The sequence below is a fragment of the Mauremys reevesii genome, linkage group 2 (assembly GCF_016161935.1).
Source record: "Mauremys reevesii isolate NIE-2019 linkage group 2, ASM1616193v1, whole genome shotgun sequence".
Classification (NCBI taxonomy): domain Eukaryota; kingdom Metazoa; phylum Chordata; order Testudines; family Geoemydidae; genus Mauremys; species Mauremys reevesii.
This window is the reverse complement of record NC_052624.1, coordinates 175,531,373-175,819,730: the sequence shown is the minus strand read 5'-3', so window position 1 is coordinate 175,819,730 and position 288,358 is coordinate 175,531,373. Positions and strand designations below refer to the sequence as shown.

Sequence of the window (288,358 nt, the reverse complement as noted above, 5' to 3'; positions counted from 1 at the left end):
AACATTAAATTCCATTAGACAACTTGCAAGCTCTGTCAACATTTAAGTGTAGTGCATTTAACAAAATGTTCCTTCTCCTGGCACAGAGATTCCGGACTTCCAGCCAAATAGTGGGACAGTATTTCCCATTTGTCAAATTACGATTTCTTTATTTAAATAAGCTACTCTGCATTTCCCAAAAACAAACAGATGCAGGAGATGTGAAATGTAAAATGGAGACTCAGGTTGGTCTTGTCACCTGGAAATAATGACTTAAATTTAACCTACCTGAAATACAATACTAAACAGGAAAAGGATGGAATACCTCAATTCACATCACAATTTGAAATGCAGTAAACTATTAAGAAGGAACAAAAATCATTTCATGGCCATAGCTGATCTTAACAAGTTTACTACAGCCTGCTGGGCTGGTTAAGCAGTGTTCTCTGCCACTTGCCAAAACATACAATACCTGCTAATAAAATTATTTTGCTCCTCTCGTATCTTGATTAGCAGCTAGTGATGCAGAGTTCTAAGCCACCCCTTGGAAATGATGCACTGAAAGATTGAGGAGTCCAGCACATTCAGAAAACAGGGATTATGCATTTTTACACAAAACCAAATTTTGCCTACTTGTTATCATTTTTTTCCACAAGACAGGGCTGCCAGACAATCAACTGAGTTGCTCCTCCTTTTATACATAAAGGAAGTGAATCAGTTCCAATAATAAAACAGAATGTCTTTAAGTTCCAACCCCAGTACCACATCTCTCCAGCTTCAACTATTGCAATACATTAAAAAACACCGTAGGTAAGTGTGAAGCACAGTAAGGGCTATCTAGAACATTCTTTAAAATAAATAAATAAATAAATAAGGCAATTCTGGATTGGGACATAAACTGCAATGAAAATACCCTTTAAGGCATGGGAATCTAAAGGCTTGCAATAATTATGGTAACTACTAACTTCCTGAATGGGGTGGCAGACATCTATCAGAAATCACTGCCAGTGTATGGACAGAACATGTACAGTTTGTGAGACTTTATTCTTTTGCTTTTACTGGACAGCAAAGTTAGACAGAGGGTCATTCTGAAACATCCCATTCTTGCCTGAGACAGGGAGTATGTTGAAGAAAGAGAATGTTTTAAAAGTAGGGCTGACAAACGATTAAAAAATTAATTGCTATTAATCCCAAATTTAATTGCACTGTTAAACGGTAACAGAATACCAATTTAAATTTCTTATAAATATTTAGGATGTTTTTCTACATTTTAAAATATATTGATTTCAATTACAACGCAGAATACAAAGTGTAGACTGCTCACTTTAATATTATTTGTATTACAACTATTTGCACTGTAAAAAAGATAAACAGATAGTGCCATATAAAAGTCGAAGCATGATGGAGCATGCAAATATTTCGCATATCTGGCACATAAATTCCTTGCAATGCCAGCTGCAAAAGTGCCATGCGAATGCCTTTTATCACTTTCAGGTGACACTGTAAATAAGAAGTGGGCAGCATTATCGGCTGTAAATGTAAACAAACTTTAGCAATTGGCTAAACAAGTAGGACTTGGTGGACTTGTTTTACACTGTTTTGTTTTTGAGTGCAGTTCTGTAAAAACAATTCTACATTCATAAATTGCACTTTCACAATAAAGAGTTTGCACTACAGTACTTGTACGAGGTAAACTGAAAAATACAATTTCTTTTATCTTTTTTACAGTGCAAATATTTGTAGTTAAAAATATGAAGTGAGCACTGTACACTTTGTATTCTGTTGTAATTTAAGTCAATATATTTGAAAATGTAGAAAAACATCCTAAATATTTATAAGAAATTTAAAGTGCTATTATTAACAGTGCAATTAAAACGGGATTGTGATAAAAATGTTAATTGAGTTAATTTATTTTGAGTTAATCGCTTGAGTTAACTGCGATTAATTGACAGTCCTATTTAAAAGGCTTGTACTTTTACAGTTGTTTGAATACTGACTGTCAAGAACAAAATTGTGTTGCTGACGCTGTTACAGAGCACCAGGGAATGTGATAAAGCCAGAAACATCACTCATGTTCTCTGGTTACCTGATTTCCTGACCAATCCTTGGAGGGAGTGAAATGGGAAAAAAGGAATAGGGATAACATTTTGCCTACAGCTGAGGTAGGGAGTCAATGGCCTTGGTTTTGTGGTCCCTACACCTTACCAAGAGCCTTCTGATTTCAGTTTATCCAGTTTGCAAAGAGATCTAGATCTTAGCTCATCCCATTGAGATTACTCCCGTAGTCTACTGTGGTTCTGTTCAACCAATTCACTTTTAGTGTTAGAAAATTCCTTATATGGGCATTGTTTTAATGAATGAAACAAGTTTCTGCCCCTTTATTTTTCTGGGCTTTACTCCAACTCTTAGGCTTTGTCTGCATGATAAGTCATACCAGTATAACTAAATCAGTTTAGAACAGATTTAGTCAAATTGGTGCAACCTCCTTGTTTAGATTCTTATTTTGCTCAAAGAGTAGCTTTTTGTTTTAGCTTAAGCTGGTAAGTAATTGACTTAAGCTAAATGAATAATGCAGTCAAACCAAAATAGGAGGTTCACATAAAGGGGTTGCATCAATTTAACTAAATCATTTCTGAATTGCTTTAGTTATATCCATCCAATTCTCACATAGACAAGGCCTTAGTTCCTCATTTGGGTCCAATGATTGAGTGATGAGTGAGTGGAGAGGTTTTTTCTTTAGAAGAGAGGATTTCCCACGTTGTCAGAAAAATGCATGTCTGTTTAGCCTGCTTCTGATTGCTCAGAGGTCTAACTCCTTCAGGGCAATTGTTTCCTGTCACAGCATAAATTGGTTCAAAGCAGGCATCCAAGACATTGAGGTTATTGGTGGCCTAACCACCAGGGGAGTAGGAAGTAGGACAAGACCAGCAGAGCCACTGTGGAAAGCCAAATGCAGAGCAAACCATTGTGAGACTAAGGCTCTGTCTACACTACACAGCTTTTAGTGACACGGCCATGATGCTAAAATTCTGGCAGTGTAAATGCTGTTTGTCAGCACTTTTGCTGACAAAATACTTCCACTCCCTATGAGCGGGGATTGCGTTGTCCACAGGAGAGCACTCCTGCCAATGAGCTGTTTACACTGCTACTTGCTGGGACAAAAAACTTTTATCTTTCGGAGGGAGAGGGGGGCTTTTTTAAGCACCTGTGAATGACAAAAGTTTTGTCTTTCAATTGGCAGTGTAGACAAAGCCTAAGAATACAATGTTTCCTCGCAATAACTAGAAACACTCATCACAGAACCCCAGGAGACTGGAGAGCTGTCACTTCCAGTCTCAGGCTATGGCTACACTTAAACTCAAAGCTGCGGCAGCGCGCAGCGCAGCTATAGTCAAGTCAAGCGCCAGCGCTGGGAGAAAACCAACCCAGCGCTGTCTCCTCCCACCTCCTGTGGGGATAGCGGGACAGCGCGCTGGCGCCTGGGGCTTGGGGCTTTGGCTGCACTGCACACTTATTTGCAGCATTGCAGCAGCTGCAGCAGACCACGTGTGCACACTGCCTGCACTGCAAATGTGCAAAGCCCTCAGTAAAGAAGAATGGAATGACACCCTTCCCAGAACAGAGGTCTCCCCAGGGTTTCCAAATATGAGGACACAGAGATTTGAGGAGTCCTCTGCTCCTCTGACAGTTCTGTACTGCCTTTATCTTCACACAGTAGAAGGAGCAACCAAGTTGACATTCTCATAGGAAAAACTACATGATTAAGGTAACAAATTTGTATGAACAGTTACCAGAATAGCTAAGAAATAATGCTCTTTTGAAAATAAGATGTAAAACTGTATGTAAAAAACAAAAATAGACTTACTGGTTATCATTGCTCCAGATACAGAACCCAGAAATCCAATGCTGACCACAATGACTGAGATTAGTCTCCCCTGCCTATGCCTCTGCAGCATCACAAACATTAACACTCCCACAGCACCATGGACAAAGAGAGAGGAGAAGAGAGCCCATAGGAAAACCCAGTACCACATCTCTGAAAAGAAAGCAGTCAAATAAAAGTTAATATTCTGATGTGTTAATTATAAAGCAAGATGTTTAAAAATACTGTATTTTTTAAGAAAAACACTGATATCTTCTGAAGACAGAACTCAATCTGAAGATAGTGGTATGTGCTCAAGACACTATACCTATTTGGCCAACCATCTTAAAGAAACACCCCCAAGTATAACCAAAAATTCCAAATTAACATTTGGGTCCACCTTCATCAAAAATGTATCTCTGAAGCAACCTGTTTCCCTTGAGCTGTTTTTAAAATCAAATTGATTTCACACTAATATACAGAATCTACTGTAGAACTATTCAACTGTCACATGCAAACAAGCTTATTAAAAATATTTAACAAGGAAGCTTAAAAAAGGTTCAAAGATTAGTGATTTAAAGGGGGAAAATAAGATGAAGGCTAGCACCCTAGCTACCCATAAACTTAAATGGAGAGTTCTGACGAACAAATTAACCCCAAAGGAGCTGAATTTTAACTACAGTAGAACCTTGGAACCTCGGGAATGGAGGTTGGCTAGAACTCTGAAATGTTCTGTAGCTCTGAAGAAAAGATTACGGACTTCAGCCATGGCGGGAAGGGAGGTTGGGTCTGCAACCGCAAAGGGGCGCGGGGTGGTGTCAGGGCTCTGGATGGGCGGGGCAGCTTCTGCTCTGGGGGAGAAGCAGGGCTCAGCACTTTAGACTTGTGGGGGAGCGGGTGCTGGGGCTCAGGGCTTCAGATCCACAGCTCCATTCCCAGCTTCAGCCCCACAGAGCGGGGCTGGGGCTCAGGGTTCCCCACAGTTCTGCTCCCGGCTTCAGCGGGAGCTGGGGGTGCCAGGGCTCGGGGCTTTAGTTACAGGGGTAGCACTGGGGCTGAAACTAGCGCCCCCCCTCATAGCTAAAGCCTGAGCCATGGTGCCCCCTATGGCACTGAAGCCTCAAGCCCCAACACCCTCCATGAGGCTGAACTGGGATCGGAGTCATGGAGCTGAAGCCCTGAGCCCCAGTGCTCCCAAGAGTCAGAAGCCCCTCCTACCCAGACTCCTCACACACACGCCCACCCACGGCTGCAACCACAAACCCCATGGCTGAAGCCCTGAGCCTGGGGGCTAAAGCCCTAAGGCAGTACAGTATTTGCTTTTTAGTTTTGGTCTGCGCTACTGCCTGATTGAGAACTTCTAGTTCCACAGGCTGTGCAGTTGACCGGTAAGTCCATAACTCTGGTGTTCATATCTTTGAGGTTCTACTGTACCTAAGTGAAAAACCTAATGTTTACAAAGGGCCAAGTTACAAATGATTTTTATATTTCTAGTTGCTTATTTACAATTAGTCAACAACGTCAGTCTAGTAATTCTACCACTTCTTCAAAATATGCCTACATTATGTTGTCACGGCTGGGTAACCAATAATACTGAGGTTCTTAATGATGTAATATGTGTGCTTGAATACAAACAGGTCTTCCTCTTAAACGTCAGACAAATGTTATTACTACTTTGAAAATAAAGGAGCAGTAAGGATCATTGAAGGTACATGGGAATGAGAGAACTACTAACAAATCAGAAAGACCACTTAAGAATGCTCCCGTTCACTCCAGTGCTACATGCCTCAAACCCACAAATCTCCTCCTAACTCTTTATGGGTGCTTATCCCTCCCTTATTTGTATGCCGAAATCTCTAGCTTTCCCCTCAGCTTCTAAAATGTAGTTATGCATTAAAAACAAAGAGTGAAAAGTTAGGGGTAGCATAAAGTATTTTTTAAAAGACTGTCAAAAGATTGCCAAAGAACTAGATAACACTTATTGTGGTTGTGAAAAAAAAACAAAAATCAATTAAAATTGAATTGATTGAAAATGTATTTTATATTAATTTCAATAAAAGTCTCAAGTGAATGTTTAAAGTATAACACAGAACAGTACATATGGCAAGAATCAGAAAACCTTCCAAAGTATGGATCCAGTGTCCCATAAAATACACAGGCCCTACTTATGACCCGCTGTAAAATGTGCTGTGTCTTTAACTGAATCCATTCAAGGTTGCCTTTTTAAAGCCTTCTCTACATTATAAAATCTACCCATTGCTGATGCTGCGTCCAGCTGAATCAGTGCTGATCACAGTTTAACTGCAAGCATAGCCAAAAACGTTAAGGCTACGGCTCTGTTTCAGAAAATGATTAAATCAATCCCCATTTCTATGACACATTAAAAGTGCTGATGCAGTCTTAGCCTGATACTACTACATTAGTTTACATTCAAAAAGTTATTGTCACAGTCATAAGGGCTGCCAACTTTTCTTTATTCCAATTCCATAGTCAAAGAACTACAGAAGAAACAGGATTGGACAGTGAGAAGATTTATAATTAAGAGCCTAGGCACTAGATAATCAAGAAACATTCCCAGGTTTTTCCCTTGAGTTTTCAGTGTGAAGAGACAAGCTATTTGAATGGTATCCGTGCCGCAATCTCAGCCAGGATTGTGTACCATCATGATAGTGTATTAATATAATACTGATATCAATGACACCACAGAATAAGGTGCAAGAGTCGATAGCATCACTGTTTTGGAAGAAGAAACTGTTCTGCTATTGGTATGCATTCACCCCACATGCTCAGGTTTGGATTCTTTTGGCCAACAGTGTCTGCTGAGTATGGACATGCATTCCATGTGTCCTCATACCGCCCATCCAAGAGCATAAAGATCCAGGCAATCCCAACCACCTCTCAGTTCCTTTGCCAATACAGACTCCGTGTGTTAAAGGACTCCGTAGTAACAGGGAAGAAGAGCTGGTCATAAAATATATACGGACAACATCTCGAAGAACCACAGTTACCATAAGGTCTGAGTGTGGAGATGGTCAAGGTAAATTCCCTCATACTAGACTGGAAATTTCTGTCAACTGTGCATTGGATGGCAATAGAGGAAATAAGGGTAAACCCTGCATACTTCTGGAAGATCTGTTCACCAATTTAATCCAATTTAAACATGATGGGACTTGGGGTTAGTGGGATCTGCACTCTCATGTCTAGATGTTTGTTGGGTGGATATATAGACATCAGCCACTCTTGCAAGCATTGAAGGTTAAGTCTGGCACGCACAGTTATGAAAGTGTGAGAGGCCATTTGCCTTAGGTCTAGGAGACTGAGGCAAACTACTGATGTCCAAGGTTGGGCTTGTAACTGATTGACCAGACTTACTATGCAGTTGAATCTCAGCTGAGGCAGATAAGTCATTGCTGTGGTGGAGTCCAGTAATGCCTCTATAAACTCTATTGTTTGGGTAGGAATTAAAACCAACTTCTCCTTGTTGACTGACTCAGAGGGAAGCAAAATGCTGGAGTATCCGATAATGGACAAAGTCACATGCTGAGGAGATCTCTCTCAAATGAACCAGGCTGTCTAGGTAAGGAAAAACTTGGTTAGCTTTTCTTCTCAGGTATGCTGCCATTACCACCAGGCATTTGATAAATGACTTTAGGGCAAGACCTGAATACCAGTTCTGTGGATCCACCGAGGGAATTAGAGAGAACACTATGATCATTCTTAAGATGAACATGTGGATGAAGATGTTCAGCTGTTGCAACTGAGTGTCAAACCCCTGTCTTCTTAGGTATTCAAAAGTAATGTTAATAAAACCTGTTTCCCCTGTAATCTTAAGGTACTTCAACTGCTCCAAGACTTAGGGCAAGTCTACACTACAAAATGAAGTTGACTTAAGTTATGTGGCTGTACAGCCACCACAGTAATTAAATTGATTTGGCATGTCCACACTAGCTCCTTCTGTCAGTGGTACGCGTCCTCACCAGGAGTGTATGTTTGCACCGATTTAACTCAAAGTGTGGGGCATTGTGGGGTACTGACAGCCGGAACAGTCAACACAGTGTCTACACTAACATGATGTAGTTAGGTCAACGCAGACCTAAGTGCTACGTTGCTTGTGGAGACAGAGTTATTAAGTTGGTGTAATGAGCGATTTACAGCAGCGGGAGAAATATTGTAGTATAGACACTTACGTTGACTAACCACAGTGTAGACCAGCTTTAGAAATTATTCCACTTCTTGATGTAGTGTGCTCTAGTGAGAAAGGTCCCTGAATATGGATGGGGAAGGGATATGTGGGGTGAGAGAGTCTGGAATTGAATGGAGTACCCACCTCTGCAATCTCCTGTACCCATCAGTCCATAGTCATGAGACGAAAAACTGTTCTCAAACTGAAGGGGGTGGAGGAGGGGAAGAGAGAGAATTCCTTAGGGAGTTATGTGGCTCCTAACAGAGGCGTCAAATCTGCTGTTTTGAAAATGATGCTGTATAACCAGCTGAAGAAGAGGATGCCGATGGTCTTCTCTTCTGCAATCTGTCTCTTTTCAGATGCTTCAGACAGTCTCTGATGCAAGAAGCCTGGCTGTCTGATAGGCAGATTAGGCCTCTGCACTTCGCCCGAGTGCTGATATATACACATTTACAAAGACCTCAATTTTGCCCTAGAATCCTTTAAGGAGCATACGGCCTTGCCAGTCTTGGGACTAAACAATACAACATCACTCAAAGGGTAGGTCCTCAATTGCCTCCTGGACTTCTTTAGATATTCCACAAGATTATAACAAAGATCTTGCTGTGGCTATCAAGACAGCTATGAACTTTGCTGCTGTCTCTTATCCAGTGCAGCTTGAAGAAATGTGTGTACCACTCGCATTCCTTCAGACACAGATTAGAATTCTCCCTAACTCTCCAGGGGAAGTTTATGTAAAATGCATCAGCGCTATCCCAATTTAAGTAATAGTATTTCACTAATAAAACATGGTAATTAGCAATCCTCATTTGTAAACTGGCTGAGTAGTTTTTTAGTCCCAACAAGTCCAGCTGTTTTGGTTCCTTGACATGGGGCGTGGTCTTAGGTGGTCACTGTTGTTTTGCCCGTTCATGCGCCATTATATACATATACAGTGAGTCAGGCACAGGTTGAGTGTAAAATTGTTCAAACCCTCCCAATAGGAACAGATCTTTCTTCTAGGGGCACTCAGGTGCCAGAGATGCGGTTGTCTGACATAGTAAGTTGGCTATCGTGATGCTGCCAGGTCTAGTGCCAACTCCTGCCAAGGTTGCAGGCATTAACTAAGAACCCACAAACTGATAGCTGGAGACCAGACCAGTTCACTTATGTGTTAGTACTGCTCAAAATAGGTATTGGTCTTATAACAAAATATACTCTATAGAATGTTTGTAGGTTGCTGCATGTGTTAATCTTATTTATAATGTCTGTATTACATGCTATGAGAAAATATGAAAGTTTTGCTTTGTAACTTTGAAAATGTTCACTCTAAACTTATGAACGCAGATGGGAAGAGTGTTCCCCCACCCATCCACAAGGGAAATCAAAATCAGATAGGCCATCAAGAACATCGCAATAAAGGATTGGTGAATGGCCATATCACACCTTGGAAATGCTACATGTAAGGAAGCTCATCTTATGGACTTGGAGGCTGAATGAAACAAATAAAACAAAGACACAGGAAATTTTTCCATCTCTTTGCTGTTTGAACTCTCACAGGGCCAAGACTAATGGAAGCTGGAGACACCAAGGGTTACTCCTGGGCCTGCCCTGAAAGACGTTTTGAATTGATAGATCACTACAACTCTGTCACGCTTAGGATTTAGATTGCAACTTATTTGTGTGTATATGTTTGCTTGCTTTAAGCCGTAAACAACATTTCTTTTTCTTAGGCTACATCTACACTGCATCTGAGATCGATCCACTGGCGGTTGATTTAGCAGGTCTAGTGAAGCCCCACCAAATCGACAGCAGATCCCTCTCCAGTCGACCCCTGTACTCCCCTGACAAGAAGAGTAAGTTAGGTCAACAGGAGAGTTTTTCCCGTCGACTCCCTGCGGTAACTCGACCTAAGGTAAATCGACTCCAGCTACATTATTCACGTCGTTGGAGTTGCGTGGCGTTGGTCAACTTAGACATAGCCCTAATTAATACATCTTTGAAGTCACTTTATTAGAGAATTGGCTATAGGCAGTCGTCTCTGGTGTACGATCTAGGGTACCCACTGATCTGGGGCAAGTGATTGGTCTCTTGGATCTTGAAGCAACCTGAATATTTTGTGATTTTTGGTGTAAGTGAAGATTTATCACTAAGTCCAGCTTGCCTGAGTGGCAAGATAGACTAGAGTGGGCCAGGGACAAGGTGGATAAAAATCAATGATTTAAATAAAAAAAATTAGATTTTTTTATTTAAATCAGATTTTTTTTATTTGATAAAATGCTTTTTGAGGAAAAACCTATCTAAAGATAAAGATATTTCTGAGCTATAATGTATCTCTTCATGGAATAGGGATTATAAATTCTAATTCTTTAGTATGACACAATATATTCATGTAATGTTTAAGAAAAGTTTTGTAAATGAGTTCCAATAGTTCATGGATTAGGGACCCAATCTTATTGTGTTCCAGGGACTTCTGTATAGATTATTTAGGTTAATCTTTCTATCTACCCAATGGGACTCAGTGCTCTGTCTAGAACAGAGATGGGCAAAGTACGGCCTGCGGGCCGGATCCGGCCCCTCAGGGCTTTGGATCCAGCCTGCGGGATTGCCCCCCGTGGTGCCGCGCCTCACCCCCCACCCTCCCCGAGCCACTGTAGGTAAGAGGCACTAGGCTGGAGCTTGAACCCCTCCTGAACCCTGCCCCACAACTCCCTGCCCGCACCTCATGCCCCTCCTGCACCCAAACCCCCTGCCCTGAGTCCCTTACTGCACCCTGCACTCCTGTGCACTCCAACCCCCTGCTGCACTCTGCACTCCAACCTCCTGCCCTGAGCCCCCTCCCGCAGTCTGTATCCCTCCTGCACCCCTGCCCTGAGCCCCCTCTGCACCCCAACCCCCTTCCCTGAGCGCCCTCATACACCCCACACCCCTCCTCTGCCCCAATCCCTTGCACTGAGCCCCTTCCTGCACACCGCACCCCCCTCCCACACCCTGCACTCCCTCCCACAGCCCAACCCCCTGCCCTAGCCCTGCATACAATTTCCCCACCCAGATGTGGCCCTTGGCCCAAAAAGTTTGCCCACCCCAGTCTGGAAGATACCATAAGAGATGCTTAGTTCTGCAGTTCTCAATGTGGATTATTGTCTCCAGAGATAACATACTTGTTAAAAGCAACACTGTTTTAAAATACATAGGTAAATGAATATACAGAGGTGAGAAATAACAGACCTCAACCCTATTGTCTCTCTGCAAATTTGTGTACACAGAGTCAATCCATTACCTCTCTCTAAAAGTGCCAAGTTTCAAAAAGTTTAATGAATAGAAGATTGTTGGGGGCAGAATAGATCTGGACAAGGAGAAGAAGTCTGGAGATAAATGTGAGAAGGGAGGGACAGGCAGTAGAAACAAAAGTGAAACTGTTTAAGCAACATATCCCAGAAGTCTTGAGGTCTTTCTGAGTGTAGTCTTCATTGATTTGAGATCTACCATACCATTCTCTTACTAGAAGGGAAAACCTATAATGGCAGCAGGACATAAAAGAGACCCAGTTTGGGAATATTTTAATGAAGTTCCTCTACCTGTGGGTAAGTGAGGAATGCGTGCAAAATGTAAACAGTGCAACAAAGAAATGCCAGGCCTGGTTGCCCCAATGAAACAACATCATGAGAGTGTTCCTTCTCAGGAGGAATCTGCGCTGAAGATGATGAAAGGAACATGTCTAAACATGCAGGATCTTCAGGTTGGTAAACTTTTTTTTATTTCATACTTCTTTTATTTCATACTTCTTTCTTAAGGGCTGCCTGTCTTCCTTCTGGACTATTCTTGAATTCTCATGTTTGAGCAAAAAAATATAGTTGTTACTCTATGGTACTATCATTTTAGATGCAGTTGTGATAAAAAATAAATAGCTGAAATAGGCAGATCTTGCTTTTACAATTTCACCTTTAAAGTAGTACTGAGTGTCAGTGAATGCAATGAGTAATACTAAATGAGTAGTATGGTAATAATAAATAACTGCATTGATTTATTTTGTTTAGGAGAATCCATCCTCAACATACAAGATTCTGAAGGCTATCCACCTTCAAGATCACAATCATTTTCTATAGTTTCAGTTATCTCCCAATGATAGTGTTTCAGTCACATCATGTATGTCACATAGCAAAAAAACTAATCTAAAGTTTTCAAAATAAATCACTTTAAAAATGTAGTGTCTACGTTCTAACAATGAAATCTACACATCTGTCTCTGAGTTGTGAAGAATATATATTAAGGTTATAACAACCCAAGAACGCCCTTTTATATAGAAATCCGCAATTAAATCGAGTCTTTCTGACTAGTGATTTAAATCAAATCCACCCTGCCCAAGGAACTGTCGGTGACTCACTGGCGAGAGTGTTACAGGATCCAGGAGTTCACATTTGTCAGTGGCTTGGTGAACTCTAATGATAGAACATACCACCAGTTTGGAGTGACTGCCTTCTTTTTGACAGTCTGCCCTGAGGTAGGCACTTACGGCCATGAGTCACTCCAGACAGTGTGACAGCTGGCTCAAGCATGTTCTCATTTATTGGCATCACAAGATGTCCTGGAGGAGTAATATGCAATGTGTCAAGGAATTTATGATATTTCACCTGGAAAGCTTCCACTGGATTCTTGTGTCTGCCATGCAACAGATCAGCTCTTGAAAAGTCTGCATCAAGTTGCAAGTTAGTGAAAGTGGGAACCAAAGTCTCATCACATGACAAGGAAGAGACGGGAGCAAAAATGTTGTGCTCCTCAGCCTATGGATCCTCTTCTTCAGAGTCTTGTTCCTGTGACTATTCAGTTGGAAAGACTACTGGTTGGGCCACCTGCAATGCTCCCCATGCTTTGATGGACAGGACACACCTCATTCTTGCTGAAACTGTAGATGCTGACTTCTTGGCTGGCTGCATGATCTATGGCACCCAGTAGGGTAATAGAGGTATGCCCTAGGACAGGGGTTCTCAAACTGGGGGTTGGGACCCCTCAGGGGATCACGAGGTTATTACATGGGGTGGGGGTCGCAAGCTGTCAACCCCCACCCCAAAACCTGCTTTGCCTCCAGCATTTATAGTGGTGTTAAATATATAAAAAAGTGTTTTTAATTGAGATGGGGGGGTTCACACTCAGAGGCTTGCTATGTGAAAGGGGTCACCAGTAAAAAAGTTTGAGAGCCACTGCCTTAGGAGGCTAGGGGATGGGTACCGTGGGGTCATGTCCCTTTTGAGCTTCGAGGCCTAGGGTATGTGCTCTAGTCTCCCTTCTCTAAAAGCCAGGGATTATATGGCCTAGGACTTTGGGGAATATGTTGATGACATCTCCCTGGGCTGAGCACTGATCTGGGGTAGTGGTCAGTACTACAAGTGGAATTTTTACCATGACCTACGAGTCCAAGACTCATTTGAAACGTCACCATAGGTTTTTATCTTGGGTAACTTCTCAACCAGAGAGACAGGAACCTGTCTGCTGGGAGGCAGGCTCTTGATGATCAGGAATCAATCAGCTCCAATGAACCCTATCATCTTTTGTAGTTCACCAAGAGACCTAGTTCAGAGAACAGAGAAAGGACATATACTAACACTGTTCACGTCTCCTTTTGGGATCTGCCTCAGATCAGCCAATCATCCAAGTATGGGTAGCCCTGGATGCTGTGCCTCCTTAAATGCGCTGCCACCATAGATAGCCATTTAGTAAATACTCTGTGCTGTGAAGAATCCAAAGGGCAGCTCTCTATATTAGTAATGGTAGGGCCCCACTGTGAATCTTAGATATTTTCTGTGGACTAGATAGATAGCTACATCCTGCAAGTCAAGAGCCACAAACTAGTCTTGAGGTTGAAAAGACAGAAAGATGGGTACAAGTGCTACCATACTGACATGGCATATGCATTTGCTGAGTTTCCTCAGATCTAGGATAGGACAAAATATCTCTCTTCTTGAGAATGAAGAAACACCTTGAGTAGATGACTTTTCCCTTCAATTCTGGTGGAACCTCTGTTATGGCTTCTAGATGAAGTAACAAGGCTACTTCTGTATGCAACAAGCTCTCATGGGAAGGGTTCTTGAAAACGATTGGAGAAAGAGGGTGGGTAGTAGGTAAAAAAAGGAACGGGGTACCATGGGCAGTGATCTCCAGTCCATATGTGAAATGTCATGGTAGATGACATGCAGTGGAATAAGGTGAGGAAACTTCCAAAGGCGATGCTCTCTAGACTGCTTCCAAAGTGGCTCCCAATGGTTCCATCAAATTGCTGAAATGTTGTGGGAGGGGTGCATTGCTGAAGAAGGCTGGAATCCTCTGCTGTATCTTCCTGGCATGTTCGCTTCTTGGTATGATATTCAGGATGCCTAGGACGGCAAGATAGTGTCTACTGTCTTGAATAGGGCTGAGGGCAATATGGCTTGCAGTATGATGGTGGGGTGTAAATCCACAAAGAGCAGAGGTTGAACTGCGTCCCTGAATGAGCGGACAGATAGTGCTCTGCACTCACTGAACAGGCCTAAGCCCTCAAAGGGCAAATCCTCAATCGTGGCCTGGGCTTCTCTAAAGATGCCTGAAGCCAAGAGACTCGGTACATTGTAACCATAGTGGCCATAGACCTGGCCACAGTGTCTGAGGCATCCATTGCTGCCTGTAGGGTTGTCTTGGCCAGTAATTTGACTACCTTAACTATGTCTTTAAAGTTTCCTCTCTGCTGTCATGCTGGAGCTTTGTGACAAAGGAAGTCACCCTGTACCGTGTTAGAAAGTCATAACTGAGCAATAACAGTTAGCCACACACAACTATAAGAAAGCAGACTGTATGACTTTTTATCCCCAAAAGGTCAAAGCTTTCTGCGGTTCTTGGCCCCTGGGGACACTCTTACTCAATTCTGACTTTTCTTGTACTGCAGACAATCAAGCAGCACAGATTGGGGTGACCAAAGAAGTACTCAAATCCCATGAGAGGTACCTGTTACCTCACCTCAGTTTGTTTTGCAGCGGGCATTATGGGCAGTTGGTATCTGCCATAGGGCCTTGGCCAGGCCAAGCAGTCCCTCACTAACATGGAAGGCATCCTACTTGGACTCAAAATTAACAAGATTTAAAATAGCTTGAATATGCAGTTTTGAAAGGCTTTGAAAACAGACTCCAGGCAAAACTTTGAGCATCTAAAGTTACACATCTAAGTAATTGGCCTGATTTTCCACAGGTGCCGAGTGCTCACAGCAAGTTCAGTACACAGGGAGGTATGTGAAGGGGTGGAAAACTTATTTAGCTGCCTATGGTTTAGGTATCTAAGTTCAGAAATTTTGATTTGGCTGGTTTGCCTGTAGTTGATTGGTTGGTCATATTCATTCAAGATCAAGTACAGTAATGGAAGATTAAGAAGAAACACAAAGATGCTGTCAACTGAAATCCAGTCAAGTTTTTGTTTGTTTTTTGTTTAAATAGACAGGCTGTGGGGTGGAGGTGGGAGAAAAGACAGGGAAAGTTCTATAATCACTAGAAAGAACACTTCTCTCCGAGACGTAGAATTGAAACCAGGAGTCCCAAAACTCAATATTCTTCCATTGTCAGCAAATATTTGTAAAACCCACTGGCAAAATGCATCTCATCCCTCTCTAGTGCCTGATCCACCTATTCAGCCTACTACTGCTACCCGTTTGTTAGATCAAGTGGTCTGTGCTGGGGATGAAAAGATCCAAACCCTACTGATGACTCAAGTTGGGTTCAATACAGCTCCATGTGATTAAAAAAAACTCTTTAAAATTAAAACATTACATAAAAAAGAACTACATTGAAAAAATGCAAAGATTACAAAGTCCAACACCCAAAAGTTAGGAAATACCAGGAGGTTGCTAATGAAATCCCCTTGTTCTTATGGAATTATGACAATCTTATTATACAATCACATACAATTTTTTCCACAAGACCACTGACTCATTCAGTGCACAGCAAAGATGGGGCTCTGGAAATAGCTTAGGGTTGGGTAATGAATGAGGCTGTCATGTGTAGAATCCCTACCTCATTTGTTGCAGAAGTCAGATGGTGTGTAATGAATAAAGCAGGGGATTGCAGGAAGAGGAAAGCAAAGTCTCATGCTTAAGGAAGCTGAAAGTCACCCTAGAGAATTAGATTCTCTCTCTGCCACTGCCACAGAGACTCCATGTGATATTAGTGAAGTCACTTAAACCAAATGTCCTCAGTTGGCCTCTAGCTGTGTTTTTCTTTTTCTGGGTGCCCACGAGACACCTGGGACCAGATTTGCAGAAGTGTGAGCACTCACAACTATAACTGAGGTCAACTTGAACGGGGCTTTGACCAAATAATATGCTGTAAAAATGGCTATAACATGCTAAGTTTTCTGGGAAAAAAACAGGTTCTAGGTGTCTCAAACTGGGCACCCAAAATTTGTGGAGACTTGACAATTTTGGCCTTCATCTTTCTAGGCCCTCAGTAAAATTGATATAACACCAACTAGTCTCACAGGTGTCTTGTGTAGAGAAATTAATTAATGTTTGTGAAGCACTCAGATACTACAGCAGCTAATTAGAAAATACCCAGGATAAAATTCATAATTTTGTATTCAGTCCAGGGTTTGAATACGGTGCGGTAAATAAACCTGAGGCCATACACTAGATGAGTATAGAAGAAATATTAAAGACTACTCACTCATTGAATGAGGCAAGGCTTCTGCAGAAAAATTAGTATTTAATCGTGTAATTGCAGACTATCAGAATGCATATGGCTCAAGAGGGCCGAATACTGGTTGTTCAGGCAAACTGAATCCTGGCATTTCGTAGAAGTGTTTCACTTTGCAACTTTAATGTAGTGGCTTTTTCTTTTCTTTTTTATGTAATTGTATGATAGCATTATTCTTCTGGCAATAACCTGTTACTCCACAATGTTCTACTAAGTCAGACAAAAATTCCTCACAAGACGACAATATAATGTCTGAAAAAGAGGAGTCTGGAACATAAGTCATATTCGATTTAAAAAACAAACAAACAAAAAAAAACCCACATACATTGACAGATGCTAGCAAACAGGAGTCTGTTAGGAAGAAAGAGATGTGGTCATGACATGTAGCAATAAATATATCCATGCTCTGCAAGACAACATTTTTGTTCAGTTAGCAGGGCTCTTCAAAGTGCCCAACCAGTTTTGAAGTGAAGGTGGTTTTCTATTTTCTGCACAATGCTAATAAACTTTAGGCCTGATTTTCAGCGATAACAAGTAACAGGGATGGGGAAAACAAAACTAACTCAGGTGCATGAAGCTTAAATCCTTGGAATATGCAACAACAGGAAAACATGCAGAAAAGGTACATAACGGTTACATGGGGGGGTAGTGGAAACAAATGCTGCAGAGTTTCCTTGATTAAAGAGGTAATCTTTAAACATAATACATTTTAATATAGCCTAAAAATTCAGTCTAACTGTTCAGCAAACCTTCACTTTGCTATATAAACTTTACAGTTTTATACAAACAACCATTACAAGGTCAATTTGTTCATCTAACTATGATAGGCCTCTGATGACAAAAAACAGTTTGATTCCTGAAGTCAACACGTAAGGGTCTTCTTAAATGCATTCCTGAGGCTACATTTCTTTGTAGATATCTTTAAAAATTTCTTCCCTATTCCATCCAAGAAATCTCTTCTTACACACTGTACATGTCAAAGGTAGAATGAAATGCTTTACACTCAGTTGAGTTCAAAAATTCTCATAAATGCAGCAGGAGAACAAATGAAGTAATAGTCAGTAAGAAGACCACTCATTCGTCCATCCACCTTTCTCTCTGTATGGAGTGTCACTGTACCCAACTCTCTGTAAAGCAATTTATTCTACCTCTGTCAAATATTCTGAGGGAAGGTTTGTTTTTTTATATATGAAGTTTATTTCACAAAAAAATTAGTTATAAGACTCACTAACATTAGCTGTTGAGTACTATTTAAAATAAAATGAAAATAATGTTTAAGCTCATAAATACATATCCACGTAAGTCACAGTTTTTATAAAGAGCAACACAAAACTCCACAAAACTATGCAATATTATGCTCTGAAAGTCACTCATTGTCAGCAATAGGTATCAGCAACAGATAAAGCAGAATGTGTTTTAATTGCAATTGTAATTAAGGATAAAGTGTATTCCACACTTTAGACACTAACAGACCCATTACTGACACCAATTTTTAGAATATACAAGTTTTAATTTTTTACTATTCATTAAAGTGAAGAGAGCTCTAGTTCTAAAAATAAATTACACAGCCCTTCACTAAATTTCATATAAGCATAAATGATCACCCTCATTACTCACTACTCAGAAATTAGCTCAGATTCACAAAGACTAAGCGAATGGAGTGGATACAGTAAAACAGAACACAAACTTTTGGAAGACTATCAACTTACATTTGGTAATACACTCCAAGGTTTTTAGCATCCAGACTTCAAAGGTTAGAAACTACAAGCTGTGGTCGTGCTGTATAACTATTTAACTTTCTTCCAAATTCCCTCCAGACTTGATGCACATTGGGCATCAAGTGGACACTGGGCCCCACAGCAACAAACTGAGGGAAAGCAGTTTCAAGGAGGATTGGAGGGGGAAACACCACGATAAACAGCAACCCCTCTAAAACCTTTGTACGCTAAATGATTAATACAAGAATCTACTTTGTAAGAAAAACCCCTTAGCACTAATGATGAAACTTTAAGAGGAAATCTGCCACAGAAGTTTCTATCACACTCTGGCATCCTTTTCCCTTAAAGGCAGCTAGGAATTTAGGATTTAAATTTTAATAAAATATAGTTAACTTTCCAATAGTTATCTTTGCATATATTCAGTGTATTTTTATTACAATTACCACAACATGTATTCAGGCTTCCCAGGTTTGACAAATTTACTTTATGGCCAGTACTCCAAGGAAAAAAAACCTACTAGTCAAGTTGAAAGTCCTGTTACCCTTTCCTCCAAAGTCATGCCCCCTATGATTTAGAGAGACAAGAGAAATATATTTATTATATACTGTGTTTTATTGTCAACTTTTCAATTTGCTGCATTTAAAAATGTTAAGTCTGTCTCTTCCTTCTATTATGACTTATTTCTACTTCCTCGCTTTATTCAACTTTCTTATTTTCCTATGATAGATTGTGGTGTACTGCCAAAAGCAAATGGATTTTTCAAGCCTTGAATGCTTATTGAGATGATAAAACCTCAACATTTAAAAGAAAAGCACATATCTAGCAACTCAAGGCACAACTACATCAATGGAAAACACAGAGTGACAGGGGAGAGGAGCAGACAATTTATTTCAAAACCAGATTACTAATACACCTCTACCCCGATATAATGCTGTCCTCAGGAGCCAAAAGAATCTTACCGCGTTGTATTGAACTTGCTTTGATCTGCCAGAGCACAGCCCTGCCCAGAACACTACTTTACCACGTTATATCCAAAATCATGTTATATCAGGTTGCGTTATATCGGGGTAGAGGTGTATTAATCTCTCAATGCCAGGTAATACGTTGTACAGCAGAAATCCGGACCCCTTTTCGTTCAGCACCCCCAATCATACTTGTATAGGAAGTACTTGCCCAATAAGAGCTCCACCACTACAAAACTTCTGCCTATCAACACAACTAATAATCAATTGACGTGCCCTATGTCCCATGCAATCCATCTGACACTGTGCTCTTCAATGTCAAAGAAAAACTAGTGGGCAGAGTCTAGTAGGATGCAAAAGTCCAGACTTTATTGAGGGAGTTCCCCCCACACACACACACCACACAGGGGTTCCTTGCTACAGTTTTATTAGCATAGACAGCCCAGTAGTCTTCCTTGTAGTAAAACAAAGAAAGAGTCCCCCAAAAAATCTACATAGTACTGGGCCAGGCTCACTTTCCTCCAGATGACTCTGGCAGGCAGCAGTCTCTGCACAGGCCCTTTCCCTGGGGAGCAGAGATAGGAGGTCTCTTCTCCCTAGTCTGCCAGCTATTAGGCTGTCCTCTTCCCTTTTTAACTGCCCCTTCATGCCCTGGCAGCAAGCCCAGGTGTAGCATGCAGTGGCTTAATGGGCCCACCACAACTCATCAACCTTTTCTGGCTCAGTGTGGGGTTGCCAGCCCCCATCATCACACGTGGTCCCTTTTTGTCACCAGCCCCCAAAGAGGAAAGAAACAAGTCACTGCCAGCCCTGGCTTACCACAAGTGGAGGCAGAGGTGAGAGCCCCCTGCCCTGCTCGGCTAGTGATGTAGGACCCCACCGACACTTACGGGGGCTCTGCCTTGACCAGGATCCCCGCTCTTATCCCATTTCGGTGTCACGCCCTTTGCCCTGAATCCCCCCCGGCCCCACGGGTCTGGTTCAGGCTAGAGCCATGTGCACGGGCCCCCCGGCATCCCCCCGCCCCCCGGCCGGGTATGGGGGGCTGGTTACCGGTGAGGCTCCGCAGCACGGTGCCGTGCGCCCACAGACTCAGCACTTGCTGCACCGACAGGTTGATCATGGAGTTGTCTCCCGCTTCCGCCTTCATCTTCCCCGGGGGTCTCTCCGCCTCCTCCGCTGCTCCGCGGCCGCCGGGGGCTGGCGGCGGCGGCCGGGTGGCGGTGACAGGCGGGAGGCCGGGCTCCTTCCGCGCCCAGGCGGCTGCTGCTGCGGGCCGAAGGGGACGGCGGCGAGGGGGCGGCTACGGAGAGGGGGCCGGGGCGGCTGGACTCCAAGGCGGCAGCAGCCTCCCCGCGGCGGGGGAGACATTGAGGACGGAGACGGGGCGTGGAGGGGGCCGCTGGCTCGCCGCCTCCGGCTCGGCCCGGGGCCTCCTCAGGGGCAGGGGACGGGCCGGCGGGGCTCCGAACCGGAGCCGCTGGGCGAGAGGCGGGGGGCAGCGGGGCGGGGGGGCCCCGCCTCCCTTCTCAGCCTCTTCCGCAGCATCGCCCCAGCCGCCAGCATCGCCTGAGACAGGGGCGGGGCGGAGGCCCGCGAGGCACACACGGAGCAACCGCCTCCCCTGCTCCCAACCGCTCTGTGCGCGCGCGCCGGCCGCTCTCGTGCCGCCCACCCCCTGCAGTGCACGAGCCGGCGTCAGCGAGGGACGCAACGGTGAGCGCGCGTGCGCCCCACGCTCGGGGGTGGGGAGGGGGCTCGACTCTCTCGCTGCTGGGAGAGGCGCGAGGCGCTTTGCCCGGTACGTACTTGGCTGCAGCCGGCGTGCTTAGAGCGCCATTGGGTTTCATTGCAGTGGGGGTGTGGCGTCTGCATGTGCCCATCCCTGGAGGCATCGCACCCCCGTACCCGTCCTGTGCCTACCCCCCCTCATTTCTCCAGCAAGTGGGTCTTCCACCTTTGCTCCCATCATACGCTGCCGCACCCCCTGGCTTGAAGTGGTTTCTGTCATAAACAGGATTTACAGTTTGGTTCAAAGGCTCTGAGCACCCTAAAAAATTTTCCAGCACCCCCCGTTACCACGCCTATACCTGGGGAGCTGGCCTCAATGCTGCCCCCAGGTGGCAGTGCCTGCACTTTTAGCGGCCACTGTGGTACCCATGCACCTGTCCCCTCACTGGGGTTATGGTATTGTCGTACAAGCACCCTGCTGCCCCCAGTGAACAGTGTCCACATTATGGCGCCCACAACCACCTTCACATTGAAGGCAGTAGCAAGCTCCCATTGACTTAAATAAGATTAAGTCCCTCAGCGCCAGAGCTCAGATTTGCACAACACTAAGCATTCCAGTAGGCTACTTAAAGTTTTATTTTAAAATGAATTAAATGCAATCTAATGCTGGTACAAGGGCAGCAACTTGGTCAGCAACAGAAGAGTCAAGGTGTACACACCCTCCTTTGTATAAAGCATGACTATTAATGTAGCACAAGTTTTTGCTATTATTTCATTTGATAGCTTTGAGTCTATCTTTATCCTATAGAGCATTTACCATCATTAAACTATGTAATACATGAATACACTTCACAAAAGAATGAGCTCTCCCTGCACTTGTCTGCAATAGTAACAATTAGTGCTCAAAATAACACCATCTATGATGTCTCTGTGGCACTAACACTACCCACATGGTAGTCTCAAACTCACCCACTCACTCTTGTAATAGACCCCTAGCTTCTGGCTGAGCTACTGAAGTCTTCAAATCACAATTTAGAGTCTCCAAGTTACAGAGAATCCACCATTTACAGTAGTTTAAACCTGCTGCAGAGGAAGGCAAAACTAAAAAAAAAAAACCACCAGGGTTTTTGCTGATCTGATCTGGAGGAACTGACCCCAAATATGGCAAACAAGTCCCAGCAACCAGACTACTAGGAAAAGTATTCTTTGTAGTAACTCAGAGTCCTTCCCTTCTAGTGTCCCATCAGCAGCGGTTGGAGATATTTGCTACTTGCAGTTGCAGATTGATTACATGCCACTGTAAGCAGTCCCATAATACCATTCCCTCCATAAGCCTATCAACCTCAGTCTTGAAGCCAGTTAGATTTTTTGCCCCTAGTATGCCCCTTGAAAGGCTGTTCCCAGGGCCGGTGCAACCATTTAGGCAACTTAGGCAGTCGCCTAGGGCACTAGGATTTGGGGGGCAGCATTTTCTTTGGCAGCGACCACGGCAGCCGGATCTTCGGCTGCCACGGTCGCTGCCAGCATTTAGGTGGAGGGAGCTGGGGCAGGGGAGCGCAGGGAGGGCCGTCTGCAGCAAGTAAGGGCGGGGTGGGGCGGCACGCAGGGGAACTCCCTGCCCCAGCTCACCCCTGCCCCACCTCCTCCCCAAGCACACCATGGCTGCTTCATGCCTCCCAGGCTTGCGGTGCCTAAGCTGATTGGCGCCGCAAGCCTGGGAGGTGGGAGAAGTGAAGCAGCGACGGCGTGCTCAGGGTGGAGGCGGAGCAGGGGTGAGCTGGGGCGGGGGGGCTGCTTCAGGGCGAAGGGGGAGCTGCCGCGGGAGGCTCAGGGTGGGGGCTTGGGGACGGGGGAGGACGCAAGGTGGAAGTTTTGCCTAGGGTGCGAAACATCCTTGCACCGGCCCTGGCTGTTCCACTCCTCTGATGGCTAGAAACCTTTGTTTAATTTCAAGCCTAAACTTGTTGATGGCCAGTTTATATCCATTTGTTCTTGTATCAACATTGGCATTTACCAGGGAGGGGGAAGAGTTATTTAAATTATTTCTCTCTCTGATATATGTATAGAAAGCAATCATATCTTCCCTCAGACTTCTTTTAGTTAGGCTAAACAAGCCAAGCTCTTGGAGTCTCTTCTCATAAGGTAGGTTTTCCATTCCTCTGATCATCCTAGCAGTCCTTCTCTGCACCTGTTCCAGTTTGAATTAATCAAACATCGGAGCATGAGCAGCCGGTGACCTGACCACCCAGGGAGGCTAACCCCCATCCCCTCCCCTTGTGCTCCAGGCCTCACCCTTTCCACTTCCCCCTCCCCCGCAGAAGCCCAAAGCACCCCCACCGTGGCCCCGGAGTGGCACGGTCGCCACGACCCCAGCTCCGAGGCGGTGTCCAGTCCCGGTGCTTGGGTAGCCAGCACCGGGCAGGTAGCGTGGCCCAGCACCAGCTGCCCCGGCAGCCCCAAGTCGCTGCAGGAGGCAACAGGCATGCTGGCCTGGGCACGGGGCCATGGTGGGCTGTTTGGGGAGGCAAAGCCTCCCCTTGCCTACAATACCCACTGCCCATGCATGGAAGACCAGGATTTCACACCGTATTCCACAAGAGGTTTCACAAGTGCATTGTATAATGGTACTAATACTTCCCTGTCTCTACTGGAGATACCTCACCTGATATATCCTAGGACTGCATTAGCCTTTTTCACGTTTGCATCACATTAGCGGCTCATAGTTATCTTGTGACCAACCAATACATCCAAATCTTTTGCCTCTTCTGTCGCTTCCAACTGCTATGTCCCCAGCTTATAGCAAAAATTCTTGTGGTTAGTCCCTAAATGCATGCCCTTGCACTTTGTACTATTAAGTTTCATCTCATTTCTATTACTCCAGTTTTCAAGGTCCTCCAGATCTTCTTGTATGATATTCCAGTCCTCCGCCCTATTGGGAATACCTCCCAACTTTTGTCATCTGAAAAAATTTTGTGCCAAGGTCATTAATAAAAATGTTAAATACAAAAGGTTCCAAGACTGATCCCTGAGGAACTCCACTAGTAACCTCCCTCCAGCCTGACAGATCACCTTTCACTAGGAAAGGTTATAGCACTCAACCAAGATGTGGGAGACCCAGGTTTAAATCCTCCCACTACCTGAGCTGGAGCAGGGATTTGAATCCACACTTCCTGAGAATGCCCTAACCATTGGACTATATTCTGGGATGTCTCTCTCAATCTTTCCTGTTGAAGCTGTTCCACTTTTTATAGGGCAAGAAAGCATATTAGAATGACTATATCCCAGTGGTTAGTGTACTTACCTGTGATGAAGGAAACCCGAATTCACATCCCTGGTCCAATGACTATAAACCGTTTTTTTTTCTTTCTCCTTTTTTTGAGAAAAGGATTAGGTGTTTAGCTCCATGAGAGGGCTCATGGCTGTGGATCCCAAGCAGAGATAGGTACCTCCTTCTGGCCCAGACTTAGGCCACACCTCTTTCCTTAGCATTTCCTATTAGCTAGTTTAGGTGACTCCATGTTCAGTTTGCTGGCTTCTGGGGTTCCCATTCTCAGGCATCTGATTCTCTCCATGCATTCCACAGGCAGTCAGCATGCCTAACTTGGGGCTGTGGATTCCATTAGGTGGCAGCATGTCTAAAGTTACGTATTGCAACACTGAGCCTCAGTCCCTTTTGTGGACCTATCACCTTGTGTCCAGGACTTGTGTAAAGACCTACATACCACTTATGTTCCACAGTGGGGTTGTGGAGCAAGGGCAGCATTGAGACAAATCTGCACCCCTGTGTGCTATAGAAGGTAGCAGAGGACTTAGGCTCATTAACTAGGGAATCTATAATTAGGTGGCTCCAGTGGTCCTACACCTCCTACAAGCCATGGGGACACTATTCTAGCCCACAGGCTGCAGTAGTAGCTGCTAGATGCTGTGCTTCAGTTCCATAGCCTGCTTCTGGACTTGAGGGTGGATTTTGCTCTCGAGGCCCCATGCTCATCACCTGCATAGAAGCCTCTGGCTTTGTGGGTGTGAAATAGAGCTGTGCAGGAACTGAAATTTCCATCCTGAAGAAAAATTTGCATTTAAAAAAATTCCGAATCAGAACAAAACAGAGTCAGAAATGTGAAGCTTTCTGTGGAATAGACATCTTCAAAAATTCCATTTTAGACAAATCAAAATGGAATTTTTCAAAAATTTCTGGGCCAACAAGCTGATTCACTCGCCACCTTGCTTGCTTGGGAGCGGGAAGCCTGGCAGCTGGGGAGCCCATGGGACTGCCAGGTGGGCACCCCAGGGAGCTGGCCACCCAGGAAGCTGGGGAGCCCACCAGGCAGCCAGCCTGTCTGATTTCCATCTAAAGTTTAGACAGAATAGATATGTTCCTGCAAAATACTTTAATTATGTTGAATTGGAATTTTTGCCATGGGAAAATTGTTCTTTCAGAAAATTTTCAACTAGCTTTAGTGTGAAATGAATGTCAGCTACTGATAGCCAAACACGTCAATGAGGCTGTCCAGGTCTTCAAGCTGTGATCCAGGGGAGAGTCTTCAGTGCTGTCTATTTCAGAAGTGAAACAGCAGAGATGCCCAGTCACTGTGCCAAAGTAGCTCCCAAGGTTGAGCAACAACCCACAAGAGAAGGCCTTGAACACACACAAGGGAGCTATATTAACTTTCCTCCTCCTCCTCCTTCCTGTGATGGCCATGTCAGGGAATTATCACAAGGCTCCACCCTGTTCCAGTACCTGGCACTGGAGGGGTCAGGTTGCATTAGACATAAAAGGATGGAGAGTCATATGCCACCCGGAGGGCTCATCTGTGCAGACTTGCTTGTCAACACTGCTCTCTCCTCCACCTCATTGTTCCCCCCTCATCACTTGACTATTATGGCATCTACCATGGTTTTCATCCTTTCTCCCATGAATCCTAGTGATGCCCACCTTGCTTTTCTGCACTGGGATCAAGCAGCTGAAGAAGAGCTCTGTATAGCTCAAAAGCTTGTCTAATTCACCAGCAGCATTTGGTCCAGTAAAAGCTATTGCCCGCCCCCCTACCCCAGCCTTGTTGTGGTGGTCATTAACTACAGCTGTTGAGAAAGTTTCAAGCTTCTTGGGTTGTGGTTTGAACAAGCAGAAAGTGTCAAAATTTAGCTTCAAAAATCCATATAGAAAATAAACTCTTAGGTGAAGGAATACAGAAAAGAAAACACTTAAATCATCATGTATTTCAAGGATCGGCAACCTTTGGCACGCGGCCCGCTAGGGTAAGCCCCCTAGCGGGCCGGGCTGATATGTTTACCTGCCGTGTCCTCAGGTTCGGCCAGTCATAGCTCCCACTGGCCGTGGTTCGCCGCTCCAGACCAATGGGGGCTGTGAGAAGCAGTGGCCAGCACATCCTGCGCTGCTCCTTGCAGCCCCGGCCCGGAGCAGCGAACCGCGGCCAGTGGGAGCTATGACTGGCCGAACCTGAGGACACGGCAGATAAACAAACTGGCCCGGCCCACCAGGGGCTTTCCCTGGCGAGCCACGTGCCAAAGGTTGACGTGTTCCCTGATCCCTGATGTATTTTGTAATTTAACAGACAGGGGATTTGCTTACTGTTTGAGTTTACAGCACCAGTAACAAGCTTTTTCCAAGAAAGCAATACTAAAAATAACTGTACAGTTAAGTCCACCTCTTACACATTGTCACTTAAACCAACAGTACAAACCCAAGGTAACATCTTCAGCTCTATGGGAGATGAGCAGAAGAATGTTTGTATAGTGCCCTCTGGTGGCTGATGCTAGGAATTGTCCAGGGAACTTATTCTAGCAAAGCAAGGTTTCATTTGAGACCATGTGAAAAAGAAAAACAGAACCCTAAGCAAAGACAGACGCTTTGATCAGCTAATTGAGGCACATTAACAAACAAAGAACTACCAAACCAGAGTATTAAGATGAATGGTGCTCATTATTAGGATTGCAAAAATACTGCAAAACATTATTTACATTTTTTAAACAAATTCACGTTTACTGTGTTTGCCTCGCATTTATGTTCACGTTCCACAAATATTCTAGAAAATAACTTTACTGGACAGAATATTTGCCCAAACAGCAAACGTTGCAGAATATTCACTGAAAGCAATCTTTAGATTGGTAATTGCAAGTATTTGCACTGGGAACCTCATTCTAAGAGTTACGCTCATCAAGCCAGGGAACAGAAAAACAAAATCGCGACCTTTGTGTCATCAGATTAACTCAGGGGTGGCCAACCTGTGGCTCTGGAGCTGCATGCGGCTCTTCAGAAGTTAATATGCGGTTCCTTGTATTGGCACCGACTCTGGGGCTGGAGCTACAGGTGCCAACTTTCCAATGTGCTGGGGGGTGCTCACTGCTCAACCCCTGGCTCTGCCACAGGCCCTGCTCCCACTCAACCCCTTCCCGCCCCCTCCCCTCAGCCTGCAGTGCCCTTGCTCCTCCCCCGAGCCTCCTGCATGCCATGAAACAGCTGATTGGGAGGTGCAGGGAGGGACGGGGAGATGCTGATCGGCGGGCTGCCAGTGGGTGGGAGGCGCTGGGAGCAGGGTGGGGGAGCTGATGCGGGGCTACTGACATATTACTGTGGCTCTTCAGCAATGTACATTGGTACATTCTGGCTCCTTCTCAGGCTGGCCACCCCTGGATTAACTCATACTTCAAATGCTCACTACCTGAAGGGTTATTCTGGCAGACTGGATCATGAGCAATCCATAGGCTGAAATATAAAACATTTATCAAATTTCAAATAACTAATGGGAGGGAATGATGATCTTTTTAGGGACAGTTCAGGCATAGAAAAAAGGGCTACATAAAATGACTAAATTGTTCACTCCAAATAATTCACACAGTTTACTAATTATGCATACATTTAGAACCCAGTTCTGTCGTCAGATGCACATGCATACGGATGATGACTTCAAACAATTCCTGCACTGACAAGATAGCAGACTTTTACTCCAAGAGATCAGACTCCCCTCTTATTGTCTGTGCCTCAGTTCCCCTACTTGTAGATGGGATTAATGATAACGTCATTTGAAGGGTGCAAGTCACTATAAAAGAGTTACATTGGTCCCAGGCTATGAGAGAGAGAAGATGGGTGAAATAGTATATTTTATTCGACCAACTTCTGTTGTTGAAAGAAAACAAACTTTCAATCCGAAGACCTCTGTGTAGTTCAAAAGCTTGTCTCTTTCACCAACAGGAGTTGGTCCAATAAAAGATACCTTACCCATCTTGTCCCTATGAAAGAGCTAGTTATGAATTATTATTTTATTTATAGAGTGAAATTCACCTTACAATAGGAGAAATGGCTCAATCTGCTTTTTCTGCAACATTCTCAAAATATTTAAAATGACCTTCTGTCCAGTAAACAATTGGGAAATGTCAGGCTAAGCTGTTTAGAGCCTCCAATAATTATTCAATTTACAATAAAAACTGTTGAACAGAGTTCACTGGAAAATCTTTAGTGGAATCATTTTCTATTGCAAAATATAATTCCATGGCAATCAAAATGTTTCTCAAAATTCTGCTGATTTTGGCAATTTTTTATTTTGGAGAAAAGCCCTCCAAAATTTCTGACAATGCTGAAACATTCCATTTTGACATTTATTTAATAAAACATTCTGATTTTTTGTTTTGAAACTACCTTTGGTTTTAATTTTTTAAAATTTTTTATTATATACTATCATATAAAATACAAACGTTGAAATAAAAAAATATTTTGATTTTGTCTAAACAAAATGTTTCAACTGATCAAAAGTGATTTTTCTCCCCAGAATTTTCCTTCACTAAGGATTTCAAAAATTTCAGGTTTCATTTTGGTTTAAAAGAAGCCAGATTTCAAAATCTTGAAATCCTTCACAAAACAGAGTTCTTATCCTCCTCCAGCTCTACTACTGAGCTTTCCTACTACAGTCAAGGTTACCAAGATAGTTATATGGATTGAGGTTCAAAACAGATGGATAATCTATTGGAGAAAGCCCATAGCTTTGTTTGAACTGGAGGACTTTAGGGCAATCTGAGCATCTAGATAGAATTTTGTCATCCTCTGGCCTCATATTCAACATGCTGACAAGACAAGCTAATGCAAATATAGTTAACAAGTGACTGTCCTATAAATGTCTGTAAGAAAATAGACTATCAATAATACATTTACATCCCTTTTGTGTGGCTGGCCCAGTGTAAGATTATCACTATATACAATGTAGTAACCTTATGCACTCAAAGGATTTGTGGTTACTGTCAGCTGTGATTTGAGATTCAGGTAATTTTAAGATATTTTCCTCTTTAATATCAGTTCTCCAAAAGCTGAAAAGGTGATTTCAGTCCCTCGGTCCCGATGATGATGGAGGAAGAGGTCTTGACAGTGATTCAGGAGAGGAAGAAAGTGAAGCAATATCATGGGCTATATAGGGGAATTTTTCCCAGCGTGATAACAACCTCACAAGTTGCACCAAAACACCAAAAGAACACTCAGAAAAAGCTTAGAAAACTGCGTTAGCAGGTGGAACATGGTGTACATTGATTAGAGGACTATTTCTTACATGCCAGTAGATGGAGCTCTATTAATCGTCTCCATACATACATATGCACAGATACTGCTTTTAAATAGGGCCCCTATAACTATAGACAATAGCCTCCTGGAATTCATTATTTAAGTGGGAAAAGGGTTCTCTTATTTTTAATGTCATTCTTTCATCTTTACAGAGGGTGAAGTATTTCTAATATTTGTGAATATGTGCTTCCCTTAGAATTTTACGGCTTTTAATACATTTAAAAAAAATATCTACATGACAATGTCAAAGTATCCATCTGTACATTATAAGGCCCATTGACTTCAGCAGAATGGTTGAGTGCATAAAAGAATGAAGGTTCAGGCCCTATGAGTGCATCAAACTACCTATAGCATTGTGATCTGCTTGAATGTGTGAGGAGTCATTTGGAACCTTATTCAGGAAAACACAAGCACATGCTTAACTTTTTCAGCATGTGCTTCAGCAGGATTTAAGCATGTGCTTCAGTGCTGTCCTGAATGGAAATAGTTTCCTGAATTGGGGACTAAAGCTGTAAATTTTAGCATGGATAGCTGTGCAATCCAAAAAGGTCAGCTCAAAAATATGATTTTAAACTCACACCACCACTCAGGAGAGCACCAGGGGTGCTCATTTTGATCAGTCATTGCATGGTGCATAAATAAGAGAAGGTGCCTTGAATTGTTCTCTCCTGTTGTGTGCTCAGATCCTAATTTAGCCCTTGTGTTGTTATTATCCATGCCACTTTAACTGTATTTATTTGATCCTTGTTGATACCACTGAGCAGTCTTTTTTCCATCCATTCTATAATATTTCTATTAGTATTTTTGTGGTCACTAATTTTATCTGCACTAATCCCTAGTTTATTCTAACTGGACACAAAAGTTCACCTAAATATTCCCCATAAAATATATAATGGACTTGAGGGACAACTGTAAATTTATTTACAGTTTCTTGATCCATAATCTGCTGAATTATGGATGATCCATAATCCTTTGTTCCCCCACCATCTATACATTGTGTATTAACTGGGGACAAACCCCTGTACCTTTGGTCTTCCATTCAGTACACCCACAGCTGGTCATCTTTCTACCATTTTTAATACTTAAAAGGTACCAGATTGATTTTCTTACAATACATCTCTGTTGACACAATGATAGCCAAGTGGGATTTCTCATATGTTTAGGACATTAGCTAACAAAGTCACTGTCAATCTATTGTTCAATTTCTAAATGTCCTTTTTAAAAAAAATCTCTGCCTGTAAATAGCCCTTGGAAGTTTAGAAGTGAAATCTGTTTCTTCCATTAAATATTTTCTCTTTATCTTTCACATACATATTCTGGTCTAGAGTATATATAGACTTCTTTCTGTATCATAAGGGCAAGACAATGGAACATTTGTTTTGTAAATATATATTACAACAACAACTAGGGCTGCCATTCAGGAAAGCACTCCTGTTCAGGAAAACAATGAATTATGTGCTTAACTTCAGGCACATATTTAAGTCCAACTGAAGTCATTAGAATTTAAGCATGTACTTAAAGTTAAGCACATGCTTACATGCTTTCTAGAACAGGATGTTTAAGTGTTTTCTTGAATAGAGGCCTTAGCTATTGATTCCTTTTATTATGCCTAGTTCCATTCCCCTGGGCTCTCTCACAAACACCTTGTGGTAGCTTGACTGTCATCAAAGCTCAATGACTGCTACTCTTGAGCATACAGCAAATGACACTTGAGCATCACAAAGTTGATAAATTGAGCATGTAGCCTCCGCAATGCTTCTACCACAGCTTGCTTGAGAAATGACCACACACTACAGATTGCTGTACTTACGACACTGTTGATTTTAGTCTGCTCTTCCTCCAGCTTGTTCTGTTTCTCCTTCATTTCTTGACCTTTTTTTCCCATGCTGCTGCCAGCCTACTACAGCCTAAGAGCCAGATCCAAAGCACACTGAAGTCAGTAGAAGACTTAATAGATTTCAATGGGCTTTGCATCCAGCCCTAAATGGCAGAACAGTACATTTGCAATCTGATTTCATCACAGTTTCATTTTATTTGACATGTAACTGTGTTACGTTTACTGTTTAAAATGTACTTTGCAGGACATATCTTTTTGATAGTTACATCTTTAATCTTCGGATTGTCTTCCAGAGACTCGCTTGCACTAACAAGCTCTTTGTAACACACTCTTAACTTGGGGAAGATTTTTTCCCTCTGGGTCACAGTCTGATTTCATCTATTCTTGGGCAGATGCTTTTAATTTCCCAAATATGTTTGCAATGCTGATATAAATAACCTGTAGTCATCCAGCTTACCACTACAGTCAGTTTCGGATGAAATGCTTTTACGTTGTTTACTCCACCAGATTTAGAAGATATTAAGTCTAATTGTGTTGTCATCTTCTCTTCATCTTTCTTGATTTCATTTTTCTCCTCTAAATCCCATGATATTCTAAAATCTCTATGACTCATGTCTTGATTTTAATTTACTGATAAGCTAAAACCTTTTGGAGCCATATTTCACATATTTTACTGAGCTCAGGCTATGGTAAGTTTCCATTTGAATTCCTGACATTTTTTAAAATCTGTTTTAACATGCCTCTGAATTCCAGTCATTCCTTATTTCCTTTCTTCCTGCAGGTATGATCTAATCTTTTCCTTTTTTGTCCCTCTTAATTGATTTAGGTAGACATTGTGGAGGTAGATACTTCTGAAAGGCATAGTTATTCAGCGTGTTTACATTACTGATTTGAACTATAGATGAAATGGGACCTACTTTTGACTGTAGATAGTGATGTGTGAGTGGTGGTTGGGGAATATACTGATTCTCGTAAGTACTGTAATTTGATAGGCTAATTACCCTTAATGAAAGGGGATCCAAAAATGTTATCAGGCTCTTTAGACTGACTAATGTGACAAAGAACAGGGTTTTCAAGAGTACCTGTGTGATGTAGGAGCATAGTCACATAAGGGCTTGTCAACACAGTATTTGTCCTGCTTTGCTATGGGCTTGTCCATATGAGCAAGTCACAGCAGTTTAATTTAAATCCATCTCTAAATCAACATAGTTAAATATGAGCAAAAGGATGTGCAAACACTCTTATTTCAGTATATAAAAAAAAGAGGCTTATTTTGGTTTAGCTAAAACTGTTCCTAATCAACTTTGAATAAACCAAGATAATCCATTCTTGCATCAAAATAACAGCATCAAGACACTCTTTCACACCATTTTAACCATATCAGTTTAAAGTCACATCTTAATTTACACCAGTTCAACTTTCTTGTGTAGACAAGGCCTAAATTAGGGCACATCTACACTGGCAAAGTTACAGCACTGGCAGTTACTGCACCACTCAGTGAGCACAGAAGGAAAACCGCTATTGTGTGTTTACACTATCTGCCTGCGCAATAGCATTTTTCACACATGCGGCACTTGCAGCGGTACTTGGAGCGGTGCACTCTGGGCAGCTATCCCACAAAGCACCTCTTTCTCTTTTGCCACTAAAACTTGTGAGAAGGCAGAGGCGGTTGCGGGGCATCCTGGGTCCAGTCCCAATGCCCCGTGATGCATTGCTTTGCATCCAAGTAATCCCTGTGTTTCCATCCACATTTGGCGCCATCTTTCAACGGTTTGTGTACTACGCGCCCTGCCTCTTTCAGGCTGCAGGAATGGATCCCAAACTGCTGACCAGTATGCTGCTTGCTCTGACCAACACGTCATGAGTGGCAGTGGAGTTATTTCTTAAACTGCAAAAGCAAGAGGAGTGCGACATTGATCTCGCCATGCGAAGTAGCTATGACACGAGATTGCTTGTGGCATTCACAGAGGTGCTGACCAAAGTGGAACGCCACTTTTGGGCTTGGGATACAAGCACTGAGTGGTGGGATCACATCGTTATGCACGTCTGGGATGATGAGAAGTGGCTGCAGAACTTTCACACAAGGAAAGCCATATTCATGATGAGCTCACCCCAGCCCTGCGGCACAAGGACACAAGAATGAGAGCTGCCCTGTCACTGGAGAAGTGTGTGATGATTGCTCTGTGGATGTTGGTGACTTCAGATTACCACTGATTGGTCGCTAACCAGTTCGGAGTCGGAAAGTTGACCGTTGGAGTCATGTTGATGGAAGTGTGCAGGGCCATTAATCACATCCTGCTCCGAAAGACCATGACACTGGGGAACATGCGTGACATTGTGGATGGCTTTGCACAAATGGGCTTCCCTAACTGTGGAGGGGTGATAGATGGCATGCACATTCCAATTCTGGCACCAGACCACCTAGCACATTAATCGCCAGGGGTATTTCTCAATGGGTCTCCAGGCACTTGTGGATCACCATGGGTGTTTCACAGACATTAATGCAGGCTGGTCCAGAAATGTGCATGACACACGCATCACTGGCCTGTTCAAGAAGCTGCAAGCAGGGACTTTCTTCCAGAAGATCACCGTAGGGGAAGTCGAAATGCGCATTGTGATCCTGGAAGACTCCACCTACCCCTTAATGCCGTGGCTTATGAAGCCATACATGGGGCAACTTGACAACAGCAAGGAGCGGTTCAACAACAGGCTAAGCAAGTGCAGAATGACTGTAGAGTGTGCATTTGGCCGTTTAAAAGCCCACTGGCGACGCCTGTATGGGAAGCTGGACATGGCCAATGACAATATTCCTATGCTTATAGCCACGTTTTGTATGCTCCATAATATTTGTAAAGGGAAGGGTGAAAGCTTCACTCAGGGCTGGACCTCAGAGGCTCAGCACCTGGAGGCTGAGTTTGAACAGCCAGAGACCAGGGCTTTTAGAGGGGCACAGCATGGGGCCATAGGATCAGGGATGCCTTGAGGCAGCAATTTGAAGCTGAAAGCCACTAATATATGTTGCTATGCCCGGGATTACAGTTCTTGTGATGCTAGGAGATGACTGGTTCACATGATGCAAGAAGGGGTCTATGTTGCAGTGCTCTTTTTGCTTTCACTTAATAGAATCAAAATTGCTTTCAAACAAACACAATTCTTTTATTAAAAAACAATCGAAGGAGAGAGTCAAACGAAAAAATTCATCAGCAGGGAGCGGGATGGAGGAAGGGAAGGTCTCCAGAGGAGAAGGGGTCCCGGGACAGCTACAGATTTGTGTATGTCCAGGGATCATACTCAACCTTCTCCTTTGGAGTACAATGCAGTGGGTGAGGTACTGCAGAGGGATGGGTGTTGAGTGCAGTGGGTAGTGGGAGTCCACACTGCTGGACTGTGAGGAGAGAGGAGTGGACTGCTGCGGGTAGAGACTGGAGCCAAGAGGTAGATAACAATGTGTTGGCGGTGTGTGTGTGTGGGGGGGGGGGGGCACATGGGAAAGAGTTTTGTGACAGCGGCTGCAGGGGAGGGCGGGCGCAGAGCTGCTCGGTATGAAAACCTAATATCACCTGGACTGTGTCCACTTAGCGCTCCATAACATTTAAAAGCCACTCTGTGGCTTCTTTCTGGTGTGCTGCGTTCTCGTTTTGGTCCCTCTTCTTGCTGTCCTGCCACTCCTTCAATTCCTGTTTCTCGATGGTGGAGTGCATCATAACCTCACAGAGAAAGTCCTCCTTAGTTCTTGGCCACTTTCCAATTCTGCGCAGCCATCCTGCCACCGATAACAAAGAGGGAGGCTGGGCTCCCATGGTCATCTCTGTGAAGTTTAAATGCAACATTTTACAGAAGCAGTATTGTTTACAACACTGATTCAGTGCTTTAAAACACAGCCAGTACTCACACACCTGTCACTAACTGGCTGACCCCAGGCAAGCACACATGAGCAACAAGACACCCAAAATGGTGAGTAGCCGCAGGGGCAGGGGAAATCACTTTTCCCAGACCCTGCTGTACACTGGGCACGCGGCTCTTGGGGAGAGCCAGCACTGTAGGGGGGGGACTGATAATCATTCCTGTCCCCACACTTTCCACAGGCTGTGTTCACTATGGAAGATATCTCACTGCTGATGGCGAACAGGGAATCAAGGGAGGGTCTTCTCCAAGCTTGCGACTTCCACTCTGGCCCCTATGTGGCTCGCCTGTGTGCAGTAATGGTCCCCCCACACACACACTCCGTGACGGCACAGTGGTGTGGGAAAGTTACTGTTAATGCGGCAAGAAACAAAGCAGCTCTGTCGAGGAACCTGTGGCAGCGGATTGCCCAGTATCTCCACGAGAGTTTCCTGGAGAGCTCTGAGGGAGGGATAGCTTAGTGGTTTGAGCATTGGCCAGTTAAACCCAGGGTTGTGAATTCAATCCTTTAGGGATCTGGGGCAAAAATTAGTCTGGGGATTGGTCCTGCTTTGAGCAGGGGGTTGGACTAGATGACCTCTTGAGGTCCCTTCCATCCCTGATATTCTATGAAGTGAGGGAGTCTATCAACAGCCTGTTCCACCCCTCGGACTAGGCATGCAGTGGGAGACAAGCCTGCTTTCTGCAACCTTCCCCCCCACCACACAACTTGTTTTAGCAATTCCCAGAATCAGATCCACTTACCATGGGTCTCCTCTCCTGTTTGCACTTCGCCAAGATCTGACTGCTGTGACTGGCTTCGCTCCTCCGGAGTAGAAAAGAGATCCTAGCTGCATGCATCTCTGGCCTCCGAGTCATCCTCTGCCTCTGGTCCCCCTCCACATCCTCATCCAAGATTTCCTCCTCCTGGCTCACTCCACTCTTGACTGGCATGCGAGCCAACAAAGTATCCAAAGGGGCCTTCGCGGTGGAGATGGGGTCACCACCAAGTATCATGTCCAGCTCTTTGTAGAACTGGAAGCTCGTGGATGCAGCACTGGAGCAGCGGTTTGCCTCCCGCACCTTGTGGTAGGCGTTCCGAGGCTCCTTCACTTTTACCCTACACTGCAATGTGTCCCGGTCATGGACCCTTTCTGTCATGCATCATGAAATCTGTCCATAGGTATCATAATTCCTACAGCTGGAGTGCAGCTGGGACTGGATAGCCTCCTCACCTCAAATGCTGATGAGGTCCAGCAGCTCGGCATTGCTCCAAGCAGGGGATCGCCTTCAGGGCCAGCTCCAGGCACCAGCAGAGCAAGCAAGGGGTGGCCAAGGGGAAGGGGCAGCACGTCGGGCTCTTCAGCAGCAATTCGGTGGTAGGTCCCTCTCGGAGGGAAGGACCTGCCGCCGAAGAAGAAAACGGTGTGGTGGAGCTGCCGCCGAAGTGCCGCCGATCACGGCTTTTTTTTTTTTTTTTTTTGCCGCTTGGGGCGGCAAAAACCCTGGAGCCAGCCCTGATCGCCTGGTACATGGAGCAGGCATGGCCACCTGGAAAGATGTGCTGAGACCACTGCATGCATCACCGAGCGAACAGGAAGGGCACTTTCAAATTTGCAAAGGAATGTACAGGCTGGAGTTGGTCACCTGAGGGCAGGGCAATAGAGTTCAAACCGATGACCAGAGAGGAGAGAACAGGCATTGTGAGACACCTCCCGGAGGCCAGTCGCAGCTCTGTAATCACCACGGCATCTACGCTGGCACCGTAGCACTGTAGCTCCAGCACAGAAAGCTGCAAGCCTCTCATTAGGGTGGGTTTTTCTAGAGCGCTGCAACTGCACAGTTTCTGCTCACTAAGTAGCTGGGCAGTGTACGCCTCGGGAGTTACAGCACAGAAAGCTGCTTTTCTGTGCAGGAAACTTGTCAGTGTAGACAAGGTCTAAATTGTCCTCTGCCCTATTTATGTCGTCATCTGCAATGTGATTGGTGGAGACTAGATATTTGCAGTCTTACCCTCAAATAATCTGTGAGAGGCGAGATAACAGGAACGCATGTGTACGTGCACTGCAGATCTGAAAAAGATGAACTAAAGAAGGGAATAAGCCGTTTGCTGGTGAAGGTCTAAGCCCTGGGTAACGCAAGAGAAGAATGGAAGCAGATATTTTCCAAGGAATATGTACAACTGGACTCTCCCAGGATTTTACTACTTCATCTTAAAACTACAAACTGGCCAAGAACAGATTAAATTTCATTTACATAAACAGATTACAAAGAGAAAACGTCTCACCACTTATCCCTTGTCAGATTGAGTCCAGAGCCGGGAATTACATAATGGATTGGTCTTTCAGTCTGTTTACATGGTCCTCAGTTCACCTCAAGTTTTTAACAAAAAGAACTTGATGGATTTGCAACAAAAAAAGAGAGAAGGATGCAGTGGTCACAGTTTTTTCATACTGGTTACCTTTCAGTAGGTGCACTGTGCTATCCTGGAATACTGGGGGAAGAGGTTTTTTCATTATTATTGCACTCTAATATCACTCCATAATCTAAAATCCCCCCCCCCCATTATAATATAGTGGAAAGCGAATGAAGCTCTCATTAAAAAAATAGATACTTTACTAGATTATGGAAGTAGCACATTGGTAAGGGATACTGGTACCAATGTGTTACTAACAGAGTTTACTGAGTAGGCCCTGAATTCAGTTTGGGTTGTGCCAACATACACTCGAGCACAGAGCCTGCTAGGCAGAATACCTGTCTGGGAAGAAAGTTACAAGGACAGGAAATGGCTACCACCATCCATCTACCAAGTGAAGCCAATGCTGTTCAAAAATTAGTTGGAAAGGGGGTATGATTCAGCCCCATTTTAATAGCCCTCTCTGCCAGGCTGTGACACACTGGCCATAATTTAAAGCCAGTCACTCCTCCTCCTACCCTGGACAATCCTCAAGAACTAGCACTGGTAACTTGATAACTGCAAAGTGACACCGCTTGCCTTGTCCCTAGATGAATCTTTTCATTCCCCTGGACTGTACTGAGCTTTTGTAAATAATTGTCTGTGCCAGCTTCAGTGAATCTGGCTCTAGATCTTCAGGGACGAAAGTTTCCCCAAAAAACACATCATGAGTATTTCAAGACGTATATTTTAAAAAAGGAAAGTTTAATGAAATGTGACTATTCTTATGTGATAGTTAAAACAAAAGTTAGTGGGTACATTATAATGTTCCTATAGATTTCTAATGACTCTTCTGATCTGGCTAGATGTTTATCCGTACTTCTCAATTATGTTCACTCTTACACAGTATGGTTTTCACATGAATAGGCCTGCACGGATTCTGCAGTTTGAATGTATTCATACTGGGTGAAATTCACCCTTGAGAATAGTGCTAGCATAAGATCCATGCACCACTTAATTCCCATTTAACCCTTGTTTTGAGGGCTGAATAGGGATTTTAGGGGTGTATGGCATAGGCTTGTGCCGGCACTATGAAGAGGCATACATTTTACCAACTGGAGGGCAGGGAGTGTGTGTGTGAAAATCACAGTGTATCGATAATAAGAAAAAGGTAATTTTCTAAGAGGTAACAATTTCTTGATAATCATGGATATATATTTTAAAATTCTTTTCCTTTTTAATAAATACTAAAAAAAAAAAGAGTAAGCCTTAGGTTTATGGGCAAAAGTGTTTATGACTACATTTGCAAGTGCAACTTCCCTTCTGTATCCAAAGGAGATGATAATTTGTGCAAATGGAAATTTAGGCATCTATCCATTTGTAAGTGCAGTTACCTGATTTGCATGTGCAATCATGGCAACGCCCTGTGACGGGGTGCACTCACCTCTTGTGAGCACCCCCTTGGCCAAGTGTGCGCCTGCATACACTCTCTCTCTCTGATGTTGTCTCCAGAGGAGGGACAATCTTCACCCTCTTGGGGCTTCCTGGCTACAGCTCTCCAGCTGGTTCAGTTTCCCCCTCGGAGGGGGCGGGGGGAAAGAGAGAGGAAGAGGGCTCAGGCCACTTCCCCCAGTGGCTAAAGGGGAGGGAACGGGACCCAGGCCCACCCACTACCCCAGGTCCCAGCCCAGGGACCCTGTAGATAACAGCTATCTGCTGTGTCCCTTTATCTAAGTCACACTGCTGCTCTAATTCCGTAGGCCACTTCCCCACGGCCCTGTGCTGTCTTCACCCTTACCTCAGGGTCTTGCCCTGATGGAGTCTCTACAACTAGCTCAGGGCTCCTTCTTGCTCTCCCTGGCTTCTGGCAACACTACCTCATCAGCGATCCTGTAGCTCTGTCAGCCAGCCACAGTCCTTCAGCTCTACCAAGGAACTGAACTCCTTATGGCCCTGCAGCTCTTATACTAGACTACTGGGCCCTAATTGGCTGTGTCCCACACAGCCACTCTAGGCAGCTTGGAGAACCCTCTCCACTGCCCTTTTTTAGGGCAGGGTATGGCAGAGCTATGAGGACTCCAGCAGGGGGCTTCAGAGGGTCTGGTATACCCCATCACATACCCTCACATATTTTCACATGGACCAGGAGTGGTTTGTGTTTTTATTTTTAAAGCTAAAAGCGTGAAGGCAACACACTGACAGCTTAGGAGTGGGGGTTTAGGTAGCTGTTCATCAGCACAGATACAGTACCATGGGCAAACTTCCCCACGCTGCCTTGCTGATGAGTCTACCCTGTTCTGGAAGGACCATTCTTAGGGCACATAATTGTATGATTTCACAGTAACAAAATAATTGCAAATGCACTCTGTTTAGCACCTATCTTTTCAGCTATAGTTTAAGAAACTTTTGTACTTTTATTTTATTTCTAACAAAGCTTGCACAACCAAAATCCCCATAGAGCTGTGACCTTCACCTCCCTGTGTCCTTTCCACAGCTGTACTCCAAAAAAGGACAGTTGGTTGTAAGTTGCTTTAATTCATGCTAGCCCTGTTGAATCTGTTAAAGCTCCGACAAACATGATGTCAGCTGCTGACCCAGCAGGGCACCTTCAGGAGATTAGATTTCTTTAAATTACAAAAACACTTTCTTTACAGGAAGCAGCAGGCCTTTAAAGTCAATGTTTTATAATCCAGGTCAAGCTTAATTTTTTCACCCTTCACTTAGAATAACAGCATGAGCTTGGTTGACCTAACACTGCTGTACAGATGTCTGGTGTAGCAAACACTGTGTGAACATTAAGTAGCATTTAATGAAAGAATCTCCTGACTTCTGGATCTAGGCCAGTCCTAAAAGTTACGAGGCTTTTCAGTTTTCATATGCAGTATTTCATGAGGATGAGGATTATTATAATGCTGAATTAGAATTTCATTTAGAAATGTTTAAACTCTGACCTCTTCATTCTTCTTTTTAATATACAGCACTGATTATTACTGTCTCAGACATTAGTACATGACTTGAGAAAGTATTTGTTAATTATCCCCAAACTTGGTAAGAACAAACTATTAGGTAGATCTTAAAAGAGATATACGGACAGATCCTCAGCTGGTGTAAATGGGCAGAGTGGAGCTCCATGTGGTGTGAGGATAATGTACACCTGCTGAGGATCTCTCTCCATGATTAGGAACTCTATGCTCTTCTTAGTCAAGCAGTAAATTACTTCAACACTTGGTTTAATGGAGTTTACCAGGATGTCACCCTAAGCTTTGTTCAGTGTGAGCATCAAGTTTGTTATAGTTATCAGCATTGCGGTATGTTTTTAGTTTGATCTCTTGTAAGTTGCAGCTTAAATGCCCTGTGTGGCAAAATGAAACACAAGATTTTATTGTTTAAGATATAGGGCCAGATATTGCCACCTTTTATACCTCACTCTGTAGAGTCCCATTAGTTTCAGTGACACAGTTTGTGAAGTAAAGAACTGCCCAATGTGAGTAAGTGTGGCAGAATCTAGCCATTAATCTGCAAGTGTCTATTTTTATTTCTACATCAGTTTTTCTTATGGCATCAGATGGTTGCACGCAACAAAAGAGAACAATGGCACATGGAGATTCTGTCTGAACATCGGGCAGAGAGGTTTTAGTGATCCTGTTTTCTTTCTACTGAATGCTCGCAAGTGACACTGATCTGGCTACTTTGGGCTCCTCTTTTAAAGAGATGGAAAAAGTATTTTATATAGAATTGGTTGCTTTGAATGTAGCCGGACAAGAAATACAAAACTGACCCCTGTCACGGAGTGTGGGGGAGTCAGAGCCCTGCACCCTCACTTCCTGCGATTCACCATGACTCTCAGCCAGCCAGTAAAACAGGTTTATTAGACGACAGGAACACAGTCCCAAGCAGGGCTTGTAGCTACAACCAGGACCCCTCAGCCAGATCCCTCTGGGGGCAAGGAGCTTAGACCCCTAACTTGGGGTTCCCTGCCTCTTCCCAGCCAGCCCAAAACTGAAAACAAAAACTTCCAGCCTTCCCCCCAGCTCCTCCTCTCCCTTTGTCCAGTTTCCTCGGGCAAAGGTGTCACCTGCCCCCCCCCCCTCCTGGCTCAGGTTACAGGCTCAGGTATCATCCCTCAAATAAAGTCATCCCCTACTATCCCATCCCCAATGCAGACAATCCCAGTAAAACTAGACGACATTCCCAGGTCAATCCACCCTGCTCCCTACTGCGTCACAACCCCACTGACATTTGTCTGGTCATGTTCAAAGTCAGTTTGTATTTCTAAATAAAATACTGTCATATAAACACAAAGGGTGAAATTCACCTGATGCAGAGAGCCCACCTCCGGGTTCTGCATCACCTAAGTCCCAGGTAAGCCTTCAGGATAGGGCTGAAATGGCACATAAATGGTACATAGGCTTCAAGTGGATTCTCTGCATAGCGGTGAAAACTGCTTGAAGAAAAATAAAATTGCTCCACTTATCACACAAGTATAGCTACTCTTGGGGCCTATCTTACATCCAGGTTGTACATTTGGATTAGTTTCACTATAGCAAATTTAGGAACATGTAGAAGGTGGTTGGCAAGCTTCATAATAACCTCACATAAAACAAGTACTCTTTGCTGGGGATGGGGGGAGGTGTCAAAATCACAGCAAGATTGAATAAACAGTTCTATGACAGATTTAGCACTGAAATTGTTGATAACACAGTATCTGTACTCTACACTTTAGTAGTTCTCTGATTATCAACAGGACAAAAATATATTGGCCTAACAGCGACCCATTCTCCACTTGTCCCCTGCAAAGCTATAAAGGGATCTGATGGCACCTTCAACTTGCACTTTAAATTTGTCCATGATGTCCATTTCTCAGATGGTGCCACAGAGTGCTGCGGTTTGTCTGTTCCAACCCATTTTTCATCTGACTGACTCCTTTTGGTCCCTCTCCTGACCCAAGCACATACAACCAATACGTTGGGAATTCTCCATTTTAAAGGCACACCAGCATACATTTTGCTGCAGAGCCAAGTTGTGGGTTAAAAAAATGTATACATGCTGCCTTAGATATTCTGTGTTACTATTCGGAAGGGTATTGACGCTGCACCCACTTATACCAGGTTGGACTTTGGCTAAGGAACCATTTTATTTTGCATTTTAATTTGGTCACTGAAGATATCAAGGGAACTTTTACAGGAATCTCTGTGAGCAAAGTAACAGCACATGGATATAAATATATTTGAGCAACTCTCTCTCCACACTTTTCTAGAAGAGCAATCAGCAGCAAATGCTGTTGAAGAAACTGTGCCTTTAAAGTGATTAGCAATGTACTGATACAGATGTAATTAAAACGTGCTTGCTGGGAGAGTGGTGGGCTTTTTTTCATGTGATAGTGCCAGCAGTCTCGCTGGATGGGTCCAGTGTGATTTGATTTCACAGACCAGTAACATCTGATCCCCTGGATATTTCAGGCATTGCTGACTGCTGCTTTCTAAGAACACCAATTTCTGGCATGTAAATTCATTAGAGGTCAGATTGCTTTCTGTCCTGCACTGTGCCTCACAGAGCACAAGTGAAGAGTGTTACTCTAATTAAAATAAATAATACTATTACTACTAATACATTTATTCAGTGCCTACATTTATACTACCTTCCATTTATACAGTGCCTTTCACCACAAACGCTATAAAACACTTTATAAATTTATCTAACTGATAAACAAAACTACAGATGGGATGATTTTATTCCAGAGATTTACACTTTAGAGCAATTGGAAAATGTACATGTTCAGAGGCAACCATTTAACCAGGGTAGTAATTATGAATTGTAGAATCTTAGAAATGTAGGAGTGGAAGAGACCTCCATAGGTCATCTAGTCCAATCCCTGCACTGAGGGTGGACTAAGTATTTTCTAGATCATCCCTGACAACAGGTTTGTCTAACTTGTTCTTAAAAACCTCCAGTGATGAAGATTCCACAACTTCCATAGGTAATTTGTTCCAGTGCTTAACTGCCCTTACAGTTAGGCAATTTTTCCTAATGTCTAATCTAAATCTCCCTTGCTGCAGTTTAAACCTAGTACTTCTTGTCCTGTCCTTAGTAGAGAAGGAGAACAATGTATCACCCTCCTCTTTATAACAACCTTTTACATATTTTAAAACTATTTTCATGTGTGCCCCCCCCCCCGCATCATTTCTCCACCAGACTAAACAAACCTATTTTTTTGTTTTCAGTCTTTCCTTGTTGATCACGTTTTCTAGACCTTTAATCATTTTTGTTGCTCTCCTTTGGACTTCCTCCAATTTGTCCACATCTTTCCTGAAGTGTAGTGCCCAGACCTGGGCACAATACTCTAGTTCAGGCCAGTCCTGAGTAGCATGGAAAAATTACTTCTTGTGTCTTGCTTACAACACTCCTGCTAATACATCCCAGAATTATGTTTGCTTTTTTTTTTTTGCAACAGCATTACATTGTTGACTCATAATTAGTTTGTAGGCAGTCATTTCCCATTTTATATTTATGCAAATAATTGTTCCTTCCTAAGTGTGGTACTTTGCACTTGTCCTTAATGAATTTCATTTTCTTTATTTCAGATAATTTCTCCAGTTTGTCAAGATCATTTTGAACTGTAATCTTGTCCTCCAAAGCTCTTGCAACCTCTCCAGCTTGTACAAACTGTACAAGTATACTCTCTGTGCCATTATACAAATCATTTATGAAGATATTGAATAGAACTGGTCCTAGGACAGATCCCTGCAAGACCTCACTTGATATGCCCTTCCATCTTGACTGAACCATTGATAACTATTAAATTTGGTTTTCCTACCAGTTGTGCACCCCTCCCCCCTTATTGCAGGTTCATCTAGGCTATACTTCCCTATTATGCGTATGAGAAGGTCATGTGAGACAGTATCAGAAGTCTTACTAAAGTTGAGATATATCACATCTATGCTTCCCCCCATCCATAATTATTTGTTCTTTACAAATCCATGTTGACTATTATTTACTACCTTATTTTCTTCTAGGTGCTTACATATTGATTATTTGCTCCATTATTTGCTTGGTCTGGGTACCGAAGCTAAGCTGATTGGTCTATAATTCCCTGGGTTGTCGATCATCATCATCATCATCGTATTCCCATTATGCCTCTGGCATTTAGGGCAACGACGAAGCTCCTCCACTCCTGTCTGTTTCTGGCAAGTCTTTCAATGGTTCCCCAGCTGTGCCCCAGGTTTTTCAGCTCAGCTTCCACTGCTATTCACCATGTTGTTTTTGGGTGGCCTCATTTTTGCTTGCCTTCAGGTGTCCATCTTAGTGTTATTCTGGTGATGGAATCAGTTTCCATCCGAAGCACATTGCCAGTCCATCTCCAGCGCCTCCTGGTAATGATGGTGCTCGTATTTTCTTGACTGCATTGTGTGAATAGTTCTTGGTTTGAGATTGTTCTGGGACAAAAGATATGGAGGATTTTTCTGAAGCAGGTTGTATGGAATGAAGACAGTTTGGATACATCATACTTTCTCATTCCCCATCATTCTGCACTATAAAGTAGTGTTGAAAGTACGCAGCTCTGATTAATCTTGAGTTTGGTTTTGGTGTTGTATTTCCAAACTGTATTTAAGCTCCTGAAGGTGTTCTAGATTTATTGATTCTCGTCCGGATGTCCTGGCTTGTGCCACCATCCTGGCTGATGGCACTGCCCAAGTATGTGAATGTTTATACATTGGTGAGAACATGATCTTCTATTCATACTGATGATGGTGAGGCAATTCTAAAGGTCTTACTGTGGTTGATTTTCAGTCCAATTTGCTGGCTGAATGTGTTGAGTCAAGTTGTTTTTTCTTGTATATGGTATTGGTTTGTGATAGGAGAGCGAAATCATCTGTGAAGTCCAGGTCTTCAAGGGATGAGAAGAGAGTCCATTTAATGCCTCTTGGCATGTCTTCTGTTGTACGTCGCATTACCCAGTCGATGGCAGTGTTGAAGAGGATTGCAGTCATGACACACCCCTGATGTACTCCTATTCTAACTTCAAAACTGAGCTCACTGTGATCAACACTGCATGTAAAGTTGGAATAGAAGATTTTGATGTTGTTGATTATACAGAGGGGGATCCCACGTGCCCTCAGAATGCGCCATAGGCTGGCACTGTGAATGCTATCAAAAGCCTTCTCAAAGTCTATGAAGTTTATGTAGAGTTGCCATTCTCATTCTAAGCATTGTTCTATTAGGTTTCATAGAGTGAAGATCTGATCTATGCATCCGCACCCTTTCTGAAAACCAGCTTGCTCTTTCTGAGAATGCTACTAACTGCCTCTGATATACCCTGGACTATGATCTTTCACAATACCTTGTTTGACACAGATAAAAGTGTGATACCACACGAGTTATTACAATCACGTTTTATAGCTAGGTGCTATATTTGCCCTTCTCCAGTCCTCTGGGACCTCTCTCATCCTCCATGAGTTCTCAAAGATAATGGCTAATGGCTCAGAGATCTCTTCAGCCAATTCCTTAAGTACTCTAGTATGTATTTCATCAGGCCCTGTCAACTTGAAGAAATCTACCTTGTTAATGTAACTCTTTACTTGTTCTTTTCCTATTTTAGCATTGGATTGATTCAGCCATCATTTACACTGATGTTCATTATGATAGTTGTCTGATGACCACTAACCTTTTTGATGAAAACTGAAACAAAAAAGGCATTTACTACTTCAGCCATTGATGAGTTTTCTGTTATTTTCTTTCCCTCCTCATTGTGTAATGGGTCTACTCTGTCCCTGGTCTTTCTCTTGCTTCTAATATATTTGTAAAATGTTTTCTTGTTACCCTTAATGTTCCTAGCTAGTTTAATCTCATTTTGGCCTTAGCTTTTTAACTTTGTCCCTACAGGGTTATGATGTTTTTTCATGTTCATCCTTCATAATTCGACCTAGTTTCCACTTTTTGTATGACTCTTTTTTTGAATTTCAAGTCATCGAAGATCTCCTGGTTAAGCCAGGCTGGTCTCTTACCATATTTTTTGTCTTTCCAGTGCATTGGTACAGTTTGCTCTTGTGACCTTAATAATATCTCTAAAAAAATGCCAACTCACCTAAACTCTTTTTTTGCCTTCTTGAAGTCCATTGTCTTCATTCTGCTGTTTTCCCTCTACCATTCTTTAGAATCATGAAGTCTATCATTTTGTGATCACTTTCACCCAAGCTGCCTTCCATCTTCAAATTTGCAACCAGTTCTTCCCTATTTTTCTGAATCAAATCTAAAACAAACTCTCCTCTAGTTGCTTTCTCCACCTTCTGTAATAAAAAGTTGTCGTCAATGCACTCCAAGAACTTGTTGAATAATCTGTGCTCTGCTGTATTATTTTCCCAACAGATGTCTGGGTAGTTGAAGTCCCCCATCACCACCAAATTCTGTGCTTTGGATGGTTTTATTAGTTATTTAAAAAAAGCCTCATCCGCCTCTTTTTCCTGGTGAAATCATCTATAATAAACACCTACCATGACATCACCCTTCTTTTTACCCCTTTTCTCCTGACCCAGAGACTTTCAACAGGTCTGCCTCCCACTTCTATCTCAACTTCAGTGCATGTGTATATATCACTGGTATACAAGGCAACACCATCTCCTTTTTTTCCCTGCCGGTCCTTCCTGAACAAGCTGTACCATTTTGTACCAATATTCCAGTCATGTGACTTATCCCTCCAAGTCTCTGTGATGCCAATCATTTTGTAATTGTAATTATTCATTAGTATTTCTAGTTCTTCCACTTATTCCCCATACATCTTGCAATAGTATACAGACATCTACGATGTTCATTATATTTCCCTTTTGTATACCCTCATCTCTCCTTTGTCTCTGCTACAATTGCTCATGTTCCCCCAGATTCTGACCCTTCACCCAGGTCTCCATATTCTGGAGATATGATGAGTCCATGTGATGAGGCTGGGAGTGGTGATAATAGTGTAGGTCTTGTTTTTTTCAAGGGCCTGATCTTGAAAGTTGCTACGCACCTTCTATACAGTGCGGAGTGCTCTCAATTCCCATGGAAGTTGATGGAGCTCAGCACCTCACAGAGCTGGACCCTTCAGAAGGATGAAGAGAGAAAGGGGAAGAGTGGTAGGGGCCTCTCTGGAAGGGGAGGAAATTAAGAAATTGGATCTCTCAAGGTGATCTTGATTCTCAGGCCTCGATATATAAAAGCATGGCATATGAGGCCAGAACTGTCATCTGGAATGCAGTTTGGGAAGCAAAGAACATAATGCCCCTGGAATTCACAACCCAATAATACCCAGAAATCAAGATTTGAAACCATCTTAAGGACTTTCATATTCCAAGCTCTAGATGTGTTGCTAAGAGGTGCTATAACCCCCTGGTAATGGTGAGGGCAGGCATGCCTATCACACCACCAGCTGTCAGCATACAGAGGTTATACTATGAGTGGAGTCTGTCAAATTCTTTTAGCCATGGGGCTGATGTGCAGTAACACAGTAGCTGCTGGTGTGTGGGGACAGGGATCATTAGCGGGAGAAACTGCAATGAAGAGGTTGGATGATAACTGTTTTTGACCACTCAGAATGGTGCAATATTCAGCACATAGACCGAGTATTCAAATTTTTGTCTCAAGAGATGAGAATCTTTGGTTGGGGTCAGAGAAGTCCATGCTCAAATATCCAAACTCGCTTCTGAGCCTGGCCCTCCCTCCAGCACCCTATAAAACTCCTGTCCTGTTTAAAAACTTTGTCTAAGCTGCACAACTGGAGCAGGCTGTGATGGTGGCCCCTTGGCCCTGAGTAAATTCTCTTGTGATTGAGTCTTTGATCTAAAGAAAGTGTCAGTTCTTTGCTCTGTCAGCAGCCAATCTCTATGATGTATTGCAGCTGCTGCTGCACTTTCTGCTCTAACCATAGTGTGCTGCTTACACCTCCCCCTTCCCCCACCCCAACCATCTTCCTCCCTGTTTTTGTTCTATTCAGAAAGCAGCCGAAGGGCCTGATTCTAGTCTCATCGTAATCTGCTTTAATACAAGGGTAACTCTACTGATTTCAATGGATTTACACCTGTGTAAGGGAGGTTAGGATCAGGCCAAAAAGGCTGGGCCCAGTTCACCACTCACATCAGTTTTACACCAGTGTAACTCCTTTGATGTCACCCCAGTTTTACAAAGGTGCTAGTGGAGAATGAGGCCCATTGACTAACTTCTGTGAGCTACTCAAGTTAAATGTACACAATGCGAGCAAGTCTCCTCACATAAACTAACCAGGAACAACTCCACTGAAGTCAATGGAGTTATACCTGCATAAATATAGGGCAAATGAGAGGCAAATGAGGCCCAGTATTTGAATTAGGAGTGATCAATTTTTCTGCTGGTGTCAAACGGTGCAAATCCACTAACTTCAGTGACGTATTGCTTACTTCTACCAGCAAAAAAGTTGGACAAATAAATTAGATACATACTTAATTTAACTCATTAATCAGCATTTTAGATCTGCACTGCTCAATGAGAGTCTTATTTTTGGATGGGTCTGATGGTACTAGGCATTTGAGCGTGAGCTTCTCTTTGACCCTAAAGGCTATAACCTACAAGCCCCTGACGCAAGTGAGTACAAAATGTTTACTTACTGGTTTAGCCCCAGTGAAGTCAAAGAGTTTGAACTGGCATCAATGGGACTACTTATGTGAATAAGAACTACTCACATGAGTTAAGCCCTGTAACGGTCCTTGATCATATTATTTTCCCCCTAATTTTGATTGACAGATCACTATTATTTGTTAAACATCAGCAATATGCTTGGCCCTGTTCCATACATGAAGGGCTTGATTCTGCGATCCTTGTTCACATGGAATAATGCCTTTGCATTACTCTGCAGAGAGTCCTGTTGATGTCTATTATTTCATTTACTCCAATGGGGTTGCTCTCAGAGCCAGGCTCTGCTCAATGTGAGTAAAAATCCAACCCAAAGGAAGACCCACTGCTGAGGAGTCTAATTTAAGTACATAGTTAAAGATCAGATAGAAAAATACACCAGGAGACTCAGAAGCAGGTGGGAAATGAAGAGTATCAACTTTTTGGTTTTGAGTCTCCCCTCAGGTTCTAGTAGCTGGATATTTAAAACTGCAGCTTTCAATTAAATTATGGTTGATTCAGGAGGGAATATACCTGTCTAATCTTTTGTTAAATAAAAGCTAGTAAATTAAATCATGTTTAAAGTCAACATCATATTTTTAAATCAGGGTTATTGGCACTTGCCACCTGTTACATGAAAGTGGCAAATAAACTCTCTTACTGAAGTAACCATATACCCTGGGGTGTTAAACAACCTGCATCATGGGTTGCATCATTCAACACTTCAAGAGAAGAAAACTTCTGGGGGGGCGGGTGAGAGGGGGAAATCGCACGATTTTGTGCAAGCCAGCATCAGAGGAATTTAATGTAAAAGCTTGGGATGGTAAGAAACAAGGGATGAGGAAGTGCAAACATAAAATCTATTTGATGGCTTCCACATGTTACATGCTCATCTGTGGAGAAAAAGTAAGAGCCCTGTATCTCTAATTTTTATACAGCTCATACTCACTCAGACACTGTCTTCCTAATTCTCCTTTCCAGAGATGCATGATGCTGCAATTCCTGTTCATGTGAACTTCATGGATAATCCTATCATGGGAGACGTTAACCTATAGAACACTCCTCTATTCCCAGACTGCCAGTATAAAGATTGTGAAGGAAGACACAATTATGACGCACTCCAGTTACCAAACAGTGAGCCAGTCAACTCTCAGGCCTGGATATCTGCATACTGAACAGAAGAGAATTATTTTTAAGGTGACAAATCACTGATTGCTCATTGTAGATACAAGCTAGAGCAGACTGGCACTGGGATCAAGGAACTTGTGGATTCAGTTCCTGGCTTGCCACTGACTCACTGTGTGGCCTCGGCCAAGTCACTTAAACTCTCTGGTTCCCCATTTGTAGCATACCTAAGGCCCAAGGATGCTATCAGGATTAGTTAGTTTGTGCTTGCAGATGTTAAAGTGCTAGTCGAAATCTTCACCAACATAATTTTTGAACAAAGTTGGGATGTTTTTGTAATGGCTTTGAGAAGTTGGAAAGAAAAAGACCTTTCTGACTTGCTAATTTGGGTTCAAGTCTTCAGAGGACTCAGCCCATTATTCAAACCTAAACCCTTGCATGTGAATTTGTGCACAGAGGTGTTAGAATTTACACATGTAACATCTCTCTATCAGTTGTGTCCCTAGGTGTTAGTGCTTTCAAAATTCAAGCTCACTCATAGCAAATCTCACTTTGGATTTTAAGAACTGCCAGAAAGTATCTTGTGCTGTTTGAGGGGATCAATTATGAATATTGACTATTACTCAATACACAATTTAGTGTCTGGCAATATCAAATTACCCCTGCAATTTTTAATTATGAATTTTGACTATTTTAGGCTTACTTAAAATTCACTTGTTTTGGGAAAGTATGGTTCAGTTTTCCAAGGGATCAGACTTGCAAGGGAAGCTTATGAAAGCTTTCAGCATATCCACTAAAGTAGCAAGAGAGTTCCAAGAAATTCACTATCTTTCATAACTTTGAAGGAGGTCTATTTTCCAAAGATATTGAGGTAAACTCTATTTCAGCCTCTTTCTGGAACTCTCCTTAGTCACTTTGCGATATTCCCCTGCTACTGCCCTGTGTTTTTCTTTCCATATAACATTTCCAGCAGTTTGATCATTTATTGATTGAGATTTGCACTAACTACATAAGAGTGCCCATCTGAGTCACTAGGAGCCCTTTATAAACTCATAATAATACACCTCATTGACCCTCTCAGAGACCTACCCTGGTATCAACATGAATGTAATAATAAAACCCACCAACAGAACCACTGCTGGAGTCCCCATCATCATTCTGCTCCCAACTCCTTGGGAGAAAAGATGAATTTTGCAGAGCAACATGTCGGTTAACGAACTCAGTCTGTATGGACCATGTTGTGAAGTGAGCTCCCAAGGCGTGGGGACCTAATAGTGAATGTCCTGCTTTTGTCCTAATAGAAAATTAGCTCATTGCATCTCCACTGACCATAACCTTGGCAATGTCTCAGGAGGAAAGCCATGGTCTCTAAGATAGGTAAGTCCTAGGCCATGAAGGGCTTTGTAGGTCAAAAGCAAACATCTTAAAAATCAACCCAGAATCCAGTAGGTAGCCAATGCAGATCACAGATCACTGGTTTCATATGCTCATGAAATGACACAGTATTTAATAAGTAGTCTGCACCCACTGCTGTTTCCAGCTGGATTTAAGATGATACCCCATTTCAAGCGCACTGCAATAGTTTCATCTTAAAATGACAAAGGCACAGTCCTCACTTGAAAAAATGCAGACACCATCTGGGCACTACCAACAGAACAGCAATTACAATTCAGTAGATCTGTGTCTCAAACAGAAGCAATAGATGCAGACAGTAATTTAAAGACACGATTTGCAAGTTGATTTCATTGAACACCTATTAATAAAATTGCTCCCTGCCTGTCAGAATGTGAGGTGTGGACAGTCATGTCCAGTGGTTAGAGCCATAGATGGCTGGGCTGGAGGAGATTGCGCCTGAGTCAATAGCGAGGGTCTGGAGCTAGGAGACAAGCCAGAGTAAATAGTCAAGAGCAAAAGCCAAGGGTCAAGCTGGAGTCAACAGCCAGGAACCAGAAACAAGGCAAGGAAGCAGGAACAAGGCAGGGTCTGTCTGAGCAGCAGGTCAGGGATCTGCCTTGTTGCAGGGACAACTTTCTGGTGCCCCCTCCAGCCTTAAATAACAGGTCTGGGCCAATCGGGTCATGGGAGGAGTTGCCAGTCATCTCTACCATGGTTGGCACTTCCCGCAGCGACTGGTTTCCCAGGACACATGGGTGCATTGACTATGGGTCTGGTGGGGGTATGGAAAGCACTGAGCTCCCACAGACCCAGGTTCAAGTCCCATGAATCTTCACACTATCCTTAAGATCCAGATGTGGGGGGGAGAAGGGGAAGCAGCTCACAGCTGAAGGGTCCTTTTCCCCCTTACCTCTACCACAAAGGGCCATGCCGCAAATGCAGTCCTTGCGCTCTCCTGAGTGCGGTGCCTGCTCTCTACTAGCATCCTTGTCACAAGTCATCTCAAAGGGAGCAGGGAGGGCTTTAAAAGAGTAAGAAAGAGGCAGGGCTATGGCTCCATCACTTTCGCTGGCCAGCAGAGCTCGGTGGATGCAGTGGAGACCCCATGCTGCAACTTTTAAGGCACTCAGCCTGGGCGCCTCAGTCAGGCATTGTATCTGAAGGAGGCACAGTGACTTCTGGCACTCCCCAGACATGGGGTAGCTCCATAAACCTCCAAATGGAGCTATGCATAATAGGCACAATCTGACCATCATTGTTTGTACAGCACCAAGAACAATGTGGCCCCATTCCTGAGCAGGGCTTTTGGGTGCTATCCTAATTTAAATATTTACCATTATTACTACTAATTGCTTTTGACACCGCATAATCTGATAGGAAGTTTCCCAACCAAGCCTCAAAACACCTCTAAAATTGTTACAGAAAGATGATAGCTTCTCCATAGTTAAGATTGCAACCAGCTTCCATTATAAACCTTGTTTTTGTCTTCCTATTGCTTTGGCGTGGAAAATTGGTTTGTTGCCTGAATGTTGCCATACTTAGCCAAAAGTGAATGTTACTGCCAAGTCTGAAGGAAGTACATTGTACAGTTTTCAATTTACAAGCTATTTTGAATTGCCCCAATTTGAAATGTACTTTTGCTTGGGTTTTTTGTTTGTTTGTTTTTTGGTCTTCCTTTACCTCCAGTATGGCTTGTTACCCTCCTTTCAAACTTCCTACAGAGTGCCAGGCTTAGAGGTTTACAATTTTCAGCAGAATAGTTTTGTTGCGGTGAACTACATGAATATCAGCCTAAGTGTGGGTGGTTTTAGGCTGTGAAGAGTAAAACCAGCCTACTTCTACCTTTTGTACTCACACCTGCTTCATATAATTCACATCATGTTCCTAAAAAGAGGGGTTAGGAATGCCCTTTGATACAGGTTCATCAAGGTCTTACTCCACCAGAGGTATACGTTTCCTTTACACACAATGAAATTGCCAAGGGGCCAACCTAAATAACACAATAGGGTGCCGCTTTATGCCTGTGCATTTTAGAAGAGAACTAAAAGGCATAACAAATCAGGCATAATGTACCCACCACATCAAACAAAGAGACCTTACAGTAAAACAACAGGTCATGGGAACTCTCATGAAGCCCTATATTTGCGTCTTACTGAAAACAATAGATACATGTACACTGAGTGGTTGCATTTCAACCAAGAAAGAAAAGAAGAAAAGCTATGGGCTCGGTCCTGGCCCCACTAAATTCAATAGGGGCTTTGTCATTGACTTCAAAAGGAGCAGACTGGGCCATAATAATGCAGAGAGGTTTTTTCCCCCTATCTAATAAATGATAACCTTTCATTGGCTCTTCAAAAGCACAATAAAACTTAATGCAGGTGAATGAGAGAGAAAGAAAAGAAACTGTACACTAAGGTATAGGTATTAAATTAATTCACAGCAAGAGTTTTATATACACACATCAACCTCACTGTCAGGTTACAACAATAACACTGACACAGCACGCTGGGGATAATACTGCACATGTTCACTGAATGTAAAATAAGCCAAAGATACATACATCTGAGGATTCTTGATGTGACAAGCTAAAATTTATGCCAGTAATAATGTAGAAAAAGACTCAAATTCAGCCCTGATTTACACCTAGGATAATGCCATTGATTTCAGTATGGTTTTCTGGGGTGTAATTCACTGGGGTGACACTAAATGTCCTATGTGCACACAGCTATGCATTTAGGGAAAAGTTTTCTTCTCAGATCCTCATTGCAAATAGACTCTAGATTGAAAATCTTTTAACAAATGCATAAAGTCAGATTGGGTTTGAATGGTTCTATGTAAATTGGGAGGAAATAATTCCTAATTCCCAATTGGGGTATGGGTTTATAGATATATATCACAGCTAAAAGCCATGTGAAACACATTATTTAACATTGCAAAATTATTTAGGTTGCAAAATTTAGCCCTCAAAAGTTAAGAAATGCCAGAATTAAGGTTGCTTGTGTAACCTTAATTCACCTCCTTTGGACAGATGCATGATGGTACAGTCTTTAATTATATGGTCAAATTCTATTTCCCCCCCACAGGACTCCTGCCTCACACTGAACACAGAAGGGATGGTGCTCCCATAAAGAGCAGCTAGTATGTGATCACGTAAATGGCAACTGTGTCAAAATGCTTATGCACCAGGGGACTAAAATAAGGTTGCACAGGCAACCTTAATTCTAACATTTTCTAACTTGTGAGCACTTAACTTTCAACCTTAATAATGTTCTTTTAATGTGCGTGTGCATGTGTGTGTACATATATCATTTCCTAGGTTTTTAAAAATGCAAACTGAAACCCCTTATCCCGCAAACTACAGCATGTGCCATCATATTGACATCCACATGGCTCACCAGTAGGGTTAAACCCTTTAGATTCCCCACACAGACCTCTTCCACTTGAGTAACCGATAGCAACAGAAGATACCAATCTACTATGTGGATCAGTGCTTAAGGGGGGGGATGAGCTGCATACTTTACTAATGGGTTTCACAGATATTTGCTGACAGAAAAGCAATGCTGAGACCCAGGAGTATTAAGTTCCATTCCAGGATCTAGAGGGGAGCATTGTCTAGTGGGCACAGACTCTTCCGCCTTCCTCCCCCACAACTTCCTGTCTCTTCCCCACACCAGTCTCCTTATTCCAGTCCGATACGCCTCACCTAGTCAGTGGCCTTGTCTACACTATGTGTTTATACCGAATTTAGCAGCGTTAAACCGATTTTACGCTGCACCCGTCCACACAACGAAGCCCTTTATATCGATATAATGGTTTGAATGGTTCTATGTAAAATGGGAGGGAGTAATTCCTAATTCCCAATTGGGGTATGGGTATCTGTACTCCTCCCCGACGAGGGGAGTAGCACTCAAATCGGTATTGCCATGTCGGATTAGGGTTAGTACGGCCACAATTTGACGGTATTGGCCTCCAGGAGCTATCCCACAGTGCACCATTGTGACCGGTCTGGAAAGCCATCTGAACTCGGATGCACTGGCCAGGTAGACAGGAAAAGCCCCGCGAACTTTTGAATTTAATTTCCTGTTTGGCCAGCGTGGAGCTCTGATCAGCACGGGTGACCACGCAGAGCTCATCAGCACAGGTAACAATGCAGTCTCCTGAGAATCGAAAAAGAGCTCCAGCATGGACTGCATGGGAGGTACTGGATCTGATCGCTATATGGGGAGAGGATTCCGTGCTAACAGAACTCCGTTCCAAAAGACGAAATGAAAAAACATTTGAAAAATTTTCCAAGGCCATGATGCAGAGAGGCCACACCAGGGACTCAGTACAGTGCCGTGTGAAAGTTAAGGAGCTCAGACAAGCCTACCAGAAAACCAAAGAAGCAAACAGAAAGTCCGGGGCAGGGCCAAAAATATGCCGCTTCTATGCTGAGCTGCATGCAATTCTAGCGGGGTCCGCCACCACTACTCCACCCCGTCCATGGATTCCGAAGTGGGGGTGGTAATTGCAGCCATGGCTGAGGATTCTGCGGACGGGGAAGATGAGGAGGAAGAGGAGGACGAGCTTGTAGAGAGCACACAGCACTCCGTTCTCCCCAACAGCCAGGAGCTTTTTCTCACCCTGACGGAATTACCCTCCCAAGCAACTATCTCAGACAATGAAACCATGGAAGGGACCTCTGGTGAGTGTACCTTGTAAATATAAGACATGGTTTAAAAGCAAGCGTTTTTTAATGATTAATTTGCCCTGAGGACTTGGGATGCATTCGCGGCCAGTACAGTTACTGGAAAAGTCTGTTAATATGGCTGGGGATGGAGTGGAAATCCTCCAGGGACATCTCCATGAAGCTCTCCTGGAGGTACTCCAAAAGCCTTTGCAGAAGGTTTCTGGGCAGTGCTGCTTTATTCTGTCCTCCATGGTAGGACACTTGACCACGTCATGCATGTAGCAAGTAATCTGGTATCATTGCATGACAAAGCCTAGCTGCGTATGGTCCCGGTGATTGCTGGCATTCAAGCAACATCCGTTCTTTATCTCGCTGTGTTATCCTCAGGAGAGTGATATCGTTCATGGTAACCTGGTTGAAATTCAGGAATTTAAGTAAGGGGACAGAGATGGCCATTCCTACTGGGCTGTTTGCCTGTGGCTTAAAAGAAATCCTTCCCTGCAGATAGCCAAGCGTGGGGGAAGCGGGGGGGCACGATTGGTGCTGAGCTTTTCCGCGTTTGGCTAGCAGGGATCTTTCCTGCTACCAGCCACGCGGTTGCGGGAGGAGGAAGGGGGGTGTTTAGCAGTGATCTTCCATGATGCCAGCCATGGGGTGGTTTCTGCTGCTGCACATTAACAGGAAAGAAGCAGCACTCAACAGTAACACCAAAGCTGCAGGCACTCAATATTAAGATGCAAAATGCGACCTTGTAGTGAAGACACATGTGCTATGTAAGGTGAATAGTGTTGTTCACTGTGAAAGAGTATGAACATTGTTCTCTAAAATGTATCTTTTTAAATACTTCTCTCCCTTTTTTCCCTCCCTCATGCAGGTGCAAATTTTTCAAGCCTCCCTACTCCATCCTGAAGGCTATCTCAGATAAGGCGGCGGAAAAAAAAGACGCAAGAAGAAATGTTTTCGGAAATCATGGAAGTGACCCGCAATGAAAGAGCTCATCTGAATGAGTGGAAGGACGTGGTAGCAAAGTACAGGAAAGATGCCAGTGACCGTGAGGACAGGAGGGACCAACGTGAGGACAGGAGGGACCAACGTGAGGACAGGAGAGACGCTCGAGATGAGAGGTGGCATCAGGAAGATCAGCGGTGGCGGGATGCAACTCTGGGGCTGCTGCGTGATCAAACAGACATGATCCGGGCATATGGTGGAGCTTCAGGAACGGCAGCAGGATCACACAGTGCCCGCTGCAGCCCCTGTATAACCACCCTCCCCCCTCACTATGTTCCTTAGCCTCCTCACCCGCCAGACAAGTAAGAACTAGTGGGGGTAGGCTCCGTGCACTCGCCCACTCCACCCCAGTGGACAGCCCAACCAAAAGGCTCTCATTATTATGAAATTTTTTTAGTGGCCTTTTCCTTCCCTACTATTCTCCTCCCAAACCCCACCCGGGCTACCTTGTCAGTTCTCTCCCTCTTTTTATAATTAAGTAATAAAGAATACATGATTTCTAAATGAGAGTGACTTTATTTCCGTAGAAAGCAAGCTGTGATCGAAGGGGGTGTGTGTGGCTTACAGGGAATGAGTCAATCAAGGGGGGAGGGGTTCATCAAGGAGAAACAAACACAACAGTCACACTGTACCCTGGCCAGTGATGAAACTGGTTTTCAAAGCTTCTCTAATGCGCACCGCTTCCTGGTGTGCTCTTCTAATCGCCCTGGTGTCTGGCTGTGCGTAATCAACAGCCAGGTTATTTGCCTCAGCCTCCCACTCGGCCATAAAGGTCTCCCCCTTACTCCCACAGAGATTGTGGAGCACACAGCAAGCAGCAATAACAATGGGGACATTGGTTTGGCTGAGGTCTGAGCAAGTCAGTAATGTGTGCCAGCGCGCCTTTAAACAGCCAAATGCACATTCTACCACCATTCTGCACTTGCTCAGCCTGTAGTTGAACAACTCCTGACTACTGTCCAGGCTGCCTGTGTATGGCTTCATGAGCCATGGCATCAAGGGGTAGGCTGGGTCCCCCAGGATAACGACAGGCATTTCAACATCCCCAACTGTTATTTTCTGGTCTGGGAAGTAATTCCCTTGCTGCAGCCATTTAAACAGAGTAGTGTTCCTGAAGACGTGAGCGTCATGAACCCTTCCCGGCCATCCCACGTGGGTGTTCGTGAAACGTCCCTTGTGATCCACCAGTGCTTGCAGCACCATTGAAAAGTACCCCTTGTGATTTATGTAATGGGTGCCCTGGTGCTCCGGTGCCAAGATAGGGATATGGGTTCCATCTATCGCCCCACCACAGTTAGGGATCCCATTGCAGCAAAGCCATCCACTATGACCTGCACATTTCCCAGAGTCACAGCCCTTCGTAGCAGCAGCTTAGTGATTGCTTTGGCTACTTGCATCATAGCAGCCCCCACAGTAGATTTGCCCACTCCAAATTGATTCTCGACTGACTGGTAGCTGTCTGGCGTTGCAAGCTTCCACAGGGCTATCGCCACTCGCTTCTCCACTGTGAGGGCTGCTCTCATCTTGGTATTCTGGCGCTTCAGGGCAGGGGAAAGCAAGTCACAAAGTTCCATGAAAGTGCCCTTACGCATGCGAAAGTTTCGCAGCCACTGGGAATCGTCCCACACCTGCAACACTATGCGGTCCCATCAGTCTGTGCTTGTTTCCCAGGCCCAAACTCGGCGTTCAATGGCTAGAACCTGCCCCATTACCAGCAGGATCTCCAACGTGCAGGGGCCCGCAGTTTGACAGAATTCTGTGTCCATGTCCTCATCACTCTCGTCGCCGCGCTGCCGTAGCTGCCGCCTCCTCGCCTGGCTTTGCAGGTCCCAGTTCAGCATTGACTGCACGAGAATGCGCGAGGTGTTTAAAACATCCATGATTGCTGTCTTGAGCTCAGCAGGGTCCATGCTTGCCGTGGAATGGCGTCTGCACAGTTCACCCAGGAAAAAAGGCGCAAAACGGTTGGCTGCTGCTGCTTTCACGGAGGGAGGGGTGAGGCTGTACCCAGAAGCACCTGCGACAATGTTTTTTGCCCCATCAGGCACTGGGATCTCAACCCAGCATTCCAATGGGTGGGGGAGACTGCGGGAACTATGGGATAGCTATGGAATAGCTACCCACAGTGCAATGCTCAGGAAATCGACACTAGCCTCGGTACATGGACACACACCACCGAATTAATGTGCTTAGTGTGGCCGCGTGCACTCGACTTTATACAATCTGTTTTAAAAAACCGGTTTCTGTAAAATCGGAATAATGCCATAGTGTAGACATACCCAGTCTCACGTCTACACTACCAGCATGTCTACCGAGCATGTCTAGACTACCGGCTGGATCGAAGGGCAGCAATTGATCCGGGGCGGGAGAGGGGGGGAGGGGGGTTTGATTTATCCTGTCTAATATAGATGTGATAAATCGACCGCCGATTGCTCTAGCATTGACACCGGTATTCCACCTCAATGAGAAGCGCAAGGGGAATCGATGGGCGAGTGTGTCCCATCAGCACACCGCAGTGAAGACACCACAGTAAGTAGATCTAAGTATGTCGATTCAGCTACGTTATTCATGTAGCTGAAGTGCGTAACTAAGATTGAACACCCCCCCGGCCCCCATAGTACAGACCAGCCCTCAGTCTACACTTCTTAGGCTTCTCATTCCAGTCCCAGTCTCCTTGCCCATCTTCTCCTACTCTCCCTCTCTAGACTCCCATTCCCAATCTCATTTTCCACATCCAGCCACTTCCAGTCCCCCCCACTTATCCAGCAATTCCCAGTTCCCTCCTATCAGCTCCTTATCCAATCTGTCTCTCTGCCACCTCCACTGTCCACCATTTGCACCTGTCCCTGCACCCCCATCTCCACTGTCTCCTAATGCCAACCTTCCTGCCTGTGCTCCTCTACTAATATAAGGGTTTGTCTATGCAATGCAGTAATGTGCATCACAGGGGTGTAAAGAGCAGAGTGCTTTAAAGTGTTGCGTTCTAACTGCCCCCATGTAGAGCCTGCTGATGTGGTCTGAAAGGTTCCTAGTGAACATTAATATAGCACTGTTCCACATAGGACTACATCAGGGTACTTTAGGTCTCTTTTCGAGTATGTCAGCAGGGGCTATGTGGGGAAATTAGAATGCAACACTTTAGCATGCTCTACAATTTACACCCCACTGGTTCATATTGCTGCACTGTGGGGTAGACAAGCCCTCAATCGCCCCAGTGTTTCTTGTCCCAAACCACTCCCCCGACTCTCCCCACCCCTGGTCAAGTTCTTGTCCCCTTTGTATGCTAATCAAGCAGTTTCCTCCTCCACATTGTCTGGGCCCAGCAGGGGGCATTGAGATCATAGGAGAGACCGATTTCCTGCTTTCAGTTCTGGTGTCTGGACCCAGCCCAAAAAGCAGCCCAGACTTGCAAGTGCAAGGAAAATCCTGGAGCATGCCCAGCATGGACGAATCTTTTGAGATTTTAGCCGCAAAGCTCATGCAATTCCAACCTGAGCATGTCCAAATTGATTTTCCAAAGGTTTATAACATGGACAAATTTGGGTGGATTTTCACAGGTTACAACAAAAGGAACGTCGTGACACAAAGCCTAATGCCCTGAAATTTCAAGTCCTTGCTCCAAAGCATGGAGCACTAGAGCTTTCCAAAGGAAGGGTTGTAGGAATTCTTTAACATAGGAAAAAAGCATATTTTCCTCTAGTCTCATTCTCAGAAACAACTGAACTGTTTTGGCTGGTATTTTCCAAAAACATTAAGGCTGAGGCAGACACCTGGCATGGAAAATTTCAGCCCAAACAGTTTCAATGTGGCAACGTTATTGGCAACTGTGCTAGGGTCTTATAATGGGAAGTGTCAGGCAACCTTAATATTAGGTGGTGCTACCAGTCCCACTGATAACAAACAAACAAGCTATTTAAGCCCAGTCTTGGAAGTCCTCCCTGCTTGGCTTGAATGGGAGTGACACACAGAGGGCTTGCAGAACTGAGGCCTTTCTGTTTAACTTGCATTCAATAATGGGCTTGTTGAACCTCAATTAAATCTTTGTTTGAAAACCAGCCATATACAGTGATCTGTATAATTAGATTTGTGATACAAAACTGCAGTATTTACTGAAACGTGACAGACGGTTATTATTTTTAGAAAGAAGGCGCATATGTATATCATTAGACTCAGGATACACCTGTTGAAAATGCCACTCCTTCAGTCTGATAAAGGATAGTGAAAGGATTTGTTCAGGGGCAAAACAGAACAAAGACAAACCTCCCTCTCCAAAACGCAAAAAGAAGAGCAGCAAGCCATGTTCTGTTTCACACGTACCACAATTACAGCCCTATCCAGTCAGTGACAACTGCGTAAAAATAATTCTGACTGTTGTGTGACCTGGCAAAAATGTCATTTTCATATATAAAAATATGATGAAAAGGTTTGAATTTGCCTCAGACTTTTAGGTTTTTACCTTGAAAATGATAGTTTCAAAGGGGGAAAATAATCTGATTTTCAGGCAACTTCCCCCCTCCCCCAACATTAGTGCTTATTTAAAAAAGTGTGAACATTTGTCCTTGAACAAATGAGAAGGAAGTGTGGAGAAGGGGCCACTTCAAGGGGGAGGGTCATGGTCCAAAGGAAACTGGGTAGCTCAGTGGGAGAGGACATAGCAGTACTGAGGAGGATGGTACAGTTCTGTGGTGAAGGCATAGCTCCAAGGCTCGGTTTCTACAAGGGAGACGTTAGTGAGGATAACAGATGCTGAGAACAGATTGGGAAGATAAATGGTGGCAAGCTCATTACCAGACTTTATTTGTCACGAAGAATGGTTAGAAATAGCTGATGGAGAGGAAGACAGCCTCAGCTGCATTTGGGATATGAAAAAGGAGGTGTCACGAGGGTCATAGGTGGGGAACTGCAATGGTCAGAAAGCTCTGAGGGAAAAGGCCCATCTCAGTGCCTCTGCCACATTTCAGGGCTAGCTGTATCTTTGGCCTCTTTCTCAGTCTCTTCAAGGGCACCTCTTCTAAGACCATGCCAACCACCTGCATTTCTCTCAGGGTGCAGTCCTGTGACTTACCCTGCTCTTAGACTGGGTCTCCAGGCTACAACACCCCTGTTTACTAAGGATATTTTCTTACCAGCTCCAACAACTGGGTTTGGCACCCGCCAGAGACTCCACTCAGTGATCAGTATGAAAATGCAGTGACTCCAGACAGCTTCTTCAAAACAAAATGAATTTATTCATAGGAGCATGAGAGGGAACAGGTTAAAACAAAAGGGCCTATATACATATTACCTCATCTAATGCCACATCTAACTTACTTCACACACACCCCACTGCCGCCTTTTGTCTCTCTCTCTCTCTCAGTTTCAGGGCTGAGATTTTTAACTATTGCCAAATTTTTCATCTCATTTCCCCCCACTTGGATTGCCCCTTTTCCTATGTCAGTAGCCAGGGATGGGCCCTTACATGATTTGAAGTAGATTTCCAAAGGTTTGAAACCTGTATTGTTCCCTTACATATTAGTGATGAGGTATAACTAAATCCATTCCTGCAGACGTGGAAATCTATAAAGGACTGAGTTACCCTTCTGCACCCATGGAGCAGACAGCAGAATGGTGAGCAAACAAACAGAGGTACACATCCGTTTCAGAAAAAATAATGCATGTATCTCCCACATGGTCTTCACAGCCTCTCATCTGAAAGTACTGTGGACCTGAGCCTGTGATTAACTGAGCACCCTTAAAGTCAACTGGTGTTGAGGGCATCCAGCACCAGGCAGGGTTGGGCCTTTTATAAACTACTTGTGGGAATCATTTCACTCACCCCTGAAATGCAGGTGCCTCTCATGTGAAACATATCAACTGTGCTCCAAAAAACATCCAAAAAAGATGTTGAAGAATAGCTCAACTGAAATTAATCTGAATGCTTTGGGTGGTTGTAGTGGGGTGGTCACCCACTCCTGGCCTGAAAGGGGTTAAAAGCCAGTCCTTGGAGAGGGCTGGAGCTGGGAGCCTTAGGCTGGGCTGATTGAGGAGGCAACCTCAGCTGTGGCCAGGCCCCAAACAGACCCAGCTGGCCCTATAAAGGCCAGGGAAGCTAGGAGCAGACACACAGTCTCTCTCTGCCTGGAGAGGGGATGGGCCTGGTTGCTGGGAGCTAGAGAAGGTACCTGGAGTGGAGCAGGGCTGAGGGGAAGGTCAAGGGAGCTCTGACCTGGAACCCCCACAGGCTGTAGCCTAGTATAAGGCCAAACAGGTACTGAGGTTGCAGGGGACAGCCCAAGGGCAGGCAGAGGCAGCAGGTCCAAACCCCCCTTGCCTGCGATGAGTGGCTTATACTGCAGTCTGCCCCAGGGAGCGGGGGCTAGTAGGTGACTGGCAGAAGGCTACGACTAAGGTGATGTGGGGATAGGGGGGTGGGAGTTCCCTGAGGAGGGGAGACCCCGAGAGTGACGGGTTGCTGCCAGGGGCAACACCCTGGATAATGGGGCACTGGAGTCCAGGGAGGGATGTGGGGGCCCAGCGGGAGTGGGACACTGGCCTGCAGAGGGCACTCCAAGGCTGGAAAATGAGCCAATTCCCAGGACACCAGCAGGGGGCACCGCAGGGGTGAGTCCCACATCGCTACAATGGTAAAAAATGCAAGGAAAGTGTTTGCTACCTCAGTTAACTAACTGCAAATGAAGGCTCTATTCTGGGCTACATACTGCAGTATAGGATCAACACTGCACTTTTGCCATAACATGGAGAAGTCTCCTTAGTCAGAGAAATCAGAAGTAGAGAAGAGCATGTTAAGAGGATTATCTTTCCATTTTTTTCTTAAATGGCCCATATGGGCAGGAGTAAGAAGATACTCTTGTATATGAAAACACGCCAACCAGATGCCACTGCAGCCCTGGATGGGCTGCAGTGTATTTCCTTTCAAATGTGCAGACTGCTGTTCATTGATGGAACATGCTTTGGAGTGAGACAGGGCCGAGAGAGGAAATGCCTATTATCTGAAAAGCTGTCTGATGTCAATGGGACATTGTGATCAGTTAAACACCTCAGAATCTGACCTTTAGCACATACAGTATGTGCAATATGGTTGAGTTACACTTTATGCGTTGTTATGGGAAGATAGCCTGTCTCCATACTCTGCCCCAGAAACTGCTCAGAGCCACTTTTATTTAGTGTTCAGTCTGTACTTTAGTCTAAACCCTTCCACCAACACAAATACAGTGTAACATGACTTTTAAATCCCAACATCTTTCAACCTCTCTTTACTAGGGCCCTAGGAAGAAAGGTACCATTTTTCTAGGGAGCTTCTCCATTCTGGGCTTAATTAGGTGACCCCGCCCCTCTTCCCAAAACATGGCCCTCCTGGCTTTTATCAGGTTAGTCAGCCAAGGGCTAATTAGTTCCTTACCTCCCCTGCCTCTCCTTCTGATTAATTGTTCAATCAGCCATCACTGGGTGAACTAATTGAGGTTACAGTAATTAGAGAGCTGGCCCACCTGTCCAGTCCCAGCACTTTGTCACGTGTGGCCACCCGGACTATGTGGTTTCTTGCTTTTTGTATACATTAAAACTTCCTATGCAATAAGTTAGAGAGATGGAGCAGAACCAAGACACGGGATCTGAACTAATGCAATATTTAGGGAAGATTCAAACTTTGTGGCTTAGATCTGGTTTTAAAGTGGTCCAATCTGGATCACCCTCTCCAAACAACTCTGAAATCTGAGGACATTTAGATTCTGGGCTGCTTCTAGATAGCAACATGTTGACTTGGGCCTCAACTTTAGTAATGGTGAATTAATGTCAGGCTAAATCTTGAGGTCCTGACTCAATGTATATTCAGTTTTTACTTAGTCCTTGAATCATCATTGTTAACTTCCTTGTGTTGATTTTAAAAGAGGAAGGTAAGGGGAGGGGAGACATGGTACCATTTCTATCTAAATGTGCTATTTATTTTTTGTTTCAGTATCTCATCTAGCATCACGCTCAGCAATTTTCTGTGCTCCATTTTCCTTCCATATACATTTTCCTTCATTAAGATGGAGGAAATAATGAAGGGCTCACTCCATCTATGTGGAGTACTGGTGAGTAGCAATAGGCTGTCTGATGCATCAGTGAAACAGCTTCTTGCCAGCGGAGATTTAAATCCAGGCAGATGAGCCTCTGCATGCTGAGCTATTTTCCAGGACTACACTGAGATGCTAGCACTTTAATTATTTGTACAAAAGAAATGACAGCAAGAGCTCGCTGGGAATGAGCAGACTGGCAACCGAAACATGTAAATAGCACAGAGGGAAATGAAAAAATAGAAACAGGAAAAACAGCCACCGTGTCAGATATGGCTAATGATGACTATCTTTAGCACATTTATAGTTAGACATATGGCTTTTCTGTCTCTGTCAATAACAGAGTGATCAGATTGCTGCCACACAGCTGTGAAACTTCTGTAGCTTATCACAGTTGCTATGACACCATTAGAGGCATGGTACTGTAAAGGAGTATAGGAAGATAACAATTTTGAGACTGGTAGCTACTGGTATTAAAGAATTACATACTAAATGTATCCTGGCCGTGCTAAATTAACCATCATTCAGAGACATTGGGTGTAAACTTCCAGCATGGGGTAGGTTTGTCAACTCTTCCATACCTTAATGCCTTATGCCCATGTTTCAAGAACTCAGTCTCAACTATGGAAGTTTTCCCCATGTAACTTGCTGTTATAGTTGGGGGCTGAGGGAAAATGTATTAATCAAATGCTTTATTCAAATAACTTCAGACAAGTTGGCAAATGAATTAGTCAATGAATAAGTTAGATATAAAATTAGAAAATAATGAAAACATCAAATAATTTACTTAAATAAACAAATACATGAGAAATTTAGAATGGGTTAGTAGAAAACTCAAGAAGAAGAGAGTATTTATCCAATGAGTAATTCATTATGAATTATTTGCTGAGCTCCAGGGTTAAGATCTGCATTTTAAGAAAAAAAGTAAGTGTTTGCTTTAAAGGTACCAACGTTAAAGCTGTTAATACGTAGGAAACCATGGCTGTTGATCTAAACCTGTGGAGAACTGTAGTCAGAAATGGGGTGGCCAAAGACAGTAGGTTTGAGATCCTCATATTGTAAATGGCTTGCTTGACATGACTTTAAGCAAGCTAGTGTCTCATTCCCCCTTTCTTATCACCTGTTTTCTGCACCTATATTCCCCCTCTATGGTCCAGCAAGGGCACTCACTCTTAGGCTTCTGGCTCCCCAGCCACCACCTCACTTGGATGGAGACATGCATCTCTCTCTGTCCTAACTGGTGCATTTCCAAGTGGCACAGCTCCCTGCCTACACTGTCAATTCCCCAGCAAAGTCAGACTGCCTAAGGAGACCTGCTTTGCGTTTCTCTACAGCAAGGGTTGGCAACCTTTGGCATGCGGCCCATCAGGGTAATCCACTGGCAGGCCACGAGACATTTGGTTTACATTGACTGTCCACAGGCACGGCCCCCACACAGTTCCCAGTGGCCACGGTTCACCATTCCTGGGCAATGGGAGCTGCAGAAAGTGGCTGCTGCTTCCCACAGCTCCCATTGGCCAGCAACAGCGGCGTCGGCGAACCATGGCCACTGGGAACTGGGGGGGGGGGGAGACATGCCTGTGGACGGTCAATGTAAACAAAATGTCTTGTGCCCCACCAGTGGATTACCCTGACAGGCCCTATGCTGAAGGTTGCTGACCCCTGCTCTACAGAGATAGTAAACAGTGTAACTGCCACAGTTAAGTTACCACACAGCTCTTTTCAAGCACATTTATTCTTAAGGTAAAAGCATTACAGAAAAAACACGTAGAAAACAATATCAGAACCTACACACATGCTAATAAGCTTACCAGAGATCACCCCTGACTGCAACAAGGGCTCTGGTCATGTAACAGTCCTTCAAACCCCACTAAGGGGTGTTTCCTCTGGTTACAAGTTCATAACTGCTTTGGCTCAGAACAAGAACCTCCCCCCGCCCATGAATCTGAGAGTCATGCTTTCATGCCATTTGGACCTTTTGATCCTGTAAATAGGAATTGTGTAGACAAAGGTCTCCTCCCCAGGGTTAAGCTTCAAAAGTTCAGGTCCAGGGAAGTGTTCCCTCTAAATTTTTACATCCACGTGTGGAATGAATTTTGTTATGTGCACCAATATGGAGGTGATGTGTGACACATCACCTCCATATTGGTGCACATAACATTCATGTGGTGGGGGTGAGGCTCAGGGGTTCAGCGTGTGGGAGGGGGATCAGGGCTGGGGCAGAGGGTTGGAGTGCAGGGGATGAGGGCTCTGTCTGGGGCTGCAGACTCTGGGGATGAGGGTTTGGAGTACAAGAGGGGGCTCAGGGATGGGGCAAAGGATTGGGATGCAGGGGGGCTTTGGGCTCTGGGGTGGGGCGAGGGGTTTTGGGTGCAGGTTGCCCTGGGGCTGTGGTGGGGAGAGAGGACTCCCTTCAACCCTCTCTTGCTGCAGCAGCTTGGGGCCTGGGGAGAGGCGCCTCTCCCTGGCCTCGGCAGTTCCGGTGGGGCCAGGCTGGGCCGAGGGAGGGGATCCTCTCCCCCAGCTGCAGCAAGTCCAGGGCAGGTCTGTGTGAGGGCCAGCGGGGAGGGGCACCTCTCCTCACCACAGCAGGTCCATGCTGGGGCCAGCAGGAAGGGGCGCCTTTCTTCACCACAGCAGGTCTGTGCTTTAGCCAGCAGGAGGGGCGCCTCTTCTCGTCGCAGCACTGAGGCCCTGCGTGGGGCTTAATAGGCAGCTGCTCAGCTTAGAAGGAACTTAGGCCGAGCTGGGCATTTGCATTCCTCTCCTCCCAAGCATTTCTTAGGAAACCTACTCAACTTACAGTTCAGTCTTGTCTTAGTCCATTGTTTATAAGAGTCCTTTAAAGTTCAAAACAGTTCCTAAGATTTACATTAGTTATGTCTCCTGGACAAATTATATAGCAGGGTTTCTCAAACAGGGGTCACTACTTGTGTAGGGAAAGCCCCTGGCGGGCCAGGCCGGTGCGTTTACCTGCCCCGCAGGTCCGGCCAATCGCAGCTCCCACTGGCCGCAGATCACTGCTTCCAGCAGCTCCCATTGGCCCGGAGCAGCGATCTGCGGCCAGTAGGAGCTGCGATCGGCCGGACCTGCGGACGGGGCAAGTAAACACACTGGCCCGGCCCACCAGGGGCTTTCCCTACACAAGTGGCGACCCCTGTTTGAGAAACCCTGTTATATAGAATTCCACAATTACACAAACTTTTGCATTTTTAATACAACAAGCTCCTAAAATACTTAAACTTAATTCAATAAGGTTTATCCAGGATATTGTAACAAATTGCCATACCTGTCACAAACATATTGCTCACTTCACATACCACTGAATTGCAACCCCCCAAGGGTGAAACACAGCAGCCATTTGGCACCAGCAACAATATACAGTGTTTCTAAAGAGAAAGTAAAGAACAAGTCTTCCAACTAAAATGTCAGGGCAAAATATAATTGCTATTATTAATAATCTTTATCATTCATGTTGCTCAAATTGCTAATTTATCAGGCATAGAGCACAAAGACTTCTGTTGGGATAGGACCCCAATGTGTAAGGTACTGTACACACACAATTCAAAACCTTCCTTACCCCAAGGCACCTGCAGTCTAAACAGATGAAGGGTGGAAGAAAGAAAAAAAAAAAAAAGCATGAATTCAGGCTTAGTGGGCCTAACAGCTCTATTCTTTAAAGACCATATGGGACAGGACCTCAGTTTTATGTCCCATCTTAAAGGCTGCACTTCCAGTAGCATGGTGCCCCACTACAGCACTATGCTTGGGGCATTGTCAGTACAGCTAACCCAAGCATTCAAAAATAAGCAATCAGCCCTCCCCCCAAATCATGAGATTGGCTTTAAAGTCATGAATATTTTTTAAAATAATACACTTGCAGTTATTTTATTTGAGCCTTTAGCGTTCACATTTTTGGATTTTTCTCTGCAGCCACAAGGGCTAGAAGAAACTTTCTTTAAAAAAATAATTAAAAGCTGAGATTCAGCTGAAAACTCATTATTCCAGGTGCCGGAACTTGAAGAAAAGAGCATCAAATGTTGCAAAGTTTGTGATAAAATCATGAAAGTTGGCAACATTGCAGTGGTTCAGTAAAGAAAAGATTTTGGCAACAGATGCGTGTTTAATTGGAAGGCTTCAGTTCAAGGCTTGAAAGGCAAGTACCAAATGAGCCCAACGCTACTTAGCTCGGAGATCACACTGTTCATGCAGCTATGTTTGCTCTTTAATGATTTAATTCAAGCAAGCAGGATGTGGCATTTTGTTTATTCCATACAGTAGATTCCACGATAACATGGTGCAATTTTTTGGCCATATAAATGTTTACATTCAATTTTCCAGAATAGCAGCCAGAAAGAAAAAAAAATAAGCGGGGAAGAAAGAAGTTAAAGGGTAGAAAAACCTTGTACAAGTTCCAGATTACTTTATTAAAGTAGTAACCATAAGCAAACACGATAACCGTGTAGATATAAACATATTACTGTATTACCTCTGTGTATGTAACTTCTTTAAATTGTACATGTCACGTAATGAATGCTCTTAGGGTACATGTACACAGCAAAGAAAAACGTGGCTGGCCTGCACCAGCTGAGGCTCATGGGACTTGGGCTGTGGGGCTGTTTCACTGCTGTGTAGACTTCTAGGTTTGGGCTGCTGCCTGAGCTTTGGGACCCTCCCATCTCTCAGGGTCCTCAAGCCTAGGCTCTAGCCGGAGCCCAGAAGTATACACAGCAATGAAACAGCCCCACAGACTGAGCCCCCCAAACCAGAGTCAGCTGGCACGGGCCTGCCACGGGCTTTTCTTTGCTGTGTAGACATACCCTTAGTGTTGTTTCCTATCTTTGAAATGCTAATATTTCTACAACTGCCATATGACAGCGTGGTGTGCCCCTTTAAGGGCTAGGAGGCTGGGGCCAGCTAGCTCTGTTTAACTATCAGACGGAGGTGATGAACGCTATAAAGGGCTGAGATAGCCAGGGGCGGCTTTAGCAATTTCGCTGCCCCAAGCACGGCGGCACGCTGCGGGGGGCGCTCTGCCGGTCGCCGGTCCCGCGGCTCCGGTGGACCTCCTGCAGACGTGCCTGCGGATATTTGAACAGTTGGAGCACAACCTATTAGCTGAAAATTGTTCATGCAGAAAATACTTACAAATAAGGAAGAAATTTGTAGCAATCAGGAACAGTTTGTGAATGATACATTTAAAAGGTTCTAAGTGAGTCAGGCAACTTATTTACAATGCATACAGAATTGGCAACCCTAAATAATCAAGAGTTGAGGCAGGCCCACAAATTATTAATTTTGTGTGCTTTTAATTTCACATTTTTCTGTACAACCAAGCACTTACATCTAATAAGAAAAGAAAAGAAAGCTGAGATTCTCCCATAAACACATGATTCCAGGAACTGGGGCTTTCAGAAAGACACCCCCTATCACAAGACTCATAATGAAATTGTGAGAGTTAGCCAGATGTAATGGTGGTGATGATTAAATGTACAGTGTCTTGTTTCTTATACCAGGATGGAACTGTTCTACGAAGCAGGGGGCTGCAGAGGAAAGAGGTCAAACTAAGTCTCCATTTGGTGACCTTCCCCTGCCTCTGAGTGACTCACAGGATGTGGGATGGAGCAGATGCAGAAGTGTGGGATGGACACATGGAAGAGAGAACAGGGGGCAGAGCAAACTGCTCTGTCCTAGGCTGCTCTCTGTGTCATGTGGGAACCAGCTGGTGATTCCTTCAAACCAAGCCACTGACCCACCTGCTTTTCTGTCTGCTGACCCCAGCCCTCTTCCTCTGGGGCAGTCATCTCTGGGGTCAGCATGCATGGGGAAAGTAGGGGAAGTGAGTAAATGGGGTGAGAAGGAGCCTTTCAGGAAAAGCGATGAAGAAGGATAGGGGACTGAGTTAGTAGGGGAGACTTAAGCGCTACACTTTTCCTTCTACCTAGATACTTAGAACAGTAATATAAAGTAATTGTGGTAACTGTGTGATAGCTATGGGCAAATATTGACTTTTAATAGTTACTACTGTATTTGTGAGTTTCTTTGTATGTACACATACAATATTGTATATCATAGTTACATTAATCAGTGCTCCCTTCAAACAAGTCTTTGCCATGACCTCAAAGTAGCACCTGTTGCAGTACTGACTTGATGATGTATTGTTATTACATCCTCCTCAAAGTCACTTACTTGTGTACTATTTCTATCTCTGATAGATTGTTACCACATTAAACAAATTTGCCTGTCAAACACTAATTAGATAAATGAATGAAATGCTCACTATCCTGCCTTTAATATGACTTCTGCCTTTGCTGTCAGCTTTATAAACTATCTTACTTTGATCTTTCCAAGGACTGGTATCTGACTGTACAGCATCTAATCCAGTATCAATTACTCCATGCTGTGTCTTCTATTAGGAACAGTAGTACAACCAATTTTTCTAGAAATCCTGCTTTATGTGGCAAACTGAGATCTCTTAACATGGCTCATTTAAAGGTTACCCACACACACAAAAAAGTAAGTGAAAACTGCTTTCTGACATGTAATCCTAAACTCTGCACTCAGGCCTGTGTGGAGTATGGAAAATATGGCCTCCTGTAGCTTTATCAGCATTAAATTAATCTTTCTTAGAAATGAGAGGAAAGCTAAAAGATCTCCGGTAGACTGCTTGGATGCATCCGGTCTCTTGATTTCATTTTTACTTCATGTCTATCAAAAGCATGTGGCACAATGAATAATCTAGAATAAAAAGAGCAGCACCTGTGTGATGTCATCATTTAATCCATTTTCAAGTCTAACAAACTTGCCTCAGAAGTTTCCCATTGTTGTGTCACAAAGCTCCTGCGTCCAGAATAATTCATAGATTCACTGAAAAAGAATGAGCCAAATTCTCCTTTCAGTTACACTGATCCAACTCCAAATTACACATTTGCCTGGTGTAATTGATGGCATCTGGCCCATTGCCTGCAATGTACACAATAAAGTGATCTACAGATTTTATATGGTGTTCTCTCGCGTCCCTTCCTTTCACGCAGACAGGCTGATTGATAAGCAAAGAGCTGTTGTCTGGATGACTCTATATCATCAAGAAGAGAATCCCCCCTTCAACGGCCAAAAGTACTGTTTCAACAATAGCAACCTCTAGGACCAATCCTGGATGGTGTTGAGAGCCCTCATCTCCCTATGGCATGTGTCATGTGATACAGCTGTCTCTCCGGTTTTTAATATAACCCAGATGCCTTAGTCTAGAGGGTGTATTACAGTGCATCAATAGAATTTAGATGTCAGACATGGCTGTTAGCCAAGTAAAGTTCAGGGATTCAACTCCCACCCTGCATTTTTATTTGTGTTTATTATATGTCACATCCATCAGAAACAAAGGCTTTGGCCACCTGCTGGAGCACCAGAGCCAATAGTTTGGAAAGCTTTACGCCAGGGTTACCAACCTGTGGGGCTGAGCATGTGAGGGGAACGTGAGACCTCTCCAGCAGAAGCCACCTTTCCAGTAGCACGCGACTGTTGCGGCCACCACTCAGCTTGCAGCATGAGCGAGGGAAAACAGAAAAATGGAGGGAAGCTCTGAGCTTTGAAGGCTGCCCCTTTGATTGGCTCCCATCAGGCTGGGGGAGGGAAGGGTGAGTGTAGCAGTTGGAGAGGCCAGCTGAGGGTGCAGAAGAGAAGTAGTGTGGGTGGGGAAACTCTCAGACTCCTGCCCCTAGCTCAGAAACACTCCTTAGCTGGGGAGCTGAAGCCAGGGAGCAGCAGAGAGGCACCAGTAGCTGCTTTTAGCCTGCCTGATGGCTTCTCTTACACAGCTGCCCACCCAGGGTGCCTATTCTCTGCTCCTGCTGGAGCACACAGGTAGCATAAAGACATTAGGGGATACTTATTCCTCTCCTCTGGTCTGGATCCCGCTAGGGTGGAGAAAGGAAGCTATCAGTTACTTTCCAATAGTCCTGTTTTGTCCAGAACTATCTGACTTTGAACTCATCTCAGTAAATATCTGTCTCAGCCACATCACAGCGCACAGCTTCCCAGCTGTCTCCTCCTCCCTGCTCCCTGCCAGGTGCTTCTCTTAGCTGCAGGGACACACCTGGCTCCACGATCTAAGCCCTTGCAGCTGCAACAGGAGATACAGGGTGCTCAGGGCTTTTCAAAATCAAGCCATTTATTTTTGTGTCCAAATATGGATTTTAAGAGTCTAGCTTTAGTCTCTTATTTTCTAAAATCTTGGCCATCATTATATTCTGTTTTAGACACAATGTGATAACTTTTTCTGCAAAAAATGGAAGGCTCTTTCGATACAGTTTCTGTGACACTGAGACCCCTGGGCAAAGGGTCTCTGTTCTTTGCCAATAACTTGCACCCCAGACCTAACAAATGCACTACACCAAATACATCTTACAGGATATATATCCATAAAGAGTAACATATAAGGTATCTACAGACATCTTATAATTTGTCAAGATTCATAATCATTGTGAGATGTATGTATGGGTACTATTTAAGAAATAATGTATTTATACTAAAAGTATGCTTAATGGACTTAAAATAAAATTTAGTCATCAGGGGATAATATATCTCAGTGATGTCTATTCGGACAGGAGGGAGTTGTCACCCCATCCTGTTTAGCCAGTGAAGCAATGAAAAGCTCAATTGTTTAGCCTTGCTCAATCCCAAGACTTGCCCTGGAAAACCATGAGAGGCAACTGCAAACAACTGAAACCACTTGAAGGTAAAAAAGGAACAGTACAACAAGACAAGACATTCATCACCCTGTCAATGAAAAGAAACAAAAGACTTTCAGTATAACACAGAGAAGGGAGAGGTCCTCTGGATCCTTTCACTGAGGAGATATCTTGAGGATTGAGGTATTCTCATGATAAATTGGATCCTGGTTCTTGTGAAACCAGCCAGCTCTGCAACAGACTGAACTTTGGAGGTGGGTCTAGCCTACTTTATTAGATAGGAAAGTAACCATTAAAAAGTGTAGACTCAGGTTCACATTTTATGATTTTGTTGTATATTGTAACTATGTTTCCACCACTCTTTTCTCTAGTTAAATATTTATTTTTTCTTTAATAAACCTACTTTTGATTTATTGTAAGTATTCACAAGTGCTGTGTGATTTACAGGAATGGTGGTTTAAGGTAAAACTAGTAAACTGGGGCACACTGTTCCTTATGGGACAGAAGATTTGGGATTTCTGTGAGTAGCTAGTGTTCAGGGCTGTGTATCACAGGGGAACAATTCAAAGGGACTCCGGGACTTATGTACCTATTGTTAAACTGCAAGGTGAAATTGGGACTGGCCTAGTCTAGAGGAGAGTGTTTGACTGGCAGAAACGCTGGTGGTTTTAGGGAGCCAACACCCATCCAGGCACAGGCAAGAATCCCTCATGCTCAGGAACAAGGTGACTCACACTTCTAGGTACCCCAAGAACCATTGCAGTCTCCAACAAGCAACTACATATGTTACAATCGATAATTGATTTATATAGCTCCATTCATGTACATTGCACTGTGTTCCAACCCCTGGCAAACAAGTAACAGATCCCTGCCCCAAAGAGTTTAGAGGTACAGCTAGGTACAGTACAATACACTAGAAAACTTTTTCCTCACACAGCTCCTCCAGCCTACCCATAAGCTAGAAACTATTATGGGTTGCAAGCAGGATGAATTCATTTGAGATGCAATTCGACCCCAGTCCTAGGCTTGCCCCTACCACTAAGGTCCACATTGGTTTCAATGTAGGCAACCCTTTAAATTGAAGAATGCAAATATTATGTTATTATTCAAATAGTTACTGTACAGGGTTAGTCTCATAAGTATACTCCTAGTTATGTGACAGTTACAGATTCTGAGGTCCTTAGCTATTCAAAGTAGTGGGTGCAAGAGTAGTAATTACATGGTAACTAAAATGTATTTCAGTGATTGACAGCTGCCATTAATAGTTGTAAGAAAAGGACACAACTCGTGAATTTTTTTTTAAAGTTATGACCCATAATGTAAAATGTTAGTGAACAACGTGTGCTGTGTTTTGTGAGGTGTAATATGAAATTGTTTACCTTATCTCTAAATTCCTCTCATAAAAGTACTTCAGGTATGGTTAAAGGAGTGGAGATACACAGCCACACTCTTGCAACTGAGTGGATGAGAATGCATGACTCCATGGAGCTTCATTGAACGGGAGCACCCCCAACCAGACCATTGTTGCGTCAGAGCTTAGGGCATCATTCATTCAACCACTCAGTTGATCCTGATTTATACTTTTGTCCTCTCTTTTTAAGATTACACTTCCTATAACCCAACATTCTTCATTGTTTCCATTAACTAACTATAAAACCAAGATAGGACAAAATTTGAGGCTACAGGAAAATGTAGGTCATTTTTTTAAAAAGTATATAAAATTCAAGTGATAACAATTTACTACATTCCAGTGTTTGGCTGACTGTATCAAGTTTTGTCCCTTGTGACTGCAGTGAAAAGTGCTGAGCAATGACTCATAATTTCACAAAGCAATGCAGTTTGCATTCATGATTAATCACAGAGTTCTATCTACAGGCTTAGAAGGTTTCCGGTGATAACTTCAAGTTCACAAGCTCCTAAAAAGATATCACAAATGACTGTTAAGGGTAATCTATATTCTCTCCACCTTATGATGAAACGATGAAAGAGCTGATAAATATTTTATATGAAACCAGATATTGGTGCTATTCACAAGTGATTCATCGAGTATAGAGATAACATGAGAAATCAACGTCCACTTGCTTTATTTAGACCTGAGCAAATAATTCTTACAGAATAGTGCAACATAGTCAACAAATTTAGATTCTTGTTCAGTTTGCAAATTGTAAACAAGCAACTAACTCTACAGCCTGGTCAAAGGTATTCCTTATTCAAAATTATTTGCTGGATAATTTCAGTCAATAATTCTTGGGCTGAAGACTGTGAGAAATTTCTTGTGAATTTTTAATATTTGAAGTTCAAGCCAAGTCAGTTACCTTTGATTGTACTGCTGAATGGATGAGTATTTCTTTCAGAATCAGGTTTCTGGCATGAAAGCTCACATTTAGAAGTTTAAAATTTACTCTCTGTAAATATTCTTTAATGCTTCTGTGAACAGGGCCGCCCAGAGAATTCCGGGGGCCCGGGGTCTTCGGCGGCGGGGGGCCCCCGCTCAGGGGCGGCTCTCTGACCCCCAGGCAGCACGAGGCGGGGCGCGCGGCGCCTGGGGCGGGGGGCATTTGCTCGGGTGAGCTCCCCTGCGGCGGCAGGTCCGGCCGGGAGGACGACTGCCCGCTCCCGCGCTCCGCTCTGCCTGCCGCGTCATGCCTGCGGGAGGTCCAGCCAGCCTCTGGGCGGCCCTGTCTGTGAACAGTTCTGCCATTGAACTTATTGACTAGAATAATCAGAGGAAGCAAAAAAACAGCAAAAATACAACACCCAACTCAGTTTTATGTTTGACAGAATATTAATGGACCAGCTAGGTTTTATTATATAAAGGTCCAAGTTTCCAAAGTGGACCTTAATTTTAGATAAGTAGGGTGGAAGTTTCAGAGGTAATGAGCACTTGCAGTTCCCCTTTGCTTTTGACTGGGGTTGTACATGCTCATTGTCTCAGAAAAATCAGACCCAAATTGTCTCAAGTTAGGCACTCCAAAATGGAGACACCCAAAAGTTAAGGTAACTTTGAAAATCAGGTCCAAAGACTTATATATCTTTCATTCATGTTCATTTCAGTTACAGATTTCAAAAAGTAGTAACACACTGTGAAAAATAGAAAATCCTAATAGCTATACAAAGTATAATAAAAAAACAAACAAACAAAAAACTACAACCATCTACAAGTGTCATACAATTTTTCCATTAAGAAAGTAATCTGCACTGGTCTGGAAATAAAAGGTCAAATTCATCCCTGCTATAGCTCCATTGATTTGATATCAATGACATTCCACCATGGATGAATTTTAGTCAAACAATGTGTGTGTAATAAAGCTCACTAACTGAATCCATAGTCTGCATGTCATAAAACAGCTGTGTTCAGACGGGTCTTAATAGTAGTTGCTATACACACACACATATGCACACACACACACTTGTGTGCACATGCTTCAGTAGTGCAAAGCTCCATGCTCAGCTGCTTGCCTGCTGCAGTGGGTAGGGCCCAGAGCGACTAAGAGATGCACTGTGTACAAGTCACCGACCTCTGGTTGCACTACATACACTAGTGGCTGAGCAGAAGAAAGACAAGCTGACAGTCACACGCCGTATGAGGTGCCAATAGGGGTGTCATATGAGCTAGCTCCTCTCTATCCTTGACAAGACAATGTAGCTTTAAAATAAAATAATTATTTTAAAAAGGCTAAAAGCCAGGAATTTCAAAATATAAGATACACTGGGACATCCTGCAGGGGCAACTATGGTTCTGACCCCATCTTTCCCTCTACCCAGGTTTCTTCCCTCAAACCTGATGTAGCTAACATGCTCATAAACATGTATCAAGCCTGGTGTACACTACAAAGTTATGTCAACATAAATCAGCTTGTTTTGACTCATCTCTTGTAGGCACCCCACTACAGTGACACAATAATACCACTTCCTCAAATGATGTAGGGCCAAAGTCAACCTACATCTTTCGATGCCTATGTTGGTGAGCAGACCTACTGGCCCACTTTTGTGAGCATCCAACCACGCCAGCTCAGTGCAGGCGAAGAGCCCACCTGGAGTAGGGCAGAAGCCCAGGATATCCTGGGCATGTGGGGAGAAGAGGCTGTGCAAGCCCCGTTAAGGAGCAACCAAAGGATTATAGATACCTATGGGCAAATTGCACAGGAGACGCTAATCCCAGAGCATGAGCAGCAATGCTGGATGAAAGACAAGGAACTTCAGCAGGCATTTCAAAAGCAGAGGGAAGGCAACAATACATCTGAGTCCACCCAGCAGACCTGCCACTTCTGGAATGAACTGTGCCATATTTGACATGGGCCCCCACAAGCACCCCAAATGTGAGTGTGGGCACTTTGTGAAAGCCAGGCGAGGAAACCCCTGTAGTGCACAATGAGGAGGAGGGGGATATTAACCATGCGGTGACCCCACAGCTCTTCAAAACTCCTCCAGTGTCAAGCCATCCCATCAGGTGAGCACAGATGATCCTGGTGATGAAGGGTAAGGGAGCTCAGGTAAGTATATTGGTGTGTTATTCATTATAAGCACGTTTGCTTCCATTTTTGTGCCCTAAACCTCTTCTTCCCCCTCCATTCTCCCCTATTGAAAAATGGCACACATCCATGTGATTAGAGTACAAAGGAATTGACTTGATTCTTCACTTGTAAAAACAGCACTAGAAATATACTAAATCTTTGGAATGCATATACTGTAGCCACTTCAATTAGATATATGTAAGGAAATGAACTCAAACAGATTACTATACGAGTCTGAATTACACAGTTCACAACAGACCACGGTCCTGTGTACCAACAGAGGTAGAGGTGGCATTTGCTTTTCCTTTCTTTGCCTTATTGGTCTAGGAAAGTCCCTTTTATCATTTTGAACAACCATGGAGATGCTCTGCAATCTCCTCCTGAATGTTTCTAGGGAAGGCAGCCTTCTTTCTTCTCCCACAATAGGAGACGTTCCACCAACACTCTGTGATGAGTTCGGCTGGCCTGGCACTATTGCACAGGCTAGCAACCAGGGCAGCTTTCAGCTGTGAGTACCAGCTACATTTTCTGGGCCTTTGTCACCTTCAAGAGCGAGTTATCAGCCAAGATCACCACTGCCTGTGAAAATATTGGCAATATTCATCACATGTTCCCTATATTCATACCCAGCCACAAAGTCTTCCATGCAACAAAACACACCCCCATCTTAGGCCATACTCTCTGTGACACAAACACATCTAGGCAGGATGTGTCTGACAATCTTCTCACAATTTTTCTGAAGGGGGTAGAGTGTGATTCCTTCTCAAAGCTAAGAACTATCAGTTTGTTGTGGTTACTATGAGATGTTTATATGGGAAACAGTTTAAGAGATAGGTAAAATGTAGACTATTAGGTTGCAACACTATTGAAGTGAAACTTGTCTCTTGAGGTGAGGCAGGGTCTGAGGTCTAACTCAAACAACGCTGAGAACAGTGGACATCCCTGGAGCCAGGACTTGGTTTACCATCTGGACTAGGTGGAGACTTGAGCATTTACAAAGACAAACAACCCCCAGGAGAGTTCTCTGAAAAGGGGGTTTCCTGGGCTGAGACAATAGTCTGTAACAATAGTTTGTAACTGTATCAAAACAGAAGAAATGCACAAGCTGTTTTCTATTACAGAAGAGAGACTCCGGCAAGGAGATGTCTGTCTCCCGAATGCTGGGATCCACCTTTCACAACTGGGCAAACAGTGTAAGGATTAGCCATTGGGTGAGAAATACTTATTAACAGGTTGCTTTCCTGTCTAATAAGGTGTAGGTTATAGTTTGTGTTTTTCTTTTCCTTGTAATATTGAATCGCTATCTCAAGTTCTGTTAAATAAACTACAGTTTGATTTTTACTACAGACCCATCTGAGTGCCTTGTAGTAAGGCGAGAGTGTTGAACTAACCAGTGAACCATGGTGCATGGCTTCCAGAGAGGCAGCAGATTGGCGTATATTGCGGTTATCCAGATAAGGGACCAGGCACCAGTGTAAAAGTGGGGTGTGTAAATTTCTTGTAGAAGAAAAGAGTGGGGCTTGTGGAGCCTGGAGCAGAGCGCCTGTGTTGCCAGCAGCTGGTGATTGGGGAGAGTTGCCCCAGTGGGCACCGACGGTGGCAGAGTTTCACCCTGTACACCTTGGCTAACCCTGAAAAGTGTCACACTCAGCGTGGCTTGAGCTGCAGAGTGGAGCTGTAACAAGACACTCCAAAGGTAAAATGACAATCAGCATTACTTAGTAAAGGTATTTATGAAAATACTAAGGGGGCTTTCCGACTTATCTTTCAGTTTCCACTGCAACTGTACATCTAATGCCGTATCTGCTTGCCCCCCCCCTTTTTTTTGTTTTTTTTGTTTTTAAATCACCAGCCTCTGGTATGGTGGGCTGGAGAGGTGCTACCTTCACACATGCTGACTGATCAGGAGGAGAAAATAGCAAACCAGGGATGATACGTTCCATGAGCTCCTCCAGTCCTCTACAGCTACTGACAGTAAACACAGGGAATAAAGGGGCTGAATTGTCAAGAGCAGAGTCAAGAACTGGGAATGGAGATATCAAATGCTGGAGGAGAGGCAAAGGGACAGAGGTGCATTGGAAAGTGCACCAGGACATTATAGCTTTGCTCAGGCAACCAAATGAAGAACACTGAGCTTAATGCCCCAAGACCCCAGACCACAGCAGCCTTTCCATTCAGGGAAACTATAGTTGCTGTTCCATATAAGCCCTAGGATAACATGTAGCAGATGGCATGAACCCTTACAACTACCCATCAGGGGAAAACAAATAGAACCATGACTATACCTACACTGACCTGAGATAATTACAGGATCAGCCAGCAAGCACAATGCACTATCTACTTTCACTGCAAATGAAACATTTTAATCTGTATATTTTATTTTATTTTATAAAAAGGAAAACAGTCTGGGTCACAGCACTGCTAACATGTTTTCAGCTTATTTATTTGCACTTCAAGTTTACTGTGTCTATATGAACAAAGCTTTAGTGTTTGAAAACCAGAAAATATTAGCATATTTTGACAGGTTTGCACAAGACAGACATGACACATAATAGAGCATCCCTTTGCCCCCACAAAATTATTAATGGCAGGCAATATCCCCACCATATTTAAAGTCTATAAACATGAAGGGACACGGGTTCCCAAAAGCTTCACACTATATTGTTACAGCTGACTGTTAAAATGCCCTTTTAAGGCCTCCCTCAACAGTACAACTCCATGGTTGATTCTTCTAATAGCCCTTGTAGCAAATTCAGCAGACGGACCGGTTTTCAGGATGCTCCATGCACCGCTCTCACCTGCAGTCACCACCCTCACCCAGCTCTCATTGGCTGGGAACTGGCCAATGGGAGTGTGGAGCCAGTGTTCTGGCAGCACATGGAGCCCCGTGGCTGCTCTGCCTAGGAGCCGGACCTGCTGGCCGCTTCCAGAGCACAGTGTGGTGCCAGCCAGCATAGGTAGGGACTAGCCTGCCTTAGCGCTGCAGCACTGCCGACAAGACTTTTAACAGCGGTAAGTGGTGCTGACCTGAGCCACCAGGGTCACTTTTTGACAGGGTGTTCTGGTCGAAAACCGAACACCTAGTCACCCTAGTTCTTTTGTCCCTGTGCTGGAGGCCTGGAGTGAGCTCCATACAGATCCAGGAATGTGGCCTTTCACAGCCAAAAGTTCTGAAGCTACTGCTTTGTGACAGGTGTGGTCACAGAAATTCCCTCAAGACTGTCACTAGATGTGCTGGGATACCATTGAGAGCAAACCCCCCTGCCAGAGAAGGCTTCCCTCCACTCCCATCTTGCTGAGTTAGACACTCCAATCAGCTACAGCACAGACCAAGAGGTTGGGTCATGCCCCCCTGCAGTTCACAGAAACTAAGATTCACTTAGCCCAGGGGCTTCTCAGTTAACAGTGACTTTCCCAGCATCCAGTATTCAGTCTTTTTGGGAGCCTAAACCACAAATGAATCTGTTTTACTCTGTATAAAGCTTATACAGGGTAAACTCATAAATTGTCCCCCCTCTATAACACTGATAGAGAGATATGCACAGCTGTTTGCTCCCCCAGGTATTACTTACTTACTCTGGGTGGATTAATAAGCTAAAGTGATTTTATTAAGTATAAAAGTAGGATTTAAGTGGTTCCATGTAATAATAGACAGAATAGAGTAAGTTACCAAGCAAAATAAAACAAAACATGCAAGTCTAAGCCTAATACAGTAGGAAACTGAATGCAGGTAAATCTCACCCTTGGAGATGTTCCAATAAGCTTCTTTCACAGACTAGACTCCTTCCTAGTCTGGGCCCAATCCTTTTCAGACCCACCTTGTGGTTTATGGCCTGAGTCCAGTGATCACTCACACCCCCGTAGTTACAGTCCTTTGTTCCATTTTCTTTCAGGCATCTCTTTGGGGTGGAGAGGCCATCTCTTAAGACAGCTGAAGACAAAATGGAGAGGCTTCTAGGGCCTTTTATATTCTCTCTCTTGTGGGCAGAAACCTTTTTGTTCTTCTGTGCAAAATCACAGCAACAAGATGGAGTTTTTAGCCACCTGGGCAAGTCACATGTCCATGAATGATTCAGTTTTTTGCAGGCCTATGCCAAAGTTTACGTGTTAGTTTGAATGTTCCCAGGAAAGTTCAGATGTGGATTGCCATCTCCCAAAGTCCATTGTCAGTTAAGTGTTTCTTGACAGGACACTTACTGAAAATAGTCCTTTCTCAAGAAGCTGACCAAATGCTTCACTGAGGCTACTTAGAATCAAACACATTGAGATACAAGTACATAGCCAATACTCATAACTTCAAATACAAAAAATGATACACACATACAGACAGCATAATCATAACTAGAAAATTACAGCCTTTCCATAGACACCTTACTTGACCTCCTTTGTACAAGATTTGGTGCAAGTATAGGACCTTGGTTGCAACAATGATCCATACGGTCACAGTTCATATCAATAATGTCACATGCTTTTCACCCTAAACCTGCATAACAAGGTGATCCCACCAATCAGTGCTCATTTCTTTGGCTCAGAGCTGCCTATCCCCCATATGGAGTTGCTTTGTGAATGCCAGAAATAACATGATATTTCTATTCCTCATCCTCAGGTATCCTTTCTCCATCACCGCAGCACTGGCTGCAGTAGTAGTCGAAGTTCTGCAGATCCAGCAGAATTGTGCATCTTGTATTAGCAATGGACACAAAAATTGCTCTGAGCTTTGCAGGGTCCATGCTTCTGCTAAAGTCTGGTGAAGGCCAAAAAGTGGCACATGTAACTCTAGGAATTTTAAAAGAGGCATGAAAATTTTGAGATGGAATAAATATTAAGGGATAGAGAAAGAGGCATTTTGGGAACTTAACCCCTAGGTTCCCAGAAACCTCTGGGCAAATTGCTGGTAGCCTGAAAAGCACTGCACAGGATTGTGGTGCAGAGCACTCTAGGATACCTACCTAAGGTGTAACAGTGTCTTCTGTTGATACAGCCACTTGTGGTGAGAACGTGCATCATGAGGTATACCACTCACCACTAGTCTGGTACCTCCTCTTGATCACTCTGCGGATTAACTCCTAAAGTCAACCCCACCTTCTGTGGTCTGCATGCTTTCACACCATCTCTGCAGCAGCTCTTCCATCCCAGGAACTGCAATGTCCTCTTCATGATTCAGCCTTCTGGCTAGATCACTCAGCTTTCTTCCTTCCACGGTCCAATCCTTCACATCTCCATCCCACAGTGACTCAGGCAGTAATCCCATTCACTGCCTAGCAATGCCACTTCCCCACTGGTGGGAAGAGAAATGTGGGCCCGCCCTCTTCTCTGAGTTCCAGTCCAGGGATCCTCAACCCAGCAGAACTGGGCTTTCCTTTCCCAGTCCTCACTGCTCCTTCCCTGGCCTGCGTCCTACATCTCCTGGTTCACCTCCTTGCCCTGGGTGTACCAGCTCCAAACCCTCCTCCCTGTTCCCAGGGAGTGATTGCCCTTTCCCAGCAGCCCTTGTCTGTTGCCACCTTCCTGGCTTTATAGACCCCATCGATTCCTGCACAGCTGAACCTGCTTGCAGTCAATTCCCTGCTCCCTGGCTCGACCTCCAGGTGAAGCCTGTGGAGTTAATAAACCTGCCTGTCCACCTTAATCCCTTCCAGTCCTGTATAGGGTAGACACCCGATCACAACATGCCCAAGCAATATGCAAGAAGCAGCAGCTGTAAGCCCAAAAACTTCAACCAAATTCTGTAACGTAGAACGTGACGGCTGTGTCTGACACCTAGTCTACGTGTCTGTTTTGATGTGAATTATCTTTCTCACATGCTTCCACATAACAAACCAATGCTTGTACTCTGACAGCATTGCATTAAGCACAAGAGCTATGGGGTGGGTTAGTAAGAGTACTTACAGGGGGACAAGTTAGGTAAGTCAAGCTAGGAGGTGGGCAAGTAAATACCATTGTTGACATTTACAGCTGGAAGAACTACTTCAGAGAGGGTCAGATTCTGATCTCTGTGGAATTACAATAGATTTACTTTTATACAAATGAAGGCAGAATGTGGACCTCCTAACTTTCAAAGTTTATTTTTTTAAAGCTGTAATGTCCCATCAATGTTCTTTCTTTGAAGTTGTTACATACAACAATTTCCCCATTTCCTGGGAGTCGGTCTGTTTGGATACCACTAGATGAGCAAATTCAGTGTATCCAGATTTTGGCTTTTGCAATGTTGTCTGAATGCTGAAAATCATTAGAATTCCATGTGTTCCTCCATGTGATTCTCATGGTATAATTTTGTGGTGACCTGACGTCATACTCAACCACAGAAACCCATGATCTAATATACCATAATTGTTTAAAAATATAATGTCAGCCACACTGGTTTCCTATCCTCACAGGAAAAATATTCACCTCATAGAAACCCTTTTCCTCTTAAATTGGGCTCTGAAAGATGGCATTTAAAATACCAAATGAACCACAAGGATTAAAATTATTAAACTGGTATGGACTTGATGTTTTCCCCACCCCCATGTCCCATTGAGAAAAATGAAACATTTAGTACATCTTTAAACTATTGTAGACCATGCACTGAATCTTGTGGGCCTAGGTTTTATTTACACTACGGGTGTCTTTTTACCACTCTACTAGTCCACCACCTTTGCACTACTAGAGTGATGTAAATGAGAATTAGGCCCTGTGAGTGTCAAATGTGATTTTTTAAAAAATCATTTAGAACTTTGAATTTTAACAAAGTTCTGGTAAGATGGATAAAACATAACTGAGCTAGTACAAAATGTTTTTTTGGAGAATTATGTGTGAGGCCATACTGCAGCAACATTTCTAATCATCCCCTTGTTTTCAGAAACTGAAGTTCTATACTTTTTTATTTAAACTACAGACACACCATCTGTGTTTGGAGGAAAATTAATTTATCTCGAAGTCCAGCCCTTTTCCTGAGGGCTTGTGGCCTGTAGAGCTTTCCGGCCTTTTTGCTTTGACTCACAACGGATGCATTCCCATATATAAATAATAGTGGGACCCAGCAGCACTCCAGAGGCAGAGTAAAGATTGGAATTTCCCAGGTCATGCTCTGGAATCCAGCTGTCTGCAAGACATGTTGTAATCTCTCTGACTAGAAAATATGTTTACAGCTGTTTTTTGTTTTCTGACACATGTTTAATGTCACTGTCTAAACTAATCCATTCTTGACAGACCAAGAAGAGCAGTCAAGATTACTGTGGAGGATTTTGAAAGCACATGTTTCCATTCCCCTCCCCCCCAATGGGTCCCATTCATTTATTTCCCCATTATGTAGATTAGAAAAAGTATCACCATTAGAAGAGGCATTATAGCCTCACATTCAGACTGATTCAGGAGGGGATAATGCACCCCAAGATCAGTAATTCATCTTACTAAAGACATAGAAGACACACTTAAGTCAGGAAAGAACGTTCATACGAAGTCTTTATCAAGTGGACAGCGGCCTACAACACTGTGTGGCACCTCAGGCTGACTGTGAAGGTGCTGCAAGTTATTCCTAGTAAGTTTTGTCGATGGTGCATTCATCCAAGAAATGAGCAGCAACCAAAGCTTCATCCTGGAAGTCAGGGAGAAAAATCGGTTGCCTTAAACATTGCCACAATTGCCTTCCACAAAGGTCAGTTTTGGCTCCCCTAATGTTTCATAGATACACATATGAACTTCCTCAAATTCAGGCCAAGAAGTAGGTATATGCTGATGACATCTGTTGTGCTGACAGTGTAAACTACTTCCACAGGGTTAAAAGGAATCTTGGCCAACACATGGATAATTTGAGCACTTGCTGCTGGGAATGGAGAGTAATTCTTAGTAAAACCAACACAGTCGCAACTACTTCACAGCCAAGTAACCATTTTGCCAATATCACCTCATCCCAATCTGTGGCCAAGCCTGGCCACTGCCATTCCATCCAGTTGTCACATACCTGGGAGTGAAACCTGATTGTAGCCTGACAAAGAATCAAGAAATGTAGGCCTGGAAGGGACCTTGAGAGATCATCTAGCCCAGCCCCCTGCAGTGCAAATTTTCTTAGACTGTCCCTGACAGGGGTTTTTCCAAACTGTTCTTAAAAACCTCCAGTGACAAGGATTCCACAACCTCCCTTGGAAGTTTATTCCAGAGCTTAATTACCCTTATAGGTAGAAAGTTTTTCCGAATATCTAGCCTAAATCTTCCTGGCTACAGATTAAGCCCATTACGTCTTGTCCTACCTGCAGTGGATATGGACAACAATTGATAACAGTTCTCTTTATAACAGCCCTTAACATATTTGAAGTTATCAGGTCCTCCCTCAGTCTTCTTTTCCTCAAGAACTAACAAGCCCAGATTTTTTAACTTTACTCAGAGGCCAGGTTTTCTACACCATTTATCATTTTTGTTGCTCTCCTCTGGACTGCCACCAATTTGTCCACATCTTTCCTAAAGTGTGGTGCCCAGAACTGGACCCAGTAATCCAGTTGAGGCCTCACCAGTGCTGAGAAGAACAGGACAATTACCTCCAGTGTCTTACATACGAGATTCTTGTTAATACACTCTGTCTGGAATGGCTCATGTCCAAGCGTGACAATCTCAGGGCAGACTGTCAAAAGCAGGGCAGACACCCCAAATTTGTGGTATATTCTATAATCAGATTTCACCAATTTAGCAACAAACGTGAACTCCTAGATCACTGTAACAGTCTTACCTTGGAGTCACAGACATTTATTCCCCTCAGGCTCTTCAATCTATCTTGACACCCAGATAAGCTGGACTTGGTGATGAATGGTCACTAACACCAGAAAACACAAAATATTCAGATTGCTTCCAGTGTCCAGAGCCCACCTTAGCTCTCAAACCAGAGACAACACCTGTAGCCAATCTTGCACAGGGCTGCCCAAAGGATTCAGGGGGCCTGGGGCAAAGCAATTTTGGGGTCCCCTTCTATAAAAAAAAGTTGCAATATTATAGAATACTATATTCTCATGGGGGCCCCTGAAGGGCCTGGGGCAAATTGCCCCACTTGCTCCCCCCTCTAGGCGGCCCTGATCTTCCAATAAACTAAAGGTATATTAATTAGGAAAAAAGAGATAAGAATTATTTACAGGTTAAAGCAAACAAGCATATATATGTAAACAAGTTTCAGTCTGTGATTCAAAAGGTGACTAAGATGTAGTAATCTGTCAGCACTGATTATCATTTTAGGGCTTAACCCAGCTCAACCCTGGGGATCTCTACCCAGGGGTGCTGGAACAATTTGTATAGCGCGGGTGCCGAGAGCCATTGAACCAAACGGTAAACCCTGTATATGATGGAAACCACTTCAAGCCAGGGGAATGTGGCGGCACCCCCAGCACCCTTAGTTACAGCAAATATGTCTCTTTTTGTTTCTTAGCTCCAGACGTGTGAGAGTCCAGACAGCAAAAAGATGAAAAATCTTCATATCCATTGTCTTCATTTCCCTCTTCCAGCTTTCAAACTGATGAGATGGGGCCTTTTGCAATAGTTCTCCATGGGCTGATGGAGCAAATAAAAAAACTGCCAGAAATAGAGGGGAATGGACAAGGATGACAGATGAGGCTGAGACAGAGAACTGCAGGCAGCAGATGCAGTCAGGGGAAGGCACTTCTCCCAGAGTTTCTTCTGCCACTTCTACTGAAGTGGTAACTGTGCTCATTGCTTACAACTCCCTTCCTGTTGGTTGTGATCAGTGAAGAGGCATCACGAACCTCAAATCTGACCCTTTGAATTTCCTGGGGGCTTCTGCTCTAATCCAAAACCTAAATGGGATATTTTCCTGTTCCAGTTAAGATGCAGCCAAAATCTTACATAAACAGTCATTCTTACAAGCTTTCTGCCCAAAATGGCAGAACCCTTGCTCTGATTCAGCCTCAAGCCCAAAGCCTAGGTTAAACCTAATGCAGACTCACATCTGAGCACCTACTCCTTGGTTCATCTCTAGTTATGATATCTTTGGAGGAACATCTGCAGGCCTGGTCTCAAATCAGGAAGTAGACGGCGAGGCTACAAAACTGGGAATTCAATCTCAAAATAAGTGTTAAAGTAAAAGTTTTGTTTTTTACTCCATTTGTCTGTTTACAATACATAATGCTAAAAATGTGACCAAGTGGTTTTGGTGTTGGGAACAGCCCTTTAATTGTAAAAGAATGTCCCCATAAACCACTTCCCCATATAAGGAAAAAGCGCCAATTACTGGCAATACATTGGTATGGGGGGGGGGGAACTCACTCTGTTTATGACATTTTCCTGTCAGTAAACTGGATGCTACAATGCGGTCAGCAGTTCCCTACGTGTTGTGATGTTCACTTTGAGCCATGCAAGTACAGTACATTACGACCTACTATGAAATGTTTGGATTGCTGAGAAACAGAAGCATTCAGAGGCTGCCAAGCAGATACTTGCTATTCCCTTGAGCATTCTGGTTGTGTAGATGTGCATGCATCTAATCATAGAAGGCATGTGACTATATTAGTCTTAATGAAAGGATGATGTGCTGCAGCTGGAATCTTACTTGTAATTTATTTTACGGTCTGGCGTAGCAGATTATTTGCATTTTTTTTGACTGAGGATGAAATGTCTTTCTCACAAATCAGGATCAGTGGTAAGCATTGGAGAAAAGAGTAAATATAAATTATCCACTTTCCTTACATGGAAAATGTGCCATATTAGCCAACTGCATGCTAGCCTGATATATAGACTGAGGGGGGAAGAGAGTTTTTTTCCCTTTTTTTTTGCAAGGCAAAGGTTTGACTCAGCAACATAGGGAAATCATTTCCGAAATTTTGAGGTACAAGTGTTACATCTTTCTTGGATGGCTGGAGAACTCTTTAAGGGCAAGCTTGATTTTCTCACGATTACAAAGTAAATTTGGTTTCATCAAAGCCTAGGAGGGGGTAATAGCATCAAGGAAACAGTTACTACACTGTAACTGTCTCCTTAAACGACAGAGATAGCCCACGCAACTTTAAACTTTGTGTGACCAATTGAATATGTCTGTGTCAACTTAAGATTTCCATTTTTGTTTGGTGAACACCATGTTAATATTTCAACCTGCAGTTTGAACAAATCTGTAGTGTACCTTTGAGCATTTGTTTGGTGACCGGAAATGGACACCTAGTGGAAAGAATAAGTCTGGGAAGCTGTGACAGACTTTGATTGGCTTTATCCCAGGAGAACCATCAGTTTGCTACCTGCAGGGCCATTAATTTTGTAAGAAACTGTGCTCAGAAGCTGTCTAGGAGAGAGGGGGCATCAGAGCCTGGAAATTCCCCAGCTGAAGTGCAGGAACAGAATAGGTGTCTAAGCAAAGGGAGGCATTTCACCATCAAAAGCAAAGCAGGCAGACCTGCATATGATTTACTGTTGAAAGGACTTGGACCAAACCTGGCCCAAATGGTGAGATCAGACCAGAGGGGCTGTGTTCAGGAGTTTGTGTTCCATAGATCAGTAAGTCTCTTGTTCCTTTCAACAATAAGTTGTGTGCATTTTAAAGGTTAGCAAAGGATTTTTTGTCTCCTTGATTTTACTGCCATGTTTTTCCTGAAGAGTGTAACTAGGAAACCAGAACTCCCACCCCAGAGACCACCTGGCTGTGGAACATGACTGAGCAATGGGGGCTTGGAACAGTTTCCAGGGACTAGGCAGCTGGACTGTAAGGTCCCACTGTCCAAGGAGTGTGTCAGACATGAGGACTTCACCTGGGAAAGCACCCTCGAGACCCAGAAATCTAGGAAGTGACCAGTCACTAAGTCCAGGGAACTTCGAAGAATGTGGGACTCAGCGGTAGGATCCCATCACAACAGCCGTAGGTCCATGCAGAGAGCAAGGCTGGGACAGGTTATGACACTTTGCACCATTTCTTAGCAAGTCACCTCCGCAGGCTACCACTCTAGTCCTTATCTACCCATTTTCCAGATTAGTATTTACCCACACAGCAAAATGCATCATTCATGTACAACTGAAGCTGAGAATTTGAACAGGAAAGTGTCTGGAAATTCTAAAAAATAGTGACTAGTAATGGCAGTGTGGGTTTCCAGGATGAGATTCCTCCTACCCTACTATTTACTGTGTTCTTATGTCAGTCAAAGACTTATGAAAGGGGGCCCCACACTATCGTCTGTTCTGATAGCTCCGACTAAGCAGGGAGGAGGGAAGCTAGTGATGGTTCATTATATAGTTTTCAGCTCTGCATGGTTCAAGGAATTAGAGATCTCAATATGCTTTGCTTGTTTAGATCTTGTCTATTTCTGAAAGAGTGGGGATCAAATGTACTATAGGACTCCGGCCCTACCCATAGTTACAACTTATAGCAGTTTTATGCATTATTATATTATAATCCTCATATTGCCCTGTTTGATCGCTTATCAAACAAAAGTACAAAGAAACCTGATCTTACTAATTCCCATCAGTTAGAAAATGGCCTAGTACAAAGGGACTGGTAAGCCTGCTTTCTAAAAATCACTGGGCATGAAAAATAGGATTTCAGTTTCTTGGCAAAAGATTTTCCTCAGCATCGATGGGCTAAACTATTTTTAGATTGCTCTGAAGTATGTGTTAGGGCCTCTATGAATTAGTTCAAAGAACAAATTTCTCTGCCCTAATCTGGAGAAAAATCTCACTCTTTTCCCATTGCATTGCACAACCTTGAGCTGAGCAGTCTCACAGGGCAGCTTTCTTGGAAGCTTTCCTCAAATAATAGTTCTATTTTAATCCCCTCCTTCCCCCATGCACTCTTCCATCCAAGCCTATTATCCTTTCCCCTCCAGTGAGCTAGTCATGCGGTCATGGCACAGAGCTAGGAGATCTGAGTTCTATTAACTCTATCATAGGCTGCCTATGTGCCAGTCACTTCGGAGCAGATGGTTTCTAGCTCCTAAATGGGAATGCAAGAAGGAAGCAGCCCTATGCAGACTCTTTTTTGTTATGTCCTTTCAATCCTCTGTGCACACAAACAGTGCAAGGACACAGCACGATTAGCATTACTGTTCACAGTAGCCTACACAAGGGAGCTAGATCATGGCACCTCCGCATCAGTTTGTGGATCTAATGATCCAAAGAGGCAGCACATACTGCACATTTTTTAAGACAGGTATAGTTGGCTACACACCCCCAGAAAGCCACCCCAATGTGACACTACAGCTTAATGTTATAATTGCACCCTACACACAAATAGGCCTCAATTTCCTTACCTGAAAACATATTTACCCACCACAATGTTTCATTGAGAGGTCTAATTCATTGCCTACAAATCACAATGAGAGCCTGAGATGTAAATTATTACACATCAAACAACTAGCAGACCATTAACCCAGGAAGCCACTGCTCTTTAGATTTCAATTCCTGTTGCATTCTGTTGAGTGTACAATACCACATTAGACTCACTTGCCCTTCCTCTGGCAGAGGACCTGAAGATCAAGACTGACACAGTATTTTCTGAACAGTACAACTAAGCTGCTTCACTAGGATCAGATGGTTGCGCTGAAACTGATCTCTCAGCAGTGTGAAAGGGCAGATTTGGTCTTTAAAAGAGAATGATTTCAGGATGTAACAGGAGAAATTATGGGCCACAGAGATTTAGAGTGATGACTCAGAGGATGCTGTTGCATGCGGTTAATCTGTGGCAGCTATTAAAGGATGAAATGATCATTTTAAGCCATGACACTGGCAGAAGGTGGTCAAGCCTCAAGCATATGATGGTTACTAGAAAGCTGTTTGACTTCAGAGGGCTGCTTAGTTGCCTTTAGAGACATATAGTGGATTATAAAGGATTACTAGAGCAAGATGTACACCCAATAGAGAGTTTAAAGACCAAAGTTCCTAGGGATTTGTATTCACATAGTTCTCATTGCTGGGACTGATTCTGCATTAGGCTTGTAGATTTCCTGTTGCTCTGTCCATCATCTGCTATTTGAAGTAAACCAAAGTTCAGAGAGACTGACTTCATTTTTGCGGTATCTACACAACCACTCACACACTAGGTCTATTTCAGGGTTTGTTCAAATGTGCTAGTCAAAGTACTGCCTGAGTGGATGACCTATAAAAGCTCTAGAACTGTAGCACTTGAAATGTGTCTTACTTGATTATCTCAGTTTCTAGCTGCATTAAATGATGGTGCAAGCAGTTGTCCTGTCAGTATATAATACTACTTAAGTTACAGCACTTCACACCTTGCAAGCACACAAGACACTAACTAATCCCCCAAATATCCCTGAGGTAGATATAGTCACTGGGGCTGGTTGAAAATTTTCCACTGAAACTGTTTGACAGAAAATTGGGCTTTTGATTACACGATATTCGCTGTGAACAGGATCTGCTTTCCACATACAATTTCAATAGCCAGTCAAACAACAACAAATGCCGAAGTATTTCAATCTGATATGTTGCTTAAAAAACAAATCCCAAAACCCACCCAACATGTTCTGTGGAAAATTGACAAAATAAATAGTTTTTGTTAAAGTGTTCTGTGAAAAGAACCCCCCGCCACCCCACAGACACACACACCTTTCCTTCTCCCCCATTTTCCAACCAGCTCTACTAGTCAGTTTTATTACTCCTGTTGTACTACCAGAGAAAGTGAGACACGTCCCTTGTTCAGATTTGCACCAACAGGGGACGTGTCTCAGGGTACGTCTACACTACGGGACTATTCCGAATTTGCATAAACCGGTTTTGTAAAACAGATTTTATAAAATCGAGTGCGCGCGGCCACACTAAACACATTAAATCGGTGGTGTGCGTCCATGGTCCGAGGCTAGCGTCGATTTCTGGAGCGTTGCACTGTGGGTAGCTATTCCCTAGCTATCCCATAGTTGGAACTTCCGGGTTGAGATCCCAGTGCCTGATGGGGCAAAAATCATTGTCGCTGGTGGTTCTGGGTAAATGTCGTCAGTCACTCCTTCGTCTGGGAAAGCAACGGCAGACGCCTTTTTTCCCTGGATTGCCCTGGCAGATGCCATAGCATGGCAACCATGGAGCTTGTTTTGCCGTTTGTGACTCTCACCGTATGTGTACTAGATGCCGCTCACAGAGGCGATTCAGCAGCGCTACACAGAAGCATGCTTTTGCTTTTGCATGACAGCAGAGATGGTTACTAGCCATATTGCACCATCCAAACCCTTCCATAAATTGGAACTGAGGATGATCATGGCTACCAGTCCTTTTGTACCATTTGCTGCTAGTGCCCCTGGTCAATCAGCCAGGGGTGCAAAAGCCAAGAGTGGTTGCTAGCCATATTGCACCTTCCATCGTTTTGTACCATTGGCTGCTGTCATAAGTGCCCCTGGCCGATCAGCCTTTTTGGTATCTAAAAATAGAATCAGTGCTGCCTAATATAGGCAAGTGTGCTAGAGAACCACCTGCTCTGTGTCAGAGCAGAAATTATCTGTATGCTATTCACAGGGGTGCTCCTGTAACAACCCCACCTGTTGATTCCGTTCTTCCCCAGCCTTTCTTGGCTACCGTAGCATTGTCCCCACTTGTGTGATGAATTAATAAAGAATGCAGGAATAAGACACACTGACTTGTTAGTGAGAAATGAGTGGAAGGCAGCCTCCAGCTGCTATGATAGTCCAGACAGGACATTAAGCAGTGTGTAGGAGAAGCCCAGCATCCCTCTGCTAGTTCAGGGGCAATTGAATCTTTTCTTTACACATGAAGGGTGGGGGCTGATGGAGCTCAGCCCCCTGTTGCTATAATGAGGATGGTTACCAGCCATATTGCACCATCCATCCACCAGAAAAAATTAGGGCCAATAGGCTGATCGGTTACCAGTCCTTTTGTCCCATCAGCTGAAGCTGATCATGAGGATGGATTTCCAGCTTTTTGCATGATCAGCTGATGCTGATGATGAGGATGGATTTCCATCATATTGTAAAGGATGTTGGTGTTGACTGCTGCACTATCGCGTCTCTCTGCAGCATTCAGTAAAGATAGGGTGACATGTAAAAGAGTCAGAGGATTGTTTTACCTTTCGCTTCTGGGGTGGGTGGGGTGGGTGAGTAGATTGCCAAGCTATGCCCTGACCGCGGGCACTGTGTTTGACCCTAGAAGCATTTGGAGCTCAGCCAAGAATGCAAATAATTTTCAGAGGCTGCAGGAACTGTGGGATAGCTTCAGTCCTCCAGTCCATGGCGTCCATTTGATTCTTTGGCTTTCCGTTACACTTGTCACGCTGCAGTGCGCTGAGTCCCTGCTATGGCGTCTGTCTGGAGATTTTTAAAAAGGATTCTGAATTTCATCTTCTGTGCTGATAGAACGGATTTGCCTGCCCTTACAGCGATCACATCCGCATGGTCCATGCGGGAGCTCTTTTAGTTTGATTTGACTGCATCGCCACCCGTGCTGATCGGAGCTCCACGCTGGGCAAACAGGAAATATTCAAAAGTTGGGCTTTTCCTGTTTACCTGACCACTGCATCCGAGTTCAGATTGCGGTCCAGAGCGGTCAGTGGTGCACTGTGGGATAGCTCCGGAGGCCAATACCGTCGATCAGCGTCCACACTAACCCTAATCCGATATGTTAATAAAGAGCCATTAAAATCGATATAAGGTGCCTCCTAGTGTAATCGGTTTTAAGCTCCTCTAGTGTAGACCAGGGCTCACTTTCACCAGTAGTACAACAGGGGTAATACATCTAGAGAGAATAACACCACTTCTAAATAACACCCATTTCTGTGCACTTGTCTGCCGGTATTTTGATAACCAATCAGCATTTGGGAGAAATAGGAAGATAAATGTTAGAGGAAACTTTTCCTCACTTGAAAGCAGACAGATAATTGCCTCCATCTACCATGAAATCAAGTTCTCCTTTCCCATTAGATGAGCTGTGCTCCTTCCTTAGCAATGCCCTCTTCCGGTGCACTTCTAAACAACACATTTCTGCAGGGCAGCATTCACCTCTGTGTAGAAAGCCTGCCTTGCTGTCAGGACCCTTTACTGAGCAGTGTAATTTCAAGAGGTAGTGGGCTGTGGCGAACCAAGCCCTAGCGAATGGTGATACAAATTTCTAAGTAAAGCCTTACTTGGTTCAAGAAATGACTTCCTTGACGAGGAAACAAAGCTTTTCGGTGTATTTTTCTTTTGAACCAAATGAACATCAGTACCTGCCTGGGTTATTCTTTTTGCATTTTGTAAAATTTTAGGGCTAAATTCTTCCTCAGTTATAGCCATGTGGCCTCCCTGATATTATGAAGTCAAAGGTATTGCACTGGTATAGCTGAGAGAAGACTCTGACCCCTAATTTTGTGAGGTTTCCTTTAAGCAAGATGAAAGTATTTAATGCTTACTATTGTGTAAAATAATTCTTTTAAACTCAGGTTGTTTACTCCTCTCCATTTGAATCATGACCAGGTGTGTTCAGGATAGCAGTGGCATGAGTTTGATTAAATGAATGGCCTTTTCTCCTCTTTCCTGAAACTTTCAGGTTCTTATGTTTTTCACTCTCTTTTTTACCAGGGTAGTCTTTAAATTACTGAAGACAAAACCATAACTGAAAACTGAACTGTATGATTCTAAAAGAAACCAGATTCATGATTCTAAGAGAAAAATCATCTAATTTCCCTCCAAATAAGTCCCCTGATCCATAAAGTTAAAGTTATGATAGCTTCATAATACAGGATTATTTTTATTAGCAAAATTCTAATGTTTCCTTTAGTTGTAGAAAAGATGGATGTGCAGTATACAAACAGAAATTTAAATAATAAAGATAGGAGATGCATCAAAAGAATAGCATGTAGCCAAATTAATTGCTTATAACTTTTTAGTTTAAAATGTTATTAGATACAGATGATGGGAGAATTGGGCTATACAATATCAGTTATATAGAACCTTTATATTATTTAGCTAGTAACTTAAGTTAGGAAAGCAATTCATAGAATGTAAGCTTGTGAAATGTAACTATTCCAGGAAGATGTAACATATTACCACAGCTTCTGAGCACACACGCACACACACACAAAAGGACTCCAAGACTGGGGTCTGTCTAAAACCCACTTAAACAATTAATAGGGTTTTGTCCCCCCAAAAATGACACTATTTGCCACTTTCCACAATGGTTTGACCAAGTCTAAGAAGAAAATAATGAGAAGTAAGTGGACACAGAATCATGATATTCTTTCTTACTCTGTATTTACTTACACCTGGTTCCTTGAATAGGAATTGATATTAAACAGCAAAAGCAGCAACAAAGCTTACGGCACCTATACCTTCTGAAAGCACCTGTTTGCATACCTTCAGCCAATCAGCAATTGCCTCCGAGTTTGTTTTCCACTACTCCGTGGCTGGCCTCCATGTGACGTACGGGACCTGATATTCAGTACTTTGTACAGTCATTTGCCCCCGTTCAAAGTCTGTACAAAATGGGTGTAAGATACTACAAAAATCAATGGCAGCATTTTCCATCTGCTTTACACAGATAGAAATAACTACATTATGTACAAAGCACTGGGGAATTGGGCACATAGGCTTAAATGTCTTCCATTATTGGCTCATCAAGTTTAAAAGCATTTGTGGCCGTCAGATAGTGCAACTCAATATTATACCTTCACTGGCTGTTAATCTCTCTGCAAATTCCCTTAGCTCTTCTTGAATATACGCTAAAGCAAAAAGTGTGTTTCAGAGCTTTATTAGATTTCATAGGTTGAAAACCTGCTTTAAACTTTTGTACCAATCCTCCTGATGTGTCCTCTGTCCTGCTCCCTTAAGTCGCCATATCATCACAGCAAAAGAGAGAACATTCTGAGTTGTTGCTTTCCCACAAGGGAAAGTGTGCCCAAAGGCACTGTGCAATATGGGCAAGGCAAAACCCCACACCCATTAAAACTCACCCATTCTGAAAAAAGAATGCAGACCAGGCTTATTGATAAGGCTTCCTCTTATCCATTAATCTTCAAGCAAGCCTGCACACAGTTATGACTGAGTCTGAGCCCAATTTTGAGCAGATCTGTGCTGGTTTATAGCTTTGTATTGAAACCATGACAAATCTGCAAGTTTCACATATTTTGACATAAACCAGAGTTGAAACTTAGTGGGTGTTTTTCTCTTTGAGATTTGGGAATAGTTCAAAATGGAAGCCCTTCGGGGAGAAGTGCTGTGCGAAAAGAACATATGGATTGATGTTAGAGATGGACCTAAGCCCCACAGTTCAGATCTGTATCTTGATCACCCAGTGTTTTGGTCCAGGACCTTTTGGAAAGAAGGGCCTTTTGCAAAGTTTGGACCCAGATGTGGGTTCAGACCTCAAACATACCCAAAGTGCAGGTCAATCTGAAGCCAAGGTTTTGGTTCAGACTTTATTTAATTTATTTATTTATTTATTAAAGACGTTTTCCTACAAACCTCAGCAATGCACACTAATGCAGGTTCCAGTTTGTGCTGTTCCCTGCTCTTCCTAGTAATGACACATCACGTTTACTAGGATTAAATACCTGTAGTATTTTTTGCCTCCTGCTCTTTGTAAATTATGGAGCATCTGGGTAGCTAGATAGGCACCAACTGAGCTAGGTGCTCTATTTTATGGCACTGTAGAAATGTAGTAAGAGACTCCTACCCTGAACAGTTTACAGTCTAATAGACAATGCAGACAAACAACAGGAGAAAGACAAACTTTACAGATGGGGAACTGAAGCACAGACAGACATGACTTGGCAAAAGTCACACAACTAGTCTGTGGCAAAGCCAGGAAATGAACCTCAATCTCCTGGATGCCAGTCCAGTGCATTATTAGCTACATTAGCCTTCCTCCTGCAGTCTCCAGTTGACTGTGCAATTCAGCCCTTTCCTGTGTATTCAGTCCTCCTCAATGTTTGTATAATGTGCAAACTTGATCACAGTTGGATTTATGTCAAAGAAACAGCCAGATAAAAAGACACTAAGCAGCCATAGAGGGTGCATAGAAAGGCTCATTGGGTTAAGTTTAACTAGCCAAACAAGTCACATGTAGGAGGAAGCATCATTTCCTGAAAATGGACATGCTTCACCACTGTGACGAAAACAGGTCTGCAGACCACCTGGAAGTGGTCCAGGAACAACCCATAGTCTGTTGGCCACAGTTTGAAAAGCAATACAACTAAATAACTTTGTCTGTCATGATGGTCTTGTACTGGAGACAAGAAAAATGGAAAAATAAAATGATTCAAATACATAGAATTGTTTTATGCAACATTTATTTCATGCAATGATTATTTTATGTATAAGTGTTTTCTGTAACATGGTCACAGAAAAATCAGGGAGTGATTAATTAGATAACTCTGGTGTTTTGATTCTCAGAGATGCACAGCAGAAAGGACTTGATGATTCTTAATATTATGAAGGGCTAATTACACCAGTGCGGATTGTAAAACAGATTCCCGAGGCTGTCAGAAGAGGATTTGGGGAGAGAAATATCTGAGAAAACAAAGAAGACTAAACTTAAAGAAAATGGTTACAGATGATTATGCCCATGATATATCTTACTACAGTCTGATTGAAAGAAATAAGAGGATTACTTGGACTAGATTTGGATGAGAAAAGGGGATCAAGAAAAGAAAAGAAAGAAAGAAAAAGAAAGAAAAGACTGGTGGAATATCCAAGGAGAATGTTGTTTGGCAAATTATACTTTTGGGTAAAAGAAATGACACTAAGTTGTTAATAAGCCCTCTATTTGTATTGGGGCTGTCTGTGGGAGGACTGGGCCACACGAATTCCAATTTAATGGATTATTTAATATCTGTAACATGACCAAATCCTGAAATGAACTGAAGCCAGATGAAATGAGTAGTTTATCTTCTTTCAGTATTTGAGCAGCTCTTTGTAATTTTCACTGCAACATTGACTTTCTTAAAGGGCCATTACCTTTGTTTTTTAAATGGCCCCAAACTGCTGAAATTGTAGTTAAACCTGAACTCTGAATTTCCTAATACTGAAGGTTTAGTCAGTGGCTGGTGTCCCTTCTGATGGCTGGGCATGGCATAGCAGCCCCTTCTATATCACCCTCAGTCAGCTGCTACTCAGGCCTGTTCTGTCTTGTGACTCCACCCCCTGGCCAGAAAGCTTACAGCCTCACCCCTTCTGAAGTAACAAAAACCCTAAATGAAAACAAGGAGTCTTTGGGTGGGATTCACAGAGCATTGCAATGCTGAGTGTCACAGTGCCTAACTTTTAGGTGCCTAGAAAAAACAAACAAAAAAAAACACCACAGGAATACCACCGGGATCCACAAAGCCAAGTTAGGCACCCAGGCTCCCAATACAATGAATATGGGGATAGAGGTGCCTTACAATGTGATCCACAAAGCCAGCATGCTAGGTGGGTAGCTGCCTAAGCTAGCCATTGGGAGATGCCAATGATAGAGGTGTGCACTAAGCCCCATCCTTCACACAGAGACAGGTACCTAAGTTAGGAAAGCACCTGTCTCTGCTTAGCAGTCCACAAATGGGAACCTGGAGTCAGGAAGTTTAGGCCCAAAAGGTATTTCTTGTAGCAATGAGCTAGGTGCCTGCCTCACTCCACACAAAACAGCCAGAGGAGGAGCTCCCAGCCAGCTAGGAAAGAGAAAGAGCCTGACTTCTTCGCAGTGCCTGTCAGGCCAGGTCAGGAGACAGGGCTATGGGGAGACAGACAGTGTGGGGTGCTGTGTGGGGCAGTCAGACAGGGGCTCATAAGTGCTAATGGGGGAGGACAGACAGGGGCATGGGCTAGATGGGAGTGGAGGCACAGCGGGGAGGGAGGTGCACAGCCACATGGTGATGGGGGAGGGGTGCAGAGCTACATAGGGACAGATGATGGCTGAGTGGGGGTACAGAGATACCTGGGGACAGGGGGAAGCAGAACGGGGACGTATGGGAGTGGCTTAGCCACATAGGGATGGGGGGGAGTAAGTGTCTGAGTGGGAGTGGAGGGACACATGTGGACAGGGGGTGCAGGAACCCATGGGGACAGGGGCAGATGTGCCAGACTGAATGGAAGAGGCTAGGGGTCAGCCAGGGTCTGCATGAGGGAAACTCCGGAACAATCCCTCCCCACACCCCTCCCCTCCAAAAAAAACCCTGTTCCATACTTTTCCAACCCAAACCCAACAACCCTCCAAGTTCACACCCAGGCTCCTTCCCACAATTTACTTCCCTCTCCCTCAGCTCCTCTGTTACCCCTGACTCCCCCAAGCCCAGGGCCGGCTCTAGACCCCAGCGCACCAAGCGCGCACTTGGGGCGGCATTTTGCTGGGAGGGCGGCAGGCGGCTCCGGTGGACCTTCCGCAGTCATGCCTGCGGAGGGTCCATTGGTCCCGCGGCTCCGGTGGACCTCCCGCAGGCATGACTGTGGAGGGTCCACTGGTCCTGCGGCTCTGGTGGACCTCCCGCAGGCATGACTGTGGATGGCCCACCAGAGCCCCGGGACCAGAGGACCCTCCGCAGGGACGTCTGCAAGAGGTCCCCTGGAGCCACGGGACCGGCGTGCTTGGGGCGGCCAAATTCCTAGAGCCGCCCCTGCCCAAGCCTTTGCACTACTTCTGAGGGGTGAGGGAAATGCAGTTTTGTATTGTAGTTTAAATGAATTATTACTCAGAGTTCTTTACTAATATGTCTAGTAAGGAATCTATTTGTGTAAAAAAAAAAAAATCCTGAATCTTTTTGTTGTCTGTATTATTGCAGACATACTTGCCAACAGGTATTTTGAAATAAATGCTCCAAAATAATTGAAACTGGTGTGATTATATTGTGTTATTTTGACAAATAAAATATTCAGCATTTTGTAGAATTTTAAAATATTGTGCACAGAATTTTGAAAAAAAATTTGTGCAGAATTCCCCCAGGAATATGAGGTAGAGGTGCCTCCCTTGTAAATTTCAGCCCAGTGGTTAGATTACTCACCTGGGACATGGGAGACCCAGGTTAAATCCCACCCCCTTTGCTTGATGGGAACAAAGGGAGAAGAGCCCTGTTCAAATCCTCGCAGGAGAGGGCTCTAACCACTGAGCTGTGGGATATTCTGATGTGGGCCTTGCTCAGTCTCTCCTGTTGAAGCTGTTCCACTGCAGATAAAAGCAATTGGAGCAGGGGAACTAGACCCAGGCCCTTCCCCCTCCCACGTCCAGCAGAAGTTTTGTGAATCACAGTGGAGCTAAAACTAGGACTTGGGGTATGTCTACACTGCAATAAAAGACCCACAGCATGACCACAGCTGGCCTGGATCAAGTGACTTGGACTCACAAGGTTCAGGCTGCAGGACTGTACAACTGCAGTGTAGACATTTGGGCTAACGCTGGAGCCCAGACCCAAAGATCCCACTCAATTTTATAGCCCTGCAGCCCAAACCTCATGAGCCCCAGTCAGCTGATCTGGTCTTTAAGATTCAGTGCGGTAGGTTTTTTTATCACAGTGTAGATATACCATTAGACACTGCAGCCTTAGCACCTTTGTGGACCTGAGCCTTAGTGACTATGTACCAGATCTTTGACCTCCAAGCTGGGTTCAACAGTCCTCACCCCTTTAGTCTCAAAGCTTCCACTAGCCATCCTGCAGGGGTGGGGTCTGAAGAAACCTAAGCTGGCCCTCTCCTCTGTATGCCACACCAGGGACCTTGTGATAAGTAGCTAGCAGCCTTTTTTAAAAATCCCTCACAGGTTTCCTGGGCTGCTTCCTATCTTTACCTGTTTGCAGCATGTGCTATGGAACTGCACTCTGCAGTCCTCTCTCCCCCTAGAATTTCATATGCCCATACAGCTTCTCCCCATTTGTTGCTTTCTCAGCATAGCTCCTAATCTTTCAGGCAGACCCCTGGTTTTCCTACTTTCCTTTCCCACCAGGGCCAGCACATAAGATTTTCTCTCATTCCTGCCCTATTGGCCTTGCAGCCCTTGCTTTATAGGAACCACCCAGGGTAGTTCTCCTCAGCTGAGTCTACTCCTTAATTGCCTGTCTCCCATCCAGGTGTCAGAGAATGAGCTAATACGTCTCTCCACTCCCCTTAAAATTGTGGCATTTGCAGACATCATCACACTTCGGTTTCCAACTTTTGCGTTTTGTCCTTTTATCGCTCTTGTTTCTGAAAGGTAATATGCTCTCAAACCAGTGATATGTGCCTGCAACCTTAATGTTACCTTGATGACGTTTTATTTCAATGGGCCTCAGACAATCCTGCTGTCACTGAAATCCCTGGAGCTTTGTCATTGGCTTTAGTATGAGCAGAAGCAGGATCTGAGAAATAAAACACATGAAGTGAACTGAAGAGAAGAATCTGTTTGTCAGTGTGAAGGACTTGCTAGTAAGGATTCCAATCTTGGTTCCTCTCACCTCAGATATGACCACTGGTTTTATGCAAAAAGTTCCATATGCAATTTAACCTCCTTGTTTGTGGTTGAGCAGCCAATTAGCCTGAAGTTCAGAAATGTTTTGTGATGTTAAAAATGTGTCAAATGGAAAAACTAACGTAAGCATAAAGGCAGTTTAAATAAAGATAAAAATGTAAACAGTGCCTGCTTTATTGTGTGATTAGTAATCCCATGTGTTTAGTGTCTTCTGTAGAGAATGGATTTGGAGGGGAAGGGAGAGTTTTTCATAGTTTTAAGCCATATAAAATTCCTAAAAATATTTCAGAGTAAACAAATCTAAAATAATTTGCATCTTTTCCACGGAGGAAGTGCTCAAGTAGTTCTGCTCTCAGACAGAGCTGTTCTACTCTGTGCGTTGTAGTCTGGTGTAATGAGGCTAAAAGTTAAAGTGGAATGAATTATTACACTACCTCTTCCTCCTCTGCTATCTCCTACTCCCATTTTTGGTAACTTCATTTTTCCCACTGATGACCTGCCAAGACCTTGCTGCCTCCCACTTTCCTTTCTTGATCCACCTCTTTTGACCTACCTCTGGATTAACTCTCGCACTCACTGACAGGGTCAGTCCTTGGACCTTGTCTTCACTAATCCCTCTCAGATTTCGTACTGAATTCCATGTCTCCTTATCTCCTTGAATATCACTCACTCTCCCCTCTTCAAGAGTGACAACAGCCACTCAAGAGCTCAGACAGACCTAAACTTTGACCAAACTGTCTAAACAATGAGATTGCTAAGCAGGTTCTGGCATGGTGGCTGAACAGTGTGAAAGAAGGGCGTGCAGTTCTTCACCCAGTCCTTGTGAGTGAGGTGCAGTTCAGGTCCCCCAAGCAGCCATCGGAAGATTCTACGATCTGCATCCATCTGGCTGGTGGAAACCTAGTACAGTATGATCTCTGCAGCTGCAGCAGGGGCATAGAGCCCCAAAGGGGCATAGAGTCCATAAACTGGGTCACTGGGGGACAGGGGCGGCTCTAGGCATTTTGCTGCCGCAAGCACAGCAGGCAGGCTGCATTCGGCGGCTTGCCTGCAGGAGGTCCGCTGGTCCCGCGGCTTCGGCGGACGTCCCGCAGTCGTGCCTGCAGGAGGTCCACTGAAGCCGGGGGACCAGCGGACCTCCCGCAGGCAAGCCGCCGAAGGCATCCTGCCTGCCGCCCCCACGGCACCGGCAGAGCGCCTCCTGCGGCTTGCCGCCCCAAGCATGCGCTTGGCGTGCTGGGGCCTGGAGCCGCTCCTGCTGGGGGCGGGGGGAAGAGCAGGTTTTGGGGTTCCAAGGTGAGAGAGGAGAGGCATATACTTATTTTCCTTCCCCCACACCCAATTACCAGATTGATGGGTCTGCTTTCTTCACTGACACAGAATTTGGGGGGAGGGTCATATGATTAGCTCATTCTTTTTTCTCCAGCTTTCACTCAATCTGGGATGAAACTACTCCCCCAAGCAGGGCCGGCTCCAGGCACCAACGCGCAGCAAGCTGGTGCTTGGGCGGCCCATGGAAGGGGATGGCACATCCGGGTCTTTGGCGGCAATTCGGCAGCGGACCCCTCAGTCCCTCTTGGAGAAAAGGACCAGAAGCCGAATTACCACCGAAGAACTAAGCGGCGCGGTAGAGCAGCCGCTGAAGTGCCACCGATCGCGGCTTTTAAAATATATATTTTCTCTTTGCCGCTTGGAGTGGCAAAAAAGCTGGAGCCGGCCCTGCCCCAAGTGGGACGGTATAGCAGGAAGTGGGGTGGACTGTCAGACTCCACCCTGGGGTTGGGTTTTGGCACTCTCACAAGATAAACATTTCTAATGCTGCTGCACCTGATGTGTTTTAGGAGCCAAGTCCCATTTGGAATAGTGACTCAGGCATTTAGATGCCCAAGTCTAATTGAATGTCAACACGACTTAAGCTCCTGAGTCACTTTTGGATCTTAGGTCTGGTCTATAATACAGATCTATATTGATATAACTATGTTGCTTTGGGGTGTGAAAAATCCACACCCCTGAGTGACATAGTTATACCAATCTAACATCCCTGTGTAGACAGCACTGTGTTGGCGGGAGAGCTTCTCCCATTCATACAGCTGACACCTCTCGGGGGGAGGGGTGGATTAACTACGCCGGCAAGAGAACTCTCTCCTGTTGGCTTAGAGCATCTTCATTAAAGCACGACAGTGGCGCTGATGCATCGTTTTAAGTGTGTCCTTGGGATTTTAAGTTGCTAAGGGTATGTATACACAGTGAATGGCAGCCTGCAAGCAAGTCCACCGGCTTGGGCTCAGGGAGCTCACGCTATGGTGCTAAAAATACCTGTGTTGATGTTGTAGCTCAGGCTGGAACTTGGGCTCTAAAGCCCATCCCCCTGTCCCTATACTTCAGGGCCCAAGCCACAATGTCTACACAGCTGTTTTCAGGGCCGTAGCTGTTGACCATCAGAGGAGTGAAATTCTGGAATAGCCTTCCAAGGGGAGCAGTGGGGGCAAAAGACATATCTAGTTTCAAGACTAAGCTTGATAAGTTTATGGAGGGGATGGTCTGATGGGATAACCTATTTTTGGCAACTAATTGACCTTTGACTATTAGCGGTAAATATACCCAATGGCCAGTGATGGGATGTTAGATGTGGTAGGATCTGAGTTACTATAGAAAATTCATTCCTGGGTGTCTGGCTGGTGAGTCTTGCCCACATGCTCAGGGTTTAGCTGATCACCATATTTGGGGTTGGGAAGGAATTTTCCTCCAGGGCAGATTGGCAAAGACCCTGGGGGTTTTTCGCCTTTCTCTACAGCATGGGGCATGGGACACTTGCTGGAGGATTCTCTGCACCTTGAAATCTTTAAACCACGATTTGAGGACTTTGATAGCTCAGACATACGTTAGGGGTTTGATACAGGAGTGGGTGGGTGAGATTCTGTGGCCTGCATTGTGCAGGAGGTCAGACTAGATGATCATAATGGTCTCTTCTTAAAGTCTATGATTCTATGACCTGGGCTCTGAGGCTCACTGCTACAGGCTGCCGCTTGCTGTGTAGACATACCCTTCAGTGCTTTTGAAAATTTTACCCATAACTTCTATGTGGTTGCCGTTGCAACCCTTCAGGATCCAAGCAGGACTTCATACCTTCATACCCTCTGCTGGAACACATACCTCTAGGTATCTCCCCTTCACAGAGCAGGTTTGGGCCTGAAATCGGCCCCTTTAAGCCACAGATAAAACTTTTCATAGGGGTAGGGCTGTTCTAAGCCCAAAAATAAGAGGGGCGGGAAGTCTTCTTAGCAACTTGGTCTTCCAAATAAATAAAAGTAAAAGAGTTAAATTATTACACTGTGTAACTCCATTGACTTAAAAACAGATAAAGATACACATGGAATTTTCATTTCTTATCTTCTTACTCAAGAAACCTTTAACCTGAACATATGAAAGGCCCTGCCAAAAACAATTAATCACCCTGGGAGGAAATGTAACTAAGCCATCACCATCTCAGTGAGTAAAAGCGGAAGGAAAAACGTTTGTGGTTTCTCTAAAAAAAAAAGAGTTTAAAATGTACCCTTCCAACAGACTTCTTGGTCTCCAAAGAGAGTGTTATAATTAATTAATGTACAAGACTCTCTCATCATGCTACATTAAGCTTACCGAGGATTTAAGACTAGGAACAAGAGAAGCAAAGCAGCAAAAGCGAAAGTGAAGGGAAGATGATACATTAAAAAGCATATTCCTGCACAAGGTGAGTATTCCTCTGTTCACACCGCTTGCTATTGTTGCAAATGCCTCAGACATGTCCTCTCCTCTATTTACTTTGGGCCTGATCCTGCAAGGTGCTGAGCAATCTGGCCTCAATCCAGCACAGCAATTAAGTATGTGCTTAACTTTAATGAGTGATCCCACTGATCTGCTTAAATTCTGTGTTTGTTCAGGGACAGATTCCTCAGCACCTTGCAGCACCAAGCGCTTTAACTGCAACAGTGTCTCCCTCCATGCAGACTGCCATTGCAGCTTAGCCCTTCCAGTATCTTTTAGGGTTCACCCATATCTGCTATATATTGATGGGAAATGTTAGATTGCAAGCTCTTTTCAGGGGAAGGCGTCCTTATTTTTACAGACATGCACACTACTGAGCAGATGATCAACACTTAAATACAATATTTGTATTGTATTTGTCAGGCAAAGAGTTTCTCCTTGTATTGTTACAGTTGAATATACTATACTTATCTAAAATGATAGGCTAGGCTAGGCTACCAGAAAAAATTGATAGCCTAGAAGCGGTGCTCTTTAACCAAAGGGCAAACAAAAGAGTACAAGAAGTCCAGGGATGCTTTAAAACAGGGATTGAAGGCTAAGGTGGTGATTCTTAGTGCACTTTTCCACATATTTCTGTTTCAAAGGTCATTTTGATTTTTCTTTCAGACTTTAACCAACTGTCTTTGTATTCATTTGCTTGAATTTTAATCAGGGAAGTATTCATTTGTTTTATTATACGTGATTCTAAATGACATGGGCGTGTGTAATGACTGGTCAACCATACTGCTCCTTGCTGGTCCCTGGTGTTGGGCTAAGTGTGTTGTAGTCTTCTCTGTACTTCAAGTATGGAAGGTATTTGATTTGTTCTAAAAAGCTTGAACAGAAGCAAAAAGCATCTGTGAATAATCTTTGAAGAAAGATTAGTGGTACTTGCCACCTTTATATCTCTTGCCACAAATGTTAACTTGAATACAATTTGGTTCCAGACAGAGAAAGTATCACGAATATTAGAGCAAATATTAGCTGATAACATGTGCCAGAATATGGCCTCACTGAAAGCTCTTTGAAAGTCACCATTCAGGGATCCTACAGAACAATGATTTAGGTGGCCAAATAATAAATTATGACCAGGGAGCATTTTAAGTGATAGTTAGTCCATAGGTTAAAATGAGTTTGACTAAAATATTTGTGGAATTAACTAACAAATTCATTGAAAAGTTAAGTCATGTAGTGGATTATTTGTGAAGAGAAAAAGGGGATACATTCCTCAGCTAAATTGTTCACTGTGAATAGTCCGTCCAGCTATATGTGTACAGGATGTATGAAGAGAAATTGAGGCGGACAAAGAAATGCAAGAGAATGCTTGTTTACTGAAGGCTTGCTAATGTCAGTGATGTAGGAATTGTTAATTCAGTGAGGTTGCCTGGGGTGTGAGGGAGGGCAGAATGTGCCTCACAGTCTTAACTGTTATCCAGTTCTGCCAGTCTGCCAAATCAAGCTGTTGAATGCAAAGCAGCATATGGCCCGAAAAATCTCTAGCAAAGCACATGAGCAAGTAATCATAACAAGGCAAAGTGTAATGAAGCAATGTTTATTGTGTTTATCTAAAATCACTGCTCAGCTTGACAGCTTTACGATTCACAACTTGTTTCCGTGAAGGTCCAAGAGCAGGGGTGGCCAACCTGAGCCTGAGAAGGAGCCAGAATTTACCAATGTACATTGCCAAGGAGCCACAGTTATATGTCGGCAGCCCCCCATCAGTCCCCCCACCCCGCTCCCAGTGCCTCCCACCCACTGGCAGCCTCACCGATCAGCACCTCCCCCTCCCTCCCCCACACCTCCTGATCAGCTGTTTTGTGGCATGTAGGAGGCTGGGGGGGGGGTGGGGAAGGAGCGAGGGCACGGCAGGCTGAGAGGAGGGGGCGGGAAGAGGTGGAGTGGGGCAGGGCCGGTGGCAGAGCCAGGGGTTGAGCAGTGAGCACCCCCTGGCACATTTGGAAAGTTGGTGTCTGTAGCTCCCGCTCCAGAGTTGGTGCCTACACAAGAAGCCGCATATTAACTTCTGAAGAGCCGCATGTGGCTCCAGAGCTACAGGTTGGCAGCCCCTGTCCAAGAGGGATGGTAGTCACTACAGCTTGACTGAATGCATGTAAACAGCAAAAGGCAGACCCTCAGCTAGTAAAAGTCAGCACAGCTCCACTGAAGTAAATGGAGCTGGCCTGAGTTATACCTATGAAAGGTCTGGCTCCCCAGGTAAGACAGCAGACAATACAGGAGGAGTAACAGTTTCAGTCCTGTTCACAGCAATAAGGCTTCCTTTAAAATAAATTCTATTGATTCAAGGGGGCAGTTCTAGCAAGTATTCAAAATATTATTATTCATAGAAACAGTAAGCAAGGCGTACCAGAAAAATAAATAGCATGACAGTATCACAATGAGACTAAGTATCTGGAACAAAAACACTAACCCAGGAACCTATCCTTGTAACAAAGCCCGTTGCCAACTCTGTCCACGTAGTTATTCAGGAGATACCATCATAGGACCTAATCATATCAGCCACACTATCAGAGGCTCGTTCACCTGCACATCTACCAACGTGATATATGCCATCATGTGCCAGCAATGCCCCTCTGCCATGTACATTGGCCAAATCAGACAGTCCCTATGTAAAAGAATAAATGGACACAAATCAGATGTCAAGAATTATAACATTCAAAAACCAGTTGGAGAACACTTAATCTCTCTGGTCACTCGATTACAGACCTAAAAGTCGCAATATTACAACAAAAAAACTTCAAAACCAGACTCCAACGAGAGACTGCTGAATTGGAATTAATTTGCCAAGTGGACACGATTAAATTAGGTTTGAATAAAGACTGGAAGTGGATGGGTCATTACACAAAGTGAAACTATTTCCCCATGCTTATCTTTCCCTCCCCCCGCCCCTACAGTTCCTTATATCTCCTTGTCAATTGCTGGAAATGGGCCATTTTTATTACCACTACAAACAGTTATTTTTCTCTCCAGCTGACAACAGCTCACTTTAACTGATCACTCTCCTTATAGTGTGTATGGTAACACCCATTGTTTCATGTTCCCTGTGTATATATATATCTTCCTTCTGTATTTTCCACTACATGCATCTGATGAAGTGAGCTGTAGCCCACGAAAGCTTATGCTACAATAAATTTGTTAGTCTCTAAGGTGCCACAAGTACTCCTGTTCTTTTTTCTGATATCTGGAACATGACATTTTTTGTTTGCTTCTCAGGAAAAACATTTCTTAAAACCAGATAATGTTGGTGTTTGCTTTAACGGACCAGGGGCCCACATCCTCAAAGGCACTTAGGCGCCTAACTTATTTCAGTAGACGTTAGGAGCCCAAATACCTTATGAGGGTCTGGGCCAGGTAGCTTTAGTCTGGCTATTTGGGGCTGCCAATCCCAAAACCTGCATCTCATAATCAATTTTGGTTACAGTTACAGTTCTTTGAAATGACTAGACTGTGAAGCAAAAGGCCTATCTGCTGCCTGTACTCAATATAAATGAATATAATGAGAATATGCTGGTCTCAAGCTCTAAATATGGCTACACAGGGCAGTAAGACAGTGGCACTGCCTTCACTCAAAGACGTATGACCAATCATATTAAAAGTCACACTTAGTTGCCTAGTCCACAAAGAAACACAAACTTGCAGGGGTTATTATAGAATATGTCCACCTGCTGCAGTAGCATCCTAGATGCATCAAAAAATACAGGGCCAGTCGCTGCCAATGTAAAAAGGCACAGCTCTAATGATTGCCAGGGACTTTTATCCATTTATGCCATCAGATAATCTGGCCCATAATAATCTATATAGGGTAATAGTTACTAATAATTAATCTGACCCCTAACACACATTAAATTATTGAGTTGGGCAAAAGAACATCGCCATTATTAGATTATATTTTGAAACAAATTGACTTTGGCTGGCTTTGCTTTGACTGAGTTCTCCACTTTAGTGTTAGCATTTTGCAAACATTCTACCAAACATATGTAGTGGCAGGAATGTTATTAGAAACAAACAAACATTGGCAGAAAGCAGATCTCAAATCCGTAATCGTAAAAATTCAAATTTATGATTAAACTACTGTTAAGCTCTCTCAGCCAGGGAATAGGCATGTGGCCTATATGGCCAAACAAAGCTGCTCAAAAAGCAAATCATGACTACCATCAGATACTTAAAATAGTGCTCACATGGTGAAAAGTTCATAAACAGTGCACAGGTTGACGTATGTGTGCATAACATATAATTTTCAACAGCAAACAATTGTTCTTTGTGACCAGAAACAGGGCTCTATTTGTCAAATGCATTATTTGATGTGGAACATTTGCCCAGCTCTGCTCAGACTCATCAGTGCTCCCAATCTCAGATCTCTCACCCTCCTTGTGTGTCACTCCCTGCCCACTCCCCATATACCTAATGCAGAGGGGAATAAGTAGTGGGCACCCATTTATCCCTGTGCATTTAGATCCAAGGGCTGGGCAGTCCATGCAAGGCGGTGAGAGAGATTTTTACTCCCACCTGATCCCTTTTGTGGGTGCATAGAGCCCGGGTTACAGTCTAGCAGCCCATGGTGGCATCTCCTACTCCTCATAAGCTGATGTGAGAGAAAGCCCTGTTTTTAAAGAGGCAGACATTTTTAATTAATTCTGTTGCTGCAAATTACAGAGTTGAATAAAGGAATTATTTAGTGAGTGGGTTGCGGAGAAAGTCTAGGACGGGGGAGCTGAGCTGGGGGTGGGACTCTGGGGCTCTGTTACTCTATTTGATGCAATCTCTTTTAAAGGTCACCCACTGGGAGACAACATCGATCAAATTCTTTTTCTAAAAGGGACAGTGCTACCAGTGAAGATTTATATAACACACTTGTGCTACAGTTCTGTATTTTTTTTAAATCATTTTAAACCATATAATAACTTTAGCAGGGATATCATAAGAGGCTGCCAAAATTTCAAACATTTCCTTGATGTAGGATGATCACAATGGAAAGGAATGTGAATCTTATCCAGCAGTCAGCAAGGTTTTGTCTTCCTTAATCCCTGAAACTAAATCATTGGGTAGTTTTTAGTCTCCGACCAAAATCTTAATTGATGCTTACTGTCATTTAGATTACTGAGTGATTCTTCTAACCAGAGACCAAAGTGCTCTTTAGGGCAGTGATGGTTTAGGAACTCCATGATAAAATATTTGAACAGTAAATAATCCCTAGGATTTATTACAGTTGTGATCTATTCAGGAATGACAGAGCACGACAACCCTCTAAGAAAATCTGATCACTCTGAAAGCTCAAGTTTCTTTTTGATATTAAAATTGCCTTATTTTAGGTGGTTGGTTACCAAAACCTAAGCATGGTGTCACAGTGATGAGAATACACATTCAATAAGAGATTCAATAGAATAGCAATAGAACAGGTGATTTGTTCCCAGGGTGCTGTAATTTTACTTTGCACCATGTAGACATTTGTTTTTTCCAACATGTGAATTCTACCCAGGGCCGGCTCCAGGCACCAGCTCAGCAAGCAGGTGCTTGGGGCGGCCAAGGGGAAGGGGCAGCAGGTCAGGCTCTTCAGCAGCAATTCGGGGGTGGGTCCCTCAGTCCCTCTCAGAGGGAAGGACCTGCCGCCGAAGAAGAAAGCGACGCAGTGGAGCTACCGCCGAACGCGATTGCAGCTTCTTTTTTTTTTCCCCCCTCCGCTTGGGGCAGGAAAAACCCTGGAGCCAGCCCTCATTCTACCAAACTCCCCAGAGCAAGCCTTCCTATTCTGGCATAACCCAAAGGTTATTTGTTTTCATTTAGCAATTGATCAGACACAGTAGATCAAAGCAGAGAAGCTAAAAAGTCATCTCCATATCCCAGTTAATGACAATTGCATCAGAAGTCTCTTCAAAGGTGCCAACATTTGCAAATAACTAGTAGAGACTCTGGAGTGGGTAATGGAAACAGAGACTTTCCTGTCGAATCCACTGAATTGATTTGGGGTCAGCTTTTCAGAGGAATGTAGCAATAAAACAACATTTTTCCTAATGAAACTGGCAGGGTCCCATTTCAACAGAGGCAGAGGAAATACATATCTCATCGCTGTGAACATAAACAAGTTCAATTGTGTCTTTAAGAACAGCTACTGACTGTGTCAACTGTACCCTTCTTTCCTCTTCCTCTGACCACACCGTGACTGACTGAGAAACCAGGGAGAGGAGTCATTTGGTATGCTGTCCGCTATCTCATAATCCCTTGCTGTTCCTCTTGGTAACTCTGCCAAATAGGGGCTCAGGTGGCTTTCCTTATTAAGCCATAATTAAAGGCCACATGCCTTTCTGGCGAACCAGTGAGTTTTCCTAGGGAAAATCCATCAGACGGTAATGCTGCTCTTTTCAACATTAAGACATGGCTTTATAGCCCATTAACTTTACATGGTTAAGTGATTTGCTTAAATGGAGCCTTAATCTCTCTGTGCCTCAGTTTTTCCATCTTTAAAAATGAAAATAACACCTCCCTACCTCAGAGTGGTGTTATGGGGGCTTAATATGTTAATGTTGGTGATTTATTCAGTGACTACAATATGAAGCACAAAAGAAAACCCTATAAATAATAAATCAGGAGGTACTCAGCACTTCATAATACTAAGTCTTAGAGCAGAATGCCCATTCAAGTCTAATTAACCATTAATTTCAATGGCAGTTGAGGGTGTCAAGATCAGGTTCTTAGTCCTATGATGTGCCAGAGTTAAAAAAAATACAGAGTGAGCATTTGATTGCAGTTAAACTACAATCTGTTAACACAGGAAATTTTTCTTTGGAAAGGAACTGACTTTCATTAAAAAAAAAAAAATGACAGCTCCCAATTGCTATAAAACTTCAGGCATACAAGACAGAACCCTATTCGCACGGTAACCAGTAATTTGTTACAGAATAAAGGTTAGATAGCCATTTGACATTAGTGATTGGATTCCACTCAAAAGTACAAGATTTTGTGTAAACTGTAATGATCCGTAAGGTGTGTCCCCCAGTGGTGTCATACATGCCTGAGCAAGGGGCTTTATGAGGCAAGAGGTGGAATATGTTCACAATTATTGGAATGTTTTGGGCAAGTACTGCTCTGTTAGATGTGATCCAGAGGCAACTGAAGCCGCTGAAAAGACAGTCATTGACTTCAGTGGTGGATCGGGTCCTTGATCTGTTGGCATTGATGGAATTATACCATTGTAAATAAGAAAAGAATTTGGTCCCAGTGTACGCAGTCCATGTGAAAATCATAATTCAGAGTTTTGTTCTAACAATATTCTGATTTGTTCTATGTTTGCTGCTCTCCTTTCTTTCACTGGCCAAGATTTTATTTCTTTTGATTTCCTGTTGTGTTTCTCTCCTCTCCATACCTCACAATTCCAGATTTATCTTTAATTTCTATGTTCTCTGAGGGCTTGTCTACACTACAGGACTATTTCGAATCTACTTAAGTCGAATTTGTGGATTCGACCTTAATAAGTCGAATTTGTGTATCCATACTAAATACACAAATTCGAACTTCTTAGTCCACATTCACGGGGCCAGCTTCGACTTTGGAAGCGGTGCACTGTGGGAACCTATCCCACAGTTCCCGCACTCCCCGCTGCCCATTTGAATTGTGGGATTTCCCCCCAATGCATGCTGGGGGAAAAAATGTGTCGTCATTGAACCGTCAATCCCGCCCTCCCTGTCTTCCTTGAAAGCGCCGGCGGGAAATCTGTTCGCGCCCTTCTCTGGTCGGTTACAGCGTGGACGCCACAGCACTGCGAGCATGGAGCCCGCTGCGATCATCGCTGCACTTATGGCCGTTGTCAACTCCTCGCACATTATCGTCCACCTCTTCCACAGTCAGATGCTGAGAAACCGGGCGAGGAGGCTCCGGCAGCACGGTGAGGAGAGTGGCGCAGACCTCTCACAAAGCAGGGTACGCCGGGCAGTGGAGATCATGGTGGCAATGGGTCAAGTTCATGGTGTGGAACGGCGATTCTGGGCCCGGGAAACAAGCACAGACTGGTGGGACCGCATAGTGCTGCAGGTCTGGGATGACACAGAGTGGCTGCGAAACTTCAGGATGCGTAAGGGCACTTTCTTTGAACTGTGTGACTTGCTGTCCCCTGCCCTGAAGCGCCAGGACACAAGGATGCGAGCAGCCCTGACTGTGCAGAAGCGAGTGGCCATAGCCCTCTGGAAACTTGCCACGCCAGACAGCTACCGGTCAGTAGCGAACCACTTTGGCGTGGGCAAATCTACCGTGGGGATTGCTGTCATTGAAGTAGCCCACGCAATCGTTGAGCAACTGCTCTCAAAGGTAGTGACTGTCGGAAATGTCCAGGCCATCATAGATGGCTTCGCGCGATGGGATTCCCAAACTGCGGTGGGGCTATAGATGGGACTCACATCCCTATCCTGGCACCAGCCCACCAGGCCAGCGAGTACATTAACCGAAGGGCTACTTTTCAATGGTGCTGCAAGCTGTGGTGGACCATAGGGGACGTTTACCAACATCAACGTTGGGTGGGCGGGCAAGGTTCATGACGCGTGTGTTCAGGAACTCTGGTCTGTTTAGACGCCTCCAGGCAGGCACTTTCTTCCCGGACCACAAAATAACGGTTGGGGATGTGCAGATGCCTACAGTGATCCTCGGGACCCGGCCTACCCGCTAATGCCCTGGCTCATGAAGCCCTATACAGGCGCCTTAGACACTGAAAAGGAACTCTTCAACTACCGGCTGAGCAAGTGCAGAATGGTGGTGGAGTGTGCTTTGGACGTCTCAAGGGAGATGGCGGACCTTACTGACTCGCTCGGACATCAGCGAAAAGAATATCCCGTAGTTATTGCTGCTTGCTGTGTGCTCCACAATCTCTGTGAGAGCAAGGGCGAGACCTTTTGGCCGCTTGGGAGGTTGAGGCAAATCGCCTGGCTGCTGTTTACGATCAGCCAGACACCCGTGCTGAGAGAATATCCCAGCGGGAAGCGATATGCATCAGGAGGCGTTGAAAGCGAGTTTCCTCGCAGAGCAGGGTAACCTGTGACTGTCCACTTGATTTTAAGAGAGCCTGATCATAAACCAAGTTTTCCCCACTTCCCAAGGACGTTTTAAAACTAAGGACATGTTTTAGTAATTAATAATAAATCTTTCGTTGACTTTGCATTTCTGTTTATTCGTTGAAACATGGAAGCATTCTGTGCTGGTTAAGGTGTGCACTGATGGGTGGGTTTGCCGGAAGGGCAAGGGTGCCGTCCTTGGATAGGGGTTACCATGACGGCTGTGGGTTTGGGCGTTGGAAGGGGTGAGGGTGTGGGGAAGGGTGAGTATCTGCCCCTGGATGAGGTCTCTTTGGGGCTCGGGGCACCGGGGAGGATCGTGACTACGGTCCAAATGCATGTGAAGGGAAGCCTGCCTTTACATTCGGGGATGTCAGGCACCAGGACCCTGCACAAGCATACACATCAAGGAAAGACCCGGGGCAGCATACACCACACAGACTGTCCCTGGTGCCTAGTGACTGCAGTCTGTGTGTGCCCTGCAGTTGACCCTGCAGCCAAGTCTGTAGCATGGCACTGTGGGCTATGCAGTGACATTACAATTCCCCCCCACACACACACAGAACAACAGAAAGTCTTCTGACACCAGAAACGTGACGGAAACAGTCAGTAACACCAAGCCGCTTTTAATAATGTAATACACAGTGGGGGGTTTGAACTTGGAGTTGGGACTGGTTGATGCTGTAAAGAAAGAGCTTGTACAAATTTACAGCGCGACAGTTGTCTCTAACATTATCGGTGTGCTGCGGTGCAGGGACAGTTCTCACGGCCCCTACCGCCCCTCCGTCTTGTCACTTTGGGTGAGGGGGGGACAGGACTTCTTGGCGTTGGAGGGCGGTTGCAGATGCACTGCAGGGGGGCTCTCTCCTCCTGACTGCGGTCTTGCAGAACATCTACAAGGCGCCGGGCGTCTCCGCTTGCTCCTCATTAGACCAAGCAGCGTTTGAGTCGCCTGCTGGTCTTCCTGCCGCCACCTATCCTCCCGTTCCAGGTGTGTGCGATGCTGCTGACACAGGCTCTCCTCGACTGTCTCTGCTCTGCCGCCTCCGCTCTGGAGCTGGCCATCAGTTCCTGGAACATGACGTCCCTTGTCTTTTCTTTCGGCGTCTAATCCGAGCCAGCCTCTGCGAGGGGATGGCGGGCAGTCCGGGAAGGAGCCGAAGCTGTGTGATGTGAAAAAGTAGGTGATTTCCTTGAACACATACATGTTTGCCAACAGTAAACACAGTCTAGTCAGTTTCAGTTAACAAGACCAAAGAGGGAACCAAGTCTCAGGAGATCTCAGAACTAGTCCGAGATTTCGGAATACGCTCTCATTGGCGGCGCCATTGCACTGGAGAGCGCACAAGCGAGGAAAGATAGCTGCATCCCTCTTGCACAAAGTCCTGGTAAGCCTTACAGTACATACTGCTTATCAGTTACTGGTTAGCTGTGCTCTCCTGCTAAAGGCAATGTGCAAAGCAGAAAGGATAAGCCTTTTGCAGCCCCTCCCGCCAGCGCACGGGAACGATCAATGCATGCTTGTTCTCTGTGGCCTCTCGCACGTGGCTGTTAGGCGAGGGTCATTGTTATGCAACCTAATTGTAAACCATTAACAATAGTAACACTACACTAATTGCCCTACTTAGATGCAGTATTTGCAGACTGAGATCACCCTGAGGCGGGTCACTCGTGCCCAGAAAGACCGCATGTTACGGGACGCACTGCACAGACCAGGACCATATGCAGCAATGCTAGTAGAGGCGATGGTTCCACTCTATATTCGGATGTCCTGGCGTGGAAGAGTCTGCTTCCACGGAGCGCCCAACAAGCGACCTCTTCCGACGAACCTCATGCGGAGGCTTTGCGAGGAACTGAATGACACCTTCGTAGAAATGTCGCTAGAGGACTATTTTTCTATCCCCATTTGTGTGGACCTTCTCTTTATATAGTTTAATATATATTATAGTTTAATATTTAGAATGTTTTAATTTGTAAATATTTAGAATTTTTTAAAGTCCATTTGTGTGGACCTTCTCTTCATATAATTTAATATATATTATAGTTTAATATTTAGAATTTTGTAAATACTGTTTCTATTTTTCTATAACAATGTTATAAAAATAAATGTTTATACGTGTGTTGCACTTACGCCTGATCCTTCCCTGATTCCGAGTCCTGGTTAACGGGCGGGGACGGTTGGTAGGGGATCTCTGTGAGGGTGATGAAGAGATCCTGGCTGTCAGGGAAAGCGGGAGTGGGTTCGATGTCGCCTGCGCCGTCCTCTAAAGACCCTTCCTCATCTTCCCCATCGGCGAACAGGGAGGGGGAACTGTCCCGGTACACTATTCCGTCCTCGGAGTCCACCGTCACTGGTGGGGCACTGGTGGCAGACCCACCTAGAATGGCATGCAGTGCCTCGTAGAAGCGGCATGTCTGGGGCTGGGCTCGGGCGTCCGCTTGCCGCTCTGACTTTTTGATACCCTTGTCTTAGGTCCTTCACTTTCACGCGGCACTGCATCGCATCCCGGCTGTATCCTTTGTCTTTCATGGCTTTAGAAACCTTCTCGAACGTCTTCGTTCCGCTTGTTGGAGCGCAGCTCGAGAGCACAGACTCCTCGCCCACACAGCGATCAGATCCTGGACTTCCCGGTCACTCCATGCTGGGGACCTCTTTCTATTCTGGGATTGCCCGGACTCCTCTGCTGGAGAGCTCTGCATCGTTGCAGGTGCTGCGGAGCTCGCCCCGATGTGCAACCAGAACGTCAGATTCAAACCGCCCAGACAGGAAAATGAATTCAAATTTTCGCGGGTCATTTCCTGTGTGGCTGGCCAGAGAATCCAAGCTCGGACTGCTGTCCAGAGCGTCAACAGAGTGGTGCACTGTGGGATAGCTCCCGGAGCTGCTAAGTTCGATTAGCATCCACACCAAGCCTAATTCGAGCTAGCAAGTGCGAATTTAGCGTTACTCCACCTGCCGGGGTGGAGTACCAAATTCGAACTAAAGAGCCCTCTAGTTCGAATTAAATGGCTTCCTGGTGTGGACGGTTGAGCGGTTAGTTCGAATTAACGCTGATAAATTCGAATTAAAGTCCTAGTGTAGACCAGGCCTGAGGCTTTTTTTTTAATCTTATTTTCCCCTCAGCCATCATGCCAGGTGTTTATAACCATTTCATCTGGGTTTCTCCTCTCTCCAGGTTTTTCTTTCTGTCTTTGTTTTTGTTTGTTTTGTTTCCCTCCCCCACTTTTTCCTAAACCTCTTTTCATTCACCAGCCACTGCACCTTTTCCTGTAAAATGCTTCTTTTCAATGTCTTTTTATAATTTTCTCCTACTATGCTTTGCATTTCTGCTTAGCTCTGAATTTTATTATGTTTGGGTTCATTTTGATTCATTAATCACGTTTACTACAGACATTTATAAGAAACCCATCACTATATTATTTATAAGAACGTTGCATAACTGAAATAATCTCTCAAAAGTAGAGAGATATTTCACTTTCATTATTTACTCCCATTTTTGTTTCTCCTTTCTTTTTATACCCTGTATTATTCCAGCTCTAAGCATCAATTATTATTAATTATTATTATTATTATTTATTTGTATTGCAGTAGCACCTTGAGGTCCTAGTCAAGGATCATGCTAGGTACTATATAAACACAGCACAGAAAAATAATTTAAATGTAAGTCTGAGATGAGAGAATAGGTAGATATGACAAACATGGTTGGGGGTGGGGAATGGGATGAGAGGGATCTCCAGACAAGAGGAAGTAAACAGCAGTTGTCACAGTACACAAATTGCCTGCTCATTGTCAGGTGTTTTGTAGGCCTCATGGCAGAGATGAGTTTTAAGGAGAGATTTGGAGGAGGATAATGCAGGAGGAGGCCTTGCAGATTTTTATGGAGAGTTCCTCAAACTGATAAGGGGCTACATGAGAGAAAGCATGACAGCGTTTGTGGGAAAATGGGACTGATGGATGATAAAGCAGGGATCTACAGCTCAACGTGGTATAAGACATGATAGGAAGGGTAGGGATATCCCATAAAGTGCCTTACACATGGAGGTGAGTAGTTTGTCTTTATTTACATTCACAGACTTTGGGAACATTAAGGTCCAGATCTGAACTTCACTGTTCAGGCCCCATCTCTAATTTCCTCTCTTCATATTTCTCCCTCTTCAGCTCCAGCTGGCATTGGTACTGGCTCACTGGCATTTGCAAACTATCCAGCTGCAACTCCACAAGAAATGGTACTTGTGCTGCAGAGACAGCCACATATGAATACAAGCCAACAAGCCACAAACCTAAAAACATGCCACACCCCAAACAAGGGTTTAAAAATTACCATTATTAGCCACTAAATGGGGTAATTCTTGATTCCCAAGCACTTGGCAGAACATCCAGATCTGTTTCAGACTCTCTCAGCCCACTGTGGTGAAGTGGCTTTGCAATTTTTATGTAACAACTTGGGAAAAAATAACTACCCATTTCTTCAATAATCTTCCCTTTGTTTCATGCAACTTGCTTTGATCGTGCTATGAACCAATGTGTGATTGGCTGAGTGATGCCAGTCACAATGCTAAGTTCAGATGCCAACCCAAATGAACATGGATAAAAAATCTGCTATTTGGAAAGCAATTAATTTTTTATAGCTAACCGACTGTACTTACAACCATTTCTAAATCTGTACTTTGGAACAGAATAAACACATGACCTGTTCCAGACATAAGGACCCACTCCTCAGCCTTGGTCTACACCAGGGGTCGGCAACCTTTCAGAAGTGGTGTGCCGAGTCTTCATTTATTCACTTTAATTTAAGGTTTCACGTGCCAGTAATACATTTTTTAGAAGGTCTCTCTATTGTCATATGTAAAGTAAACAAGGTTTTCAAAATGTTTAAGAAGCTTTATTTAAAATTAAATTAAAATGCTGATCTTACGCCACTGGCCCACTCAGCCCACTGCCAGCCTGAGATTCCATTCACCGAGGCCAGCACCGGGCTGAGCGGAACCGGTGGCCGGGACCCCAGACCAACAGTGGCCTGAGCGTGCCATAGGTTGCCGATCCCTGGTCTATACTTAAAAGTACAGCAGGGCTGGAATTACATTTTCTCTTTAGTGGGCAATTCTGCAATTTCAAAAAAATTTCCATTCTGAAACAGAACAAAAACAAAAACTTTCTAAACTTTAGATAAAATTGGAACTTATCATTCTGATTTTGACCATAATAAGTTTCATTTCGAAAAGTCATTCAAAAAAAATAATAATAACCCAGTCCACATCCTGATTTGGCATTATCAAAATACTTCATTTCAGGTTTATTTTCCAAACAAAGTTTCATCAAAGTTCACCCTTTTTTAAACATTTGGATTTCCACAAAAATGGTCTTTTTTGTCAAAAAAAATGGTTTTGATGAAAAATTTCTGACCAGTTCTACTTAAAAGTTTTGCCAGCATAGCTACATCGGCTAGAACTGTGACAAAACCCACACCCATAACAACAGACCATCAAACACTGGGTAAAACTTGAACAAGACTGAACAAATATAGCTATTTATAGTAAAAGTTGGGTTAAAAAGAATTTTTTGTCACCAAAAATAAAAAAAACACCCATTCATCCAGAACATCTTAGCAGCTTTGGACAAATGTTTTAAATTCCTGTTGCCAAGGTCCTCTCTTTTAGCTACTTTCATTAATAATCAGGAATTTATCCCTAAGAAATATCAAAGCACCTATTTGTTGTAGGGAACAGCTGAGATTACTTAATTCAGACAGCTGTTCCTGGGTCCTGATCTGAAATCACACCAAGAGATATGTAATAATGTAAATAATATAAAGATATCACAGTTCAATATTTACACGTCAAACATTTTATTGTGAAATCTCGATGCCAGGTGGCTCTATGTAGACCAGAGGTTCTCAAACTGGGGGTCAGGACCTCTCAAGGGGTCGCAAGGTCATGACATGGGGGGTCATGAGCTGTCAACCTCCACCCCAAACCCCACTTGTCTCCAGCATTTATAATGGTGTTAAATATATTAAACGGTGTGTTTAACTTATTTGAGGGGGTTGCACTAAGAGGCTTGCAATGTGAAAGGCGTCGCCAGTAAAAAAAAGTTTGAGACTCCCTGATGTAGACCTTTCACCATATTTGAAGAGTTGACCCAGGAGCAGGTTGGAACAAAAGATTCAATCTCTAAGAGATCTACAATTTTGACTGAAAAAGATGTTGATAAGAACACTACCAAAATGAAAAGATGGGAAAGGGACTTGGACAAAGAAATTGATCTGGACGATTGGGTTGCTATATGGGAAAAGGGATATAAATCTTCAGTTAGTGTGGCTCATAAAGAAAAATTTTAGAAGTCACTGTGTAGATGACATTTGATTCCAGTTAAAATCCATCATATTTTTGCTACTAGGGGGCATTCTGTGGGGGAGCTGTGGAGAAAGGGGAACATACTTAGACATGTGATGGTTATGTCCAGGAATTAGATGGGAAATTATTAAAGAGACTCATCTTACAACAAAATGCCAGCGCCAGGCCTGCTTACTTAATGATACAGTAAAGGGTCTATATTTTAAACAGAATGACAAATTAGTTTCTTTTTTATTGTTAGCAGCAAGACTTTTTATTGCACATTGGAAAATATGACTCCTCCTTCTATGGAACTGCAGTATAGTAAAATACAGACTGTCCTTGTAATGGAAAAGCTTTCACACTATTTAAGTATACAACAGAAGTGCCAAAAAGAGAAAGGTATTTAGAAATGTGATCACCCTTTTTAGCATACTCAGCCGAGAAGGGATCTCCATCCAGAGAGCCAGAATCTTTAGTCAGGTTCTTTGAATATTAACTAGCTCCTGAATAAGTAATGTATGATGTCGTATGTTAACATTTTATTGTAACTTTGCCTTAATTAAAAAAAAAATTTTTTAAATGACACCTCTCACCAAGAAACTATGCCAGCAAAATCCCTGCAGTTATTCCAGGAAAAAAGTACTTTTGCCTGTGTATCTTATTCTGCCCTTTTTCCAGCATAAGCTATGTTTTCACTAGGGTGGTTTGCTGGTATAGCTCTATCTATCTATCGCTATACTGACAAACCCTTTTAAGTGTAGAGAAGGCCTCAGTCTTTTGTGGGCTCCTCCTTAGTAGCGTTTGAGCTTCAGGTTGACTCTTCAGCAGTCAACCCGAGATAAGAAAGCCTATGTTTTACAGTATAAATAATTAATACTTTTCAAAATTTGTATTTCTGAGATGCCTATAGGCTTTATGTCCAAAAATCATAATGTGTGTGGTTAATGGTTATACACACGCAATAGCCTTCAGATGTGTTAGGAGGCTAGAGGTCAAAGGTCAGATTATTTCAACCACACAGGAAGTGGAGGTATCTAGTACAAACTGCACTTCTTGGTGTGTGTTACTGCCTGTACAAAAGACTTTGTTACTCAGTAACTTCCACATGTTCTAGAAAAGATTCTAGATCACAGCTGGTTCAACTGACAGTCAAGAGACTTTGTGTCTGTTCTGGTCCCTTCATTCTTCTTTATCATAGTAAAATTCACACGCACTCACGTCCTCTGCTCTCCTCCCACCCTTTTACCACCAATTTCACATAAGCTTTGTGGAAACGCTATATTTTTCCTTCAGACTGCAAAAGCAGATGGCTTCCTCCAGACTCTAATGCCATATGCCAGTCATCTGAAGATCCTTTACAATATTCCTCTTGCTTTCTATGGAAATAGGGAAATCGTATTTCCAGGTTCAGACTTTACAGTGACCCCCAAGTGCAGGGCAATGAGTGGACTGTCTATGCCCTTAATAGGGCAGCATTTGCCAGCACTGTTATTTTGATCTAGACTTTGCTATATATTGCATGTGACTTAAACATCTATTTTAGGTACTTATATAGCCCTATTGCTCTAGTATCTGAGCACCTCACAACCTTTAGTGTATTTATCCCCATAGCACCCCTATGAGGTAAGGCAGGGAATCACCAGTCCTGTCTGTCTGTCTTTCATAACCACAGTATTTCATGCTGCCATGCAAGTTCTGATGTGGCTGCCTGGATTATTTTTTTCCCTATGTTAATTCAGAATAAAATTATTTAATGTGGCTTAATTTATGAAAATTAGAATGAAAAACACCACTACCTCAGGGATACATGGAAGAGGTACATTTACATTTTTCTTTGTGTTGGAAACTCTGTGCTTGTACTGCCCTGATGGAAACCTGCCCACAACTTTACAATAACAATTAAAGGCTCCAGTATTATTTGGAGTTGGGAGAGTTTAAAAGGACAACAAAACCAACAGGAAAACCCTGGCCATGCAGCTCTAAAAATAAACAACAGCCTTTCAAGTGACAGTAAGGGGTGGACCCTGATCTTGTTTTCATTACTTCTAGTACAGTAAATAGATGTGAGATAGTGGCCCAAATTCTGCTCTCCCTTGTATCAGTTCAGCAGAGTCTCTCTGGATACATAAGAGTAACAGAGAGCAGAATTTGAACAACACAGGGCAGTAGTTGTTTTCAATTCTCGTTAGACTTCCTTTGGCTTCTGAGAGATTTTATTTCTTTAAGGCCAAATACTTTCCTTGAATATGCTCATGGAGTCAAATCCTGGTTCTGTTGAAGTACATGGACATTTTGTCAATGACTTCAATGGGACAAGGATTTAGCCTACAGAGTTCCCACTAATGTCAACGGGAACGCCAAGAGCAGAATTTGGGAAAGACTACTTTAAAATGGAGTTATACTTGATGTGCCTGATCCTTGGCCCCAGTCCAGCTGCTCTGCATCACCAGAATATCACAAAACATCTATAAAGCTAATGGATCTGTCCCCTGGAGGATTCTCCCCATGTAGGGGAATCTTCAGGTAGCACAGAAACACCACAATAGTTTCTACTCCTTCTCCTGGCTCATGTTCCCCTGGGGGTTTTCCTCACAGATAAAGGAGACATGGCCAGGGTTTCCATATACCTTGGCTGTTCCCGGATGCCAGAATATCATCTTGGGGCTGTGGGCAGGCAGGTGTAAGTTAGGGCAGGGTATAATCAGGCTGCTCTGCCTGGCACCAGAACTAGGCTGAGCCCCAGGACAAGGGGGAGAGTAAAGGTGGCTTAAAGCCATCTTTGCCAACCTCCTGCCAGTATTGGGCCAACCGAACTAGAAGACTCCCTGGTACTTATTGAGTAAGAGTGTCATTATGGGGGTTTCATGATTCAATTACAAGCCAAACGATGACTTTTTCTAACTGCTGCTCTGCAAATTCCATCTGAGAGCTCAAAAATCAAGCTGTTTTTCTACATCATACACCTCATGAGAACAGCAGCAATTCAGAACCAGATTCTTTACTCCCTTGCACCTTGTGTTGTCATTTATCTGTGCAAAGTCTGTGTAAAATTTACAGATTCATAGGCCAGCAGGGACCATTATGATAAATCTAGTCTGAACTCTTGCATAACATAAGGCATAGAATTTTACCTAGTGATTCATGCATCAGGCCCATAACTTCTAGTTGAGTTAGAGAATCTCTTTTAGAAAGACATCCCGGTCTTGGTTTAAAGACTTCAAATGACAGAGAATCCACCACATTCCCAGGTAAATTGTTCCAATAATTAACTATGCTCATTGTAAAAATACCTGTGCCCTATTTCTAGACTGATTTTTTCTAGTTTCAGCTTCCAGTCATTAGATCTTGATATACCTTTATCTGCTAGATTAAAGAGCCCTCTGCTATCAGAAATCTCTTCTCCACATACTTATAGACCATGATCAAGTCACCTTTTCTCCTTCTCTTAGTAAAACTAAAGAGATTTAGTTTCTCTAGTTTCTCACTGTAAAGCAGATTGTCCAGAAATTAGTTTGTTCTTGGCACTCTTTTCTGAACCCTTTGTCAACATCTTTTATAAAGTGTGGACACCAGAACTGGGCACTGTATTCCAGTAATGGTCTCACTAATACTGTATACATTGGAAACACCAGATCCCTAATTTCTAGTTGATATTCCCTTGCTATAATCCAAGGATCATATTTGCTATTTGAGCCATCACAGTGCACAGGAAATGCATGTTCAGCTGGTTATCCAATGTGACCATAACTCCTTTTCTAGTCAGTTTTCCAAATTACAGCCCACCAGCCTATAAAGTCTGACCTACATGCTTGGTTCGTAGTTAGGTGACCTTAAATTTAGCTGAATTAAAATGCATCTTGTTTAGGTGTGCTCAGTTTAACGTGCAATCCAGATGGCTCTGCAGAACTGTGCTGCCCTTATCATTATTCACCACTCCATGAACTTTTGTGTCATCTATAAACTTTATAGCAATAATTGTATATTTTCTTCCACCTCATTGATAAAGAGATTGAATAGCACTGGGCCAAGAACAGATCCCTGTGGGAGCCTACTACAGATTTCCCCACAGGATGAAGATTCCCCATTTAGGCGTCAGGATCTGAAATGTAATGAATTTCAGGGTGTTCTAAATTATGAACAAATGTTCACTAAACATCGTAGAAATTTCGCAGTTTTGTTTTGCCCAATTTCATACCCCCCACAATGTTACTTTTCTGTGAAATTTCACAAAAGGTTTATTACCCACAAGAAAACTTGTAAAAACTCTTCAAATTCTGCCCCGACCTTCCTTTGGGCAGCAGAACATCACCAGTTCCATTCACTAAGGGCCTCTTAGTGTCTGATTGCCCCCTACTATATTTATGGTTTCCCTCTCCCCCGCACCCCATGACTTTTCTTTATATCATCCATCTCTTACATCTCATCTTTTAGACTACTAGCCCTTAAGCAGAGACTGTCATTTATTATTGTGTGTTTGTACATTCCTAGCACAATGAGGCCCAAACTGATTGATGCTTTTAGGCCCTGCTGAAATATACCTGATGAATAATAATGGTGATTATAGTCCCACATTTACTCTCATTGAGCAGTATTTTACTCTGCAAGTGAGGGTGTGGTAGGGTTGCCAGTCCTCCAGAATTGTCCTGGAGTCTCCAGAAATTAAAGACTAATGTTTAATTAAAGAGTATGTCATGTGATGAAACCTCCAGTAATACGTCCAACTAAAAATTGCAACCCTAGGGTATGGGTGGCAGAACCAAAGTGAATAATAAAAATTCTCATCTACTCAATTTCAAAATATCATAACTCTGGATATATTCTAAACCTTGTTTTAAATATCCTGTCTTTTGCTTTGGGAAGGACTAACTCATTTCCACTGCAATTATTCATCTGGAAACATTCAAAGAGAAATTGGGCAAAATAGCTGTGCAAAACAATCAGAATGGAAGGCTGAGCTTTGCAAGATTTTGCCTTGTGCTTGGCACCTTTTGTTGGGTTGTGTTATTCTGAGTTCTGTTCTTGAGTTTAAAATATCAAATGTTCATCATTCCAAAACTAGATAAATTGGGCCTGGCAGCCTATGTGAAATACACTCAATAATATAATATTGCATAATATTATTATAGTAATATTTAATAATAATATTGCAGCTCTGACCAGTACAATGGATTAGTAAAGAAAAGTATCCTAAATTCCAGATGAAGCTAGCTGCAATTTTTAATCAGTAGTATAAATGGTAGTTTAATGCTGTCTAGTTATCTATATATGTATTAGCATTGCTATGTTACACTAATTCTTTGCTAAATTCATGTGAAGGGAACTCAGGTAACCCTTCTAATCCAGATGGAGTATTTTAAGAAACTGAATTATTACTTATGTGCCACAGGAAGGTAACTAATACACTCTTCAAGTGTCTTTGACTAATGTATTTTGTCTAATGTTTCGTCTGGTCTGAAATATATCCAATTAATCATTTTCCAATATAAACCCACTTGAACAAAAAAGAAGACAAAAAATAGGATCACTCACCAGCCAAGGTTTACCACTGAATGCTGAAAACAATTTATACTGTGTTATATGCAGCTGTATTAAAAGTAGTGGTTACTCTCCCATGCGCCAGCTTTAAAGGATAATTAATAAACACAGGTGGCCAAAGAGCTGTCTGCTCACTTAATGTGATAAGTGTAGGGAAAGGGAAATACTGGAGACTCATTGCTGGATATGGCTATGCTGAAAGCACATCTGTACAAGGATGACAGTACATTATTTACGGAATGGCTTTCTGGACATAACCGTGCATAGGCTCTGATTTTAAAGCAAAACAAATGTGTAGTGTTGGACCAGGACATTCAGAGGAAGGTAAACAGAAACGGCCGTATGGAGCTGTTCGCTTTGATAGTCTACTCCACTGGGTTCAGTTTAGAGGGCTATTTTGGTGATGATTTTCCCTCTTTGGGCATCTGAGGAGCTAGTCACTAACTGCATCTAACTCTGGATCCAAGCCAGCAAAGGCTGACTCAAGGCTTCTTGAGGCCCCACAGCACTCCAATTGAGGGATCAGCTTTTTGCTGATTTTAACACCTGGAAAAATGGCTAATAGTTAAGGACTGGCCAGTTTCCTGGAATGAAACAGAAACCACCATTAAAGGATGGGTATCTGGCCTTCGGGAGGTGGGGCTGGTCCTGACCACACTTCTTTCTCTCTGCCAGGAAAACCCCCACCCCCACCCCGTTTTCCCTCCATTGGCGAGCAAGCTGGAAACAAGCAGGAAGGTAGTATTGGCTCCTTTGGGGCGAGCAGGCAAGGGACAGAAAGAAAGTGCATGGAGTCCATCACGCAGCCCTGCTACCCAGGAAGGAAGCAGGCTGGCAGCATAAAGCATGGTAACCTATTGAGAGGGACCTCTTCTGGCATTTATCAGTGAGGTGAGAAAGGTTTTATTCGTGCTTGCTCGCAGGGTGGCATGTGGCCTTCTGCAAGGCTGATGCCGCATTCGGTGAATGGATTGTGTAGGATGTGATATGATCATTACCCGACACCTCCAATACCCTACAAGCCAGTGTTTCTCAACCAGTGGGTTGAGACCCCCGGGGAATTAGCAAAAGGCAAACTAGGAGGCTGTGAGATGCTGAAAATTTGATTACAATCTAATGCAACAAATCTTACTCCCTCCACATCTTTAACCTTCAAGGTCAGGTACACTCACTGTTATAATTCATACATATTATATTCTTGCTTTTATAGTGAATGTAAAGGGATTGGTGAAAATGTTTGATTTTGAATAAGGTTCGACCTGATAAGGGTCAGAGGCACTAATCTAAACACAAGTGTTCCACTGTCAAGGGGAATTAGAAAGATCATTGCCAAATAAGCCTCTTCCAAGCCGTGGTTCTCACAGTAAAGCCACTAGCCAGCCTCAATTAGTTCCACTGTTGCTGGTGTGGGTTATGAGATGCTCCAAGAGAAATTTCAAATTAGAATGCAGAAAATTGAGTGCTGCCACACTCAGAAATGCAGCTTCAAAATGCAATGTATTGAAAGAATGGTCTTTTGCTTTTTGTCCTGGGATGTACGCAACACTCTGGTTGGTGTGTGTTGCTTACAGAACTTAAGCAAGCATTCAGTATATACAACAGAGAAAAAAAGACATTTCTTCAGCCCTGTTGAGACACTTCCTTCCAGCTTATATATACACAATGCAAATAAACATTTAGACAACCACTCCTTTCTGAGCTAAAGAGTAAAATTCCAGGCCAAACTTTTGACTGGATTCCATAGGCATCAATCTGGAGTAACTCCTTTGAAGTCAATGGATTTAAACCAGTGTAGCAGAGAGCATAATTTGGCCCTTGCAAAGTTTTTAGGTCCAGAAAAGACATCACGTGGCTTAAATTATATGATGAAACGCAACCATCTCAACTCAAAACGCAAATGCGTACAAGTCCTCACTGACAACCAGTTAGCAGCAGAAATGTCATATCCTCCATACCAATAATTTTACTGATACAGAATATTTAGCAGGAAGCACTGCATTTTTGTAGATGCATGATGAACTGGGACAGGGACACAGAGGGCTTGATCCTCAGCTGCAGACAAAGAAGGCTCAACGAGGTTGAGGAAGGGAAGTCCAAATGTGCCCTTTGCATTCCCTTGATCATGGGGCCAATCTGCATCAGGCCAACTCCCTGACCCCTGCTTGCATCAGCAGTTAACAGCTCCAAGCAGCCATTACAGCAGCCAGGAGTGCTGGGGTGCCAGGGTATCGGAAGCTGGGGTGTGGAGAGTCGGGCCTAGTGATCAGTGCATTGGCAGCCAGGCCAGGAGTCAAGAGAGGGATTAGAACAAAGCAAGGGCAGAGCTGGAGAGGGACCAGGAACAAGGCTGGAGTCAGAGCAGGGCTGGAGCAGGTTAAAGCCTGTGAAGTCTGGCACTACTATCAGGCAGGGGAGAGTTCCAAGCCTGGAAGTCACATTGGGCAGACTGATCTACTGTTTCTCCTGTGAGGCTTCTATACCTGTCCTGAGAGTCACCAGACCAGCTCCTGGCTTGTGGACTGGCTGGAGCCTAGCACAGGAATAACTTATCACCAGATGTGGCTTAATCAGGCTCTAGTTCAGAGATGACTCATCACTTTACAAAGGGAGCCCTGACCATGCTGTATTTCGCCCAGTCATGCCCCCTATACTGGCAACTACCAGGGGTTTAACATGACTTTTGTGCCATCCAAGGATGCCCCTGAACAGGGATCTGCCATCCAAGGATGCCCCTTAAGGGATCTAATCTGCCTGGGTTAGTGCTCCTTTGCACAAGTGGAACAGTGCAAAGTGACTGGGCCAATGGGCCTAGACTGTGGTTGGTCTTAGACAGTAAGAGAAGGACAATCAAAGTGTGACAGCAGCAGAAAAATGTGGGGGGAAAGAGAGTGAAACTGCAAAAAAGAGGGAGAGCGAGTCCAAGAAGGAAGAGGGACAGATAGACTATTTTTGAGAAACTGTCCTCCAGGAAGGGGAAGTAGGGAAGGGGGAGAGAACAGTAGCAAAAGACAAGAGTTCAAGAAAAAAAAAAGGAATATTCTGGGTTTATCCAAATTATTTACACAAAGAAAATCTGGCTCAGAATGCAGTGCTGACTGTGCTGCAACTCTTACTCTTGTTATTAACTAGTGGATAAACTGGGGGTAATTTCAATTTTTCTTCTGCAAAACCTCAGTCATCATTTTGGCTGTGTGGTTTTGGATTCATGACCTACAGAAAGCTCTTGCAGCATGGATTTAGCACTGTGGCAACACAGCATTGTTTACACTGCAGCATGCTTGAAATCCAATATGAGAGATGTCAAAAGATGGTCCACTATACTAACATGCATGTTTTGATGTAAACATGTTTCACTCTGCTTCATCTGTCTTTGTTTCCTGAGGTGTATTAGTAAGAGGATCTGGCTAAGGTTGGTGGTGTCTGGACTCACTTCACTGTGGCTGCCTTAGAGGGTTTCGGTATATTGTACAGCTGTGCCATGAGTTTCCAAAAGCCTGGAATAGGTGAAGCTGAGGAAAAGGATGGTGCAGAAGGGTCTGTGCAGCTGACCACCACCCAATGTGGTGATTGTCATGTAGTCTTCATTTGCCCACTTACCTCTGGGTATATATATGCTTGGAATTGCATTTCACCACACAGAATCTGCACAGGCATGGGACAGTTTTTTTCTTGAGAAATGCCTTCTGGATGATACCTGTTATCATAATGCAGCAGTCTGTAATATGTTGCAGAAGCCAGTGGCTTCACCAGGAGGAAAGGGACACATAACAGCAATTGAGAGTAATTCAGTTTGTGAAAGGACAGTTAGGGTCATATTTCCTTCTTCTTGCTTTCAACTCTTTCAAAGTTAGCTTTTGTGTGGCCTTCATGGTAGCAGGGGCGGCTCTAGCAATTTCGCCGCCCCAAGCACGGCGGCACTCCGCGGGGGGCGCTCTGGCGATCGCCGGTCCCGCGGCTCCGGTGGACCTCCTGCAGATGTGCCTGCGGAGGGTCCGCTGGTCCCGTGGCTCCGGTGGAGCATCCGCAGGCACGCCTGCAGGAGGTCCACCGGAGCTGCGGGACCAGCGGACCCTCCGCAGGCACATCTGCAGGAGGTCCACCGGAGCCGCCTGCCGCCCTCCCGCCGACCAGCGGAGCGCCCCCCGCGGCATGCCGCCCCAAACACGCACTTGGCGTGCTGGGGCCTGGAGCTGTCCCTGCATGGTAGACAGTTTTTTGTTGGATCCAGAAATGTGCTTTCAAAGAGTTTAGAGTGCTAAGACCAAAAACAATATCATCAAAGGTGATGCAAGGGTCATGGTTTTGTGAACTGAAACTGCTACTACAAAAGAAGGAACAGGGTTGTCAGTGCCTCTCCCTCCTCCCCTCCCCCCATGTTTTTGGTTAGTAGTAAAGCAAGCACTGATGTCACTAGAAGACTTGTCAAAATCCTTCCTCACTGCACCATCCCTTGCTTCATCTTCTCTCTAGTGATAAATGCCCATACACGGGTATGCAGTGTAGTTGTAGCCCTGTCAGTCCCAGAATGTTAAAGACACAAGGTGGATGAGGTAATATCTTGTATTGGACCAACTTCTGATGGTGAGAGAGACAAGCCTTCAAGCCACACAAGCTCTTCATGAACCCAGACCTGAAGAAGAGGTAAATTCTGCTCTCAGTTATACTGACACCAATGTACATTTGGATTAACTATTACTTCTCACTAAGGGAGCTAAATTGTTTTGAACATTGAACTATTTTGACTTCAGCAGAGCGATTCCAGGTTTGTATTGGTGTAAATGAGAGCAGACCAGAGTCCATATTATGTATGAATCTAAAAGCAACTATTAGTTCATCTGATCTGCATCCCACTGGAATAGTTTCAAGATTGCTTTGGCTGATAGGTCCACGTTTAGTCTCACAGAGGTGTTGTATTTTGCAGTACATTTGTTGCAACATAAACGTGAAAAGTTGCTTTCATATGTTGGAAAACTTCAAGTACTATATAGTCATTCAGCTGTGTTTAACATGTAATGTTTTATTGTAGCGTGAATAACCTAACACTTAGTAGATTCAATTTGCCTTGTGCTGTGAGGTAAACACATTTTCATGGACTCACCTTTCCATCTTTAAGATGAGGTCATTTTTATTCTGAGCCATGGAATTCTATAGTGAGGCTCTCATACAACTGGGCTCCAGCAGACTTAGAGGTTTAAACAAACAAGTGTTTTTCATTATTGTAAGAGTTTAAGGAAACTCTTTCCCAAAATGTTTACATACGTGGCTTTGTTTCTCTACTGCCAAAGACATGATGAACTTTATTGCAAGCCTTTGTTGCAAAGAGGCCACAAGCAATTTGCCCTTCTTTTGTTCTGAGCTGACATAATTTATAGGTACGCTTAGGACTCTAACTGGTGTACTAATGAAATGTTTGTTTAAGGATGTATCTTTCTGGGATTGGTGGATCAGAAATCTAATGAATGAAATATGAATAACTTAGCATGTTTCAAGTAGTGTTTTTGTGGTTACCCTTGAATACTGGAAACTATTTGGCTTTTTTTTTTTTTTTTTTTTTTAGCATTTTTGGCATTTTTTTCAACTAATTAGTTGAAGCAATAGATATGAGAATAATCATGACATGGTAGAGGGGGAAAAATGGAAAGAGTTGTTCCCCTTGAAAATGGAAAGAGTTGTTCCCCTTGAAATAAAAGTGGATTGACCCTGAAGTGTGAAAGTATGTCAAAATGAGTCTTCGATTGTATATGTACACCTCATTACTATGGAGTAGTGGGGAACTATTTATTTGGCTAAATCAAATGAAGGGTAATAAATAGTGCTTTACTTCTGATCTACATTAAACAAACATGTTACAGTATGCTACAGTAATCTTGAGCCATTATTGTAATGAGCTGGACCATTATCATAAAATACTGTATTTTTTAAATAAGGGGAAATGTTTATTATGTGATTTTTTAGATAAATGTATTTGAACATGAGAATACACTGAACATCATGCCAACAATATTCCTGGATACAATCCAGATATCTCAAAACATAATCTACTAGGTAATATTTTCTTCTCTTGTTGTGGGACAAATCACCAAATGGACTACTGACACATTCATACATGCAAATAAGTTCCACTAATGTTGCAGTTGTGATGAGAGGAGAATAGAACAATTGAGCGGGTCAATGTACCATGGTGAATCTCAAACCGCAAGATTTGAGAGAAACATATAATGTACACACAAGAAAGCTGATAGACACTTCAGTGAGATATACATTTTTAGAAGACTGACACATTTGGAGGACACAACCCTGCATTGAACAAATGTCAACCCTGCACTGAAGAAAAAAGACAAATGATAATAAATCAGTACGTACTATGTCCCTACCCTACTCAACTTATCTTAGACAAGAAACATGCCACAAACCAATGCTGTGTAGCCTTAAATGCTCCAACTAGACCACTTTTCCTCCTCTACTGAGTCCAGATAGCTTTCACAACCATTCACTCGATTAGTTGATATAGCATTGCTAAAAAAAAAAGCCAAATGATTTCCAAGGTAACCATGAAAACAATGCTTGAAACTATGCTAAGTTATTCATCCACAGACTATAGGATAATCATAAAGTGGGGTCATCTGCTCCTCCTTTGCTTGGTTTTGTAACGGTTTTAGTAAGATAGTGGGCTGAATCCTGGCCTGCAATCAGCCCTCATTGTGCCTCTCCAGTTGCACAAAGAGGACTTTAAACTGCCTTAAGCAGGCAGTTGAGCAATTCCCCTAGTGAGGCTGGCTTTAAGTCACCCACTCTCTCCTCAGGCATAGGGTATGGAAGAAGGCAGGGAAGAAGATGCTGGGGATGAGACCAGAAAGCGAAGTGCTCTGGTGATCCTAGGCCAATGGAACAGTCAGTCTGCAGGAGTCTGCATAAGTGTAAGGGAGGGCACAGGGATCCAACTTACACCCCACACATCACTTCTGAATTTGGCCCATCAAGTGGATCCTTCTGAGAGCTGGAAAAAAGTTTTATTCAGCAGCTAGTTATTCATTTTCATGCTGCAGGATTAAATGCTGGAGAACGTGTTCGTTTTGGCCTTGCCTTCAGGCTTAAAAAAAGGAGTGTGTTTTATACCTCAGGGTAACTAATGCACATGCACTAACCTGAGGTAAATGCACAGAGAAGACAAAGCACTTAAGTTATGATGTAAAGTTGCCAATGTCACCATTATCCCCCTTCCCTCCCTCCCCCGGAGCTGACTTTGCCTAGTTTACCTTGCAGTAAAACAAAGTGCCTAGTTTTCATTGTGCTTTTACCTCAGATTAGCTCACATGCATAAGGTAAAAAAAACAAACCAGTGTTTTAGCTGCAAAGACAAGGCCTTAGTGTGCTACTGACCTGTAATACAAGGAAAATCTTTTGTACTGATTTTGACATGGCATACAACAAAGGTGACACATAATGTTACCACAGGCAAATGGCCGTGCTCAGTGCATAAGACCACAGCTATGATTGCTGGTTGTGTTTGCATGGGAAATGGGAGTTTATCAGAGGTGAAAGTAAGCCAGTATGGTCCGTGGTAGTGATTTAAAGGGCTCAGGGTTCTCCGGCAGCTGCGGGGAGCCCCGGGCCCTTTAAATCACCACCGGAGCTCCGGCAGCCAGGCTCAGGTGGGGATTTAAAGGGCCTGGAGCTCTGGCCACTGCGGGGATCCCCGAGCCCTTTAATGCGCTGCCGGAGCTCCGGCAGCCGGAATCAGGCGGGGATTTAAAAGGCCTGGAGCTCCAGCTGCTGCAGGGAGCCCTGGGCCCTTTAAATCCCCACCGTAGCTCTGGCAGCTGGGCTCCCATGGTGATTTAAAGGGCCCGGAGCTCCGTGGCGGCCAGAGCCCTGGGCCCTTTAATTTGCCCCTGAGCCCCGGGGCTCCCAGCCGTCTCTGCAGCTGGTAGCTCTGGGATGATTTAAAGGCCCTGGGGCTCCCAGCCACAGCCGGAGCCCCAGGGCCTTTAAATCTTGAAAGGCTCTGCCTCTTTCCAGTTTAGGCCACACCTCTTCCAGTTGATGCCACACCCCCACTCAGGACTCTGGTGTAGTGGTAAGTCCTTTAAGTTACTTTCACCCCTGGAGTTTATGCTTATTTCCTTAAAGCAGTGGTTTTCAACCCATGGACTGTGGGCCGCTTGCAGCCCAATCAGCACACTGCTGTGGCCCATGTGACATCCTCAGGGTCATACTGGTAGTACTGGATGCGGCCCACAGTGATAAATAGGTTGAGAACCACTGCCTTAAAGAAACCAATTACAAACTACCCTATGTGCTCCCAGTCGTCTATCCAATGTGCTCCCAGTCTTCTATTTACTTTTACACACACACAGAGAGAGTATAAAAAGAAAGATACCACTTTTAAATAATTTTCCTGACACACCTATATGAATTCCTATGAATGCTGTGTGTTTCCAAAAGAACTTTTACTGCTCATTTATTGCCCAGAACCAAGTTGGTCTCTTGCTAAATTAAGCTTGAAAGACACAGATTCCAGAAAGTGAATGGCTGATGTTTGTTTGCCCAACAGCAGTCACCACAGGAGTTGCTGCTTGATGTGTGAAAGGAGAGACTTTTCAAGACAACATCAGGAGGCAGCAGCTACAGGAGGTATTTCACCTCCCTGAGGCTCTAGTTTGTCACCCAGGACTGATTCTTCTGTTGTTAAATTAGAACATGGGGACTCCTGCTGATTAGTGCATTTTCAATAGAACAACTAGGGCTTTTTTCCCCTTTATTTAGCTTTTAACTACACTACTTATATTGGTTTTTTATTAACCAACGTCAGCTATGCCTGCTGTTCATTAGGTTCTTTATTACCTCCTGTTTCTTATGACCTCCCTCCCACTAGTCTCTGTGCATTTAGAGACTCAGTGGGTGGTAAATACCACTTTGCAGATGGGTCAGGGTGGGTTTATAGTTGTGTCTATGTGCAAGTATACACGAGTGTAATAATGAACAGTCTAGCAAGAGGCAATTGATTCAGAGAGAATGGGCCTGCTTCCTAGCTGTAAGAAGCATGTCTAGCTTTCCAGTCTCAAGTTATGACTTAAAAAAATTAGGGTCACAACCTAACTAGCTTTGAGATCGAGCTTGATAAATTTATGATTGGGATTATATGATTGGGTTGCCTGTGATAGGTAGGGACTGGACTAGATGACCCAGGAGGTCCCTTCTAGTTCTATGTTCCTCTGTTTTATGATTAAGGCAGTTGAATGCCGCCCCACAGACTTGGATTCAGTCCCTGCCTCTGCCAGAGCTGCTATGTGATACTGGGAAAGCAGACTGCCACTGTGTGTTCCTCAATTTCTGGGTGCCTGTGCTGAAACAACTGGGACCTGATATGCAGAAGTGCTGGGTATTCACAAGTATAACCCAAGTCAGACAGCTGTATTTCAAATATATTAAGTGGAATAAAAATGTTAACTGCATTTAAAAAACAATCAGGCCCTAGACATCTCAAATCAGGCGCTTAAAATTAGTGGACACTAATATCAATGTTAACCTTAATTTCTCTATGTCCCAGAGTAAAAATAATACTCTGTCTCAAGGATAATATGGCCCAGGGATAATGATACCACCTAGTCTCCCTGGCATGTTCTGAAGATAAGTTCATTGATATTTGTGTAACCCTGAGACACTATGGTGATTAGCACCAGAGAAAGACCAACAATGAAATTAATCATTTCAATGGTTAAATAAGGCCTGGGGCCACACTGAATGAGGAGGACAAACAAATTACCCATTCTCTGAATGAGACAGGAGAAAAACAACATATGATCATGTACAGGGGCGGCTCTAGGCACCAGCAAAACAAGCTGGTGCCTAGGGCGGCAAAATCTAGGGGGCGGCAAAAGGCTGGGGCCCCAGCTCATCCTGCCGCTGCGAGCCGAGGAGCGGCCCGTCCCCGGCCGCCGGGGGGGCGGCAGGCTGGGCCGGCGGACCTGCCGCAGTCACGCCTGCGGGAGGTCCACCGGAGCCCCGGGACGACTGGACCTGCCGCAGGCATGACTGCGGAGGGGGCGCTCGTCCCGCGGCTCGGCTGGACCTCCCGCAGGCATGACTGCGGCAGCTCAAGCGGAGCCGCCGGACCCGCGAACCATCCGCAGCCGCGGGAGGTCCAGCCGAGCCACGCGGGACCAGCGGTCCCTCTGCAGTCATGCCCGCGGGAGGTCCGCTGCTCCCGCGGCTCCGGGGCGCCTTCCGCGCATTACTGCTTGGGGCGGCCAAAAAGGTAGAGCCGCCCCTGATCATGTAATTAAACTATCACATAATTCATATTCAGAAGGGGCAGTCAACCTTAATTCTGGTAGTTTCTAATTTTTGAGTGCTTGACTTTGCATCTTCCTTTTAGCGTTTTTTTTTTAAGGGATTTCCTAATTATTTTTTTTTTAGCAAACTAAAAAGTCCCAGAAATTCTATGATGTGGAACCACATTGACCCCCAGCTTGGATCATCAGCAGGTTTCAGACCTTTCGATCCACAGCACAGACCTCTATCCCTTGAACTAATGGAGGAACTGATACTGGTGGTAGGTTGTTATCTTCCCTGTAGATCCGCCTGGCTGAGACACATACTTTGCTAGTGGGTTTTCCAGTGATTTGCTAAGAGAAGAACAACGTAGAAACTTAGGACTCCTGGGTTCAGTTCCAAGTCCTGGAGGAGAATGTTCTCTAGTGGTCCTTTCTGTACTTGTGCTCTCAGCTTGTCCCCATCCTCTTCTCATCTGCCAGCCACTCCCTCAGGCTCTTGCCCCCACCCACTAGAGCTGCCACCTCCGAGATGCAGAAAAACTGGCCACACACTCCAACAAAAAGGGTTCTAGTGCTGACGATAGACAATTATTACCAAAATGTTTAAGAGAGCCATTTTATACCTCCACCCACCCCGCAATATGTATTTTATATCATTATACCTTTTTTCTTACCTTAGCCTACTACATGTTTTCAAATTTTGTACATCATACCACCTATGTTTTTGAATTTGTATTTGCTGTTTGACTTGCTGCTGCCAGCAAGTGCTTGTTTTGAATTGTGACTGTGACCCAAGGACTTCTTTGTGCCAAGTGGCAGAGGCACCGGGGGGGCGTACAAAAGGGTGGCAGGGATCCCCCAGGTCTGGGAGCTACATACTAGTTCATTAAATATCATGTAAGGTCTCTTATGACAGCCTGCATCATACTTGTCATCCTGATCATTGCAAGATGTTTCTACAGAAAATGTGTGTGGAGTTATGTCCATATACTAAAAAATATCTTCTCTAGGTCTGTGAGTTAAGGCAGGGCACCAAAAGTGAACCACATATTCCAGTCAGGCAGGGGAAACAGACGCTTCTCTCTCTCTCTCTGGCTGATCATGTACAAATTGAGTATTGTATGGTTCACCCTGGATACCCGTTTACAATCTGAGCAAAATGCTAGTCAAAAGATTGTGGAGTGTACAGGAAAAAAAACAGAAACAGCAGTGGTTATACTGTTTAGGAGTAAAGACAATGAACTTTTGGAATTATATCTGGAGTGCAGATGAACCCCTCACTTATCCTTCATCAAGGGGAGACAAGTTGTCAGTGGGCTTGGGCTCACACTAGAAGGGTCTCAGCCACCCTGGCAGAAAAATACAATGAGAAGGACTTCAGGGTAAGCAGTACCTTATTGGACAAGAGGGCATCTTGTTAGATGACTTTAGGCTCTAGAATGAATGTTATGATTTTTTTTATATATAGACCTTTGTTTCCAGTATTTGTTTACTATCATTTGAATATCATTCTTTGTTAAATAAACATATACTTGCCTTCTCTAAGTGCTGTGTGTTAAATGGAAACGAGTTCCAAGGTGTAATTAGTAAGCTGTAGTGTTCCTTTGGGAATAGCAAGCCATGTAATTCTTTAAGTGTCCAGAAGATAAGGGGGTGGACACCAGACGGGGATGGTCAGAAGACTTGGGAATTGGAATGTGCCTGTCTGAGGGACAGGTGAGCCCATGTGGGCTGAGAGGGGAGGGGTTGTGTTGCCTGTGGCTGGGAGCTAACCCCTGCCAGGCACAGAGAAGACTCCCTCATGCTAATGGAAGGTGGTAGCGAGGTGCCTGAAAACCCGGGGTAACGCTGGGAAGCATCACAGTGACATTGTGGAATTCCAGGCATGATACCTGAGGTTGCATCTAATGCAAAGGATGAGGGATGTGCAAGAGGCTCTGTGTAGGATCCAGGGTGCTGGGTGCTGAGGGGTGGTGTCTAGGATTCTGTAAAGTGCTGTGGGTGATCAACACCTGAAGAGACCTCCTGGGTGACTGGGGGATGCGGGGGACTACAGGGAAAGGGGTGCTGAGTGTCTGACGGAGGCAAGGGTGTACTGTGTACTGTGGAAGGTGGAGAGGCATGGGTGCCCTGGTTCACTCTGTGCCCCTGCCCCAAACACACCGCAGTTTCCCAGACTCTTACCTATCAAGCCTAGTAACAAGACTGTTTGTAGCCAGGAGGCTCTTCCACACTGCTGCTTCTCAATAGCGACTCCATCCTCCCAAATCAGGCACCCCTGCAGCTTGCATGTGCAGGTGCCCCTCCAAGCAAACTGGTCAGCTTGCCTGACCATAAGGAACAAGAAGTCACCTCCATGAGCCCAAAGTTCTCCACCTCTGCTGCTTCTGCTTACTGAGTCACCATAGAATCATAGAACAAGAAGGGACATTGAAAGGTCATCTAGTCCAGTCCTCTGCATTCACGGCAGAACTAAGTATTATCTAGACCATTCCTGACAGGTGTTTGTCTAACCTGCTCTTAAAAATCTCCAATGATGGAGATTCCACAACCTCCCTAGACAAATTATTCCAGTGCTTAACCAACCTGACAGCGCAGAGAGAGTGCTCCATCTCTCCTTCAAGAGCAGGGAGCTTAACTGTCTAGTGGAAAAAACCCAGCATCCAGCACGTCAACTGGCAACTGGCAGACAGTACAAAACCTCCACCCTGTGGCCATTGCAATGCCCTCCATGCCTCATCCCTCTGCATTCAAGTCAGCAGCTGTTCCTCCTTCTCCTCCTCACTGCCTGGGCACTAGCAGCATGATGGGAGCACTGGGAACACAGGAAAACCAGTGGCTCTGTTTTCACTTCCGATGCAGTGGCCACTGACAGCCTGGAGAAGCAATTGCATGCAAGTCCTGCTCAGCCTGTACAGCCCTGGGATGGAGCATGCTCAGTCACTCTGGGGATGGCATGCAGAGTTCCACTGGCACATAGGATTTCATAGATTCAAAGGCCAGAAGGGACCATTATGATCATCTAGTCTGACCTCCTGTATAACACGGGACATAGAACTTCCCCAAAATAATTCCTAGAGCAGATCTTTTAGAAAAACATCTAGTCTTGATTTTAAAATGGTCAGTGATGGAGAATCCACCACAGCCTCTGGTAAATTGTTCCAATGGTTAATTACTCTCACTGTTAAAAGTTTACACCTTATTTCCAGTCTCAAATTGTTTAGCTTCAACTTCCAGCCATTGGACCATGCTAGACCTTTCTCTGCTAGATTGAAGAGGCCATTATCATATATTTATTCCCCATGTAAGTACTTATAGACTGTACTCAAGTTATCCCTTAACTTTGTTAGCCTAAAAATGGATTGAGCTCTTTGAATCTACCACTATAATGCACACTTTCTAATCCTTTAATCATTCTCATGGCTCATCTCTGAACCCTCTCCAATTTATCAACGTCCTTCTCGAATTGTGGGCACCAGAACTGGACACAGTATTCCAGTAGCATTTGTACCAATACCAAGGTAAAATAATCTATTCTTACTCCAGATTCCCTTGTTTATGCATCCAAGGATCACATTAACCCTTTTAGCCCCAGCATTGCACTGGGAACTCATGTTCAGACAATTATCCACCACAACCCCCACATCTTTTTCAGAGCCACTGCTTCCCAGAAAAGAGTTCCCCATCCTGTAAGTATGGCCCCAGTCTGTAAATATGAATGTAGTATAACAATGGTAGAAGTGTTCTGGGAAGATGAAACACAGCCTGGCTCTGTTAGAGAGGTACAATGGTGTCGCAAACAAGACACTGGACTGGGACTCATGAGAGATGGTTTCTATCTCTGGTTCTCCCACGGTTCTGATGTGTGATCTTAGACAGGTTATTTCACCTCTTTGTACCTCTGTTTCCCCTTCCACTGCTGTCTATTTAGATCACGGAGACAGTCTACCCTGCTGAAAGCAAGGCTGTCCTTCCAATTAGAAGCGAACTGCCGCCTGCACAATTTCATTCAGCACAAACAAAGGACTTTTTGAGTTCTAGGAGAGCAACAGGAATCTGAAGCAGCAATTTTTCAAATTAAATTGAAAAAAAATAAAGCAAATAAACGATCAGCCTCAAAAAACCAATAATCTGTTTGTGCGTAGCAAAAACATCTCGTGTCTGTTCATTATACTAGAGAAAAAAGTGTCTTGTGGGAGACCTGGAAGGAGTGGGAATGCATTACAGTAGCACCTTGTTTTCTTTCTTTAGTACTATGAAAGGGCATAAAGTATAAACATCTAGAATATATTGGAGTCCTTAGCAGCTCCAGTAGAATGTTGTACTTCTCTGGAGGAGAGTGGCAACGTTTTATGTTTTTCTTGCTTCTTCAAACACAGCTGACGAGTTGTTTTTTTAAGAATTTAATTGGATCTGTCTTTCCATCATTATGCTGTGATTTACCATGGTAAACCACATAGATCGTGGAGAAATAGCTTTACTCTGGATTCCAGCTGGCAAGGGAAACTATCTATATGCCTCAGGGTGGATTGGGGAAAATGAACGTATTAATTAAAATAAAAGGATAATAATCCTGGCGCAGTTATTTGAGAAACCTCTCCTCACCTCAGGAGTGGCATGTGGTTGACTGAGCTGTAACTAGAATATAGATGTATAAAGCTAAAGCTTTCACCAGTTGCCTTCAGTTCCTGGGGGTGATAGTTTGAAGGTGTTAGTACGGTATCTAAAATTAAATTAAATAAGTTAACCCTCTCTCTATTACAGTCTTTGCCAGCTGATGGAGATACCTTAGTATAGAATGCTGTAGTGTTTTCAGGGGTGGATTCTAGATCTTTCTCTTGGCCAAAAAAGGGTTAATGAAATTACTAATGGCTTTCAGACTCCTATTACTGTACCTTAAGCAAAAGGCCACCCTTCTTTCTTTTGTTGTAAGGGAAGCTGACCCCCGTTGTTTTTCCCTCCTCCCTGCCACTATCGTCACCTTCTCTTTGGTTTCCTCCACCATCTGGCCTCTCTTGAGTGGTGCGCATACCAGTTAGGTCAACGTACATTCACACTGAGCAGCACTCTGCCTGTATCAATAGGGAGCACTTCTTTGACCAGTGCCTCATGTATTCTGCCTACACTAGGGTTTGTCTGGTTTACCTGCATTACTGTCCTGGTGTAGTTAGATCAGTACAATGCCACTTGTGGACATTTTTATGCTGGAAGAGTGTCTTTTTCCGGTTTAGATTTTCCAAAAGCGACACCAGAAAAAAAGCTACACTGGAAAAAGGAACTGGAATAAGAGTGTCCACATGGGGAGTTATACCAGTATAACTATAGCAATACAGGTATGTCAGTAAGTTTCCCATGTAGACAAGCCCTGTACAGTGTCAGCTTCAGGTCCTAAATTATAGGAGCAAAACTTGCTCAGATAGAGCAAGGAATACTGAGCAAAGTGTGAGCTCCTGGGCAAGACAAGAGAGACAAACTCTTTTCCTCAGGGGAAAGTCTACCACAGAAGAGATGTTGCCCTGCTGCTGAGGGAGGAGGAGGCATGAAAGAGATGATATTCCTTTTCTCCACTCAGTATGTTACTAGCACTCTCTGATTTTACCCAGGAGGAGGGAGTGGGGCTAGAAGGGAGAATGGGAGATGTAGAGGAATGGGAGACAGATAGAAGAATGAGCTGGTTAAGGTCAATGACCATGATTCTGCCATGAGGTAGCACACCTCCAAGTGAGGCAGCTTTGCAGGATCAGGTCTTATTGTTTCTATTTGGTATTGGATGAATACTTAGGTAAAGTATTTGGATGAGTTCCAAAGAGTAGATACTTCTGTACATCCCAGAAGACAGCTTACTGTTTAAAGTTTATAATGAAATCCCAATTTTTAAGAGATTGTTTCTGTGTGATACACAGTGATTTTAAAACATTATAATTTGGAGTAGGGCTAACGAATTGTGCTCAGTCAGCAGATCTTATCTCTTTGGAAGCCAAAGTCAAAAGAAAGTGAAAAGTTGGCTGTTGCCCACAAAAAAAAGGAAACTTTTCTTCCATTGGAACTGCTACTTCTGTGCTTTACATCCAGACAGACAGAGGAAGCCCTCGCCAAGCCATCAGTTTTCCTCATTTGCTGGGAAAAGAGAAATCAGACTGCAGTATGCATGATTTTTACTAGTGGTTTGGCTGCTGGCTGAAAGACCCTGCATATTTCCCAATACATTTGTTGTAAGTTTAGGGTTTTTAAGTATTTTTCTGTATTATTGCAACTACAGATCTTGGAAATTCGTCATTTCTCCCTCTTTTGCTATAGTCTTTTTCTGCATAAATATTGCCTAAGACATGAGTGTAGTCTTGAAAATTCAAGGGGACAAAATGTGCACCCTGAATTCTTTGCATATTATAAATATGGGAGACTGTAGGCATGTAGAAGTTAAAGGGACACTACAACACTTTTTAAGTCCTCATAACAGGTCAAGTGAACCACAGTCATTTGTGGAACTGGACTAACTCCAGGGTACAAATGACACATGTTACTGGGGTTTTCAAGGTCCACTCAAATCAAATGTACTCTAGGCCTGCTCACAATTTGAGTATTAAATAAGGAGTTCAAAGGCTTCCTCCAGACTGATGTCTAATGAACAGAGTAACAAAGGTCAGCTCTATGCAACCAAAGTTTGCATCTGGTAATCAAGGGCTTTTTTTTTCAGCCACAATTTCCACCTTCCTGTAAAGAGGAACTGGCCCAAATTCAAGCCAACCTAAATATCTACCAGCGCATCCTTCTTGTAGCATGCGGGGGGAATTACTTAATGCACCGTTCACTCCTGGTCCCTGCCGCAGACAGGTTTCCTGACAATCCCTGTAATGATAGCGTGCAACTGAAGTCTGCTCACCACCTTCCACTCAGGGAGTGAATGTTAACTCTCTCCCTGCAAACCTCTAGACAAGGATCTATATATCACATCACAGCTTTCAAAATACCTTAAGTTATGGAAGTTAAATTCCATGCATCACACTAGTGGATAACAATGGGACCTCAGTAATGTTATGTTTGGGTCACTGAAGACCCAAACAAAGCTTAAAAAAAAAAACTACTAAGGGATGTTGTCAGTGTGACACTGGCATACCAAGTGATGGGTCATGCCCCCATCCCTCAGATGAATACTAACAAATACATAATTGGAATCAGCCTGGCTCACCTGTGTGTTAGTATTATTAAAAGAGGTATTAGAAATACAAGAATGTGTTTAGTGTTTAGACTTTATGGGATGCTTGCAAAGTGGTGCCTGCATTAACCTCACTTTTAACATCTGTACCTCATGTTATAAATAATATTTGAGCATTTGTATTATGAACCTCTGTAACTGTGTAAATCACCAGACAGGAGAGAGAGATTATCTTGTGTGAAATACTGGTCTCCAACTGAAGGTGTATGTCCTGCCCAGTGGGGATGACGCGTGGACACCAGACAGACTAGTGTGGAGCATTAAAGAGGACAAAAGCCTTTGTTGTTTATTCTTCCTTCCCCCAATGGAGATGAGTCATACAAGTGAAATTCCTCTCCTCAGCAGAGTTTGCAGCTCAGAGCACAAGGGGCTCAGGGGAAGGGAATAAAAACCCCTAATAGAAAGGAACTATCTCTCTATGCTGCTTGGATTTTGACGGGCAAGGTTTTCTAGGAATAAGCAAGAGAACCCCAGTGCTTAGCCTGGGTTATCCCTAAAGAACATATAGAGCTTGCTTATTATAGAAGCTTCTATTACCTTTTGAAACATAAGATTGTAACTCATGTGTGTTTAGGTTCATTTGCTTTAACCTTGTAAATAACTCATTTGTTTTCTTTTCCTGTACAATAAATCTTTAGATAGTTTATTATAGGATTGGCTACAAGCATTGTCTTTGGTGTGAGATCTAAAGTGCAATTGACCTGAGGTCAGTGACTGGTGCTTTGGGACTGACCTGAATATTGCTATGATCCTTGGTGTAAGGGACCATCGGTCACAAAGATATACTCATCTGGTTGGCAAGACAGACTGGAGTACCCAAAGGGACTGTCTGAGACTCCATGTTATGTTTGATAATTGGTTAATGAAATCTAAGTACAGAACTCTCAGCCAATTTGGGTGTATGCCCTAGTTCTTAATAGTCTGCCCTGAGATTGGTACTCACGCTCTTGAGACACTGCAGGACAGCTTGACAAACAGCTCAAAAGTTAGATTATAAACTCTTCAGTGCGGAGAGAAGCCCTTATATTTTTATGGTTTGTACAGTGCCAGCGAGGTCCTGACTTTAGGTTCTACTACAATACAATGCAAATAAATAATATGTTACAAATATCATCTTAACTATTAAAACTGAAATAATTTTTTTAATCCAGTTTACTTTTCACTCTTTGTGCTCTTTTTCTTTGTGTTTCTCTCAGTTTGTGCAATGAAAACAGAGTAGTTGGTTTCACTTTGTTCGCAGTCATTTTCTAGCTATTTACACTTGTGAGTTCTTAAGAACTAACATAAAATTATAATGTTTGGGCTGAACATAGCTTTTGGAATGTTTCTTTGATTAAAGAACACTTTCTATTGGCCAAGTGTGAATATAATAATAAAACTTCACCAGGTGAATGAACTAAGGTGTTTACCCAGATTTGCATGGGTAAATTAGCCTCCTGCAAAACAGCCTAATCCTTTGAAATGCATATAAGGAACTATGTGTTGCTAGTTGAGAAAAAAAACATATAGCATGTGGGCACTGGCAATGTTATTAAAACACATACCTCAGACAGAAGTGAGATCCATCTGAGCTCATTTCCATGCATCAGTAGGAGTTTTGTGGGGAATCCCAGTGCAGCTCAAAATGGTTGAATTGGCAGGTTGGTAATGTGATGAGAAGAGATTTTTCCCTCTTTGATCATCTGCATCACTGTGTTTTAATGACCTTTTGTTTCAGAGCAACAAAGTGCTTGTGTCCGTTTAGAAATATTTGGAACAAGGAAATCCTGGAAGTGAAAAGACGACCTACAATAGAAAGGACAAAAATTAGCCAGCATACCAAAATGCTGGATTTCCTATAGAGATTGTTATCTTCAAGATACAGAGCCCCTGTGTTCCTAGGATTAACATGCTGTAGGTGAAACGTCAGAAACATTGGATAATGGTAAGTTTAGTTTTCAATGACGTTAAAATTCATTTTAATTCATGTTAAGCATTTTTTTTAAATTAAGCTCAGCAAGGAAATACTTTGTCCTCTTAAACAATGCAAACCGAACACCCACCTCATTTAGAATTCTGACTGCTCATTGTTAGGATTGATTGCAACCAGTCATTTTTAGGTTTAGGGCTGTTGAGAATCAATAGTTCTGTTTTGCCTTGGATACTGCCTAGACCTGTAAGCCATTATTGTAGCTATGTCCTTAGTGAACATGTTACCAAGAAGATTACCTCATGCATATAAAACATTAAAACACATTGTTCTGGTAAGTGGGTCAATAAGTGTCTAACAGTTAATTCAAGTATGATTTGCTAATTGGTATTTGTCTGTCTGTAACATAACTTTTAAAGAATGCAGCCAATCAGTTCCAAGATTTCAGGAAATGTTCTAGGCATCAGTGGTAAGAAACCTAACTGATGTTGGTGACAATTGGAAAACTGGAACCCTGGAAAAGCCTGATTTACACACAGTGCCCATTTGGAGCACCCTGCTGTTGCCTGATTGGTAACATTGTGACATCAGAGGTAACTCTCCACTCCCTTCTGTGAGCTTATTTCCATACTTCAATCCTATTGGTTGCAGTGAGTCAGCAAATGAAACTGCAGGTCAAGACAGAGGTGCTTTGACAGAGTTAAGTATCAGAGGGGTAGCTGTGTTAGTCTGGATCTGTAAAAGCAGCAAACAATCCTGTGGCACCTTATAGACTAACAGACGTTTTGGAGCATGAGCTTTCGTGCATGCATCCGACGAAGTGGGTATTCACCCACGAAAGCTCATGCTCCAAAATGCCTGTTAGTCTATAAGGTGCCACAGGACTCTTTGCTGCTTTGACAGAGTTGTGTGTGCATGTGGGTGGGCGTGGGGTTCAGGACTGGAATAGCAGGGTCTGCTTCAGAGCAGGAGTTATACTGGCTGAGTAGGAGTGAGGCTGGAGGTTTGCACTGTGATTCCCTCCACACTCTGCCTGGGTCAGACAAAAATCATTTACCTTTGCCCCTCTATTCCCCAAGCCCCTAAGGGGCCAGTAGCATGCCAGATGCATTGCTACTCATAGGTAAGCACTGTAGGTGCTTTGGCAGCTAGACTTTGTATGTGCTAACCCTGGTGCATCCCAATCAGCACTCAGACACGTGGCTATGGGAAAGGTTATTTTACTAGGGCTGGCAAGAAAGGGGAACGGTTGCAAATACCCTAGGTACAGAGGCTTGAACAGTTACAGTTCAAAGTGAGCAATGGTGGTTCCTGTGTGGACTCCTGGGGGCAGTCCAATAAAAAATCGGGGCTCTTCAGGCCTGGTGCCTAAGGTGTCTCTCCAGTATCTATTCTATGGAAATACATGCTTGCAGGTTTCCAGGTTCAGTTAGGGTCTCTCATTGGGGCCCCTCTGCACTGGCTCACTGACCACCTGCTGCTGCTCCCCCAGAAGTCCCACACACAGACCTACAACCAGCCCTAGTGTCCAACAGTCACAGTCTGTTCCAGACATAGCTCTGCAACTGTTCCTGCCTCCAGTTTCTCTCCATCTGCCTGCTTGCCTCCTGGCTACCATTTCAGCTTCCTTGCAGCTCTTTGCCTCCAGGCAACCACCACTCCCAAACAGAGCCCAGACACTTCCTGGTTAAAGGACCTTTTCCCTAACTTGGCAGGGGAAAGGGAAGTGCAGGGGGGAGGGAGCTGTATACCCCTGCAGATACATCACAAGTTCTTCTACAACTGGGGAAAGATGACCTAGAAAGGCATCAAGGTTTGGGGAGGGGCAGGGTGGAAAGGAGAACAGAAAATATTCAACAGCAGTGTGGGATGTGGGGGTAATGGGGGAGTAAAAGGCAGCATGGAGGGTGCAAGCCTGGGGTGGGGTGGGGAGTCAGGGACAGAGGAGGGGATCACGGCAGCAGAAACTGACTGTAATGGATCTTATTTTCCTTTGTCTCTCATTCATAGAATATCAGGGTTGGAAGGGACCTCAGGAGGTCATCTAGTCCAACCCCCTGCTCAAAGCAGGACCAATCCCTAGCCAGATTTTTGCCCCAGCTCCCTAAATGGCCCCCTCAAGGATTGAGCTCACAATCCTGGGTTTAGCAGTCCAATGCTCAAACCACTGAGCTATCCCTCCCCCCTCCCATTGGCTGCGGGGGAGGGTGAATTCTCTCAGGGCTGTAAAACACTTTGAAATCCTCAGATGGGCAGTGCTCTATGAGGGCAGGGCATTTGGGGTCAGGGATAGACTGCATTCCTCCCCTCCTACCACCTGCTAGTTTGGCCTACATAAGGAAAGAAGTGCATAACCCTCAAGTAAATTAGCCGACACTCCTATGCTACATGTGCTTCCTTAAGTAAGCCACTACTGCTTCCCCAGCCAGAAAATACCACCGATTTCTAAGTATTCTGAAGTCTTCTTATCTTATGTGTTCTGGTTTACAAATGTTTGGAAATGGAGTCATTGATTTAAGTCACAGTCCCACACTCCTGTCTTAAGTAAAACTCCCACTAATGTCTATGGGATAAGAATACAATAAAATAGAATAAAATAATAATCTAAATAAGTGGTATAAAATCAAGGCCAGATGTAACAATTATGTAACACTTGTCCAAACCAAACCATTTTACTAAATCAGATGTCATCTCATTCACTATCAAACTCGTCCAAGTGATAAAACTGGGCCACCTTTCAGATAACAATTCAGATTCAGACAAAATTTAATTGTTTCATATTTGGATAACCACTTGCAAATCTCGGAGGAAAAAAATTTCTTATTTAGTTGTATAATTTATAGTGGTGTATCCATTAAAGGCATTAGGCCTGATTCTATTCTCAAATACGTAAATTCTTTAGGCCAGATCCCATTCTTTCATAGCTAGGGATTGCCTTGACATGAGGGAATCCTTAGTTTATGTAGAGTTAGTGTCAGGGGCAGGAAAGGGTACAGCTAGAGCACATACACACAATAACCCCTGAGGTGGCTCTAACTATTCTGTGGTCCAAAACAGCCCATGGATGCTTCCAGGTTCAGGGAGAGGGCCAGAATAATGGACTTCACATCCACTCAGCTCAGGTCCTTTGTGGAGCATAGCTCAGTTGCATCCAAAGATCTGGTCCATTGAGTTCAGTGGAGTTACTCCTGGATTACACTGACGTGAGTAAGATCAAAATGAAGTCCATATAGTTCAAATACACTGTACCCAGAATCCAGATTGCCATCTGGCAGAATGTCAGCTCACTTCTACTAAATGGGTCAGGGAGAGAGACTCTCATGTTGTCTCAACTAATGCACATACCACTTTAGAAGAGAAATGTACTGCAATTTCAGAGTTGTTGATTTATGCTGGCTTCATACAGACAGAAAGTCCTTTATTTCATAGCAAAAATTAAGTAAGATTTCCCCACCACCTGTTGTTACGTGTGCCTCCTTCTACTGCTTTTTGTCTTCTGCAGCACCATTATCTATACCTAGTCTTCCTTTGAACAGAAATGGTAATGGAGCAAAGCTCCAGAACCAGGTGGGAAACCAAATATCTACAAGTTTCGGTTGCGTTTCAGTTTGGCTCATTAGAAAGAGAAGCCTGAGTTGCAAAGATCAGATCTGGGCTCACTCAAATTCCAAAGGACCAAGGGGTCAGATCTGATGCTACAGATGTTACAGCCTCACCTCCATTTTCCAAAAAAGCCTATAATCAAGCTCCACTTTAGATGCCATAACAGTTGTGTTTATTGACAGTTGATTTCCTCTTCTTTTACTGGTCCCATTGTAAATGAAAGTCAGAGGTCTACAACCCTCTTCTCAGAGACCTATAACCCCTATATAACTAATCACAGAAAATATGCCCTGCATAAGTCATGTCAGTTATACAATTAAAGATATTTTCCTCTGGTGATGTAGATTTATTGAAGTATAAATCACTACTAAAAAGCAATTTAGTGCAGACAGGAATTTTATTGGGGGATGCAGATCCCCTGGGCTTGTCTGGAAAATGAGAAACATATTCAGAGATGATGGTGTAAGATTCACAGGGGCTACACAGAGGCCTGTCTAGACTGAGATTTAACTTTCTCATTTAAATCAAGTAAAATAGCACTGCGTTGGATCTGATTGCATGGAGCGTTCTTTGTTAAAGAGATTTTATGAAGCCCAGTCACACTGCAGAAATTAAGCTCTCAGAAAAGAGCATTGTTAAATACACAGAAAGTAAACAGGATTTGAAATGCATCAAATGACTTCTGAGTTTAGCAGGGTTTTAACAGCTCTCAATTTTTTCCTTCCAAAACCCAGGAACTTTCCCTTTTCAGATACAGGTAGAGGAGCTGAATGATGTTTTCTGGAGTTTTCGTTTCCTTCCAAGCTCACTTGGTGATTCCAATCCCTGTAACAAATCCCGTTGCCTACTCTGTCCCCATATCTATTCTAGCAACCCCATCAGAGGACCCAACCACATCAGCCACACCATCATTCACCTGCACATCTACTAATGTGATATATGCCATCATGTGCCAGCAATACCCCTGTCCCATGTACATTGGCCAAACCGGACAGTCTCTATGTAAAAGAATAAATGGACACAAATCAGACATCAGGAATGGTAACATACAAAAGACAGTAGAACCCTTCAGTCTCCCTGGATATTCTATACCAGATTTAAAAGTAGCCATTCTTCAACAAAAAAAACTTCAAAGACAGACTTCAAAGAGAAACTGCAGAGCTACAATTCATTTGCAAACTTAACACCATTAATTTGGGCTTGAATAGGGACTGGGAGTGGCTGGCTCATTACAAAAGCAATTTTCCCTCTCTTGGTATTGACACCTCCTCCTCAATTATTGTGAGTGGACCACATCCACCCTGACTGAATTGGCCTTGTCAATACTGGTTCTCCACTTGTAAGTTAACTCCTTTCTCTTCATGTGCCAGTCTATTTATGCCTGTATTTGTAATTTTCACTCCATGCATCTGAAGAAATGGTATTTTACCCATGAAAGCTTATGCCCAAATAAATCTGTTAGTCTTTAAGGTGCCACCGGACTCCTCTCTGACATGGAGTCTCTCATATTTCTTTCTACCACTTGTTATCCCTCCGTATTAAAATGAGATCAGATTAAAGATCTGTTTATTTAGGTGGATTGACCTGGAGAGAAGGAGGGGAAGAGAACCTGCTGGAGGGGTTTTTGTTTTCAGTTTTGGGCTGGCTAGGAAGAGGCAGGGAACCCCAAGTCTGGGGTCTAAGATCCTTGCCCCCCAGAGGGACCTGGCTGAGGGGTCCTGGTTGTACCTACAAGCTCTGCTTGGGACTGTGTTCCTGTCGTCTAATAAACCTTCTGTTTCACTGGCTGGCTGAGAGTCCTGGTGAATCCCAGGAAGTGGGGGTGCAGGGCCCTGACTCCTCCAAACTCCACGACAGCCCCTCAACAGGACCTGAGGCACAATCCCTGGCTTTGTATTCTTGGCATGCAAGGAATGAGGAAGTTTAGTATGGCCAGTGCTACTAGATTCCCCAGATAGAAAGGGTTGAGGAAGGGCATAGCCTGCTTTATTGTAGTGGTCAGCATAGATGGGGAGAGTGCATGCTGCACAGTAGTAAAGAGAGCTAATGAAACCTATGATCCTGCAGCGCTAATGAGGCCATTATACCTGCCTCAGGTACAAAGCCCCTAAGAGTGTCTGCCAGTGCAGCAGCCCCTCCTCATTTCCACCTTCCAGCTGGGCACTGGTTTACAGCCACAGCCTCATCCTTCATTTGCAGAAATGAGGATTAGAATTCCCAGTGCTAGAAAATAATATTTTCTCTATATGCCAGTTGTCTGGGAACAGATCCATTCATCTTCCGCAAAACCTTAGGACATGGCACATTGGGAAGGTGGCACCGTTTTTCTGCATAGCCCTCATATTTCTGCAGGGTGATATCAAGAACACCAAACCTGTACTTTTTCTTTGTAAGGAAAGACAGAGACCTTGTGGTATTCTGCTAACAATACACTATGCTTTATTTCCCCACTCTCCTGGATGGCACATGCACACCTTCCTGTTAAAGATTCTTGATACTAGGGTAGTCTACCACAGTGGCTCTCAAGCAGAGGTCCAGGGGCCATGACCAAGTTTCAGGGGGGCCGCCAAGCACGGCTGGCATTAGACTCACTAGGGCCCAGGACAGAAAGCCAAAGCCCTGCAGCACAGGACCCTGGGCCCTGCCACTCAGGGCTGAAGCCAAAGATTGAGCAACTTAGCTTTGCAGTGCCCTGGGCAGTTGCCCTGCTTGCTACCCCTTAATGCTGGCCCTGGCTTTTATATGCAGAAAAACAGTTGCTGTGGCATAGCTGGTCTGTGGTGTTTTTATAGCATGGGGGGTGGGGACTCAGAAAGTAAAAGGCTGAGAACAGGCATTTCCAGTACTAAGAAATCAGAACTTTATTCAGAACACTATGGGCCAGATTCTGTCCTCACTCAGCCCTCATACATTAATGTTGAAATCAGGTAGCTGCATGGGCATGAACTTGAACCTTCCATGTAATGTAGCAATATGTACATTTAGGGTGAAATTCTGCCTTTGCTCCGATTCCATGTAACTGGCTCTGTGGATATGGGGAAAGTGGTGGATGTGATCGATCTTGACTTTAGCAACACTTTTGATACGGTCTCCCACAGTATTCTTGCCAGCAAGTTAAAAAAGGATGGATTGGATGAATGGACTACTGTATAAGGCGGATAGAAAGCTGGCTAGATTGTCAGGCTCAACAGGTAGCGATCAATGGCTCGATGTCTAGTTGGCAGCCAGTAGCAAGCGGAGTGCCCCAGGGGTCAGTCGTGGGGCCGGTTTTGTTCAATATCTTTATCAATGAACTGGATGATAGGATTAATTGCACCCTCAGCAAGTTCATAGATGACACTAAGTTGGGGGAAGAGATAGATAGGCTGGAGGGTAGGGACAGGGTCCAGAGTGACCTAGACAAATTGGAGGATTGGGCCAAAAGAAATCTGATGAGATTCAACAAGGACAAGTGCAGAGTCCTGCACTTAGGAAGGAAGAATCCCATGCACTGCTACAGGCTGGGGACTGACTGGCTAAGAAGCAGTTCTGCAGAAAAGGACCTGGGGATTGCAGTGAATGAGAAGCTGGATATGAGTCAGCAGTGTGCCCTTGTTGCCAAGGCCAATGGCATATTGGGCTGTATTAGTAGGAGCATTGCCAGCAGATCGAGGGAAGTGATTATTCCCCTCTATTCGGCACTGGTGAGGCCACACCTGGAGTATTGCGTCCAGTTTTGGTCCCCCCACTACAGAAGGGATGTGGACAATTTGGAGAGAGTCCAGCAGAGGGCAACAAAAATTATTAGGGGGCTGGGGCACCTGACTTATGAGGAGAGGATGAGGGAACTGGGATTGTTTAGTTTGCGGAAGAGAAAAGTGAGGGGTGATTTGATAGCAGCCTTCAACAACCTCACGGGGGGTTCCAAAGAGGATGGAGCTCGGCTGTTCTCAGCGGTGGCAGATGACAGGAGGAGCAGCAACGGTCTCAAGTTACAGTGGGGGAGGTCTAGGTTGGATATTAGGAAACGCTATTTCACTAGGAGTGTGGTGAAGCACGGAATGGGTTACCTAGGAAGGTAGTGTGGAATCTCCATCCTTAGAGGTTTTTAAGGCCCGGCTTGACAAAGCCTTTGCTGGGATGATTTAATTGATGTCGGTCATGCTTTGAGCAGGGGGTTGGACTAGATAACCTCCTGAGGTCTCTTCCAATCCTAATATTATATGATTCTAAGGTGCCTAACCCTCTTCCCAAACAATAATACATGCCCTTTGTCAAAGCGTTAGGCAAGGTTAATTGGTTACAGTAAAGAAGAGTGGAAGTCAGGACTCCTGGGTTCTATCCCCAGCTCTGGGTGTGCAGGTGGGATCTAGTGGGTTAGACTAGCAGGGGAGGCTGGGACTCAGGACTCCTGGGTTCTGTTCCTGGCCCTGGGAGGGGAATGAGATCTAGTAGTGAAAGGCACTGGTTGTCAGATCTCCTTGGCTCTATTTCCAGCTGTGCCATTGGCTAGTTTACTTAGGAGAACCTACTTGGAGGGGAATTTTCAGCGGGGCTGCGATGGGTGATCTGTGCTGGAACAAAGCCCCTTCTTTATCCTTTGTGGGTTTGATATCAGCTGTCTCGATTGCCGTCAGGTCCTGGGAAGGGAGTCAGACTCCCCACAGCAGTGCCCACTCCAGCCCTTTTCTGTCTGAATGGGCACATTGGCCTCAGTACATTCAGTAACTACAAAAGGCTAGAGAGAAAATGGCATCCACAAGCCTGGATGAGAACAACTCCATTTTTGGTTTATTCACCCTCTGGGGATGAGGCCTTGGGCTTTTTGCCCCCGTGCTGCGAAAATAAATAAGATTTTTGTGGTTTATTCCATGGAAGTGCACAGGGCTTGGTTTTTCTGGGAGCTCACTCCCATGTTTACAAAGTTTAGGAGTGTCTGAAACATGAGACGTGGCTACAAGGAGCCCGGTCTGATCCAGACTGGCAATTCCCATAAACCTGCCACTGAACACATGTTATAGCATGAACAATGGGAACTGTTTAGAGATTATTTTAAATGGGATAATTGAAAGATGGTCCATGCTCTGAGACCAGCCCTATAGCTAATGCAGCCCTTGTCCCCTCCTCATCCTGCCCCCATGAAGGCCATGCAACCCCATCCCTTTCCCAATACTACCCTCAGTAACCCCTGCACAGCCCCTATCCCCTTCCCGTCCTGCCCCGATTTCCCTTGTGTGGTCCAGTGGCCATGCTATGCCTCAAAAAATGTCATTACTTTGAAGGATGTTGCAACACCTCTCAAATTTGAGGCAGCCAGACAGGTAACCTAAGCAGCATTCTGTAAGCGGAGTGAGGTCTAGGGGGTTAGAGCAAGGAGGGGCTGGGAGCCAGGACACCTGGGTTCTAACCCTGGCTCTGGAAGAGGAGGCGGGTCCCGTGGTCAAAGCAGGGAAACTATGTGCCAAGAATCCTGGATTTACTCCCCAGCTCTGCTGCTGAATTCTGGTGTGTGCCTTAGGGTATTCCTCAGTCGCTTTGCCTGTAGCTGTGCAAATCAAAATGGGAAACAAACACCCAAGGAGGGTTCACATCCCTGCTAATCAAGCACCTGGGCTACAGCCATTGTTTTGTCAAAGAGTTAATAAAACATGTCTGCAGCTATTTTCTGATTAGTTGTTCATTTAGCAGAAATTGATTGCGGGTTGAGAATAGCTATTGTGTTTTGTTACTTATTGGTTTGTTGTTTCCTGGCACTTAACGAAATAAAGAAGGGAAGATATAGACTGGCTCATGCTTGCTACAGTCTCTACAAGGTGTGGTCCCACTTTTTGCTTATTATCACATCTCATAATCAGCTTTTTCTGCAGCAGAGTATGTAAACAAAACCACTTGAGATACTGTAGGACGGAACATGAGAAAAGTTGGTTGTGTCTGCTCTCTGTCACAGATTGCTGGCATGGTTGAACTGTATTAATAGAAACATCATCTATATTACGTGCAACAAATATTGGATTTTTCTCTACCACTTTAAAAAGAGTGAATCACCATTCAGAAGATGCTCTCTGTGTTTTCAAACCATACATAATAAACATCAGAGATGGGGCCCAAACCAAAATCCCACACTCAAACACCTCAGAATGTTGTAGGTGCTTTCAGCACACAAAGTTAGAAATTTCCTGCAGTGTATTCTCAAATATTTTATCCAGCCCAGTTGTAAACACTTTCACCAGTGTCAGAGAAAGTAACACAGGTGTATCTAATGCCTGATGCAGAACGCGGTGGTTCTAAATTTTCAGCCTAACAGTCCATGGTCCTTTTCTGCTGTGATGTTACATTGCAATCTCACATCTAATTTGTGGTCCAATATGAACAAAGGATTTTTTTTTGACATGACTGTTTTTCAGAATTTTCCCTTCCACTGAATATCCATGATAAATATCAAATGCATAGCTTTGGATTTTCCTAGCCTAAGTCCTTTCATATTATTTCTCAGTAATAAAACAGTACAGTAATAACTGTAGCTGCTGCTTACAACAACCCCAATATTGTATCATTAATAGATATTTTAGAATTATTTCTGGTGTAAGCACACTATACTGTACAATACTGGTTAGTTTGTTCAGAAGCACTCATTATGCTGAGCTTGCAAAAGCAAATTTAATTAGTACATACACTATGAATAGAATCATTCTGTATTTAACTGGCAGGACTATTGGTTAGCACTGTATATGTGTATTGTTCTGTACAGTATCATCTTCAAGTTTTTGTATTAATTTCCTGAAAAAAATGTGCATTTTACCAAGGGCGAGAAAAGCCCCTGCAATGTAAGATTTAATTGGGACTCATAACTCAATTCCTTCTTTAGAAGAATAAATGAGCAGTTGAAAACACACTGAGATTAATGTACTAATCATCTGTTGGCACAGCACAGCACGGGGAAAAAAGCTAATTAAAAGGGAATTAACAATATCAGGAAGGTCATCTGAGTTTACTATATACAGAAGACAGTAGCAAAACACCAGAGTTTGTTATTGCTTTTGTAGTGTTATATTTAAGGTCCTAGAAAACAAATATTTCTACCAGGAAATTCAGTACTGGGTGTGTTTGCATATCTAAATTGGAAATAAACCCCTAATGTAGGAAAGACATCTTTTGTAGGAAATCTGGGGCTCTAGGCATCTCCAACAGGGTGAGGGACCCAGTAGTCTTCTCTTCTCATTGAACAAGGTCCCAATGAAATAGCTTCCACTTACATCAGTGGGAGGAAGAGTAGGCCCACAGGTGATATGTGGGACTTGCTTCCTAGCAAACCACCCAGAGCCAATGCACTCCCTGGCTGTAACAACTGTGCTGTCAGTGGTGTTATAGCGGGGTGAATTTGACCCACAATACATGTAAGAAAAGTGATATTTAAAAAAGAAAGACGAGGTAGGAGCTTCAAAGAGAGCCCGATTCAGCTTCTTTTGTTTTTTACTCTGCTCTTGTTCATCAGGGAGCTCAGCTCATGTGTTTGTAAAACTGTGCAACTGCCAGTGAGGCCTAATTCTCTTCAGATGTTATGGTGAATGAGTCTGGTAATATAGTAGTTACAGGCATAATACACATTGTATCTGAAGAATGCAGAGAAATAAAGGATGATAAATGCATTTGCATAGGCAGGTGTCATCCATGTTTGAAAGAATGGACACTGGCTCTGTAATGGGGGCAGGGTTCCTCTTCCATGGAGTAGTAAGGGATTCAGCTCAACCATACTTGCTAAATCTCTGGGGAGACCTGTGCTGCCACACTTTCTCAGTGTTGCTGTCTTTCAGTTTTCAATTACTCAATTGGAGCTGCACTACCAGGGACTTCTCTGCTGCTGTTGGACCCAGACTCCACCTGAGAAGTGGAGCAGGGCATGGTAGGGCAATATAGTGTGTGCATTTGGGGAGGGCGTTCAGAGTTAATACTGACTCAGAGAGCAAGGTTATGCAAGGAAGAGGGAGAGTCTCCTCCCAGCAACCAGGAGGGGGAAGAGAATAGAGAATATTTCTTCCAGCAGAAGGAGAGTGAGGTAGACCACCCCCACCCACTTCTTTGCAACAGCCAAGAGGAGAGTTACTTCATGGTTTCATCATGTAGCAAGAGGGAAAGTAGCTTTACATAAGGAATATGGTTTGGTGGGAGACATTAGGTTGTGGGTTGAATTCATGTTTTGATTTGCTAACAGGTGACAGCTAGAAATGTACAGCAGCCACCACATTCAGAGCTGGATTTGAATTGGATCCAAACATCTCCAGAGTTCAGGGACGTCAGCCCTCCCAACAGCCCCTGTTTCACAGGACTGTCCTGCTTTGACACCCAACCCCCCCAGCCTGGTTGAAGTGAACAAGTCCCACATTCGGGGCTGCCCAGCAAGGGGAAAAAGAGACAGTTTGTTCAAGGCCCTTCATTTGAAAGGGCCCCAAACTGAGTGGTGTAGTGACCCAGTGCATGGGGGTTGCAGCACCATTCAGGTTTGGCCCATCCACCCCTCCTTCTCTGTTTATGGAAGGGCAGATGGGCCAAACCTGAGCAGCACTGTATTCCATGTTAGCCATTTGAAGCATTGGGAAATATGGGGGTCACTAGGATCTTGAGTTTTGGTTAGGTCTACTGTAGAGAATGGGTTCAGCTGCCAATCTGAATCTGGAACCCTGCTGAGCTCCCAAATCCCCCACAGCACGTCAGAGTCTGGCCCCACTGCTTTTCTCCCATTAGGAGAAAGTGATGGTGTGTAAAAGAGCGCCACTCTCTGAAAGCTAGATGGCTTCTAATCCCCCGTCTCCTCCTTAGCTCCTTTTTCCTGTTTAAATAGGTCAGAGTCCTAGGCAAAGCAGAGAGCCTCTTTGATTATACCCAGATTGTTCTGATTTTGAGCTCCTGGCTGAACTTAAAGGGACAATACACTCCTTCACAGGGTGGAAGAGAAGACAAAATAATGCCATATATTCCATTAGCTTCTAGAAAGGTCCAGTTAACTTTGATTATCACCACTAACAGTTTAGCTCTGGTTGCACTTTTTAAGGTGTTCTTGCTGCTGCAAGGATGGAATCCAAATAGAAAATAACCGCTGGAAACAGTGAGAGACCTAGAGGAGACAGTTATTTACTGGAAGTGTAATGGAACTCAGTGCAATATAATGGAACTTCATTTGTCAGGCTTAGTGCTACTGGGATAATGTTTTTTGTTTTTTAAAGTCTGTAGATAGAGATCAGGTCTTGCTATCTCTTAGATGTACACTGTATCTCATGTGAGGAAACAGTTAAAGTTTTAAAATAAAACCCCCAAATAATCATTCTTCTTGTCAACAAAACTTCAAAGGAAAATATTTTCAGCTTTGGCAACGTGGCACACCCAGGTGTGTTCTTTATATGGGCTCTCTGCTGTCTGATATTCCCGTACAGGGGGGAGGCCACTTAACACTTAGCACCCTCTAGATGCTAGAATCAGATGGAAATGTACTTCACAGGGAAAGGTTACATCATGTTGCTTATTAATGGCTTTTAATATGTGAACCCTGGTTTACATAGTATCAGCATAAATATAACTCCTGTGTTATAGCAGTAAAGAAATCCAGCACTATAGTCGAGGTAACAAAAGTATTACCAAGATAACCTCCCATTTCACACGCTTATCACATTCTGAAAATGTGGCCTATGAGTCAGGACTTGTCAGTTACGTATCTATCTCAAGGTGAGGATTTTGGAAAGTTTCAGCAGAAACAGTTCATCCATTTAAAAATGGATGAAGAGTAAAAAACCCACATATTTTCCTCATTATTAAATAAAATGACTGGTTTCTTTCTAGATAGCTCTATAGCCTGAGTAGCTGGAGTTATAAAGTTGAAATATGGCTGGGAAAGAACCCTCGCTGAGAAAGTACCCTTGAGTGTTTGGGTGATTTTTCTTAATATTTTATTTTGACTGAACTATGAGGCTTTGGAATGTGCATTCTGTGCATGCCTTGGATATTTTGCATTCTGGTAAGGCCCTAAAATATGCATCTAAGCAAGGCTGTGCCTGAGTGGCTAACTTAGCATGGTCTAGGAATCTATGCTCATCCTGCTGGGTGTCTCTATAGAATTTCTATTTTGTTCTATTAAGGTTCTTATATTATACTCACTGTAATATCTAAGCACCTTACAAAAGCACATTAAGAAACGTGATTAACATAGTCACACGTGGTGCATCCTCTCACTCTCCACATCAGGAAAACTGTTTGCACAAATGATGTTTTGTTTTGGTGGTTTTTAAAATGCATTATATAACTATAAATTATATGGGTTTGACACTGTTGATAACATATGCCACAGAGATGAATGGAAACACCCTAAAATGGTTCAGGTCCATCCACTCAGTCTGCACTCAGAGGTTGTTTATGGACAACTGTCCTTCCCCAACCAATGACTGAGTCCCACAAAGCTTAATCCTCTCCTCTATATTATTCAAATGTTTACATGAAGCCACTGGGAAGCTGTGAACTAGCAGTATGTAGAGGACACCCAGCTCTACAATTTCTTTACATAAAATATAGTTTTACCAGTGTCTAGCCAAAATCAGCACTGGGATGAATAGTAGTTGGCTAATCTGAACTCATGGAACACTGGTAATAAACGAGGAGCACTATGAAGAGCTTGTCTCCTTTGTAACAATGCTCGTTCACACACATCAATTATCGCTGCAAAAGACTTCAGAAACTACCCATTCCATCTGGCGCCTGGTCACTAACCTTAGTGAAAATAAATAGATTGTCAACATTATGCTCTCCATTCCATCACAGCCTAATATAGCCGTCACTGAAAATGTTCTCACTGATTGGCAGGTATACTACTCTCTAGCCAATAAGTAACTCACTTGAACAATGGCATTATTCAGTGCTGGACACTTAAAACAAGCATGCAAATCAGAAGTCCGTTCAAAGAGAACAACCAGAAGCATAGGAATCTCCCCATTTCAACCAGTTCCCTGACCCGCTATCACAGATACCATTCTTCCAGCTGGGGAGAAGAGGCCAAGTCTCCTTTCAAACTCAACCAGTGTCATTTCTTTATTATTCAAAGGGATTCTGTGGAGTGAAACAAAGTGACCTTTCTTCTTTATCAGTCCCTTCCCTAAGGGGATGTATGTACTGTCCCTATCCTGATATTTACATTTTTACTTCAGCATAAAACAGTATTCACTGTCAAAAAGAGGGCATCCTCTTGCCTCTAAACACAAAATGTGGGCATCCTCAAAAATACCAGGGTATGGCATTCATTGCACCCTTGTTTATAACAGTACCAGAGTAAATTAACTGTAATGGGGAATCATCATTGAGAGTGTGTTGCTAGTAGGGTCGTCCACAGACTGGTTCTTGGCCCTATGCTATTCAACAATTTTATCGATGACCTAAAAGAAAATATAAAATCATCACTGATAAAGTTTGCAGATGACACAAAAATTGGAGAAGTGGTAAATAATGAAGAGGACAGGTCACTGATTCAAAGTAATCTGGATCACTTGGGATGCTGGGCACAAGCAAACAGTATGCATTTTATTATGGCTAAATGTAAATAAATACATCTTGGAACAAAGAATGTAGGATTAGAGCGTCTATGCCAGGAAGCAGTGACTCTGAAAAAGATTTGGGGGTCATGGTGGATAATTGGCTGATATGAGCTTCCAGTGCAATGCTGTGGCCAAAAGGACTAATGTGATCCTTGAATGTATAAACGGGAATCTGGAGTCGAAGTAGCGAGGTTATTTGACCTCTATATTTGGCACTGGTGCAACTGCTGCTGGAATACTGTGTCCAATTCTCGTGTCCATGGTTCAAAAAGGATGCTGATAATTGGAAAGGGTTCAGAGAAGAATCATGAGAATGATTAAAGGATTGGAAAACAGGCCTTCTAGTGACAGACTCAAGGAGCTCAATCTATTTAGCTTAACATAGAGAAAGTTAAAGGGTGACTTGATCAGTCTATAAATACCTACATGAGGAACCAATATTTGGTAATGGGATCTTCAATCTAGCAGAGAAAGGTATAACACATCCAGTGGCTGGAAGTTGAAACAAAGACAAATTCATATTGGAAATAAGGTGTGAATTTTTAACAGTAAGAGTAATTAACTATTGGAACTCTTTGCTAAGGTTTGTGGTGGTTCCTTGATCACTAGCAATTTAAAAATTAAGATTGGATTTTTTTTCTGACATACATGCTTTAGAAATTACTTTGGAGAAATTCTGTGATCTGTACTATACCGTAGGTCAGACTAGAATGATCACAGTGGTCCCTTCTGGCCTTGAATCTACAAATCTGTGAATTCAGATATTAGTTTAGATGATTTTTTTCCTCTTGTCTCATTTGGAGATGTCCGAGCCTTCTCTATTAGTAAGGTAATAGAGCTACTTGATTTAAAAATTTTATAGTAGTATTTTGAGTGTAACTATTCCCACTTAAGCTACTTGACCAAATTTAGCATACAATGCCACAAAGCAAAATAGCTAGGAGCACATAAACTGGCTTGAATACCCTTTCAAAGCCTTTGGCTAAGTCTGAAGCATAAGATTGCATACTGAGCTTCCACATGGGAAATTTTGCATTCTGCACTGAATGTGGCAGCTCTTTTTGTTTATTTTGAGTGGATAAATTAAGCAGTTATTCAGGGGTGGGTAGGAAAAGCCTGGGGCTACAGATTATCATGTAGTTTTCTAATTAGAGCAGAGTGAAAATAGGTTTAAATCCCTAGGGTACACAAAATAAGTTCACATACCCAGTGTTTGATAATTATGGTTCCCCATAATAACAGTTAATAACTACTTGTTGTTTGGTAACCTAAGGCTAATAAGTAGAATGTATCCCTGTTTGTTTTACTTAGGCTGACAAAACTTTTGAAAGAGCCCACCACAATGCTCTAACATTCCAGAGCACAGGGGCTTGCTGTCTGCCATTTCATCTGCCAGTTATCTCAGATACTACAGTGTGGTAACTTTTGATAACGAATGACTTTTTAATGGTGGCTACTTTATGTTGCAGTATGATTTTAATAATTGGAGCATACTTCTGAAGTTTGTAGGAATGGGGGGGGATTTTCACAGGCACAAGTGGGAGTTAGGCAATGTAGCTGGTGATAAACTGTGCAGCAAAATTATTTTTGACTAAGGGTAACTTTTTGCCAAAATTATCTGCTTTCTGCTGAACATTTTCAGTTTTAGTTTAAACCTTTTTGGCTGAAAACCCCCCATTTTTGGGTGAAAAGTTTTTAACAGACAGCTAATAGTAAGGCCAAAAAGTGTTTGGAGAGTATTCCCAGGCCAGGCCGTTCTATTCTGAGTCAGCTTAGTTGTTGGTCCTTTCAGGACCTCTGTAACTCATAAAAGATCAGCACTTTGTCTTTATTCATGGCTAACTATTTGTCCAAGCCTAAGACTCTCACTCAGATATCCACTGAGTAAGGGCTAGTAAACGGCTGGAGGATTCTCTGCACCTTGAGGTCTTTAAACCACAATTTGAGGACTTCCATAACTCAGACATAGGTTAGGGGTTTGTTACAGGAGTGGGTGGGTGAGATTATGTGGCCTGCATTGTGCACGAGATCAGACTAGATGATCATAATGGTCCCTTCTGACCTTAAAGTCTTTGAGTCTACGGTCAATATTCCAGCAGGTCAGGATACATTTGGCCTCTGTTACCTAAGAGAACATCTTTTAATTTGCATCTTAACTAAAATATTTTGATAATCAATGTAAATATCCTGTAAAATGAAATATAAAATGTTTCAAGTTGCTTTCACATTCCCTTTGCTTTGGGCAGCTCCATGCAAATTACATTTCATGATTATCTCAAGCACTGAGGGTCAGACTCTGCCACACTTTCTCACTTTAAATAGTTATTTACTCCTCAAATGGACCTATTAAAAAAGGGAGAGAACTCAAGGAGTAATCAACAAGAATGATGGCAGAATCCAGTGTTTGAATGCAATATGGAAATCTAATAGCTGTTGATTGTGTTAAAATTTATTCACAATATTTAAGCAATACCCAGAAATATTTTGCCACAGTAATTAGTTTTACAGTACAGTGTCTTTTTATGTGGATTTTATATGTGCAGATGTTTTACATTCATAATATTACTGATGGGTACTAGACTTCGGAAACTAAAGTAGGTTTTTTTAAAGCAGGTCTTCTTTTTTGCACATGCTGGGCTAGATTTTGATACCCGTACTGAAAGTACCTTACTTTTTGAAATCCATGGTGATACTTGAGCAGTAAAGTATCACTCAACCCAACTAAGGTTTTCAGAATCTGGAATACAAATTTTAGGCACAGATGATTGTGGAAACACTTTTGGCCATTCTGACTTTTTGGTGAAAAAACAGGAAAAAAGTTACATTGACAAATTTTGCAAGATTTAGCATTTAGAGATATCAATGGCCCAAGGACAGATTCTGATAGTGTTAATGTTGAATAATCTCCTATTTCAGAAATCCTACCAGTGGAGTAAGGATATCAGAATCTGGGTCCTAACCTGCACCCACAAATTACTGAGGGCTTGGCTACACTTACAAATTTGCAACGCTGCAGCAGGGTGTGAAAACACACCCTCTGCAGCGCTGCAAATTGCGGCGCTACAAAGTGCCAGTGTAGTCAAAGCCCCAGCGCTGGGACAGCTCCCAGCGCTGTCCGATACCCCATAGGGAGGTGGAGTACGGACAGCGCTGGGAGAGTTTTCTCCCAGCGCTGGCGCTTTGACTACACTTAGCGCTTCAAAGCGCTGCCGCGGCAGCGCTTTGAAATGCAAGTGTAGCCAAAGCCTGAGTGCAAAAATAGAAGGTCAGTGAAAGCCTGGCTGAGAATCAGGAGAGAGGAACTTTTTCTATCTACAATAATCTCCAAAGTTAGGTGGCAATGCTAGAAACTTGACTGATGCTCATACATTATCAGTGTGCTGAATAGCTGGTAACAACATTTAAGTCCCAGCCTCAGTATGTTAACCACAGGACCCCTGCACATTTAATTTAAACTCTATCATTCCAGGAAACCACATGGGCTGTAAGACTGTGTTAGATTGAAAAAAAAAAAAACCACCTCCCATAATCTGGGGCAGCAGCAGGGGTAGGAGCGGTGGTTGTAATTAGAATAATGCAAGCTTCAATCTCCACTTTTTAATCATTGTGAAAATTGTTAACCACATGATACTGCTACTGCAATGAGTAAAAAGGCCAGGCTGTTCAGTGATTGTGGTTCCTCTGCACTGTACAATGTGAGCACATTGTTGCCTTGAAGCATGGCCTGTGCTGAGTTTCTCAGAGAGCTATGCAATGAAACTAGCTCTGCACTTTCCAGATCCATGTCTCACTCTGAATCTTATTTTAGATACTATGTGCTGAAGGTGGCTTTAACCTCTCCCCACAGAAAGTGATACTTTGAGCTAGTAAACTGAGAAGAAATCAGGTGCCACTAGCAGCCCTACTCATCGTACATAGTGTACAATCCTAGCAGAAAAGCCACTGGCGGCTGAAGAAAGGAGATATTTTGTACGAGCAGCATGTAATGACAGCAAAGAAGAGTACCATGACCAAGGATTTAATTACATTGTAAGGACAGTGCCATATAGAACAGGAGCAGGGTAAAATTCTGTTCCAGTTTGACTCCACAGCCCACTCTCTTCAATCGCAGGGTATAAGTCAAGAAAGAATTTAGGATTTGGGACTGGAACAAAAACAGTGACTTGCATTTATGAGCCAGATACTCAGCTGCTGTAAATCTGCGTGGCTCCATGGGAATCTGATTCTTTATTTTCAGCTGAATACAAGCAGGGAACACTTCTCGAACTGACAGCAGGCTGCACAGGGATCTCAGACATTCATTTACATTTCACAGCCACATTGTGTTTAACAAGTTTTAAAAAATTACAGTCAACTGGTTTTGATTTTTGCCAAATGGATATTGCTATGACAACAAAGAGACAATAGAAAGCAATTCATTTGGATTCTCACCTATTTTTCCTCCCCTCTGGCATCCATCTAGGTAACGATGTATTATGTTTTTTCCATACACGAAGAGCAAAATACATGCTTCTGGTCAGGTAAACTGACTAGGTTAAAGATATTTTGAATAAGGAAAGCAACCAATAAAGAACAAATTGAAGGCCAGATCCTCTGCTGTGGCATGGGACTGCTCTTTGCTAGGTGGATCCCCAGGGGAATACAACAGCCAGGATTGCAGGAACACAAGGCTTGTAGGCCTTTTCTGTGGCCACAGGAAGGGTTGGTAGTGTAGGAGCCTCTACAGTGGTCAGGTAACCCATCTTTAGGGCAGCTTTGCATCAGCAATCAATCGTTAAGTCACCATGAAAAATGACACAGTCTCTCCCTCTCACTCTGGAATAACTTCCTTCTTGAATCCCCAAAGAGATCTGTCCTCCCAGAAAGTTGTAGTACACAAAAATCAGAACCATAGCTACATACACAACAATCTGGAGACATTTTTCCATGACAGTTATTCTTAAATACTCCTGAGCAAAATAACCACAATGTGACTCTTTGTTTGGGAAGTTTTGGTGTTAATGTTTGTGAAAAGGGTTATTTTGACAGCCCAAGTGAACAAAGGTATCTAAATGTCTAAAGAATAGACAATACAAGCTTCCGTATGTTGCCCTAGCTACGTATACCTAAGAACTGCCACAAGTCAGAGATAAGTCTCCATACTCATTCCACCATTGTGTAGGCATTGGAGCTGGTCGATATTTTTTGATCAAAACTGTCATTACATGAAAAATTGTGTTCTTAACTGAATGAATTTTTCACAAAGAGTGCCCGCTTTCTGTTGGGGGAGAGGGGGGTCACTAGAAATTTTCAGTTTTTGGCCAAAACACAAAATATTTCAGAACGTATATGCCCCTGAAGTGCCTCATGGTACTTGTAGTTCAGTCAGTTAATGTCCCCATTCGCCTCTATGGACCGGGCTCCCCAGCCAGACCGCATATCCCATGATGTACAACAGCCATTGGACTCCCATAATGCACTACCTCCCCTCCCAAGATACACCCTCTTCGTGAGATTAGTCCCGCCGTAGACAAGAGAATGGAAACATGAGGCACCCAAACTACAACTCCCATGGAGGCACCACAACAGCTTTTCTAAATCAAAACATTTTGTTTTCTGATTTTTCACTGAAGTGTCAGTTTTCTGGAGGGAAAAATATTCCCGTTTTCTGACCAGGTCATTCCTTTATGCCACTAAAAAAATACATAAAATAAAAGCCAAATGCACAGCAGAAATCATCCCCAAAACATTATTTTATACTTAACTCCTGGTGGGGGGGGGGAGCATCTATGCATGAAGGTCCTGCTAATAATATTTCTTTTTCAAGAAGAGAAGTTGATTGAACATAAACAGCATGGACTCTGGCAGATCATTTAGGTTCTGTGTGTATAGCTGTATTTTTTTTCCATATAAAGTTTTCTTTGAAACTAGCATTTTTCCAAGGCAGCAGTCTCAGGGAATGGTTTCTGGATTTCATTGTGGGGAAGAAGGACCAAGTGTGGGGGGATGGGAGTTATGGAATACTCTCAAAAGCTGTGCCGTAAAGGTCAATTTATTAATTCATTGGCCAAGTATTTCCTTAAAACTACATTTTGCTAGTAAATTTTAACCCATGATTTTATCAGATTATATTTACAACAAGAGTACCTGTGTCAAGGTTTCCTCCCTCACTCTGAACTTTAGCGTCCAAAAGATGGGGACCTGCATGTATCCTTCTAAGCTTAATTCCTAGCTTAGATCTGATAGCACTGCCACCAACCAGAAGTAGTGTCTGGTACACTCCCTGTCCCCCCAAAACCTTCCCTGGGGAACAGACCCAAATCCCTTAGATCTTAACACAAGGAGAAAGTAACCATTCCCCCCTCCTTTCCCACCCACCCCAGACTTTCCTCTCCCTGGGTTGCCTTGAGAGGCTTTACACAGATCCAAACTCCTTGGATCTTAAACCAAAAAGAGGAATTAACCATCCCCCCTCCTTCCCCCCCACCCCCACCAACTCCTGGTGAGTCCAGACCCAACTCCTTGGATCTTAAAACAAAGAAAAATCAATCAGGTTCTTAAAAAGAAAGCTTTTAATTAAAGAAAAAGAAAAGGTAAAAGTTATCTCTGTAAAATCAGGATGAAAAATGCTTACAGGGTATTTAAATTATATAGCCAGAGAAATCCCCCCTAGCCTCAGGTTCAAAGTTATAGCAAACAGAGGTAAAAATCCTTCCAGCAATAGAAACATTTACAGGTTGAGAAAACAAACAGAAGACTAACCCGCCTTCCTGACTAGGTACTTACAAATTTGAAACATGAGACTGATTCAGAAAGATTTGGAGAGCCTGGATGGACGTCTGGTCCCTCTTAGTCCCTGAGAGCGAACAACCCCCAAACAAAGAGCACAAACAAAGACTTCCCTCCACCAAGATTTGAAAGTATCTTGTCCCCTTATTGGTCCTCTGGTCAGGTGTCAGCCAGGTTTACTGAGTTTCTTAACCCTTTACAGGTAAAAGAGACATTAACCCTTAACTATCTGTTTATGACAACCTGATTTTTTCTAAAGTAAAGTATTTGTACTTTAGAAGAAAAGAAATATATAGGCATGGTCCTAAAGTTTAAGATAATACCCCAGGTATATACTGTATGTACAATACCTTTATTAGACGCAGAGCTGTCAATGCAGTGCCTTTTTCACCCAAGGAATATAACTTGATTACATACAATAGGGCCAAATGCATGAAATCTAGCCTCTAAAATTGTGCCCTATAAAATTCTGTGTTTAGTTCCCAAGCAATGTCTAACACTCAGACATTGAGTCAAATTCTCAGCCAGTCTCAACCCCATCAATAAACTTGCACCTGAAATTTTCAATATGCAATCCCCCATATTTGTGCTTAAAACAATGTGCCAAGTTATTCTTCTGGTGAAAATGGGCAAAATGGTAATACATATAATTTGGTATTTTTGTTGCATCCATCTCCCTGAACCTTTTATTGATGTAGATTGTAAATTTTGGGGATGAAAAAAGTTATAAACAGGATTTTGGCTCCCACATGTCCTAGGTGACTTTGAAATGTTTACCTTGCCATTCACTTTTAGCACACCCTTCTTAAAATCCAAGAAAAGGCTAAAAGGCAATTTGTACTGATGTGCAGTGAATTTTTTTACATGTGCACTTGCATTTTAAAACACGTGAATACTAAATAGAAAATAAACCCCTGAAGTTCCTCATGCCATAGTCCAAAGTCAACATTTTCTATTAACAATGCACAATAACAAACATTTTTAGATACCTATCTATGTAAATGCTAATTTTGCAGAAGTCTTCATGCAAAATATGCCCAAAAGAAATCATGACATTGTGTAATCTCTCCTCAACAGAGATCCAAGACTGGAACAGCAATACAAGTGTTTGTGGGGAGGTGGCACGGTGTTGTCAAAAATTATGTGCAGAGCTGTGTATGAAAAGCATAAAGTGTCTGCATATCCCCAAAGCTAGGCTCTGGACAGTTACATTAGTACTTTATCTTCACAAAAGCTAAATTCACCTTCAAGTTTTTGCATTATTTCTAAAGATGATAACAGCAGAGATATGATTCTATGATAAAGATATGGCTGCATCAGAGCACATTCATTGTCCTTTTACTTGGGCTACTCTTGAAAATCACTTGGAAGGTACAGCTAGTACCACATGCAGAACTGGAAGCCATCTGCTTATGGGTCGACATGAGCAAATTACACCTCTTCTCTGTGAATTTAATTTATTTCCTATTTGATTAGGTGTGCAGTGTAAGTTTTGATCCATAAAGACTCTGCATAGCTTTAATCTGGCTAACTTCAGAAGCATCCGTCTCCCTGTGAAATGCCAAGATGTCTGATCAGTTGAGGAGCTTTTGTTGACAGTCCCCTAAGGGGTACTTTCTGGTGGCTACACATAGTGAGTCTTCAGAGAAAGGTTCCTGTTTGTAGAATCCTGAGAATAGAGTTTACTGACCTAGCCCGGATTCAGCAAAGCACCTAAACACATGCTTAATTTTAAACATGTGCTTGAAGTTAAGCTTGTTCTCAAATGCTTTGCATAGTATAAAACATTTTCTGGTCAAAAGTTTGTTTGCTTTGGATGATGGTTGATTTACCTAAGATTGTTTGGAGCAGTATACAGAAGGGATCTATATAGACTGTCCATTGTGAACAGTTTAAATTAAATTGATGCTGCATTTAATCTGTCATGCATCCAGATGTTATATTCATGAACACATTCAAAAAATCAGTTAAATAAATTATGCTTTGTATCCAAATTGGGCCAAATACCAACTGCAAACATTCACTATGTGACCAAAAAAATAAAATTCAAAGTTGGATACATCACTAATGTAGATGCACCTAGAGAGCAAGAGAACAGACAAAAAATAAACCCTCTGAGCATTCTGGAAAACCTTAAAGGATTCCTCCTGTCACTTGGAAGAGAATGAAGTGAATCTGGGTCACAGGGGAAGGTTGTGTGCTTTCCCTATTGTTAGCTGAGGCAGGGGAAAAGTCTCTGGGAACTGTGATTAGCATTTTTTTTGTCTACACTTGAAATGCTACAGCAGCACAGCTGTAGTGCTTCAGTGTAGACATTACCTACACTGATGGGAGGGATTCTCCATTGGCATAGTTAATCCACCTTCCCAAGATGCAGTAGCTAGGTTGACAGAAGAATTCTTCTGTCGACCTAGCACTGTCTACACCAGAGGTTAGGTTAGCTTAGCTGCATCACTTGCAATGTAGATTTTTCATACCCCTGAGACACATGGCTGGGTCAACTTAACTTTTGAGTTAACTTCTGGCCTCCATTATGGTGTTTTTAAATAGTCTCCAAGCAGTTGGCAGGCATTTCACTCTTGTGACTGTTCCTTTTATTTTCTGCTTAACTAGCTTCCTCATTTTTCTGTAGTTCCCCCTTTTTGAAATTAAATGACACTGTGGTGGGTTTCTATGATATTTACCTCCTTGCAAGTATGTCAAGTTTAATTACATTATAGTTGCTATTACCAAGTGGTTCAACTATATTGACCTCCTGGACCAGATCCTGTTCACCACATAGGACTAAATCAGAAATTGCCTCTCCTCTTGTGGATTCCATGACTAGTTGCTTCAAGAAGCAGTCATTAATAGTGTAAAGAACATTTCTCTCTGTAACCCATCATAAGGTGACATGTTCACAGTCAACATAATAGTTGAAATCTCCAATTATTATTATTACATTTTCTGCCTTTGTAGTCTCTCTAATCTCCCTGAGCATTTCACTATCACCATCCTGGTCAGGTGGTCGATAGTATATTCCTACTGCTATACTCTTCTTGTTGAAGCATGGAATTTCTATCCACAGAAAGTCTTTGGTACAGTGTGATTCATTTAAGATTTTTACTTTGATTCTATGCTTTATTTCATATATAGTCTCTCCCCCCCCACCCCCCCACACACACCCAGGACGACTTACTCTGTAATTCCTATATATTTTGTACCCCGGTGTGTCCCATTGATTATCCTTATTCCACCAAATTTCCAGGATGCCTGTTGTATCAGTGTCCTTATTTACTAGTTCACCCATCTTAGCATGTAGACTTTAGCATTTGTATACAAGCTCCTGTAAATGTTGTCAGTATTGAGTTGCTTGCCTTCATGTGTTGTATTTAAATGGGACTCATACATTTAACTGTTCCTCAATAGCTCTACCTATAGTTTACCAACTTCTTTCCTATCCTACTCAGTAGAATATACAATTCCCCCTTTAATAAGTTCATTCCTAAGGGGTGTCTCCTCCAACCATGTGCTCCTCCTCAGCTGTTGGCTTCTCCTCAGCCCTTAGTTTAAAAAATACTCCAACCTTTTTAATTTTGCATGCCAGCAATCTGTCCCATCTTGTATTTAGCTGTGACACTCTGGTTACCTTTTCCAGACCTAAGGAAGACCTCTGTGAAGCTCAAAAGCTTGTCCCTTTCACCAAGAGAAGTTGGTCCAACAAAACATATTACCTCAGCCACCTTGTCTCTCTCATATCCTGGGACCAACACGGCAACAACAATAGTACAAATGGCATCACTGACAGGCCAGAGGAAGCTACAGCAGCATGGAACTATCAAGCCTTCACCAGGAAAGAAAAACATTGACCAAACAGCAGTAGGTCAAAGTACACTACGGAACTTTCAGCATTCAGCAACAGAGTCCATATGTGGATTTAATGCACAGCAGGATAGTGTGCTGTAGATTTATACCCTGATGTGCCATGCACTAAGTCTCCATATAGACAGGCCCTGAGAGGCACATATGTTAAGTCTTTATGCAAAGCCAAACCCCAGTCCTCTCTTATGTGAGAGGAAGGGATGTATTAGCTCCTTATTCCTGCACATGTCAGCTCTATGCTGGCTCTCTGTGGAATGGAGCATGGAGAGGCTGTATGGCTGGTTAATGGTCAGGATGCATGGAACTGTTTGCAGTGGGTAACGCTTTCATGCAAATAATTTCTTTCTCCAATGAAACCTCTCATGGAGTGCTCCCAGAATTTACTCCAGAGCCACAATGCTAGGGGAGAAATTCCTAAGGTTTACAAAAATGATATATTTGAGTGTGAAGGCAGCCTGGGAGAAGCTCTCCTTACCCTTCAATTTCACCCCATCTATATTTCTTCTGTATTGTAAGGAGTCTGAGGGCTGCATAAGTCCTCCACGGCTGACCATGAGTCAAATAAGAGACCAGTTTCTGGTGGAGCCAGTGAGGCACTTAACATCATTTCTAAGGGCCTAAGAGAGCAAAATATCAGACTAACTCCTGGGTAGGTGTTTGCCAGCCAAGTGGCTGTTACTCAAGGATTCAACCACAGAGTCAGGCCAAGCTGCAAAACATCTAGCCAGTTACGGGCTAGAGGGCACAAAAGAGACAATATTGGGCCTAGAAAGGGCTTTGATTTTAATAGACATTTGCCTAAGTAAAGGTTGAGTAAAGGCCCTGAACCACTCTCAAAAGTGATTCATGCCCAGTGAACATTTCTCCCTTAAATAATCTTATTTACCTTAATCTTTTGGCAGTTCATGTAAAAGTTACATAATGGTCAGAGTCCAAGTCATGAATAGGATTTAGAAATCATGTAGGGGGCAGATCCTCCAAATGTTACTGGACCTAGTCCTAGTGAAGCATCAATCTACTGGGCCCAGTAGTGAGTGCTTGCAGGACTGGACCTAAACCACTGACTAGATACAGCTCAGCCATCCTGACTAGTGGCTTCAAGTCCTTGGTGCATTTTAAGACAAAGACTGCTGAAGCATTTGTTATAGATGGCATAAAATAACTTCTTAAAATCATTACTGTACAAAAATTTTTGGCAAACTTTGCAGCCTAGATAGAAGCAAACCCACATCCTTTTAAATTCTAGAAATCTGCAATGTGTGAATATAACACGGAAGTCCCTGCCTAAATGTGATTTTGCTTTAAGTTCTGGTAGGGCGCATTTCTGTAGCTTCAGTCTGTTACTTTACTAGCACAGAAGTTATAATAATATTTTGCTGATGCCGGGAAAATGGCATTGCTACACAGCTAAGCAGAGTCAATGCTATTTTTTTAAAAATGTATGATACAAATCAATAAGACAGAATATAAAACAAAAATAATAAGACTAGTTTTCCTCTACTTTACCTTTTCACTCTGTACATGCTCCTCAAACTGAATGGACATTTCAGAAGTCCTCAGAAAAGGTCAATGACTTCTAGGACTGAAATGCTTGTTTGCACTGAATCATTTTCTGCTTCTTTTGGAGCAGGAAGGGGGCCACTTGTATGTATAGCTGATAAAAGTGGTAAAGACTGTGGCAATCTGAGCAAACAGGCCATGATAATTCTACAATGGATGGATTTCCACTTGCCTGAATATTCCAATTGGTCTGAATAATAATTCTCACTACCTCCTCAAAGTTTTAACTGAAACCAGATCAGACTTTTCAGACTGGAAAACACTTTGAATCATTTTTTAAATAATTATGTTTCAGTTGTGATTACCTCTGCATTTTCCTGATTCTTCCAGCATTAACTCATCTGTGAGCAGGAGAGCTGAAATCACACAAGAAAGCCCTTTTCTTACAAGAGTTCCAGACAAATTTTGCAGACCCAAGACGTTCAAGTAGCTTAGCCATGCTTTGCATAAACATTCAGGGAAAAATTTTCAAATGTACAAAGGGCCGTCAGGCACTTACCTCCTATGGACTTTCCATTTGCCATTGCCTTAAAAAATCCCCTCCTCAAACTTTTGCATTTCTAAGTGAACCAAAACCTCCAAACTTGTCATTTAGTTTTGGAAGCAGAGAGAAGGATGGTCTTGTGCTCAAGGCACATGGGCTTGGCTACACTTACATTTTATAGCACTCTAACTTGCTGGCTCAGGGGTGAGAAAAAAAAAACCCACTGAGCGCAGAAAGCCTGAGCGCTTTAAAGTGCTAGTGTAAACAGGCTCTGAGCACTGGGAGCCGCGCTCCCAGTGCTCAGAGCTAATCCTCTCATGGAGGTGGATTACCATGAGTGCTGGGAGATCTCTCTTCCAGCGCTCATGCATGACCACACTCGCACTTCAAAGCGCATTCCCACGACAGCGCTTTGAAGTTTCCAGTGTAGCCATAAGAGTCAGGAAATCTGGGTCCTCTTATTCCCAGCTGTGCTACAGATTTCATGTAGGACCTTGGGCAAATCATTTAAGCCCTCTCTGCCTCAGTTTTCCTATCTGCAAAAAAAGGGCACTATTACTACTGACCTTCCAGGATTATTGTGAGGCTTAATTCAGATACCGTGGTAAGGAGCACCATTGCGACTATTATAAATAAATAAAATAAAAAACCCACCATTGATCTGACACAGAGCCTTTGGGGATGCTCAAAGCATTATTTTGTTATAGGTTCTTTTACAAGTTTTGTTTTAACTTCTCCAAGATTGAGTGTTGGATAGTTGTTAGAGGTAGCAGGGGCTATTTTTAAAAGGGAAAAATATTTGGAACAGTTTCCCAAAAGAAGTGGGTATTGGACACAAGATTAGGTTGGACAAATCCTTTGTATAGTAAACAGAAAATAATTCTGCATGGGAGGGAGATAGGCTAGTTGATCTAATCGGTCTTTTACATCTCTGTCTTCTGTGGTTCAATGATAATATGTACTTAGATTCTGGAGCATTTTCCTTGTAACAGTGATTGCCAAACTGGTGGTCCACAGAGCATTACTGGTTGTACAGTGTTCACTCCTCCTTAATTCCAGCTGCTAAACTGCATTAGAAGACAGATCAAATGCACTGAAAACTTTCCTAATGTTCTTTTTCATGTGAGCAATGATTGTAGTTGCCACAGAGATGTCATGTGGTCTGGGATTAAAATGGAATTGTAATGTGCAGTTGTGAATGGGAGGGGAGTTGTCCAGGATATGATCTCTCCATTAAAATATAGTCCACGCTATGAAAAAGTCAAATACTTTTGAAATCATAAAATAAATCTGAGAAAAATGCAATTCATTTGAAGCCAATTAATGAAGAGAAAAGGAGGTGAAACTCATTGAATATATTATTTATTACAAATTATTCACCTAGCTCTAGTAACAAAATAGGTTAAAGTTTGGAACTAAACTGGAACAGGTACAGAGAAAGGCTACTAGGATGATCCGAGGAATGGAAAACCTGTCTTATGAAAGGAGACTCAAAGAGCTTGGCTTGTTTAGTCTAACCAAAAGAAGGCTGAGGGGAGATATGATTGCTCTTTATAAATATATCAGAGGGATAAATATCAGGGAGGGAGAGGAATTATTTAAGCTTAGTACCAATGTGGACACAAGAACAAATGGATATAAATTGGACACTAGAAAGTTTATACTTGAAATTAGACTAAGGTTTCTAACTATTAGAGGACAGAAGTTCTGGAACAGCCTTCCAAGGGGAGTAGTGGGGGCAAAAGACATATCTGGCTTCAAGACTAAGCTTGATAAATTTATGGAGGGGATGGTATGATGGGATAGCCTAATTTTGGCAATTAATTCATCTTTGATGATTAGCAGGTAGATATTCCCAATGGTCTGTGATGGGAAGTTAGATTGGGGGAAGGATTGAGTTACGACAGAAAATTCTTTCCTGGGTGCTGGCTGGTGAGTCTTGCCCACATGCTCAGGGTTTAACTGATCACCATATTTGGGGTTGAGAAGGAATTGGCAGAGGCCCTCGAGGTTTTTCACCTTCCTCTGCAGCATGGGGCATGGGTCACTTGCTGGAGAATTTTCTACACCTTGAAGTCTTTAAACCACAATTTGAGGACTTCAATAACTCAGACATACGTTAGGGGTTTGTTACAGGAGTGGGTGGGTGAGATTCTGTGGCCTGCATTGTGCAGGAGATCAGACTAGATGATCATAATGGTCCCTTCTGACCTTAAAGTCTATGAGTCTAGTTGTCTCTAACTGGACTAGTTTGAGAGAGATGGGCAAAGTCCTTCAGATGCTAATATGAAGGCTGCACCCATTTTTAAGATGACCTCCCAGCAATTTTTTCTGTAACTAACTAGTCATTCACACTTACAGTTTAGAATTCTATTTTCAGCTTTATTGCTTTAAAATACCTGAGCAGAATTGTGCCCCTGTATGTCTGAGAGCAACTCTCACTGGACTGCAATGTAAATTACATCGGTGTGTTGGGCTGGTCCCAAGAGAAGATCACTTACCAATCCCATTGGCTGCAATAAAATTTGTGGGTGCTCAGCACCTCTGCGGATCAGGCCCTATTTGAGGACAAAATCATGTCCCTCATGTGCATGGCCATTTAAATATACTTTCTGCAATATGTATTTTTAAAAACCAGCATGTCTTACATATTTAATCTTATACAGAGATGCTCATATACATACAGTATGTCCAAGAAAGTGCTGGATGGGCCATGAACATATAATAATGTCTTTTTTTTAAGAAAAAAAAACATGGGACAGTCGCTGTGAGAGAAATTACATGCAGACTAAGAATAAGAATTTGGAAGCTGCTAAAAGCAGCAGGTGGAAAGAAATGCTTCCTCACTTCAGATGTCCTTGGTTAGATCACTATGCAGTTTGAACACACTTATTTACCAAAACACTTTACCAAAGTAATGATAAAAAGCAAGACTTGGATGCGTGGATCTAAATTCACTGTGAGTTCTCCAGGGACTCTTTTCTCAACGAGTACAATAATGGAAAGGCCATTGTCAAACTCAAAGAACTGGACTGAGGTCAGCAAAGAGAGCAGCCAGAAGGCCCTTGGGAAGCAGTGATTGCTACTCACCATATGAATGGAAAGCAAAGAGAAAAGCAGACCTGACCTTTGAGTGAGACCTGGAAACATCCACAAGAACACTGGTAATTAAAACAAAACAAAAAAAGGCATTAAAAAGAAATTTCTTCAATAGAAACAGGAAGTGGTTCAAGGAGATTAGGCCGAGAAAAACAGAGCTCTACTCTCACTCAGGCTGCCGAGGTCTTCCATCGCATTCATTAGGCTGTGAAAATGGACAGATGCTGGCAGCCTCCCGACAAATGACAGTAATGGGAGGTGACATCTCTGGACCCCAACCAGCTAGCACACAATTGTCTCATTTTCATGGTGTGTCAAATTAAATTTGGACACTAGCGTTTTGCTTGGCTTGTACAGTTATCTCCTGTCCAGGGCAGGACATAGTGAGAAGTTTACAACTTTACACTGACTTTGACCTACAAACCAAAATGCCAGCCCCACAGAAACCAGCACTGAATCATTCTTTTTCTTAGCTGTGACCTTTTTACCCCTTTCCCTCCTCCCCTTTTTTTTTCTTTGAGTCAATTCATTTCTTCATCAGTGGCTCACATACATCTGAATGACAGAACCATTTGAGACATTTTGGTGGAGCATGTATTTGATGAGTGCAAGGGAAATTTTCTCAGCTTTTAGTTGGCTATGTTAAAATGCTTCCTGTTTCTCACATTTTTGGTTCGCAAAAAAGATAAAATCATCTGTGTACCAGAAAGCAAACTGAAATACTTTTAAAACATGGGAAATGACAGGAAGACCTGGTGGTATACCACTTCTAAATGTACGATAGGGAACAATCCTCCCTTGGTAGAGAGAAGGATAGGATGGCTCAATAGTTATTTTCTCTTTCTAGCCTTATTGAAGACTGTGGCAAGACTCCCTCTGACTTCAATGGGGCGAAATCCTGGCCCTATTATTCCATGGCTCAAACTGAAGCATATTCAGCTGCTGCTTTGCAAACCCCAAGCCTGGGAACTTAGTAAGTCCAGTCACATGTAGTGATGGGTGAACCTTGAAAAGTTTGGAATTGGGGTTTGTTTCAGAAAGGCATCTAAACATTTCAGTTCTTGTCTGAGGCTCATCATAAGGGCCTGATGGCTTTCTCCATCAGGGACTAGCTCTCTAAATTCCTTGAGTTTGGAAGAGAATGGCTGGAAATAAGATAAGGAGGTCAGGTGAGGAGAAAGGCAGTCAGCAGAATCCATGACTGAGTGGGAGCTTACAGGCCCATAAAGGGACTGATCCAAAGCAGTGAAGGCAGTTGAAAGACTCCCATAACTTCTGTGGACCTTAAGTTTGGATCCAGGAATCAACGTGGGAGTACTCTTGTTCCTCTCTGTGGTCGCATTATGAAGGAGTGGTACATATACTTTAGCAGGGGCGTTACGTGGTTGGGTGAGGAGGAGGAGGAGCGCTTTGGCTAGACTAGATCACATCTCAATTAGTTTTAAATCACCACCTCTTTCTCACAAGATTTCTAGCACTGCCTACTTTAGCTCAGAATAGAAATATTAATTATTATTTGTATTGTGCCTATACCAGAAGAACCCCCTTATCTTGTGGTATTTCAGCACTTCAGGTTCCAGGTTTAGGTAGAAGCACAACGTGCAGAAAATTAGAGAAAGAATTCAACCAAAACTTTACCTCCAAATACCCTGCGTTTGGAAACACTGAGCTCCATATCCGAAATGTGCAGCTTTGACCTATTTCTAGTGAAGATGAAAAATAATGGGGGAGGGGGGGAAGCTAACAATCTTTTCAGTGCCTGCAAAAACTCAAACATTCAGCATCTCAGTCTCAGTTTAGCGTCAGAGGCCAACAAAGGTTCAAAACAGATTCATGTTACTAGCTAGGATTCAGCAAGGCATGTAAGCCCATGCTTAACTTTACCCACTTAGGTGCTTTGCTGAATAGAGATGGACATTGGTCTGCTAAACATAGGGTTGTGAGTTCAATCCTCAAGAGGGCCACTTAGGGATCTGGGGTAAAATCAGTCCTTGGTCCTGCTAGCGAAGGCAGGGGGCTGCACTTGATGACCTTTCGGGGTCCCTTCCAGTTCCATGAGATAGGTATATCTCCATATTATTTTTATTTTATTTATGTGCTTAACTTTAATGATGTGTTTAACTCCTTTGTTGAAAAGGGGCCTAGAGCTAGCCACCCAATAGAATCTAATCCTCCAAACCCATTTCAGGGCATAAAATGTTGTTTAGATTGATATTTTTAGATATATTTTAATAGAGTATTTTGTGAGTACCCACTGTGCTGTGCTGTCTGAGGTTTTTAAAAAAAAAAAAAAACCCGTTAGCAATGCATCACAGTATGGCTGCTGTTTAAATATTTGCCTGAAAAAAATGTAGTCTGTGCTTAAGAAAAGTGGTTTGGCACAAACTGGACATTTTCAAACATCCATTTACCAGATGGAACACTTATTTTTTTTAATTGAACAAAAGTGGAATGCTTCTCAATACATGGGACTGTTTACTATGTTTCTTATTACCTACGCATTGTATGGCGTGCTATAATAAGATATCATTGAGCTCCTTAAAGGTTGCGGTTTTTTGAAAGTCTGTCAGTTTTCTAACAACAACAAAAGAGCAGTAAATAGATTCTACAATAGCATGATGGAAAAATGTGCTAAAGTATTTCCATAAATCAAATGTAGCACTTTGGCAATAGCTCTGAGGCAGTAACTTTTGTAAATTAGGACCAGATGATTTTAAAATAGAAACTTACATAAATTTATGGTGTAATTTTTTTCTTCTTTTAACACAAGTTTGTCTGTCTTCACAAAGTTACTTTGGCTGTTAAGCATGATGTGAGTTAGTATTTTAGAAGCATATTTTTGTGATTTATCATACCCACGTAAATTGAGCGAACATTTTAAATATAAAAACAAAAAGAGGGGATATTTTCAGAAGCACAAAGGGGACTGAAGCACCCAATTCCCATTGGCTTCCAATGGGAATTAGATGCCTAACTTTCCTTTTGCCTTTGAAAATCTCCCTCTTATTGTTTTGCATAAAAATGGAAAATTCAACTCCCCATTTCTTTCACACTGTCCTCCTTTCCTTGTTTATTTTTCTCCTCCCTCCTGGCACACAAATTTCAAGACACTTCTCCCTTCCCCTCGTCGTCCTCCTCCTCCTCCTCCCCCCAGCCATTAAAGTTTCTACAAATGTAGTTGTTCCTAGTTTGCCTGCTTTTGCCAGTTAGTTTGAGGTGGATGGCAGCACACAAGCACCTTAGGTGCATCCTTTTCTCATTGCAGTGATCATTCTAAGCCTGTCAGCAATAGAAAAAGGAACCTCGGTGATAAATGGAATGGTAGCAATGCCAGATAGGGACATTTCACCCATTATCATCTTGTTCTAATTCAAATCTTTCAACACTACATACATATACTGTATACACGTTCTCCTAACCTGGGGTGTGCAGACTATGGCCTAGGGACAACATCCAGCCCTTCAGATGTTTTAATTTGGCCTTTGAGCTCCCGTCAGGGAGCAAGGTTTGGGGCTTTCCTCGCTCCAGCACTCCAGCCAGGTAGCGGGATTGGCCCTGCTCTGTGCATGCTGTGGCTCTGCACAGCTCCTGGAAGCAGTGGTATGTCTCCACTCCGGCTCCCAGGGGCCTCCGCATGTTGCCCCCTGCCCCAAGCACTGCCCCCGCAGCTCCCATTGGCCAGGAACCATGGCCAATGGGAGCTGCAGGTGTGGCGGCTGCAGACGGGGCAACACACAGAGCTGCCTAGCCATGCCTCTGCGTAGGAGCCAGAGTGAGGACATGCTGCTGCTTCCGGGAGCTACTTGAGGTAAATGCTGCCTGGAGCCTGCATCCCTGCCCCTTCTCCCGGGCCCCAACTACCTGCCCCAGCCCTGATCCCCCTCCCACCCTCCAAACCTGTAGTTCCCAGCCCGGAGCCCCCTCCTGAACCTTGAACTCCTCATTTCTGGCCCCACCCCAGAGCCCGCACCTCCAGCCGGAGCCCTCACCCTCTCCCACACCTCAATCCCCAATTTCATGAGCATTCATGACCCGCCATACAATTTCCATACCCAGATGTGGCCCTTGGGCCAAAGTTTGCCCACTCCTCTCCTAACCCGTGGCTGGCCTTAACGTTAGTGGGGAATCAGGTAGCTGTCTAGAGCATACAAAACCAGGGGACTGCTATTTGATTTAATATAAGTGAATGTCAGTCCTTAATTGCTCATTGTCTGGGAAAGAGAACTGCCAAAATCTGACCTGCCAGGTTGCTTTTGAGCAAACACCATACCTGACAATCCTTCACTGGGCTAGGAGTCTCTTTAATAATCTGTCACATGTAGGGTGACCAGATCACCCAGGTCAAATATCGGGACGCGGGGGGGGCGGGGCGGGGGCAGAGGGGGAAAAAAAATGCAGAGAAAAATCCCCCCCCCCATTCCTCCTCCCTCTCCGCAAGCACTGGAGGGAGGCCCGAGGAGGAAAGGGGGGGGGGGGTGGGTGAGTGTGAGTCCAGCCCCCCCCGAGCAGGGGACTCAGGCGCGTGGTGAGGAGAGGAGAGTACGGCGGGGCGGCAGGCACTCAGGCAGTGGCAGTTCCCCCCACCTGCACAGCAGCACAGCAGGACCGCTGCTGCTGCTCTGCCTGGCGCGCTGCGAGCGCTGCCGCGCCCCGCTGGCTGCTGCTGCCCTGGCGGCCACTGGCCCCCGCCCCGCCCCCCTGGCGGGACCGGGGCACGCACGCGCGCGCAGCAGCCCCCCCCCTGGCCTGGCTGGGCTGGCTGCCCAGCTGGTGCATGGCGGAGGGGGGGCAGGGGCCCCCCCCCCCAGCCCCCCCCCCCCCTGCAGAGGAACTGGGACTGGGCTGGCCGCGCTGGGCTGGGCGGCCGGCCAGCTGCAGCCAGCAGCCCAGGCAGCCTGGCCAGGGGGCGCTGGCTGCTGCGCACGCTGGCCTGCAGCAGCAGCCGGGCACCAAAGCTGCAGCCGCTGCGCCCCGCCCGCGCCCCCGGCCGTGGCGCTCGTGGCCCCTGGCGCCGTGGCTGCTCCAGCAGCCTGCCTGCCCCCCAGGTGGCGCCCCGCCTGGCCCCGCTGTCGCCCCCTCGGCCGCCCCCCGCCCCGCGCCTGCTCGGGCCTACCGCGCGCGCCCCAGCGGCGGGCGCCGGCGGCTTGGCGGGCGCCCGCGGGCCGCGCTCCTGGGAGGGGAGGGCATGCCTTGGCGCCGTCACCGGCGCGCTCCGAGGGCCTCCCCTGGGGGCTGGCGCTCGCCCCTCGCGCGGGGCCCCGCCTCCCCGCTCGCGGCGCGCGTTCGCGCTGCCGCGGGGCCGCAGGGCGCCGGTGCAGCGGCCCGGGGACTCGGCCGCCCTCCCAGCTGCCGGGAGCCGGGAGAAGCCGCCCCCGATGGACCCCGCCGGAGCCGGGAGGACCAGGGAAGAGGGGCTGAGCCGGGCAGGGCCGCTGGCTGCTTGGGGCCGCCGCTGCGGCGCTGGGCCTGCCTGCCTGCTCTGCCTGCCCTGCCCCTCACCTGCCTGCCCAGGCCTCGGTCCACTCCACTCCGCCCACTGGGGGGAGAGGCCTGGGCATGAGGGGGGTGGGGGGGGGAGGGGGGGGGTGGGGGGGGGCGGGGGGGGGGGGGGAGGGGGGGGGAGGGAGGGGGGGGAGGGGGGGGGGGGAGGGGGCGGGGAGGGGGGGGCGGTCAGGCGGGTTGTTTTCGGGGGCGGCTTTGCGACGCACAACCGTGTCCCGACCCCAAACAAAACAAACAACACATGGGAGATAAAATCGACAAAATCGGGTCCCTAGTCACATGCCCAGCACCATGGCACCCTGTGACCTAATGGTTAAATAGCCCCCTAACTTTGAGGAGTATCTTTGCCCAGGTATTTTTACAGCATTTACCTATTATCCAGAGAAGGGAAAGTTGCTCAAATTCTCTCAAAGCCATTTTTATATTAGAGTTGCCTCTCTAAAGCCTGAAGCTCAGGAAGTCTGGGCAGTGCCTCCCCACCACAAAATTTCATCCTCTAATATAATCAACTGAAGGGAACCCATTCATGTATTCCAGTCAAGTTAAAGAGGCAGCTCTGAGTAGCAATGATCTAATGCAGAGCCCAAAAGTTTGAGGACTAATGGATTTAAATCCCCATTTAAACCATAACTGAAAAGTCTGAAGTTCAGGAACTGACATAATTACATTGCATCATGAGGGGCGATGTTTAGGGAGCTGTGACGAAGTGGGAATGTTCTTAATGTTTTCTCTGAATACTGTGTGGGTGCCTCAGTTTCCCCTATGCATTTCTTAAGGATCTAGGTGGTGGGATAAGGTTGTGTGATTGTTGCAGAGCCCTAGAGGGCAGGGGTCTGCACAGAAAATGGCCGACACCCTGTCTCCCGGCAACTGATGGCCTGGGCCCCTCCCCTGCAAAGTGCCAACTGAAGGTGTTGGAGAACAAAGAAATCAAGTGGCCTCCTTGCCCGGGAAAGAGACAAAGGCCAGAAGAGGAGCTGGGGGGAGTTTCAGTTTGGAGCTGGCTGGGGAAATGGAGGGATGCCCAGAACTGGGGTCTGGGCTCCCGACCACCCAAAATGGACCTGACTGAGAGGTCCTATTTTCTGTACCTACAAGCTCTGTTTTGGACTGCATTCCTGTCGTCTAATAAACCTTCTGTTTTACTGGCTGGCTGAGAGTCATAGTGAATAGCAGGAAGTGGAGGAGTGCAGGGCCCTGACTCCCCCACACTCTGTGACAGGAGCTACCACTGAATTGCTGGTCTCGTAGCTTTCCCTGTATGCGCTTTATGGATTGATGCTTGCTTCAGCAGTTCAGGCTTCTCTTCCCTACCGGTGGCAGGGCAAAGTATGGGCCTGCTGCTCTTTGTTAAAGAGACAACCTATCTTCAGTGTTCTCCCCTCACCACACACGCTCTACTAAGAGTCAAATACATTAAAGTCAAGGCTCAGGCCACTGCAGTATGTGTCCCAAGTCCTGGTCCCAGTGAAGTCAATGGGAGTTTTGCCAGTAAGAAGAGGATTTGGCCTCCTCTCCCCCTCTTTGGCTACCATATCAATGCAGGTGTCCAGAGTTATGAATGGAAGCAGTAAAAAAAGAGAAGGAACAAAGTCCCCATATGTCGTCTTGTCCTGTATTGTTTACTGAGAGTCCTGTAAACAGGGCAATACATTGTTCTTTTCTCTAAAAATTATTAGACTTAACTCTTGTTAGAGTGAGAGCCAACCCCTTCCCCTCCCCCCCCAAAATAATCAGCCAGTCTCCTTTAAAGAATAATTATGGGAGCAAGAACATCAATAGATTTAGATGACAGCAAAGATATGCCTTTTTAAACAATCTTCATGGGAAGGGGGTTCATACTGAGACTGAACTGAGATTTTTAACAAACCATAAAAAATGTAAAGTCAAATAAACTGAAGCATCATCCTCTGCTATTATGGGATTAATCTAGCTCCCAATGAAATTAATGATAAGCTTTCCATTGACTTCAGGGGAACCTGGATCAGCCCATGAAGAGGAAGTAGCTGTCTTCCCATTATATGCCCTCCATCCAACTTTCCCCCAATAGAAACCAATCCTCCTGAAATTTCTCAAGCCACATCTCATTCCAAAGTAGAAATTTTATGGGAAGCTTGGGGAGAAAGCCAAAGGGGATTTTCATAGTTAGGGTATTTTTAAAAATTTCCCTTCTTCACTTTTTTTTTTTTAATTAACTTTTACTTGGACTCATCCACAAAATGAGCTGGCCTACGGACTCCACATGAGAGGGGCTGGCCTCGCTGAGAAGTGCCTTTTAGGGCTGTGAGGGGGGCTGCCTGGGAGGAATTATGAAGGTAATGAAGTTTGTTTACACTAAGGTAGGAAGGGGAAAATGTTAACTAGAGGCTCCTGAAAGCAGGGATACCAATTGTCCCCTCCACTTCCACCCACTGTCCACAACCCCCATAGCCGACTCATGAAAAACTTCTCCACTCCTTCCCAGGGACTTGCCAAGGTCTGCAGGAAAGAAACTTCCCTTTGCTGAGCCTCATGATAACCATCTCTGGGCAGCAGAACTACCATCCTGCAATCCTAATATGCCAAACCCATTTAAGCTTTAGATGCTCATTTAAAGGAACCTGGGAAATTTCTCAACAAGCATAACATTGCTATGGCATTCTGACTGAACTCCACTGAAACCCACACACACTCAACCTTTGGTCTTGTTTTAATAATTTTATTATTTGGGGAGAAGTGAATAGCATACACCACTTGTCTTATATCATTGATTAAAAGTATAGATTGGACCAAACTGCAACTCTGCATCTCCCCAAATTCTGGAGCAGATCTGATCAGGATCTGAACTTTTTGATAGTTAGGCTTATTTCTGTAATCAGTTAAACTAGGCTCCAGACTCTGACCATGCCTAAATCATGGGGTATTTCAGAGTAACGTGAATCTTATTCCTAACTACACATTTGGAGCCCCCTCTAATTAAAACTGCTGCGTGATGGAAGTGTTTGATCCTGAGCAACATCAGAGGGTTGTGCTTATTGTGCTTCATCCACACTAGCATGAGTTAGCAAGTTTTCTGCATTCTCATTAATCACATTATTTTCCTCAGCTTTTCTTCTGAAGAGTATTTTTTCCCCTTTTGGCACTAGCAGGCTGAATGGCATGCAATCCACGCTTCTGGAGGCAAGTCTCTTTTTTAATTCAGGTATTAAAGCTATTACTGCCAGCAGGAAAACAAAAGAGGGTATTCTACAGGCAGGATTGGTAAACTGCTTTGTTTGCTTCAGAAATGAATGAGTCTTTCAAAGTATCTTTGGAAGCAACAGGCTAGCGAGGGCTGCATCCTTGCATTCCATTCCTTCTCCAGTTTTCTCTACATACCATGGATTCTTCCTGCCCTCTCAATAACACTGGTTTGTGTTTCCAGAGGGACACTGGGAACATAGTCAGCCTCACAGCTACTTAGAACAAGAATTGCCTACAGTGATGACAGTTTCTTCAGTCCCTCTCCCCCAGCAGCAGCATTATATCAAACACTTTAGTTAGGGGATTGTAATTTGTCTTATCTTTCTTAATAAAGGCCCTTTTCTGAGTGCCCTTCAGTGCTCAGCTGTGGTGGCTACCACTGTGACAGAGAACCATTTCCTCCAAAATCTTTGGGAGATCTTACTGTCTTAAGTTTATATGCCCTTGTGGGCTGGGGATTGTATGCAATTCTATGGGGGAGGGTCACCACAGCTCCTCCAGAAGCCAAGAACTCCAGGAGCCCAGTGTGGGGTGATTAGGCAAATTCACTCAGGTTGTAGCACCTCCAGAGAGGAAGCTCACCTTTATTAGTTCCAACGGGATTCTCCAGAGACCAAAAGACAAAGAAAGGACTTTTGATTCAAAACTGACTCAGGGCCTCTTTTCTGACCAGCAAACAGACAGGACCATCTGTCCAAGAGGGAGCCCAATCCTTCCGAGGAAGGATTGGAAGGACTTTGGCCTACTAAGTCCCCAGAAGACTGATGGGTGACTCCTGTTAAGCTTTTAGCATGTGTGTAGTGTGGCAGAGCTCCAACCTTGTCCCTGTGGGTCCTGTGCTTCTAGGCAGTTTATGCTAGCCTCAGTGGCTCACTGCGATCCTCCACATAGCCCTTCTCTCTCTAGGGCCAGGGTTACAGTCTACTGAGCCCTTTTATCATAGGTCAGCAAGGAGGTTGGTGAGAGAACTCCCACAGTCTCTGTTGTCCCTGGGGGGCTTATTTCAGAACAGTTTAGCCTGCTGTCCTGACAGGGGCCTGTCTTCCCTTCCCAGGAGATGTTTCTGTAGTGGCAGGTTGCAAGGGAGAAACCTAGGCCCACCCTCTACTCTGGGATCCCACCCAGGGACCCTAATGGTAGCAGCTGTTGGCAGCCAACCTTTCACTCCCAGAGTTGCTATATTTCCCTGAGCCACTTCCCCACAGCTCTTCTGCTTCTCCCTTCTTCACCCTTACCAATGGCTTCATTAACCAGCCCTTCAGCCACACTTCCTCTTCTCTGGCTCTCCCCAGCCTGACTGGAGCGAGCCCTTTTATAGTATCAAAAGGGCCTTAATTAGAGTCAGGTGTTCACATTATCTTAATGGACTCACCTCACTCGTTGCAGGTTAATTGGAGTCAGGTGTTCTCATTAGTCTGGAGCAGCCTCTGCTCTGGTCAGTCAGGGAACAGAAAACTGCTAATCCAGTGGCCAGTATATCTGCCTTTGACTACTTTGTAGTACCCAACTGGCCTGGGTCTATCACAGTAGGTTCTTTCACTGTTTTGGGGTTTTCTCTGCCATGCTTTCATGTTAAGAATAAATGTGCTTGTTGATAAATAGCTGTTTCATGACTTGTGATTGCTGGCAATTATGCTGTTTGTAGCCTTCAAAGAGACAGTAAAACATAGATAGTGGCCTGTTTAGGCAGTCTGGTTTGCTGGAGATATCACAGAATAGGCAGGGAGCTGTGCTGTGGAAAAACCCTGGTCATGGGGAACAGAGACACAGAGAGGTGATATGTAAGAAGTGGGGAGCTAGAACACATGTCTGTGAGGGACTGCAGAGGGGTAATACAGGTGCAGTTGCCCTGAAGTGTGACAACTATCTTTTTCAATGAATTCCTCCTGCTGCTGCTATGAAACCCCTTACTGAAATGTGATCAAGTACACTATATGGTCTGAGGCATTGAAGCAGCTGCCCTGAATGGGTCTGAAAGAGCTATTTCATCCCATTCCAAACCTGCAAGCAACATGCAGCACTGGAGTGAAGGTAAATTTAATTCATTCCCATTTTATTTTCTCATTTTTCAGAGTGGGGAAGTGCCCCAGGTGCTCTACTGGTAAAGCCTCCACTGCTTTCCTCTCCTCTCTACATTCTTGTTACTCACATTCCTCTTTATAATGCTCCTGCCATTCTCATCCATACAATCTTTCTGGTTAAAGGAAAAAAATGACACTTCTCCCAGCACTTTGGCTTGTAAGGAGGTGCACAGAAGATAGGCAAACAGTATGACTGCATGTAGTGCCTGTCCCTGGGACCAGATCTAAACCCGGAAGATACTTGGAGAGAACTTGGACAGATATATACACACAAGCTTGCAAAACTGGGCTTGAAAGCTTGAGAGAAGAGCTGGAAGGTTATGAATAGAGATTTCTGGTCATTCCAATTCTGAACAGATACAACATTTCAGGTTCTCAAAGGATTCGCTTTGAGCTTGATTGGGGTGGTTCTAAGTAGAGGCTAGATAAGCAGTTGCCTGCCTGCAGGACCATATATTAAAAAGTCCCCACTGGACAGCATTCAGACAGTTTTGATCATCCAGTGACAGATCAGTCCTGATCAGCTTCTTCTAGGTTTGGAGATTCTGCTCACCTATTTACTTCTCCAAGAAGGTGCCACAATTTGGGTGTGGTGACGGTTTTTGGCTTTTAGAGATGGGTCAGATCTTTGTGCGCCAGCTGCAACAGCATCATTCATTCATCATTCATGCCCGTCACCCCAACCGGGGTATGGGCCGCCAACAACAGATCTCCATAGTCTTCTATCCTGGGCCATTCGCTCTAGCTGGTTCCAGGTATAGCCCATTTTTTTGCTATCAACCTGAAGGTCTCTTTTCCGCTTGCCTTGGGGGTTCCACTGCAGTGCCTGTCTGGTGATGTTGGTTGGCTGCTTGCGTAGTGTATGTCCTATCCAGCCCCACCTTCTCCTTCTAATTTCTTCCTCTGCTGGGAGTTGATGGGTCCTCTCCAAGAGGTGGATGTTACTGATGGTGTCTGGCCAGCGGATCTGGAGAATCCTTCTGAGGCAGCTATTAATGAAGGTCTGGATCTTCCTGGTGGTTGTTTTGGTTGTCCTCCAGGTTTCAGCTCCATACAGTAAGACTGATTTCACGTTGGAGTTGAACAGTCGAATCTTTATTGCCAAAGACAGCTCTCTGGAGCTCCAGATGTTCTTGAGCTGTAAGAAGGCTGCTCTTGCCTTACCAATCCTTACTTTGATGTCTGTGCCACCCTGCTGGTCGATGATGCTACCTAGGTAGGTGAAGGACTGCACTTCTTCCAGGGGGCTTCCATTCAGTGTGACTGGGTCGTTGCTGATGGAATTGATCCTAAGGATCTTGGTCTTGTCCTTGTGGATGTTGAGGCCAACCTGTGATGACGTGGGTCTTCTCTTGCATCTGCTGTTTACTGTGCGAAAGGAGTGCAAGGTCGCCGGCAAGTCCAGGTCATCAAGCTGGGTCCACAATGACCATTGATTCCATTCCTACGCTTGTAAGTGGATGTCTTCATAATCCAATCGATGACGAAGAAAGAGAAGTGGTGACAACAAGCATCCTTGTCTGACTGCACCTGGAAGCTGTTTGTGAGCTGCCCTCCATGGATCACTCTACAGTGTATGCCGTCTGAATTCTTGATCAGGTTGACCACCTTTGCTGGGATGCCATAGTGAGCTTCCAGAGGGTCTCTCGATCCACGCTATCGAATGCTTTCTCATAGTCAACAAAGTTGATGTACAACGAGGAGTTCCACTCCATAGACTGCTCGACTATGATGCGGGCGTTGCTATCTGGTCCGTGCATGATCTGTTCTGCCGAAACCTGCCTGTTCATCTCGTAGCTGTGGATCGACGGCATCCTTCATTCTCTCTAAGAGGACTCGGTTGAAGACCTTCCTGGCACCGACAGGAGTGTGATTCCTCTATAGTTGGCACAGTTGCTGAGGTCTCCTTTCTTGGGGATTCTGATGAGATATCCTCTTTCCAGTCAGCCGGAATCACTTCTTCTTCCCATATTTTCTCAAAGAGGGGTACAGCATTTCCACTGAGGCATCCAGGTCTGCTTTCAGGGCCTCTGCTGGTCCAGCCGCCTTCCTGTTCTTCATCATGGTGATGGCTTTTCTGATCTCGTCTCTGGTTGGTTTATCGCAATTGATTGGGAGGTCCTCATTGGCTGGGTCGATGTCTGGTGGATTTGGTGGTGCTGGTCTGTTCAGGAGTTCCTCAAAGTGTTCCGCCCATCTGTTCATCTGTAGTTCTATTCCTGTTATAGACTTTCCCTGCTTGTCTTTGAACTTTCCAGACAGTCGCCAGCTGTTTCATGTTACCGCTGTATGCTGCCTGCTCTGCTTCTGCTGCCAGTCCATCCACATAATCTCTCTTGTCCTTCCTAATATTCCTCTTCACTGCTCTGTGGAGCTTTTTGAGCTTTGGCCTTTGCTGCTCTAGTCCTGCTGTTGTTGACTGCTGCCTTCTTCTTCTTTCTGTCTTCTATCTTTGTCAAGGACTCTGCTGTGATCCACTCTTTCTGCTGGTGTTTCTTAATTCCAAGCACTTCCTGGCATGCTGACCTAAGTGTGTCTCTCACTTTCTGCCATCTGTTGAGTACACTGTCTTCCTCTTCCTCAGACCGATCCTGTAGTACTGAAAACTTATTCTTCAGCGTCAATCCAAAATCTTCCTTGGTCTGATGGTCCTTCAGAAGGCAGTTCTTCTTCAGCTTCAGCTTCAATCTGGCCACCACTAAGTGATGGTCGCTCCTCTTCTAACTCTAACGTCCTGCAAGGATCTTCTGAACTTCTTGCTAATGCAGACATGGTCAATCTGGTTTTCTGTCATGCCTGCTGGCGATACCCAGGTACTCTTGTGGATCCGCTTGTGGGAAAGATGCTGCCTCCTATGACCAGATTGTTAAGTGCACACAGATCCACATATCTATCTACATTAGCACTCATCTCTCGCAGATCATGGGTCCCCATGACTTTTTCGGATCCTGTGTTATCAGGTCCAATTTTGGCATTAAAGTCTCCCATAAGGATGGTAATGTCTTTGTCTGGGAGAGTCTCTAATATTTTCTGGAGTCTGTTGTAAAAGTAGTCTTTGTCCTCCTCTTCACTGTCATTGGTTGGAGCGTAGCACTGAACAACATTCATCTTAATCCTCTTCATTTTAGTTCTGAAGGATGCTGTGATGATCCTGGGACCATGTGCCTCCCAACCAATCAGTGCTCTCTGTGCCTGCTTGGACAACATCATCTTGTCTCGCTAATGCCTAGTAGGGTCAGGTTGTTGCTCCTCATCTCTGCTGCAACCTAGTTGAAGACCCTTCTTTTCCAGGCTAAAAGTCTCTGTTAACTCTATTGTTGGCGTTTCTGTAGCAAGCTGATTTTTACACCTGACTTGGGACAGGCAGATGGCCCCAAAGGACCTCTCTGGTGGAGTTTGCAACAGCACTTCTGTTGAAGCATCCCTGCAAGCAATGACAAGGATCCTGGGACACATTTTGGAACGTAAGGTCTGTTTCTGCTAAGTAACGTGCAGCAAGAAAGGAACTCCATTTGGAGGAGGAAATGACAGAGGCACTGGTCAGAATCAGCAAGAGAGCAATGTGAACAGTCACTAACTTCCATCTTTGACTACGGCATCCAGGCCCCCACAGCATGATCTAAATTTGGTTCTAAAAGGGAATGAAGATTCGGAGAGGGAAGTGCCTTTCATATTTTATCCAAATTGGTTCACCTGTCATTTAGACACCTTTCTTTAGGCCAGACTGTTGGTTTAGAGGTAGAACCATGCTGGAATGTTCCGGTTCCAACCTTCTTCCAAGATTCCTCAGGTTAACAGGGGCTGGGTTCATTCTGAAAGCATCAGAACTGGCCTTTGGGTGGGAGAGCACCTTCATGTTTCCATTGCCATTTGAAGCAGCACTGTCAAACTGAAGGGAGCTGCATTACCCCCATTTGAGCAGATGGAGGGTCACCAAGAAGGGTGTTCAGGGGTGGCTTGGGAAGTTAAATGAGGGAACCCTGGAGAACCTCTGCATAAAAAGCCCTTTGCTGAGAATTTGAGGGAGCAGCTTTTTTTGTGCTTTATTGTGAATGGATGTGGGATGTCAGTGAGATTATTTCATTTATTTTAGGAAACATACTGTTCCAAAACAAGACAAGTAAGCTAGAATTGTGGTAAAATGACAACAAATAAACCTCTAAATAGAAGAAAAAAAAATTGTCTCCAGCCGCTTAATATTCCTCCTTATTTGATCTTTGCATATAAACTTGGCATCTACAGGAAACCACTGCCTATAACTCCTTCTAGCAAGACAGGTCTTCATTGCTAATTCATGACATGAATTGTTTATCTGTCTGTTCAGTACTAAAGATGAGTGGAAAAAATTCCCACAATTGGCCAAAATGGGGAACAATTACCTTTTTTGTGTGCTTTGCTGAAACACAGACGACTTGGTGAGTTTCCCTCAAATGTTTTGCTTTTTTGGGTGAAAATTAAGTCATTGTCATAGTTCCTTTTTCACTTTGTGGGAGGAGGCATGAAAAAGGAACCTCTCAGCAGCCTCTCTGTCCGATAGAGGAGAGGGAAATGTAGGGGGCTGCCCAGGCCAGAGGTATATTTTTGTTATTTCCCTCATGAAAACAGTAACAAATTTGCCCAGAGGATCAAATTCCACCATTTTGATGGTGGATGGAACTATCTTATAGTGAAGTAATTCCATTCCCCAGATAACTCCACTGAGGACTACTCCTGCAGTTCTCATGCCAAAGGAAATGTGGTCTGCATAGGGGCTACAAGATCAGGCCCTGTATGTGGACATTCATTCACTATAGTCAGAACTGTAATTTGCACACTGAAATGCAGTTGCACTATATCCATGTTCATTTTTAAGCCAAATCCTTAGACCCACTAATAAAATTGTAAGGGGTGCAGATGTTACTTACTGCTGCATAATGCTGTCTGATGGACAGCATAGGTGCTGGAACTAGGGGTGCTGCTGCATCCCCTGGTTTGAAGTGGTTTCCACTATATGCAGAGTTTATAGTTTGTTTCAATAGCTCTCAGCACCCCCACTCTAAAAATTGTTCCAGCACCCCTGATGGACAGTCAAGCTTTGTGCAGAAGAAGGGTAGCTCAGTGCGGCTACAGTGACATCAGTCTCCCAAAGGGCCCTCCGCAGGCACTGGTTTCTCTCTAGCTTCCCCACGGCAAAAGGGTCACAAGGATCTGGAGACCCCTAGCATTTTTTTTAAAGTTACCTTTGAAGGGAGAGTATCTGTCTCCTGTTCTTCTCCCACCAATTGTCATAGGGTTGTTCTTTGCTGATGTGCTTCAATAGGTCCTGCCCTCTTCCTGGCTGATGTATCTGTTTCACAGCTGTTTTCCAGAGATCCTTGTTGTGGACCACGTAGCCCATTCAATCTAACCTCCTTGGCTGACACTCATCTGTTCTAGCTCTGGCACTGAAGGGGATCTTGCTCCTCTGATACCATTCTTCACTAAATACCTGACTACCAGATTTGGCATTCAAGAAGAGAGTGAGGAGGATGCAGACACAGATGAAGTCATAGGGCTCATTCTCCACTCCACTGGCAGCGTAGCGTCATGACAACAAAGTAGAGAATCAGGCCCGTTGACTGTGCTCTGGAGGAAGATTTAATGGTCACTTTCCATAAGTTGCCCTCCTAAGAATTTGAACAGGGTTCTATAAATATAAATCCAGGCCACACAGCACAAGTTGGCTCTGTACTACAGAGCCTGGTAAAGCCAGGATTTCGTCTCATAAGCATGTTATGCTGTATAATTTAGCTGATCTGCCAAGACAACAGTCTCAAAACTTTCCAAAACTATGCCTGTAATACAATATTAGGCAATAAAGACATTGCAATCTATGAGGTCATTAAGAAAAGCTAAGTAGCTGTACTAACCACAAATATACCCTTTATACAGTTAGGTCTAATTTTTCAGCAATGTGTCAGGATTACAGGATCACATTTACAAATGCCCCTTTCAAGTTGTATCTAATTTCTGACATTCATGGTGTGTTGGGGAAACTCACCCTATTGCAGATTGTGCTGGGAGTGTTGCATTAAGAAGGAGCATTTCACCCTTGGGGAAATTAAAAGCCACCTCAAAGCAAACCTGAGATGGTAAATGGAGTAGGCCAGAGCGAGGAAGGGCATGTCTGAAAACACAGAGCAATAAGATACTAATTTGCTTTAATGGAGGTGTAGCAGAGAGAGTTTTTGATCTAGCTTTCCTTTACAATATTAGTTTATGTATGTATTTCTTCAATTATTTTTTTTTAAAACAATTACAAGCTCTCTTTCAGGATTGTTGGCCACTTGGACTTTGAGGTTTGACACCCCAAAATTTAATCCCAGCAGAGTCCATACAAGCTTTTAATATACACTATGCAGAGTAACAAACTGCTTCCTTGAATGTTTTTTGCCTTTGACAAAAAGTTTTCATTAATATGCATGTAGGGAACACATATTAACAGTGGACAGGGCATTTTAAATAAATCAAAAGAAAAATCTTAAAACACAAGGCAGGTTGTCAGATCCTTATGCCTGTGTTTAGTTTTCACTGTTGCAAAGCACTCTGAACATGAAAAACACTAGTTACATGCTGCTAAGCATTATTATTGCTGTATCAACAGAGAAACAGATGCATTGTGGGTTTAAGTTTAGGAAAAGCCAGTAACATAGTTCTATGCATCTGAAGTACTTATCTTGCCCTGCCTGGGTATCTCACAATCTAATGTATTTATTCTCATAACACCCCTATGAGAGAGGGAAGATTATTATACCCATGTTGTAGATGAGAAAACTGAGTAACAGAGAGGTGTGTCCAAGGTCACACAAGGAGTCTGTGGTGGAATAGGAAATTGAACCTGGGACTCCCAAATCCCAGATTAATTCCCTGACCTCTAGATTATCCTTCCTCCTTTAGGAGGGTAGCCCAGAAGGAACTGTTTATATCCTCTCACAAAAGCCTCAGGGAGTCAAGCAGAAAGATCAGAGGAGGTCAGGCCCGAAAAAGAGACTCAGACTTTCACTACAATTACAGTCAATTCATACAGCTCTATGGGATACATTTAATCATCCGAATATTTTTCAAATGGTCCTTGGCTATTTGCTTTCTCTGATTTATGTGGACACAGAAAACAATTTTAGTTATCCTCTTGAGGCTATTCTAAGTATTTTTGATGTTCTTCTAATCATTAGGAATAATTCCATCTAACATCCATAGTAATGTCACATTTGTTAACTGTTGAACATTTTAGTATTTGGTAAATTCACAAGGAATAACTGTTCTATGTATAAACTAATTCATATGATTTCTCTGAAAACTTGCAGTGAAAAAACAAACCAACAAAACCAGAAGTCCAAACAATAGCAATGTTAAGTGTCAGAGTATTACACTGTGAGCACAATTATAATGCAACATGGTACGCTTCTAAAGCATCTTTATCAACACACACAGCAGAAACTCACTAGTCCTCATTCATGATTGCTACACCCATTGTGGATTACTGAATTTTGTGAATTATAGTCTGATTCCTGCAATTGCGCTGATATGAAGTCTAATTGCAGGATCCGAGCCTTCATGAGTAAGCAAATTGGGAAACAAATGTCAAAGTTATTGTATCAAAGACATAAATTACCTTAACAAAATGAAGTATACTTTTAATTATCTGTAACAATACTTCACTGTATATGCAAGTATAGGATCATAGAAATATACAATATTATATTTTCTATACATAATGAAAGCTTAATAATGAGACCTTGCTAGTGGCTTAGCCACATGAAAATTAGTGAGGTTCTATCACACTGTAGAAATCTTTATAGTTTGGCAATAGAAGACACTTTCTTACTCTGGAAGCAGTCTGAGTTCATCTATGACCTAGAACTTCTGGCTTAGATCCAAATTAGTCAGAAGAAGAAAAAAAATTAATTTCCAGGTTATCTAGTCTAGCTGGAGTTCTTCCCACTTAAAGATTGCTAGTGTGTGGACTGGATTCATCAAGGTCTGATTAGAAGTCTGGAGGCCTCATTCATAGAATCAGGGTTAGAAGGTACTTAGGAAGTCATCTAGTCCAACCCCCTGGCTCAGAGCCAGGGCGGCTCTAGGCACCAGTGCTCCAAGCGCGTGCCTGGGGCGGCAAGCCACGGGGGGCGCTCTGCCGGTCACCGCTAGGGCGGCAGGCAGGGTGCCTTTGGCAGCTTGCCTGCGGAGGGTCCACTGGTCCCACGGCTTCGGTGGACCTCCCGTGCTTGGGGCGGCAAATTGTCTAGAGCCACCCCTGCTCAGAGCAAGACCAATTCCCAGACAGATTTTTGCCTCAGATCCCTAAATGGTCTCCTCAAGGATTGAACGCACATTGAATCCTTGGGTTTAGCAGGCCAATGCTCAAACCACTGAGCTATCACAAAGATAAAGCATAGCACTATCAATTCACATTTTCTTCACTTCTCTTTCCTGCCTCCAGTGCTTAATTTGTGTCAGGGCCAGGGCCGGCTCCAGGCACCAGCAAAACAAGCAAGTGCTTGGGGTGGCACATCTCTAGGGGCAGCATTCTGGCGCCGGCCATCATAGGTGCCGACTCTGGGGCATGGGGAAAAAGTGCCCCCGCTGCCCCAGCTCCGCTTCTCCCGCTTCTCTCCCAGGCTTGCTGCGTGTGAAACAGCTGTTTCGCGTAGCAAGGCTAGGATGGAGGGAGGGAGAAACTGAGCAGCGGGTGCTCAGGGGAGGCAGTGGTGGTGGAGCAGAGGTGAGCTGGAACGGGGAGCAGTTCCTCTACCCCACATTACTTCCTGCGCCCCACCACCCTAGCTCACCTCCGCTCCACCTGCTCCCCTGAACGCGCTGCTGGCTCCACTTCTCCCCTCTCCCTCACCTGAGAGGGAGGGGGGAGAAGTGGAGCAGCAGCGCACCCGGGGGTGCAGGCAGAGCGGAGGTGAGCTAGGGCGGGAGGTCACGGGGGGGCCCCCAGGAAGCAATGGGGGGGGAAATGCGGCACGCCCAGGGGAGGAGGTGGGGCTGGGGATTTGGGGAAGGGGTGGAGTTGGGGCAGGGCCAGGGGCAGTGGGGCACAAAAAAAGGGGGGATGGCCAAATTTATTTTTTGCTTGGGACGGCAAAAATCCTAGAGCCGACCCTGGTCAGGGCTGAGCCCCGGCCCCCTAGGTTTGGCAGGTCATCGCCCTGGTACCCCTGGGTTTGCCGCCTCAGTTATGAAAGTAAAAAAAACCTGCTTGAGCCATGTCACCTAATTGCTTGAGCCCTAGCACCTCTTTCCCTCCAAAGTAAGCACTGCCTGTCCCCAAGTAATCACAAAGGAATTGCTACCAAACCATGCTGATTTTACAAGGGTCACAGTTTAAACCAGGCATAGAGAGCATTAAAGCCAGCTTGGCCTCCAGTGTCTAATCAATATGTAAATAACAATCCTTTCCCATGCTAAGTGAACACTTGGCATTTTGATTCAAGAGATAATGATTGGACTGTTAACAGACCATCTCACTAAGCAGGAAGACAGGAATGAAAAACCTCACTGTTCAAAAAACAAAGATACAAATGTGCGCACCAAGAGAATTAGCACTGGAAGAAGGACTACAAGGAAAATGTAATAGGCAGCATTAGAGAGCTCAAATTTAACATAAAGTATTAATCTAAACCAACGGTGGCTGCCAGATATCATATGTATTTTATTCTGTCTGTAAACACGGCGCACATTTTGATCATCATTAGAATAGTGTAAGTGCAGAATACATTTCTGAGAAAGTTTTAGTGCTTGATCTCTGTCATGTCAGAAAGAATATTTTAGGGGCTTGCTTCAGTCTGACAGTCGGAGCACTTTGAACCTTGAATAGAACAAAAACACAACAGCGACCAAAAGAGATATCAGCAGGGGTGGTGAGTAAAGAGAGTACTGTAGACAGAAAGGCTTTTGTTCCCATGGTCGATTTCATGTGGAGATTGTGAGGTGAACGGCTTTGAAATGAAACTGGTTTATGAAGGAGTTGCTAGGTCACAGGAAACAGGACTGTCGGAACTTGTTTTGTGAGTTGATTTCTTAAAAAATGAAGCTAATCTTTAAAAGATTTCACCCTCAATCTCTCTCTCACGCCCCCTCCCCTTTCGTAGTAAGTTATAGTAAGTGATCTTTGTTAGAAGGGGAGTTTCAAAAGTTTGGGAGGGGGCGGGATCCATGTTACCTTGTCCCAGCAATTCTGCCCTTTTAGCCAATAGTAGGAAGCTATGCAAATGAGTTGAGTAGCCTGCCTCCAACAATCCCAACATGAGCTCAGAGACACTGAACATTTAGCAGTACCGAGAACTCTCAACTTAGACTGGCAAACCAACTGCAATTCTGGGACTATTTTCATTTTCGTTCAATAAGATATTAAATGGGTGGAAAAATACGTGCGATCTCAATGTATGTTGTCTAGTTTCACAAGACTATTCCATATAACCCTGCAAATATGAAGTATAAGGTAAGGAAGTCGCTTCTTTGAAGGGTTTTTTATTATTATTATTGTTAAAAATATGTGGGGCGGGAGCCATTTACATCTTTAAGTCCAAAGGGATTCTGAGTGACAGCTCCATTCCAGTGCACTACATCTGGGAGAGGGACTGGATGAGCGGGTGTATCCCATATCGAGATTCGATGGATGTCGAGTACTTCGCTTGAAATATCCCAAGTTCTGTCTAGTTTTTAAGACTGTGTCAGACTGTCCCTAGGCAAGCTCGCAGCTGATTTCCTGCAACTGCTACGGATATAGTAGTAGCTCAAAGGAGGTGGGAAAGCAGAGCTTCAGACTCACTTATTTTTGGATTCATCCTAAGGCAGTTTTTAAACTCTCTTCTCTCTCTTCTGCTGTGAATGACTTTGCCCTGTGTGTTTCAAGCAGACCTTACAAAATTTCTACGCATTTTTTGAAATCGTTAATATTGAGGCTCTAATGTGGATAAATTGTGGATTTGTTGCTCTTTTCTGAAAATATAAGGCGTTTTTAGCAGAAAGCCTGGTACACATAAGCTGAGTAGTACATGTATTAGGTTACAGTTCTGTTGAACCCTTGTAAAAAATCTTCTTGCGTTCATCCCTGGCAAAACATTAACTAGTACTTTATGAGAAAACGGTCACTTTAACCTTTTGTCAGCAGGTACATACTGTATTAATGTATAATCAAGAAAAGGAGTTAGCTAGCCAGGAAAAAAAATCTTATGCTGAATGAGACATGGTAGGAGTCTGCATGAATTTCTTGACCAAATTCTGCTCCCCCATATTCCAGTGTAAAATCTGAATGAATTGACTGCATTGAAGTCAATGGAAGTTACTCCAGATTCACGATGGTGCAAATGAGTGCAGAATTAGGTCCCTTAAATGGAAAATAAGTGATTTTTTAATCTTGTTTGATTTCAAAGGAGAATGTGCTTTCCTGTAACTTTTTTGATGCAAGTACAGTACTATACATATCTGTACAAGGTACTTAAATCTCCCCTCATTTACACCAGCATAATTGCCGCAACTTCAGAGTTTCACTGGTATAATCAAGGACATTTACATCTCTGGATGTAAAATGTATTTATATATATATCAGAATACATCTTCCTAAGTGATGTCCAGCATTATTGTCCAGCACTGTTTATAAATATAAAAATTGGTTTTCCCCCTGTGAAATGATCAGCCTGTTTCCCACACTTTAACAACATAGGGTTTATATGAACAAGCTGCAACTTTTTTAACATGGTTTGCTTTAATTAGCTGTGAGCAAGAAACCAATTATATATTTGGAAATTAGAACCATATTCCTCTCTTCACTCTTTAAAGTGTTTTGGTTGGTTTGTTAATGTATCAGATCTATTTAATACAGTTGTTCTTAAAGGCATAAACATGAAGTGCTGATGTGTCAATCAATCATAGTGTTACACGAATTATAAATAACTGGGCAGGGTGCTGGATTGCTGCATTAGACTAATGTATAGACATACAGTAATGTTGTGTGATTGGAAAAAAGGGGGAGGGAAAGAATATTTTAGTCCCCCCCCACCAAAAAAAACCTCATCAAGGTCAATAAAAAGGCGAATTATAAAAGTCACACACATCATTCACACTTAAATTGCAAGCTCTTTTGGGGAAGGAGCAATCCTTTTGTTATATTTCTACTGTATCTAGCACCATGGAGCCCTGATCTTGAGGTGATGAGTGCGTTTTAAGAACTTATATAGAGTAGAACCTCCAGATGCCACCAGAATACAAATAAATAATAGCAATAATACATGTAACTCACATTCATTTTTAACTATGTACGTTCTTATTTGATCCTAAAGAGGAGCTCAGTCCAAGCCCTCAGAAACTAAACACTCACAGAGTTTAGGAAAGTTTGGATCCAGATCTAGACTTTATGGCCAGCTCCCATTTCTCTAATTAGCTGAACCCCAGATTCCATCTATGGCACTCAGATACCATAGCAATAGGGGTCATATATGACCTAGAATGACAAACAGAAACACCCAGTAACTTGGGAAGTTCGGATCTGGATCTGAACTCTGTGGCTGACTCAGTGGTTGTAATGGGCTGAGCCAAGAAAGTCACTTACACACAGAGAGAACCTGGGTAATTAATAATATAACAAAATATGGAAAGCACTGAAACCGCTGCTTCACTTAGTGGAAACTGTCATTTGTTTTAGCATTAATCTTTAGCTAATTAAATACCTTCTCACTCACAGATGAGCTATACTGTGCTTTGACTGCAAAATGACAGATCTGCAGGATTATACAACTCCCTACAATCTCATCGCCCTTCCTCCCTTGCACACTGCCAAGAAACAACTCTACAGTAGTGAGGTGATCATATTTCACACTAGCCACAAGGCACTGGGAGAATGTGAAATAAGCCACTTCCACAACAGACATCTTCCCTGGTTTGTAATGTTCCTTCCCTGTCTAGTTAGAAAAGAGGTTCAGTTTGGAAGGAGATTACGTAATTTTAGACGGAGCAGGCTAGACAAAGAAAAAGAAACAACCATAAAAAAGACAGAAGGTTTTTGGTCTCCATAAACCTTCCTGCCAAACTAGTGGGAAGTTTGAAGTATTTATTTAAACTGTTTATCCAGGACAAATATCCTTAGATCTATTTCTCAGCCACAGGGGCAAACTACAAAGAGAATACCTGCTTATACAATATTTCCTAACTTGAATATAATTTTTATTTTATATTATTTTTCCTCTATGCCCTTGCTTTCTGTAGGGAGAAGAAAATAATAGTAAAGTATTAATATTTTAAGTTTTGATTTGAAGAAAAAATCAGGTTGCCTTTATGCCAGGTGTACAGTGACTTTGTTTCACTAACAGCTTCCTGTAATTTTCCTAGTGCAATAAGTGGTGGCTGCTGATTTGGTTTTGTTTGTTTTACTTTCCTTGTACCTGTACATTAGAAGAGCCTTTGTTTACTCGGGTAACTGAGAAAACAGTTATATTCCACATGGAGTGTTGCTTGTTGGTGAGAGAAGGATCTGGCTCACTACTTAACCTGAACTACTTCTTTTTGTCTTGCTCAAAATCTTCCTCCAACAGATCTGGTAGCGAAAAAGGATTTGCTCACCTAAACTTCTTTCGTTCTTCCGCCTGGTCCTCAAACAACAGGGGTGAAATTATGGCCCCAGTGAAGCCAATGGTAAAACTCCCATTGACTTCAATGAGGCCACGATTTCACTCCAATTTTTTTAATCTGTACCATTCTTTACTCTACTCCCTAGGTCAAATTCAGTGGAACTGTGTCTGTGCATTAGAACTGAATTTGACACTAGGGTAGATGAGCTTTTTCTTCTATGCTTCTCCATCAGTCCTACATCTTTAATCTCCTAGTTTCTCAATATTTAATTAGTCAGACCTTTATACCTTTCACCTGTGTTCTACCAGATGTACCTAACATGATATATTGCAAGCTGTGTTGTGTATGTGTATTTGCATATTGACTGTGAAATGTCTTGTGATTTTGTAGGAAGACTCTATCAAATATAAATTCCATTACGTTGTGATTGTATTGTGGCATACCTCAGGTTCTTTTTCATCCAGTTATGGAATGTTACATCCCATAGACTTTTCACTGGGGGCACACCATCCTGGTATTACATATTTCAGAAGACTGAATTCACAATTTCTAAATCCAAACCCAACCTATGATTCTGCGAGCAAAATGTCCATTACTAAAACTTTGCACTATGGTAATGAAAATGTAATTAGGTGCTACCATGACTAGATACTCTTCCATTGTGTCACAGTGTACTGTGATAACAAGGCTTTGATAGTTCTTGCATCCGATGAAGTGGGTATTCACCCACGAAAGCTCATGCTGCAAAACGTCTGTTAGTCTATAAGGTGCCACAGGATTCTTTGCTGCTTTTACAAGGCTTTGATAGCTATTCACCAATCACAAGCAAAGGGGGAAAAAGTGTATTTGTTATAGAATCCAAAAAGGTGTCTGTGTTGGGTAGGTGGGGGGACTATGACTGCACTCCTCATCTCGTTTAAACAAATAAGAATGATGTAAATGTAAAGTATGAGGTCTTGATTATCCATTTTTAAATAATTTGCCGGGCAAGAAAGGAACCTAAACCAATTGGTTTGAAATGCCTGCCATTTGTACAGGGCAGTAATATACAGACTTAATTACAATGCTCTGCATGCCAAGTCAAACAAAATAGTGCCACTGGGAAGAAATACTATATTTCCAACCAGAAATGCTTGTGAAAAGCTATTTGTAACCCAGGCAATGAACAACAAATTATTTGACTACATGAAGGAAAAAGAACTGCCTGTATTTTACTGACCAAAACCCTTCTGTTTTATTTACTCTTACATTCCTGACTTCACCCTGTGACGGTTGAGGTTTGAAAGTGCAGTAAATAAGGTTTGTAAAACCTTATCAAAAAATTACACCACAGAGCAAATTAAAGTTAAAGACTACCCATCAGTCTACCAGGCAACAAACAGCGTTTAGACTGATTCAGTCACTTTATATCTTAAAGGGCAGATCATCATCATCAAAAAAGGAACATGATAAACTTGTAACAGATTTTTCTTGCTGATTTTTAGCAGTCTGGAATCCAGTACTGTTGACAGGAAGGATTTTCTTATTAGAAGCCAATTTAGCACTACCAAACTGAACAAATGCAAGTTACACAACTTCTAGAAGACGTTACCATTGACAACAATCTTTGCAAGTCTTAGTTTTGAGCCTGCCTCCCTTAAAAATGTTCCCTTTAAGAATTTAAAATGTATTACTCAATTTAATACAATTCAGTAATTCACATACATGTTTTAATTCATATTGGGCCATGGGACTAATCCTGCAGCCTTTACTCAAAAAAGATTCCCATTAAATTTAATGGGAGTTTTACCTGAGGGATGGCAAGGACCATACTGACCCTCATGTCAGTGGAGAGGGGCAATACAAATGGATGTATGTTGGGTGAATGTGAAAGAGAAGAGTGCAGTCTCAGCGACCATGGAAATGCCTCTCTGCCTACATGCTTTGAAGGGTTTGTGCACCATACTGTAGGACAAGTGGATTATGATTGGAAAGCAGCTGTTATCCTTGACATCACACATAAAAAGCGGTGGCAATGAACAAGCCAATGGTGGCATTGACATACTGCCAATGGCCTGGAGAAGCCCAAAGAGGTTAGTAGCCATTAGATAGGTACTGGGCAGGTGGCTCTTGTCTCCATGCACCTTAGGAGTCTGCAGGACTTGGGACCAGACTGCTGATCACTTCTGCTGAACGCTATTCCCCACCAAGGGCAGAATGTATCAGAGACCATAGTTATAAACTCAATTCTCTCTCTTCTGCTAGCCTATGAGGAGGACAGTATAGCATGGCCTTGCCTATCAACTGTCTATTTTAGGTTCTTATATGGTCCCCATCACCGTAGTATCTAAGCACTTCACTCACAACACCCATTTTACAGATGGGAAACTGAGGCACGGAGAGGCTAAGTGTCACAGAGGAAATCTGTGGTGGAGCAGAGAACTGTAACCAGGTCTCTCAAGTACTAAACTAGTCCCCTAACTACTGGGTCATCCAACCCTACACTAACCTCCTATAAAGTCATGTCAAAGAACTAGCTAATGATGGGCAAATTATTTAAATGGTTTGTAGGCTCTCTGCATGAGGATGCAAAAGTTCAGGTGTTTATGAGAAATGTATCTGAACCTATTTAATCTGGAAATTTGGCTAGATTATTTAAGATTTAAAACAAACAAAAAAAAAGCCTAGTAGTTCCTGGTGTGGTTCCATTAGAACTACCACAAGAACAGTCTTACTTGTGGTATTTTGTACTTCTGCTTTCACTTGTGTCCATGAGTTGTAGAGGCCTGGGGAAATTGTATGTAAAATGGATTTTAACCACACTTTTTGAGATCTCTATAAAGGTTCAGATCACATTGTTAGTGACAATTCAGGTTTGTCGTTACTTTAAGGCAGTTTGCCTCTATTAATAACACCTCAACTGATATGATAATGCTGTACCTTCAGAAGACCTGAACATGGGTTTACATGCCAGAGGTGGCTTTTATGATCCATTACTAGTGTGGTGGTAGCAGCAGTAATAGTCTGTGAAGTTGTCCTAGGAAACATATTCTGAAGATGGCTTTAGGATAGCCCAGCCAGCCAGAGGAGGACATTTTTCTGCTAACTGCACAAAACCTGATGCTGGTGAAAACATTACTGATAAATCTGGTTATCATCGATGATCACTGTGCCCTGTTCCTGGATTATAGTATTTTATCACTGACCATTGAACTCTTTGTGTGTGTTTACTGGGGAGCGGCTTATATTACAGTGAGCTTCCACACTCTGGAGTCAATACTCTGAGGCCTGCTGCGACTGGAGTCCTCAGAAAGAATTCTATCTGACTCAGTCAAAAGTTCTCCTGAGTCACACTTGTAAGTGGGTGCAGCAATCTGTCGCCTCCGCACTTGTAGACTCCATAGACTTTAAGGCCAGAAGGGATCATTGTGATCATCTAGTCTGACCTCCTGCACATCGCAGGCCACAGAACCTTACCCACTCACTCCTATACTAGACTCATAACCTCTGGCTGGGTTACTAAAGTCCTCAAATTAGGGTGATCAGATGTCCTGATTTTATAGGGACAGTCCCGATTTTTGGGTCTTTTTCTTATCTAGGCTCCTGTTACCCACTACCCCCTGCCCCGATTTTTCACATTTGCTGTCTGGTCACCCTACCTCAAATCATGATTTAAAGCAGGCCTGCACAACTCGTAAAGCGGCGAGGGCCACATTACTCCAAAGAAAACAGTTGAGGGCCGAAACCCCCCGGCCCCGCGGAAACACCACCCCCCCCACCCAGCACCTCCCGGCCCCGCAGAAACACCCCTGCCCCCACAGCACCTCCCGGCCCAGCGGAAACACCCCGCCCCAGCACCGCCCAGCCCTGCAGAAACAAACCCTCCTTCCCCAGCGCCGCCCCACCAAAACAGCTGTGGGCCAAAAAGGAAGGTTGCGGGTGGGGAGGTGATACTTGATTTTAAATCAACCAGGGGCTTCCAGCTGAAGAGGTGGCTGGGAGCCCTCAGGGGCAAATTAAAGGGCCCGGGGCTCCGGCGGCTGGGGGAACCCAGAGCTTTGCAGGGCTGGGGCAGGGATTTAAAGGGCCCAGAGCTCCTGCCGCTGAGGGGAGCCCGAGCCCTTTAAATCCCAGCCTCAGCCCATCCGCTGGAGCTGCGGCCGGGATTCAAAGGGCTCTGGGATGCCTGCAGCCACGGGGAGCCCTGAGCCCTTTAAATCTCAGCCACGGCGGGGAATCTCTGCGGGCAGCCCAGAGCCTTTTGAATCCCGGCTGTGGCTGGGATTTAAAGGGCTCTGGGCTCCCCGCGGCTGCGGGCAGCCCAGAGCCCTTTGATTCCCGGCCGCGGGCCACACAGTGAGACTCCGAAGCCTGCATGTTGTGCAGGCCTGATTTAAAGATCTCAAGTTACAGAGATTCTACCATTTCCTCTAGTTCAAACCAGCAAGTGACCCATGCCCCACGCTGCAGAAGATGACAAGAACTCCCTAGGGTCTCTGCTAATCCAACGGGGGGCAGGAGGGACTTTCCTTCTCAGCCCCAAATATTGTGATCAGTTAGACCCTGTGCACGTGGGCAAGACCCACCAGACTCACACTTGGGAAAGAATTCACTGTTGTAACTCAGAGACCACCCCATTTAGTGTCCCACTGCTAGCCACTGGATATATTTGCTACTAATAGTTGCAGATGGGCCACATGCTATTGTAGGCAACCTCATCATGCCACCCCCTCCATAAACTTATCAAGCTCATTCTTGAAACTAGTTAGATTTTTTGCCTCCTCTGCTCCCCTTAGGAGGCTGTTCCAGAATGTCACTCCTCTGATGGTTAGAAACTTTTATCTAATTTCAAGCCTAAACTTGTTGATGACCAGTTTATGTCCATTTGTTCTTGTGCCAACATTGTCCTTTATCTTAAATAACTCCTCTCCCTCCCTTGTGTTTATCCTTCTGATGTATTTATAGAGAGCAATCATATTTCCCCTCAGCCTTTGTTTGGTTAGGCTAAACAAGCCAAGCTCCTTAAGTTTCCTCTCATAAGTAGGTTTTCCATTCCTATGATCATCCTAACAACCCTTCTCTGCACCTGTTCCAGTTTGAATTCAAATTTCTTAGACCTGGGAGGCCAGAATTGCACACACTATTCCAAAGGAGGTCTCACAATGCCTTATATAATAGTAATAACACTTCCCTGTCTCTATTGGAAATACCTCGCCTGATGCATCCTAGGACTGCATTAGCCTTTTTCAAGGCCCCATCATATTGGTGGCTCATAGTCGTCCTGTGACTGACCAATACACTCAGGTCTTTCTCCTCATCTGTTGTTTTAACTATGTCCCCAGCTTATAGGAAAAAAAATTGTTGTTAGTCCCAAAGTACATGACCTTGCAGTTTGCACTAATAAATGTAATCACTTTTCTATCACTCCAGTTTTCAAGATCATCCAAATCTTCTTTCATAATATTCTAGTCTTCCTCCATATTGGCAATACCATCCAACTTTGTGTCACCCACACATTTTATTAGCACTTTCCCACTTTTTGTGCCAAGGTCATTAATGAAAATGTTAAATAAGATTGGTCCCAAGACTGATCCCTGAGGAACTCCACTAGTAACCTCCTTCCAACCTGACATTTCACCATTCAGCCTGACTAAGGCGATGATTTTGTCATGGATATTTTTAGTAAAAGTCAGGGACAGGTCATGGGCAATAAACAAAAATTCATGGAAGCCATGACCTGTCCCTGACTTTTACTAAAAACATCCCTGACAAAATGGGGAGTGAGGAGGGTCCAGCATCCTGCCCCCCGCCCCACCCCGCAGTGGCTGGGAGCTGCAGGAACCCCATTGCCCAGTGGCTGGTAGGGGTCCCCTGCCACCTGCGGAGGCTGGTCTGCTGTGGGCATGGTCCCCAATGTCATGGAGTCATGGACTCCATGACTTCTGCGACTTCCGTGACATAATCAAACCACAGTATCTTATGATTACCATAATATCACTATTACTAGCTGGTTTAGGGCCATTAAAACAACCCTTTAACAAAACTGATACCAGGTCATTTTTTCCAAAGCAATTTAGGAGCCTAAGTCACATTTTCAAAGTGATTTAAATATCAGGGATTTAATCCCATTGATTTCCCATGGGATGACTAAGGCACTTTTGAACATTTCACCCTAAGTCACTTAGGCACTTTTGAAATTTTTATCCGATGGATGGGTCTCTTTCTGTGATTACAAGATGCTTTATATTAGGTCTTCAGTAGGAACTTTCACACAGACATACTATGGGTGCGTCAGTGTGTGTACAGCAAAGCAAACAGTGGTGAGTAATATATACCTTAAACACAATTTCTGCTATTGCTAATTAAAGCTGGATTTAGAGATATTAGGCTAAATTCTCTCCTGGTGTAAACCGATGAAGCTCCATGAATGTCAATGGAGTTGGGCCAATTTACACCAGCAGAGACTTTGATTCTTGAATATTGCTGCCTATCACAGGCTGCTCTTGCAAAATGGCCCTTTGCTTTTTTCCCCTTTGTCTAGACTTTAGTAGTAGTGGAAATTACCCTCATTTTTAAGGAGTTAGTTTTTCCCTAGTGCACTTTTGGGTGTGCCTTGTATTTGTCAGGAAATGGGACAGCTAAAGCTGCAGTTCAGAGTCCCAGAAACAGTTGTACAGGATGACAAAAATTGTATATTTTTTCCCCTCTCTAGGATTGGAACCCACGCCTGCCTTTTTATTTATGTATTTATTTTAAAGCTAGTTCATTCATAATCAGGCTGGATTAGCCTGCCCTGAAAAGGAAAAGCAGTAATAATAGATTTACTCTACAGGAATGCAATCAGCCCATGAGAAGCCTTTTCTTAAACATGCCCCATTCACTGAGAGGTTGAAATTTCAGCGGGAACAACCCTGTGAGTCATGTGGAGACAATGGGTCCTGGGGAATGTCAAAGTGGCCTGGGAATAAATCTTGTTTCCCAATGAATGTCATCTTGCTCAGTAAGGAAAACAGACCATGAAAATTCAGAAACCCCCTTCAATGCACAACTCTTTATCCAGAAGCTAAAACAACAAAATGTATCCTTTGCCTGTCTGACATATATTTTGCAATAGCTGGGTTTGTGTGTCTTTTCTTAGTAAGTTTACATTGAGTTAAAATGCTGGTGATAACCAATCAGTTCCCTAGGATTTTTAAGGTACTATTGCACTTGCCAAGAAGAGATCTTCTAGTGGATTTTTCTTTGTGTTGATGCACTGTATTAATTTGTCTATCATTAATTTGGCTTAACTCTACTCTCAGTTATACGGTGCTATGCTACTGAATTCGGTGAGGTTGTACTGTTGTAACTGAGAGAAGGCCTGGGCCTCCTTATATTTTTGTTTATATTGCACACATAATGTATGTGCCTTCTGTCTGTCTGACTATTTAGGCATTTGTATGGTCCTCACAACCATAGTAATAGCTGAGTGCTTTATTGTTCAAGCAATATTAGGCCTCATCTACAGTACAACTGTGTTGGAGAACCCCATTTAAGACCCAGTTGTCTCCCACCCTTGTGACACCACATTGGCAATATAAAAAAGGTCCCCAAACTGCACTAAAGTCTTGGACATAATGAACCACCCAGTTAATGTTTGGTCTTCACTTCAAAATGAGTGTTAACACCAATTTGGTGACCACCATGTTGTAATGGTTTTCCCTAACAAGTTGTACAGAGAAAGTGTAAGTCTATCTGGGAAAAGACTTGTTGCAAATGCCTGCAAGTGGAAAGTTTCAAAACTTAAACCAGATTTCAGGGTTGGGTTTTTCTTCTCTCTCACATTGTTTTTCTGCTCTACTCCTTTTACCCATAAACATGCAACATCCAGTCTCCTTTAACTAAGGAAGTAATTGACTGCCTGAGGGAAAGAATTTACGTTTTCCACACACTTCTATTTTTTACTGCTGTGGGGTTTAGTCAGAGTGAGCTCACTTATGCTATATGGTTTGCTTGGTGTGGTGCTGTTTTTGGGTTTTGTTCTTTTGTTGATGTTGCGGAATGCATACCGGTCACTGCAGATTCGAAAAGCCCTTTTAAAAATCATAGTTCTAGATCACCGCCCTTTGGGCAAAAACAACGGGTAGGGAAAAGAGATGTAGAAAACTCTGAGTTATTCACATTGATGGAGTTTCCCAAAAAATGGCCTGCTTTTGGAGTCAGGACAAGAGCTGCAGTTTGCCTTCCCACTGAGTGAGCAGGGACATGTTGCTCCAATGTTGCTGATTATCCAAAACTCTACAGGAAAATGTGGTGAGAAATTCACATTTACATAGATGGTGTGGGCTCTTCTCTCCACCTGAAAGCACTGTTTCATCTTGAATTATACCATCAACAGCTAAGCCTGGCTTCTACCGCATCTCTAAGAGGGTTTGAAAACACAGATCAGGAGCCCACAGATGTTAACGGTATTGGGGTTGCCATTAACTCATTGCTATTTTCCTTGATGACACACAAAACAATATTACCCTCCCTCACTATGTCACTTTTTTACCCAGCCATGACCTGCAGGTTCCCAATTGCATAGAATCCATGCAGAGGGCATGCTATGTGGTGAGAGGAAGAGCTGTCTCCATCTTAGTTGAACTCCCCTTCCTTCACATCTGACAGGCTTTGATGCCATTTTAGTGGCCTTTCGGCTACTTTTACCCCTTCCAGAGCAAAAATTAAAAGGGACGATTTGGCTCCTTATTAAGGCATTTAAATTTTAGGCCAGATTTCCCAAGTTTCCTTATCACAGTCTGAGAAGGAAAAACAAAACAAAAAAACCCCCCACCTCCTCCTGTTCATTTAGATGATGTAGAGATGTGGTTTATTGCTCTTCCAGGAATACAGTTACATTTACAGGGCATTACAATTTAACCAGAAAGTGGAGGTTTTGGGTTTTTTTTAAAATCACTTGTCCCACTGAAAACATCAAACACACAAATATGTTGCTGTTGTACCAACTCAGCAGAGAACAATGAGGTATTCTATTCACACAGGGTAAAGCACTAGTGTGCTTTCCCATCCTCAGTTTGAAACTCTCCTTATTTCTTCTTTCAGTATCTCCATCCCTTTCCCCAGTGAATGGCTTTCATCATTGTGCATTAAACCCTCCTCTGGAAACTACAACAAAGTTCTGATTTAACCGAGCCACAGATTTGCTACTAGACCCTCAAAGAGCTCAGCCCTGCAAGGTGCTAAATGTCCTCCACACCTAGGGCCCAATGAAGTGTGTGTTGCAGGACAGGAGTAGCTCCCATTATCTTGACATGGAGTTACTTTTATTATAGGACTGGAACACAGGCCCTTCATTGTTAAGGGTGCTCAGTTCCCTCTCAGGATTGGACCCTAAATTTGAATCCCCATTTGGGATCCATTCATGGAGCACATCAACATCTTAAGTGCCAGAGTGAAACCTCTGGGGCCTGAGCATCCTATCAGCTGACCACCTGCCACTCCAATTGAAGTCAATGGGTGTTGCGCCTGCAGTGAATTTGGCTCAACATGCCAATAGGAAAAAGCAGGAGGTAACCTAAAAAACACCTAACCCTGTAATCCACCTTCTTATATACCATAATATTGCCATTAAAGAGAGTTTGTTTCCAGTTTTTATCCCTGCCATCTCAGCAACTGGTCACACACCACACAAAATGCACACAGCTCCTACAGTCTAGAGTAGTCTCTGAAATGTAGGCCCTTCAGGCAGGACAAAGGGCTGGGACAGCTCAGTGGAACATTGAAATAATACACTTGCCTTTCTCCTCTGCAGTCCAAAGATTTTCCACATCACATAACCTCCAGACAACTTGGCATACTGTAGCATGACTGCTCCAAAGATGCACAGGAATGGAATGGCAGGGTACTTAGGACTGAAGACCTTCCCTTATTAGGCCTGGCTGAGGCTGGTGCTAGGAGACCCTCACTTTCATTAGCAGTCAAATAAACAAACAAAATCAACTCCCCCAAACTATGGTACGAAAATGCCTTAATTTCAGCTAACAAGACTTCTAATTATTTTGGCTGCTACCACTTCATTGGGGGGGGAGGGGGAGTCTCTTTTTAAATATCACATTTATTGTTTTTGTGGCATAAAGCGAGAGAGGTAGAAAAGCAGGGCAGTGGGCTGGTGCTGTGAAGCCTATGCACACTGTCTGTCCCTTTTGTTACCAGCTCTCTGAGCCAAGGGAGCCCTCCCTCCATGCAGCAGCTTACACTTCAGGATAGCAGCCAGTCCAACTAAGGGACGGAAAGGCATTTACAAAGCCTGAGCCTGCCTGAGCCCCAACGCCCCGGGTGGGGAGGCCAAAGCCAAAGCCCCGCTGCTCTGGGCTGAAGCCTCCGGTGGTGCGGCTTGGGCTTCAGCTTTGGCCCTGAGCAGTGAGGCTAGGGCTTTGGCTTCAGCCCCAGGCCCAGCAATCTAAATGCCAGCCCTAGCGACCCTATTAAAATGGGGTCATGACCCACTTTGGGGTCCTGACCCACAGTTTGAGACTAGATGGTCATAATGGTCCCATCTGGCCTTAAAGTCCATGAGAGCCAAATGATTTTTTTTTAGTGTCTCAGAAGAAATAGCCCCAATAAAACCCAGTTTCTTACAGATAGAGTTGTTACCTACAGTGCTTCAATAGTTTTCTTCCTTGAAAGTACAGTACAATAGCTCCTTTATCCAAGGGCAGTGATGAAGAAAATGGGCAGGGAGGCAGAAGTTAAAAAAGAACTGATGCAAAACTGCCTGATAACTCTGAGACTGAAGCTGGTCTTCGTCAACAGGCACAATACAGCATGATCCTCTCTCTCTACTGGTGTGTTCTGAGTGGGCCCCTGACACTGCTTGTGTCTAAGTCATTTATTTTAGGACACTCGGTATTGCATTTTCCACTTGGTTCCCCCCCTCCGCCCCCGCTCTGATGGAGAAGGGGTGAGACAAAGACACTGTGATTATGCTTCACAGCACTATATAAGGGGCAGTATAACATAAATGCTGGCTTCCTGAAGCGAACGTCAGACCCCTGGAAATCTACTTAGTGACTTTAAGCAGAAACAAGAGATACTGACAAAAAAAAAACCCAAACAAACCAAAAAAACAGGAGAATCAATATAAAATCATGTTATCAGAGATTAAAAATTATCTGGTCAAATGAAAGCCACCGGTTGTGCGTAGACACTCACGTCATTCCTTTATTTCTGTTTTCTTTCCCTTTTCCTGCAACTGTCTAAACACAGAAAAGGGGCTGTTTGGAGTTTGAGGTAGCTTGTCTGATAACAGAAATGAGAAGTCTCCCCCTTCTTTGCTTAGGAAAAGAGAGAGTTATAAACCCTGTGTGCACGCAGGTGGCAGTAATAAAAAAAAAAAAGAAAAGTTAGTCAGCCCGCATACAGGTGTACACATAAGTGTACGTGCTCAGGAACATTTTCATGCACTTCCGCCACAGTAGCATGAGACTCTGGCAAAAGCATGGTCAGTTAAACCTTTTCCTCATTCATTAGCACAGCCTGGTGAGGAGTTAAATGTTGGCGCTGCACTGTGACATTTGCACCATAGTACGTTGCCTTTAAAAAACCCATTGTACTTAATCTATAGTACGTCGCTTATTATCTCACTATTTGCCTCAGTGTTTGCTTAATGGTTGTGCGCACCCAGCACAGTCTTGTTACCTACGTCATCCTCCCTGTTTATGCTAACAGAAGGAACTGACCCTTCCGCAGTTCTCTCCCTCTCACCTCGTCTTCTCCTCTCTTTAGCTATTACAACCCTACTAGCCACGTTTTCCCTTTTTGTTGCATCAGAAGTGTCAGAGCATCATCTCAGTCCCTGCTCTGAAGGACAAACAAATCAAAAGGACAGAATGCCAGATTTGTAAAAGGTATTTTGGTGTCTAAAGAAACAGATAGGTGCCTAGTGGCAGTTTCAAAAATAGAGCAGATTGCAGTCAGTCTTTGGTTCAAGGAGACCTGGAGGTCTCAGTAATGCCGTTCAAATGCAGAATCCTTCTAGATCCCAGGCTCCTAACTCCTGTTAGTTTAATGCCTAGGTTCTTTTGAAAATCCCAAAGATACAGGTAAGCGTCTATTAGTGCCTAAATACTTTTTAAAATCTGCTCCAACCTGCCTTTGCCATGCACATGAACTACTGGCCACATAGTCTTGTTTCTTCCTTAAATTTCTAAAGAGAAAACACTTTACTGAGTCCAGCACATGACAAATCCTTCTCTCAGCCTGTTTTTGCTGGCAAATGCATTTGTGTTTACAATGGAATTCCTCCAGGTCTGCAGTTTGGGATGCTATTCTACTAAGTGTCTTAAAGCAAGAATAGCTGCTCGTTTGAGGATTATTTAATATTTTATAATTTGTTTTTTTTTAAATTGAGATTATTTGGAATTATATAGAATTTAGGGATCCTGAAACCACTATAGATGGGCAAAACACTTGACCAGATAGTGCTTTAAATTGTACTCTTATCTCAAAAATGGACAGTATTTGGGGTGACAATGTTCTAATCTGCATTCAACCAGAAATTATCTGTGTACATTTTAGGTCTCTCATATAAAACCCCTAATCAGCTGCCACCAACATGCTTTTCCAAGCCACTTCTACAGCACATTCTCCGGTAAACCTTTAGGCTACAACCACCAGGATCAGGATTCTTTTCTGTTCCAGTGCCCAGAATTTGACCCACTGGTGACTGGACAAGGTTTCCGTAACATCCCTGCTTTTTTAATAGCCTCAGGAAAGGTGACTCTCAATGTTTAAACACCCAAGGTTAAGATGAGTTTAAGCTCTTTGGAGCAGAGACCATCATGCTTGTACAGTGCCTAGCACAATAGGACCCTGATCCCAGCTGAAGCCTCTGTGGTTTACCACAGTGTTACTGGAATGTTATGATGAGAACATAGCCTATGGCTGAGCTGCTTTTCACAGCCAGTGATCTGTTGTAAGGGCCAGGATCACTTGTCAAGGCCTGGCTGTTGTACCGTTATGGCATGGGGGGGGGGGGGGTTTGAAAAGCACAGCCTACGAGCCGTAAGTGGCCCACACAACTTTACATCATGGCCCACAGCTACCTTCAGGTTTACTAAAGAGGTCAAGAACACCGATGCGCCAGCTTGACCTGAGCCGCCTGCTCCTTGAACCAAAGACTGACTGCAATCTGCTCTATTTTTGGAAGCACAGTTGGGTTCCTCAGCTGAGCCAAGTTTGGGTGCCTTCATTACAGTATCATTAAAGCAACGGATCTCACTTTCACCTTATATATTCCCTTCTCCACTACTGCCCGACAGAGCACCCATCTCAAACGTGGGATTTTAGCGCCTGGCCTTTCATTAACAATTACTGCACATTGTATTAGAAATATAAAGGGCCCTTTGGTGAGGAGGGATAGCTCCGTGGTTTGAGCATTGGCCTGCTAAACCCAGGGTTGTGAGTTCAATCCTTAAGGGGGCCATTTGGGGAACTGGGGTAAAAATCTGGGGAGATTGGTCCTGCTTTGAGCAGGGGGTTGGACTAGATGACCTCCTGAGGTCCCTTCCAACCCTGATATTCTATGAGTCTATGTTTGTACAATCCCCCTCCCCCCCAACAAACCAAACCAAAAGAAAAGTTTCTCATCAGCTTTGCTACCTACAGCTTATTTTTCTCAGTTGTTAAGGAAGTAGCCTTAATGTGCTCTTTAACTCTTCATCATATAAAGAGGCCATTGCTGGGCCTTTGCCTGCAACGTAACAAGCTTCGGACAGTAACATTAATACTTATTCAGTGCATGATACTTCAGACAAGTAAAGTGAAAGATCCCTGCAGGGGTACTGGAACAATTTGTATAGTGGGGGTGCTGAAAGCCATTGAACCAACTGTAAATCCTGTATATGATGGAAACCACTTCAAGTCCCTAGTTCCAGCACACATGGATCCCTGCCCCAAGGAGTAAATCTCAATTAAACCCAGAATAACCCCGCCTGCTAATGAGAATGAGGGCATGTCTACACAGCATTTTGGAGCGAGAGCTCCCAGCCTGGGTTGATAGACCCAGGTGCTAGTGCTCTAAAAATAGCTGTGGAGACAGTGCTTTGAAGCTGCAGCTCAGGCTCTGAAGCCTGGGGGAGAGGAGTGGGCGCTCACGCTCTGAAGCCTAGGGGAGGTGGGTGGACGTCAAAGCCTGAGCTGCAACTTCAAAGCTTTGTCTTTACAGCTGTTTCTAGTGCATTAGTGCAAGCCCCACTAGCCCAATTCTGCCAACCTGGGCCGGGAGGCTCCCTCCAAAGTGCTATGTAGACACACATGAGGCTACAACAGGCATAGTAAGGGAGAATGGACTTAAGTTGCTTACAGTATCCTAATGATATTCAGCTCTGTGGGCCTGGTCAAACAAAGCCCATTGATATCAATAGGAATCTTCCATCAGGTTCCATGTCTTCATCACCTCTAATCTGACTTGTGCAGTTAATAGACTTGCACACTGTCTGGCTAAGATAGGGGTTTGGATGAGGGAAAATTAGCTGAGTCTTAACCAGAGACAAAGCATGGGGTCATGTACTCCCCCAGAATTGCTGGTTGGCTTGTACTGAGCATGCTCACATGGACCGAGCATGCTTAGTAACACTGCTGAAGCTGGCTGCCCTCACTCTCCCCCCCCCCCCCCCCCAACCACCACCACCACACTATCAGGCTTGGATGAGGGATAATTAGCCGAGTCTTAATCCAGCTAAAACTCGTGCTTGTCGACTGTGGAAAGCAATCAAAAGAAATGGCCACTCTTGGTTCAATGCCCTGATGGACTAAGTATGCCTGCCATTTATCATTTAGGTTCACAGTGTGTAGATAATACTATATCCTTTGCTGGATGTTCATGTAGCAGCTGCGGGCAAGAAGGTTCTTTCAACTGTATCTGTGAAGAAGGGTGAAACCTTTTCTCTTGGATTTGGTGCTTTCTACAGCTTTCCATGCCTCTGATACCTACTGATTAAACTGCTAGAAATGCATCCTACATGAGTTTACACCATTTAGAAATTTAACAAGCCAACTGCCACTTTCTTTACTAAGTGCTGCTTCAGGCGCAAGGTATATTGCACTAGTTCAATCTGCACTGGCTTCCAAATAGTTTCCAGGAAGAATTTAAGGTGTTGCTTTTTATCTATAAAGCCTACACAGTTTGGGACCTGGCTACCAGAAAGAGGCCTTTTTTCTCTGCAATACTTTCTTTATAATAATACAGGGTACTTGAGCTAACACCTTTTTAGTTTAAAAAGGAGAGGGCTTGAAGTAGAATATCTTCAAAAGGGGTTTCTCAACTCTAGAACTGACAGGTAGGGTCCAAAAGATTTCAGATTTGTTGACCTTAATGGGACATTGATAGGCTCCTCTACATTACTGATTTTTTTCTTGAAGGGTTTAGTTGAAGGATAGAGGACATATCTATACTTCAAGCCTGAGGGAAAATTCCACCTCAAAGAGACACACCTGCACAAGCTACCTTTAAGGTAGTGTGCTAAAAATAGAGGGTAGCTACAGCAGCTGTCCCGAGTGCGCACTCATCCAAGATGATAGGTATATATTGAGTGAAGCTAGTCCCTCCTGCCCCTTGTACAGCCATGGCTACGCTCTGTTTTCAGCGTGCTAGCTCGATCAGAACCAGCACACATATGTCTCCTCAGATGGGAATTTACATCTGCAGCTTGACGTGTAGATGGTTCCCATAGTGTGATTTGGCAGAAGTTAGTATTCACATATGCTGATTGAATGGACAATTTACTGACCATTACAGTATTCTGAAATGTGCTCATTTAAAAAGTAAAAGGCAAGTAAAGAATTGTAGGCTAAGAGGCAAAGAGAAAAGACAGTAGAACAAAGGGTCCCATCAGGGAAGACTTGAAAGGTCTGTTTGTGCTGTAGTTCTGGAAGGAACCAACCTTATTGGGATTGACATTGATCATGTGAGTGAGATCAGAACTTTGCCTAGTATTGGAATTATTAGATCAAGAAGGACATCTTGTGACAGGAGACAGAGCCGGCACAAGGCATAAACAGACTAAGCAATTGCTCAGGGCCCTGAGCAGCTCAAGGCCCCGCCCCCCATTAATTATTCGTGTGTGTGTATGTGTGTGTGTGTGTTTTGGGGGTGGATGGGAAATAGTCCAGTTTAGGGTCCCTAATGGGCTAACACATGCACTGAATCAGACTAGATGAAATAAGGCTCCTCAAACAGCTACATTCCAACATGGACTCCAAATTGTTCCTAAATTCTAAGGGAGTGTCATCTGCTCCTTCAGATTTAAATGGCGGCACTAATCCGTGTTGGTTGATTGCATCCGGCACCATCCATGTGCAGACAATACAAGATTTAGCCTGGGAAGTTTAGCAATTTCAAAATCCTTTCCTGCACATACAAATAAAATGTGTTTCATACAGGATTTGTGGGTTGGTATTTTCAGTCGTGCCTTGTTTACTCTGTGTTTCTGAAGAGATTTCAGAGAAGAAATGACTATGAGACAGGCAGGAAGTATTATACTGACAAATGGCACAGCCCTGTAGTCTGCTGTGTGGGGGTGGTGATGATGATGTGCAGGGCTGAGTAACTGATGCCTGGGGCAGCAAAGGTAACATTTGGACACCATCATAACTATAAATAACCAGCTTTCATCTTCTGGCGCGTGGGGAAGGGCTGTGATTTTCAAAAGTTATTGCCTACTCGCTTGTGTGAGTGGCTTAATTTTTTCTACAGCCAAATACGCTAATGAATGTAGCACCTGGGGGGTGTCTTATTTCCCTCCAGGAAACTAAAGAACTTCCCACTGAGTGAGAATCAGGACCTGGAAGGTTTGCTCTGTCTCTGGGAGGGGAGTGGCACAGGGGAAATATCTGCACTGGCAATTGAGCAGTCAATGCAGTTACTACTTACTGAGTCCACCTACTTACAGGCAGGCACTAGATGAATGTCAAAAACTCCTGATGGTCATTCACCGTTGGCTGAAAATATTTCCCTGCAAGTCAATACGTGCTGCATTGTTCCCTGGCACTGATGGTGCTGCTGAGGGCCATTTTCAAAATGCTAATCTCTGCAAGCATTTGAGGACATTGGTATGAAATAACTTACAACAAATTAGGATAACTGAGGCACCAGCAAGTCAGTTAACACCAACGGTGAGGGCCAGAAAGTATTTGTAATGAAGCAGTACTTGAGACAGACCCAGAAAACATTAACATATTTCTAACTGGATGGGGAGCAGGTCATAGGGAAAAGATAATAAGCAACTAGAAAGATTTTCACATGGGAATTTTTATCTGCTCTAAAACTAGCACAGCTCAAGGCTTTGTCCAACATATTGTTCCATAGAAACTATCAGGATCTCTCAAATCTTTAATGTTTGGTTTTTTGGATTAGCCAGTCATTTATTCTTGATTTACTCTGGAAATTTTGGTGGACCTTCTGCAGTCTTCCTCCTCTTTTTCCCCATCTTTGAACCACTCCACCTTCAAAGGCCCCATTAAACAGCCACGGCTAGCCTAAAAGGACTGAGACTTGATATCTAATCACTACAGTGAAAGGCACATTCAAAGTACATGTAGATAGATAATAGATTAATCCGATTAAATAGACTGCACAGGAGTCCTTCCCTTCTGAGCTTCTTAGGGCCCAACTCAACAGAAAAATCTTTATAGTCAGGGGATTGTGATCTAACAGGGCAGATGGGACAACTCTAACCATGCTACAGGATAATCTTACAGCTCTGTAAAGACAGGGACCAAATTCCTCCCTGATGTAACTCCACTGAAATCTCTCGGCATCAAAGGCTCATTATATGAACGGACTTACCCCAGGGAGGAATTTGGCACTAGTGTTGTAGCTTTAACTTGCAGTATAGTTTTAAACTGGTTGTTCTGTCCACCCAGGTAAGACGGAACCTTATTTCATGTTGACCTCCATGATAATGCTGATGAAAGACCAATTAAGCCAACAGTTCCCAAACTTTTGAAAGCTGAGCTCACATTCAGAAAAATGAAACCAAATCACATGCACCCACTTCAGGCCTGCCATGTGTTAGAGGCCTATCCATCTTCATGTATACATCTTCTGCACCCCCAAGTTAGTCCTTCATATGCTATGGGGAGCACTGAGCTAAGCAAAGCCAAGTAAGGTTGGATATTCTCTAAGAAGCATGGAGGAAGGAGGGAGATCAGTGAGAAAAGAGGACAAGTGAGGATAAAAAAATATTGCTTTGAAATGTCTGAGGGGAAGAATAAAAATACTGTACACCAAATCAAATCATCATTAAAAAGTCTGTCAGCATCCTTTTAAATGAGGCAAGGTAAATCCATGAGCCAGTTGAAGCAAGCCGCATCCGTTCTTTCAATAAATTAGCACTGTTTCATTTATGTGCACTGCATCCAAATATTTTAACTACAGCACTTCAAATACAGTACCCCTTATATTTTTCCCAAGTGCTTACAATTAGTTTATAACTGTCTCTGCCGACTGCCTTCACTGCAAAGCAGGCAGGCATGGAGTAGTACTTGCCAGCACACTTGGAAACATCAGCGGAGCCAAGAAATGAAATGCTGAGGGCCTTTGTGAGGGTTCCAGGAATGTCAGTGTACACTGCCTGCCTACTTTCCATTGAATACCTCATTGGCTGACTACTCAGTACTGAATGTGCCAGACAGACAGACAGACATGCATACAGAAAGAGAGAGCAAGAGGGAAAGCGTGTTTGGTCTGTGAAAGGCGACAGCATATTTTTAGATATGTATGGATAAGTTTGTGTAATAAAGTTATATAACTAGATGGAAGGGCTTTGGGATAAAGACAGCAGAGTATGGTTTTGTACGACACTTTAGTGCAATGTCTCCATAACCTCAACTGGGGCCTCTGGACACTTTGGAAATAGAAATGTTTAATAATAATGATGAGACAGCATTCTTTCAATAGGCATATTCATTGAACACAGAGGGAAACAAAGATATATCTAAGGGCCCTGCCCTGCAGTTCTTGGGCATTATTATCAAAGGACATTTTATCTCTCTAAGACTGAAAGTGTTATACAGCATTCCATGGCAAAGGAGATTATGGAAAGAATGAGGAAAGGGAGATTTGGATAAGAACAACCACCAGTGAGTGGTGGTTTATAACAAAATTCTCATGCTTGTAAGTGTAAACAGTAACCACCCTGATCATTCAGACAAATTTAGGCCCTCGGATTATATTCTCCCAGTTGATCTTCTGAATTATATTACTTAGAGTCCTAGTCACCTGCAAGGAATTTTTCTAACTGTAATTTAGTTAATCAACACACCTCTGTGAGGCAGGCAAGTATTGTTGTTACCCTTATTATACAAATTGGGGACCTAAGGCAGAGGAGTGACGTGACTTGCTCATAATAATAGGAGGAACAGGTGTCTGAGCGGAGAGTAAAACTCAGGAATGCCTGGATTCCTCTGTGTTCAGGCCAACAGCATACATGAAAAGCCTTTTTGTTATTGGTATACTCTGATAGTCTTTACCTGGCTGTTATTGATGCTGAGAGATTTCCCAGCAATGCTATCTGTAATGTAAACTTGGCATTTTTCCTGGGTTTTTTGGAGGGTTTTGAAATTCCTGGGTTTTGAAATTCCATGTTGTGTCTTTTTCATATTATTTAACTTCTTTTTAAAAATCAATTCTTATTCCTCCCAGGAAGCTAGATGCATCCAGAACTGAATGTGCTTTGAGCTCTGAATGGGTGCTGTTGAAATTCTAATTGATGTTCAATTTTTCTCTTCTCTTCCTCCCTCCCCCAAATCTCTCTATAGAATCTTATGGCAAGAGCCTTGTATGATAATGTCCCAGAGTGCGCAGAGGAGCTGGCCTTCCGCAAAGGAGACATTTTGACAGTGATAGAACAGAACACTGAAGGGCTGGAAGGATGGTGGCTCTGCTCCTTACATGGCCGACAAGGCATTGTTCCAGGCAACCGGGTGAAACTTTTGATAGGCCCAGTACAGGATAGTCCGTCTAACCAGGACACATCCAATTCAAGATCAATGCATCATGCCTATAACCAGCAGAAAGTCTACCAAATGCCAAGCTCACAGGCTTCAACTTGGGACCCAGTATACCAGGTGCCACCTTCCCATCTGAATCAGGGCATCTATCAGGTACCTACTGGCCATGGTCTACAGGAGCAAGATGTTTACCAAGTCCCACCATCTGTGCAGAGAAGCTTGGGTGGTACTGATGGTTCACCTTTCAACAGCAAGGTGGGTGCCTTGACCTTCAGTTCTTTGTGTCAAAGCAGGTTATGTGCACTATGCAACAGTAGGGTAATAAATAAAAAGACTGAGCCTGAGGGCTTAAGAATATATGAGTAAGAATGATGTGCTGGGTTTACACTCACTTTGCTTCTTAATGGCTGCTATTTATCCCTGCAAATCCCCCTCTTTCCTGCTTGAACACATCCTGCACAGGGAGAAGAAGAAAGGTCAGGTGCATAATGGGCACCAGACTTCAAAGGGAGACTATTCTGGGCCTGCTCCTAGAGGAGTGGCTGGTGACAGATGTGGTAACATTGTCCCATCCCCAAGGCACATCCTCTCCATAACACTCCACCCACTGCCTTTGTTAGCACATAAGAGCTTAGAACTCATAAGGCAGTGTGGTGTATTGCTCATTAGCCAAGCCATATTTACTTTGTGTAATTAAATCAAATGCCCAGTTTTTATGATGCACTGTCTTGATGAAGAGGTCTCAGTGAGATGTGACATTTTAAAAAAAGTTAAGTGGTGACAGTATGTCCCTACCTGGAAGAACAGGAAGCCAGATAATGGTGATAAGAAGGGATACTTTAATATAAAACCTAAAGTAAATATAAAACTTGGCAATTGTCTTCAGTGTACGTGCCTATTGCATGATACAGGGCACCTGCCCAAGGTGGGAGGAGGAACAGTGTTGTAAAACCCCTTCTGTTTCACATGATGTAGAACAGCTGACTGGCACAGCCATCGGTAAATAAGTGCATATTAACCTGGAGCAGACAGAAGAGGGAGGGAGACTTGAGCAGGAAGCGAGGAACCAGAAGGTGCCATAGTTTAAACTTTCATCTTGAAGTTTATACTGGCAAGAAGGTCAGACTCAGACTTTTCCCTTTTGGGCCTTTGGAAAATTCTGAGACTTTTGACTTCTTATATTTTTGTTTTCATTGGTAATGAGTAGATTTTCAAAAAAGGGAACAAAGAGTTGTGAAATCATTTCAACTCATGCTCTAGAGAGGTTTGTTTGGACTTCCAACGTTATTCTTTTTTGGAAGAAAAGCATCATTTTGTGTGTGAGGATCTGCAGGTGGATGAAATTGCCATCTGAAAACTACTGGCTTGCTTCACAGGTGGAGAGATGATTTTTACTGGAGCAGTTAGACTGGTTTTATTAGTGGAAATCTCACCTCATTTCTTCTTCCCCCATCCCTGAGACTAGATAGTAACCAACATCATTCAGCAACCTCTGCCTGAAGCTGTATAACGAAGCACCTTCTAAAGCAGTTGAAGGAGGCCTGGATAAATTGCTTCACTGGAGAACATAATTGATGAGCAACTAACCTTAGTCTGAAAAACAGTTAGACCAACGAAGGCCACACTGTGCTATCATTCCATGTGCAAAGCTACTCACTGAAATCAAAAGGGCATTCTGTACAAATATCTGGGTGCAGCATGAGTGTGTAAAATCCTGGGTCTGTTCAACCGTTAAATGCAAACTTCTTATCAGGATGCAAATTCAGAGGCATTAAAACACCTGTCTCCTCTAAAATTCCTGCCTAAACTTAGATTTTAGAAAGCCTGGGTATGCATTTTTCTGGCTGAGTCATTTTCTGAGGAAAAGAAAGACCATTTGTTTAGACTGACTTATAACATGATTAATTTAGTCCCTTGTAAGTTATGAAAGACCATCTGTACTGCATGAAGATACATTGCTATACCGCCCACTATTCATAGACTCTAGTATGTTTTATAAAGCATTTGATCTCCAGCAATAGACGCTACCAGCCTGCTTAGCACTGGCTGGAAAGGAACAATTCCCCTGTCAGTTCAGCCCTGCCCTCCCCTCCTGAATCACATCTACTGGTTTATTGCTACTGAATACAACTGAAGGTCCACACAGGAAGCCAGTGTGGGGGCTATGTGTGCTCCAGTTACTCAGGAAAGGATTATTCTAATCCTGACACGATAGAGGTTTGAACCAACAGCCCTGATTCCTCACCCATCACACATTAACGACAGACTCAGTGGATGACAAACTCAATATCGGTGACCTCCCTTGATTAGCTGCGGACAGTGAGCATTACACATTTCCAGTTCCTGAAGTTTCCTCTGGCTGTAAATGAGCAAGACATGTTCTAGACCAAAATAATTACACTGAAATGAAAGGGAGCTGTAAGTCTGCTGGATATGAAAGGTTCTGAGATGGATTGGGGACTGAAGGGGGAAGGAGATGGAATAAAACAAAACGTGTCTTTCCTAATAATCTCTATATTGTTTTGCAATTTATTTATGCTACTGTTGCACTAAGAGAAAAGCACAGTAGCAACAAGGTTCCAGAGTCTTTGTAAAGGAAAAGCCTAATTAAAAGGGAACTTTTTTCTGCTCTTGACTCCTTTGGCTGAATAATGAAGCAATCTCTCACCCCAAATCCGTACTCTCCAGGGATCAGTAAAACAGTCTTTAAGTATTAAAGAGAGCTTGAACACTTGATCCCAGGGCTCCTTGCTCTGACTTCTAAAATGATGAATATCTTTTCTCAGATTTGCAACACCTGCCCCTCTTGTCCTAAGCAAACTGCTGTGCGTGCTTTTGTTAACAGAAACTCTGCTTGTCAGTGTGTTGTGGGTCTTGGCAATGCTACTGAATTGAAAGATATTCACCTCTCAAAGATCTATGTTATTATGCACTTTACATATATGTAAACCTTCTAATCACCCAAAATAATAGCTTGAAACAACTATATTCAAGGGGGTCTTCTAAGCAGCAGCATTTACACTTATTTTACACTTATACCCTTTTTGTACACAATCACCTATTTTTCTCTGTCCAAAAATGGAGTTTGGCCTCCACACAAAATTTTACACAAACAACTTGGAAGCTCTTATCAGGCAAGAATAGTCTATCCTTAAGTAATAGAAAATCATCAGCAGAAATGATGTAAACAGATAAGCCTTGCTTAGGTAACATGTCCTGCTGGCAGGAATTGCAAATCAAATCAAAAAGAAGTCCTAAGGCAGGAAATTGTGGTGATATAACAATTTTGGAATGTCAAGTTGTTTCGAATGTAGCTGTATCAGCTTCTCTCATAAAATGAAAATACCACCTTTTAAAAATGACCTAAAATTGCCTAAGATAATGAGGGATGGCTTAGAATCTCTCTCATTGAGGATTTCTGGCTGAGTGGTGGTTTATAACAAAATTATCATGCTCGAAAGTATAAAGAGTATCCAAGGAATAAGAATAAAAAGCCTTCTCTTACAAGTATCAGAGGGGTAGCCGTGTTAGTCTGGATCTGTAAAAGCAACAAAGAATCCTGTGGCACCTTATAGACTAACAGACGTTTTGCAGCATGAGCTTTCGTGGGTGAATACCCACTTCTTCGGATTCAGTCCCCGATCCATCTCAGAACCTTGCATCCGAAGAAGTGGGTATTCACCCACGAAAGCTCATGCTGCAAAACGTCTGTTAGTCTATAAGGTGCCACAGGATTCTTTGTTGCTTCTCTTACAAGTTTCCCTCTATCCCTGCTCTCCCTTCATGCTCTCAAAAAGATAGGAGAGTCTTGCTGTTAAGGGACAGTAGTCTGGCAGTCAGGAAACCTGGATTCTATCCCCTGCCAGAGACTTCTGTGTAATCAGGGCAACTTCTCGGTATCTCAGCTACCTCATCTGTAAAATATGCAGGGGTGAATTGAAGCTACATTCATTGTTTGAAAATTCCTTTGATATCATCTGGAATGTGTTGTAGAAGTATATGTTATATGTACAGAAGGTATAGTCATCCCCAGGTTAGTAACAGCTCTGAGCACTAAAACAACGGTTTAAAAAAGCTCTCACTTATTTTCATTGATTTAGGACAGTGCCCACTGTCTTGGAAGACAGGCCAGTCAGAAAATTTCTAATGAAATGTTTTCCCATTGGAAAATGGAGTTGCATCAAAATCAAAAGTTTTTCCACAGGAAATGAGAGATGTCAGCAGAATTTTCTGTCAAAAAATTCAACAGAAGACAAAATATGGGACTATAGTAGCTCAGTCACAGGAAGCCTGCAATGCATCCTAGGAGACGTCGTCCAGCCAGGGAGCAGGACCTATAGGAGAGAATGGTGCCATGAGGGACCCAGAACTACAACTCCCATGAGGCACTGCAGTGACACAAGCAGATGTAGACCCATACCAAAACAAAACATTTCAGCATTTTCTAGTTGAAATTTTTCAGAATTTTGATATATCAACATTTCTACAGTGGACTAAGCTAAAACAGAAGAAGGCACTTTTGTTCCAGAATAAGAATGTATACCCAGGTGCTAATTCCAAAACAACTATTTTGAAATAATTATTCCAGAATAGCTATTTTGGTAAATTTCCAAGAGCAGACAAGCCCATAGTGGAACAGAACCACCAGCTACCCCACTCTGGCACGTTCCTTGCCTTTTCCAAACCTTCTTTGCCTTCAGTGGGTTTTTTAGGTACACAAGAAATGCAGGAACTTGAATTTGCTGCTAGTTGTTTCTACTTTCTCATAGAATCATTTCCTCAGCAGCAGCAGCACCACCCTGACAGCTTTGGCCCAGACTTCAGCAGTGCAAGCCAGTTCACCAGTTCAGCCACGTTCTGACGTTTTTCCTCCCAATTAAACAACTACTGTCTTATTTGGGAGGAAACAAACAGCAGTTGACATTTGTTCCAGAAATATTCTCCCTCCCCATTATTTTTTGGTTGCTTATTTGTTTCACATTCTATAAAGAGTCACACTTTGAGCATGGTAAAAAAACAGCATTGATTATGCCAGAATATTTTAATATCTAAAGGGGGGAAAAAGTACTAAGTTTTGCAATCAAACAACAAATATTTCTATTCAGACAACATAAAAATATATCCTCTTCCAAAAATACCACAGTTTCCTGTGATGTGATTCATTTAAATGACTCAAAACAACAAAATTAGTCTCTGTTTCTTTCACGTTGCAAATTCTACTTTGGGGATTTGTAACCTTCCTAACAAAATGTTGCTTTAGTGTTAAACATACAGCAAAACTTCAGAGTACAGCATGAATTGAAACATTAGCCTCAACAGTCAGTGCTCTGTTTCATATAATGTGCTGAAAGGATGATTCCTTCCAATTTAATGGAAACTGTTTATATATATTTAAAACAAGGAAAGCATGCAATCTTTCACTATGTTTGAGTGTTTTACTATAACTTCCCATGAGTAACAGAACAGTAATTTACAGATATAAAGCATGTGCAATTATCAGCAGTTAATCTAGCCTCCCTGGTGTTTTAGAAAACCACTGAGTGAAGAAACCCTCACCCACAAGCTGAAATAAGATGTAGTTAGGAGTTAGTCACTGATCTGACTTGTAAAGACACATTGTGAGGCAAAGCCCACATTTTACTCAACCGTTGCTGTGTGAGTAAATAAATGAGCTCAACATTACTCACAACCTCTCACTAGGCATAGGATTCTTCTCAATCAGTTCTATTTGGAAAAAACAGGGCATATTTTTTCTCCTGGTTACATAAAAAGAACCAACAATCTGAGCCACACTGGTGGACTCTGCATGAGCACCAGAATCTGCCCACCGAATCAGGTCATTAGTTTCAAAAAGAAAGTTTTGTTACATTTATAAAAAGTTAATGAAATATTTGGTTTCAAGGATTTAAACATTCCCCTGAAGGAAACCCAGCAGTGGAAACAGCAGTGGTCTAGTCATGAGAACCAGAAAGAGGAGTTGACTATTAACTGAAAGTGAATCTAATCAAAAGGAACACGTCTAATTTCTAAAGGGGTTTGCGGGGAGAGGGAAACTTTGCGGGAATAGTTTTCCATTAGAAAATTCAGTTCTGTTGAAATCTAAACATTTTGATTTCAACAAAATTTCATTTTGGAGAAAAAAGGGGGAAGTTCCAATAATGTCAGAAAATCTTGTTTCAATATTTGTGGAATATTGTGGAATATTTGTGGAATGAGTTTTCCTTTCAAAATGACAATGTTTATTATGTAGAATATAAAATGTAAAAAAAGTCAAATAGATCTAAACTAATGGGGGGTTTTAATTTTCTTGTGGAGAATTTCAAAATTTTCAGGTTTTGTTCCTAATGAGAATGAAAACAAATTTTAAAAAATTGAAATCCCCTGTGAAAGGCAATTTCCAGTTCTTCAGACAGCTCTATTTATTTCACAGTCCAAACTGGGAAAAATAGGGAGTAGCATAAGGAAATCAGTATGATATATTTTAAGATTCATTTTTATTAATGCACTAATCCTTTAGATTTAAAAACTTGTAAAATTTTGAATTATATAATGGAAAAATTCAAAATGAAAACTCATTCCAGAAATGTCAAAATAGGATGTTTTGACACTGGTGGAATTTCTTCCACAACAAAATTTTGGCTAACGTGATTCAATTTCACAAACCATTTTGATTTCAACAGAACCACATATTCCAACAAAATTTCTAGTAATATAATTATCAACAGTAAAAATGTTTTGCATTCAACAAATTTTGTCTCTATATTCTCTTGTTTTGTCTTTCATTAGACAATTTAGTCTTCCCATATTAGAAAAGTCCTATCTTAAATATTTGTAGTGGGCCAGTCACCATAATATTGAGGTACTGAGTTTTGTCCATCATTAGCTAAAAACTTTAGCTCCAAACAGAATTTAAGCCACAGGCTGCTAGAGGGACTATTTGTTCTTTAGCACAAAAGTATATTTTCCCAGTGACTGATGAGCCCAAAACATTATGAATGAGATTTATCCACCGGACCCTTCCACCCATGCACAAATCATTCACTTTAAGTACTCGACAGTGCATGACCTCTCATGTCACAAATGTTGTGCTGCATCAGACCCTTAGTGGTTGTGGGAGTACACTGACATATAGAAATCATGAGGTCACTCAGTCTGAAATGATTAATTTTCAGAGGGAGGGGATAAAATCTGTGTAAAAAGTGTTGGATGAGTTTCCTCTTTTGAGAATTTCCCCCCCCCTCTTAAATACTAGTTATTTTGTGCAATCTGGTGCATTTACCCCCTCCCATCCAAAATAATAATAAAAATAAAAAAACAGCAAATTTATCTTCAGAAGTATTGTTCTGACCCTCTATCAGTATCTACAGAAAGGAATGAACTCTATCAGTGGCCCAGAAACACCCCCTTCCTAGCCTACTCTGCAGTCAAGGACTGCCTGCCCTGAATCCTGCTCCTACTGAAGTAAATGGGAGTTTTGCTAATAACTTAGTTGGCAGACAGCCCTAATGTTGACATCAGTAGGAGCAGGTCCTGAAAGGATCAAGTCATAAAAAGCAATATGTTTTTCCAAGTGAAAATGTGGCACAAATGATTATCCTTTTTCTCTTTAAGTGCCCATTCTGCAAAGCCTGCAGAAAGGGTCTTTGTATTTTATGTATGTTTGGAATCACAAGCAGCTGAAGAACAGCAGCAAATCAGAGTAGGACAATTCCAGGCTAGCTCTTCATCTATAAATCAGCGTAACTCCATTGAAGTCAGTAGAGTTATGTCCATTTATGCTGGCTAAGAATCAGGCCATTTAAATAACCTCATAGCGAAAAATAAATTAGTAAGAAGATAGGCAGTACTTTAAATGAAGATTAATATATAGTTGAAAAATAATATAATAAACTGGCAGGCCTATCGCTGAGTGACAATTAAGTGGAAGTGGATTTCTTAGGTGAAAGTTGTAAAATCTTGGGTGGCCACGTTGACTGTACCCATATCACCCATCTTCTCTGGCTTGAATCAAGGTCTGTGCATTATTGCCTTCTTTCTCTCTTCTCCCGCATATTCAGAACAAGTTACACAACTCCTGCTTTATATTTTACAGGCTCACAGCTTAAAACCTGTGTTAAGCTGGCTCAAAAAAGACAAAAATCAACACTGATTTAAAAAAAAACACTTGTATTTTTATTATGGTAGCACAGATGCCCCAACTAAGATTGGTCCCCATTGTACTAAGCACTTAACAGACCCATAGTAAGACAGTTCCTGCCCTAAAAAGCTTACAGTTTAAGCCCCCAATCCTACAGAAATTTAAACACATGCATGACTTCATGCACTGTGAATTAACATAATTAGAACTTACAGTGCATAAAGTTAAAGTACATACATAAGTCTTTATACGATTGGAACAGATAGACAAATGGTGGGAGAAAGGTAAGTAAGAGTTTCTTAGGATTCAGGCAGCAACATGAAATGAAACAGTTCTAGGTAGGAGTAGCATTTGTCACATCTCCTTCTTTACTGATATTTCGCCATCTGAAACCTATTTCTAAGAAAATTCATGTGAGAGCCTAAAAAAATCAGAGCTATAAACTACAGAATCTCACATTCTTCTCAATTTTCCACCAGACAATGGAGCATATATCTCACTCCACCCAAGAGGAAAATGCTTTTGTTCATTTAATCTTTCCATACAGTAGGTTGATAGCACTATATATCCGTGTCCTAATCCTAGCCACAAACAAGGTACAGTACAAGTAACGTTATGCACGCTTACCCCCTGCTGCCCCAGGTATGAGTATGACTCAGCCTTTTCTTGAAGGGACTTCATTTCGGGGTAGCTCAGTTCCCATGGCCATTAAGCAACTATTCTCTCTGCTGAGGATACTATGAGGAAGCATTTTATGGCAAGATACACCATCTGTCAGTTAGTGGACCTGGATTAAAAATTAGATTAGGTTATAACTTCACTTAAAAATGGCTTTTGAAAACAGGCTGCATCTTTATAACAATGGGGTTTACAGTAACTCATGAAAGGAGCCTGATAGTCAAGTAAGAGTAACTAGGATATCTAAACTTCAGTGGATTGTCATTAAGGCTGGGAGACCCATTGTAGATTATTATTAAGTAAACACACAGTTTAAAAAAAAAATCAAGGTTACTGGTTCATAATATGTACTTTGTTCATTTATTATGGCAGGGAATACTGCTTAGTAGTGGGTAAATAAATGTCAGTTAGTGAGTTGAGATCTGGCTACATTGTTTTGCTATGAAAACTTGCAAGGAGTAAACACTAGGTTCATTTTTAAAAATAACAACTGAATTTAATTAGCAAGGTTCTTTCTGTACTCCTATTGTCTTCAGACACCAGTTTCTAACACATGTTCTTGCTGCTCAAATGACCCAGCAGTTCCCAGAAGAAAATTAAGTAGCTGCACTTCCCTCAGTCTATATGGAGTGCGGTTAATTTTCCCAATGACTCATGTCATTCTTTCCTTCAGAGGCCCAGAAAGAGTTAAAGACAGTGGGGAAACTATTTCATTTCAAATTCCCTTTCTCACGTAATTTCCTCATATTCTCTTTGATTGTTTGCTTCTCTTTGCAAAACAAAAGTGGGCCAGGTGGCTGTTATGTAACCTTCCAGGGGCCTGGGAAACACTGTACCAGCAACTGCAGTTTTTGTTCTGAACACATTTACAAAAGCACTTTACCACACAGGCAGCTGTGTGTTTTCTTTCATTTACTTACTTTTTTTAGCCATCTTTCCTGCCTCAAAGCTTTAGACTTTCCCAGTTTCTCATACAACACAGGCTCTTCCTCTTCACCCTGTGTCTTTCCTCCATAGTAGGGCCATGCCAACAGTAAATTGCAGCTGATTTCAATAGAAACAAGATTGGGCCACGGAAGAGGAGAAGGGAATTAGCAGCAGGCACAGACTAACCTGACTGAAAGGGGGCATGCAGCACTCCCACTAGCATCAGTGAGTTAGCCCTTCAGATAAGAATGCAAATGTCCTTTTGTCATATTTTTTAATAAAGACTGTTACCCCTCCCCCATATGTGCTGAATTGCCACTTTAACACCAAACTGCAGGAGTCGGTAGGGTTCTGTGGTAAAGGCCTGGAAGTGGGAATTAGGACACTTATGCTTTATTTTTAGCTCTGCTCTCTGTGTGACTTTGGTCAAGTCACTTAACATGCCTGTGCTTCAGATTCCTCACTGGTAAAACAGGACAAAGAGACGAACCCACCATTGTAAAACACTGAAATAATGCAGAAGTGCTAAGGAAATAAACCCAGTTCTGCTCAGTTAGGGCAGTGTATATCCAAAGTAGTTCCATTGGCATTAGTGGAATTATTCTAGCTTTACACTAGTGAAATTGAGAATAAAATTTGGCCCAATGGTTTATAACATTTTCCATGAAAAATCAGCTGCACTTTAAAACCCACCTCCATCTGCAGGAATCATGAAAATCCGCCTGTTGTATCTGATTTAGGAACATTATGGCAGTTTTCCTTCCATTTTAATGCTGAGTATTTAATGCTGGAAAGGCTTTTCCCTTATGTGTAAGGAAAAGGGATTTAATGAACCACAGAACTGGATACTTTACAAAGTACATGCATATTCAGCTCTTTTTTCTGGTTAAAGAACACACAACTGGCATGGAAAAGGCCCAAGCAATCGTTTTTGGAGGAGCATGGCCCTCAGCAAGAGCAGAACAAACTTCCAGCTCAATTGTCTTTGTTTTTAACGCTGTGAGTTTGCTGTATGCTCACTAGATGTTTTACCAGAGCCAAAGCTGGTCCCTGTTAGTGCTCTGCATGGATTAAATGGTTGCAATGTTTTGAGAATGTTGGGATAGATAGTTTGTGGGCTTACCATCTGTTTCTTTTAATGCGTAAACAAGGAAAATTGCTGGTTTGAAAAGCAGGATTTTTCAAAGCCAGATGACCACAGGCATTCTTTAAAAAAAAGAGGAAGAAAGACAACCTAGAGTTCATTGACATTTGTCAGGAAGTAAATTCCTAAACACCAGAAATGTCCACTAGCCGTACCAGGGGGAGATAAGAGAGGAAAGGTTTTCTTATACTGACATTGCCTTTCTTCTGAGGTCTTTAACATTAAGTTACAAAGTACTATTTTGACTTTTAAAAAGTAAAGATTAAACAATTAGGCCAAGATTTTTAAAAGCGACTTGTGATTTTGGTTCTTCATTTTGTCCAGATTCATCACTGTAAAAGAGTCTGATTTTCTGAAAGTGCTGAGCATCCACCACCCTCAGAAAACCAGGCACTAATCACTTTTTAGACACCTTATTTCCACCCATTGCAGATTATCTGAATTTGTGAAACAGCAAGGGAGCAAACACACAAATTAAAAAGGATACTGCATCACAAAATGTGCTTGTCTTATTTCATTTTGACAAGTCTAGTTTGGTTTTAGTTACTAAGGATCATACATCATAACGTATTAGTTATGTACAGCAGTACATTGGGTAAAAAGAACAGGCATTTAAGTTAATTTAAGACCTTGTTACAGTAGACAACTATTACAGCTTTTTCTGAGAAATGTGGGGAGAACTCTGTGGTGTGCTGTAAACGAATAATTGGATGTACAAGAATCTACTGCACGACAGAGATCGTGGTTTTGAGGGTATGCTTCTCCTATAAATGTTTGGAGATACAATACAGCTTTTGTTCTATGTATACATCATCCTATAAGGGTTGGGATGTCATTTAAACTGATACATTGCCATTCAGGCATATAATTTCAAGAACATAAAATGCTGTTAACAACAACAGACTTTTTGTTTGTTAATAGCCGCACATAAAATCCAAAATGATGCGGTTTAGGGCTCGACCTTGCAAGCCCTCAGTGCCTGAAACTGTCACTGATATCAATGAAGTCCATTTATGGAGGACTAGCAGCACTGGAAATCTAGCGTGCCTACTTTCAAATACAGTTTGGCTGCTCTATGGCTGACTCCCAGTGCCCTTTACTGTAAAACGGCAGTTAGGAATTAAGAAACTTGAATTTCAACAATTTAGCAATCACCCGCTGCCCCTCCCCAGGGCTGCACTGGTATCTTTGGCTGAGTTCCAGAGCATTACAATTCTTCAACCCTGCGGCTGAGCATTTCCCCCATAATCTAGTAAGCAGCCTGACGTCAGAGTTTTCACATTAGAGAAAGGATTAAAGATGATGGCTACCCAAGGAACAACCTTTTGTTTCTAATTTGCAATGTCTGCTCTACTGGAGGATCATTTGTAAAACCCTGGGGGCTTATTAATGATGCAAAATAGTCACTGCAATTTAGAAATCCCTGGAAGGGACAGTGAGTAAACATGCTTAAGAGAGAGTCCTTTGATTCCAAGGTCTTTCTCTTACACTATGGTGCTCAGCATTACTATGGAAACCTGTTAGTAGGCCAGGTGAGGTTCATTGTGTTTGCATTACATTAATACCTGTCTTTGACTGGTGTTTGGTGTCACACTTGGAATTCTACACAGCATCTGCCAGTCTAGTAAAAGTAAGCTAATAATGCCTTACATTCATATCATGCCTTTCACCCTGAAGGATCCCAAAGCACATTGCAAACGATATATATATATTGGCCAGATTCACTCCAGGATCTGCTCCAGCGTCCCCTGATGGCAGAAAGACCGCATGAAGAAGGGGTAGATTGCTATTCCCCCTACCCCACTCCTCCAGGGAGTCCACAGGCAGACAACACAGCTCCAGAAGTGTGTAACCATGGCCAGGGATGGGTAATGACCAAGGTGATCTCTTATGAAAAAGTCCTGTAGAATTTAATGGCAAATGAGAACATTCTCATAGGTTTTCTGTTTAATCATCTGATAAAATTTAATGGAGAATTCTATTCCTGATATAGAATTCTATAGGAAAGAGATCCTCCTCTATTAAATTCTATACGTTTTTACATTAATTTCTGTAGAACCTATTAATTTCACCTCTATTAAATACCAGCCTGGCATCCTAGTGGAAATCAGAGCCTCCAGTGGAAATGTAAACTGTTTGAGCCTTCCCCCATCCTCTGGCAGAAACCCAAGGGTAGGGCAACTATGGAAGTACCATTTACCATCCCCCAGAAGTGAATGCTACTCCTCTATCCTCCCATGGCATCTTAACTTCCTTACGTCAGTCAGGCTGAATCCGGCCGAGGCTATTCAGGAATGGCATCAGCCCCCTCTGCGGAGGAATTCAGCAGCTGTTTAACAGTGCAGAGGCAAATGCCGCAAAACACATAGGACAGGAAGTGAAGAAGAACAGTGTATTCCATTGAATTTTCAGGGAGAATAGAGATATGCAGAGTGTAAACATCAGGAACTCAGTCCTGCAATCCATAGTTAGGCAAAACTCACAGTGGAATTTGGATGGGCCACTGGGACTTACTCCTGTAAAAAGTGTTGTGTGATCTTTACCAACAGTGTGCTCAGGAATTCTGTTTAATAGCTCGCCTACATTTACAAGGAAACTTAAGTGACCCTTGTTCACAATTCTCCTCAGCTGAACCTGAAACCATTTCTTGTACAATCCTATGACATTCTGTCATTGTGTGTCTTTGTTCTACACTGTATATTTCTTTACTGGAGCTAAATTGCACAGACAGAATTTAAAGTATATCACTATTTCCACTATAAACACTGTTTTTCAGGGGCTTATGTAACAACATTTCTTTTCAACCAAACTATGCTGAACTCTTGCCATGCAGATGGTTGTCCCAGATGTAATGTATTTATTTTTAACCACATTTTATTTGAAGTAAGTGTGGGCAGTTTATGGTTTTGAAAACACGAGCAATGTCAATTCTCACCATCACAGAGATGGTTTTGTCACATAGTGTAGTTCAAGAACAGCTTAAATTTTCCAGTCTGTTAGCTGCTAATGTGGACTAATTACACTTAAGACCCAAGAGTAAATTTCCTGCTTTAGCATCTTCCTTTTAAAGGAGCTTCAAAGCCACAACAAATGCTCCATTGTTTAGGACTTGCTCACACAAGTAGCCCTGCTGAAGTCACTGAGCCACTCACATTAGAAAAGGTTGAAAGATTAGGATTTTAGGCCCAGATCCTCACAGGTATTTAGGCACCTAACTCCTGTTGTAATCAGTTGGTACCTAAGTATCTCTGAGGCCAAAGATTAGGATCATAGAGCCTGATCCAGCAAGGAATTGAGCACCAGTCGAGGTTATTCAACGCCTTAATAAATAACTGCTGCAGGAGCATTTTATACCAGTGGCAGAGCTGCTCAAGGAAGAAATAATGGTTTCATTGTAACCAATAAGTATAGTTTTGGAATACACTTTTAAAAAAATATCAGATGTCTGTAGGGACTTTCATTAATAAAATTGCCAGATAAAAAGTGTAGAAGTTAATAACACTGGAATGTTTGTGTAGAGAAGCATATCCAATTACAGACAGAACATGCTAAGTGCCTCAAGTAATTTTGTTTTCATCTCCTTCTCTTTTAACCCACAGGTAGTAACTCCAGTCAGGACAGGACAAGGTTATGTTTATGAGTTCCCTTCCAAATACCAGAAAGATATCTACGATACTCCTCCAGTTCGTCCTTCCCAAGGGGTACGTACCAATAAAATGGTCAGCGGCATTGAAAAGCTACACAAAGTCTTTCCATTTTATCTGCAGTTGAAGTGCAGGAGACATTATGTCATTCCAAAGTGAAAATATTTTTCAATTAGGGCAGGTCTACACTACTGCTTATGTCAAAATAACATGTTATTCAAGGGTGTAAAAAAGGCATCCCTCTGAATGACTTACAGTGACCTAAGTGCCGACGTGGACAGTGCTATGTCGGTGGGAGACGCTTTCCTGCCGACACAGCTACCGCCTCTCATAGAGGTGGAGTAATTATAATGATGGGACAGCTCCTGTCCCGTCGTTATAGACTATAATAGAGTCTTCACCAGATGTGCTACAGCGGTGCGGACGCCGATGAGATGTCCTTTTCTATGACATTGTGCACAAAATGCGTTTGAATGTTAAAAAAAATGCATTTGAATGTTAAAAAAAAAACAAACAAAAAAACCATCTGGCAGTATATAAACATCAAAATCACATTTACTTGCCAAGGGATACGAGTCATTGTTTTGGTCCAACAAAATATCCGAACAGAATAAATATGTTGCCAAAGAAAGTGTTTTCTCCTTCTGTTATTGCACAGTGGGCACTAGTTTACTTAGTAAGAGCACAGTTGTCCCCGTACTAGCTACTTCCATCGAGGAGGTTGTTCTTACCAAATGTCTGCTAGATTATTTTCCTGACACTGGATTGGGCCCCTGCTCCTGTGAACAACCAGGGAAGTTGGCCTCCAAAGCCTATGAATTTCCAGGATATAGAAACCCAAGAACTATGCACTCCCTGTCTGCTCACCAGGGCCCCTTGACAACACAGCTTCTGCAGGAAATGTGAAGCTAAAGCTCCCCCTTAGCAGACACCCCGGCATACCCCTCAACAGTCAAAACTGCCAAGGCACCAGAATCACAAATGACCAAAACGTGGAACAATCATCATGCCATAATGGGCAGATTACAGTGTTTTTTTTAAGTATGTTTCCTCACTGTATGCATTAGGTAAACAGGTTTTGTGAGATTATAACCCAGGCGGCTCAAAGACGTGGGAGTTTGGCGTGAGAAGTGGAGTCCACCCACTCAAGTGGGAGGGAGATTTGGAGGGGAAGGAGTGGTTCCTGATTAGGGTTCTCCCAAAAATATTAATTCTCGATGCTGCATAGAAATTAATTCAGGCCCAGAGCTCTGCTCCACCCCTCCCACAGTACAATTAACATAACACCAGCTGTCCCTAAAAAAGATTAATTCAGGCCACGCCTACCACTCTGGAAGATTCCATTGCTCCTGCTCTGCCCCCTCTGAGGTCCTTGCTGCATTGATAGCCCTGAGCCAGGCTCTTCGCTAAGAAGCAGAGAAAGCAAGCCCAGGAGATGACCATTGTTTTCCACTAGAGGAGGGGGAAGTTGGAGGGGGCGAGCTGGACCAGCACACTTTTCACAGCAAGTAGAGCCCGCCCCCCCTTGAAGAACCCCGCAGGTCAGGGTCTGACCCACTTCTTGCTCCCCAGCCCTTCTTTAAATAGTGTGTGACGGGCGTGGGGGGGCAGTCTGCTCATTCTCTATTAATCCCTCCCCACTCCAAAAAACTTGTTAGTTCCTTGGCTCACTTCTTTCCTGAGACCACTTGCCTGCTCGTCAGGGACGAAGAGCAGGAGCCGAAGAGCTGCCAGAGGAGAGTCTCCTTTTCCTTTCTCCACCCCTTGCTGTTGCTGCCTGTCCTTGCAGTGCATCACCTGAGAATGCAGTGCAGCAGGACAGGGAGGCAGAATCCTCTGTAATGCAGCACCTACCACACCATGTAGTACACTTAAAAGGTCTGGTCCCTGCAATCTTCTCAGCAGGGTGGCCCACATCACCAAGTGGAGCAATGGGTACATAATCTGACAAGGTCAAGCATTAAGTCTCAAAGGTTTTGGGAGTGAGTGACAATGATGCCACAGTTATCCCCCCACCGTTGTCATCTCGGAGATGCAAAAACCCAGGATATCAGGAATGATCCTGAGCCCCTAAAGCTGGACAGCTGGCAGTGTATACTGAGCACCCTTACAGATTTCCCAGTACAGCTACCTCAAAAAAGGGTGATCCTGGGTCCCTGTGCCCCCTGCCAACTCCCACACTGCATGTATCAAATCTTGTGACGCGTACCTGCCATTGTGGCAATCTCTTCTTCTGACTCCACCCCAGTAGAGCTCTGTCATGATTCAGTCCCCTCTGCATCTGTAAATAAGGAGAGGATGAAAGGGTCCTATGTGCAGATCTTGATTTAACTTTGTGACTGGAATTCAAAGAAAGTGTTTCCATTCAGAAACTTCATCTGGCCAGCCCACAATCCCACTAACGGGAGCTATCACAAGCATACTTGTCTCTCCGTGCCCACCCTGCAAGCCTCCACATACACAAAAGCTAAAGCCCTGTTCTTCTTCCTTCTGTTTCAAAATAAATGAAATGTGAGAGAACTCATCTGAAATCACAGCTATCATGGGATGGCTCTATTTTCTGTAACAGGTTTATTCTCTCTTCAGATATATGACGTTCCCCCTGCATCAGTTAAGGGGCCTGTGCATCCAGTCCCAATGGGAGAGGCAAGAGCTCAAGGGGTGTATGATATACCTCCTATAAAAGGGGTAAGTCTGATGCAATTTCAGTAGATCATACATGAATTTTCATGTCAGACTGAAGACGTGTTTAGACATAAAAGTGCATATGACACTGAATAGGGGTATTGAATTCTCGTACTTTAAATATTCCCTCAGGCTTTTTACACATTCATTAACACTTTGTAACATAATGTCTAACCTCATGTAGGGTAACTATAAATTAGAGCTAAAGCTACATTTAGGAGAACCTCTAGGGTGACCAGAAAGCAAGTGTGAAAACACGGGACAGGCGGTGGGGGGCAATAGGCACCTATATAAGACATAACCCCAAATATCGGGACTGTCCCTATAAAATCAGGACATCTGGTCACCCAATTCCTCCTCCCACTCCCCCACTTATAAAAGATTTAATGTTCATTTTGATGGAAATTACTAATTGTTTAATTAGTAAGAAAATTGACTTCATGAAATCCAGGCTGAAAGTCTGGCCCCATTGAAGTCAGTGGCAAATCTTCCATTGAATTCACTGAGGCCAGGATTCCCTACCCTCCCTACATTTCCCTTGAATTTTAATTTAATGGAGATGTCTTTGCTATTTTACCTTTGCGCTTATGGCTTGCTTTCTGCATTTCAGATCTATGATGTTCCTGCATCTGCATGCAGAGAGGATACAGGGCTGAGGGAAAACTTGCTGGATTTCCCTTCTTCGGTGAACCATAATGCAAGACTAGAAGGAGTCTATGACATCCCTCCTCCCACTACCAAAGAACTTAGCAAGAAATTTACCTCTGATGTCCCTCTACCTAATGATTTATTGTCATGCAAACATAGCCTGTATGACATTCCAATGAGCCATCAAAATCAATTTCTTGGTCAGCAGATTGCTCCTCAGAAGGATGTATACGATACCCCTCGTGGGGTTCCATTTCCTGGACAGCAATCGGGATTCAGCAAAAGTCTAAATCCAGAAGGAAGGGAAGGTGTGTATGATGTGCCACCACAGACTACACAAGACACCAAAGGATTGAAAGATGTGACAGATGGGATAAATAGATTGTCTTTCTCCAGTACAGGCAGCACCAGGAGTAACATGTCTACATCTTCCACAACTTCAAAGGAGTCTTCTTTTTCAGCCTCGCCTTCACAGGACAAACGATTAATACTGGATCCAGACACAGCCATAGAGAGACTTTATTGGCTTCAGCAGACAGTGGAAACTGTGGTCTCTAATCTCATGGCCTTTGTTAACACAGACTGGCGGTCTTATGGGTACATGGAGAAAAATATCAATGAAATCCACACTGCTGTGGAGAAAGTAGAGCAGTCGTTGGTGGAGTATCTTCAGTTTGCAAAAGGAACAACAGCCAATGCTTCCTGTCTCTCAGAAATCAATCTCTATAACAAAATGAGAAGGGAGCTGCAGAGACTGGAGGATTCTCACCAGATCTTAACCCAGACCAGCCATGACCTGAGTAGCTACAGCTGGTCATTGAACATCTTGGCGGTCAACAAACCCCAAAACAAATGTGATGATCTAGACCGATTTGTTATGGTGGCGAGGACAGTCCCAGATGATGCCAAGCAATTGACCACCACTATCAGCATCAATGCAGAGATGCTATTCAAACAGGTATCCGGCAGCTCACGTTTAAAGAATGTTTCAGAGAACATTATGAATACAACTGACTATGCATATAACAGCCCCCAGAATCAGCTGTTACATCAGAGAGAGAAAACTCAGGACCACGGCAGTTCTTTGCCCCCACTTCTGAATAAAGACCAGCATCCCCCTGGTATCACTAATGAGGGCTCTGAGAAGAGCTGGATGGATGATTATGATTACGTTCACCTACAGGTAAGTGAGCCAGATACACTGTTCTGCTCAATGCAGATTAAGATTTGTTGCATGCTCCTTTCTGTAAGAACTGTTCATGGCAAGACAGGAAGCAGACTGTCACACCAAGATACACTTGAAATTTTTTTTCTTTTTTTTTTTAATGGATGTATATCAAAAGTTGCCTAAGAAACTTCATTCAACCCAGACTGCACAGTGGGTACAGATTTTAAAAATTTGTTTGAATCCCAAGAATGGGATTCAAATGGGACTACTCTACATAATGGCTGTAGCCTATCACCAACATAACATTGTCCATGTCCTCTTTGTCCTCTTGTGGGTGTGCTACAAATTAAGGTGGCAATACAAGAAGGTACGTTTGCCACACTGTCCACAGGCATTTAATTATTAACTCTAGAGAATTACCGTTTGACAGAATGTCTATTTTTATCTTGTGACAAACAGGGAAAAGAGGAGTTTGAAAGACAACAGAAAGAGCTTCTAGAAAAAGAAAATATCATCAAGCAGAACAAGATGCAGCTGGAGCATCATCAGGTATGTCCAGTCAGACACAGCTGTCAGACTTGGAAGGCAGCATGCAGGCCATTTTGTACCATGAGATGTGTCAGCCAAATAAAAGAGAAGGAGCTCATCTCTCAGCCACTTAATGGCGGCTTAGCAACAAAGGAGGCGAGGGAGTCCACTCTCCCCTCAGAATCGGAAGTGGTTAGCACGTGAGAGAGTTTCCCACCATCCTCTCCTGTAGATCTTCTTCAGCCCTGGAGGCACTAAAGAAGACAGGAACCTCTATGGCAATTTAGCCCTTTCAGACTCTTGGGGTACGTCTATACTTAGCTGCCGGGTCGACGCGTAGCGTTCGACTTCTCGGAGTTCGAACTATCACGTCTAATCTAGACGCAATAGTTTGAACTCCGAACACGCTCCCGTCGACTCCGGAACTCCACCACCGCGAACGGCGGTGGTGGAGTCGACGGGGGAGCCGCGGACTTCGATCCCGCGGCGTCTGAACGGGTGAGTACTTCGAACTAAGGTAGTTCGAGTTCAGCTATGCTATTCGTGTAGCTGAACTTGCGTACCTTAGTTCGACACACACACCCCTCTCCAGTGTAGACCAGGCCTTGGAGATAGCCTGGAAGTCAGCATCGTCATCTCATTGATTACCTTGTTGCCATTAGATAGCAGAACTGCAGCTCTTCCTGTGTATTTGAGAGAGATCTCCTTTGCTGGGAAGAGATCTGTCCCCTGAAAGCACATTCAAACATGTCTGTTCAAGAGGTTAATTCTTTTTATAGCACCTAGAAGCCCCTCTGTACTAGACACAGTATATACACATAGGCTGCGTCTACACTACACACCACTGGTGATAGCATGTAGGGTATATGAAAAGCAGGCTCCATCCACACTGGCTGAGCCTTTCCCAGCTGTCTCCCCCCTTGCTGGCATCTTTCCCTGCTGCCTCCCTCCGCCCGAGTCTTTCCATGTGGCGGGGAAAGGCTCTAGCAGTTGGGAGATGGCACCACCTTTCCCCACTGCCTCCTGGCTGCAAGCGTCTTTCCCTGAGGTGGGGAAGGGCTCTAGCAGTGGGGAGCGGGTAGAGCTTTTCACTGCAGAAGTGGGAGGGGAAGGCTCCAGGCGTGAGCAGGCAGTGGGACATTACACTGCTAAAAACAGAAGTGCAGACAGGGAGGCACAGCCTGGGCAAGTAGAGAGTGTATAGGGTGTGCACTTGTATACATACCCACACCCTTCAGCTGTGTCTTTACTCTACTTGCCAAAGCCCAGGCCTCATGGTCTACGCTGCTATTTATACCTGTGCTGGGGGCTACACACATATATACTCTACTGCCACCAAAAAGAAGTGTGCAGCTTAGACATACCCATAATAAGAGACAAGTCCTCTTCCACAGAGTTTATATAGGAGGGGAAGTAGAGGCACAGAGCGGTAAAGTGACTTTTCTAAGGTCACACAGCAGGGCAGTGGCAGAGCCAGAAACTGAACCTTGGTCTCTTGAGTCCTAGTCCAGTGCCGTATTAACTGGCCCACGCGGAATACGAGTATAGATTATGCACACCCACTGTCTAAATACGTACCTCACTAAATTAAAAAAAAATCTTAGTATAACTATGAAGTTGTGATTTTAAACACTAAAAAGATCAGGAAACAAAATGTTAAAGCTGTCATAGTAATAATAACTCATCAACATGCTGACATAAAATGTACACTTTTCATAAATATAAAATATTTACAAATGTAGTAACCAAGAATACTCCATATGTGCAATGTGCAAGTGGTAACCCTTGATTTTTGTATTTCCTGACTTGTGAGCATTTAAAGCTGTAATCTTAACATTACATTCATGTAAGGTTTTGTATTTAAATTTCCCTGTGTGTTTTTGTTTGCTTGAAGAGCAATGAGGAGCTCAAAGATTAAGGTTTGATAGCTCACGATCATGCATAGATAGAAGTATCAGCTATTTATCATAGGAGAGATTCTCAACTGGATGGACAGCAACTGTTTCTGACTCTGTAGTGTCCCAATATATCAGTTCTTAAAACCATTAGCTTTTTAAATATAGCAAAGCTATTTTAGATTGGTATGACTTCTCTGGTCCTGTGTAGTTGGACTCATGGTAACTAAAGCATCTGATTTTACAGGAAGATGTAAAGATGTCCCATAAGTCTTCAAAAATGTCTACAGTAGTTTTCCTATATGTGGCATATACAGATATACATAATGGTACACTCTGGTATAAAGGATTAATTGGCTCCCATTTAGATGAGCTATGTAAGTTACTTGTGAGTAACATACCCAAACCAAATCATTTACACACTATGGGGACAGTATTTAGAAACTGTGCTTGCAGCTAGTGTACAGGGTATTAAGAAATCAGCGTGAAATGTATTTGAGTTTATCAAAGGCAGGATAGGTTTGTGAATTATAAAGAGGTAATATGATGTGTTAATAGTTCTTTGAAGAGACTCTTCTCTTTGCTGTTCAGATCAATCAGTTCCAGCAACTGGAGCAAGAGATCACAAAGCCTGTGGAGAATGACATCTCAAAATGGAAGCCGCCTCAGAGTCTTCAAACTGCAAGCAGCACTGTGGGCTCTCAAGACAGAGAGCTGCTCTTATTTTATTCTGATCAGTGCGAGACTCATTTTGTTTCTCTCCTAAATGCCATCGATGCCTTTTTTAACTGTGTCAGTGCTGCTCAGCCACCAAGGATGTTCGTCGCTCACAGCAAGTTTGTCATTTTAAGCGCTCACAAACTGGTGTTCATTGGGGACACGCTCACAAGGCAAGTGACTACTCAGGATATCCGCAGCAAAGTGATGAACTCCAGCAACCAGCTTTGTGAATTGCTAAAGAACATTGTTATGGCAACCAAGATGGCTGCTTTGTATTATCCCAACCCAGCTGCCCTGCAGGAGATGGTCGACCGAGTAACAGAACTGTCTCATCACGCACAGCTGTTTAAACGCTCTCTGGTACAGATGGCATCATTCTGAAACAAACAAAATGGAATCCAATCAATGGACAGTAAAAATTATTTTAAAAAACTGGAAATATGTCCTAGTTTATGTAAATATCAATTTTTGTAAATATTTTATATGAAATATTTTAAATACATTTTTATGGATTAGAAAATCTAAAATTCAGGGATCTGGGGGTATATCTGTTTCCCTATTATGTTTTTAATATACATATATATATGTATACACTGCATATATGTATATGTTGCTACATTCCATAAGACACCATTATGTAAGCACCTTAGAAGTATGCATCAGTTAAGTGGTGCATATCACTGTATATACTGTCTGGTTTTCAATATATCCGTTAATTGGATGCTGCACTCTCTTTTTGGGGGGCATACTGTGTATTTTGCTTCAACTTAAATGTGGCACATGGACAAGGCTGTCAAATCTTATTTGTAGCAATTCATGATGTAGATGTAATAGTTCTAATGGAACCCCAATCCCTTCCCAGAACCTATTCAATTTGAATTAATTTAGTAAAAAATTAACTGTACCCTTAATTTTATTTTGCATACAGGCGTCAGTCATTTTGAGCAGTGTATATATAAAAGTTACATAACAGACAATAAGCCAAAGCTCAAACCAGCAAAAATCATCCTCATATAGCATGATAGACAGAACCTCCTCACGAGGAGCAGGAAGGATTGTATATATTTTAAAATAACATCTTAGTGCCACAAAATATTTAAAAAACCCGGAAGAATTCCCAACAATATAAATTCACATATGTTTATCCCACCTTTACTTGCATTTTCAAATAATTATATCTGTCAGACTTTAAAGATTTTTTTTTTTGCAGACCTAGGGACTTACTCAGAGTTGCTGAATGTCCCTAAATCTTGCTGACATCAGTGGATTCTGAAGGTACACAACATCTCACAAGATCAGACTTAATGAAAATGCATGGCATCATAATTCCCCATGAAAAGGCTTAATTTGCCATTAATTTTGGAACATCTGATTAGAACATCTGTAATTTTACAAGAGAAAATAGCACTTATCTCTATGACAAATTCTTATGAATCATTTGCACTTTTGCAGCTCTGAGCTTCACTCAGATTTTGGACTTTTTCCATATTTTCCTTCCTGACCTACGGACACACCATGGGTCTCCTGGGCTACATAGTCACCAAAGCAACACCCTATATTTAAAGGGGTAATTCCATATGTAGCAGACACAACAATGACTTGACCACAGGTCACATTACATGACCACTCTTAACTGTGGAGTTGTGGCAATCAGGCTCCAGGAAATGAGGTCCAGGTGATGCTCAGTGGACTTGTGATTTAAAACAAAAATATTGTTACCCAAGTTTCTTTGTGATAATTCAAGCTACAGTCCCAAGTCTTTATGTATTCTGAGTTTTTGCATAAGAGACCAGCCTGGTGGTAAATACAAAATCACACCATGTAGAATACCTAGTCAGGAGGCACTTAAGTAAAGTCTTTTTTCACAAAAGGATGTCTGGTATTTTTGTTCCAGCCTATGTCTAAACACATTCTCCAGTGCATGCCTCATTGCAGTGCATTTGTTTATCTTGGATAACAGAACTGGTTAACCAGCAAATGAAGTTATGCTTTCCTAATACATTGCCTCAGAGTGATGACTGCTCATCACTAAGAGTTACCATAATGTTGTTTCCAGAGGGCTCCCATGAAAGCCAGTGGGAGTTCCGAGAGACTTCAGCAGCAACAGAATCATACCCAGCACTTGCATCAGATATAATATTGAAAGCTCTTCTCTGTTTTACAAGAGGAGAGGAATAATTATCCCAGTGTAAACAAAATAGGATTGCCAAAAAATACCAAAGAATCCACTTGAACCTGTTTTGTAAGTGTGTTATTTGGGATTTTTCTATTTTTTTCCATTGTAATATTTTTAGAAAGTGACAAAGTGTTTTAAACTTTAGCTATCATGTCAATCACTTTTGAGTTTTCAAAAGGGGGATTCCTTTTATGGCAAACTTATATTATTGTTTACTTGTTACCTTGTAGAGAGTATTTTTAAAATCATTAAATATACAAAGCTTTTTTTTTTAATTATGTTAACTGGTTTTATTCCTCCTTTGCAATTCTCTATGAACTGTGGAAGCAAATGTTCCAGGCTAAAGCTGTTGTGAGACAGAGTGCTTATATTCCCGCCACTAAAGAATGTAGAAAAGTCGATGAAACAGTAATTAAACAAGCTGCTATCAAAAAGGAAGAAACTAACTAGAAAGGGTTTAGAGGAATTTGGTCTGTAGTGATCACTCTTTATAGGGTGAAGTTCAAATCATCCATAGAAAACCCAAGTAGACTGGCTTTGTATGAGTAACCAGTGTGGAGATTGAGGGGGTGATGAAAATCTCTACTAGTCCAAAGGAAGTTGGTGGAGCACTTGTGCAACTGGCCTGCAGCGGCTACCATGCCTCATAGATTATAAAAACAGCTACAGGCTGCTGCTCTCCTCATCTCCCTGCAGGGTTTATGGTCAGTGGAGGCACAATATTTATGGGCCCATTTGGCCACTTCCCTATCTCATTCATGAAGCCCCAGTGTATCATCCCACAGAGACTGCTGATGTGTAGCACTGTTCTATGGAACAGGTATAATCAGATGGAGTGAACATGTCCTTTCAGCTTTATATTATCCTGTTAATGTACCCATCAACGCAAGCGCAGGACTCATTCCATCTCATGCCCAATTCTATCCCTGCCCTCCAATCCGACTTCTGTGATTACATCTATGCTCTATGCCACGTGGGAGGCTGAAGAGCCACGCCTCACAGTCTGTATTCCCCCAGCCCCAAGCAGGTGGAACCATAGCAGTTCAGCTGTGGTTCAGGCCTTGCATGTCTGGGGTGAGGCGTTAAGATCCCAAATGACTATGTGGCTTTAAGGATCAAAAAATTCCTCTCCAAAAGTTATGCCCTATTGGTGCTGACGGGCTTGTCTCTCACTTACATACCTATTGAGCTTCATTGATCGTAAGGATGAAAGCAGAAGCAGTGTCTTTGTTTCCAAAGTTAGGAAAGAATTTTGCACCAGTCTGAGAGCTACTCTCTGGAGTGTGACAACAGCTGGCTGTCAGTAAAGAAAGTCCCATCTTGTGTGAGTGCAAATTAATGCCTACTGCAGCTTACTCCATTCCTTGCAAAATGAAGAGGCTGCTTCTATGCACATTTGACTTAGAAACCTCTGGGTTTGGTGGCTTTGAACTCCGTGATTGGTGCAGGCAATGTCTGTTTTGATCACAATCTATAAAACGGCTCCACCGTATTCTGCTTCTAAATTTAAAAAACCTAATAATAAAGGGATTGGATAACTGAAGGAATTGGAAATGGGAACCACAGCCTTTTATGTCCGAGTCACTGTGTCCCAGGACAGCAGCAGATTAAGCTGCTGCCCTGTGACAACAGCTTGGTGGCCAACATGAAACGGTTTCTGGTTTCTAATGAATAGATGCCACATCACACCAAAAAAAAAAAAAAAAGCTTAAGCACATCTAGCTCTTTGCCTCAGAGCCCTGTATAAACATTAATTCACAAAAAAACATTTGGCATTACTCACCTCTTAAGTTCAGCTACTGGCGGGATAAGGAGTAGGTTTAGAGATGTCACCAGCTCCAGGGATATTCTTTATTTTTAAAATGGAGGATATTGCTAGCAATATTTTAGATCGTTGGACCTCTGAATGACCTGCTGGCTGGCAATTGCAGCATAGGCCCTGAGGGTTAAATGGACCAAGAGGCTCAATCACACCTTCAATATTAGACATGATCTTGTTTGTGAGGCAGCTTTGATGACCTCTGCTGCCCATGCTGAAGGTGAACTTGTTGCAAACTTCGTTGTCAATCTAGCATCTTTGCTGGCTGTTTTAAAAATTATTTTCCCTGAAGAAGCAATGGCCATATCTTTGTGAATGCCTTGTACACCCCATACTAATGTTCTGCTTCATGTCAAGGTTTTCTCTTGGGTGGGCTGTAGCCTTCTGTTCTCTAGACTCTCTCAACTCATCACTCTATCCAGCATTCACCAGCTTTTTCCATTGCTCTGACTGCTTCATTCTCACCCCTCAGTTTCCCACACTGGTGCACTGACTCGTTCTACACAAAGTGCTGACACCAGTTAAGGCACTGCCCCTCTGTGCATCTCACCCCTCTTCCCATATGCATTCTGCACATCTCTCACACCTTGCTCCTCAGCTTGTCTCCTACTCCTATTCTCATCTTCATGCCTGTTCCCCATATTGCTTTCTTTGCCTGGAACATCATCACTCTGTGACAGTACTCAGGGTACAGTCTGGACTGTTGAACAGTGGTATCCCCTTAGCTCTCTTGCCTGGGGTACCTTTAACACTGCTTTGCTGTTCTCCTGGCCTGTTCACACAACCTTCAGGATGCAAATTCACTCCCAGCTAAATACACGAGCCAGTCACTCATGAATTGCATACAGGGAGACACCCACAAATTCTTAGTCCCAGACTTTCCCCCAGAAATGTGCATCTTGTACTGTCCAGCACACTACTGAACAGTACAAGCTCATTTCATCAAAGGAAAATGATATATGCACCCAGGGCCATCTTACCCATATGCAAAGTACGCGTCTGCGTAGGGCACCAGGAAATTTCCTGGTCCCTGCGCAGCTGCATGCTGCTCCAGCCCCTGCCCCACCTCTTCCCGCCCCTGCTCCGCCCCAGCCCTGCCCCCACACTACCTCTTCCCCAAAGCCCCTGCCCCTGCTCTGCCCCACCCCACCTCTTTCCACCCCAGCTCCACACCAGCCCTGCCCCCACTCCCTTGAGGACTGAAGCAGGGCCGGGCCTGCACTCCCCGGCAGCGAGAAGTGCAGCGGTCCGGCACCAGCTGCGCCGCCAGTGAGTGCTGTGGGGAGGTTCCCGCTTGCCCTCCAAGCCAGTTCCACCACAGAGGCTTGGGGCCCCCCACACACCCCCACAGGGGGGGCTGCGTAGGGCCCCAGAATAACTAGGGACAGCCCTGTATGCACCAGCCTTGTTATCTCAAATCTCACTGTGATGGAGTGAGGAGTTCCCCTTGTTATGTTGTTGTGAGCCTATGTGAGTCTTACTGTTTTGCATGAATGCTGTGTGTGCCTCAGTTTCCCTGCATATTGCACCAACGTCTAGGTGATGGGAATAAGGGTGTGTGACTTTTACGGGGGCTGCTCCAGCTGCCTGCACGGATGCTATGGCCACCCCTTCAGCCTTGGGTCCCAGCAAGTCTAATGCTAGGGTTACGAAGGCAACAATGAGGCAATGGGGCTCAGGCTGCAGCTCCCTCTCCCCACACCCAGGGATCATGTAGTAATTTTATTGTCAGAAGGGCAGGGGGGGGGGGGTCGCGGTGCAATGAAGTTTGAGAACCCCTGGTATAGTTAGTCACACCTCCTTCTTGTGAGCCAAACATCCTTACTGTCCTGCCCAAATACTACTTTCATCCAGTTTCCCAGTCTACTCCTCCACAACTTTCCCTTCCTCCATGTCAACTTTTTTAATATTAAGTTTGTAAGATTCTCTCACTGCTTGATTCACATTTTAATATATTTTAGCCCTTTTCTGTGTCTGTTACAGTATCTTCATGTTCTACTTTGGTTACATTTAAATAGTAAATTAGATTGCAATTGTAAGGGCAGGGATTGTCTTTTCTTCATTCTTTAAATAGGGCCACGCAAAGAGGCAACGCAGATCTCTGAAGTTCTCCTTAATGTCCTGTCCCGCTAGTGCTTAAGGAACTAGTGCAAAGGTGACTGAAATAGGCACTATCTTTCATCTGTTAAATTATTATTTTGGCCAAAATAATGGATATTTGATATCTTGAAACAGAGTTCCCCAGATAGTATTTGGGGATTTTTATTTATTTATTTTAAAGCCTTGAAGGGATTCTCATTTAGCCATTTACACCAGATTCCACCAAGGACCCATGTCAGAGCATCCTTCCATGCCATGGTTGAGAGGCCTAGATGTTGCTCTTCAGAGCCAATCTGTACCATGAGTAGTGCAGCAAGAGGTGCAGCTGCCACCTTAGTGTCCTCACAGAAGTGTCTGTGGCTCACAGAGAAAGAAGAATGCAGGTCATGAGTCTGCTGGCTTGGCTGGCCTGAAGTATAAGATAAGGAATACATACATTGTCTCATCTCAGAAACATTAACTTTCTGGTCTTGCCTCTCTTGTGAGCAAAAGGCCTTAAAAAGAGGTCATTTTCCATATGGATTCCTAAAACCCATTAATTGGCACTTTGGGTAATTTCAATCCATTAAGAGTTGCTCACCGAACTGCCCCCAATACATTTCCTTTACTTTTAATTAAACTAGAGCTATGTTTTGACTGTGGGTGGCATCATTAACAATGTCTGATTATTCTGGGCATGCTGAGGCCCATTGGTATTGCACTGAAAATTCAAACATGCTGCCCTCATACCAGATACCTGAATGTGCTATCAAGAGATTTGTTCAGCAGAAAGCAAATTACTCTGAGCCACTTAAACTAATTTCAACAACCGTCTCTCCACAACATCAGTCGCTACCTCCTTTTGTTCCAGCTGTTGTGTCAGAAGCAGAGAGCTCTTTGTCCTGGCATCTAGCCAACTCATTAGATAGGATGATACTGATAATTTAGGTCTCAAGGGAAATGACTGGACCTCCTGAAGTGAATGAGCCCTAACAGTTTATCGCATGGAAGTTAAGGTGAGAAAAGAGAAAATCAGGTCATGATTGGATACCAAAACCATGGAAAAGGGAAAGGGTGTGGGGAAAAGCAGCAAGTTCATATAGAGTAAATGATGCCAAATTCTGGCCTGATAGAAAATAGCCAGGCTAACTTAGTTGCACATTATGGCATTATGTCTTCCTACAACAATCGTTTTCTCAATCACATGTCAAGAGATTACTATTGAATGTCTCAGTTTCCTCAAAGGTAGGGGAGCTCTAAAACTCATGAACCTATCTATCTTTGCTGTTTCATAATTCTTTCAGGAGCATATCAAAGTAGGAAAAATTGAAATCCATAGCAATTAAGGACAGAGAGACCTTTAAAGGCAAAAATTGACAAATTTATGTTCTTCTGAAAATGTCTCCTCTCTGATTATTCAGCTCCATTGTTCCTTACTGCAGATTGTCCCATCTCCATGAATTCTGTGAGTCACTGTCCAGGATTAGCCTACCATCTGGGAAAACCACCCCACAAAAAATGCTGCTACATCTGTAACAGATTCAGAATAAGACATTTCCATATCAAAGCTTTCTTTATTCTGCGGAGCATGAAGAGGCGGGATATGTTTTTCCACGCAAAGAGTACCAATGTGATATATCAGCCTGAATGGTTCTGTTTAGATTTAAGGAAACAACTAAACAAGACAGAACAAAAATTAAGCCTCCATGAAAGTGCACGGCACAGCTCATCTATAACATACTGCATTAGCTCTGCTTCACAAAATGGCAGTCGCCTCTGCAGACAGTAGTTTCCTAGAAGTGTAAAGGTGTAGTATACCAAAACTAAAATCACAACAGTTACGGGGTATATACAGTGGCGGATTAGCCACTGGGCAAACGGGGCCTGTGCCCAGGGGCCCTGGCCAACTGGGGCGTCCCAGAAAAATGGGCACCCCTGCGCCCCAACCTGCTCTGCCTGGCGCTCCTGCCAGGGAGCAGGGTCAGGGCAGGGTCAGGGCATGTCCCTCTCCGCCAACCCAGTGCTCCTGCTGGGGAGCAGGAGAAACCCCTACATCCTGACCCCACTCCCCAGTAGAAACACTGGGATGGGGTTGGGGGGAAGAGATCGCAGGCAGAAGTGATGGGGAGGGGCCCCCATTTGTTCTGGCCCAGGGCACCACAAAACCATAATCTGCCTTTGGCTATATATACCACAATATCAACTCCTAAGAACCAAGGATAGGACTCTGCAGTCAAAAATGGAACCCTGAGGACTGGCAATGGACTCTTTAAATACAGGTCAGAGCAAGGGGAACTGTTTTTTTAAAGCTCTCTTAACTACATAACAAACAGTTCCCTCTTCAGTGCAAGGCCGCAGGAGGTTGAAACAAAACTGACATTTCTTTGCTCTCTGCTTCAGCTTTTGTCTTGTTCACCATTTTTTGACCAAGGCTACACAAGGTGCTTGCAATCAGGAAAGCACCACTGTGAAGATCCAGAAGCATCTACTGCTTTATATTGTATATGAGGGGCAAATCAGCACAGCACTAAGTGAAGGTTGAATTTAAAATTTCACTGAGATGACACTATGAAAGGAAAGGAAAAAAATCAACCCCAAATGCCCTTCAGAAAGGGGTCTGGAGACATCTTGTTGCTGCTTGTAGATGTAGAACAAACTGGGTAATTTTCCCATGCAGTGACTCAGTTCTGGTTTTGCTCCCAGCTACGTGGAAATGGAAAAAGCCACAAGGGTGAGTTGCTGTGAACATGAAACAGAAAGATGGATTTTCAGTGTCTTTTCATCTTGTGATACAGGGTTTCCTTATGAAAGATGTTAAAATTCCTAAGTGCAGCCTACACAAAGCCTTTTATCATACAAACTGATTTAAGCCAGATACCAATGGCAGCTATAATTAACCTGCATTCCAGTAGGGTTGAACATAAAAATTTTGGTATGGAAAATGGCAAAATCAGAGAAACTAATCTTTGATAAATTGAAAGGAAAATGAGCATTTGGATTTTCCAATGTCTGACACTCTGCTCTCGTCAAATCTGGTGCTCGGTACCAGGCATCTCCTCCAGTTGTCTAATAATAATGGAGTTACTTTTTCAGTCTCCATAATTACACAGGTAACAAATCAAGTGTGTGGAATTTTAGATCTGCAACTCTGAGAGATACGGGTTTTTTTTTCTTTATAAGAACCCTACTGAAGTTTATTCAAATAGCAGCCTAAATGTTCTAAAAGCATGTAGAATTGCATATTTACAGTAAAAAGTGGAAAACTGAACTTTATTCAGCTGCAAACATGAAAACAAAAGGATCAAATTCATCCTTGGTGTAAATGCACAGAAGCCAGTGGAGATACATCAGCAATAAAGCTGTGTTTGGTTTCTGATTTTTAGAAGTGTTCCCTGTGTTCCACTTAATCATAGATAGATAGATTATTAGGGTTAGAAAGGACCTAAGGAGGTCATCTAGTCCAACTCCCTGCTCAAAGCAGGACCAAATCCCCAACTAAATCCCCAAATGGCCCCCTCAAGGATTGAACTCATAACCCTGGGTTTAGCAGGCCAATGCTCAAACCACTGAGCTACCCCCCACTGAAGACATTGGGTGTCTAAATTTCAGAGGTGTGAGCACTCTCAGCGCCTAGTGAAGTCAATGGGATCAGTGCTTAATTTGTGCCAGAACTGAGCCCCGGCACTTCTAGGCTTAGTTGTTCACAGCCCCGGCACCTCTTTCATTACACATTAAGCACTGCAGCACATCCCCAGCCCATCTGAAAGTCAAGCACAAGGTGCCGCAATTTGGGCATGCAGAATTGGCAAACATCTACACATTTGGACTCTCTCTTCCCCCAGACAACCATGACATTTAAATAATTAACCTTGAACTCTGGTACCAAGTTGTGATCACAGTTATGATTTACTGACCCAGTATTAGGACCTAATGCTGAGAGCAGCTGAGCACAACAGCTTCCACTGACTTCAAGGTTCTCATCAACACTCGAGGTCAGGCCTTCCCTTTAAAATCATATTGACCAAAATATTCTCTGCACTGGATGGGAGGAATCATATGTGTACTCAGGGGAAAGCTGCTCCCTTACTGTGTGAGAAGTTTTCTTGCCATTCCTATGCTAGTACGGAGTATGGAGTGAAGTTAGTTGAGTGTTTGCTGTTTCCAGGCTGCTGTCAGCCTAAGACTCATTCCCAACAATCATTTTTTCATGCCTGTGCAAACAGCTGTATTCAGGCAGATTGGCTCAGAACATCAAGCAGCCGCTATTTCCAGGGCTCACACTGAGCATATTGAAAGGGGCTGATTTTAACTTTGCTTTGGTAAGCAGCACTAGATAAAAAGTCATTGCCTTACATTTTCAAAGCAGCATGCAGCCAGTCAGCTCCTACTCAAATGAATCAGAGATACACAGCTAAATCTCTGCGCAGCGTTTGAAAATTTATTAGCTGGCAAAAGAACAGTGTGGGGGTATGTCTACACTGCAGTTAGGAACCCACGGCTGGCCTGTGCCAGCCGACTCGGACTTGAGCTAAGGAGCTGTTTAATTGTGGTGTAGACATTCTGGGTCAGGCTGCAGCCTGGGCTCTGGCACCCTCTCATCTTGCAGGATCCTCGAGCACAGATTCCAGCCCGAGTCTGAACATCTATACTTCAGTGAAACAGCCCCTTAGCCAGAGATAGCTGGCACAGGCCAAGCAGCGGGAGCTTAATTACAGTGCAGACATAACCTTGCTAAATGTTTCAGGTAATTTTGGGTAAGGAACTGCATATAATTGCACAGCATTTAGTTTTGAAACTGTGAAAAAGTAAACAAGTTACAATTCGTTTTATGATTCAGAAACATTTGATGGATGAAAGAAATGCCTACCCCAAATTTATCCCTATTACAAGATTACAGCCCTCCCTGCAGCCGTGCTTTTGGGTCAAGATATCATCAGATGGAAAGAGCATAAAAATAGTTCAAATTTTAAACTAAATATATCTAAGACAATAACCTTGTACAATACACCAGTGGTGGCACTTCATATCTCTTTCCAGGACACTATGTTTGGTAATAAGCTTGATGCAGTCATTGAAAAATTATCCTTATTCTCAATCTCAACGCTTCCTCTAATTATGCAACTGCAAATTGATGTTACTGAAACCTGGTAGGATAATTCGTATGGTTAGACTATTAAAATCAATCGTTACAATTTATTTAGGAAGGATCGAATAAGCAAAAGGGGAGGAGGAGTGGCACTCTTTGCCAAAAATGGCATTAACTGTTTCCGAATTACTGATAACTTGGAACAAATTGATCCTGAATGCTTATGAATCAATGTCCTAACACAGTGGTCCCCAACCTTTTTGTCTGGCGGGCTCCAGACGAAGGACCGTGGCAGCGGTGGAGCATCCGCCGAAATGCCGCTGAAATTCAATGATGTCACTTGTCGGTGGCAAGCGGCGCCATCGAGAGGCGTCGCCGATGAAATGCCACAGAAATTCAGGGGCAACGCCTCTAGATGACGCCGCTTGCTGCTGACAAGTGACATCATCCAGAGGCGTCGCTGCTGAAATGCCGCAGAAATTTGGCAGCATTTCGGCGGATGCTCCACCGCCGGCCAGGACGTGGGCGCATTTAGATGCCCTCGTGGGTGCACCGCATTGGGGAGCCCTGTCCTAACAGATAATGCCCAAGATGCCTTAGTAGCATAGGAATGACAAGATGGAGTACTACGCATTGTTGGTGTCTCCTACAGACCACCAAATCACAGCAGGGAACAAGATGACCATCTCTTTATGCACCTATCTATAATGTGTAGGTAAAAAAAAGCTGTGTGATCATGGGGGACTTCAATTTGAGTGGCACATGCTGGAGGTCTCATGATGCTAGTCCTAAAACATCCTTGGAATTTCTAAACATAATAGATAACAATTTCCTAACTCAAAAAGTGTTGCAGCCAACATGGGGGAATTCTATATTAGACCTTATCTTAACAGATAAAGAAGAAACTGATCACAGAACGAAAAATTAATGGTAGCTTAGATATAAGTGATCATGACTTGATCACATTTATAAGGTGCACATAGAACAAAGTCCAGACCAGTAATATATATACACAGTATACTGCTGATTATCCTAATTGACCTGGATTTTATTCAGCTAATTGGGAGTTTGGATAAATTGAGGGGGCAAGATCCATTCAGCAGCAGGGTGCCTTAAATGCTCATTGTCCTTCTCCACCTCACAGTCCTATCCAGAGGTCTCCTCTTTATTTTCCAAACCTCTGCATTATTCAAATCCCTTCCTTGTGCCCAAGGAAAAGATTCAGAGAATGCAGAGGATCAGATAATGCAGAGGTTTGGATAAATGGGAGTATACTGTACTTGGTGCTTTAATAGGACCAATTTCAGAAAGCTAAAAACTATTATGAGTCAAATCAGCTGGGATAAATAATTTAATCATAAAAATGTAAATGATAATTGGGAATAATCTAAGAACACCTTACTAGATGCCCAAAAAAGCCACAATCTGACAACTGAGCAAAAAGGCTGGGCTGGTTTAAAAAATGACCTAGTTTAGAGGGGAAGTGAAGGCAACCGTAGAAAATAAATAAATAAGAATAATATATAACACGTGAAAGAAAGGGGATGTTGATAGCAATTGATACAAATCAGAAGTTAGGAATTATAGAAAACTGATAAAGGAAGCCATGAGACACAAGGAGAAATCTATGGCAAGCAGACTTATGGACAATAAGGAGTTTTTAAAATATATTGGGATCAAAAAGAATCTTGACAATGGTATTGGTCCATTACTAGATGGAAATTGTGGAATGATCAATAATAATGCAGAAAAGGCAGAAGTGTTCAATGAATATTTCTGTTCTGTATTTGGGGAAAAACAGATGATATAGTTTCATCATACAATGATAACATTCTTTCCATTCCACTAGTATCTCTGGAGGATGTTAAACAGCAGCTACTAAAGTTAGACACTTTTAAATCAGCAGATCCAGATAACTTGCATCCAAGAGTTTTAAAAGAGCTGGCTGAGGAACTCATTGGACCATTAATGTTGATTTTCTATAAATCTTGGATCATTGGGAAAGTTCTAGATGACTGGAAGAAAGTTAATTTGTGCTAATTTTTAAAAATGGTAAATGAGATGACCCAGGCAATTACACACCTATCAGTCTGGTATCAATTCCAAGCAAGATGATGGAACTGCTGATACAGGCCTCCACTAATAAAGAACTAAAACAGGGTAATGTAATTAATGCTAATCAACATGTGGTTTGTGGAAAAACAGATTCTGTCAAACTGATTTGATATCTTTCGTTGATGAAATAGTAAGTTTGGTTGACAGAGGTAGTTGTGTTGATATAATACACTTCTGAAAGGCATTTGACTTGGTACCATACTAAATTTTGATTAAAAAGCTAGAATGATATAAAATTAACATGACACACATTAAATAGATTAAAAAAAACTGGCTCACGGATACATCTCAAAATGTAACTAAATGGGGAATCATCATCGAGTGGGCATGTTTCCAGTGGTGTCCCACAGCGATCGGTTCTTGGCCCTATGCTATTTAACATTTTTATCAATAACCTGGAAGAAAACATAAAAGCATCACTGATAAGTTTGCAGACGACACAAAAATTAGGAGAGTGGTAAATAACGAAAAGGACAGGAGACTGATTCAGAGCAAGCTGGATCACTTGGTAAACTGGGTGCAAGCATGCAATGTGCATTTTGACATGGCTAAATGTAAATGTATACATCGCGGAACAAAGAATATAGGCCACACTTATAGGATGGAGGACTCTATTCTGGGAAGCAGTGACTCTGAAAAAGATTTGGGGGTCATGGTGGATAATCAGCTGTACATGAGTTTCCAGTGCAACACTGTGGCCAAAAAAGCTAATGGGATCATGGGCTGCATAAACAGGGGAATCTAGAATAGGAGCAGAGAGGTTATTTTACATCTGTAATTGGCACTGGTGCAACTACTGCTGGAATACTGCGTCCAGTTCTGGTGTTCACAATTCAAGAAGGATGTTGATTAATTGGAGAGGGTTCAGAGGAGAACCACAAGAATGATTAAAAGATTAGAAAATATGCCCTAGAGTGACTGAGTTCCTTGAGTCCATCTATTTAGCTTAACAAAGAGGAGGTTAAGGGGTGAGTTGATTGCAGCCTATGCTTATCTACATACGGATCAAATATTTGAAAATAGGCTCTTCAGTCTAGCAGAGAAAGGTGTTACCCAGTCAGGGGCAGCTCTAGCTTTTTTGCCGCCCCAAGCACAGCAGGCAGGCAGCCTTCAGTGGCACGCCTGCGGGAGGTCCCCGGTCCCACGGATTCAGCGGCATGCCTGCAGGAGGTCCACCGGCCCCGTGCCTTTGGCGTACCTGCTGCCGAATCGCTGCCAAAGTCGCGGGACCGGGGGATCTCCCACAGGAACGGCGCCAAAGGCAGCCTGACTGCCACCCTCAGAGCAACCGGTGGGCTGCCCCCTGTGGCTTGCCGCCCTAGGCACACACTTAGAGCACTGGTGCCTGGAGCTGCCCCTGTACCCAATCCAGTGGCTAGAAACTGAAGCTACACAACTTCAGACTGGAAAGAAGATGTACATTTTTAACAGTGAGGGTAATAAACCATTGGAACAATTCACCAAGGGTTGTGGTGGATTCTCCATCACTGGCAATTTTAAAATCAAGATTGGGTGTTTTTCTAAAAGATCTGTTCTAGGAATTATTTTGGGGGAAGTTCTATGTCCTGTGTTTGGACAGGAGGTCACGCTAGATGATCACAATGGTCCCTACTGGCCTTAGCATCTATGAAAAAGATGGTCCATGCCGCAAGAGCTTACAAACTAAATTTAAAAGACAAGAGACAACAGATAGATACAGACAGATGGAGGAGTGCAAGGTAATAACGGGTATGTCTACACTGCCATTAGAGACCCGTGGCAGGCCCGTGCCAGCTGACTCAGGCTCACAGGACTCAGGCTAAGGAGCTGTTTAGCTGTGGTGTAGACATTTGGGCTCAGGCTGCAGCCGGAGCTCTGGGACCCTCCCACCTCGCAGAATCCTAGAGCCCAGTATACTGCATTCTGAGCCCAAATGTCTACACCACAGTTAATTGCAGTGTAGATGTAGCCAATGAGACAATATTTAGCATCATGATACACAAGAAAGAAAGAAAGAAAGAAAGAACGAACGAATGAACACTTCAGTCTCCAGAGCTATCCAGCCAACACATTTCACAAATAGTACATTCACGAACAAATACTAATCTAAGTTTCCAAGCAAGGGCAGGGGAGTGGGGGTGAGGAATTCACTGCGCATTGTCTGCAAACACTGCCCATTTTCCATTCAGTAAAATAACCCCATTATAAAAGAAAAGAGAAGTATCATGTTTTGTACCAAAATGCATTTCATTGTTTCTCAAGAGAAAATATTGAGACAGGTCCTCTGAAAAGTGTTCCATAAGACTACATAGAATGGTATGTACAACCTTATTTCTCTCTTCCTCTTCATTTCTTAGAAAAAATGTAGATCAAGAAGAGAGTTAATCTCATTTACAGAAGAGCCACAGCTGTTTTGTTTTTCACTAATTAAGGTTCCCCTCATTCCCCCAAGCCAATTGTACAGCTGCAAACCTTGTGGGTGTGATTCTCCAGTGCTTAGCACTTTGAACAGTGAGTGTGAAAAAGTATGTAAAATGCTACCAGTGGCGCATGTGAGGGGAGAATTCAGATTAGGTAACATTTCACACTACTTTCCCACAGGTGGAAATGACTACTCAAAGTAGTAGAAAAACTCATGTTGATTTAATCAGAAAATGGCCAATAATAGAGCAGATCACTCCAGGTAAACAAGGACAGATTTAGCAGCTGTGGTAGCTTTCCTTCCCTCAGAACACTGTAGCTATCATCTCTCTGCTCATTTATACACTCATTTCTTAGGCTACTGATCAGTGTCACTGGTGTAAAGAAGGTGGGCAGAAAAATGTGAACAAAGTAAAGAACATTATTTCATGTAGAAAACAGAGAAACTTCTCTTGCAAGAATGATGGTCATAATTATTAAGACGGTTGGGAAAAGGAAAGATGATCATGATTTTTTGTTTTTGCACCACATTTGTTGGTTTTGATCAAGGTTTTATTTAGCTGAAAAATTTTCAGCCCTCTATAGCAATCATTTATGTATTTTGTGCATCACTCTTTTCAGCACTTCACATGGTGTGCTGCCAACTTTTAAACAAGAAGCTCACTCAAAAACGTTCTGCTTCTGTCACCAATACAGGTAACATTCCTTGGGTAAAGTATTTCTTCCCCTCCTGTCCCCCCAAAACTCCAATAGCCGATCAATTTCATACTCTTCACCCCACCCCAAGCACAGACCTAAACCTCCAAATCCAAACTCTACTTCCATTTCTTTCAACTCACGCTTGCTCCTCACAGGGGCTTCCCTACCTAGCAGCTGTCCCTCATGAGCAGCAGCTACTTTGATAGCAGCCTGCAGCCTCTAGTAGCAGCACTGGTAACGAGCATGTTTCCTCCAACATCTGGAGCATGGGTGGAGGGGAAGTTAGCATACAAATCCAGTTTAGTCATTTGGAGAATGGGTTCTTATTGGTTCTTGAGATGGGTGGGTCCCTTCAGCCACTAGTGGTCTCACCTACTTGGTGTGGGCGGTTATTTAGGAGAGCAACTCTACCAACTGATGTAGGGATTTTGGAGGGAAAACAGGTTTCCTTGGGTTGTGGATGCAATCAAGAAGGCAGAAAAAAGACTCCAGTTCTTCAAACTCTAGGTAGAAATCAGTAAGGAGAGAGAATGCTACAGCTACTAGACTCACACTCAGTGCAGCACCAATAGAAACAGTTTGCTTGTTTCTGCTCTACTGCTAGAGCTGGTGAGGGCCGTGGTGCTGTCCTAGTCATGCAGGAAGGAAGCTCATCCTGTAACAGTAAGCACACCTACAGCATCACAGCTGCTTGAGAGCCAGCTTGTATGGGTGAGCTTTTACATCCCATGCAACTAATCATGTAAATGACTGCTCACAAGCTGACCATGAGCAAACACCATCTGATTCAGTTGCTGCTAAAATGGGCAGGGAACTGAAAGTGTTCATAAGCAGAGCTGGCCCCAGCTTTAGGTCAGGCCTGCAAAACAACTCTCTGCTTCTCCCTCCTCCTAAAAGCTGATTACTGTCCAGCATGATCAAAGCTCAGAGCCTACCTGAGGATTCTGGGAAGAGTAAGTGAAATGACTCCTTGGGATGCATTCCAAACACGGACCTTCTCCACAAAATGATTCAGTTATGTGTTTGGAAAGTGAGATCTCTAGGGCCTTATTTTTCTTCTCATACAAGATCCTGCTACAGGAAGTGGAGCCCAACCACTTCAGCACTCCACATGATCTTTTTAATCCCAGTGAGTTAGCCTTAGCAAAGAAACTTAAAAGAAAAAAAAAAAGCAGCAGTTCTCTTTCATAAGGTGCAAATGTGAGCCCTTATTACAGAGCTGACCTTAACCCTTTCCAGGTAATAAATGGCTGAAACTAAAGGAGAAAAGCAACTTTCTTAAAAGGTTTGTGTAACAGTGTCTCCTCAAACCCCAGGGCTGCCTGGGAGGTGGGGATGGGGGAAGTGGGGTAATTTGCCCCAGGCCCGGGCCCCTGCGAGCCCTGGCCCAGCAGCAGTCCAGGTCTTCAGCAGCATTTCGGCGGGGGGGGCCCTTCAGGGCTGCCATAGATGTGGAGCGACTGAAGGGCTCCTCACTGCCAAAATGCTGCCAAAGACCCGGACCGCCGCCGAGTGAGTGCAAGCACCGCAGCTCCCCCGCTTTGCCCCAGACGTCCTGAATCTTCTGGGCAGCCCTGTCAAACCCGTTAGGGTTTCCAGTCCTCCGAGATTGGCTGGGAGTCTCCCATAATCGGCCTCAATGTCCTGGTGACTCTTAAAGGCAATCAGGGAGATTTTAATAGGCCAAAGTCCAGTTGGCAGCACAGTGGGGCTAAGGCAGGCTCCCTACCTGCCCAGGCTCCACATGGCTCCTGGAAGTGGCTGGCATGTCCAGCTCTTAGGCACAGGGGAAGCCAGGGGGTCTCTGTGTGCTGCTCCCAGCCCGAGTGCCAACTCTGGAGCTCCCATTGGCCAGGAGCTGCAGCCAATGAGAACTGCAGAGGCGGTGCCTGCAGGCAGGAGCAGTGCGCAGAGCCGCCTAGCTGCCTCGAGCCTAAGAGCTGGACATGCCGGCCACTTCTAGGAGCTGCCTGAAGTAAGTGCTGCCCAGCTGGAGCCTGCACCCCTTACCCCCTCCTGCACCCCAACTCCCTGCCCCAGCCCAGAGCCCCCTCCCATACTCCGAACCCCCCTTCCCCAGCCTGGAGCCCCCTCCCACACACTGAACCCCTCATCCATGACCCCATCCCAGAGCCCACACACCTAGACAGAGCCCTCATCCCCTCCCACACCCCAACCCCCTGTCCCAGCCAGGAGCCCCCCTCCAACACACTGAACCTCTCATTTCTGGCCCCACTCTGGAGTCCGCACTCCCAGCCCAAGCCCTCACCCCCTCCCACGCCCCTGCCCCAGCCCAGCGAATGTGAGAGGTGAGGTGGGGAGAGTAAGCCATGGAGGGAGTGGGGATGGAGTGAGCAGGGGACAGGGCAAGAGGGTTCAGGTTTGTGCAGTTAGAAAGTTGGCAACCCTAACCCCCTCCCATCCGATCCTGCTGCCACCTCAGTTTCCCCACTCATGTAAACCAGCAGATCACTTCACCAGTCAGTGCATCAGTGAGGCTCTCACTGGTGTCAGTATTTCATTCCCTTTTCCTAAAGGTCAATGTATTGATTAACAACAACCTCAAGCAAGGCAGCTAAACCAGGTCCTGCCACCTAGCCCCTTCCTAGGGCAGCTGCAGCTGCCTAGACAACAGGTATTAACCAGCTGTTGGGGCTCAGGACCTGACCCAAGATCCCCTGCAGCTGCCTCCCTGCAGTCTTACCCTTAAAGGAGCTGCTTGCTGACCTTTTATTTCACCAGCTGAATAGTCATTGGGGGAAGGCTAAGCCCTTAAAGGGCCATCCCACTGTGTGACAGTTTTTCACATGTCTCTACAGTGAGGTCATCATAAGAGAGAAGATTCTGATGTTATTACAGCATATAACTTAAATGTGCTAGAATTGTCAGTATCCTAAGCTTGGGATCAAGCTAAGGGAAAAAGGATTTCTAGAAGTAATTGACAAACACATTGTTGTGACTGCAGAATATGAAATACTTGTTTTGAATAGTGAGAGGTATGGAAATCAGATCTAGTGTCCTAGTCCTCCCTTTTCTGCTGCACTTTTTTAATTTGGGGAGTGCATGACAGATGAAGACCATCAGTACAATGGCCTTCCCTACCACAAGGCCAGCCAGATGCTACTCTTGGGCTACTAGGGAAGCAATATGCTCATCCTCAGAACACTGCTTCATCAGCACTCTCTAGTCCCCAGAGAGTGCATGAATAAAGGAGAAGGCAAGACTCAGACTGATCCCCTGCATGGTGGTGTCCTTGAATGTCCACCCAAATCTAAACTATCACACATCCATTATTAAAAACAGTAATAAGTGCTACAACTACGTGTCCTGCCTCCCCATGCTCAGAGGACTTTGCAATTGTGCTGAAGTATCAGCCACTCTAAATTTAAATCTTGAAGCGGGATGCCACCTTGTGGTGAAAAAAGTCAGGCCCAAAATTGCTCTTTGAACTGATTTTCAAGCTGAAAAACTAGGATCCCAATGGATGGAAAAGTGAGCTGTATAGCACTGTTTGTGGTTCTTTTAGAGTCCTGTTTTCTTGAGCAGTCAGTTCAATGAGTATAGCAGATTTCCTTGGATTTTGACCACATGATTTATTTGGTCTTAGGATAATTTTGATCATTTCTTGGGTTGGGGCCACTGGAAAAACAAGAACAACCTCACCTCAGTATTATTGGATCCTATAGAAGACTAAGTAGAAGCTATATTGCACCATATGTTTAATACTTCTCCAGCATCTACATGTTGTACAAATATGAATCAAGGTTCATGACTGTATTGTAATATAGTTTGAATAATGCTATAAAGAAGATTACATAGAAAGTCAACTGTGGAACTGGGAAGACAATCCAAGAGTCCAAATTCTCACTTTTGTGGTTTAATAACTAGACCAGGGGTTCTCAAACTTCATTGCACCGCAACCTCCTTCTGACAACAAAAATTACTACATGACCCCAGAAGGGAATGAAGCCTGAGCCTACCCGAGCCCCACTCCCCTCAGTGGGGGGCCAGGACCAAAGTCAAAGCCCAAGGGATTCAGCCCTGGGCAGGGGTGCCTGTAACCTGAGCCCCACCGCCTGGGGCTGAAGCCCACTGGGCTTGGACTTCAGCCCTGAGCTCCAGCAAGTCTAACGCCAGCCTTGGCGACTCCATTGAAATGGGGTCGCAACCCACTTTGGGGTCCCAACCAACAGTTTGAGAACCACTGAACTACACTCCTTGGCCTATTTGTATTACATTAACATGGGGGGGAGGGGGGGGGAAGAAATCAGTGATGGTCATCTCAATCCCAGAAAGCCATTTCAAGGGTAATGTTGAAAATGCTCTCCCCACAGCTGCTTTGCACAGGGTACCAGAAGTTATCTATTCAAATTCCTTCACTGTTCAGTGTCTAATCACTGAGTATTTTGTGTGTGCAGTATCTGTACTCAGACTTTAATTCTTAGACACAAATCTGATGCTATATCTTTTCTGAAAGAATCGCAAGACCCAGTTGTGGCAGGCTAAACTCAGTGACACTGTGCTAGGTAACAGAATGAGTCTTAGAAGTTTTGTCAGTGCCAGAGAATTTCACCCTGTTGTAGCATCCTTGGGACATTTGAACCATGGTTATTTGTCATGGTGCATGATAAGTTCTATGGAGGCCATAGGCCCTTTCAAGGTGCTTTGCAAGAACGAGGCCCACACACACTGAGTTATTGGCTTTAATGAAGGTAAAGTGATACACCCGCAACGGGGACTCCACGCGTTGCTGTCACGGAGGCGGGGAACCCAGCGCCCCGCAGCTCGGCCTGGTATGGAGTCCAAAAGCAAGCACAAATCATGCTCATATTTATATAAATGGCAGGAAATTAGCTCATGCGTAATGCAATAGGGACTTTCCACCTTCCGGGGCCGCCCCCTTGGCCAACAGCCTAGGGGCTTTCCACACAGCGGTCCCAACCAGTTATGGCAGGCTGGAACTAGCATGCCGTGCCCTACAATAACCAGGCGCTAAGAAAGCGGAGCTGCCTAAGCTAGGCCGTAACAAAATCTTCCGTGATTCCCTGTCGTCCTACAGTGCAGTACGTCCATGTTAGCCATTTTGTTTCTGATACACCACTGCTCTACACCATACACAAAATTGCCTGCAATCACTGCAGTACCAGAGCATTGTGGGTAGACATTCTAGTGTTCCTGTCATAGGCCTTCAAAGTGGAGGTTTGTAGGAGTACCAATTTACAGGTGGAGAGGTGCAATACCTTTTAAAAAATGGAAGCCGTCCAAATTATGGCATGTCAATGTATGAAACAGCATGTCTGTCAGCAGTATTATGCAATGGCTACACCATTTAATTTATTTTCAACATGAAAAAGCCTGACAACTGAATGCATTTGTCCCATATAGAAAAACTTAGTACATATTTTTACTTATTGCAGCTTCTGTAACTATAAGAAAGCAATGAAGAGTGCAGAAGACATTGCCCAGAGCGATCACTGAACAGCACTGTGTTGGGAGGATAAAGACCTATTGCAACTGCACAGCTGCAACATTATTTAGCACTGAAAAAGCAAACAATGAAACAATAGAAAACACAGAGGAAGTGAGCCTTGCCTCAAACAAAACCAATACTTGCAAACTCTTGTGAGGTGTGTAACAGAAAGCACAGCAGCCTCTTGCCATTCCAGAATCCTCTAGTGTAGCCGAGAGGAAATTGATCCCTACAGACTGTGCCCTGACAATTTCTATCTGTTCTAATTAGCCACACCAAGAATGCAATACATAAATAGTACATACTGTACATAATTTCTGGTTCACTAAATTATTCCATTAACATAGCTAAGTAGCTTTGACGGTCATGGACTTCTAGGTGCAGATCTATGCATACAAATACAATAAATACAATCTGTCTTGTTCTGAGTGCAGCAATAAATCTTGATATGCAAAACTGGCTGTGGAAGGGTTCACAAATACACACAGTTCAGATATAACTATGATGTAGGACCCATGTCTCTTCTCTGTTTTGTAAAGTTGAAACAGCTGACAGCACTCAAATAACCTAAAGCAAGCAGTCCTGGTTGCAGTGTGCATGCCTACTAGAAATGAAAGACATACCACAGATGTCTACAGCCTAGGGAACATATAACAGCCAAACAGCAAGTATGATTTTTTTTTTTTTTAAGATATTACCTGTGTGCTGCAAAACACATACTATACATTTTAGATAGGCCATCTTTATTGAGCTGAGTTCCCCCATAAGGCTAATGTTTACACAGCATCCATTTTGCACTTTGGAGGCAGTGTAGCCCACTTGATAGATCACTGGACTGGGACTCAGGAAACAGTTTCTCTTTTTGGATTTGCCAATGGCCTGCTGAGTAACCAAATTGCTTCATCTCTGCCTCCATTTCTCTATCTGGAAAAACAGGGATAATGATGCTTAACCTCTTTTATAGGGAGATCCACTGATGAAAAGCACTATGTAAGAGCTAGGTGTTAGTTGGTCATGCCAGAAGTCTGAAATTTCAAAAGGCCTAGCTTCGGGATGTGTACTCTTACTGCATTAAAACTCCTCTCACTTAGGTCTCAAATTACTACTCCTGCAGATTCAACAGGCTTATGTCTCCTTAATCTGCTGCCTTTAGTACCTTGGCCCACTTCCTACTCATCTGTGTTCTAATTCCTGGGCTTCTAAGACTATAGTTTCTTATTTTGCTTTTTAAGCTCTCTAGTAGCTCCTCAGGTCACTTCAACCCCTCATCCCCATCTATGACATTCAGGACACACACATTAGCCAGCTCCCTTTTGGTAACATTCACTCCTGTGGGTTCAGCTCTCTGCAAAAGAATCAAATCTATATCCCACAATCTAGGATTCCTGCATTAGCGTCTCTATTTCCCCAGAGTTTTCTTCATTTTCAAGGCACCTCACCTAACTACATCTTGGCCATTTCTGCTCCTCCCTCAGGTCTACCTAAACCTTTATCCTGTCAACTGCCTTTTGTTTGAAGCCCAGACTATGTCTACACCATGGGGAATATAGCCACATAGCTATCATGGCGCAGCTATGGCTGCCTAACTGAATAACATAGATGCAGCCTACAAAGATGTAAGTGAGAGGTAACAGGCCTGTCGACCTAGTTGTGTCTACACCTGGGGTTAGGTTGACATAGCTACAGCACTCAGGGGTATAAAAAAATCCCCACTCCTGAGTGCCATAGCTATGTCAACGTAAACTAAATGCAGACCAAGCCCAAGTCAATTATTGCCACCTCTTATGCTTGGAAGTCAGTGTATCCACATATCCACATACACAGCACCTGAAAACCACCAGTTGTGCTTAGCTTTCAAGACCTAGGTTTCAGAATTAACAATCCACTGGGAATGATCCTTTCTCAATTGTTTCAGGCTGCCTGCAGACTCAGGAAGACAATATAGTATCAATTTACACTCTGTTTTCAACTGGAAAGTTTTAATTCACAATCATTACAACAAAACAAGTTTTTTAAAATGAGTTTAGATTCTGAAGCACCAATTCCATGAGAAGGAATGAATTGTGTGACCAATTCAGAAGTTGCAAAATACATGAATGTCTTGGCCCATATACACTAAAGCAATTTTAAAAAATATTTTCAAACTTTTATAGACTTAGTATTATCTGTTCTTTATATTAACACACACAACTCTCCACACTAATGTAGAGTAAGACAAAGTTGACAAACAAATTTGTATACTGAGCCAAAAGAAACCTCTTTCCAAAACCCCACACAATACTTTAACTGGATTCTCCACACACATGGACAGTACAGAAGACAAGTTGTAATGCAGTGCACCCCACACAAGAGTGCCTGTAGGGAAGAAAAAACTGTCCACTCCCTTCATGGGGCTGCTCAGATAAAGGAGTGGAGTTAACTCAAGAGTCTTTCTATGCATCCTGCTAGAGACTGAAGAAAAGTCACCATATCTTTCATGGTCAGTGTCAAAGACTGCTAACAAATCCAAAGGAATCACTATGGATATTTTACGCTCTTCCACTGCGGGGAGTAGGTCACAGATCAGCAGCACCAGTGGAGTTTCTCCTCGCACCCTAGACTTGAAAATAGGTGACTGGGGGCAAGGAAATCCAAGTATCAGAGCTGCTCTGGAACAACCATCTTTCCTCAAAAGTGCAATGTCACTGCATTGCATTAGTCCATTTTTGCAGATAAGTGAGGTGTCAATTTCTAATTTGAGGGAATATTTATTGTTTTAAAAGTTAGAGATTACTTTTTTTAATTAAGCAGTTGGCTATTTTTATAGATTCAAAGTATTTGCATCCATTATAACAGCTGAAATCTGACCGTTGGGTTTAATCACAGTGTTCTGCACTCAAACTAAAGAGCCACCATAATACTTTGCAAATGAGATACCAACACTCCTTCAAAAATATTAACTCATACCAAAAGAGTTCTCATATCAAGTCTATTTTATTTTGTTTTTGTTAAGTTATCTGTGCAGTCAGTTTAAAAGAACAGTTAACATGATGAATACAGACAAACCACATAAGCATTAGATACAGTATCTTTTAACAGTTAACACTGAAGACGCAAATGACTACATTAAACACATTTTTTATTCTGGTTGTTTCCAAACAAACTGAAGTTGAAACATACACAGGTCTAGGTCAGTGTAAACCTAACGTTAAGCAGCAAATTGCACACTGGTTGCAGCACAGTATATAGCATTTACTGCAAATAGCTACAGCAGCAGTGCTTAATGAATGAACTGCATAGAATTAGCCTTGTGGGCAGGTGTTAAATAACCATGATAAAAATCATAATGGCTTTCTAACAGGTCTGAATTATGCAATATTCATAAAAAAAATCCTACAAGAATGCAACTGTCTTCAGTTTTCTCCTGAATTTGTAGCCATTATTTACCTACTCTTTTCAACCAGCCTATATTATGTGCTTGTTCTACAATCCCTGGCAGTAGCCTTTTCAAATAAAGTGTTTAATAAACAAAGCAGATTGCTGCTGCTCAATCAACCATTGCCACAAAAGTGATATGAATATATTTTAAATTAATCGACCAAAACCAACAAGTATATTCAGTAGAATGGTTGTAATAAGGCATATATATTTAAAAATAAATCTAATTAAAACAAAGATGAAAGCAGTCATTTATATTTTTGCCTTACAAAAAGGTTTTTTAGAATTGTATTACTTAATTAAAAACTAAGTGCTCAGCTACAACTAAAATACTTTAGATGTATATTGTTAAAAAAGGTCCAACAAAATATTCTGAAGACAAGAACATGAGTTCTATTGGACTGGTAAAACTTAATACCTTGGACCTGGTCACATGCACACTTTCACATAAATACGCCCTTGTTTTACAGGTGTGTGTAAAACCCCAATACGCAGAAGTTTCCACACGGGACATGTGCAGAAAACCCTTTTTATTTTCTCCTATTCATATTATACATTGACATCTTCATTACCACAGCTACCCAACTCATACTATCTTTATAATATAAACCTCGTTGTCATGCTGCTACTAGGAGCATGAATGTAATGTTATAGGTGGATTTAGTGTTACTGGCAAGTAGGTCACATCAGCATTATTACTACAATAGTGTTGGCTATTTTTCACAAAATGACAGAATAGATGAACTCCATTTGGGGGAAATGTACACTTGGTGAGGGAAAAAAAGGTTGGTCAGAAAGGCAGGACAAACTTGCTTCCCAGAGTTCTATATTCATTAGTTTTAATTTCCATTTTATCGCATACTTCCAGATAAAAGTGTCAGCACTGAAACTTACATGGGTTTCCCTCATCAACTTACTCAAGGCATGAGGCACAAGGACTTCTGAGTGCTACCTTGCTAGGTATCTGTATTGCTGTAACTTCACATTTCTTCACAGCTGTTGAAATTAGAGACTGCCTGTGGGTTTCCATTCTCTCTTTCAGCAGGAGAGATTAGAAATGTCAGCTTTTTGCTGTATGTTTAGTTCCTATGTGTACTTATATTTCAGTTAGAACTGAAATGTACATATAGTATGAATGCTTTATATCAAGATTATAGTCCCTTTGCAGACTAAAATTAATGAGTGTACAAAATGTATGTTCTTAATGAAAAGATTAAGAAAAGTGCTGCAAAATCTGCTTAGAACAGTTAGGTTGAAGGTATACTGTACATCAACTGGACTATACTGTTGAGTATGTCCTAAAGGCAAACACTTCAAAAAGCAGGAAAAGGAAACAATGTTGTTGATCAGTTTGAATACAATGGGGATTTTATTACCTTAATCAATAGCCATTTCCAGTTCCCAGTCTCACCAGTAAGAAGTATGGAATAGGAAAAACTATTAATAGGTTTTACATGTGTTTAGAGGATATGTGCAAACTGATGTGTAACCATGCTTGAAAGTGTAATCCCATAATAAAGCATGCTTATACATACATGCTGGTAAACAAAGAAAGAATATAGAATTTGCAGGGAAGGATCAGGACATCCATTACATATTTTAACACTGACACATCAGGAAGAATGTTTGTCAGTTGTTTGTGGTATATTTCAGTGAATACTGTCATCTTCAAATCCTAATACATTAGCTTTCAAACAATATCCACAGATAAATTAGAATATAAAGGCTGTAAAAATGTGCCCTTCTCCCAGATATAGGAGTCTATTCTATCAAAGAGCAAAGCATTGCTATTGTCACTAGAGGTTCAAGAGAGTTTGTCCACCAATAGGTTTCATAGTTGGTAGTTTTAAGACATTTTCCTGTAGGGCAGAATCTGAATGCAGGGAAAACCACTAAGGAGAAACTAAACAAATCAACAAATGCATCCAAAGTTTATGAAAGGAAGTCAGATAAGCCTGTCCCAAAACACAGACACTGTTCTTTTTGTAGCTTCATCCCTCAACATACCCCTTCAGAGGCAGCACCTGCTTATTCTTCCTTGTTTGATACATATCAAACACTAGTTTAAAGTTGCTAGATTGCTGCAATGAGAGATTTAATTTTTCTTGAAGTACAATGCAAAAAAATAAAATTAAGATAAAGGATGTTCACCTGGAGTACAATTCAGGTACTGAAGAACTGGGAGAATCTGCTAAACTGCTGATAAAACCAGTAACCACCACCAAACATGAGGTACTAAACACATTGCTACAACAACACTATTAAAGTGGTGTCCACCAAATTGGTCACAATTTCTTCATAATAAGTGGCGCCAGAAAAAAAAATCTGGTACCAAATACCTGATGTAAAAATGTTTACATTTTAAACTGAGTTAGAACTGTGCTTGCCACTTTAGGATACTGAACAGTGAAGATACTTAACCCACACTGCACCTTCCCATCTCCAGTAAAAATGGAGTTAGAGGTTCAGATGATACAACACAGAAGTCTAGCAGAATAGTTTTACCTGTAACCCTTCTTGTGTCAAAACCAGGAAACCAGGTATGGTCACCTGATTATGTTTTTCTTTAAGGAGATAGTTACAACCTCCACATCATGTGTATCTAGTACGAATTCTCTCATGTATAGAAAAGGTTACTAAACCTCATTTTAGAATACCGCGCAAGCAGGATATCCTTTGAACATCTTTCAAGTTTACATGCATTGACAAATTGAAGAATATATATATTTATATAGCTGAATGAAATACAGAAATAAAATTAAATTTTACTACAACTAGTTGCAGTGCTGTGAAATAAAAATAAGTTAGCAACCACTTCAAGTCTGAGATGCTTACCATGTTCAGACTAATGGAAAGGCTAGGCCTATGGACCAGGAAACAGCATCCATTTGCAGGGGTGGGAGCTACAGCAGCTCAGCCTTTTTCAAGCTGAGAGATTCTCCCCCTACCTTATTTTTTCTAGTTCTATATGGCTTACCATTAAAGCCCTTCCTGAACCGCCACTAAAGTAGTGTATATCTGAAATCCAAAAGTAAAGGTTCACAGATATTTGTTTTTTTGCAGTCCATTGTTTTCAGTAAAACCAAACCGCTGAATCACACAGTGCAGCAGAAGTGTTTAATCTGTTCATAGGTCACTAATGAATGCCCAGAGGGCTCTTTTTAAGTTGCTTCTTCTGCTGGTGCCCTTCTTTGTCGTGCTGATTTCTGTCTACCTCTCTGTGGAGTGAGTGGAGTCTCCTGTTCAGCTTCAGACTCTGAAGGCTCATTATCCCCCTGCTGGGATCCTGTGTCTCCTATCAACTCTCTCAGGAACTTGAATTTAGATAAAAACAGTTGCCACACCACATACCAACCTATGGGAGACAAAAACCAAAGAGTTACTCGTTTGTTATACAATAATTTTTCCAACATACAAAAACCCAGGCTACAAAAAGTGCATTCATCAACTGCTTACAAGCACTCAGAAAAGGATTACCCCTTTCCAAAGATTTTAAAGTGATCTACAGTTCTCAATTTGATTCAACTGGTAGAACTCTTGTCTCTGGACCAGAAGAGGCCAAATTCAAATTCCAGATTAGCACTTGAGCTCCCTATGAATGTTAATATGTCAGCATAGCAAGAGGGGGTAATGAATATTGCACAATTACGGGTATCATCCTTTGAGTGTTAAAATGAGGTTCCTTCTCATTTTTTGACTGACCATGATGCTTTTTCATTGTAAAAAGATAAGCCCAGCATTTCCAGCCTAAACTTGTTCACTCAATAAATAGACTAGAATTTAGATTTAGTATAAAGCACAGCTCTAGTCTAGAATCAGATTGACAAGGTTTCCATTCTTCTAGCCCTCAAAATATTCTGAAGTGATACTTCAACTGGAAGAGGTGATCTCTTCAGTTCAAAAGTCTTGCTTAAACAAGGTACTACCTCATTTACCCTTCCAAGATTCCATTACAGAAAAGTTAAAATGATCAGGGAACACAATTTAGTATTGCACAGCTCCTCCCACCCCCACCTCCATATACAGGGAAGGGACTATAAAAGGCAATTTAAAATATGTGCTCTTTAACCAGAACAGCAAATTACAGTAGTAAGACTTCATTTTTAATGCCCTGCACAGGCTACCCCGAATCTACCCATTATCTTGAATAGGACATCAAGATGTCATCTTTCAATTCTTACTACGGAGTGCATTCTGCACCAAAAAAATTAAAAATTCTGTGCACAATATTTTATTTGTCAATAAATAAATGCAGAGGCTCCAGCATGGCAGTGGGGAGCACAGGCCACTGGCTTCCTGAAGGTGGGAGATCAGCCTGCAGCCCCCCCATCCCCAGGACACGGACTCAGTGGTGAGGCGCCACCCAACCTTGGCAAAGCACAAGGCCTGGGCCTGCCCCAGAAACACCCTAGGGCTCTGCCCCTCTGCGCCAGGCGGACCAGGCAGGATCCAAGTGTGCAGGGGCTTGGGGGGGGGGGGGGAAGAATTCAGGTGTGGGTTGAAAGGATTCTGTGTGGGACAATCTGGGTGCAGGCAGCCCAGGGGGGGGGGGGGGGAGATCTGGATGTACAGAGGCTCGTGCGGGGGAGGGGAAGGAGAGTTTCCAGATGCAGGGGCAATGCGACTCTACAGAGGCTTCCAGGGGAAGGCTGTTGGGGCTCAACGGAGGGGTCTGAGCATGGGGGGGTTGGGGATTCTGGGTGTGGGGGTTCAAGGTGGTGCACGGGGTGAGGCATCAGGGTGGGGGTTTGAGTGCCGGGAGCTCAGTGGGGGGTGGTCTGGGTGCAGGGGTGGGGGTTCAGAGGCAGGAGGTCTGGGTGGAGGGGGGCTCCAGGTGCAGGGGTTGAGGTTCAGTGGGGTTGAGGGGCAGGTATGGAGGGCTAGGGGGGTTCTGTATGTGCCCAGTGAGGCTTGGCAGGGGTTTCTGGGTATGGGAGGTCCGGATGCATGGGGGTTGGGTGGATGGGGGAGCAGTTCCCTGTACAGTAAGCCCTCTCCTCACAGTTGAGGAGCGATAGGGGCATGAAGCAGGGGAGGATGCGGCACTTCCTGCAGCTGGGGGAGGTTTCTTGGGGGTGGGTCTGACACAGTCCCAGACACTCCTTGCAGGGGAAGAAGTCGTCTCATCCTCTCCTGCCGCCAGTCCAGACAGGACTAGCAACTGATCCTGGCTCAGGGTAAGAGCCACTGGGTGGGGTGTCCCCAGCCCCATGGTGATTTACCTCTCTACCATTTGCCTGAAACAATGTACCTGCGCTGCTAGGGAGTGGTGCATGACTGCTCTTGCAGCTTCCCTTTGCTTCCCTGTCAGAAAGTCATTTTTCTGTGAGAAAGCAAAGAAATCTGCGGGGAAGATGAATTCTGCGCACATGCAGAATTCCCCCAGGAATAAATTCTGCTCTGTCAATGTTTCCAGTCTTCAATGCCCAATTGTTACATTTTCCAAACCAACATCTTTATGCTGTCTTCCAAGCCTCTCCTCAAGCATGGAAGGATCTCTGCTAAATATCTGAAAAGCCATCTTACTGTCTCCCAAATCCTTCCTTAAAACTCTCCTCTGCCATGATGCCTACAAAAAAAAAACCTTGACCATGTTTAGGGAAGCTGCTGAACAGTGATCACTGGTCTTGTTGGCTAGCATTGTCTCATTGTTTCCTTGCGCTCCCTCTTTCTGCTTGTTGCATCCACTGTTGTCTCTAATCATATACTTCAATTGTAAGCTCTCTGAGGAAGTGACTGTCTCTTTGTTATGCATTTGCAAAGTGTCTAGAAGAATGGGGCCTCGATGACTGGGACTCTTAAATGCTACCATCATAATTAAGGCTGCAAGTTTGTCACAGAGGTCATGGATTCCGTGACTTTCCATAACCTCCGTGAATTCTGCAGCAGCCAGTGCACCGGGCTCCGGGGTAGCTCAGGCAGCCCTTGTGGCAGTCGTACCGGCAGCTGCTGGGGCAATCTCAGGCTATCGCCCCACCCCTCACCCCACCAGCAGCAGAGGAGTTTGGGTGTGGGAGGGGGCTGGGGCACGGGATGGGGTGAGGCGGGCTCTGGGCAGCCCTTACCTGGGGGGCTTCCCGGAAGTGGCAACCTCCCCCTAGCTCAGCAGCTAGGCAGAGGCATGGTCAGGCAGCTCTGCGTGCTACTTCTGCCTGCAGGCACCACCCTCGCAGCTCCCATTGGCCGCAGTTCCCAGCCTACAGGAGCTGCGAAGCCAGCGCTCTGGGCAGAGGCAGCACGCAGAGCTGCCTGGCCATACCTCTGCCTAGCAGTTGAGCCAGGGGGAGGTTGTCGCTTCTGGGGAGGCCCCTAGGTAAGAGCCGCCCAGAGCCCGCCTCACCCCGTCCTTTGCCCCAATCTCCTGCCTCCTCTCACACCCAAACTCTGCTGCTGCTGGGGAGGCACGGAGCCAGGTATGGAGCATGCTGGCCCCGCTCACTCGCACCCCCCCGAGCACACGGGCCGCCCTCCCCCAGTCCCACCCACCCCCAAGTTTTAGTCAGAGGTATTTTTAGTAAATGTTACGGATACTGATTTGAAAAATTATGCTATACAAAAGTGTTATTTGTTATATTAGAAATGTTAGTTTATCCTGCTTAGAGTTAATCATTAATACTTTGACTCCTGTCATAAACTGGGAAAATCCTGTCAATTCCAAATTCAAGTCACTGGCCTATATGAATTTTAATTACCTTTAAAAATCTTGCTTGCCCAGAACTAGCAGAACCAGTCCTGATTATTTATTTTAGGTGTCACCAGAGAATGATAATAGATATCCTTTAAATGTGGACAATAACGCAAGAGTCATCAAGGAAGATGACAACAATACAGAGAGATCTAGAGAATCAGTGACTGTGAAAGATGAGAGAGAGAGAGAGAGAACTCTCTCTGGAAAGGTAGATTTTAAAAAGATTATTTTTTGTGCCCTAAGATCACGCATACCACAACTGGCTCTACAGAATCTGTAGTTAAATCCTATTTCCTTCACTGGCCCAATTCTTATAGAAAAGCAATCAAACAATGCAAAGGCATGTTAGTGTCTACTCACAGGAGAGAGAGAGGGGGGAAAAAAAACACTAAGGCCATGGCTACACTTGCAAATTCGCAGCGCTGCAGCAGGGTGTGAAAACACACCCTCTCCAGCGCTGCAAATTGCGGCACTGCAAAGCCCCCGCTGTACGTTATTCCCCACAGGGAGGTGGAGTACGGACAGCGCTGGGAGAGCCAGCGCTGGCACTTTGACTACGCTTAGCGCTTCAAAGCGCTGCCCCGACAGCGCTTTGAAGTGCAAGTGTAGCCATAGCCTAAGTGTGTCAAATGGAAACAGAAAATTAACAGCAATATACATATTGCTAGGATTAAAACTGTACTCATTGCTACTAGTTTTCTATTTTCATGTACATTTAATATACAAGAATGAAACTCAGAATTTTACAATTAAAGAAAACCTATGAAGCAGCTATGAATCTCCAGTTCTAATAGTCCTCATTCTTGCCACTAAATCAGACAGATTTAATTTTTTTAAAAAGATGTAATATACTTTTAGACCTTACAAAAGCATATATAAAGAGAAAACAGACCACAAATTATCTATTTTTTTCCCTAGAAGCCCTTCAAAGAAAGCCAATTCACACCATAAAGAGTACAGTTTTAATTCTAGAGACAGCACAAAACAAGACATCAAAATATTTACCATCTTCCACAAAATAGTATAGGGTGCTTTAGAATAGCTCATTTAAAAGATGAACGAAAAGTACTGAAATGTATTTAATACCCTAGATTACCAGCATAAGTGGAGCCCTGAGCACATCACTTAGTATTACACAATAAGTGTTCCTTTTATCTTTGTGAATTGGGCCATTCATCATATAAATGATCATTTGTATATCTACAAAACTCTCAAGTTTAAGACAAGAATTTGGACATAATAGATAACCAGCCAATTCAGACCTCACTGGGCAACTAAGAATTTACGGTCAGCTAAGTATACTGAATCACTATACAGATTTAAAAAGCAGCGCAGGATTTTACAGAAAGCCAATGTCATGATGCTAAAGAGATGGTCAATTTGAAATCTAGTCATTTATATTAAAAAAGTTAGAAATACTTTGAGGTACGTGACACCTGCTCCCAACTGCCACTGCCAATTGTGGAGGTTTTATAGACATTTTCTTATTTTCTTCTCCCACAGCTTCTCTCCCCTTGTTGCTGTGTAAAAGGCCCACTTAAACATGTAAAACTGACTGACTATACAGGGGAAACCCTGGAAGTGTCCCCACATAATGTAATCAAAGTGGATAAAGCCTTTTTCACTAATTGCTTTCAGTCACAGCATAATCTCTGATTTAAGGAAGTGTTATCTGAAGCAATACTAAATAAAAAGATTCAAAGAAGAGTGATTTTTAAATTGTGTTTCTTTAAAAACATAGGTGTTATACTGGAATTGCTGAATGCTTGTAAGGACACAAACTGCTCCTTAGATATAACGTGGTCAGGAAGAAAATTGACAGTCAAAACAGATTATGGAAAAAAAACACAGAGGCCTGTCAGCATTTTCAAGTATCTCACTGAGAATGGTCTCAATCTAGCAATATTATGTTGATGTTACAAAGATAGCCTAGTGACAGATTTTAGGTATTTCATCCTTTATAATTCAAACATTTATACCCAGGCTACTGATACTTGGGAATATTAAGAGCATTATCAAATGATAATCATTATACATCGGTGGTGGGCAGCCTGCGGCCCACAGGCTGCATATGGCCCATCAGGGTAAGACATTGACAGTCCACAGGCACGGCCCCTCACAGCTCCCAGTGGCTGCAGTTCGCTGTTCCCAGCCAACAGGAGCTGTGAGAAGCAGCAGCCAGCAAGTCTCTACAGCCCACCACTCCAGCCCCAATCCATTCCCCTTGATTGGGGCTGGTTGAAGAGCCCTATGCCTGTCTGGCAATGAGAAACAGCTGCCAGCCAAATTAGCCAGGGGCTATAAAGGCTGGCAGGAAGGAAACCAGAGAAGAGAAGAGAAAGGCTAGGGTAAGCTTGGCACAGAAGGGCTGGGGCCCTCTAGTCTGCTGCTGGCAAAGTTTTTGACTGTGAAAAACCTGTACATAGATAGCAAGGTGGTGGTGGGAAACAGCTATAAATAAAAGGCACTGGTATTTACACCAACCTGAGGGAAGTAGGGGCAGAAACCAGAGGGGCCCACTATGACTCGCTAAACATGGGGGCTTGTCTGCGATCTCAAGCCAGCTCAAGAGTTTGGTGACCTGGAGATGGAGGGGTCCCTGCAGTGGGTAGTGAAGCAGCAGGAGGAGATGCAAAAGGTGCTGCAAGCCTTCCAGCAATCCCACCAGCTAGAGAGGCAGGCCTTACTCACCTAGCAAGCGGAGCAACAGAAAACCAAGGTAGATAAAAATCAATGATTTAAAATTAATAATAATATGTTTTTAATTTAAATCAGATTTTTTTGATAATGTTTTTTGAGGAAGAATCTATCTAAAGATAGTTTTAATTCAGATACATTATAGCTCAAAGAATATTACATGAATATACATCATGGAATAGGGATTATTAATTCTATAGTATGAAACAGTATATTCATGTAATAGTTAAGGAAAGTTTTGTAAATGAGTTCCAATAGTTCATGGATTAGGGACCCAATCTTATGGGGTTCCAGGGGCTTCTGTATAGATTATTTAGGTTAATCTTTCTATCTACCCAATGGGACTCAGTGCTAAGTCTAGAAGATACCATTAGAGATGCTTAGTTTTACAGCTCTCAAACTGTGGATTTGTCTCCCCAGAGGTAACATGCTTGTTAACAGCAAAAATGTTTTTAAAGAAATAATAGAGGTGAGAAATAACAGATCTCAAGCCTATTGTCCCTCTGCAAATTTGTGTACACAGTCAATCCCTTACCTCTCTCTAAAAGTGCAAAGTTTCAAAAAGTTCAATGAATAGAAGATTGTTGGGGGTGGAACAGATCTGGACAACGAGAAGTCTGCCTGTCCCTCCCTTCTCACATTTATCTTCAGTAGAAACAAAAGTGAAACTGTTTGAGCAGCATATTCCAGAAGTCTTGTGGTCTTTCTGAGTGTAGCCTTCATTGGTAGATCTCAAATCATACCATTCTCTCACTAGAAGGGAAAACCTATAATGGCAGCAGGCCATAACTGAGACCCAGTTTGGGAATATTTTAATGAAGTTCCTCTACCTGTGAAGAATATGTATTAAGGTTATAACAACCAACAAGAACGCACTTTTATGTAGAAATCCATGATTAAATGAAGTCTTACTGACTAGTGATTTAAATAATAATTTAAATCAAATCCACCCTGACGAAAACCCTGCAGGACTTTATAAGGGAGCAGGCCAATGTGCAGCAGCAGCTCCTCCAGAGACTGGTGAGTCCCATGGGGCGTGATGACAACCATGCAATGGGATTGGACCTGTGTAAAATGGGCCCTGCCAATGACCTGGATGCCTTCCTCTGTACCTTTGAGAGGGTAACCCTGGACGCTGGATGGGATTGGGTAACCTTGGCCCTACGGCTGGCTCCCTATCTGACCAGCGAGGCTCAAGTGGCTTATATGGTGCTGAGCAACGACCAGGCCAAAGACTGAGGCAGTGAAGGTGGCCGTCCTAGACTGTGTAGGGCTGTCAGCGGAAAATACTGGCAGAAGTTTGCGGCACCAAGCCTTCGCCCAAAAGTTGACCCACTGGGCCACTTGTTGGTTGCAGCCAGATACCCAAATGGTAGGGGAAATCCAGGACCAAGTGATCCTGGAGCAGTTTTTACAGGGCCTCCCTGAGAACTTGAGTCTGGGTCAGACGACACCAGCCGGGCACCATGGAGGCCGCAGTTAAGTTAACTGAGGAGTATGCGGAGGCGGACTTCCCCCAAAAGGAAGGTCAGACATGCTGGGAGCTGGAGTGGGGGAAAAGACCCTGAGAAAACCTCCCTGCCCCCGGAAAGGGCCTAGAAAGGAAGAAAGAGGAGTCCAGGCAAGCCCCCAGTTGCCCCGGACAGCTTGTGTACTGGCAGTATGGGGGCCAGGACATAAGAGGGGGGATTGCCCAGAGATGGAATGCAGCCTAGCTGAATTTTGCAGCTGGACTAATGTTGGAGGGTGGGGGAAAGGGCGAGGACTAGCCATCATTCTGAGACTAGCCAACAAGGGGCGGTAGCTTCATTGCTGGGAAAGCGTCTGCTGCCGACCAAGCACTGTCCACACCAGCGCTTTTCATTGTTAAGACTTTTGTCATTGGGGGGAGGGGTGTGTTTCAAACCCCTGAACAACAAAAGTTTTGATGACAAAAGTGCAGTGTAGACATAGCCATAGTCTCTGTGCCTGATCCCAATTTTACAGATGGGGAGTGGACACAAAGACCAATAGCAGCACCCTCCCTCGCAGCAGTGTTGTCGGAATAAATGTTAAAGAATTGTGAAGGGCTCAAATATTATGGTAACATAGGCCATGTACATGCAATAGACATAGTATGTGTGGCTTGGCTCCACAGGGCTCTTTGAGCTTGATTTTCCCTCAGTGCAACTTTTCAAACACAGTCCAGGCCTATTTCATTCCCAAAAGAAAAAGAATTTATTGCCTTGCTAGCCCCTCTTTACAAACATGTTTTAAAGACAACTTCAAAGGCAAGCGTATTTTCTTTTTAACTGTCCTGAAAGAGACAATATTGGTTTAGGTCTCTTAGGCTATGTCTACATTAGAGACCTTACAGTACAAATGACCTCTGCACCCATGCAGTGGCGCTGCTACAAGATCTCTTGTGTAGCCTTTCTATGCCAATGGGAGGGAGCTCTCCCATCAATATAATTAAACCATCCCCAATGAGTGGTGGTAGCTTCTCCCGCTCCCTAGCGCTGTGCCCAGCTGGCATTTATGCTGGCAAAATTTATGTCACTCGGGGGAGCATTTCCACACCCCCGAGCGACGTATGTTTAGCCAACATAAGTGGTAATGTAAACATGGCCTCAGACTTTGAAGGTCTGTGAAATTAATTGATTAGAGTTATGAAACAACTGAATGTAGCATTAAAGAACAGCTTGTGTCTTAAGAGCTTTCCTGTCTACAACTGAATTCAGCCTTCTGAAATAGTACACAGAAGTCCCCTATCTCAATGTTTAAGTCTGTTTTGGGGTTGGGTTTTTTAGGCAAGATGTAAGTCAAACCACATCCTGCTAGTCAAAAGTTCACTAGAAATTTTCAGCACATATCAAAATGTACCTCTTTGCAGTCACAGTGTAGCTCAATGTGTGCCTATTGTGAGAAAATAAATCAAGTACAGACAACAAATGCCCAAGTTAGTAATATCAGAGTTCAGCTTGCCTGACACTTCATCCTAACCTCACTTCCTGGACTGTTTGACATGAGTTGCTGTTATGGGTAAGTGTTAAACGAAACTGTATGATAGGGTACATTATGGCACAAAGAATATATGCAAAGACACACAGTTTTGGATTCCTGGATTAAAGCTTCACCCAAGATTCCTCATGTGGACCTTTGGAGTTTGAATTTGAAGGGTCGTCTGTCTCATATCAGTGTACCAAATCAGTGTAAAGGCTATGTTTATTTGCAAATCAGCAAGTTTTAATAGTCACCAACTAATGAAAATCAACTTTTTTTAGGAAAATAACTAAAATTTACAAAAGCAAAACAAGATTAAAATTGATTTAAATCAAGATTTCCTGAACAAAATCCCCACACCAAACCTCACAGCCCCAAACCAAACCCCACAATTTTAGACATGTGATTTTAGCAATGAATGCTAAATACCATTTTTCACTCTGCTATCAAACATCATTTGATAAATATAATTGAAACTTTAACAACTCATAGAGATGACTGAAATTCTGAAGTATTTGTAATGGACAAAAAGATTCAGCAAAAGTTTTCCTGGCGTTTTGCATACATAGCTAACTCTGCAATTTGAATCTACATGTAGTCTCTCTTCCCTAGGCCATGCATGCTATGGTTTTGTATGTGAATTAAAAGTATTGAAAAAAGGTCCAGAATAGTTTTAACATCCCAGCTTCCCCACCAACTTTGCTCTGATAGAAAAAGGGCTCTCCCTTACTAACGGCGTCTAGTCCAGGGGTTTCAAACTCATATGACCACAAGGGCCACATGAGGTCTAGTGCATTGGCCTGAGGGCTGCATCACTGACACCCCCCCACCTTCGCTGCCCCCAGCCCCACCCCACCCCAGCGCTGCCCCTTCCCTGTCATCGAGGGGTGTGGCAGGGGCTCAGGGCAGGGAGTTGGTGTGTGGGGTGAAAGAGGGGTGAGGCGGGGGTCAGGGTGCAGCAGGTGGCTCGGCGGGGAAAGCAGGACAAGTGCGGGATGCAGCAGGGAGCTCAGGGCAGGGAGTTGGGTGCAGGAGGGGTGTGAGGTGCGGCAGGGGGCTCAGGGCAGGGAGTTAGTGTGTGGGGTGCAAGAGGGGTGAGGGGTGCAGCACGGGGTGGGGGTGCTGGGTGCAGCAGGAGGCTCAGAGCAGGAAGTTGAGGTGCAGGAAGGGTGTGGGGTGCAAGCTGCAGCCCAGCACTACTTACCTAGAGTGGCTCCAGGGTGGCAGCAGTGCACACTGGGGGGACAGGGCAGGCTCCTGGCCCCGCGCCGCTCCAGGAAGCGGCCGGAACCATGGCCACTGGGGGAGCAGGGGTGGGCACACAGCTTTGCTGCTGCTGCTCCTCCAGTACCTCCCACAAAGCTCCCATTGGCTGCGGTTCTCGGTTCCCGGCCAATGGGAGCTGCAGGGGAAGCGAGGCAACGCAGGAGCCCTCTGACTCCTTCCCCCCTCCCACTCCAGCCCTAAGGGATGTGCTGCCAGCTGCTTAAGGGAGCAGCGTGGGGCTTGCGGCACCACGGGGAGCAATCCCGCAGGCCAGATTCGGTCCATGGGCTGTAGTTTGCCCACTCCTGGCCTGGTGGTAGGCCGAGGGGTAGGCGGGCGCAGGGAGCTTGGTGGGCCGCACAGAAGAGCCCTGCGGGCCACATGCGGCCCACGGGCAGTGCGTTTGAGACCCCTGGTCTAGTCACTACCTGACTCAAGTGAAATGGAAATAAGTTAGCTTTATTACTATTACAATAATTTATATGGCGACTAGCATTGTGGCATGTAGGCAAATTGGGCCCAAACCAGTACAATTGAAATCAACGGGAGTTTTAACATTAACTTCAGTGGCAGTAGGGTTAGGTCCTTTCTGGGAAGAATTAATCTACTGCTGAAGACTTAACACTCACAGAGAGAGAATTATAGCAAGAGGCAATATAAATATTTAGACTATTTGCCAAAACAATGCACTTGGAGAGAGTGCCCGGTAAATCATTTTTCACCCAATAAAACAGTTATTACCAGAGACTCTTCTACAGTAACTCCCCGCTTAACGTTGTTTCGATCTTACGTACTTGCTCAATTACAGAACATGCTCCATTTAAAGTTGTGCAATGCTTCGCTATAACATCACTGGGCTGCCTGCTTTGTCCACACTGGCATCTCCCCTATCAGCTCCCCTAGGCCCTCCCCCCTACACACACCTCCCACCTGCAGACCCTGCGGATCAGCGCCTTCCCCCTCCTACTCCTGCCCATGGCAATCAGCTGGCTTGCGATGTTCATGGGGGAGGAGCGAGGACTTGGCATGCAGGCTCCCCCTCCTTCCCGTGCCTCCCGAACGCCACGGACCAGCTGATTGCTGTGGGCAGGAGGCAGGGAAGGGAGGGGGAGTCTGTGTGCTGAGTCCTCGCTCCTCCCCCATGAACATCACAAGCCAGCTGATTGCCACGGGCAGGGGGGAGGACCGAGAACACTGCGTACCTCCCCCCTCCCTCCGGCTTGCGGTGTTCAGGAGGCAGGAGGGAGCCCGCATGCCGTGTTCTTGCTCTTCCCCCCTGCCTCCTGCAGGCCAGCTGATTGCTGCGGGCAATAGGCAGGGGAGGGAGGGGGGAGGAGTGAGGATGCGGCGTGCAGAGTAAAGGGGGAGGGGGGGAAGAAAAGGCAGGTTAAGGGTGGGGGCTTGGGGGAAGGGGAGGCATGGGCAGACAAAGGGTTGAGCCCTGCGCCCCTGGTGCTTGCAGAGTAGGGGAAACTGCTGCTGTGCAATGTGCTTTTCCTAGCCTACAGCACCTTCAGCCTCCTTACCTGCCTCATTGTCTCCAGTACCAGTGGGCTGTGCCTGTGTGGGGTAAGGCGGGGGCACCTCCCAACTATAGTACTGTACTGTATGGCAAAAAACAAATTCCCTGTAATCTAACCTCTCCATTTACATTCATTCATATGGGAGAAATAGGATTTGCTTAACATCGTTTTCGCTTAAAGTCGCATTTTTCAGGAACATAAACTACAACATTTAAGTGAGGAGTTACTGTACTTATGTTACTAGAAAACTCAGGGTCCAATCCTGCCAACATTCAAACACAAGTACCCTTACTCCTGTGTGAAGTCTTGGCAGGATAGGGCTCTAAAACAGTGGTTTTCAAACTTCGGGTCACAACCCAGTTCTGGGTCGTGGAATGCAAAGCACTGGGTCGTCTTGCTCAGCGGCCGGCCATTAAAATCTACCTGTTCTGATGCAGCACTGTGCCTGGAAGCGGCCAGCAGCAGGTCCGGCTCCTAGGCAGGGGGGCCACAGGGCACTGGCTCTGCTGTGGGGGGTGGGGCCTGCGGGTGAGAGTTATGCAGAGCCGCTTCCACCTAGGAGCCAGACCTGCTGCTGGCCGCTTCTGGGGCACAGCGCAGTCCGCCATGCCAGGACAGGTGGGAAGCCTGTCTTATCACCCCTGCTGCACCACTGACCAGGAATCACCTGAGGTAATCCTGCACCCCAACCCCGCACTCCAATCCCCTACCCCAGCCCTGAGCCCCCCCAAACCCAGAGCCCCCTCCTCCACCCCAAACTTTTCATCCCCAGCCCCAGCCTGGAGCCTACACCCTCAGCCCAGAGCCCTGACCTGCCCCAACCCAGAGCCCCCTCCCACACCCTGAACTCTTCATTCCCAGCCCCACCCAGCAGCCCTCACTCCAGCACTCTAACCCTCTTCCCCAGCCCTGAGCCCCCTCTCACACCCCAAACCCCTCATCCCCAGGTCTGCTAGGTCACAGGCATCAGTTTTCTTCAACTGGGTCACCAGAAAAAAGTTTGAAAAACACTGCTCTAAAACTTACTGTACTATAAGTTCAACACAGTTAAGTTGATTGTGGGATTATTAACACCTGTCAAGTTCAAAATAAACAACTCAGGTTTTTTTTATTATCCTGACTAACAAATGGTCTGTCTGGCTGGAAAACTCATCTAAATATGTAAATAGCCTGTGTAACCTACATTGCCTGTACATATAGTGAGACAGGATAAAAATATGCCTGACTCCTAAGTCAATGAAAAGAACAGCTTCCTGCTCCGGGTACACTTTCAATATAGTGAAACAACTACGAAGTCATTGACAGCTCTAATTCTCTGTCTATAACTTGTTTCCAAATTATTAAAACGTCTGTTAAATTCAGTCAAAATTTTACTTAAGATGAGGAAGCTCCTGTCCTTTAAGCATGTTTAATCAATTTAATACATTTTATTTTCTAAGGTAAAAAGCATTTACACAGAGAATTTAATAAGACTCTTCAGTTAAGTTCTTACTACCTGTTATATATGGGGAGAGAGAGAGAGGAGGATGCTGGTGTAGCCTCCTGCCTGAATAATATAGAACACTCCTAGTCTTTCAACATCACTCCTGTTACATGCTTTTTACGTAAGGTCTGCTTTCCAATCAACGTTTCCCATGGCAGTGTAAAGAAAATGAGGAAGCTGAACAGATTGCATCTTACAGAGCATCCACAATTCTGCTCTTGGTTTCTTTGATTTTTTTTAAAATACAACAGACACCTATTGAGTATCCTTAAGTGCCTATTTTTAGGGGACCCCATAAAGGGCCTTCCTTTAGTCTCAAATTAAACTCAAATTGGGGTTTTTTTGTTTTTAATTTTAAAAGCTATCTTTAGTAGGAAGCTTTTTCAGTCATTCACTGGTATTTCTATTGCTCTCAATACTGTCCTATCAGCAGCGCATAACTGTTCAGCAGCACGTTCCCCAAAAGGTTGTGAACTTCAGATCAGTGCAGTGAATTCAGCTCGGGGAACATTTCAAGGCTCAAATGTTTGAAAACAAGCGAAGAGGGCGCTGTGAGCGAGACCCTCCCTTCCCCGGCAAGGCCGACGAGGACTCCGCGGGGAGGGATCGGGGCAGCCCGGGGCAGGGACACACACACACACACACACAGGGCTAGAGGTGCGTACTCACCGCACAGCATGAACAGGAGCACACAGGCCAGGGTGGCCACGATCACCAGCAGCGTCAGCCCGACGCTCTGCCACATCTTGGCCGGCCGGAGCGGAAGGCGCTGGGCGCTGTTACCCGCAGGGAGGGCGCAGCAGCATCACCGCGGCGCATGGAGCGGGGAGACCGGCCGCATTCGCTGCGCCGGAGGAGGGAGGGGGCCGAGGCCGGTTATGAGCCGCCCCCAGGGCTCATGGCGGCGGGGCCAGGCCGGGGATGGAGGAGGGGCAGGCACAGATTTTGGGGGGGGGCACCGGGACCCCAGGGGACACAGCGGGGCGGGGAGGAGGAAGCGCCCGGCCGCCGCCTCAGACCCGCCGGCGAGGAGGAGGAGCAGGAGGAGGCGGCGGCGCCGCGCGTGGCTCCGCTGCCGGCGGCCTCTGGAGGGAGCCGCAGCCCCTCCCCGCCGCGCCGGAGGCGGGGCTGCGAACCCCCAATGGCAGAGGCTGAGCGGCGGCGGCGGCCGGTTTTCTCCCTGACAACCCGGCGCGAGAGACCCCCAGTCCATGGGCGGCACGCGGGAGGCTGCGTAGTGACGCGTCACGGTGACGCCCGCCAGCCGCGCAGGGCACGCTGGGAGTTGGAGTGTAACGACCTGCCGCGGTTGCCGTTGTGAACTACGGTTCCCAGCGTGGCCTGTTCGGTTGCGGTTAACGTTACCCGCGGGCCTGGCCCGCCCAGGGGCCGGTGTAGGGTGTCCAGGTGCGCCCATTGTATGGGGACATCCCCGCTATTTGGGTCTTTTTCTTATACAGGCTCCTATTAGCCCCCATCCCGTCCCCATCTTTCACATTTGCTGTCTGGTTGCCCTAGAAGGGACCTCAGGAGGGTCTAACCCAGGGGTGGGCAACCTCTGGCCCGGGTGCCGAAGGCGGCGCGCAGGCTCATTTTCAGTGGCACTCACACTGCCTGGGCCTGGCCGCCGGTCCGGGGGGCTCTGCATTTTAATTTAATTTTAAGTGAAGCTCCTTAAACATTTTAAAAACCTTATTTACTTTACATACAACAATAGTTCAGTTCTATATTATAGACTTACA

General features: G+C 43.7%; 3 protein-coding genes and 1 long non-coding RNA gene across 9 annotated transcripts in view; 1 reads left to right on the top strand and 3 right to left on the bottom strand.

Moving 5' to 3' along the window:
* The window catches only part of TMEM170B (transmembrane protein 170B), a 24,630-nt gene extending 3,483 nt beyond the window's left edge, over positions 1-21,147 (bottom strand). For both annotated transcript variants that reach the window (XR_005595017.1, XM_039527202.1), the window contains exons 1-2: positions 20,442-21,147; positions 3,845-4,015 (exon numbers count right to left, since the gene is read on the bottom strand). Coding sequence is in view for 1 of the 2 variants with exons in the window: in XM_039527202.1 (XP_039383136.1) it covers positions 3,845-4,015; positions 20,442-20,538 (268 nt within the window). In the remaining variant the exon portion in view is untranslated. The remainder of the gene's footprint in view (positions 1-3,844; positions 4,016-20,441) is intronic.
* Positions 21,148-106,712: 85,565 nt separating this feature from the next.
* On the top strand, positions 106,713-247,167 carry NEDD9 (neural precursor cell expressed, developmentally down-regulated 9). 4 transcript variants are annotated; one of them, XM_039526144.1, is made up of 8 exons: positions 106,713-106,882; positions 147,064-147,270; positions 222,351-222,797; positions 237,028-237,129; positions 239,659-239,760; positions 240,368-241,588; positions 242,033-242,122; positions 244,588-247,167. In XM_039526144.1, the coding sequence occupies exons 2-8, from the start codon at positions 147,268-147,270 to the stop codon at positions 245,095-245,097; spliced, it is 2,475 nt and encodes an 824-aa protein (XP_039382078.1). In that variant the 5' UTR covers positions 106,713-106,882; positions 147,064-147,267; the 3' UTR covers positions 245,098-247,167. The 4 variants fall into 4 exon arrangements, with proteins under 4 accessions (XP_039382078.1, XP_039382079.1, XP_039382080.1 ...); XM_039526145.1 differs by lacking the exon at positions 106,713-106,882 and adding an exon at positions 132,383-132,497; XM_039526146.1 differs by lacking the exon at positions 106,713-106,882 and adding an exon at positions 135,875-135,933.
* Positions 226,304-232,489, bottom strand: LOC120398605. Its single transcript, XR_005594574.1, has 3 exons — positions 232,278-232,489; positions 231,307-231,466; positions 226,304-226,876 (listed from the first exon to the last, which is right to left on the bottom strand). It is a non-coding gene; the product is annotated as an uncharacterized LOC120398605 (long non-coding RNA).
* A 22,347-nt stretch (positions 247,168-269,514) lies between the features above and the next one.
* Positions 269,515-287,801, bottom strand: SMIM13 (small integral membrane protein 13). Of its 2 annotated transcripts, none has more exons than XM_039526647.1 (2): positions 287,286-287,801; positions 269,515-273,332 (listed from the first exon to the last, which is right to left on the bottom strand). In XM_039526647.1, exons 1-2 carry the CDS (start codon positions 287,359-287,361, stop codon positions 273,139-273,141), a joined length of 270 nt encoding a protein of 89 aa, XP_039382581.1. In that variant the 5' UTR covers positions 287,362-287,801; the 3' UTR covers positions 269,515-273,138. The 2 variants fall into 2 exon arrangements, 1 of the variants encoding a protein (XP_039382581.1); XR_005594773.1 differs by lacking the exon at positions 287,286-287,801 and adding an exon at positions 275,504-275,744 and having other exon boundaries at positions 273,194-273,332.
* Between the last annotated feature and the right edge of the window lie 557 nt (positions 287,802-288,358).

What these genes read in the sequence shown, in the direction of transcription:
- NEDD9 (XM_039526143.1), top strand. An exon ending in GTTCACCTTTCAACAGCAAG is followed by an intron (nt 222,798 to 237,027) that starts GTGGGTGCCTTG and finishes TTTAACCCACAG; the next exon opens with GTAGTAACTCCAGTCAGGAC. An exon ending in TGCAGCTGGAGCATCATCAG is followed by an intron (nt 242,123 to 244,587) that starts GTATGTCCAGTC and finishes TTTGCTGTTCAG; the next exon opens with ATCAATCAGTTCCAGCAACT.
- SMIM13 (XM_039526647.1), bottom strand. Translation starts at nt 287,361, where the DNA reads ATGTGGCAGAGCGTCGGGCTGACGCTGCTGGTGATCGTGGCCACCCTG. An exon ending in GCTCCTGTTCATGCTGTGCG is followed by an intron (nt 273,333 to 287,285) that starts GTGAGTACGCAC and finishes TGTCTCCCATAG; the next exon opens with GTTGGTATGTGGTGTGGCAA.